Source organism: Lagopus muta, chromosome 26, assembly GCF_023343835.1.
Source record: "Lagopus muta isolate bLagMut1 chromosome 26, bLagMut1 primary, whole genome shotgun sequence".
Lineage (NCBI taxonomy): Eukaryota > Metazoa > Chordata > Aves > Galliformes > Phasianidae > Lagopus > Lagopus muta.
Window position 1 is genome coordinate 4,599,500 of NC_064458.1, and position 257,187 is coordinate 4,856,686.

General features: G+C 47.3%; 8 protein-coding genes and 2 long non-coding RNA genes across 26 annotated transcripts; 6 read left to right on the forward strand and 4 right to left on the reverse strand.

Annotated features, from left to right (window-relative positions):
• Positions 1 to 45,306: 45,306 nt before the first annotated feature.
• On the forward strand, positions 45,307 to 101,925 carry CERS4 (ceramide synthase 4). Of its 4 annotated transcripts, none has more exons than XM_048927424.1 (12): positions 45,307 to 45,457; positions 49,989 to 50,043; positions 66,802 to 66,975; positions 80,866 to 80,983; positions 84,212 to 84,330; positions 87,325 to 87,382; positions 90,650 to 90,700; positions 93,929 to 94,021; positions 95,217 to 95,345; positions 95,613 to 95,719; positions 96,121 to 96,277; positions 99,983 to 101,925. In XM_048927424.1, exons 2-12 carry the CDS (start codon positions 50,024 to 50,026, stop codon positions 100,172 to 100,174), a joined length of 1,218 nt encoding a protein of 405 aa, XP_048783381.1. In that variant the 5' UTR covers positions 45,307 to 45,457; positions 49,989 to 50,023; the 3' UTR covers positions 100,175 to 101,925. The 4 variants fall into 4 exon arrangements, with proteins under 4 accessions (XP_048783381.1, XP_048783382.1, XP_048783384.1 ...); XM_048927425.1 differs by lacking the exon at positions 45,307 to 45,457 and adding an exon at positions 45,672 to 46,397; XM_048927427.1 differs by lacking the exon at positions 45,307 to 45,457 and adding an exon at positions 48,643 to 48,750.
• Positions 101,926 to 102,039: 114 nt separating this feature from the next.
• On the forward strand, positions 102,040 to 121,022 carry LOC125684873 (PHD finger protein 7-like). Of its 8 annotated transcripts, XM_048927413.1 has the most exons (12): positions 108,393 to 108,447; positions 108,666 to 108,779; positions 108,930 to 109,048; positions 109,220 to 117,200; positions 117,384 to 117,475; positions 117,572 to 117,682; positions 117,921 to 118,045; positions 118,196 to 118,358; positions 118,450 to 118,556; positions 118,775 to 118,888; positions 119,039 to 119,157; positions 119,329 to 121,022. In XM_048927413.1, exons 4-12 carry the CDS (start codon positions 116,879 to 116,881, stop codon positions 119,946 to 119,948), a joined length of 1,773 nt encoding a protein of 590 aa, XP_048783370.1. In that variant the 5' UTR covers positions 108,393 to 108,447; positions 108,666 to 108,779; positions 108,930 to 109,048; positions 109,220 to 116,878; the 3' UTR covers positions 119,949 to 121,022. The 8 variants fall into 8 exon arrangements, with proteins under 8 accessions (XP_048783375.1, XP_048783374.1, XP_048783373.1 ...); XM_048927418.1 differs by lacking the exons at positions 108,393 to 108,447; positions 108,666 to 108,779; positions 108,930 to 109,048; ... (3 more) ...; positions 117,921 to 118,045; positions 118,196 to 118,358 and adding exons at positions 102,040 to 107,091; positions 107,275 to 107,366; positions 107,463 to 107,573; positions 107,812 to 107,936; positions 108,087 to 108,249; XM_048927417.1 differs by lacking the exons at positions 108,393 to 108,447; positions 108,666 to 108,779; positions 108,930 to 109,048; ... (2 more) ...; positions 117,572 to 117,682; positions 117,921 to 118,045 and adding exons at positions 102,040 to 107,091; positions 107,275 to 107,366; positions 107,463 to 107,573; positions 107,812 to 107,936.
• Positions 121,023 to 127,261: 6,239 nt separating this feature from the next.
• LOC125684876 (PHD finger protein 7-like) lies at positions 127,262 to 130,909 on the forward strand. Its single transcript, XM_048927423.1, has 9 exons — positions 127,262 to 127,309; positions 127,493 to 127,584; positions 127,681 to 127,791; positions 128,030 to 128,154; positions 128,305 to 128,467; positions 128,559 to 128,665; positions 128,884 to 128,997; positions 129,148 to 129,266; positions 129,438 to 130,909. Exons 1-9 carry the CDS (start codon positions 127,267 to 127,269, stop codon positions 130,055 to 130,057), a joined length of 1,494 nt encoding a protein of 497 aa, XP_048783380.1. The 5' UTR covers positions 127,262 to 127,266; the 3' UTR covers positions 130,058 to 130,909.
• Positions 130,910 to 137,315: 6,406 nt separating this feature from the next.
• On the forward strand, positions 137,316 to 141,027 carry LOC125684874 (PHD finger protein 7-like). Of its 2 annotated transcripts, XM_048927422.1 has the most exons (9): positions 137,329 to 137,418; positions 137,602 to 137,693; positions 137,790 to 137,900; positions 138,139 to 138,263; positions 138,414 to 138,576; positions 138,668 to 138,774; positions 138,993 to 139,106; positions 139,257 to 139,375; positions 139,547 to 141,025. In XM_048927422.1, the coding sequence occupies exons 1-9, from the start codon at positions 137,376 to 137,378 to the stop codon at positions 140,164 to 140,166; spliced, it is 1,494 nt and encodes a 497-aa protein (XP_048783379.1). In that variant the 5' UTR covers positions 137,329 to 137,375; the 3' UTR covers positions 140,167 to 141,025. The 2 variants fall into 2 exon arrangements, with proteins under 2 accessions (XP_048783378.1, XP_048783379.1); XM_048927421.1 differs by having other exon boundaries at positions 137,316 to 137,693; positions 139,547 to 141,027.
• A 6,790-nt stretch (positions 141,028 to 147,817) lies between these two features.
• LOC125684799 (PHD finger protein 7-like) lies at positions 147,818 to 157,189 on the reverse strand. Its single transcript, XM_048927239.1, has 11 exons — positions 151,133 to 157,189; positions 150,858 to 150,949; positions 150,651 to 150,761; positions 150,288 to 150,412; positions 149,975 to 150,137; positions 149,777 to 149,883; positions 149,445 to 149,558; positions 149,176 to 149,294; positions 148,637 to 149,004; positions 148,007 to 148,263; positions 147,818 to 147,896 (listed from the first exon to the last, which is right to left on the reverse strand). Exons 1-11 carry the CDS (start codon positions 151,320 to 151,322, stop codon positions 147,818 to 147,820), a joined length of 1,725 nt encoding a protein of 574 aa, XP_048783196.1. The 5' UTR covers positions 151,323 to 157,189.
• Positions 157,190 to 157,387: 198 nt separating this feature from the next.
• LOC125684979 (major vault protein) lies at positions 157,388 to 167,273 on the reverse strand. 5 transcript variants are annotated; one of them, XM_048927630.1, is made up of 17 exons: positions 166,924 to 167,273; positions 166,579 to 166,791; positions 166,113 to 166,308; positions 165,091 to 165,214; positions 164,888 to 165,019; positions 164,395 to 164,489; positions 163,959 to 164,195; positions 163,612 to 163,737; positions 163,101 to 163,259; positions 162,215 to 162,465; positions 161,221 to 161,418; positions 160,537 to 160,675; positions 159,815 to 160,026; positions 158,939 to 159,055; positions 158,549 to 158,675; positions 158,289 to 158,477; positions 157,388 to 157,686 (listed from the first exon to the last, which is right to left on the reverse strand). In XM_048927630.1, the coding sequence occupies exons 2-17, from the start codon at positions 166,695 to 166,697 to the stop codon at positions 157,558 to 157,560; spliced, it is 2,550 nt and encodes an 849-aa protein (XP_048783587.1). In that variant the 5' UTR covers positions 166,698 to 166,791; positions 166,924 to 167,273; the 3' UTR covers positions 157,388 to 157,557. The 5 variants fall into 5 exon arrangements, with proteins under 5 accessions (XP_048783587.1, XP_048783588.1, XP_048783586.1 ...); XM_048927631.1 differs by having other exon boundaries at positions 166,919 to 167,273; XM_048927629.1 differs by having other exon boundaries at positions 166,579 to 166,746; positions 166,826 to 167,273.
• Positions 167,274 to 167,396: 123 nt separating this feature from the next.
• On the forward strand, positions 167,397 to 172,612 carry LOC125684980 (uncharacterized). 2 transcript variants are annotated; one of them, XR_007373363.1, is made up of 3 exons: positions 167,397 to 167,493; positions 168,112 to 168,349; positions 168,613 to 172,612. It is a non-coding gene; the product is annotated as an uncharacterized LOC125684980 (long non-coding RNA). The 2 variants fall into 2 exon arrangements; XR_007373362.1 differs by having other exon boundaries at positions 168,769 to 172,016.
• Positions 169,113 to 179,360, reverse strand: LOC125684981 (uncharacterized). The gene is made up of 2 exons (XR_007373364.1): positions 177,911 to 179,360; positions 169,113 to 176,394 (listed from the first exon to the last, which is right to left on the reverse strand). It is a non-coding gene; the product is annotated as an uncharacterized LOC125684981 (long non-coding RNA).
• A 5,108-nt stretch (positions 179,361 to 184,468) lies between these two features.
• On the reverse strand, positions 184,469 to 192,366 carry LOC125684800 (uncharacterized). Its single transcript, XM_048927240.1, has 2 exons — positions 191,122 to 192,366; positions 184,469 to 190,365 (listed from the first exon to the last, which is right to left on the reverse strand). The coding sequence occupies exons 1-2, from the start codon at positions 192,364 to 192,366 to the stop codon at positions 190,285 to 190,287; spliced, it is 1,326 nt and encodes a 441-aa protein (XP_048783197.1). The 3' UTR covers positions 184,469 to 190,284.
• A 4,953-nt stretch (positions 192,367 to 197,319) lies between these two features.
• On the forward strand, positions 197,320 to 204,233 carry LOC125684801 (coiled-coil domain-containing protein 81-like). Its single transcript, XM_048927241.1, has 8 exons — positions 197,320 to 197,434; positions 197,523 to 197,707; positions 198,519 to 198,672; positions 198,877 to 199,133; positions 202,364 to 202,449; positions 203,139 to 203,230; positions 203,730 to 203,835; positions 204,119 to 204,233. The coding sequence occupies exons 1-8, from the start codon at positions 197,320 to 197,322 to the stop codon at positions 204,231 to 204,233; spliced, it is 1,110 nt and encodes a 369-aa protein (XP_048783198.1).
• Positions 204,234 to 257,187: the final 52,954 nt, after the last annotated feature.

Genomic DNA, 257,187 nt, shown 5'->3' on the forward strand with positions numbered 1-257,187 from the left:
GAACAAGCCAGGAATGAAATCCCATTAAGTTTTACCAAATAAAGGAGAGCCGGAGAGCTCGGGCCTCCCTGTCTGCTGCCGGGGCCAAGCAGAACAGGGACCCATTGTAACACTGCGTGTCAGCGGCGTCTGCCCAGCTCTTCCAGTCCCAGCAATTGTTGGAGGCGCTCTGCCGAGCTGCCAGGAAATGTGTTCTGCTTCCCCCCCCAGTCTCCTCCATCCAACGCTGCACCTGGTCGTGCCGGCACCGCTGGTGGCAGCAGCACTTCAGGATGGGCATTCTCAGGTAGCAGCGCTGCGGAAAACAAGTCCCTTTCTTTGCATGCATTCTCCTCTTTCCTTTTCCCTCCCGGCCCTCAGAGCCCACCCACCACTCTGCTCCCCACACTGCCTCCGTGGTCCCACACCTCTTCCCAGTGCAGCCCAAGCCAACTGTGAAGGCTCAGCAGCCTTGTGCCAAACATCCCCACAGTTTTTCCTTTCTCCACTTTCTTTACACACTTTCTTACAGAGGACGATAAATTCATTTTGTCTCTGATCCTGTGTGCTGTTGTTCAGAGGCAAGTCAAGCCCTGTGCCAGACACAGCCTGGGCCGGAAGCCAGAAATAATGCTCTGCTCACCGAGCAAATAGCTGTCCCTTCCATAGAGCCACTTGTGTCAATTGGATATAGGCAGCCGTGCCCAGCGATTGATTGTTGGGCCAATCCAGCCTTGCCAGATGGTTGGGGGAATGGTGCAGCCACTGAGTGCAAACACAAGCCTTGAGCTCTTTCTGTAGCCATAAGATGAGTGATGCGGGCTGTGCCGTGGCATTCCCAGCCAACCAGCTGGTGGAGGTGGTAACTCAGGCATTGCTACTTGAACACAGTGCACTGAACTGCAGATTTGTACCGGAGCTCTTCAGGCTGTCCTGGGAGATTGGCAGATGCATGGATCTCACAGATAAGCAGACTGAATTTCACACAATGTACTCCTGCTTATTATTTTCCTTTTTTGCATTTGATCACCATAATTGCCTGAGTTCTCTCTAGCACACAGGGAGTGGGAAAGAGTCAGGATCATCACCTGTATGCACTTCAGGTATTTCTATTTCCTGCTCCTTCTCTGACCAGTGGAGAGATGACCAATCCCAGATGATCGGAGCTTCGTGCCAGCAGCTGTGCCATTATCTTGGTTTACCTGATGACTTACTTACTTTTTTTTTTTTTTTTTCCCATGGCGTGATTTTGAGTGATTTTGAGTCTATCTCCATGGAGAGAAACAAAGGCAAAGAACCCTTGCCTGGTAGGATTCTACAGGCAGAATGTTCTGCCATCATGAGTGCAGACAGACAGCACTTAGATGACTGCGGAGCAGCAAAGCCTGCCAGTACTGTTTTGATTTTTGTTGCATTTTTTTTTTTCATGGAAATAAATATTCCTTCTGACTGTGGACAGGAAAGTTGCCAAGATCACACTACACTGCATCAGACATCAATGGTTTGATCAGGGGACATGTTCCCATACACTTGAAATGTCAAGACCAGTATTGCTCCATCACAAAGCCCACAGCTCAGCAAGGGATAAGTTCTCATCACAAAGAATTTGTGTTCCTGTAAAACACTTTGTGAAAGATAGCAAAGCGTGATGTCTTTACCTAAAATATCACTCAGATGAGTGACTTCAGTGGTGAACTTTATGCTCCACATTTTGGACAGTTTGTCCTGAATTACGATTCCTCTTCTGTTGTCATTGCCATTACAAACCAGGCACATGGTGTGACAGTGGGGTCACTTTCTGAACACTCTGGTATTTACTTTTCTTCTTTTTTCAGAGATCTCCAGGTAGACAGAATACATCTCACGTACAATTATCAGAACAAAAAGCATTCATTAATTCCTTCATACAAAAAGTCGATTTCAAGAAAACCCGCTCTTATTTTTAATAGTTCTCAACAAAAATCCCTGATAGAAATAAATGTTCCAACAGCTGCAGGCTACAAATTAAAAGCAAACTGTTATAGCACGCTTTTCTTCTTGAGATGAGAAATTCAGGACTGAGTCACAGGACATGACAGGAAATAATGTGTATTTCAAAGGCCCTGGACAAGCTTCATGTGCCCATTCTACGAACTTGGCAGGGGTCTCAGAGAAGTGCAGAACTATTGGCAGCCCCATGGACAAGGGACAGTGGAGCCACATCGCCATAAGGCAGTGGAGTTACCATGCTCCAGGTATGTGCCTGGCTTTTTGTATTATAAGTTTTCATTTTCCATTCTTTCTGATAGTATAGAGTTAACATAACCTGAACTTTAACTTTCTGAACTGAAAGGCAAAGAAAGTGACATATGGCATCCTTCGCAAGGCTGGGATTTGATGAGGAGTGGATCAGAATATCCAGACAGTGAGGGAATGAGACTATTATTACTACATAGTTGAATAGACCGTAAAGAGCTGCCATTTACCATCTTATATATTAATTATGACTTTTTTTGTTGTTTTAAATACAGTTACATTCCAAAGTTGGAATAAAAAAGATCTTAGATTACTAAAGCACAAAACTTCTGTCCTAGGGAAGTGAAGAAAAAGCTGAACACAACCCACAGAAAGCAGAAAGTTCTGCCTTTAACACTTTATTTTTTTATCTTTTCAAGGTTATGTGTATCACTGTCATATTTTAGGATGTCAGAGGGCTCTCAAAGCAGTCAGCAGTGATGAGGCAAGACCAGGACTGAGTGCAGGTACCACTGAGCACTTGCAAAAGGTCCTCTGGCTTCAAAATTGATGCCTAGCTGTGTCCACATTCCAACACATGAGCTCTTATCAGCTGTTTTCAGCTAGAAAAGGATGTTAGAATCCCCACAGCCGTATGTTTGTTAGAGGCAATGGGTGAACTGGTAGTTAAAGCAAACAGTCTAAAAGAATATGAGATGAGAACTGGAAAAAGCAAGCCACTCTGTAAATGCATGCAACATGTTTGAACCCAGTAATCTGCCAAAAGAATGAAAATCCACCACAAGAGCACTTGAGTTTCAAGTGAGGAAAAACCTCTGTTGATGAAATGAAATGAAATGAAATGAAATGAAATGAAATGAAATGAAATGAAATGAAGCAGCTACGTGTATAAATGCTGGTAAATAACCATTGGTTGTTTAGAGGGACATATTAAGTGCCCAAATAGAGCATTCCCAGAGAATTAAAAAAGATTGTGAAGCAACAAAGAAACAGACAATATGCTCTGACACATTCTACGTACAGTAATGGAATGGCAAAAGAAAATACCAAGAAGAAGCCTATTAATGATATGAGACAAAGAGTAAATCTTTATTCAAACACTGCAATGGAAAAGTTGCCAAATAGCTGCTGGACCCAACAGCTGATAAGGTAAGAACTTTGCCTTGTTGTAGCAGACCCGTTTTGTAAGAAGGCATTCACTGAGGAGCAGTTTGGGAAGGCTCCCACAACAAAAGCCCTTCACAAAGGGGAAAAGATGAGGAGCTGGCTTAAGGTGACATTTCAGTAGAAGTTTGGAAACAAGAGGGAAAAATGATCAGCAACAATTAGGTAGCAGTAGTTTTGAAGTCCTAATGGAATGTAAGGTGAAAGTGCTAGACTGGTCACAACAGCGTGTAATTCACTTTTTAAAACAGCTTGTGACCTAGGGATCTAGAAAGTAGAACATGGCATTTCAGTTGTTGAGTTCAAGGTGTCTTGAGAAGGCAGAGGAACTAAGGCACAGGAGGATCACCTTCTGTGGAAATGTGAATGGGAGTAATTACAATAAGAAGTTAACTGAGATAGAGAGAAATAAGTTATATAAGAGAAAACCCAGTCCTTGAGCAATGTTCAGCACTTGTACCAGGATACAAGGTACGTGGATACTTGTACCACGCAGACACTCTATATTACCCTCTCCCATCTCAGCAGGGGCAGTTGCATGGAGCTGCTTGTGTCCCCACTGCGAGGTATCCTGCAGAACTGAAGAACTGAATCATGGCTGAGCACTCTGTGAGTATGGCATGGATGCCCAAGGACAGACACCTCCACAGAAATGGGAAGTGTTGACATTTGTTAAAATTAGCTTGAATTAAAACTGAGGTAAAGGTAGATAATTTTTGGACACAGCATAAGCACAGCCTGACATTTGCACAGGTGCTGGAAAGTCTCAAGGGAGGAAATCCCATCGCTGATTCTGGAGTTCAAGCTGGAAATTTTTGCCACTGGAGTTTCCCAAATTGGAAGCTCTCAGGATGCAGCCATGCAGGTGTGACTCAGCTCTCATAAAGCACAGCACCACAGAATGGTTGGCTGGAACCTTAAAGCCCCCCAGCCTCACCAATGGTTGCCCCCCACCAGGGCCACACATCTTCTAAACCCAGTATCTTTCACATTTTTACATTAACTTCTTTTTCTCTTCACCTCCCAGGAAATAGACCTAGTTGATTTTCGTTCTGCTAGGACACCACTTTGACCATTCCATTCTAATAACATAATGTGTTTTTGCATTTCTCTCAAATGATGAGCGCACAGAACAACTTTGGGAAATGAATGCACCCAAAAGCAAGCATCTCTGTAAGTTTACTTTTGGGTAAGTTCACTTTTGGGTAAGTTCATTAGAAGAGAACCAAGAATAGCAGAGAGATGGACCTAGTAGTCTGCACTTCAGAGTTTAGAATGAATATTTTATTAAGGAAAAATCCAAGCAGTAAAAAATAAATTAAATAGGAAAAGGCTTCTAATTCCTGCTATCAGCTCCCCCCTGAGTAGGCTGTTCCACTCTTCTGAGTAGGTACTGAACATTTGCAACATCCACAGCTTTCTTGAGATATGCACAAAGGCCAAAGAAGGGCGACACACTGCTGGAGCCATTTTTTGGATTGGGCTGTAGCTACAGATATGGGTGAAATAATGAGATGCTTCTAAAGGAAGTCATCAGCATGGCAGTAGCAATAAACAGAGTTTTTCCAGGCAGCTGCAGAATCATTCATGCCAAAGTCATGTCCAGGAGCCACCTCATTGGAAGCTAATGAGCCATGTTGTTCCACAAGTCCATGGATGGAAGTCTGCTGCAGAAACACTATTTCCTGCAGGAAAACATCACCATCTGTTGTATGCTTGTATTGCATTCCTGCAGTTACACCTGAAGGCAGCAGCCACGCAGTTAAACATACCTAACACCTAGGAAGCATGTACTGCAAAAACTGAGAGCAAGAAGCATGAAGGTCATCAGCGAACAAGCTCTCCATTTCATGTAGTTGCTCAGAGCTTGGAGAGGAAGACACAGACATTTCATTTAGTTTTGCATCGTCTGAGCAGCACTGTACAACAAAGAGCACTGGCTTTCTTGTTGCAAGGCTTGGAAGGATCTGTTTTACTGTAAACTGAGATCCCTTTTGTTTTTCTCTGTGAAAGCCTTCCAGAGCACACACAGACTGGGCCTGGCTGCTGTCCACACTGTCACTACTACAAGATGCATCTGGAGATGAGGATATATCACATCACATACAGGCAGATAGCTTCTTCCCAGAGATCTTAGCCACAGACAGGAGACCCAAGGGAAACAGAAGAAATGAGTCCATGGCATAGCAATGAGTAGAGTTGTAAATCCATCTTACAGCCACATTTCATGTCTTTTCCTGGAGACTAGATGGTTTTTGCATTTATTTCCCATTTCAGCTGTTTTCAAGAGTGGCCTTGATGCAAGGAGACCGTGATTGCAAGGGAAGTTTCCTCCTTCCTTTCTCTCTGCTCCCATCAGCCTAAAACATCCACACAGCTTACGGAAAAGTGCTGTTTCTCACTGCCTTCGCACTCTAACCTCTCCAGTGCTGATTGGAAAGGTGTGTGCATGTGTTTCTAGTCTTACCAGGATGCTCAGGGAAGATGGAAGCATTGTATGGGAGAGAGCTGTATGAGTGTGATTTCTTACCTAGTAAACAAGATAAGCAAAGACAAGATTATATTTGTTTGAGAAATACATCTCTGGAGTAAATTCCAGGGAGAAGAAAAGAGTCATTTAAGGTAGAGAACAAATCCGAGTGGGTACAAATTGGCCATCCTAACATTTAGGTTGGAAATTAGTGGGTTTTCTTTTCTAATCATTAGACCAAATGAGTTCTGAAACAGCTGCCCAAACAGAATAGAGGGGGAGAGAATTCTGACTGTGTACACAACAGTGCTGGCAAACTTCATGAAAGGATGTGTGTGAGCTCCCAGTGGCAGGAAACTCAACTTGAGAGCACAGGAGGAGGTCTGTCAGACCTGTAGCCATGCAAGTGCAGAGTGCTATTATTTTATAAGCTAATGTAACCTCAGTTTTTCCTTATTCTAAAAGAGCTGAGACTACATTAAGGTATTATACTGCACCCAGTGCCTTGTCTTTATGAGTCTATAGGTTGACTGGGAGAGTCATTACCTTCATCAATATCCAATTTTCGGAACCCTATGGTTCACTTGTTATGTGTGTCCCAGTCTTCACAGCAGTTTCTGTAATGTCCCAAGTTGCAAACCCTGGTGTTCTGAAAATACTTGATTTACAGCAAAGAATAAGCAAGTCCTAAGGCCAGAGAGTACTCTGAAGTCAGTAGAAAGCTAGGTTTGCCAGGATCATGCACTGATGGCCAAATTGCATGACTGGTTGTCACTGTCTTCATAATGTACTTCAACATTGTCTGAAGTTATCCATGAAGAACTCTTACCCTGACCACTGAACTCCCATCATCTTAATGACAGGAATATACAGAGAAAGCTTATCTATCCAAACACACCTTATTCTATGCAATAATCACAATGTAAGATGGCTTTGTTTCTAGATGGCCTTGCTGTCACAGTCTCTCCATAGGATCCTGGTGTAGGCACACATCTGGTAGGAGCACACTGAGGAAGAGGAAGCAGAGCGGTGAGCAAACCTTCTGCCCTCTTCATGAGAATGGGGATGGGGATGCCTTGGACTCTCTTCTCAATTCTCTAGGCTCAGCCCAAGGAAAGTAGACAGGCCTCAGCACAGTCTTCCCTGCAAGGTGCAGCAAGATTCTGAGTCTGGAAAGATTCTGAGCTCTGGAAAGAGACTGCCATATCTCAACTGGGCATGGGCGATGGCCCCATTCTGTGCAGGGTGGAGGCAAAAGCTCTTACCTGTATGAGATACCATAGAGGCTGTGTTGTCACTTGTCCCTGAGTGTGCAGCTTGGTCCAGATGTGCAAAACTGAGATTATGGGAGGTTAAGGATAAACTGTGCATTGGCTAGTCAGAGATAAGATCTCCCCACTGTTCCACACTGTGACTTTTGTCTCTTTAGGTCCACATGCTTCTGCAGGAATCAATAACTATGTACGCCCTACCAAAGGAAAAATTGTTGAACAAAGATGCGGGGATCTACTGAGACCTCCAGAAGGTATAAATACTACCACAACTAAGATATCTGCTTCTTGAGTCCATCAGAGTGAAAATGAGTGCCTAGGGTTTCAGCACAGGAAAGGGGAGACCTGAGTATCTCTGACAGGTGGCAAAAGCTAGGTGGGCAGTGTCCCCCAGGGATCTATCTTAAGACCAGTGCTCTTCAGTCTTTATCAGTGACATAGATAACTGGATTGAGGGTACCCTCAGTGAGTTTGCTGATGAGAACAAGCAGAGTGGTGCAGCTGATGCAATAGAAAGGGATGCCATCCAGAGAGACCTGGACAGCCTTGAAAAGTGGGCCCATGAGAGCCTACTGAGATTCATCAAGGCTGCACCTGGGTTGGGGCAATCCCAGGTTTGCATACAGACTGGGAGATCTCATTGAAAGCAACCCTTTGGAGAAGGACTTGGGGGTCCTGGTGGATGAAAAGCTCAATGTGAGCAAGCAGTGTGTGCTTGCAGCCCAGAATGCCAATGGTACCCTGGGCTCTATCAACAGAGGCAGTGTGGCAGGGAGGGGACTGTCCCCCTCTGCTCTGCCCTTATGGGCCCCATCTGGAGTACTGCATTCAGATCTGGGGTGCCCAGCACAAGGAGGATGTGGAGCTGTTGGACTGGGTCCAGAATAGGACCAGCAGGATACTCAGAGGGCTGGAGCACCTCTGCTATGAAGAAAGATTGTGAGAGCTGGGAAATGTTCAGCCTGCAGCCTTCCAGTAATCATGGGGAGCTTATAAACAAGGAGCAAGAGCAAATTTCTGTGCAGTCTGATAGTGATAGGACAAGGGGGAATGGCTCTAAACTAGAAGAGGGGAAACTTAGATTAAATTTCAGGAGGAAATTTTTTCCTCAGAGGGCAGAGAGGCCCTGACATTTCTGCCCACAGAAGCTGTGGGTGTCCCATCCCTGGAGGGGCTCAAGGCCAGTTTGGATGAGGTCCTAGACAGCCTGATCTGGTGGAGGGCATCCAGCTCCCAGGTTGGACTAAATGAACTTTGAAGTCCCTTCTAACCTAAGCCATTGCATGATTCTGTGAAAAGATATGTGTCCAGTCTCTCAGCACTTGGTGTGACTCTTGGTTCAGTATCCCTGATGCTGAGCTGGTTGCTAGAAAACACGAAATCATTTGCACAGGACACTGAACCACAGCGTGACCACCTCAGCCTCACGGGGATCCCCTTGTGGAAGAAACAGCAGCTGTAGCCTCCTGTTGTAGGCCAGCCTGGCGCTTAGGGCAATCAGCGCAGCGCTGGGCACCAGGCCCTGCTCAGCTGAGCACACAGAACCAGAACGACTCATCGCACAATAAAGAGGTCTTGGAAAACCATTCTCTGTTGCTAGGAATTCTCAGTAGTCTGAAGCATTTTGTATTTAGAAGATAAATACACAGGCAGCACCAGGAGCCAAGACCTTCTGACATGATGCACACATAGGCTGTGCATAAGGCTACAGATTCCTAGAAATACTCAAGAGTCTACAGCCTTAAACAGAGGCTCAAATGATAAAGATATTTTATGAATTGTGAAGAATCTACCAAATACCCTGCAGCTTACTCATCCCCACAGAAGTTTAGTTGTGCTGTTGCAAAGGCCAGCTGTTCCTCTGTGAGCTCCTGAATCCCACCATCTGGATCATTTAGCTTTAGACTTATGTACACACAGAAATAGAGGAGTCTTAAAACTGTCAAGAGTCTAGCTATGACCCTTAAGTATCTCTGAGATCTTGGCCTGAATTCTAACAAATGACCATGATATGCAATAAAAAGGGCTGATCAAGGAGAAGTGTGCAGTGCCCACTCTATGGAAAACTGCAGCAGAAAACTTGTACAGTGACTTCCAGTTCAGGTTTTCTGCTCAGTGCTACTCACAGTTCTCCATTCAGCTGAGAGCCATAAAGAAGCACAGCTTTAAATTAAAATTCAGGAATCCTCCTTTGCAAAGCAATTTGAAGTCATGCAAGAGTTAATGTCTCTAGCTCTTGCCTTGATGGAGTGCAGCCCAGCACTGTCTGAACTGGCATGAACTACTGCTTATTGCTCCAAATGGTTTCAAGCACATTCCAGCCAGGCCCCCAGAGCAGGGCTGTGTCCTGGCCAGACCAAACACCACAGTCTGTTTAACAACTGCAGCGCAAGACACAGATCAAAGGCAGCAGCCAGGATGCCTGCTGCATGCTCTCTGACTTTTATCTCCCTGCCTGGGAAGCACATCCTCCAGCTATCCCAAGAAGAGGGTGCAAATTAAACACTCCTCTCAGTTTATTTCTTGCCCTAGTGACCACAAGTGCATTAGGAATGTGGTTTGTTGGTCTCACTCTTGTCTGAGGAAGAATTACTAAGGTAAGCAAGATCTGATAAAGAATATTAGTTCTCCCACCACGGCTCTTGGGGAATTCACCTGTGCCTTCCAAAGATGTGACATAAATGGCATGAGTTTACAGGGCTGGAGGTGGTGATGAATCCTGAATTTCCCTTATATCAACTGATAGAAAATGTGCTGTGGGAATGGTGGGAGGAAGAGGCAGAAGGGAACGGCTGGTGGGCTGGGGCCCTGCCAAGCTTCGAGGCTAGTGGCTGCCAACATCTCTTAGACACCTTCTAGGCCAGACTATAAAGAGGCAAAGGGGGGAGAAGTTCCTTTCTTTTTCCTCCTTTGTCCTCATGGAAAAAACTGTTGTCTAAAAATAAGCAGTAAGATAGCTGCTGCCCAAGGGACATCATGTACCCAGGCCAGAGAGAAAGCTCAAGAGAGGTAAATTAATAAAGCTGGGATCCACAGTGTAAGAAGGAGACCATCTGGACCTGCCAGCGTATGCAGCATCTTCCCAGTATCCAGAGTGTCCTACTGGAACTCTTTGAAGATACCTGGGGTTCTGGCCAGCCACAAGGTAAGCAAAATAAGACAAGAAAACCTCGGAAGAAAGGTAAGTCCCTTCACCCACACAGAGACTTCACTTTCTAACAAAGGGCAAAGTCCATCTCTCCTTACTCTGAGCTGAAAATGTTTGATGATACCCATGGGTTTGCACTGCACTGTGCTTTGGAGTGTTCCCAACACTGTCTCATGAAAAGCTCATTGGTGAGAAGGGCCCTTTTCCCCCCCTTGCTCTTCTGTAATATGTGGAATTGAAATCACCTTTTCTTTTTCTTTTCATTATCAGAGCAGCTTCACAAGAAAACAGAACTGAAACTATTTTAAACATCATTTCCCTCTTTTCTGTGTCTTTGATCATTAAGGATTCAATTTCCAAAGCTTTAATGAAGTTTGACATTAGCCACTCTTAAATCATGGTAAGTACCTTCACATTTCCCTGAGTTACAGGGGGAGTTCCTATTGGTGCCCCCAGGGAGGAAAAGGTGGTGGTATGAGTTCTTGCCCTATTACAAAATACACAAGGGAAAGAAATGTTGTGTCTGCCCTAACTGCAGGGGAAATGGTTGGATTGGATATCACACCTTATTAGGCACCAGAGTATCCAAACACAAGTTTGATCCATGAGAAACTGCACTCTGCCCATCCAGCTGCTCCCGGAGCACGCAGTCGGCAAGCAGCAGGAACGCCGTAGCATCCTGAAATCTGCACCTCTGTTCAGCTGCTGATGAAGTCTCTGTTTCTCAGCAGCCTTAGAGCTCAACCCATCCTACATGGCTCACCCAGCTGTGCAAGCTCCCAGATTTCTTGCTCCACTGTTTTTTTCAAGAGAAAAATCTGTTAGCCAAACTTCTCACAGCAAGTTTCTGTTCTCCACGTTCGTTTTCTGAAAAGCCGAAAAATGCTTTGTTTTTTAACACCTCTCCCCCTCTGCCCCCCCCGATATATTTTTTTTTCATAGGAAATGAAAATGCTGTGTGGAAGAAACATTTGCTGAACAGCTTAGCAGAGACGCAGAGATCTTTGCTGGTGTGGTCAGCCCAGTTCTGAGCTGTATGGAAACCGCAGTGTGCAGCTCAGCTGGCTGCAGCTATAGCGGTTCCCAAAGAAAAGCATCAGCTGTCTTTGCTCCGTAACCAACACAAGTCAGAAAAGCCAGCTGTTTGTCACAGTGAGGCTGAGAAACTGTCCTCAGCTTTTCAAAGGCTTTTGGAAATGATTTTTCTTGAAAAAGAAAAAGGAGAAGGACAGAGAAGGCAGATTTCTAGATTTTTTTTCATCAAGGAAGAATGAGACTTTTGGAACATGAACATGGAAAGCAACTTGAATGAGCAACCATTAACTGAGCGATTTTATAATTCCAAAAGTGGAAAGAGGGAAAACAGAAAAATGGAATAGACTTCAGTCAAAAAGATGGTAGTTTCCCTCCTGGATTGGAAGTGTGAAAGAAGAAAGCACTCAGGAGAACTGGCAGTTCCGTAAAGAAATTACCGAGAGAATAACCTCAAAATATCCCCATGCAGAGGAACTGGAGGAAATGTGCCTGAATGCTGAAGGGTGGCTTCGTTACTTCTTACTTCCATCTGAAGTTGTGCAGGGTCTGGAAACTAGGTCAAGGTAATGAAAACAGAACTAAAAGAACAGCATGAGCTTGTGCAGAGAAAACTGTAAGGGCAAGAAAGGAAAAAAGCAAGTAATCAAGGGACAAATCACAATAAGAAAAGCTCTGTAAGTGCTTTGTTAATAAGTCGCCTAAGGAACATCTGCTTCATCCCTCAGCAGACAAAGGAAGCTATAGGCAGATGATGTGAAGCCCAACACAGGTCTTAACTTGACCTTATTGCCCAGGATTGCTGTTGGCCTTCTTGAAGTGATCACACATCAAGCAAAGAATGGGAATCACCCTAAATTACCGGACATCATTTCAGAGAGCAAACTGTTATGGAAGAAAACAGAACATTCTTGTGTGAATAATTAGAGATGAAAATATATGAATTAAAGCTTTTTCGTAGTAGAAGTTCACAAGCAGAGGTCTGGAGAGACCAATGCCATCTGCCTCATATAAAAGTAGCCTGAACAATAGGTTGAAAAGGCAGGTGTCATGGGTGTTGGGGCAGGAGGGAAACAGAGCACTGGGAAAAGCAGCACAAGAAACTCAATGTAAATATGTGGAAAGCAATGAGCATGGAAAAATTACATTGTTTGTACACAGAATCGCAGCCTCTGAGCAGCCTGTTGTTAAGAAATTAAGGATTACAGCCAACAGTTTTCTGAAAACATTTCCTCAGTTCTCTAAAGGAAAGAGCAAATTAAGTATTAAGAAACAGTGAGAAAGGAACACCATAAAACACAATGTCAGGTGCTTCTTTGTGAGCTGATTGCTTTTTCACCTCTGGTCCTCCTCACCTCCATCTCAAAAAGAAGACTGTAGAATTGAAAAAGGGTCATTAAAGGCCAGTGAGGATAGTCAAGGATGCTAAGTGGCATCTTTGGCAGTAACAATTATAAAACAAATTAAGAGACGACCTATGGGTGTGTAAAGTCACAAGTGCCAGGGGAGGGCAAGGATGAAATATCTGTTGACAATAGCTTCCCATAAAGGGGGCAGGGAATATCAGATGGAACTGCCATAAGGAAGATTCAGACCTAACATGGAGAGGTGGTTCACAACACTGTCTGTGGAACTCCTCACCACAGTACACTGTGGATGATAATGTTTTACATGCATTCACATAGAGATTGGACAAATTCGTGGAAAATAAGGACTCAAGATACAAAGACCCTGCATTTTGCTGAAGAAGTGTCTAAGCTGAAAGCTTCCAGAGGCTGGATGTTGGAGGAAGTATCACTCTTCCCTGTCCTTACATGCTTTTCTTAGGCCACTGTTGTCTGATGGACTTATTTTTTGACCCAGTTACTGATGAGTTCTACACATACACAAAGCAATCCCTTAAAAAAATTGTAGGCAGTATGTTGTAAGCTAATGACAGGCCAATCTAATTTTCATCTGCACTATGTTTAATAGACAGCAAAAGAGAGTGGGTATCAGCTATTTCGACTTGAAAATGGCTTTAGACTTCGTCTCATATACATTCTCATATACTAGGGATTAGAGGAATGGGATTTAAAACTATTGGAATGATCAAAAACCACACTGAGAAAGCAGATCTCAGGGGACAATTGTTGCTAGAAAAGAACACAGAAAGTAGAGCTTGCAGTGGTTTCTTGGGTCCAAATCTACTCAGAGTTTTCACCAGTGGCCTGGATGATAGGAAGGAGGGTGTGGTTTTTAAATTTGTGGTTGGCAGAAAGAAAAGGCTGGCCTGACTCCAGCCCAGTTCTCGGGCAGTTCCGGAGGTGGTGCTGCAGGAAGAGGGGCTAACGAGCACAGGTGAGATGCAGATTTATCCCACCACCTCTTCCGGTGTCACGATGGAAATACCTGGGACCCTGTCCTGATTGGGTCCTTCTCTGGGGAGCAGAGTGAATACTTCAGACCCTGGGTGTGCTTCATGTGCCCCTTGGTCACCTGTTGCCTTGGGAGAAGTCTCCCCTAAAGCATCTGGTGTTCCACAGATGCTGGAAGCCTGATGCTTGGGTACCTGTGGCTGTGCTGTGGTTACAGATCCCTTATATCCACAGCTTTTTAAATCAAGTATCTTTGTTCAGACAACACTTACAGGCAGCCTGTGGCTGACCTGCTACAGCCCATGCCTACTTTGAGCAGGAGCTCTCACTCATGTTGCTCCCACATAACAGCAACTCATTCTCCTCCACCCTGTGATAACTGGATTCTTCCAAATGGCAGTAAAACAAAGGCACAGCTGCTCAGGAGGCTGCTGGGGGCAGTTTATTGTAGCATGCAATTAAACGCCTCCACAGCTGGGCTGCGTTGTGGTGACTGGGAGCAGAGGGGCTGGGCAGCCCTCTGGGGAGCACCATCAGGGACTGAGGTATGACAGGTGATTAAAGGCATGTCTGCATTGGCTTCCTTCCAGGCATCTGATACCCCACAAATGCTGTATGTTGAAGAACACTGTCTTCCATGCAGAATGGCCTTACCAGAATTCCTGATCTTTGTTTCATCAGATTCCTGAAAGTGCAGGTGAAAAGCTCTGGAGTTCTGCCCACATCACAGCCCACTGCTCTCAGGTCAGCGGTACAAAGAGGACCGTTCCCATTTTGCCTTCTTAGTATTGCCAGGCACTGCATGTCTGATGCAGCCTGGCATGGCAGACACAGGGGAGGATCCTGGGAAGCCAGAAGCCTCCACAGCTCTTTGAACAGATACCCCTGGGACATGACACTTTCATGTGGACTAAATGCAGAGCTCAGACAGCAGCCTGCAAAAGAGAAAGAAAAATAAGTTTTCCCCTAAAGCAAAAAAGGCTTCTGGGAGAGAGCATTAAAGAAAGAGACACAAATATGAAGACAACATGCAAATGTTTTGCAGTGTCTGGGACCAGCTGCTCCTCCTCTAAGCCTGCACACAACTCAGGCCTCTGCCCAACCCTGCTGTCTGTCAGCAAGATGGCTCTGGGACAGGACTGCCAGCCTGGGGCTCACTGCAGACTGTATCTCCAGAAAGCTGAGCTGGGTTGCAAATAGGGAATTACAAGAGCTGTGCAGTCAGAAGTTCCCTCCACTGCTTCTAAATAAAAGAGACCACAGGAATATACAGAACATATCCTAGTTTCAGTGCAAGGAGGTAGATAATCAAGCCACAACTAAAATGGGAGATGTCATGAGCAAACAAGGGACTCCCAGGTCATGCACAACTTTAGGAACTCTGCCTGAGGTGGAAATAGAGCACTGGTGAAGCAGATGGTCAAGAAGCCCCCTGCACACAGAATCACACTCCAAAGTCAGTGAGTCCTATGATAAGAAATCTGAGAGCTGTGAGTAGTGCTGCTGCCCCTGGATATAGTTGGTGGAGACAGGAGGCTCTCAGAAGATACTTGAGAACCTTTCAGCACTGGCAAATCCAAATCTGGGTGGATAACTGAGGTTCAATCTCTCCAATGGCAGTCTGCTCTTGGTCTTGTTCTCCCACCTGCTACCTGATCTAAAACATTGTGTAAGACCATTCCAAACTGCCAGATCCCTTCATTGAAAGGCCTTGAAAGTTTTCATCCATTCTTTGCCAGTTATGTTAAATCATTCTGCTTAACCACACAAATATGCTGTTCTGCTCAGTCATTTTTCATATTTACTCTGCTGGACCTTGAGTAAGTAGCTGATCACGGAATTGCTGTCCATCATTGTCTGTCTCCTCATGGAACAAATCTGCTGTCATAGACAAGAGTGGTCACTACAGGATGCGAGGCAGCACACCCACTCTTAGGTTTGGCAGATGGATCATAAGTCTGAGGGGGTTAATGCAACTTGGCTACATATGGCAATTGGTGTCACAAGAAGCAGAATGCCTAACTTAAGGCATCAGCCTCCAGTTGCTTCTAATCTGGCACTTGCAGATTAGAAATGATTCAGATTCAGGAAAATGATGCTTGCTGGAAATCTTGCATTTCTACTGATTAATTCAGAATATCTCAATCCCTGTATATATATATTCCTTCTTCCTCAGTATTACCTGCATATTTGACCAGTGGAGCCTGCAGCCAAGAACCACCTCAGCTGCAGTCACCAGAAGTGTGGCAATCTCCGTCCTTGTGGGTTTTCAAGGATTCTAGAAAAAGATGTGGTCACGTTGGATCCATGCTGGAGGTTGGGGACCAGTCTCATTTCCATGATCCTGAGATTCCAGAAATTCTTTGTGCATTTTCCTGGAAGTTACTCTCAGAACATTTCAGCTGTCCTCATATCTTTCCCCTGTGGCACAGATTCTTGCAGTAGTAAGGGAAATAAGTGGTGACAGGTAAACATCAGCAGTGTCTTTGGCTGATAGTTGTGACAGGTGAGCACTGTGCTGGGGCTAAAGAGCACAAAAGAATTAGAAATGGATTGAGAGTTTCTGTAGTGCAACAAGAATTCTGAAGGAGAGCACTGTTGGCACAGCTAGGCCTACAGCCAGCACCTAAGAAGATAGAAGAGACCATCGAGGAATATCAAGGGTAACAGGGTAGGGAGCAGCCAACAGCAGTCAGGAGCACAGCCATGTCATGAGTATGGCCATTGCAAGTTGCTTCATGATGGTAGGGGCCAGCAGATGCTACTCTGTGCATCACTCAAGTCTTTTTGGCTTACATACTGCTGTCTTAGATGGCTTACATAAGATCTCACCTACCAGTGCCATGTAAAAATATTACTTCCAGGAAGACTTCAGAGAGTCCCGAGGAAGAGAAAACTTCATTTCCTGGCAGCAATGTGTAACTCTTGCCTTTGGAGCCTAACGCTTTTTCTTCACATCTTCCAGATGAACAGACACGAAATACACCATTGCAAGAGTTTGGGAGTGAAAGAGGCAGATACAGACCTTCACCTTCCCCCAGCACAGCTCTCACCTGTGCTGTGCAATGCAGCACAGGGCCCAGCATCCCTCACTATTCACATCCTCCATTATAAGCCTAAATTTCATCCTCACTTCACAGGCCCATGCCAGTCTGAATTCAGTGACAGGATGCTGCTGGAGCATAAAGCCACCAAAGCAGTGGCAATATGGAATGGAAACTTAAATACAGCCTACAAGCACAGTCCCATCTACCTAGGAGTAGAAAGAAAGGTTATCCTAGCCTCTGCCATTCTTCCATTTTCTCGCTGCTGGCCCACCTAGCACTTGGTTAATGACACCTTCTGGTAACTGTAAGAAGCAGCTGGATCTTTTCCATTCCCTTCCTTGGGCCCACTCACAAGCTGCAGCTCGTGCAATGCAGGAAAGCAGAGAACCAAATGATTCTTCATTGCCTTAAAGCATAAGAAACTAGAGGAATAAGGCCCAGCAAAGCAAACACTGCTTGTTCTCTCTTGTGGGTTTCCGTACTGGAGAAATGCAGCTGTCCTTCTTTGTTCATGTTGGAGTGTGTGGTGTCCAGACCTCACCTGGAATTAGCAGTGGGAGCAAAATAGACATTCACCCCTGCCAGATGCCCACCAAATGCCCTATTTCTGACTGTGACAACCCTGCCCAGAGTCTGGAGGGAAGTCAACGCAAAGCGAAGCCTTATTAAGAGAAAGTAGTGGATTAGCTCTACCCACAGCCCAGTACATGCCACCACAGTCAGCAGTGCCTGAGAGAAGGAAAGTCCCTGGAGTGCACTGGCAGCTCCAGAGCTGATGGACAGAGCTCTCCATCCCCACACACCTCAGAGCTTTGCCTTGACTCCATGGCCAGCTACTAGATTCTATACAGGTTGCTCTGAAAGTAATGCCTCCTATTTATTTCCACAGAAAATACAACATATGCAAAGAGCACAATAACACTATTTGACTGAGCAAATTCTCAGCTACAAATCACGATTTTTCAATATAGTCACCACCATTATCTGATTTGTGCAGATGAGCTGATCAGTACTCTCTTCATTTTGTGGTTTGACAGCTGCGCATGGCTGTCTGGAACATTGCCTGTCTTTCACATCACTGTTGCCACTGCTGCAACACACCATTCACCTCTGACTGTGCTCACATCCACTGTTTGGATTCCATAAATGTGCAGAAAGCATCCATGGGTGTCATTGGTACCAGTTGTTTCACAAGGAGGATTCAAGTCCACACCTTTCATTTGCACTTCTACGTCAGATGCCATTCTGCAGGACTGCCTCTCTGCTGCCATCTTGTCACACAGCAACAAAATGTAATGGGATATGGGTGGGAAGGTTCAACATCATGAAATAGGAGGCATTACTTTCAGAGGAGCCCTCAGAGCTGGTTCAGTAGAACAGTGTCAGGGCAATTTAAACCAGCTGGGCCCACTCTGCCAAAGTGTCACAGAAGCTGACATCACTATGTTGTTCCATTCCTCATTTAATATTGGTACCTGTTCTTACCTACCGCTGGGTTTTTCCATGCCCACAGCTCATACCATACCACTGTAATCCTGTGCACCGCCCCACCCAACACCTGACTTTGTTGGCACCCAGGTCTCCCATTGGTTCTCATTTGCCTCTACCCAACTCTTACTTCCCAGCCATGCACAGTTCTCACCTTCCCTTCACACCCCATCACCGTATCAGCATCAAAAAAGTGCTCCCACAGATGCTTATGCATCCCATGGTCATCTGGGCTGCTTCCATCAAGCTGCTTTGCACCATCAGTCCATACCACCATGGCGCTGGAGCAGCAACAGACAGTACCAGAGAAAGACTGGCCAAGACCAGACAAGAAACAGCCAGCACGAGGAAAAGAGACCAAGACTCAGAACAGTTGGTACAGAGGGACTATTCTTCCATCAAAGTGTGAGCAGAAAAACAGTCGAAATTAAGATGATCCAAGGGGCTCTGTGATGAACGCATGCAGAGACACTGGGACGCTCTGCTCCATAGGAGCCATGGGCAGGCCGTGCCCGTGTGTGGGTCACTGGCGCCACAGAGCGGCAGGACAGGACTCTGCACTGCACAGCCCTCGGTGTGCAGCCTCCCACCTATCTGTTCTTATCCCTTCACATCTGGGCAGCCTGGTCTGGTGGTTGGCGACCTTGCACACAGCAGGGGCTTGAAACTAGATGGTCACTGTGGTCCTTTTCAACCCAGGCCATTCTGTGATTCTATGATTCCACGTATGTAACCGTACCTCCCTGCACACCACAGTACCTGGAAGAACTGGCAATGTCACAGCACTAGGAGAACATAAAGAGGGTACGAATGCAGTCCTTGATACCCTGGAGTCATGAAGTACTGACTGGGAGGAACCTCTGCAGCTCTCATGTCCCACCTGTCTCAGAACAGGACTATCTGCCATGTCCAGGCTAGGTGTGCCGTGCCCTGTCTAGTCTTGAGAAGCTTCAGGTGAGGAGATGCCAAGCCATGATAGTAACCCACCCCTATGTCTGTTTCCTGTTTCACTCATCTGGTTTGGACTGTTACAGAGTTGGATCAGAGCTGTGACTGTACTCTAAAAGGAAGAAAAGGGGGAAAAGGACAGGACAATGCTGCAAAACTGCTGATGACTGAAAACTAGCAGCCAGTGTAAAAAGCCAAGAAAGCCCATTAACAGTATTAATCAGCAGTCTTTAATATGCATGCATGGTTTTTTAAAGCCCCACACCCTCGTGTCATCTGATTGATGTTGTGATTTAACCCAGCAGGCAATCAAGCACCTTACAGCCACTTGCCCACCATCCATCCCCAGTGGGATGGGAGAGAAAATTAAAAAACAAAAAAATGTAAGAACTTACAGGTTGAGATAAGACAGTTTAATAAGAAAGAAGGGAGCAAGGGGGGGAGAAAAGAATACACAGAACAGGGGATGCACAATGCAGTTCTCACCGCCGGCCAGTTCTTGAGCAGTGGCTGCCTTCCCTGCCCCCTCCCCACAGTTTTGTTATTCAGCATGACATCATATGGCATGGAATATCTCTTTCTGATTAGCTGTCCTGGTTCTGCCCTCTCCCAACTTCTTGTGCACACAGCCCCTCACTGGCAGCACAAGGAGCTGAGAAGTGCTTGACATAGTGCTGGTGTTATCACCACTTACTTCCATTCCAAATCCAAAACACAGCACCGTACCAGCTACTAGCAAGAAAATTCTCTCTCAGTCTGATTTTGCTGCACTGCTTTGTGTTTACAGGAAGTTCATGAGACCTTCATGTGCTGCACAGAAGCAGCTCTGGTTTTCTCAGGAGTGTTTACTGCACATGTTCACCTCTCTGCATTTCTAATGACTTGCTGGGACTGAGGCTAATTGGGTCTCATTTAGGGTATTCAGCCACCCCAGTAGACAAAGATGCAGATCAAATGCTTCTGATGAGACTAAGGCAAAACTGGTTCCTAAAGTGCCATGGGAGCTGTTGCAGGCCAAGTTTCAGCAGGATTAAGGCATTCAGCCCTAGAACATCTGCATGACAGGGGATTTTCCACAGCTCTAGAATAACTTGAAGACTAGTGCAGATTCTACCAGTTCCGGTTTTGCCTGAACAAGAGAAATAAAGAGGCACCCTACATGGTCCCTGCTTCCAATCCCAAACAGTCACAAAAAGCAAAGGGATTGCCTGTAGGAGCTGGAGCAGAGCTAGAGAGCAGAGGCAATAGAGCAGGCAGTGAGCCATGGATCCTGTTCCACCCTAGCAGGAAGGTGAATTGCTCAGATTCTGGATGCTACTCAGGAAAGAGACACAAGTACATACACAAACATACCAGTGTAGGAAGACAGCAGATTCCCCACCATCACAGCCTGATGGATATGAGCCTGCTTACCATCAAACTCACGGTCCAACTTTGCTGCTGATCCATGCCCATGGCAACAAACCACACAGACAGGAAGTTTTGTTCTCACTGCCCAGTCGGACATTTAGTACTGTAGTACTTGTGACTAGAGAACTGTACCAGAGTGAAAGTAAGAGCAAAAACTAACAGTAACTAGGGGTTCCCCTACTAACAAAGGAGGGCTGAATGTTTCCAATACACCCCTTTTGTGATTTGAGTTGCAGAGGCTCAAGGCATCAGGAACTCAAACTTCAGTAGAGAAGTCCAGACACTGTAAGAAGAACACCATGTATCTCTGAGGCCACACAACACATACCTGTACATACTATATGCCACACATCTCCATGTCAGAAAATGGGAGTTTGTCACAGTGACATTTGATGTCTGAATCACAGAATCACAGAATGGCCAGGGTTAGAAGGGACCTCAAGGTTCATGAATCTCCAAACCCCCTGCCACATGCAGGGCTACTAACTTCCACATTTAATACCAGCCCAGGCTGCCCAGGGCCCCATCCAGCCTGGCCTTGAACACCTCCAGGGATGGACAGGGCATCACAGCCTCTCCGGGCAGCTGTTCAGCACCTCACCACTCTCACAGCAAAGAACTTCCCCCTGACATCCAACCTCAGTCTTCCCTCCTTCAACTTCAAATCATTTCCCCTTGTTCTGAAGTTATCTATCCTTTCAAAGAGTAAACTCCCCTCCTGTTTGTAGGCTCCCCTTAGGTTGGATGTCAGGCTGCAAGGAGGTCCACCCCGCAGCCTTCTTTTCTCCATGCTGAACAAGCCCAGCTCCCTCATTCTGTCTTCACAGGGAGGTGCTTCAGTCCCCTGATCGTCTCTGTGGCTCCTCTGGACCCTCTCCAACAGCTCTCTGTCTTTCTTGTGCTGGGGACTCCAGACCTGGATACAGTGCTGCAGATGGGGCCTCACAAGAGCAGAGTAGAGGGGGACAATCACCTCCCTGTCCCTGCTGGCCAGCCCTCTACTGATGAAGCCCAGGATTTCATTTGCTTCCTGAGCTGCAAGAGCACACTTGCAGCTTTCAGATCATCAGGATCCCCAGGTCCTTCTCTGAAGGGTTTCTCTCCAGGAGCTCCTTCCAGTCTGTAAGGATGCCTGAGATTCCTCTGTCCAAAGTGCCAAACTCTGCACTTTGCTGTGTTGAACCTCATTCACCCAGGCCCACCTTTCCAGCCTATCGAGGTCCCTCTGCATGGCATCCCTTCCTTCTACCGTGTCAACTGCACCACTCAGCTTGGTGTCATCAGCAAATTGCTGAGGGTGCACTCAATTCTGTCATCACTGTCATTGATGAAGATGTAAAAGAGCACCGGTCCCAAGACAGAGCCTTGGGGGACGCTGCTCATTGCCAGCCTCCACCTGGACACAGAGCCATTGATCACTACCCTGTCTGCAGCCTTCCAACCAATTCCTTATCCATCGGGTGGTCCACCCATCAAATCCACATCCCTCCAATTTGGAGATAAGGATGTGGTGGGGGACCGTGTCAAAGTCCTTGCTCAAGTCCAGGTAATGACATTGATCGCCTTTCCCTTGTCCACTGATGCCGTCACTCCATCACAGCAGGCCACCAGATTGGTCAAGCACAACCTTACCCTGGTGAAGCCGTGCTGGCTGTCTTGGATCACACACTCATTCCTCATGTGATCAAGCATGTCATCCAGGATGATGTGTTCCATGATCTTCCCAGGCACAGAGGTGAGACTCAACTGGCCTGTAGTTCCCGGGGTCCTCCTTCCTCCCTTTACTGTCCATGGCAGTGACCTGACCTTTCCTCCAGTCATCCAGGACCTCACCTGACAGCCACAACTTTTCAAATATGATGGAGAGCAGCTCAGCAACCACCTCAGCCAGCTCCTTCAGAACCCTGGGATGCAGCCATCCGGTCCATAGACTTGTATACATTCAGTCTTGTGAGGAGGTCTTGGACTTGCTCTGCCCTCACAGTGGGGGGGATTTACTGCCCCAGTCCCCACCTAGAGTTTTAGGGATGCAGGGCTTAGGGACGTGATAAATATTAGAATCCTGGCTGCTAGTGAAGACCAAGGCAAAGAACTCATTCAGTACCTCAGCCTTCTCTTTGTCCATTGAAGCCAGTTCTCCTTTTACGTTTACCAAAGGAGCTACACTCATTTTGGCCTGCCTGTTCTGGCCAATGTACCCATAGAATGTCTAGTTCTAGGCCCATCACTGCAAGAAAGACATTGAGGCCCTGGAGTGGGTTCAAAGAAGGGCAACAAAGCTGGTGAGGGGTCTGGAGCACAGGGCTGATGAGGAGTGGCTGAAGGAGCTGGGAATGTTCAGCCTGGAGAAGAGGAGGCTCAGGGGAGACCTCATTGCTGTCTATGACTGCCTGAAGGGAGGTTGTAGTGAGCTGGGGGTTGGCCTCTTTTCTCATGTAATTGGTGATAGGACTAGAGGGAATGGCTTCAAGCTGCACCAGGGGAGATTTAGGCTGGATGTCAGGAAATACTGCTTTTCTGAAAGAGTGGTCAGGCACTGGAATGGGCTGCCCAGGGAAGTGGTGGAGTCACCAACCCTGGAGGTGTTCAAGGAACGTTTGGATTTTGTGTTGAGGGACACGGTTTGGTGAGAGCTATTGGGGATGGGTGGATGGTTGGACTGGGTGATCTTGAGGTCTTTTCCAACCTTGGTGATTCAATGATTCTGTGTTTTTCACATCCCTCACCAAGTTCAGTTCTGCCTGTGCCTTGGCTTTCCTGATCCCACATCTGCAAGTCTGGATGGCATCCCTGTATTCTTCCCAGGTGACACAGCCTTCTTTCCAGAGCTTGCATGCACCTTTCTTTGCCCTCAGTGTGCCCAGCAGGTCCTTGCTGAGCCATGTCGGTTTCCTATCTCCTCTGCCCGCTTTCTTATTCAGAGGGACAGAGAGCTCTCAGAAAGGCATCTTTGAAGAGTAGCCATCTTTCCTCAACATCTTTGTCCTCAAGGACAGACTCCCAGGGGATGTTGGCCAACAATTCCTTGAACAGCTTGAAGTTCACTCTTCCGAAGTTCAGGGTCCTGACCGCACTCTTTGCCAGGTTCACATTCCTTGAGATCACAAACTCGACCAGGGCGGCCACTGCAGGCTGCCTCCGGCCTTAATACCTTTAATGATCTCTACATTGGTGAACAGCAGGTCCAGCAACGCTTCACCTCTGGTCAGTCTGTCCAATATCTGAACCAGAAAGTTATCAATCAGTGCTTTTTTAATGAATGCTTCATTAATAATGCTGATTTGTTTTCTTCCCTCACCCCTTAGTCTCTATTCCAAGCAATCCCGATTTCCACTCCTCACACCCCCTGGATCTGTTTCAATGTCTTTATAAGAATTAGAGGTAGATCCCCTTTGAAAGGAGTATTTGTATCACGTTCCTATGCCAGAGATGACTGTTGCTAAATCCTCTCATGAAGTTTGCGATATTACTGTTTCTCAGAGAAAAGGCTGCCAGATTGTTTTTTTCATGTGTCAAAACAATAGTTGCTTTTTTTTTGGCCTTAATGTTTCAGCCCAAACTTCAAATAATTCAGCCACAGGCAGACAGGGAGTGTGGTGTGTTTCAGCCCATGTGGTTAATGTTTGGCAAAAGCACAAGGAACAGAAAACATGGTCTTACAATGGAAAGTGTTAGGAAAACGTAGCTCCAGGCATCAGTATCAGCTCTGAATATAGTATTTATTTGAAACTGAAGTCAAAGCTTTCGTGCAGGAATTTTCATTAGTTTAACCAAATATCAAGGACCCTGAACTTCAGGACAGTGAACATCAGTCTGCTTAAGGAATTGTTGGATAAGATCAGCTGGGAAACTGTCCTTAGGGACAAAGGAACAGAACAGAGCTGGCAGCTCTGACTTTAAGGATACCTGAGAGCACAAGAGCTCTCCATACTCCAGCAGAGGAGATGGGAAACCAGCATGGCTGAGCAAGGACCTGCTGATCAGACTGGGAGATAAAAAAAAGTACAGGCAGTGGAAGCAGGGATGGTGGACTGGGAAGAACATAGGGATGCTGTGCAGATGTGCAGAGGTGGGATCAGGAAGGTTAAGGCATGGATGAAATTAGGCTTGGCAAGGGATGTGAAAAATAACAAGGGATTATTTAAATACATTGGTGATAAAAAACAGGCAAAGGAGAGTGTACCTCCTGTAATAAATGAGAAGGGAGGACTGGCTTCATCAGACGTGAAGAAGGCTGTGGTACCTAATGAGTTCTTTGTCTCAGTCTTCCCTGGCAGTCAGCCTTCCCACACCTCTTCTGTCTCTGACCTAGGTAAGGGTCAGGTGTTCAAAATCCCTTCCAATGTAACACTGGAGCAAGTCCGAGACCACCTCACGAGGTTGAATGTCTAGAAGTCTTTGGGATCTGATGACATCCAACTCACAGTCCTGAGGGAACTGGCTGATCTGGTTGCTGAGCTGCTCTCCATCATATTTGAAAAGTCATGGCTGTCAGGTGAGGTTCCCAGGGACTGGAAAAAGGGAGACATCAGACCACAGGCCAGTGAACCTCACATCTGTTCCTGGGAATACCATGGAGCAGATCTTCCTGGAAGAGATGTTAAGGCACACGTGAGATGAGGAGGTGATCCAACGCAGCCAGCACAGCTTCACCAATGGTAGATTGTGCCTGGCCCATCTGGTGGCCTTCTGGATGGAGTGACAACTTTGGTAAACAAAGGAAGGGCAACTTCCTTTCACATCTGTCTAGACTCGTGCAAGGCCTTTGACATGGTCCCACACAACATCCTTATCTCTAAATTGGAGAGACACAGGCTTGAAGGCTGAACTATTAGGTGGATAAAGAATTGGTTGGAAGGTCATAGCCAGTGGATTGTGGTCAGAGGTTCTATGTCCAAGTGGTGGGTGTTCACAAGTGGTGTTCCCTCACGGGTTTGTCCTGGGACCTGTGCACTTCAGTGACTATATCAGTGACACAGACAGTGGGATCGAGTGCATCCTCAGCAAGTTTGCTGATGATTTCAACTTGAGTAGTACAGTTGACATTGCAGAACGAAGGGATGCCATCCAGAGGGACATAGTCTCAAAAAGTGAGCTCAGAAGAACCTAAGAAGTTTAACAAGGCCAAGTGCAAGGCACTGCACTTGAGTTGGGGCAATTCCAGATGTACATACAGACTGGGAGAAGTCATTGAGAGTAGTTCTGCAGAGAAGGAGTACTGTGTCCAAGCCTGGGGCCCCCAGCACAAGAAGGATGTGGAGCTGTTGGAGCAGGTCCAGAGAAGGGTCAGGAGAGTGCTCAGAAGGCTGGAGCACCAATCCTGTGGAGAAAAGTTGAAGGAATTGGGCTTGTTTAGCTTGGAGATGGGAAGGCTCTGGGGAGACCTCATTGCAGCCTTCCAGTACTTGAACAGAGCCTATAAACAGGAGATAGACTGACCTTTTACATGGTCTGATAGTGGTAGGACAAGGAGGAATGGTTTTAAACTAAAAGAGAAGAAATTTTGATTAGACTTAGGAAAATATTCTTTACTCAGGATTGGTGAGGTCCTTACACTACTGCCCAGAGAAGCTGTGAATGCTCCATCCTGGAGGCATTTATGATAGTTTGGATGGGGTCCTGGGCAGTCTGATCTGGTGGGGGGCAGCCCTGCCCACAGCAGAGAGTTGGAGCTTGATCATCTTTAAGATCCCTTCCAACCTGAGCCATCCTATGATTCTATGAAAAGGAGACACACTTTCTCCAGTTATATCCTTCTCTGGATAAACCCTGGGAAATTTAAGTGTGAACTAAACACGATGGAAAACCCTTGGAAGAAATTGCATTCCAAGGACACTGCAAGCCATGCACATTCTGTCCATATATTTCAGAGTTGTTCTTAGCACTGTCTTCTTTCTGAACTGAAACGCTGCTGGTCATGTACCTGCAACTGAAAATCTCTAAATATAATATGATCCAATCAAAATGAGTGGAGCAACAGCAATAGAGCTGTAGAGACCTGATCTCATTTAAACAAAGTCATCAACTCTCCATGTTCCACTCAGCACACAAACGTGTACAAGCTGACCCACGCACATACAGAGTGCAATATCGCCAACTAGTTCTGGAGTGGAGCACAGTGTGCCAATGTTTCCTCCATGCTGAAAGGCTGCAGTAGGCAAAGAGCCAAAGCAAGCATGCTTAAATTGCCATTTTACAGTGCTGTGGAGGGGGATGAAAAGGAAATGAGGAAGGTGAGGAATGTTCTGTGCACACACCACTTGCTCTGTTCAGTGGCTCCGCACATTGTAGGGAGCTCTGCCAGGGTTGACGCCATGGAAAGAAGTCCACGGCACTGGCCAAGTGGTACAGGAGTAGTGCTGCTTCTAGTGGGCTGCTTTGTCCCAGCCCACTCAACTCACAGCTGAACATGTGAAGCTTGGTTTGGAGTCAGTCCTCCATCCCACACCCAGAGTAGGTTCTTGTCTTTCCTGCCAGCAAGGCCTGAAAAACAGTTGCTGTTTCTATTCATGCACTTTTATGTGGTGTTAGCCAAAATCTGCCTTGAGGGATTTTTTCATAAAAACCACACACAAGCCATATGGTTGTGACTCACTATAGCGCTTAGCTGGCATCCCCATTACCAAGAACCATCCAAATGTTCTCTGCAAGTACAGCCCAGCTGGATCCTTTCAAACCCAGTGTGAAAAATACAAAGTCTTAGATCAGCTTCCAAAAACACTTTCTTCTTGCTGTGCCTTCCTCTGTTCCTTCACTAGCAGACACCTAGTGTGGTAGACTGCAGAAGGTGGCATTGACCTAACTGTCTCTTCAGGGACACAAGTTTAGCCTCATGTGATGATGATGTTCATAGCTGAAGTGTGAACAATGCACATGTGCAGCTCCTCCTTCTGGGAATTTGACTTAGATGACTTCATAGCTTTCTCACCTTGAAGGGAAAAGAATCTTCCCGCAGTAGCACTTTCCTCACTCCATCAAGCAGCAGAAAATTGGGGCTACTCCGAAGGAGAAGGTGAACAAGGAGCTGACAGTGACCACAGTACAGAGCAAGAGCACCCACCATATGCATTCCCACAGGATCCAGACAGGGTCCATTGACAGTCAAGGTGACGAGAAAGTTTCAGGGTCCATCCTGGGAGTCCACAGGGGAGAAGCAGGAGGTTGGGCCAAGAGACAGGACTGGAGATAAGGCTACAACATAGATGCAAGGTCCATCCAGAAGAAGGGGCTTGAGGTAGGGCTGAATGCAGATAAATCTACAACATAGCTCAAATATGGTTCAGCTTTGAGATTAAATGGATGTCTTAGTTGCAGCTGGGATGAAACTTTTCTTCAGAGTGTCTGGTATAATGGAATGTTTTAGTTCTACAAGAAAAACAACACTGATAACACATCTATGTTTACACTTGTTGCTAAGCAGTGCTGTACAGACTCAAGCACATTCCAGTTTCCCAGAGAAGGGCTGGGGGTGCCCAAGGGGCTAGGAGGGGATAGAATCAGGACAGCTGACTTAAACTGGACAAAGGGATATTCCATACCATATGACAACATGCAGAAGGAGAGTTTTGAAGGGGATGGGAGTTCATCTTGATCTCTTCTGCATGCTGGAGGGCTAGCTGGGCATCAGCTGGTGGATGATGAGCAGTTGCTCGTGCATCACTTGTTATGTACATTCATATATATATATATATATATATAAATTACTATTATCTCTCTACTTTTCTCTATGTTACTAAATAATTTTAATAGCTTTCTCTCAACCCACGAGTTCTACTTTTTTTTTCTTTCCAGTTCTCTCCCTCATCCCACTGGGAAGCTGTAGGCACGCTCAGTGGTTTGGGTCTTCACCTGTGAACAACTGCAGAATCCTGAAAAGCCAGTAGAATATTTGGAAAAGGTCTGCTGTTGCCCTGGCAATTCTAGAGAGGCACAAATCACTGCAGTGTGCAGTGTGCTGGGGCCTGGAAGATGAGCCCTGTGGCTGTTCTCACTGCTGCTGCAGCTCCTATGGCTGCTCCAAGCACTGTGATGAGACCTATGGTTGTTCCAATTCCTGCAACGGACCCTGTGGCTGCTCCAGCCCTTGTGACAGACCCTGTGGCTGCTTCAACCCTTGCAATGGATCCTGCAGCTGCTCCAATCCCTACAGCAGGCCACAAATTAAATGTTATTTAGATATATATCCTAACAGCTTCTTTTACTCTCCCCAGGTTGCTTTCTTCTCTCCCCAGGTCCCTTCTTCCACAGGAGGTAGACTTGTCAGAATGCTTTCTTGAGCTAAACAGTTATCAGGCTTACTAGTGAAGCAAGAGTTACCCAGCTACCCCTAGCAAATTAAATGTAGATGCACTCAATGCACATAAAGAATAGCTTGCGCGTTCAAAGGTTTATCTACTTTTTTCAGTAATACTAACTATTCTACAATTATATGATGCCATGATCTATTAAAATATATAATCTCTCCTTGGCCTGTCCTGAAGGCACATGCTGAAGAAAAATAAGAAATCAATCCTTTAAACAATGGCTGCAGCCCAATGCTGGTGACCAGTGACCTTTAAAAGAGACGTCAGTGGGAACAGAAACAACATCCACACGTGAACGCTCAGATACTTACTTTTACAAATGTAAAAGCACACAAAACCTCTGAAATGAGACCACAGTGCTTCTTTTCAACTATATTCTGCCTTGCATAAAATGGTCTGAGTAGTCTAAAGCTCATCTTCAGTCTGGAACTTATTACATGCATTCAGATAAATCTGGGGGCTCCATGGGACTTTCTTCCTCATGGTTAGCATGAATACAGCAGTCATTTTCTGTTGCAAGTTTTGCTGTTCTGCTCTCTGCTTCCCCCATGGGCAACCAATAGCCAGTGCCTGGCAGTATCTGTGAGCCTTTATCAGAAACTCTTATGATCACAAAATCAGAGAATCACAGAATGGCCCAGAATCACAGAATGGGTTGGAAGGGACCTCAAGGATCATGAAGCTCCAACCCTCCTGCCACAGGCAGGGCCACCAACCTCCGCATTTAATACACAACTATTGAAAAGTTACTGGTCTTCTGAAATGCCACAATTCTGAATTGACTCCATTAATAACTGGAATCTCCTCTCTAAGATCTTTTCTTGAAAACTGCCTAGCTTCAAATGAAGCACTAATAAAAGTGCTAACAGTTTCTAATCTGACATGCAAGTTTTCCTGAGTTTCTTTTGGTTTTTGTTTTTTTTTCCTCGTGACTTCACAACTACTTGATTTCAAATGTCTATCCTTAATCAAATATACTGAATCCCAGGAGATATACTCTATTTGATAACTTGCATGAGTGGAAAGCTTCCAAAGCTATGGGATAGTTAGACAGAGAGAAAGTCAAATGACAGGAAATTAAATGACTTTTTCCAAATGAGCTTAATAACTCACTTGAAACTCAAGTATCCCATTGGTTCCTCCTTCCTTCTCCTGGTCCTTCTGTATCAGTGTGCATCTGTAGGAGAGCCCCTTCCAGTGGTCCTGACACAGAGATCTGAGCTCTCTGTCTGCTCAGCATCTGAGCTGGTTTTCAGTTCTTCAGATCTTCAACTTTACCATGAGTCAAATCCAGTCCAGGAATTAAGGCTCATCTGTACATGTAAGAGAACGTGTGGGACTCAGTATGTCACACAAAGACAACCCTTGCAAGAGCCATGAGGCCCATGAAGGAATGTGTAAGATAACCAAAGAAAAAACCTGGGAAAGGAACACGTCCGAGTCAATCTCACATCTAACATCTAATTCAGGGTTGCGGTCAGGCATCTCTGTGATGCCTGGGAAGTCTGGGCTTGTGTGCCTTTACTGTGCATTTTGGAAAGGTGGATTACATTCGAGATTCTGAAGAAGAAACAAGGTGCTTACCTCGTGCATAATCACAAGGCAATCACATGCCTGGCCCAAGAGTCTGGAACTTCAAAACAATCCATGTGCAGAAATAAGACTCAGCTGAAAGCACGGTGATGTGTCTCTGTCCTCACCAAATGCTGTCAGTTTATTCAGTTTATTCAGTTTATTCCAGAGGTTTCAGAGGAAGCAGGATCCAGATGAGGTGACACACTCCCTAGAGGTACCTGTTTCCCTTCTAGCTGTAAAAGGATGGTGTTTTGGCTGCCTAATGCACAGAGAGCTACTTTTGTAATGAACTCTGCACAGATAATCAACAACCCCTCCACCCATAGCCTAAAGTTACTGCATTCCACCTACCCAGAGCCTTTCACAGTGGTGATACCTACCCACGGAACTCTTTGCACACCTGTTTGGCACCACCACTCCTGAAGCTCCTGTTACCCTTTCTCTTGAAGGCCATCCTCAACCCACAGAGCATCAGCAAGCAGAAAGATTCCTACCAGGCAGTGGCTGAACAGCTGGGATCTCCCTATACCCACATCACTTGGGCCAGGTCCCTAAACACAACAGGGAGATGACAATTCTTCTGGGGAGGAGGATTCTCCTGCTGCTTTCTTGCAGCCATGTATGATTTCAGACCAGATGCTTGGGTCACAGCCACATTTCTTGGAACTTTTCCGGAAACCTAGTTTTGAGATACGAGACTGCCATCTAGTTTCTGAAGTGTGAGTAGCTCCAGTTGGTCAACCTGATGGTATTAAGAACTTGCTTCCCCACTCTTGTCTCAGCACTTTGCATGACTCATGTGCAATTCCCCTGCTATTCTGCTTGCCATTTTCCTTTGTCTTTGGGAATCTGCTTCAGGGATAGACCAATTATCCTCTGTCAATACTATGGGGGAAAAAAATAGAAACAGCTTCTACAACTGCCATGGTTTGCAAGAAACTGAAGAGCATTCTTCTTTCAGACTTACTTCACATCTGCAGCTTTCCAAGTTCTCTGTGGCTCCTGTTCTCCTTGAGTTTGTACTCCAGTACCTAGAAAACTTGCAGCAATTACACTTTACGTTGAGCTTGCTCTCAAATTAGTAGCTTTGATAGGTTCGTGTCCTTTGCCTCAGGACAGTGCTAGAAGCCATTACCATGAATATTCTAAACAGTCCAACCATATCTGGAGAGATGTTTTGTCTACCTTTGAGGTTTGTAGAAAATGGTAAAGAACCATTTAAACTGCCAGAAGCCCGCATACCTGAAGCACCAGTTGAAACTGCAGAAGGGTTAAAGAATGGCACATGATGAAGGCACCTAGAGTAGAAAGTCATCACCAGAATGTTGATTTCTAGTTCCCAGAACTGTCAAGGCAGGAAAACCAAGGACAGCCTACTACAAAGGATAGCCTGCTTACAGTAAGCCAGAAAAAGAATGAGTCAGTGATCAGTCCTTCCAACACGTGGAGAAGTGATGCTGCATTCCCCCCACTACTTCTTCCTCACTCCCGTCTTCCTTCTTCAGATTGCCTTGCAGGATCTCCCCTTTAGCAGGGATGGTTCTTGATGCTATGCCTACACAGAGATCCTTTACACCTCAGTAAATGAAATTTAAGGAGTATTAATAAATCAATTCTGCTTAAAGTTATATCACCTGTACGGTATCACTCTGAGCTTTGCTGCAGAGCTGTGCAAGGAAAAAGGCAGAGGCAGGATGCTCGGACACTCTTATGATGTGCTCAGTGCTCTCGGGACAGTTTTCTCAGACTGGAAGAGCAAGGACCTCAGCGAGAGTCATTGGTATCAGTCCTGACATTCACCCTGAAAATGGTTCTGCAGGCTGAGCTCACAGGAGGAGTGGGCAGAGCCAGGCAGTAAAGAAAGGACACGTGACTGCTTGATGAAGTTGCAGTATCTAATGATAGCCACAGTACTCTTCTGTAGCTCTGTTAAGGACAGAGATCCCGGGACAGCTTTCCTCTCTGTAACCCCTGAAGCAGCACACTCAGCGGCAGTCCCTTGAGGTTTGAAACACAGATCCTGCCAGGCTGTGTAGGGGAGATAAAATGGCTCTTGGCTTCTTCAGCCTGTCCTTAAAATAGCAACAAAGCTGCTCCCACGCACATCCCCATAGAGCCTGAGCCTGGGAAGAGCAGTCATGGTTTCTGGATTTCTCTTTTGTCTATTACATTCCCAAAGCCACTTTCTGGATAGGGTGAGGGCACTGCTGGCATACAGAGGGACTGCTGCTGTGGCTGAGAGAAGTACCCTGCAGGTCACCCACCCTGCCAGGCAGGGAAATCCAAACTGCCCTCATGGTTCAGTTGTGCTCATCACCCATCTGACTGCTTGCATCATTGTTGGCTTTATGGGAGGACAGCAGACAGAACTCAGGGCCTCACGTTCACCTTTTCTTCCCAAATTCAAAAGTGCAGTGCTGTGATGGCAGATGAACCCCCTGAACCAGCAACCCCCAAGGGAGTCTGACCCTTAATTACAGGGATTTCAGACTCATAATGGCAGATGTTTAGAAACACTGGTGACAACATGCGTACGAAAGTCCTCAGGTCAGACTGAATGTTCAGCCTGAATGTCTTAATACCAAATTCACATTCAGAAATTGTCTACAAGCAGTTTTGTGCTGTAGTTATGTGTGAGCTTCCGCCAAAGCAAGAGTTTCAACCATGCACCTGAAAGAGGAGTGTTTCTAATAGGTGAACGAACTAGAACTTAGATAATGCACAAATCCTTGTCCAAAACAACAGTAATTCAGCTGAGCCCTAGGTTTTGGGTATCCTTCCTTAGTGACTTGACTCTGAGCCAATGTTTCCCTGCTTAATAAAAGCATTTCCCTTTTGAGGAAGGTTCTTTCCTCTCTGAGGCACCCAGAACAGATTTTGGAAGGTTACTCTTGAACCACAGTAGTATAGGACCTGATTATAATTAAGACACATAAAAAGTGGGGTGTATCAAAGGCTTAGGAACCGCACAGGCTTCCTTTTAGAATAGAAGGATATAGTTTCCCTATTTTCCCTTTTATGATTTCAGAACTGGTGCCACAGTTTCACTCTTCTTCCAGATATGTGACTAGTCCTTACTCATTTCGTTTCTACCACATGAAAAGGAATACATATTTTTCATGCAAGAGATTTTCAAGTTTCAGCCTTGACATAGGACTGGGAGTACTGGTAGAGGGAGGGATGTCCACTTCTGAGTAGAAATGACCTAGAGGAGGCATGGAGGAATAGCATGCGACGCTGGAAGGGAAAGAGATGTGTACAGCTAGAATTTTGCTTGTAAGTGCAACCAGAAATCACATTTCTATCTGATTATGATGATAAACAAGCAATTAAACACACTTGGTCACTCAACAACGCAGCTCTGCCCCATATTTTCCTGTTGAGTGTGGCTCAGTGTCATGATAGAGTTTAGAAACCAAATGGCATAGTGAGGGCAGAAACTTACGTCAGCAGATGTGGCTGGGGTGAGCAGAGAAGAAGAGAGGAAGTGGAGTTGTGTTAATGAGCCATCAGCTGTCACCTGCAATCTTTAGGTGGCAGATGGCAGTTCAGGGACAGACTCGGGGCAAGGATTCAGTATTCCTGAATAAAACATTCTGAATCAGACATGAAACAAGGGAGGAAACTAAAAGGCACAGAGTTACAGACAATCTAAGTGGGAAAAGGGAAAAAGGAAAGCAATTAACAAAAATTTCCTTATAGTCGTGGCAGCAAGTTGCTGTTCATTACCCTCCTAGGAGATACTATGCCCAGTAGCACTGCAGTCTACTGGTATGGTGTTGACCTCAAAAGAGATCTATTACTTCAAGAAATTAATGAAGGCACTGCTTTTACAGGACTAGCGATTGGTGGATTAAAAGAATAAAGGACCTACAAAGCTTGCAAATGTATATAATCTCTTCCTAATTAAGATATTCTTTAAATCTTAATATATTCTGCATTTCAAGTAATCTAAGACAGCACTGCTCAAAGCACTCTGATTGCATTCTATCTAGGAGGGTATATAAAGGATTTCTCTTGCAATGTTTATGTTGCTTATTGTGCTTCATGAGTACAATAGGCCGGAGATCTGGATATAAGTCCCCAAACCAAATATCTTTCAGTGTGACCACAACACATGCTATGTATAAGCCAGTGCTTCCAGTGTAAGACAGGACAGTCATCATAAAGTAGCTGGTAAAACAGGGGCATAGTCAGAACAACTGTGTTGTCATTTCAGAAGGTGCTGTAAGTAAAACTAGGCTCTTGCTAGTGTAAATTGCAGGCTCCAGTGGCTCAGAGCAGTGAGATCTGAGATTTTTGTGTGAAGTTATTGCACTGTGTTATGCATTATATTATGGCATTATATTTTGTTGAGCTGTGCTCCTGCTGGTACAACTTTGTTGAGTAAATGCCCATTATTCTGTCCATTTCAATAGGGCTCAGAGAATACAGTCAGTGCTGAAGCTTTGCCAGCGCAGGCGTTTCTAGTGAGCACATGCAGGGGTGCCTGAGCAGAGCTAGAATTCATGCTCTTCAAAGGAAGGAGCTGCCAGCAGTGCAGTTATCTACTTTCTGTGCGGACATGAGGATTTATTTTCAATGACCTTGATCAGCTGATGACATAAAGGCTTTAAGAGTCCTAAGTCTGTTAGGCAGTGGTATTGGCTTGAGGAATCTCACCAGTCTAAAAGAACACTTCGAGAAGAAGGAGAGGTTTGGTGCAGTTAATAATTGTTAGACCTCCTCTTTTGAAGTATAAATCGTGTGAGCCGTAGGTATCTACTTTCTAATCATACACATATCACAAAACTATTTTGCAACACATCGCAAATTATTTTATACTTTTAGTGAGCTTTTTGAGACGTTGAAAATCACAAAATTAGTCAGCACCACACGAGTGTTCTGGATATTGTTGTGGTTCAACCTGGCAGCTTGCACAAGTGGAATGATGGAGAGAACTGGAAACAAAATACAAATCTTCAGAAGGCGTATTCAAAAGGACAGTGATGTTAGCAACAGCATTTTGTCAGATTTCAGGTATCAATGACTGCATGCTCTCCTCATGCAGCTGCAGTTAGACACTGTCTCACAGCATATTCTCTTAAGAGAATTCTCTTAAGATCTGAAGAGCCATGGTATCTCCTGAAGACAGCCTCCCCATTTCTTCATAAAAGGTTGTATTTCAGGAGCAGACCAAGTAATCCCAGAGGTATGCCATGTCCTGGTCTTGACTTATAGTGGATTTGGGATCTTCAGGATTGAGTGCTACAAGAAGAAGGTGGTAGGATGAGGTGTCGTGAGACAGTCGTGACTCCACGTGATTTGAATTTCAGTGTAAGGATCCAGTTTGTCCATGAAACAAACTGTAAGGCATTCCTTCCACAGTGCAGCACATTCTGAGTATGGTGTGTTCTGTGTAAGAAAGCTGTTCCATAATTTGAGGCAAAATTTTAAAAAGTCATTTAGAAATACTAGAAATTCTGTTTGAAGTTCTTTCAGGCCTCAACCGTATTTTGTGGTAGGATAATACAGGATTACTGAAAATTTCCACTGAGTTAAAATTTACTGAATTCATATTTACATGCCTTGTGTGGTAAAAGAATAAAAAAGTTGCATGAAACTAACAGCTATCAAGGATTATTGCTTCCAAAGCTTATCCAAGAGGAGGAGGAGGAGCTCTAAGGCAGTAATAAGAATATCGACCAGCTGTGTTGGAGGTGTGTCCCCCACAGACAGACTTCGGTTTTAGACTTTCTTAACTTCCACTGAATCTCTACAGAAAAAGAAAAAGAAAAAGAAAAAGAAAAAGAAAAAGAAAAAGAAAAAGAAAAAGAAAAAGAAAAAGAAAGATAAATTGATCCATTTGCATTTTATATTCTTTCAAATTTAAATTCTCCGCTGTATTTCCTCAATTTTCAAGCCTGCTTTGAAGAAAAATGACAACACTGATGTGTCACACCCTGAAGTGATGAGAAGATACCTGCTTCACCAGCTTCAGTTTAACAGAATAGCTTGTATGTCCCTCTCTATATGATAAAGTTCTTTGCTTCCAAGCACACTGTCACAGACATACCACGCTGTGATACCACCTGTGATACACACTTTATTAAAAATTCAGCATGAGATTTTAGGCAGCTCTGAAAACATCAAAGCTATTACTGGTCTTCACAGAGGTGAATTTCACCTCTGTCCTCTCTTCTAATAGCATGTGAATTTACCCTGTCATTCCATAAAATCACAGAGAAAGCTTGAGAGAAGGGCTATTTCTTGTATGTTTGTGCAGCATGCCAGCATTGGGTGGAACTGCCCTCCTTTTTCTGCTTCCTGTTGCTGTTGTTTTTCAGTAGTCACAAGTTTTTCATTATTCAAAGTCTGTTGCCTGGTTTGGTTTGAGTCTTCTGGGCTCCAAAGATGATACTCTCCACAAAGATGCACTGGAATGGGCTGCCCAGGGAGGTGGTGGATTCACCGACCCTGGAGGTGTTCAAGGAACATTTGGATGTTGTGTTGAGCAACGTGGTTTAGTGAGAACTATTGGCGGTAGGCGGACGGTTGGACTTGTAGGTCTTTTCGTCTTTTCCAACCTTAGCGATTCTGTGATTCTATGGCAATAATGGTATTTAGTTTCCTATTCTGGCTAAGGTAGATCCTTGCCAATGTGTGTAGCTTTAGGTGTAGCACATTCACAAGGTGTTTTACCACCTCAGAATGAGCTCTGCATCTTCTTCAGGAGTTTGTTATTTCAGCGTTTTTCAAAACCTTTTATTTAGTCAGGTCATATGAGGTTCTGGGTAATGAATTTCCTTTGGAAATCTATCTGATGGTAGTATTGGGCCCCCAGACAAGAAATGGACAGTCTTCATAGTTACAAAGTACAGGTAATTTTGTAACTTTACCACTTTCTTGTAATACAAAAACTAAACAAGATGAAGCTTGCAGGGACCAAGTTCAAAAAGAACAACTAGCTACAGATGGTGGAAATCAAACGCATCCAAAGGAAAGTATAGAATTCTATGGAGATTAAATACATCGACAAACAAATAGAAACCACATTTGGTTTCAGAGTCAAAACAGGTTGGGAAGCAAAACACCAGGGGGAAGCATTATATATGACAGATCTGCACTTATTCTTTCCTGAATATCCAACACAGAAACCATCTTGGAGGCAGCCCCTGGACCACATGGCACTGATCTGGAGCAATGCAACTGCTCCTAAGGTCTTCTGAAGATACAATAACTTAAAGCACATGGTGAGCTCTCTCCAAGAGAGTCCTGTAAATCCCATCAGGTAGCTGCTGACATCTGTGGTTGTCTAACATCTTTGAAAGTCTGCCTCAGGGATACTTTCCTCCCAGTAAACACAGGAGATAAGCATGATGAACTAGAATGTAGTCAGAATGCATGAAGTTCACAAACCAAAAGTTTGTTCCTCATCACGCAGTTCTGTGCTGTAGTCACAAATGTTATGTTAAAGGCATTTGAACTTAAAAATAGGTTTTTTGATGGGTTATTTAGACAGCAATTGAAAACATCACAATGTAACAGGTCTGTTTCATAAAGTACAACATGACCTACCTGAGGAGCTAATCAGACTTAGTGATGGTATACTGGCATTTATCTAGCAAATTAAGGCAGCTGCTCGTTAAGCACGTAATGTTTTGCTCTCTTGCTCCGACTGTAATTTCTATTATTATCATCTGTCTGGAAATTCTTATTTTAATACATGCAAAGAACTCAACAGTGCCACTTTTATCTCCCGAGACAAAACACATATCTTGGAATGATTCCTACATAGTTCATTGGAATTATGCTGTGAAGAGAACAATTGTCCTCAGTTTGCTTAGGACAGAGCTGCTCTCAAGGCATCAGCTGCAGACAGTGCAGTGGGAAACTTCAGCTACTTAACAGGAAGTTCAGAAGCAACACTGTATTGATGTGGTTGCACAGAAGAAACGTCAGGCCAGGTTACTGAACACCCAGGAGTTCAACTTCATAGGACGCGATCCCTGCACAGCACAAAGCCAGCATAAAGGTTCCCAGACGACTTTCCACACTGCAGGAGGAAACAGGCAGAGCCAAGTCGTGCTGGAGAGGGCAGTGTGAATGCAGACACCACCTGAGGATTCTTGTGACTCCGATCCAAACACAGGAAAGATGCTGCAAAACAGCTGTGGGAAGGGGCTCAGCAGCTGACAGGAGGATACTGATATAGGCTGGGCTTCAGTATTACTTAAAGGTCATGCTATCATAAAATTGTTCAACATTGCTTGCTGTTTGATTGCAGTCATAATAAATACATCAGTGAAGCATCACATTCTCGGTGCTACTGCCCATGGCATTGTAGAGATTCTGCCCTTGCTGGAATATAAAGTTAGCATCGTCTCTTAGGTTCACATCAGGAAAGCAGTCTGCACAGCTCAACTGTCTGGATGTCCAAGGACAGTGCCTGTTCTTTGCCCACGCTGCAAGGAGAGAGACCATGAATGCACCCTTCCCATCTATTTATCTGTATTAATATTTCATTGTGAGATTTCTCACCACATTGGCTTTTACAGCTGATTTATTTTAAATAACTAAAGCTTATCTTCAGAGGCTTTCCTCCAGCAACACACAGCCTTAAACCTTCCCCTAATCTTTCCAGGCACAGCTGCTGAGCAGACTTTCCCATGTCAGCTGTGTGACACTTGAGAAGATTAAATTTAAAGTGGCAGTATTCCTTGTTTAGTAAAAAATACCATTCTCGGATGAAAAGGGAAGTCCCTATATGCTTCCAGTACAAGTATTTGTTTCTGAAGTAAGCTGTCATGTCTTAACTGACCTGCTGTTCAGCCTGCATCCACCAAGAGCATTACTTCAATCAAAATGAGTTAAAACAGCTTTATTTCTGAAAAATGATTGTGTCAGGACCCACGCCATTGTCTTTGCAGTCTTGGAGAACAGAAATATGTAGAATTTATCCTCAAGAACAAGATTGAGCATGTTGTGATGCTCATAGAAAGATGAACATAAGGTACTTTTAAAAAGAAATGTTGCCAATATTCCTGGAGCTGCTCAATGAAATGTTTGTACCAGGCATACTACAGTGACCATAAAGAATGCAACAGGACAGAAATACTTGCTTTATATCCAAATTGCCACAAGCATATGTTTTTTTGGTTTGTTTTTTAAAGTGGCTGACAATAAATGCAGCTAAAGGAATGAGGTGCAGATAGGTGATAGATCTTGTTTGCACCATCTTGGCATCAGAGTTGTTTCCAGCTCACTGCTGCTTCATTCTGCATGGCAGTTACTGTGGACACCTGTCAGATTTCTCTGCTGGTCCTTTTGATTACAGTTTCCCTTCTACCCCTACTTGCTGCAGCTGATAGGTGGCAAAAATCAGGTACGTACACTGGAACACCATCAGGGCTTGGATTTCTTTGTTAAATTAAGACTGTGTGAGTAGAAAATTTTTTTTTTTTTTTTTTAAGTTTTCAGTGACCTCATGTCCTTGAGCTGGCTTAGCATGCCTCTGTATCAATGCCAGTGTTGGTGCAAGGTGTACAACCAAGATGTTATAATCACAATACAATTGTGTATAATCAATAGATATCAAGATGTTATAATTGCAATATAATCAAAAGAGTAAGGCAAAGCAAACAAGGATCGCAAAAGAGAATAAGTAGAAGAGCTTACCCTTGGGTTGAGCTCACTAGAAGATACCAAAGAGGAGGATCTCCAGAAGAGATCCTTCCCCTCTGGTAGCCAGCTCTTAAATAGGTCCAGGAGGGGTGGAGCCTGGCCCCACCCCTTCCGGCAGCACAGGTGAATTGCCTTCACCTGTGCTCCTCTGGCTGACTCATGGCTCACCTCAGGTGATCAATCAGAGGTTCAGGCAGTGACTCAGCAGTTCCCATACACAAGGAAAATATGAAGACCATGAAGTTTGGTGCAGGTTTATAACACACTGAAACAGGTCAGTTTCATTTGCTGTTGAACTGCATGGGACTGTATGTGCACTCATACATGTGTCCATCTGAGCCAGTTCAAGAAGTTAAACTAGAACTAACCCTGTGAAAAGGTCTTTCTTCTGCTGCAATAGTTAAAATTAATAAATAAATAAGATTAATGACAGTTTTCTGGTTGTTTAGCTGCTCAAACTGGCCCATCAGAAAGTAGAGAGAATGGCAGAACAGTGCCTGAGGGAATGCGAATGACTGGAAGGATCAGGACAGCCTCTTTGGGTAGCAGTTAGTGTGCAGGTAGTTGTGCTGCAATGCAACTTCGACCACTGAAGAACCCGACGTGGAGTGTCTGAGATGGGATAACTCTCAGCCATGATTCAGACCTCAGTCCTTCCCAGATGCAGCAACCCTGTGATTCCTTCATAAAGGTCTGTTCTCTCAGTCATGGTTTTACTTTCAGAGTGACACAAAATGATCTGAACTCTTCCATCCTCCCTCCTGACACATGACCTACCTGCAGGCAGAGCAGGCTGCGGGAGCAGCAGGTTCGTGGACTTCTCAAAGCACCCGAGGAAGGAATTTCTGTGCTCTTCTGAAACAGGACAGAGTCAGGACTTTATCACCCAGCCCTGGTCTTCCTTAAAATGGGGTTGAGAGGAACAACTGCCTCCATATCCACTGCGGGGAACAAGAGAAACTTCCCAAGAAGTCCCCCAGTGTGCAAGCAGCGTTTCACACCTCGGGTCACCTCTCACTGCCACTCTCCCTGACTACCACAGCACTGCAAACATTATCAACACTTGAACTGCTGAAACAACCTCCCTCTGAGGTCTGAAAAGGTCACTGGAATGTGCAGAGGTAAACAGACTGAAAAGTAATCAAGGGCAAAAGAATTCAGTTTTGTTCCAAAACAGTCTAACATCACTGCGAGCTGCAATGTTTGGGATCATTGCAGAAGATTATGGCACTTCTATTAGAGCATTTGGGAGTCACTAAAAAGTGGAAGTGGACCCTGTTTACGTAACTTATTACTCTATGAGGTGAGGAAGCACAGCCCTGTCTGCATTTGTGCATATGAAATCAAAGTGAGAGAGGCATTTTAACAGCAAGAAAAGGCTGGCATTTGACTCATCACAGAGTCACTAACAAAAAGCACACGATCCATTCTGTGTTTGAGTTTTGGCAAAAGTGAAGCTTTATGATTGGAAAGATAAATGCATGATCAGCTGCCAGAACACTGGTATTGGAGAGCATTGCTCTGCGGCCACTCCGAACTCTCACAGCACAGTTCACACTAGCAAGTCCTCATGCATCTGGAGCTATGCTGCTGTGGGTTTCCACAGGTGCCTCTGTACCAGCAGATCTTCTGCACCTTTCTTTCACCTACACAAGCAGATATTCCTGTTTCTAAATCCCCTGAAAACCAGTGCAGGGAGGATTTCTAGGATTTTTCTCATCAAGGTTTCTTGTCATGCATCCCAGAATCCAGCCCCTACACAGGGAGGTGAGGTGATGGGCAACAGTGAGCAAGTGCATGGTTCAGAAAGGAAGGTGCTTTCCTTTGGTGCCTCAGTCACTGCTACAAAGAGCACATCTGCACTTTGTATGGAATGTATCTATCTTCCGATAGATAAATGCATTTACAAATCCTGAGAACAAACACAAACTTTATTGTCCCAAATGAAGCCCACAGCCAATTTCCTCCTTGCTTGGAACTGCTGTCTTATCTCTTTCAGCCTCCCTTGTTTGCTGTTGGCCATTCTCTGTTCCTTGATCTGTATTATTTTATTACTTTCTCCTACATAAATCTGCTGGAAAAAGGGAGGAACCCAGCCCACATAACCTCCTATGCCACCAGTCACAAACCATCAAAACCTAATTGTGCCTTTCAGTTATTTCCCCCGCAGTAATGCCCAGTGCTCCACTCTGTAGTATACCGTTTTGGCAGCATGTAATTTGCAACAGTTACTTTATTTATTGCCACGCTATTTTCCATGCCATAATCCATTCATATGCGTATAAATGGAGTTTGGTCATACCAAGAGATGGGTGTGCATGTGCTTTGGCTTTCCACATGAGGGTGCTGTGCACTCTGACGCAGACACATTCGGGTCTTCCTGCACATCATAACCAGAGATTGCAGGCAAAGTGACCTTCAGCCTGTCAGAGCCTTAGGAGAACGTGCTGAAAAGCATTTCAGAGGATGACTCTTTCATGGGCTGTAACTAGAGGACTTTTGGGACATCTGAACACAGTATTGTCCTTACTGAGCGGTTGGTGGGTGACTACTTTCTAACAACACGAGTTGTTGTTTTTAGCTCACAGATATAGAGTAATATAAATAATAACCTGAAGTGAGTTCAGCAGCCTATGTTCTAGAGCTATTTTTAAGTACCTCAAACCCTAATTGTTTCATGAAACAACTCAAAGACATCTGATATTTAGGGATGGTGTATGCTTCCTTGCATTAGACCCCTTTGGATGTATCAACATACATCCCCCTAAAACAACTGACACCTTTTAATGCTTTAAGGAACCACTCTCTTCCATCAGAATGAGAGGCACTCCTAGCCACAGTTCAAAGTCACTGTGATTTATATAAACAACAAGGCAAGCACGGGTCATGTCTCTGTGCTCCTGGTCAAGGCTACTCAACAAGGTTTTGTGTCCTGAACTGCTTTGCTGCATGGAAATGTTCAGGTTTGCGATGTGCTTTGCTGCTTCTATGCTGGTCATTGCTGTGATTACGCAGAAACTGCTGCTCCTGATAGTATGACTCATATTACACCTCCAAACTGAGGAAGTCAGCACTATCTGGGGGTGGGGGACGGGTGGCTGTGGGGGAGGAACAGACTGGGCAAAGCCCCTTCCTTTGCTCCAGCAGTCTTAGATGCTTTTGTTTCACCCTCTGCACGCACTGAAATGAGCAGATTTATACTCATGGAAGGCCCAGTTCATATCCGTTCAAAGTCACTGGGAGTTTTTCACTGATGTCAGTGGGCTTTGAATCAGATTCAGAGAAGCTGGATTTATAAATACAGACACTGCAGGCTGAGCACTGTATTAAACTGGTTTTAGACAATCAGCTACAGGAATATTAATGCACGTAGGAGCATTGGGGTTCTGCCAAGGGAGTATGATAGAGCCAAAGATTCCTAAATTTATTATAACTTTAGGGCTGGAACTCTTTGTGTAAATATTCACCAGTTTGTTTGCCCAGATGCTAAAGCATTAATGGCAACCCAGTTACTACAGCAAACTATTTTCAAGCCATCAGTCTGTTACAAGCATGATTCTATCTTGCTTCACTGGAACTGAGCATGTGAAATACAATATGTAAGAGAGAAAACTGTAAGAAGTGACTATATTTGTTTTCAAATTGTTAACACTGCTATCAAGACAGGTATTTATAACAACGCTTATCATATCCATCCTGGCTACAGCTTCAGAAAAGCCTGGAAATAACGAGCTGATGGAAAGCGTTTTAGTAAGATGAGGGAACAGTCTTAAGTGCTGCTAGAATGCATTACAGCACACTGGCAAACAACAGTACACATGATCTGTATTCCCTAGACTTGAAAGCAAGAATGATGGGGTGGAATTTTTTTTGGCCTATGTAATGCAGGAAGACAGAATAGATGACCCTTGCCTTTTTTTTTTTTCTTTTTTCTTTTTTTCTGGCCTTAAAATCTACACAGCTGTATTGCAGTGATTCCAAAGTTGTAGTCCACTGTCTCAGCGTTTCCTCTTTGTTTTGACTTGTCCCATCAAGAAGCTGAAATAACATGTAGTACCCAAATCATTGGTTCTCCACATCAAGGGCAGCTGCAGTTCGCTCCTCCTTCACTCCTCCTTTTTTTCTGCATTTGTGAAGAAAATACTGGGTTCAACTAACCACCCTCACTGTTGGCAAGATTGGGAAGCAAGAGTCTCAGGATGAAGATTCCAACTGCACCTACATTTTTTCATTCAAACTCATGAAAACTCCATATAAACTAGCAGTCTAATTCATTAGCCTTACATTTTCAGTTTGCCAGAGATAAATGGCACCATGCAAACACTGTCATACAGTGACAGAGAATATAAGGTGTCTGGTGTCTTTGTTCCTGTGGTATGCCATTCTGTTATTAGGGCTGCCATGGCACATACACCATTCTATACATGTCCTAGCACAGTTGTCCCTTCCAGCTGACTCCCGCTTCTCTTATTACGAAAAACTTATTGGAAAGAAGGGTCAGGCATTGGGAACAGGCTGCCCAGGGAGGTGATGGAATCACAACCACAAAGATGTTCAAGAAAAGGCACCTAGGGCCAATTAGGCTTTAGTGGGCATGATGATGATAGTTGGACTAGATGACCTTGGTGATCTTTTGCAACCTCAATGGTTCTCTGATATCCGTATGATTCGTCCTGGAAATACCAACGCAGTCTGGGTAAGGCAAAAAGACCACATTCTCCATTAATTATTGTAACACATGAGCCTTCCTATTAGAGCCCTCAGCCTCCTTAGCACATCACTCCTGGTAAAGCTCAGACTGCAGGGTCACCAGAAGCAGTCTGTCCTCACTTGTTGGTGCCCTCAAACCCTCTTCATAGAATCACTGAATGGTTTTGGTTGGAAGGGACCTCACATCCCCCCCAGTCCCACCTGTGCCATGGGCTGGGTGCCCCCAGCTCAGCCTGTCCAGGGCCCATCCACGACCTGGGTCAGCTGCGGGCAGTGCCGGGGCCTTGCTGCCCTCAGAGTAAAGAATTTCTTCCTCACACCTGACCTAAATCTCCCCTCCTTTTGTTCAGAACCCATTCCCCCTTGTCCTATCACTATCAGCATAAAAAGTAGCTCTCCCTCCTGTTTCTGTGCTCCTTTTGGGCACCAGAAGGCCGCAGCGACGCCTCCCCCATCCCCAGCAGCTACTAAAGCCCTACAGTCTGCGGGCGACCCTTCCTCAGCCGCACGGTCCTCCCGGCCCCGCCCCGCGGACGCCGCCTCCTCCTCACGCCCGGGGCGCGCACGGCCCGGACGCCGAGCGGGTCTCCGGAGAGACCGGGTCAGCGCCGCCCCGGGGGGAGAGGAGAGCGAGGCAGCGGCCCGGGGGAGGCGGAGGTGAGGGAGCGGGGAGAGGGAGCGAGCGCTGGCGGGGACGGAGCGGGGCAGCGCGGGGAGGCGGCGGGCCGGGGGCTGCGCGGAGTCATCGAGGTCGGGGAGCGGAGGGCGGAGGCTGCGGGGAGGGGAGGCGGTGACCGCGGAGGGGCTGCGGGAGCGGCGCGGGGCACCGCCGGGTCGTGCTGTGCAGCTGCCGGGCGGATCCGCGTCCCACCTGCTGCCGCGCCGTGGAGCGGGGCCGGTCGGCCTGGCTGGCGGTCGGGAGGAAAAGGGCGATCCGCCACACCGCTCTTCTGCACGGGGAGAGTTCTTTGCTCGCTGTCGGAGCGCAGCGAGGCAGAATGAGATCAGAACAGAGGGGAGGGGTGGCGTCGGGCTGTTCGCGGTGAGGAAGGTCGCAAAAGCCCTTCGGATGGGCGTCTGGGCGTCTGCGCTCCGAGCGCTTCGCGTGGAAGAGCGGTGAAATTAAAGAAGCATTTTCTTTTCTTGCGAGCAATGACAGCTGCTCCCGAAAAAGAGGAGGCGCTATATTGCAGTTTCCACTTCTGGAATCATTTGAAGCAGTGGATTTTAGAGGCACTGGCGGTTGAATGAGAGAAAAATTAGGTGTCAGAGCGTGAGGTGAATGTTTCCAGATTGGGCATTGATGAATAATATGAGTTTAGGCTTCTGAATTTTAGCTAGCGAGGTTTGAAAATGTTTGCTGAGTTTGCTTATGCCACTGATCTGCAGCTGAAGGCAAGCCGTTCTCGTTTTGCAAGTTGATGGTGAAGTTGTGTTTGTAAGTTGTGCGAAAGTCAAATTGAAGATCTGTTGGAGGGGACAAATGTGGGACTTTGGCCCTCCGGAGGAGCCGGGCTGCCTCTGACTGACCAGGGACAACTGCAAGATGCGAAAATGTGCTGATGACTCATCTGCCTGCAAGCTCAGGTTTATCGAGGTATTCAGGAGAGTTACAGAGCCTTGCCATCACAGAGGAGCCTTTTCTCCATTTCTGCTAAAAGCAAAAAAAAAAAACCAACCAAACAAACAAACAAAAAAAGTTTTTATATTGTTAACCCAAGGCTGTGTGCTGGAAGTTTACAGACAGAACAGGCGGTCAGGTGCTCATGCCAGTAAAGAAGCTGGCAAAATTGAACCGTGCACCTGATATTAAGCCAGAATTTCTCACCATCTGGAGTTAAGACAACTTGTTGAGGAATGCCTGTTCTGGATTATAAACTGTTACAAACTTGTGAAATTCGTATGAAATGTTAATTTTATTAATCTCATTCCCTTCATGTGTTAGAATTGAGGAGGTAGAAGAGAGGGATTTCTCTGTTTGATTGTTGTTTCCAGGCAGGAAAGGAGAGCAATATATACAGTGAAAAATGGTTATTATATTATTGCATTATAATCCTCCTGAGCCCACAGAAACTAGGCTTATTTTTGCAGTCTGTCAGTCTGGTAATTCAAAGGGACTCTGCTTTTCTATTTACTTAAGTCAAGGATTGGGTTCCTGCTACAAACTGCATGATCACTGGCAGAAACTATTGCTATATTTTAGCTCTAAGCAAAATAAAAATGTTTCTTCCGGGTGGGTGCCCTTTCTGTTACTTTTTAGAGAGTGTCTATGGAGGCTCTAACCCATGTAGAAATAAAGATGAATGGTGGTGCTTAGGGATATCTAAGCTATTCACTCTTTCTTCCCAAGTTTACATGGGGATGCTTCATAATATGTCTGAAATCAGAAGCTCAGTGGCTGTGTCCTTGTGATATCATCCTTGATATCATCATCGGATACTTAACATTTCAGTTTAATACTCACTTTTCTTGCAGAAATAGAGCTGAGGAAAGCATCTTTTTAAAGCTCCTTTCTCCTCAACTTGAGGAAGTTCTTTTTCTCCTCATGTGGTGACCAACTTGATTGAAGGCATTTTTATTCTGGTTCTAACCAGAATAATTTTTATCATTTTTAATCATTAAAAATAATTTAATCATTTTTATTCTGTAGTGTTCTGACAACCTTTTGAATCCAGAACTTAAGTAATGTTTGGCCAAAAGAAGGAGCAAGCTCTGAAGAGCCAATATCACAAAAGTAACCAGACTTTTATAGACCTGGTGCTGTCCAGTAAACATGGGACTTAATTTGTCAGTCGTTCCTGCAATCAAGAGTTCTTCTGAATGACAACTGATTTGGATTTTTTTATTATATTCGTATGCCCTAATGGGGCTAAGAGAGAAAAAGATGTCAGAAAGGAACTGATAGTTTTCTGTCCTTTGAGATAGATATCCCTGTTATTATAACTTGAGTTGTTTTTGTGTTTATGAACTCATAAGTGGTTTGAGTTGGAGGAGGCTTTTAGACATCGTCAAGTCCAACCACCCTGCCATGGCATCTTTTGCTGGAGCAGGGCCATGTCCAACCTGGCACTGAGCACTTACAAAATGTTATTCCACAGCTTCTTCGGACAACCTGTTCCAGTGCCTCACCACCCTCATTATGAACAATTTATTCCTTGTATCTAATCTAAATTTACCCTTTCGGTTTGAAACCATTGCCTCTTCTCCTGTCACTACATGCCATTGTAAAAAGATGCTGTTGGCATTCTGGGCCGCAAGAACAAACTTCTGCCTCGCATCCAGCTTTTCATCCACCGGGATCCTGAAGTCCTGCTCCACAGGGCTTCTCTCCATCCATCCCCAAGTCTGTGCTGTGAGATTGCCCCAACCCAGGTGGCATCATTGCACTTGGCATCATTGATCTTTATGAGGTTCACGTGAACCCACTTCTTAAGCCTGTCAAGTTCCCTCTGGGTGGCATTTATCCTGGATGGTATTTTGGCTGCACCGTTCAGGTTGGTGTCATCCTCAGAATTGCTGAGGGTGTGCTCGCTCCCACTTCTGTGTTGTTAATGAAGATATTAAACTACTGGGGCCTCTATGGGACATCACTTATCTCTGATCTCCACCCAGCTATCAAGCCATTGACCGCAACTCCTTGGCTGCAGCTATCCAGCCAATTCCTTATCCACTGAACAGTCCACCCTTCAAATCCACCTCTCTCTATTCAGAGACAAGGATGTTGTGTGGGGCCATGTTAAAGGCCTTACAGTACTTCAAGTAGATGACATTTGTCACTCTTCTCTTGTCCAGTGATGCATTCACTCCATCGTAGAAGGCCACTAGATTGGTCAGATGTGATTTACCCTTGGTGAAGCTGTGCTGGCTGTCTCAAATCACCTCCCTTGTTTTCCACTTGCCTTAATACAGCTTCCAGGAGGATCTGTTCCATGATTTTCTCAGGCACAGAGGTGAGGCTGACTGTTTTGTAATTCCTGAGGTCTTCCCTTGTAACCCTTTTAAAATAGGAGTGATTTTTTTCCTTTTCCAGTCACTGGGGCTTCACCTGTCAGTCATTAGTGGTTCACATGTTGATCTACAGTATCATGGATTTGAGAGCACTTGTAATATGTAAAGGAAGACCTGAAAATAAACTGTGATCTGTAGCAGGATATTTTGACAGCTCTCATTGTCGTACAGGTGGGGAACTACTTTTTTTTTTCTACAGCTCCTTTGGTGTTGGTAACAGCACATTAACAGATGCCTTCAAGAGAGATCAAAGGGTGTTTTGTTGGAAAAATAGCTGATGCAAGTCTGATCGTTGTCTAAAGGTTTCTGAAAAGTTTCTGAATCCTCAGGCCCCAAGTTTTTAGTAGTACTACTTTGCAAGTAGAAGTGAAGACAGTCAGCAGTGCTAGAGCAGAAGCCTGAGTGTGTAGAAACTTGAAGACCTTAGTGAATGTTAGTATGTCAGTCTTCAAACAAGTTTTACCTGGATATTCACCTAAAAATCACTTTCTAGAATGAGCAAAAAGTAATGAACAGCATCCATGTCATGAGGATAATTCCAGCTCTGGTTAAGAGCTGTTCTCCTGGATGTAGATGTCATGTTGAGATTTGCCTCAAGGCAGCAGTTCGAAGATGAAGATGCATTCTTAATTCCTTTGACAAGTGTATTGTTTTTCTTACTAATTCTGTTAATTGTACTGTTTTCTTTTTTTGTTTCTAATCATTTACAAAGCTTTGGAAGAACTGATTTCAGAGAAGCTTCTGCATATAAAGACTACACCTTTTTTGTATATTTGATGGTGAGAAGTTCTTATAAAAACAAAATAGTATCTGAAGACAAGAAAACTGGCAGTGTTTTCTAAATGTTTATTCTACATTATAACTCCAGTTTCTAAAGCACTCAGATTTCTTGCAATATCTTGCAATATCCATGCAAAGCTTTTTGAAATAAATCTACTTTCTGGCTCTTGAATTTAGACAGGTTCTTCATCTTCTCTCTAAAATGCATCTTTGCTATCATGTACTGTATATGTTTCTTTCAGATCAAAGATTGACTTCCCACTCACTTCTATTAGAAATCCAGGAGAAACACAGAGCTTTTTGTGTGTTGAGAAGCTGAAGGTCCATGCAAGTTAGTTGAATTTACTGTGGGTCATGTATGTAAAATACTTATGATTCCTTTTTCTTTTTTGTGTTGCAGATTCCTCTTCCAGAGGTCAATAAGGACTTGATGACATGAATCTGGAAATTTCCAGGTATGGTGTAGCAGTTGAAGGTTTGGAGTTCAGGGGAGGTGTTTTCTGCAGCAGCTTGAGCTGCATTCCTGTAGAGAGAAATGAACTCTTCTACCCTGCCAGGCCACTTGTGCTTGTCTTCCCTATCTCTTGCTTCATCAGAACAAATGATTTTGAAGCTAGGTAGTGAAGAGCACAGATGAACTGGTACGAGGTGAAATTACCCCAAGCATAAAGAATAAGAATTCTAACTGAAATGATTTTCCCAGCCTTACTGCCCATGTGTCCTCTCGAGCCTCTGTGCTGAGTACAGAGATGTGGCACTGAAGTGGGTGTGCTGCTCAGTGATGGGTGGAGGTCAGGGCCCAGGTGAGTTGGCATTATTGGTTTACCCTGTCTGTATGTTACCAAAACCAGAGACAGCAGGGGAGTCCTTTCACTCTGGAAAGAGCAGCAGTTTCATTTCAAGGCTGGTGGATCTCTCCACTCATTAAAATCGTAGAACCATATAGGTTGGAAAAGAGCTTGAAGGTCATCAGGTCCATCCCTTAACCCAGCACTGCCAGGTCTACCACTAAGCCACGTTCATAAGCACTGCATCTCTGTGTGTTTTAAATACCCCCAGGAATGGTGACTGAACTATGAAGGCTGCTCCAAAAGTAATGCCTCCTATATATTCCTCCATGTGGAAAAAATAGCACCCATTGACATTTGTTGACGCTTGCTGAACGTGGATGGAAACCAAACAGTTGATATGAGCGCAGTGGAAGTTGGACTGCTTGGGCAATATTTTCCTAGCAATGTCACCATCATAGCAGTTGTGAAACAGTGGGTCACCTCCACTTGTGTAAATTTTTATAAGTGCAGCATGCAAACTTGTTCATCACTGGTGAAAATGCATAGGCAATGTGGTGACTGTGTTGAAAAATAGTGCTTTTGTAGCTGAGAACGTGCTTTATCAATTGTGTGGTTGTGTTCTTTGTAGCTGCTTTATTTTCTGTGGAAATAAACAGGAGGCATTGCTTTTGAAGTGACCTGTGTACTTCCCTGGAAAGCTGCTTCACAACCCCTTCAGTAAAAGTTTTTTTCCTGATATTCAACCTAAAGCTTCCCTGGTGCAAATCAAGGCCATTTCCTCTTGTTCCATCTCTTGCTGCCCGGGAGAAGAGACCAACACTCCTCCCCTCTCTTGAGTTAGCTGTAGAATTGGAAGAATCATTGAGAGAATTGCAAAGGAAATAACTGCTTCCTCCCTCACTGTAGTTGCCCGTGCTTCAGTCTTTATTCAGGTGAAAGCAAAGTTAGAAGAGGGGAGAATATAGAATTTCAAAGGAATAACATTTGTAAGTCAAAAGAAATTGTCCATCTTGATTTTCTGTACTAGGGGCTCTAACTGGCATGTTTGTTCTCTGAAATACTGAAAACTGAGTGCATAATTCTAGATAGAGGTTTTTTGTTCTTTTTTAATTTGAACGCTTTGAGTGCATCCAAATGTTTCTGTGTCATAACAGGTTCACACTAAAATCCAATGTAAACAAGGGAGAGCAGTTTTGAGCTGACTCTGCTTCAGTTGTGAAAATGGAGCCTGTTGATAAGAACAAAATTGTAATGAGATTTCCAGTGTCAGGATGGTTTATTGTGGTCTGTGTCTTATCTCCTGCTTGCACTGCTAATGTCCATTCCAACTTTCTTCGCTGTAGCAAGAACACATGTATGTTCACCTGAGGGCAAAGGGGAAAGCAAAGGTTGTTATCTGATACAAGAACTTACTTAAAAATAGATTGTATAATTATTTCTTAATAGTAAAAAGAATTAATGCATTAATTGAGCATTGCATACACATCTGTAGTGTAACATGTCACAGTTGTAGAATTTATGCTGCTATTTGCATGGCAATGCAGTGCACTGCAGGCTGTGTTGTAAAAGTTCCAGCTAGCTCAGTCTCTGGATCTGGAGAACATCTGATGAACAAGTGTATAGAAAACACTGCCAAGAGCCAGGGCACTGCATCCTTGCCCAGCAGGAGATAAAGCATAGGCAGTGCACTCTTGTTTCATTACGCAGCACCAGACAGTTCCAGGAGCTGTTACCTACCTGGGCTGATGTCTGTTGCAAGGCTGCCATTGAAGGGCTAAGCTGTGCAACCCACTGTGCTCCACCGGCACATCACTGCTTTCTGAAGAGGAAGACAGAGCTACTCTCCCTGGTCCTCATGCCAGTGCCCTTGTTCCATATCCTCAACTTCTGTTGTCTTTGAGGTAAAGGCTTTCATTTCATTGTGGGTCCCTGTTGTATGCATAAATTAGCCTTTAGGACGTCTGCATCAAAATTTGATACTTAATTCCACTGGCATTTCATGGTAGGGTCTTCAAGCTAAAGAGAAATGAATCTGTTCTTCCCAGACTTGAAAACATACTGAAGGCTGTTTGTTCTGTTGAGGCTGATTTCTGTAGGTATTTGTGTTTGCTGCAGAGCACACCTCAGCATGGTTTGATCATAATTGCATACTGTGTTGAGGACCCAATGCATGTTCTCCATTCCTTTTAAAAATATGCTTTGGTTTTAGTTAATGCAAGAGTAGACTTAGTTTGAAAACATAGAAAATATGGTCTAAGAATACCAACTGTGGTAATCCCATTAGTCTAAAGATTTAGGTTTTTTTGAAGCTGGTTATGAGTTTCTTTACTTTAAAAGTGAGTTCCAAAAATCAAAAGGCTCTTCAGATGTTTATGAGGTTATTGTGCAGATGGCAACAGACACGAGTATGGCATATGCCTTCCAGCAGAACAAGCACCAGGGCTCTGCATCAAAACAAGGCAAAAGAATCTTGAAGGAGGGAAACAGGCTCTGCTCAGGTTGTGTTTTGGTAATGTTTTTACCCACTGGGGGTACTGCCTGAGCTTTCTGGGGCAACTCCTTCCTTACTGTCCATCTGCCTTTGTGTGTATGTAAATGATCAACTAATTCTGGGGGATCTGAAAGATATGTCAGAGAACGTTTGATATTTTCAAAGAAAAGACCAGAAGATTTTATCTATTTGGAGATGACACTGAAGTGAAACCATAAATTCAGAATTCCTGAAATAGTGATTGTTACAGGATTCTTCTTGTAAGGTTGTTTTCCCCCAGTAACGACATCGATTTGTGGTGAACTGAAGAAAGGAGAAAATGACCCTGAGGATCTGTATTTTAAAAATAAACCCTGAGCTCAGCCGGCAGCGCTCTGAGCCAGCAGTGCAGCCGAAGACGTTTGCTTTGTGCAGTGAGGCCACAATGTCTGTGGCTGTCACTCTGGCCTTGGCTCCGTTGGCTCATTCAGGCTCTGTATCCGGTACAGGTGTGATTGTCCCGGCACAGGCAGGGCTGAACTGATGGCTACAGGGCAGATATGGCTAGAGGCAGATCCATGTATTTATTGTAGAGCGAATGCAGAATAGAAGAAATGTGGCATCTGGGTCATCTGTCACAGTCCCATCACGTCTGCAGTGTAGTACAGGGACTACTCAATAGAGAGAGGCAGAAGCTGTTGCTTATGGAGGAGCTGTTAATAACAGACAGAAGGCCACCCAGGCTGAATAGTGTAAGGAATCTCTGTGTGCATTTGTTGGGATTTCTCGTGGAAATGATCCCATCGTGCATCACATTCAGAAAGCTGGAATTGCTGGATGCACGGCGCGGTGCAGCTGCAACGTGAAGTAACGTGGTAAATAATTGGCCTGTGATGGTGTTTTGATGTAGGAGGTAAAGCACAGGGGTGCAGGTTCTCGTGATATTGGGTACTCTTCTAGAAAAAGAATGAAGAGGGAGAATCGCTGTTGAAAGAATTTGAGAGTTTTACATTCTGCATTTGAATTGTTGGTGCACTGATAGATACTGAAATACATATACATATTTTTAATAAGCATTATCACGTGTTAGATTGCATTACCGATTAAGAAGTGGTCACAGAGTGATAATTGGGAATGTAGGCGTTGATCTCAGATAAAATTGTAAGTTTTGTGTTTTGAAATTAAAGAATAATAATAATAAAAATGTATTAAAAGCTTATCATTTAAAGAATCTTAATTTTAGGGTAATTAATGTTTCATTTTTTCTCTCTTGGGCTTTGAAGCTGCCTGGGAGTTTGTGGGAACACATAACCTGGGAAACTGATGGAACTGTTGATACTGAAATTCAGAGCCAGCTGGTAGAAAGTAATTAAAGCCTGTGTGTTCCCTGCGTGAAGGAGGAGAGTGGGGATTGTGTGAAAAGCCATGATCTGCACCCGTAGGTGTGCCAAGCCGTTATGTAATGAGGCTTCCTTCAGCCTCATGCAAACAAACTCATCTTGTGTGGAATGATTGATAAGCTCTTTTCTAGTCTATTTTGGCATTCAAGATGATCCAGTTCCACTCTGGTGTTTTAGCTTTGTTCCTTTGTCTTTCCATTTTCTTATTTATCACAACAGATTCTCTCATTTTGACCTAAGATTAGCAATTTGGGAGTTCAGTGGGACCTCATGGAACAGAGCAGAAAGCCTAGCCAAGACTGATTCCTGAGAAGAAGCTACAAAGGGCCGTCAAACCTGAACCATGTGACTAATAAGGCACATTTATGCTTTGAGTGGGCTGAAAATCAGGTGACACGTTGGACAAGCACTGTGCTGTTACGTGAGCTTATGTGAAAAAGACTTTATTGAGAGTTGCGTGGTATTTTAATTCTGCCTTTCTCTTCCTCACTTGGAAATGGTATTATAATTTCAGTTTATACAGCAAGAGCATTTCCTAGCGTTCATGATTGCATCAAAAAGTTTGAAGATGTGATTAAAGTATGGCCTAAGACTTGGAAATTTGAACCTACTCTCCACTACTTATTTTTCACAGGTTTTCACCTTAATAGTTAGAATTAAACATTTTGAGGTCCAGAAACAGGAATATTGATAATCAGTTGAAAAATCAGTGGAAAAGATGTCAGGGGTACATATGAAAGATATGGAAATGTAGTTCCTGTTTCTCCAGCATCTGAGCCTCCATGTACTGGACCTCAGCTTAGAAGGCCAGAACTTTCCTTGGAAGATTTGGGGTTTTTTTTGAGAATTTCCTGCAATAATTGTTTTTCATGGTTAAAGTTTTCAGCCTTATTCAGTGTGGACTCTCACAGAGTGTGATTCCTTTTTTCTTCCTTTCTCCCTCCAAAATCTCTGCTTGTTTGTACAGTCTTTGGGGATACATAGCATTTCTGTTTAGAAGGCTTTTTGGCAGTTATTCACAGTCTCCTGACTCAGTTTAAAGGAAAAGGACTTCCTAAGATTTGCTTTGCCTAGCTCTGTTTGGTATTGATGAATTGAGAGAAAGGAGATGTGCGCTTAAGGTTGAAGTAAGCTTCCTTTTGATTTCTTTATGTGGTCTTACTGTCGCCTGAACCCAATGACTTGGTTTTCTTCCTCAGGTCAATCAATCTGCAGAGAGGCTGGAGGAAATGACAGGCATTAGAAATAATAATGAAGAAATTGCTAAGTAGCTGACCTGATTTTATACGTTCCTCCTCCTTGCATCTTACATTTATAAGCTTTCAAGGAACGCAGAGCTGATAATACATGCCTCTGTACTTTGAGGGGACATTCTAGCTGGTTCTTGGGATGCCTCCATCGGCTTACCTGGCTGCTAGCAGTGTCTGGTGTTCTTACTACGTAGCAGGAGTATGGTTTGTAGTCTTTTTCACAGTGATGGTAGAACATGATATTTTTGTTCAAAGTTTGCTACCTCATGGTCAAAAGGAACATTTCATTTCATAATAGAGGCATAGGAATCTGAAGATCTTCAGCTTTTGTCTGCTGTTTTTCACATGAGATAGCACTTTGTTTCTGAGACTTGTTGCTGCTGTGGTTTAACCCAAGTTTCTTCAGCTTTAATAGAGAAGCTTCTTTAAGGGTCTGAAGGAGGAGAACAGCCGTGATATTTCTATTTCTAAATGTGCTTACAAGGATGACAAGCAGGGGTAAACATGAAATTTTGATGGATCTCAAACACAGAATGGAAGTATGAAAAAGGTGGAAGTGTGGCTGGCTGGGCAGGAGGAATAGAGAAGTATTGTCTAAGCTCGCAAGAATTGAGAAGGCAAAAGCTGAGCTTGAGTGAGGGATGTGAAGGGCTTCTGCAAGCAAATGGAAGGCTCAGAAAAATGTGAACCCACTATTCTTAGCACTCCTTACCAAAGACATGGAGAAACCAGAGGTACTTACTGCCTTTTTTGGCCTTGTTTTACACTAGTGCAATAAAAACTAGCACTATTTTTTTACTGAGTAAAATCAAAGGATCATACCCATCCCCCTCAGGAAGGGATGAACAGCTGTGTAATTTGCATTCTGACGTGGCTGTCTGATGGCAACCTGAATGCTGTGCTGTTGACCTGGCAGTCTACCTGGGAGTTGAGCAGCCAGCAGTCAGAGCAGCAGCCAAGAAGGTGGTGAGCAGACCACAAGGTATGGAAGTTAGTGAGTAACTTATGCTGGGTAAGGAAGAGTTGTTCCTTGAAGATCTAGCTAATCAAGTTTGTCGTTTTGCTAGGCTTTGATTTGTAGCTTCCAGCATTTCTTTGGGGAGTTTTATGCTTTTTCTGGGATAGTGGATATTAAAGAAACTTTTCTCTTTTGAACAGAGTAGCCCATGCTCAGCCCATGCTGAAGGGACAGGGCTGAAGTTGGTGAATAACTGGGAAGTCTAAGTAGGAAAGAAGCACAACCCAGCTCTGTGGGCTGAAAAGAGATGTTTTCCTGGTTGCAGAGGCAAACTCTGTGATTCTGCTTTTAAAACTAGGAGTGAAGAATCAAGCTTCTGCTGGACTAGTAGTGGAAGTAAACAAATAGTCACATTCCATTGAAAATGATGAATTGCAAAGTGAATTTATTATTGTATGAGATGATTTGGTAGGAAATATCGACTGGTAGAATAAAGTGATAACATCTGGAAGCCAGGAAGCTGAGGATAAGCAGTCACTGGTGGAGAGGCAACGCTGTATAAATCATTTCAAGTTTACAGCCAGCTTCCAGAGGACAGGATGTGGAGAACAAAGTCTGGGTGAGGAGGGTGAGGCTGGGAGAACTTAGTGCTAAAAATACAGAATGGAAGAAGATTCTTTTTCATCGCTAGAATGGGTTGACAATGGGTTGACAAAGTCCTGTCTCACACAAAAACAAAGTGGAGATTATGCCATAACTTGAGGACAAGAATCACAAGAGAAAAAGATGAGAAAGCTGGGGAACAGAGGAGAAATAAAGCAGAACTAGCTGCAGAAAACAATTGTCTGTGCCCAAGAATCCAGAATCCAGTACCAGAAGCCACTCGTGATTGGAGGTTCTGTATTGGCTACAGCCAAAGTAAGCAGACCTACTATACACCTCCAGGAGAAGCTGAAAGAGGTGTATAGGGTGGTGTTTTTCTGAGGAAAGTTACTTTGACAAAATGAGAAGGCAGACCAAGAGACTGAAGGCTAAGAGACAACGGAGGGCTACTACAAGGAAAGCTTTTGAATGCTTTTTGCTATCAAAGGACATTCTTAGAAAGGCATTTTTCTTAACTGATAAATTTCAGCTGTGTTCCTTAGTCACTGGCTGTCTGTGGTTAAATTTGTGTGAAGGATAAGAAAGTCTTAAAATTGAAGTGGGGAGAAACTAACACAGAAATAAGGAATGAGAGTGATACCAGGCAAAGGAAATATTGATAAGGTGAGATCAGAGGGCAGATATATCCCCAGGGATGAGGAAATGGAAATGAGCATATGGAAGCTGGGATGAAATTTGGAAAGGTTAATGCATTCCCTTCAAGTGACTGGAATTGGATAATCTCTGTCTTAGCCTTTGTTATGTTAAACTGAGCTTACTTTGTTAAAATTATTTATTTCTCTGTGAGAGAACTGCAGTACATTTCATGTTTGAACTTGCAACTCACACCGTTCTAACAAGCAGTTTTAGCTGCAGTGAAAGACATCAGGATTATGGGAGGTATGAATTAGGTCAGAAGCTGTCTAGGAAAGCTATTGCGAGGGAACTGATGAAGATAGTATCTGAATCATTGATTTCTTAGTTAAAGATTCAAGTGCATAACATACAGTGATAACCTTAAATCAAAAAATAAGGACAAGTGCAGGACTGGAATACAGTGGCTCTGAGAATTTAAAGTAACAGGGAACCTTTATAAATTTAAGTAGGACTCTGTTTCTACAACCTAACCATTAGGGTGTCCAACCTCTTGGCTTGCCTGGGCTGCACTGAGAGAACGGGAATTGTCTTGGACCAAGTGTATGTGTGCCACTCCAAAAGTAATGACTCCTGTTTATTTCCATGGAAACTACAACAGATACAAGGAGCACAGTAACGCTATTTGATACAGCAAGTTCTCATCTGCAAAACTCTGTTTCTCAACGTAGTGACCACCAGTAGCTGTGCATTCCAGCAGAGAACAAGAGGTGCATGCCATGCTTGTAACAGTCTGCACCTCTGTTGCTGTCACTGCTGCTGAAGCATGCCACCCCCTGCGGTGTGCTGCATCCACTGGTTGGTCTCTGTGAACGTTCAGCAGGTGTCAATGCATGTCAATGGGTGCTATTCTTTCTGCGTGAGGGAATTCGGCTCCACCCCCTTGCTCCATCTGCACTTGCACATCAGACCCATTTTGTCAGACTGCCCCTCTGCTGCCATCTGTCACACAGCAACAAAATGTAACGGATACTGGTGGGAAGGTTCACCCTCTACTGCCATCCCACCAACGTCTGCCTCTGATGTCATGGGCCAACTTGAGGAAATAGGAGGCACTATTTGTGGAGCAGCCTTCATAAAATACATTATATAGTTAATGTATTTAAGTAACAAAACTTTTTTTTTTTTTTTTTTTTTTTTTTAATTAAAACATAGTCAACAACAGCGGCATAAAGCTAGTGGGATATTTGACCTTGTTTTTGTGAAAGTAACGCATCGGTTTGGGTCAGTGCAAGAGGCTTTAATGACTGAGGTCTTGAGGTGTTTGTTAGAGATTTCTGATAAAGTTTTACTCTTCCTCTGCTTCACCCTTGGAAACAGCTGCTCACAGATGTACATACTGCCAAAAAGCGATGACATGAATAAGGCATGTCTGTGAAGGGAGGGAGATTTCTCCCTGCTAGGAGAGGGCTTATAAACATCTGATAAAGAGACAAGATTGAATTTTGTGTTGCAATTCCATACATTCTATTTGAAAATTGGCAAAAAATGTATTTATGTTAACTGAAAACAGCCACAAGTAAACCAGAAAATTGATGATTTTTTGGGGCACTCTTGAATCTACTCTCAAATTATCAAGATTTGAGATGCATTTTTTGGTTCTAGTTATTTCAGCTGTAGCCTCATGCAAAAAAAGAACAAAAAACAAACAAAAGTAAAACAAGAAAACACCACCAACAAAAAGAAAACACCAACAAACATAAAGCGGTTTGAACTCAGAAGCAATGTAACTGCATCCACATGGGGGTGTGATTCCACATTAATTAATAATTTCCCCTGTGGCACTTCTGTGCTGCTGGTGGTTAATTAAATCCTGGGAAAACTGGCTCCACCAGGAAGTCTGCTGCAGGAGTACCTGAGCTGGTTCTGGCAGTGAGGTAGTTAGCATAATGATACACTTACGCTAATTAGGCTTGGCAGACTTGTGCCTGACCCGGAGGCGCTTTGTGGATGTTTCTGTCTGTGGCATTATCCACACAACTCGGCTAATCCATCTTCGGACAACGGACCGCCTGTGGTATGATGGAGAACTGGAAGGCCTTCCTAGGCCGAGTAAGAGGAATCAGATGAAGGGAAGGGTTGTGAAAGTGGGAACTAATAACATGCATTTATATTAAAAATGGTGATGTTAAAGGTAGACGCTTCCTCAGAAGTTTTGTTCACAGTGTAGCCATGAACGGAAGAATCTGCAAAGAGAGATTTTCTGTTTCTTCAGCTGTGGCTCATTATGTTAGGAGATAATTAGAAGTCACATACTTGTTTAGCTGGGACAAATGAAGGATGAGAGAAAAGTACTGCTCGTCTATGAACGGTAAGAACCTGTGCTGATACAAAAGCAAGTGGCATTCATGTTCTTAATTATAGTTAGATTGTACCCACTGAGGATGAAGTTTAGGAATGGTTTTCAATGTAAGTAATTGCTGCAAAAACCTCTAATATGGTACCCTTCTGTAAGAAGGTTGTTGCCTGTTGTAGCAAAAAGCAGAAAGTGGCTCAACGCAGGCTGGGATGTTCCTAAATCTAAATGTTTCCTCATGTGGAGGAGAGGAGGAGGGAGGTTAGTGAGTTGCATATTGAAACTTGGAAAGGTGTTGGAAGTTCTCTGCTGTGGGGTAAGAATTGCAACAGCAGAGACCTGACTCACTGCCACATCTGTGTTCCCAGTGAGTGCTGTGCAGACGTTAAGACGAGCAAAATGGTTGAGGGAGGGAATGCTGATGAGTCAAAAAGCAAATTAAAAACTCCAGCATATTTTTGTATTTATTATTATGGACATTTATATTATTTATACATTGTAATTACCTAGTTCTTTAAGAAGACTTGTTTCTCTCTCTCTCACTCCTATTTCACATACGCAAAGTTCTATGAGTATCATGCACTTGGTATTAATGCTTGGCCTGGGAATAGATTCTGCAGGTGAAGCAGCAGAATAGCTCTTTGAAGATGTAAGCAACAGTTACGCTGTCTGGGTAAACCTGCTTGGCTGTTTTAACTACGAGGCGAGGAGTAACCTTTCCAGCTGCTTCTCCAACCGTTCTGTTTTGAAAGTGAAACTACAGAAATATGTCCCTGAGGGGTTCAGGCATAGCAGTGTTACTAAGCTTCGGCTCAGGTTTCATGGAGCCCCGTTGTGCTGCTCTCTGCAGTGCTCAGATGCTGCAGCACATTCCATCTGCACAGCGGAGCCATTTCTGCAGTTTGCTGCAGCTCAAAGGAGAGGTTTATCACAAGTTAAAAAGCAAAAAATCAAGAGTGGCAAAATGTAGCAATGTCAGTGCACCAGTCCGGACAGTTGCTTCAGGACATTTTGTGTTGACTTCCAGGAGCCTTATCAGTGTATATGTAGGGTGCCTTCCCACAGTTACAGCCTGAGTTACAGCCTGAGCCTTCCTTTATGCCCCTTGGCATAATTGTGATACTTCACTATTTCTGATTTAATCTTCACATACGTATTTTACTACAAACTTACTGCTATTCCTTCAGCATCTAGCATGGTATTTGCTGTCTGTGAAATCCGGATGCTGCTCTGCTGCATGTCACATATAGGGGAGTGTTTGCAGTACTGTTTTTTCCTTTGTTCCTGCTGAACTCTTCTCTGTGAAAGAAGTTGTCTTTTTGTGACTCTTGTATCAGAGCTGGAGAGATAGAGCTCCATCCTGAGTGTTATTACAAAGTTACCCAGGATGTTCTGAGAGTCCTAAAGAACTTTTCAAAAAGAAATGGACTGGTTTATGCTTTTCTGGGGATGCTCAAAGAGCATTTTAGAAACACCATTGTCTTCAGCTTTCCAGCTGCCTCAGCTTGAGAGCTCAGCCTGTCTGAATTGCAAAAAGGGAAATATGTTGCTTCATCCTTTATCCTTTTCTATATTTGTGCTGTGTAAAGATAGCAGAGATAAATAAATCTTTCAGGAAGATGATCCCGACTGTGTTTTGCACATGGGAGTAGATTAGATAATGGCTGTTTACTTCCTTAGCACTTTGAGTCTATATTCCCCCGAAGTAAATGGGAAGACTCATTTCATATGCTCCCTGCAGAGAACTGTTAGCAGTTAGTTTCTGTCCTCCATCAGACCCATGCTGCTATCAGATATGTGGAGCTCTGGAGGGAGGATTTGTGGTTGTGTGATTGCTATTACAGCAACTTTCCCTGACATACCTGTTATCTGCACTGTGGAGCAGCCCTGTAGCACTGAAAAAATGTATTCCGAAGAGCTGGGACAGGAAGAAAGTGTAATTTCTCCTTGTAGTTCTCTTTGGTATTCTTGGTGTCCTTTATAGTTACAGTATCTAATTGCAAGCTGGAGATCTTCTCAGGCTAAAGTATGGAGATGAATGTTGAGGATGAGAAGACCAATTCAAATTTCACAGTTTCATATCAGAGTGAAAAAACTCTGCATTGTATTGCTTCTCCCGACTACAGTTGAGATTTTTAACAGCTGAGAGGATTTACAAACGCTTTTGAAATCAGTGTCTTTCATGTCTTGTAGAGCTGTTTTTGGTTCAAACCCCTTGCTTAGGTTACCTTACTTTTCTGGTTGCTATTTGCTACCTATCTGAAGTGCATAAGCTATTTTGGAAAATGATCACCATGCTTCACAGTGACAGTATACTGAATTAATTGCTGGCTAAGTCCATACTCACCTTATTTGTTTCTACATACACAATTTCTGATCTGAAACTGTATGATTTTGTGCAGAAATCTGGGAGTCTTGAGGACATCCTGAAAACTTGGCTCTTTGGTTTAGTGCAATTGTGTGATCCATACAGAGCTGTACTGATGAACAGCATGCTTACTGAGTAGTCTGAAAGGATTTATCTTGCATGAAAGTATGTGTGCTTCAGCTCGCTTCTCTCTTTTTAATGTAGTGTGAGTCCTGTTACCACTCTGCTATGGTTCTGGTTTCAGTTGCCTTTGCTGAATCACAACAGGCAAGGCAGAAGAAAAGGGGATAGCAGCAGATAGCAGATGTTCCCAATTAAAACATCAATTGTAGGAGAAATTAGGTGGCACTTTGCCCCAGAATCATTGAGTCTTAAAAGATCCCAGAATCTCAGAACCTGAGGGGCTGGAAGGGACCTCTGGAGATCCCCCAGTCTGGCTTCTCCAAAGCAGTTCACTACAGCAGCTGCATAGGAAAGTGTCTGGGGAATATCTCTAGAGAAGGAGACCCCACCACCTCTGTGGGCAGCATGTGCGAGGGCTCTGCCAGCCTCACAGTAAAGAAGTTCTTCCTCATGTTCGGATGAAACTCCCTGGGTTCCAGTTTTGCCCAGTGTCCCTTGTTCTGTCACCAGGCATGGCTGAACAGAGCCTGGCTCCATCCACTTAAACACCACTCTTCAGATATTGGTCAGCACTGGTCAGGTCCCTCCCAGCCTTCTCCTGGTGACCAGCCCCACGGCTCTCAGTTTCCCCACCAGGAGATGCTCTGTGCCCCCCCGTCTCTGCAGCCCTCCACTGCGCTCTCTCCAGCAGTTCCCTGTCTTTTTTGAAGTGAGGAGCCCGGCACTGGGCGCAGTGCTCCAGCTGTGCTTCCCCAGAGCAGAGCAGAGGGGAGCAGCACCTCCCTTGCCCTGCTGGCCACGCTCTGTGCAATGCACCTCAGGATCCCATTGGCTTCTTGGCCACCAGAGCACACTGCTGGTGCGTGGTCACCTCTTGGTTACCAGGACACCCAGGTCTTCTTGTACTGATGCGTGTAGTTATTCCTCCCCAGATGTAGGGCTCTGCACTTGCTGTTGTTGAACTTCCTAGGGTTCTTCTCTGCCCAGCTCTCTGGGAAGTCCAGGCCAGATTTGGCAGATGACTTAAAATCTGTTACATCTTGATTGTTAGGCTCTTAAAACAGATGTTATCTTCATTTTATGTGTCTGTGGTCTTTATCCAGACATTGCACTGATAGAAGAGGTAACAGAAAGAATGAATAACAGCCTGGAAATGGGAGTAAAACAGCAGTTCCCAGAGTCCCAAAAGCTGCGCCAGAAAGAAGAAAATGCTGTGATTATTGTCAAACTGAAATCAGGCAAAGAATTGGGTTTTCTTTTCAGAGTTAGTGAAGTTGGGTGCTGGAGCAAGGATGAATATTATTCTTGTGGCCTTAACTGTTACTAAGTAGATTGCTGTGAAAATAATGCTTCCTATTTATTTCCTTGGAAACTGAAAGAGATAAAAAGGGCACAATAACATTATTTGATAGAACAAATTCTCAGCTTCAAAACAAGACAATAGCCACCACCATTAGCTGTGCATTTTTGCCATCAACAAACAAGAGCTTCACGCTGTACTTGTCAAAATCTTCATGGCCATCTAGCACATGGCTTGTCTTTCATATCTCTGTTGCCACTGCTGAAATGCCTCACTTGTCCCTCACTGTGTCACATCCAGTGGTTGGTCCCCATAAGTATTCAGCAAGCATCCATGAATAAGAGCGGGTACCTTTTTTTCCACATGGAGGAATTCAGTTCCACTCCTTTGCTTCATGCACATTTCCATGTCAGATTCCATTTTGTCAGACTGTCCCTCTGCTGCCATCTGCCACACGGCAACAAAATTTAATGGGTGGGAAGGTTCAAACTCTACTGCCATCCCACCAACATCTGCCTCTGGTGTTGTGGGTTGACATCATAAATTAGGAGGCATTACTTTTGGAGCAGCCCTCATACTTTTGTACAGTTCTACAGTATATCAGGCCCTTGATTTTTAGGAGTTATTTCTGTGCTGTCTATTTAGATATCAAATGCTGAAATGAGGAAATGCTTGAAGAAGAATGCATTTTTAGTATGGTTTTTTTTCCTTTGTTGGAAAGGGAAAAGCATTTTCCCGCTTTGCATATCTTAAATGCTCAGAAAATCTGCATTCACTTTATGTCAAATATTCTTATATTTGCAATCAGCTTTGTCATCATGGTGAATTGACTGTGAATACTCCAGGAAAAATGAGAGTCAAATGTGAAGCAATGGGGTCCAGTTCTTCCCTGTTATGATGAGATGAAAAGGCATGTTGAGATGAATCACAGCACCGCAGCATTGCAGGGATTGCAAGAGACCTTAAGAGATCAATCGGTCCAATCCTTTGCTAAAGCAGTTCCCTACAGTAGTTGGCTCAGGTGGGCATCCAGACGGGTCTTGAATATCTCCATAGAAGGAGACTCCCCAGCAGTATGGGCAGCCTGTTCCTGTGCTGCATCACCCTTGCTATAAAGAAGTTCTTTCACATGTTAGTACAAACTTCCCATATTCATGTTTTGGGCCATTACTCCTTGTCCTATTGCTGTGCACCACCAAGAAGAGCCTGACCTCATCCATTAGCCTTCCACCTTCCTTCGGACATTTATAAACAGTGATCGGATATCCCCCTTAGTCTTTTCCCCAGGCTAAATAGCCCCGTGTTACTCGGCTTCTCCTCATATGGGAGATGCTCCTGGTCCTTCGTCATCTTTGTGGCCCTCCACTGGACTCCTTTGAAGAGATTCCTGTCTTTTTAGAACTTGGGAGCCCAGAACTGGACACATTAATCTGAATGTGGCCTCCCCAGGGCAGAGCAGAGGAAAGAACCACCTCCCTTGCCCTTCTGGCCATGCTCTTTTTATTGCACCCCAGGATCCCCTTAGCCTTCTGGTGGCTCACGGCCAACATGTTGTCCACCAGGACCCCCAGGTCCTGCTGTGCAGCGATCGCCTCCAGCAGGTCATCCCCTGACCTGTACAGATGCATGTGAGTATTCCTTCCCAAGAGCTGGACTCTACGCTTGCTCATGTTAAACATCATCGTTCCTCCCTGCTGATCTCTCCAATAATAAAGTCCAAATCAAGAAGAGAGTTTGTGCTTCAGACGGTATCCATCAGACTCTGCAAAATTCTGGAATAAGCCTGATCTTCATTTTAGCTAACAAGGCATCTGTTCTCGAATTGAAGATGTCTTCAAAGTCAAATTTATGATTCATTTTCAACCAGTTATGCACTTCTTGCAGAAATTGGGCCAGAGTTTGGTCTTCCTCTGGATCAGATGTTTTATGATAATCAGGTCTGACGCTCAAATTACATGCTTTTTCTGTTGGTTTCATAACAGGGCATTTCCTGTGTGCTCTTCAGATAATCTCAATGGGCATCTCATTCCATGCCTTCCCTCGTATTCCTTACCTACACAGAGTTTGTTTGACACATTCAGAACTTGTGTTCTCTGTATTGTTACCAGTTAGAATGAGCAGCCTCTATTTGAGGGCAAAACCACTCCTATTTGTGAATGAGCTAGAATTATCTAGCAATGGTATTTTCATGCTGAATGCTTCATTACACCCACTTCACTGCCTTTTATGCTGTTAAACTCTCTGATCGTGTATGTAAATGACACTTTCAGTCATGGTCTTTAAAATTACACTGGGAATCCAGCTTACCACAGAAATTCTTACTTAGACATACTTTCCTCAATCATGTAAAGCAGAAGATAAGCTTCTCTTTTTTTTCTTCTTCCTTTTTTAAGGGCAAGCCTCAAAATAATAGTAATTAGAGTGCTCACACACACAGAGTGAAATTGCAGTGTGTAAATAGAAGCAAATAAATACAAAAGATCAAAGGCTAGATGGTACAGATATGTACATATTGAGGAGAAGACTAAAAGGTAAGGATATGTAGATATAGAGGGGTGCTGGTAGCCAGCCTGGGAGCCTATCTTCACCAAGCTGTCATTCCTGTAGAAGGGACTCTGTTTTGCCTGTGAAGTTGCAGCATTAGACTTAAAACTTCCTGATAGATCTTGCTGAGGATTACACCAGTGTTCTGTTGAATTTTGAGACACTTAATCCCATTTTAGCTTTCTTTTTTTTTTTCTCCTTCTTTTTCCTTGCCAGGAATCTGCAATCACTGAGCACCTGATAAAAATCTGTGAGTAGTTTATCAGTCCCTTGGGCACTGAGGTGTTACACACCTGCCTTCATAGCCAGATGCTACCTCAGCTAGGGTGTAATCCTTTCTCTGGCTCACATGCTTGTGCTGACAGGTTTGCTGTGTGCTAGGCATCCTCAGTGTACTCTGGTCTCTTTTCCTTCCAGGATGGCACACTCTCTGAATGAATGGCTATGGCAGCACGAGTTCTGGCTCCCCCCAGGAATTACATGGGAGGACATGAAGGAGTCTGAAGACATCCACTACCCTAAGCCTCGTGATCTCCTGCTCAGCATCCCTTTTGCCTTAATCCTGGTTGTCATTCGATGTGTCTTTGAAAGGTAAGTTCTTTAGTGATGTTTGGGGTGTTTTGGGGATAACAGCATCATTGCAGGTCCAAAACATGGCTCTGTTGTCTGGACCAGTGCACGATTGAAGAGAACCACAGAAACATCAGATCATAAATTCTGCTGAGCCAGATATTTCAGGTCTTACTTTGCAGCTGTATTTATTTACTGAAGAAGCATGTTGAATATAGAGCATTTACCCTTAAGGTCTAATTATAAGCAGTGTAACTTCCTACACTTGAAACAGGTAATCCCTAGTATTAGTTTGTGCTTGTGCTTCAGAATGCAGACGTACTGTTTCTGTTGTACATTGCTGGCTATTTCTGGGTCAAGTGAAGTGGAATTAGTGTTTAGACTTCCTAAATACAGCTAAGTGCCCTCTATCTCAGAAAGTGGGGATCTGGGATATCTCACCGGACAGGGGAGCCTAAATAACATGCATTAACATAAGCTTGTGCCCTCAGAACCAGCACTGCATAGTCACATGAACATATGCATTTCAGTCACCACAGTTCAGGATTCAGGAGTGTAATTTCCTTCGGAGCACCATGCAGGGAGAATTGTGGCTGCTTTCTCCAGGTCAGGGCCTGCTGGAGCCACTTACAGTGCTGGGCTGCCAGAATCTCTCCTCCTCTTCCCCTGCTTTGTGGCTGCTTTTTGCAGTCTTCCAGTAACAACACAAGAGTTGCTGTGGTTTTAGAATCTTTTTGGCCGGAGCCATTTGGAAATTTTACTCTTCAGTGAAGAAAATTTGGGAATTATGGCAGAGGCACAGCTTGAAATCTCCCAGTGTTTGCCGGGTGGGTTTCATGAAGGTCCTCAACTGGTGCTGTTGATATAGGCAGTTTAGCTATTGTTTACTGTTGGTGTGATGTAATTTGTATGCAGATCAACTGAAAGTTACCATAGTGTCATCAACTGTCAGGGCTGCAGAGTAAATCCGCTTTCATGATTTTGAAAATTACTTAATATAGTCTTTGCTAGACTGAAGAATTCCTATTCCTACCTGCTGTCTGAAGAGGCGTTCCTTTAAGGGACGATGGCTGCTCCAAAAATGTTGGCCCACAAGATGAGGAAAGGATGGTGGTGGGATGGCAATAGAGGTTGAACCTCCCCACCATCATCCCATTACCGTGTGACAGATAGCAGGACAAGGGCAGTCTGACAGAATGGTGTCTGACATGGAAGTGGATGAAGCAGGGGGGGTGAATTGAATTCCTCCATGAGGAAAAAATGATACACACTGATGTTCATCAACATTTATGGAGACCAAACAGTGGATGTGAGCACAATGAGGGACAGGTGGTGCATTTCAGCAGTGGAGGCATTGAGGTGGGTCACCTCTGCTGTTGAAGATTTGTGTGAGTGCAACTTGCAGATATTGTTGGCAAAAAGGCACAGCTAATGGTGGTGACTGTGTTGAGAAACAGTGTTATGTAGCTGAGAACTTGCTCTATCAAATAGAGCTATTGTGCTGTCTGTAACTGTTGTAGTATCCATGGAAATAAATGGGAGGCATTACTTTTGGAGCAACCTACATAGTTTAGTCAAAGATGGTGGTGGTGGTTTTTAGGAAAAAAGTAAAAAAATTAAAATTAAAAATCAAAAAAGAGTCTGCACAAGAAAATGGAAATAGACCTCCCTGTAGGCTAGTAACAGATTTCTTCTATGGATTTTCTGTGACACGAGGACATAATGGAAAAGTTCTTTGAAGTAGATTCTAAACTCTGTTGTGAGAATGTTTTTATGTAAAAGTACTGGCATTCAAGTAGAGTGTTATTAAAACCAAATGCATGAATGATTATTTAAAGAATCTTTTTATGATGATACTTGGAATTGTTTGTAAAGAATATGTTTAGGGTGCATTCCATAAATTCTGTTGTTTTTATCCTCCACTTACTTGAGGACATAGGTGTCTCACTTACCTCCACTCATGTTTGAACCAAGCTGCAACCATTAAAAGAGAAGTCAGTCACATTTCTTCCTTGCTGACCTGTAGTCTTCTTTAGGTAGGTGATGTCAGTTGGCCACTTAGACATGCTTGGAGAGTGAAGCTAGACATCAACCTCCATGTTCTGCATTGACCAGAATTGCCCCGTTCTGGGCTCATGAAGACAGAGGAGCCAGACTCTGCTCAGTGATGCCTAGTGGCAGGACAAGAAGAGGCACTGAACACAAACTAAAACACATGATATCCCATCTGAATATAAGAAAACACTTTTTTACTGCAAGGGTGGTCAGATATTGGGACAGGTCACACAGGAAGGGAACACTCTTCTTCTGTGGAGAAAATCAAAGCCCCGCTGCACGCTCAGCAGCCTGCTCTCACCACCTCAGCCTGAGCTGCAGAGCTGGACTGTGTGGTATCCTGAGGCCCCTTCCAGCTCTAACAGTTCAGTGCTTTTGTGACTTTGTATTCCTCTTCCTCCTGCCACATAGGTCCTAGTCTGCCTGAATATCTTTTGTCTCCTTTAAGATACCTCTGACCAGATAAAAAGATTTTTTTTCTTTCCTATCCAAACACTGCGTCAGCTGGGAGGGTTTCCATGGGCCTAGGCCTGCTCATGCATTTTAAAGCTGTTTTAATTCACAAACTTCATTAAATAAAAGCTTCTTGCCACACCCTTTAAAAGATAATATCTCAAGCCCATTTTACAAGTCCAGGAAACCTGTAATCATGCCACTATCTTACCTATGCAAATTACAAGCTGATGTTCTGAGCCATATTCTTATTTGTCCTAACTCTCTACAGGCATTTATTTCAGCAGGAAATTTTCACACTCTTAAATCATTACTGTTTCACAGTCAATTCATCCTGGAAAAGAAAGCCTCCTTTAGTGTGAATCAAGCCCACTGTCTCTCAGTTACATTGCACAGGTGGGCTAGGATGGTTTAAACTCATTGGCAGAGTTTGGAGAAAAGCAGGCTGAAAGGATGTGTAGTATTTCTCACTTTCCATGCAGATGGCTCTGACTCTGTAGCTTTGCGTGTTTGTGGATCAAAATGTGATTTTGGAGAACGTAAATAAGCTACAAGATTGGTTTAAATGGCTTTCCCTTGGCCTCTGTCAATTTATGCTACCCTTATGACTTGTAACTGTGCATCCGGTGTAAAGCATTTCTTTTGTTTGAGTATGCTCTCTGTTTCTGGTGGTTCCTGCTCTGGATTTCAGAAATGCTCTGTCAGAATTCCAAGAAAATTCTCAAGAGGCAAGAGAAGCCCAGAGGAGGTTCTGTGAGCCGTATTTCAGCAGCTGCATTGGATGCCTTGCTTGGCATTTCTTAATGGTACCATCTTATGGTTTTGGAGTTCATACCTTGGGAGTTTTTCTACCTGCTGCTACCTGGAGTGTTTTTTCTTTTCCTTTCCTTGGCATGTATGGGCTGAACTTGGACAAACTGTGACAAAAACATCCACCAACCAGTTGTTGAGTGGATTAGGTGGCGGCTGTGGGAAGTGGAGGAGCTGGGTGGGGCCTGGGAGAGCTGAGGACACTGTGAGTGCAACCCTGGAGGAAAAAACACTTTGTGAAGCAACTCCTCTCTGAGCTGCTGTGATCTGGGTAAGGTGGGAAAATAGGGGGTGTTCAGGGCTGGTGAGCAGCATACAGTGCTGTTTGTCTCCATGTGCCACAATACTGAGGCAGGTCAGAGAACCACAGAGTCATTGAGGTTGGGCAGACCAATAAGATCATCCTGTCCAACCAGCAACCCCCGCCGGTGACACTCGGCCATGGCACTCACTGCCACATCTCCATGTTTCTTGAAGACTTCCAGGATGGTGTCTCCGCTGCCTTCCTGGGCAGCCTGTTCCAGTGCCTCACCATTTGTTCTGAGTGTACAAATAAATGAAAATTAATTTATTATAAATAAATGCTTCCTGATATCCAAGCTGCACCTCCCCTGGAGCAACTTCAGGCCATTTCCAGCTGCTGGGGGGGGGTAAGTAGTTCTGTACTGACACAGGAGAGGAGCTAAAACTCGAGAACCTCTCCAGTTCCTCTGATTGTGCTTGTACATATGAAGTGTGTTCTGGACCCATAATTTGGAGCCAGATTTTAAACATTTGTGTGCCTTAACAGAACTTTTCCCTTGGTGGCATCAAGTGGTACAACAAATGACAAAGTCAAGAAACAGCAACCTGGAAGATTCATTTTGGGCTTTAGGAAGAACTTCATTCCTGGGAGGATGGTGCAGGCCTGGGACATGTCACCTGAGACATGGAGAATCTCTGTACTTGGTGTCCTCAAGACTTAGCTATGGTGCGTTTCCAAGACTTGATGTTGAAACCTCTATTGTCCTGATTAGATGTTAGCAATGGTCTCCCTTTGAGCAGGACATTGGACTGGAGAAATCCAGAGGTCTCTTTCAGCCAATGCTAGTTTATTGGGCACTGTGACATACTTATACCCATCTTTTTGTGATAATTGGCAGCCCAGCAGGCTCTGCTTTTTACAGATTTCTGCACAAGCTCAGATCTAGGTAGATGCTTGAGCCTTAGCACAATTCTGTATACTGGTGAATATATCATACATGTGAAAGTAGGATGCTGAGCTGGCAAGTGTCCTATGTCACTGCCTATTATATTGTCCTTTTCTGTGCTCCTGTCCATGTTTTCGTACAGGACACTGGTGCTCAAAGGTTGATTTTGAGTCTTTGTATCCAATAGTCAAACTGTAGTGTCCCGACATCACTCATAATTTCCTGTAGTTGCATTTAAAGGCCAGGGTCTTAGATGCATTGTATTTGTTTCAGGTGTTTTGTATCTCCCTGCAGCTGTAGTTTAGAGCTGTCTCAGTGACTCTTTTCTTAACTATATGGGAAAAACTTGATGATTTTGGAGCTTATGACATTAACATTTCCTCAAGACCTTTGTGCTTCCTTTGCACAAAGGGGAAGATGAGTGCCTCTTAGCTAAATTTTGGATGATAAAAGAACTGTTCTAGTGATTGGTGAAAAAAGCTTTTAATAGGAGAAAATGATAGAATAAAACACAAACCTTACATTTTACAAAGCGATTCAATATTCTTGGTGATGTGGCAACATCAATTTTCAGGCACAAGTACAGACGCTGAAATTCTGAATTGTGAAACAATTTTCTGAAGGAAACTAGGAGCTAAAATAGGCTCAGAATTACACAGAGCTTTCTTCAGACCCACTGTAGGTGTTACTGATGTGAGAATACTTCAGTCTAAATTTGCTTTTTCTGTCCATTAGTTTCTACTTGGACTGGCAACTTGGGTGTATTGAGGTGCTACACAAATAACGATCATTAAACAGTACACATCAAAATCAAAGCATTCTGACTGAACAAAACCCCAAGGAGTCTCAGGTTTTTAGTTGTCACCAATACAAAAATACAAGACTCAAAAATTATTTTATACTTCAGAAATCTTCATGAAATCATAGAGCCATTGATTCTCATTCAAGTTAACTAAAATCAGCTTAAATAAATTATCTATACTATATAAGTGCATACCTGTTTGTGTGTATACAAGTGCACTTCATACGTTTGTATCAGTTTAATTTGGACTGTATAGCATTGGTAATAATTCAGCTCTCATTTAAATATAACTCCGTCAACTACATTGATGTCTTTAAAAGTGCTTATCATTGCCTGTTTGCAGAATGTCTTTACTGAGCAGTAGCAATTTGATCTTCCCAAGAGCAGTGTTCTTTTGTAGAGTGGGAGAAGTGTTGTCATATGTCCAGTGGTTGGGAGACTGTATCCTACAGATTATTAATGCTTAACCAATTAGCCAACCAAGTTCTATTTAAAATTAGAGAAGTCCTCACAAGTGATTTTCCTGCTCCTTTCACTTCAGGATGCAGTGTAAAATGGTAAGTGATGTGCATTATCTCTCAGCTTAACTGGATCCTGGGATTCTGGCATCCTCTGACATTCCTGAAGGCCTGAAGATGTGATGAATTTGGTTATTGCTTTTTTTTAAAAAAAGTTTATGAATGTGATGTATTTAGAGGTGTGCAGTACTTAGCTCGGGTCTGCTTTACATTTCCTTCATAGAATCATGGAATCACATGGTCGGAAACGACCTACAAGATCACCTAGTCCAACTGTCTCCTCATCACCATTGCCATCACTGGCACTTCAGACTTCTGCTCCAAGCTCCCATTTTATGCTCTAAATTACCATTTCCCTCAATTAAAAAAAAATATTTTGATTCCTTTGTGTATCTTTGTGACAGATTCATATGGAGTGAAACTGATGTCATATAAGCTGAAAAGTGAGTTTAATGAAAGGTTAAATGATGTTTCAAACAGAAAAACCGTAAGACAGATCTCTCAGTTCACATCTTGGCAGATGCTGGTTAAATGTACCTGGGGGAGTTCAAGCATTCTGAACATTAGTTTGCATTCTGTTGGAAGTGACACGTTCATCTTTGTTGGCTGCAACAGCTTCCTTAGCTGCAGATAAAAGGCTTAGAGATTTGCTCTCAAATCTTGTTCTAAATTCATGCTCCATCAACACCAGGCTCCAACAAATGCATCATAGTGAAGTCCAGATCAGTAATTAGGTCAGATGCTGCTCCCTCACAGTTAAAAATCAGCAGTGATCCCAGTTTTCATTTGAACCATCTCCTACTGGCTGGAAGCTTCTGGTTAGCTTCTAATCCAGCTTTCTGATTTATTTCCGATCAACTTGGCTTCATAAGACATCCAACTTCTTTAGCTTTGGCAACCTCACTGTAAGTACACATACAGAAAGAGTATTGATGGATGTGGTTGTATTTATGCATGAAGGTTGTGGTGTAAATTTCTGTAGAAACAAAGCCCCTTAGAAACTGCTGAGCCCCTCCCTTAAGATGCAAACCATGCCATTGATTGTATTATTACAGCAGGGTTTAATATTTGAGTTAAAACCATACAGAAAACATTGCACCAATTGTTCACTTTGGGAAAAGAATAAAAGAATAAAAGGATAAAGGTCAAATTTATGCAGTATCTGCTAATAAGTGCTCAGGTACAGTCAAGATGAGCGCAGTGTCACCTTTATATCAGAGTATAAAGCAACAGACCATTGTACAGCCCAGAGCTCTGGATTTCTACATGAGCTCAAGGGGCACATGGAGATATGGGTGACCCCATCCCCATTGCTGCTGGGTGAACATCCTTTCTCTTCTTAAGTGGGGAATTTGAATGCTGAGCCTCTTTCGTCATCGGACGGAGAATCCAGCTGATTTAAACACAGTGGGTGTTTGTCACCACTGCTGTTATCAGTGCCTGGAAGCATGAATTGGGCACGTGAGAAAGAGGAAACTTCTCTTCAAGCTGAAAAGCAGCTTCTGTCTTCCCATGTTCCTGTGATGCTAAATGATTTTGTTCTCCTTGCTGCAACAAGTTACACTGATGCTAGAAGACCAATAATAATTAATGCAGTTTGTGCAGAATTCAAGGTAAATGCTGCAGCAAAGTGCTGTTTAACTAATGCTTCATTTAAATGCATATTCACACTCAAAGACGTTCTAGCTCATTCAGGTGCTGCCTATTTTGTTCCAGCTGTAACTGGAACTGTCTATTCACTTTCTGTGGTCCTGTGCTTTGAGTCGGCTTGATTTTCAAATGCAGAAATCAAAGGAGAACTTTCTTGCATTTTATTGGAGTTCATACAGTCTCGCAGAAAGGCCGTGGCATCTCCTTGTAAGGAGGTATCAGTAGCTGCTCTGCCAGGAGTGCACTGAACCTTCTAACCTGGCTGTTGGGATTGGTTCATCTCCAAGAAAACCTTCCATCAGGATCACAGCTCACCCTTTTTCATTGCACTGAACTACAAGGGTGGTGATTCCTGTGCCAGCTCTCCGTGTAGAGACTGTGTGGATGGTTCCTGTTTTGACCTCTGTCCACCATCGTTTTCAGGGACTCGTTCCCATGGAATCTATATCCTGTAACATGCGCTTTTTATGCCTGCCGTGTGGTTTAAGGGCTGGGAAGTGAGTGTTGGTGCCCCCGAGGGCAGGATGTGCCTAAAGAGTTCTGTACAAATTTTTTTGTCGCTCCTGGTCTGCATGAAGCCATGGCTTCATCTCTCCCTCTCCACGTTCTACTAACTGTTAAGCCAAAATAGTTGTGTTCTTCCTATCATAGTTCATGTGGAAATAGTTTGCTCTGCTTCTTCCTCTGCCAGATTGTCATGCAAGTATTGGTTTGTGTATTCCCAGGAAATGTTTGTGCATTTGTGCATCACATTATGTGGGTAAAGAGTCTTTGGGCCCTAATTACAAAGCGTATGTAGTGAGTACAGGGAATTCTTCTTTCAGTTTAGCAGCTGCTCTGTGCTTGATCTTCCAAAAACGATTCAATACAAGGGGCAATAAAATGGAACGTAGGAAATTCCATACAAACATGAGGAAAAAGCTTCTGTACTGTGAGGGTGACAGAGCACTGGAGCAACCTGCACAGAGAGGTGATGGAGTCTCCTTCTCTGGAGATATTCAAAGCCCACCTGGACTCAGTGGTCAGCAGGGGTCCCTTCCAACCCCTGCGATTCTGTGATTCTGTAGCAGGAGGTGCTTCAGATAGCAGTGTAGTTTATCTTTATCCATAGTGTTTGTGATTCGTGCACTGACACTGTGATATTTTTATACACGGAGACTGATAATTGGAGTATGTTCCTACACACAAACAAGAGTTTACAGATAACATATCTTGTTACTATAGGCAGAGAACAAATGCTGCGTCCTGAGCAAGTAAGAGCTGTTAAAATAAGCCTTACGAGAGGGAGAAGTTTGTTCCCTAACACTCTTAACATTTGCCCTAGAACTTCTCTGCCTTTTTGGGCAGCAGCTGCTGACTGCAGTGTGAGAAAACATGCAGCTAAGTTTGTTACTAGCAATCTCCCTTGACTGAACTCAGGATGAAGTCTTAGGAGACTTGCAGCTCACTGTCATAGCACAGCTCAGCCCAGTAGTGCTGGGTGAGCAGAAAGGCACTGAAGATCAGAGGGAAGGGAGACACAGCCTCAAGAAGGTGTCTAGCTTGGGAATCCTGAGAGATTATCTCAGTCAGAAATTGCAGTTATAATGCAAGAATTACTGTCTCAGCATGGGACCTGCTCTATTTGAGAGTCAAACTGCATGCAGACGATTTAAGAACAGATCATTAATATGAATGACTACAACTGTTCTCCTTGCTTCACACAGCCTAATGCTTCCTTCAGGTGCCAAGATCCATAAATCTGCTGATTTCTGTGTGTCTTTGGTAACTACATGGAGCAATGAATTAGTGGCAGCTTCCAAGAACAGAAGGCACAGTAAACTGCTCCGAGTTTGTGACTTGACATTGACTTTAGCCACTGTATTGCAGGGAGAACTGGAATAGTTAACTTCCTGAGTCCTTGTAACATTCCTTCTTCTCAAGATGAAGAAGGGATGGGAGGAGGATTTGGCATCTAGTTGGCCTTTGATGAAGGGAGCTTCCCTGCTGATGCACACGATAAAGCAAAAAAATACCCCTCTGTCCTCTTGTGCAATAGTGGAAGAAGAACAAGCTTTGCAAGCTCTTTAGCCATTTAGGACAAATTTTATTGGCCTAAATTTTATATTAAGGCTTAGAACCAACATGTTAATTTACAGAGGATCAAATGCTAGGGAGTAAATGAAGAAATTTTAAACACAGTCTTACTCACAAATGAAACATATTCTTAACAAGTACGCAAAAACAACAGTGTAACTCTGATTCCTATCCATATATGTATTTATATTACTTAGCTGTCATTGTAAGACTTTACAAATTTATTATTTTAATGAAATTAACATACACTTGTTTAGTACAGTAGACAGAATTTACCTGGAAATTCAATCAATATTTGAGCATTTTCCTCCAAATGGAATGGTATAAACCAGAAAGACTTGGGACAGATGTTCCAGAACACCCTCCTTGAGCCACGATACTCCGCTGGCTGTTACTGTCTTATATCTTCTGAGTCAGAGGATAGAACTACACCAAAGTGCCCCACATTCTAGAGAAAGTCTTCACCACGAGCATACCTGTTACCTCCTAATTCATTGATTTACCTTTGTTCAGACTCCCCGAGTGCAGGGAAGAATGGGAGAAAAATAGCTTTATTTTAGTTTAGCTCCAGTTCCTTCCTCTACCTGCCTGCCTCTGGCATTCCTCAGGTCTATAGGGCTGGAGGAGGCTGGCTGTTATGCTGTTGAGATAGCTTTCTCTCCATGTAAGCCTGTTAATTCAGAAGTAACTGAGCATATTGCCAATGAAAGGTGAACAACTGCAGCCCACTGAGTATAACTCTTCTCCCAAGTAAGTAAATTTTGAATAATTTCTATGTCTATAAAAGAGGAAGTGCCTGTTGATGTGAACTGGTGCATTTCTCATGGGAGCAGAGCAGTAAATCAGGATTATTAATAAGAAAAATCATAAATTTTATCTCACTTTTTCAAATGTAGCTAATGCAGAAATTTCCATGGTGATAGCTGTGTGGAAGATGTGGAGGGGTCAAGATGGCAAGAAGTTATTGATGGGAGATAAAAGAGCATTAGAAAATGTCTTAAATCTGGACTGTTTTTAATGGCTCTTTAAACAGACTCCTGGTTCAGTCAGAATGGTTATGTCTCTTCTTTAGGAGGGTTGTGGCAGTTTATTACTCATGCTTTGTGCGTTATAAGAAAGAAATATTGTTCATCTGCAGAGAATATATGAACTCAGAACCAGGAAAAAAGATGGAAGAGAAAACCCTTTTCAAGCAGCTTATTTGAAAATGCGTTTATTTGCAGTTCATTTTCCACAAAGATTTTTGTTATTAATCAGAAATTGAAACGTACCTGAGAGCATCTTCCTCTTAGGTGCTCTGGGTTGGTTGGTTTTTTTTGGTGCAGAGGTACAAACTGGTTGTTCTGTACAACATAGCTGTGATGATAGCTTCTGGTAGAATTCTCCTGGAACCATGTAGAAGAGATGTCAAGAGCACAGAGAGCCAATGCAGTGTATGAGGCTTCAAGGAACTGTGCAATTCCAAGGGTAGAAGTTGCAGCAGTCACTGGCTGTTGGTGCTGGAAGATACTGGCAGAGTTGTTTGAAATTATCCTGTAGAAATTCTTAACCCTTAGACCCTTAGAAATTCTGTAACATTTGTGGAAAATAAACTCACAATAGCTAAAATATTTTGTTTCATACTAGCTGTGGAAGCCTCTGCAGGTGAGGGATTATGGATTTATGCCCTTCATTATTGATCCATTTAGTTTCAGTGTCAGCAGGTTTTGCACAAGACAGTTTGCTCATTGGTGATTACTGAATAAAATGCCTTAGTGTGAACTTTCTTTTGTAAACTTTGGAGGAGCTATCTTCACCTCAACCTGACTGAAGAGGAAACAGGTTTGAGTTGAGTCATGTCACTGACTGTGGCTTGCCTTACGTAGCTATGGAAACTGTCCAATATGGTCTTCAGGCTCTCTTCCATATTTTAGCAAGCTGTGAAGATTCCATTGATGAGACGATCCCTGGCAATTGATACCATGGACCTGTGATGTTGAAATCAGTACAAGCACCATTCTCTTAGGGCTGTGCTTGGAACAAGATTAAACTTAGAAGTGAGTCAGAGCACGCATCCAACATGTATAAACATCCCTTTGGAGGAATTTCAGGGCTTGATTTCCCAATAATGTCCATAAAACTAGGATTGGTCCTATAATTGATGGTTAAATTCAGTACCTCAACAACAAAGTAATTGGAACTTTGGTTACTCACACCCTGTCTTCTTCAGCTGCAACTGGCTTGTTTTTGTTACAGTGAGATTTTATACTGTGGCCGCGACAAAACATTAAGAAAGAGAAAATAAGCATTAACCAAAATTAAGGATAATTTAAATAGCTTTTCAAACTTGTTGGCTGCCCTGACACCCAGCAGAAACATTCTCTTTCCCTTTAATCTGTCAGAAAAATTTCAGACCATTCTGTTTCCATGAGGGCCTATAGGAAGCTGCAGTAAGGTTCCTCTTAAACAACAGAAACTGATTACATCTTCATTTTCAGAGGAGCTTGAATCAACCTTCTTGGAAAGCTAAAGAGAAGGTAAAAAACAACAGCTGGCCATTCGGAGCTGGCCATGCAAAGAATGTTTGAAATCAACTGCTACACAAAGAAGCCAAATGTGCAAACCATTTTGTGTTTTATGGTTTGATGTAATACAAGCTGCAAAATTCTGTATGTAGTTGGGTTCTTCAGAAAATTGCTTCTGATACCTGTTTATTAATTGATGATACAGGTTTTTGAAAATTAAACTTCCAGAAGAACCCCCTGATAGGATTTTTGATCTATAATAGTCCCTGAGCACATGAACATTTGGAGTATAGTCTGTGTAGCTAGAAGAGGTAACCACAGGCAACCAGCAAATCACATACTGTTTTTAAGTAAAACACTTTTAAAATACCTGCATAGCGAATGTTCCACAGCTTGTTTGCTGCTGTGGAAAAGAAGAATTCTTGTTTGATATCTGAATCGTTTGGGATAACTTACCAGAGGAGCTGCCTGAACAGAATTAAGTCTGGCCAGGCAGGCAGGCCTGCGTCTCAGTACTTGCTGCATATTCATCAGCTCACAACCACTGTCAGCACTGATTTACAGTTGATAACTCAGTGACCATTCAAGTAAGCTTTAAGCACTCTGAGCAAAATAAAAGATCTCCAAAATGCAGAAATAAGGTTTCCCAGACATTTTGCACATTTCATGTTTAGAAACGGGAACATATACCCTTGGTGGAAGAGGATCAGGTCAGGGAACACTTAGATGCTTCACACCACATTATTACTTTGTGCCAAGGAATAGAAGAAGGTTTGTAGTGCAGAAGTTGAGTTGTTGAGCACAGGAAGTTTTGTCATCTCTTGGTACTTTTTCCTTGTTATACAGATGTTTTTCTTTGCATTGTTTCACTTTGAAAGAGTGAAGGTGCACAGGTAGCACAAGTCCTTGTGGTTAAATATGACATTGCTGTGCCCTTTATTTTCTCACAGTTTGACTTGCCATAGGAAAAACTGAGGAACATTTTTCCAATGAAGACCAAGCGGTCTCCTGTTTCATCAGGAAGTCTTTTTCCATTAATTCTGCATGTCTCAGTCTGTCTTTTGATCCTGAGACAAGTCCTTAGTTCAAGTGAGTGCCCTTGTATGACCACATAAAAACTGAACAGCATTTCACAGAATCACAAAATCACAGAATATCAGAAATTGGAAGAGACTTCCAAAGATCATCTAGTCCAATCCCCCTGCCGGAGCAGGAGCACCTCGATTAGGCCACATGTCTGTGTGGGATGGGACCAGAGATGTCCTGAATGTCACCCAAATGTTCCCAGTGTTACTCCGATGTCCGTCCTCATGGGATGGGCCATGATGTCCCCAGGGTCACCTAGATGACCGCAGTGTCACCCTTGTGTCCTTATGGGGTCCCTTCATCCACAGGGTCACCCAGATGTCCACATGGGATGGGACTGAGGGGTCCCCACTATCGCCCAGATGTAAACGTGGGATGGGACACAGATGTCTCTGTAGGACCCCACTGTCACCTAGATTTAGGCCTTACCATCAGTGTGGCACTCTGCATAAGCTTCAGGTAAGCCAAAAAGCAACGGCAGGGATCACAGCTGTCTCTGCAAGCACTGACAAAGCAGGACGTAGCATTTCCAAACTCATTCAATGTTGAACAGAGCTCAGACCTGCAGAATACAAGTCTTGCTGTTTCTGCTGCAAGGTTTTGTACTTGTCTTCCTCACCTGATTGATGTGATACTTGTACTGTGACTCGGAATTGTAGGAGGCAACTGTAGGAGGAAACCGTTATGTACACACAATGTTTTACAGTGTTACAGCATTAGAAATCACTGTTCTGTTCTGGGCTGAACTTTTATCTTTTCTTTTGCAGAGCCATAGCCCTGCCTCTCAGTGCCAAACTTGGTGTGAAGGACAAGTTGAGACCTAAAGCTCAGCCCATCTCCATTCTGGAAACATTCTACACTGTGAATTGTAGGAACCCTAAAGAGGTGAGTCCTTTTTTCCTTTGCTTTCCTCTAGATTTAGCCCCTGTCTATTTGCCTAAATGAAATCACATTTGGAATCTTGCATTTGAACACTCAGCAGACCATAAGGAAACACTGTAGCACTGGCCTCCTGACACCAGTGTACCGCAAAGATCATCCTGCAGATGCTGTAAGTCATCAGTTCTGCTTCTGAATATGTGGGAATAACAGCTTTCCAGGGACAGCACTCAAAAGAATTGAATCTCAGACTTGTTTGGACAGGAGACTTCTCTCCAAACACCTGTTTGCTCTTGTTTGCCTTGTACGTGGCTTTTCTTCGTGTATTAGCAAATTGCTGTCATATCAGCTCACTTGAACTGACTTTCCCTTGCAGCTTAGCACATGTGGATTGCATGATTCTTTTAGTTCTAGGAGGCAAATTGTTCTGTTGCTATACAATCCACAGTTTTTTTGATTGATCTTTCAGGAATCCAATTAAAATCTTGTCTCTCATCAGAGACACAATAAGGACCATCAGAATACGGCAAGCACAAGTAGTAGATAGTTTTCCCATGAGAGAGAAAAAGGGTGATCTTGGCAGGATAATTTGGAATTATAATGGCTGTGGCTGAGGAAAAAAAGCATTGGCAGAACTGCAGATATTCTGTATTGGGATTTAACCTTGTCAGTTAAGTCCCTGGATGTAACTCTGTGTTGTAGGTAAGGGAATTACTGTGGTGAGTTCAAATATCAAATTGATGGCTAGCAAAAGCTCCCCACACCACTATCTCACTCTCTCTCATCAGAAGAATGAGAGGAGAAAATGAGAGAGAAAAGGACTCAAGGGTTGAGATGAGAACAGGGAGAGCGCTCACTAATTACAATCACAAGCAAAACAGAGTCAGCATAGAGAGATTAATATAATTCATTGCCTATTAGTAACGGCACAGAGAGCAGAGAGAACCAAAAGCAAACTAAAATACCTTTACTCAAACACTTCTCTACCTGCTCCCCCCAAGCAGCACAGGGAGACAGGGAATGGAGCTGTGGTCAGTCCATGATGCTCTATCTCTACTGCTCCACCTTGGTCACTATCTGCCCCTGCTCCATGTCGGCCCCTCCCATGAATGCCATCCTCCCTGAATTGACCCTGCATGGCCTTCCACAGACTGCAGCTTTCCAAGCACTGCTCCAACATGGGGCCCCATGAGTGGCAGCTTGTCCAGCCTCCCTCAAACTTATCACCACGGGTGGCAGCTCCGGCCCAGAGCTGCTCCTGCTGGGTTCCGTGGGCTGCAGTCTCCTCTAGTCCACATCTACTGCTGCACCGTGGGCTCCTCCATGGCTGTATGTGGAGATCTGCTCCATGCAGTGCCCGTGGGCTGAAGGGGGACAATGTGATCCACCATGACCTCTCCTGGGCTTCAGGGATCTTCTACTCTGCTTCTGGAGCTCGTCCTGCTCTCCTTCTGTGCCTACTTCGGTGGCTGCAGAGCTGCTCATCTCTGTTCCTCTTCCCTCTCTTTCAGTAACAGCAGTTTTTCCCTTTCTTCAGTGTGTGTAACAAGCATCGCTCACAGCTGAGCTCTGGCAGTAGCAGGTCCCTTTTGGAGCAGCTGGATCTGGATCTAATCCGACAAGGAGCAGCTGCTGGGCTATGCTCACAGAGGCCACCTCTGCTAACAAAACCTTGCTGTGTAAGCCCAATTGCAACATTACCTTTCATCTCCTTTTTGCAGGCTGTCTTGGCCTTGAAGCAAAAGCTAATAGCCACTACCAAGGAGTAGGGATTCCAGTCCCACTGGACAGTCCTAGTGCAAACAAGTTAATGCCTTGTCATGGCTGTTTCAGCATGTTTCATATGGCAGTGGGGCATATGGAGCCCCAGGACATTCAGCAGCAGCTTGAAAGTAAAATAATAGAGGCTAAAGTAAGAATGCAGGCATTCATCTGGATTGTGCAGCCAGCCTCTTTCCCTAGCAATGGGAAGGAATGTTCTCAGGATCACTTGCCATGGTCTCCGACCTTCTCTGTGCCTGTCTGAGAAATTTGCACATTTCTCAGTAGAGCTACTCCTGTTGCAGAGATCTAACTCAAGGCCTGTCTCTGCAGGCAGACTTTCTATACAGCTGTTACTGCACCCCAGTGCACTGAAGGAGCAGAAATCTGCACTTCTGTCCTAGGAAATCTGGGATATCAGAGTGTATCTGGCTGTGAGACTTCTGCTATCAGTGTGTCACAGAGCAAAACTCTGCAACTGGCCAATGCCCTACTCTCATTCACCACTTGCATCTCAGCCAGTCTTTTGGCTTCCTTCCCCTCCTGTGAGCTCTCAGAATCCTGCTTATGTGGCAGCTTTTATAAGATGTAATTTTGCTGTTCTCAGCAGCCCTCACCTTGAGAGGGATATCACTTCATGGAGCAATTGGAGAATTGAAATCACAGTCATCTGTGTGACCACCCCAAGAGCACTAGGTAAAAGTAGAAAGAAATATATTTGACAATGGTAGTGGACACAGATCTTTACAGCACTCTCAGGGTATGTAAAGCACTGTATGTGAGACCTTTAAGGTGAGTGCATTCATTGAAAGCCTATTGCTTTACTAAGCTATCCTTGATGACACTTTCAGAAGGAATATAGAAAATGATGAACAACTTCTGTGTCGCTCAGCAAACTCTTTAGGAGCCCAAGGGCAAGAAGGAAGGTAATTGCAGTATTTCTGTGAGTAATCCATTGAATTTACCACAAAAGGAGAATAACTGGTAGGAAAATGATGTTGCTCATTACACTGGTCATGTTGTTCTCTGATACTGGATAGGAATGCTGAAAGACTTGACAAGATCCAGTGTAGAACTTTAAAAGTTATTTAAGCTTCAGTAAAACCTTATTGGAGTGACAGATTTAAGGGACTTGGACACTAAAGACAAATGAAATAATTCCAGAAGAAACACCTGTGAGAAGAGACCACAGTTTGAAACTCTAAACCTGAGACTTTGTCATAAAAATTAAAATGTAAGGTTTTAACATTTAGCATTAATAACCATTTGCTTGCAAGCAGAAGTGAAAGATTTTCTGTTACCTGAAATCTCTATGCTAGGAATGGACAGCTTGCTGAAAGATGCCTTAGCTTGAACACACCTGGGCTTGCCCGGAACTTCGGCGATGTTCTGTGATGGCCCAGACCAGACAGCCCTGGAGCCTTCTGACCCTCAAACCTGAATCTGAACCCCACCTCCTCACCTGTTTTCCAGGGTGAGCTGATCAGTTTAGCCAAACAATGTGACCTGCCAGTGAGAAAGGTGGAGAGGTGGTTCCGGCGCCGGAGGAACACCGACCGACCGAGCCTGTCGAAGAAGTTCTGTGAGGCCTGGTGAGCAGGAGCACAAGCTGTGAGCTGCAGGGCCTCTTGCTGGCTCTGAGCTTGGCAAGCATCTTGCTGCCTCCAGCCTGCCTACACTCATCCACAGAGAGCTTCCTGAACCTTCTCTGCCCCACTTGATTCTTCTGTGGCTCTGCTGCTGCTTACCAGTTCCTGAATTGTTCCTTGCTTCTCCCCTTTATTTTCATCCCCAAGATTCCTTTTACTCCTATCTCACTTTATGCTTTATAGGATGCCTGTTTTTGACTTCGCAAGACTGACACTCTGCTTTGAAACATAATATCTGAGAAATTCAATATTGTTTTGCTTCGTATTGCTTCCTGCTGCTTTGCTACTGCTTCTATGATGCCAGAGCAGCCTACCATTGCCTCTCTGTTTCCCTCCCATTTGCTTCACTGCAAGCTGATAAATGGAGAAGGCTCAGGGGAGAGCTCATTGCAGCCTTCCAATACTTGAAGAGAGCGTATAAACAGGAGGGGGAATGGCTGTTTACGAGGGTGGATAGTGATAGGAGAAGGAGGAATGGTTTTAAACTGAGACAGGAGAGGTTTAGGTTGGATATTAGGATGAACTTTTTCATGCAGAAGATGGTAACACACTGGAACAGGTTGTCCAAGGAGGTTGTGGATGCCCCATCCCTGGAGACATTCAAGCTCAGGCTGGATGTTGCCCTGGTGGTAGCCCAGTCTGGTGGTTGGTGACCTTGCACATAGCAGGGGGGTTGAAACTAGATGATTATTGTAGTCCTTTTCAGCCCAGGCCATTCTATGATTCTATCATGATTCTGCTGCATCTTTCCTGCAGCTATTTTCCACAGTGCTACTTTCAAAAGTCACAGACACTGGGCTAGACTGCATTTTGTTGGCAGCTGACTCTCAACTTCCCTGAAAGCCAGAAAGTACAATCCTTTTATAATGTCAGGAAAGAGAGCTTGTACAAAAGATTTTCGTGGGAGACACAAGCAGGTCTGGCAAAGGAGGACTATAATTGGACTTCTCACTTTTTAGTTACTTCAACTAATGCAGATTGAAGTGGTAGCACAGCAATAGTCCCAACAGACTTGTGGTGGCTGCATGCTTGCATGTTCACTGCTGCCCTTGGAGGTGCTGGTGAGCTGGCCGGGGGCAGCCTGTTGCACAGCTGAGGTCAGAAGCTGTGCAAGTCTTGGAGCTCCATGACTGTCCATCCTTGTCCCCATGCTTAGACAGGCTTTCTAGGCTGGGATTTCCTCCTTGCCAGAATCTAGATGAATTATCATCAAGGCCATTTTACAGCAAAAAATCAGACTGTAAAGCCCTTTAGGAAACTGTTCTACACTGATGCCCATACCCCCGTGAGCATGCCCCAGCTATTCCCCAGTCTGTGTCTTTGTGATTCTGTCTCAGGACCCCACTTGATCCTCATGCTTGTGCAAAGGCTATGAAAATCTCAACCTAAGGTTGTTACAGATGTTAATATCTGAGAGGTTATGCTCTGTAATAGTACGTGGTAGACCATCACTCAGCAATTGGTTCTACCAATTATATAAAGTTATACTATATATAATTGGAACTATATAACTATAATATAAACTATAATAAACTATGTAACGTTCCTGTATGTTGGGTTTGGTGGGAGAAGAAGTGAACCTAGAATACAGAATTGTGGGTAGAGGAATGCCAAGAATGTTTTGGTAAAACTTTAGAAATTAGCCCTCTTAGAAATGTTAGCTTTGGCTCAGCTTTCCACAAAGGAGGAGAACTCTCCTGAGCTTGGGTGAAATGTCAAACTGCTGAGTGCTTGATCTGCTTCACTTGTGGAGAACGAGGTTCTTACAGGAAGGCCACAGAGATGAAGGAGAAAATAAATACCTAGTGACATTCGTCTAACTAAAAGTGTATCTGTAGGGTAGGCATCACCTCTGAGCTGATGACAATCCATTTACTATTCAGACTCTAATTCAGAACTCCTATCTAACCCCCTAATGGAGAAAACAAAACAAAAAGGGTGCATATTATTTATTTACAGCATTCCCGATCATTACAGTTAGAAAGATTTACTGCACTGTGGACAAAGAGTTGTAAAACAAACATGCTTAATCTGCTTCTATCAAGATGAAATCCAAGCTCTCCCTGCACTCAGCTGCCTTGCAGTAAATAGTACCAGTGAACACTAAACAGTAAATAGGTTTCTAACTGAGCCCACTGACTATAATGTCTTTCTGCCTGCCCTCTGTTGCTGTTTGCAATCTACACAAAGAATGCCCTTCCAACATGAAATAGTAGCTTATGTCTTTCTTGGAGTCCTGAGTGTTTCATGGACGAATGGAGTCTTTCAAAACATAAAGCTGCTTCCAATTTGTTACAGAGATGCTTGGTAATTTAAGAGCTGTTATAGGCAGTTTTACCCGTTTGCAGATTTTCTGTGTTTAGTCTGTTAGCTGCTTGTTTGTTCTGCTGGGATAAAATTTCCCTCATTCCTTACTGTATGTGTAAATATGCACCATGACACATCACTTTCCACTGAACTTCTATTTTATACATATTTTATATGTACATCTCTGTGGGTTTAATGTGGCTAACTCATTAGCAACTCTCACTGAGACCAAACATGACAACAGTCATTTGCTTTACATGACAATGAACTTAGCATACCTAATCTTCAAAAGCCTAAGGAGGAGATTGGCACTGTTGGAATTTTACACATGCATCTGGTTGGGCTGGGAAGGGTTGGTATGATTATCTGGGCCATTTCCAGGTAATCATCCAGAAAATGATTAGCTGGAAAATGATAATCACCTAGATCATTATCTGGGTGATTTCAACAGCCTTTGTGGCGCCTGTTGAATGTGCTAACATTATACAGAATCTGTTAGGATCTGGGCAAACCTTGAACATTTTGATGTTTTTGCTTGCTTTAATGGCATCATGTGTGAGTGGGATTAATACACAGAATTGTACCTTCGTGGTTAATGGGTTACTGACATCCTTCTTTCTTTCTTTGTAGCTGGAGGTTTGCGTTTTACATCGTTTCTTTCTTCACTGGGCTGGCTGTACTGTATGATGTGAGTATAGAAGCAGTGCCACCTTCTGTCCTATCTGGGAAGTGCCTCAAGAATGGCAGTTTTTGGTGCCAAACCTTTGCTTTCAAACCTTATAGAGATTTTCCCATCAGATATGTCCTCTGCACAGCACACTGTTGAGCTCACAAGAACAAGGAACCATGCGTACCTTAAGAACTCTAAGGCAAAACCAGGAGATTTCATCTTCCTCTGACACAGCAGTAGATCATTACAATTGTGAGACAGTGTAGGTGTGAGAGATGGAACATTTATCTGGGACAGAAGCTGCATGGCTTTGTTTGTGTGTTGTGTCCAGTACTGGGTTCGTACTCATTTCTTTTGGAGGGTGGGCTGCAGTTCAAAAATTTTATGTATGTGTTTTCCTTAGCCAAGAGGTGAGGTGAAGTTCATGTGTCTGCCTTTTCTCTGATCTGATAAATAGTGATTCCTCTTTATACAGATAGACTAGCTTCAACAAGAGAAGGCTGGGACTTAAATGTTATGGGTTGAATCACTGAGGCAGAGGAGGTAGTGGAAATCATGTCACACACTCTCATCCTGAGTGTGGTCACTGTGCTGGGACGAGGGGCACCTTCCTCCTCTGAGTGTGGGATAAAGTTTCCCCTGGCCCTTGTGCTGAACCCAGTTTCCTCGGTGAGCTTTGTAAAAGTGTTCTCCCCTGAGACCTTCTGGAGTGGAGAAATCTGCAGATCCTAAGACATGGGTACAGACTGTGCTGAAGCTGCTCATTATAATAACTGAAGAACTGTGAAACTCAGAAACTTTCAAGGCAGAATGCAAGGTACCTGATGAGTATGAGGTAGGATGAGCTAACACAGGAATGAAGGTATCTAAACCTATACTGTTTTGTAGTTCTTTACATCAAAATAGAAGGCTGTTCTGTGAAGCCAGCTGTGAAAGCTTGGAATGAACGACCTGCTCAGCATAGCTCAAGATCCCTGTTGTGACAGAAGGAACAAAATCTTGTTCTGCATGTCACCTGCCCATTCTAGAAATGAGACCACCTGCACTTTTCCTGAAAATCTTTTCTTCATTCATTAGATATCTTCCACACACACACACAAAACTTCTGTGAAACTTTCTTGTTTGTCTAGAAAAACAAGAAAATTTGAAGCTTAAATTCTATAGTATTAGCTTTCAGCTGGCTGCACGACCCTCTGCCACATGAGTTAGTGTATTAGAGTTAGTATATCAGCAAGTAACAGTATAACTTTATCTCACAGATTACCAGAAAAGAGATTTATTTGCTGTTGGTATAGGAATGATAGACTTCAGAGATGTGAGATTCCTTTCTGGGTCCCAGTTGTTTCAGGGTGTTTACTTCAACGTCTCTGATACTGCATCACACATCTCTGGTTCCTTACTTGTATTTGCTGTGAATCCCACCTTCCACCCAGAAGGAGGCTGTATCTACTCCTACTTACCACTGCCTCTAATTTGCAGTACTTCCTCCTTCTCTTCTGCATTCTAATGGATTTTCAGGTTCCTCAGGTTGTGAACCTCAACGACACATACAGTGGGAGGGGCAATTCCCCTCAGTTCCCACCTTCCAAATCATCCGATTAAGAGCTGTGTGTAGAACAGTCACCAGTAAAGATAAGGCAAAAGAGCTGTTGAATACCCCAGTTTCTCCTTGTCTGTTGTAAGCAGCCTGCCTGTGTTGCTCTCTAGGGGGCTATGCCCTCCTGGGCTTTTCTTTTCTGGTAGATGTACCTATAGGAGCCTTTCTTGTCCTTCTGTTGCATTGCTAAGTCCTGTTCCAGTTGCGCCTTCCTGACCCCATCCCCTCACAGCCCAGCAACGTCCCTATACTCCTCGCAGATTACCTGTCCCTGTTTCCACTGCCTGTGCATTTTCTTCTTGCTCTTCAGTGTGACCAGCAGGTCCCAGCTCAGCCATGCTGGTCTCTTGCATTCCTTTCCTGACATCCTACACCTGAGGATGCTCTTGTGCCCTAAGTAAGGCTTCCCTAAAGATCTGCCAGCTCTGCTCCACTTCCTTGTCCTCAAGAGCTGATTCTGAAGGGGTTTGTTGACTAACTCCATGAAGAGCTAGAATGTGGCATTCCTAAAATTAAGTTTCCTGATTTTATTCTTTGTCCAATATCAATCAAGACTGTGAGCTCCACTGTTACATGGTCACTGCAGCCAAGCAGCCTCCAATTCTGATGTTACCAATCAGTTCACTCCAGTTAGTGAACAATAGGTCCAGCATTGCATTCCTCCTGATAGAGCTGTCTGTTATGTGGCTCAGGAAGTTGTCCTTGATGCATTCCAGGAGCCTCCTGGATTGCCTACAGCTCACTGTGCTACTTTTCCCGCAGATGTCCAGGTGGTTGAGGTCCCCCAGCAGGATGAGAGTCTGCAGTCTCCTGTAGCTGGAGGAAGAAGGCTTCATCAACAGGCTCCACTTGCTCAGGCAGCCTGTAGTAGATGCCAGTCACAAGGCTCCCTTTGTTGCCTCAGTCTGTAACTCTCACCCAAAGGCTATTGACTTGCTTATGGTCATTCTTCAGGGACAGCTCTTCACACTCTATTCCTTCCTATATGTAGGGGGCAATGTGTCCTACCCTCCTTCCTCGCCTGTCCCTTCTGAACAGCTTGTAGCTGTCAGTAGCCACATTCCAGTAGTAGGAATTATCCCTCTGGTTTCAATGACAACAACTACATCATGATTTTCCAGTGGCATGGTGGCTTCCAACTTCTGTTTTGTTTCCCAAGCTGCATGCATTGGTATAGAGGCAGTTTAGCGGCAGTTGGTGTTGTCACCTTGGAGAACAGCTCCTTAATTCCTTTGAATTTTTTACCCTGAGTCTCCTTCTTGCCTTCATCATCATAAGATGCAGCAGGTTAAGGGCCTCCGCTAGCACCTTGTCCTGCTAACTGAGCTATGTCATCCCACACCTTGTCGTGGGCAGGCTTGCTGTCACCCCTTTCTCCCTTCAAACCTAGTGTAAAGCCATGTCAAACTACAAGCTTTAAACTTCAGTTTTCTTTGAAGTGTAAACAAAGCAGTATCTTTTCAGAGGTTTGTTACTTAGCAGCCTGCAGCATGATCCTTGCCATTTGAAGGAAAAACATGTTCCTGGCAGGGGTGTGTGGCCTGCAATACTTAACAATACTTAACAGCTTACCAGCTCTTTTTGTAATAACATGAAGCAAATCTGTGATAGCCAACAAGAGATTTAGGTAGCTTATAAGAAAAGACTTTCTCTGGCTTCCTGTCATTCATGTTGCATTTTCTTTCCAGAAGCCTTGGCTTTGGGACCATAGAGAGTGCTGGACAGGTTACCCACAACAGGTAAGTCATCTAGGACTGAAAATTGCTGTTATAAATTGTGTATTGTCTCTGTATCTCTTTTCAACATCAGATTATAGATAAAAGAGAGAGCACTGAATAAAATTCAGATTGATGAGCCTTAAGAATTCAAAACCAGGTCCTTGTCAGTAGATAACATCTTAATATCTGTCTTAATCTAAACACAATAGAGGAGAAGTCAGTATAACAGAAGGAGACTTACAGAAGGAAAGGAAAGTGAGACTTTGGACCAGGTAAGCGAAGAACTGAAAAATAAGCGTGCTCCTTGTTTACTTAATGGAGGAGACTGAGGCTTAGGACACTTTGCCAAAGGAGGAGAAAACTTCAGTGGAGAGCATACAGAGCAGAGGACATGCTCTGAGACGTGTAATCCTTCCACTACACCAAAGAATCATGTCCACAGTGCTCCCCATGAGCTTGTTTCCCAGAGGAACTGGCACCATGGCCAGTAGCAACACAGCATCATTTCCTTTAATTTTGTAGGATGTTATTTTACAGTTCTCCAATGTATGTTCTGTGTTTGTTTGTTTTTTCCCACAACAGCACTGTGAGAAGCTGTCCAGAGGGCTGGAGATCTCCAGCATCTCCTATCAGCTAAAGGATCACAAAAAAACGAATATATTCTTGCCCATCTGCCTCCCCAGCTATTCATACTTCATAAGTTGACAAGTTAGGATGGGGCTTCACCCACTGAGCGCACGAACCACTGACTGTTCCACCTTTTTTCTTTATGTTTTTATGACTGTTATATAGCAGCAGCCTTCTTAAATACAGGCTTGATTAGCATTATGAATCAATTAGTGAGACACCTGGGTATCATTTCATTCCTTCTCCAAGAGTGAACCATTTTTGGTTTGCTGCAGGACTGTGTCCTTGTCAGTGAAAGGCAAGAATCGTTGGTCGTCACAGAGCTGACAAAGCCTTTGCAAGCTAAACGAATCCCACAGGCTTCATCTGGGAAATATTTTCAGAGTATTGTGGCAAAACTAGAGGAGTCTGAACTCATGTCAGAGCTAAGAAGAGCAAAGGGAAAAGGGAGCACTTTCCACTGTGTAAGTGACCGAGTGCTGGAACCCCCACATATGATTCTATGATTCTAACCCTCTGCCCAGAGGGCTCTAATTAACTGAATGCAGTGCTGCTCTGCTCTGGGTGGCCCTGCTTGAGCAGGGGTTGGTCCAGGTGGCCTCCAGATGGGCCAACCTCAGCCATTCTGTGATTCTGTGAAAAATAGTTCAGTATCTTTAGTTAAGTTACTTCTTCCTGAGCAGATGAAATCTGCCTTTTATGTCAGATACCAAAGGAGTGTGTTGCCCTACAAGGGAAACCAACTGGGAGAAAAGGTTGACAGCAGCAGTCAGCGTCAAGAGGAAAAGCACAAGAGCGGATACAGATGGGATCAGCTGAGTGCTCAGGTCACCAGGCAAGTCTGCAGGTAGAGGATAAGTCTAAAATGGAGTGTGTGGATCCAGGAGAGTAAAGTACATCAGCACACACAATGTACCTCTAGCATAGTTCAAGCAAGAACGGACACAAAGGTTGGAATTGAAACACAGCTCCTGAGCCGAGAGAGGAGGGCCCCGATGAGGTACTGACTGCTCTTTCTCACACAGCTCATTCACAGCTCTTGTGATTTGAGGGGAAACAGATGGGCCCTCTGAGAAACTGATCTTGACCACAGGCAGCTAAACCCCCTCAGAGGAATCCTTTGCAGAGTCTGCTGGTATGCTCAGAGTTCTGACAGTGCAATTCAGAGCTCAGTGAAGGAGGCAAAAAGGCTGCTATTGACTTGGTAGACTTTGATTCCCTTCAGCATTTGCTCATTGCAATCCAAAGGCTGTGAAGTGTTTCTGGCAGGATAATAATTTCCACTGGTATCGTGCAGGGAGTTCCCATGCATAGGGTTTTACAATGCAAGAACATCCTGGGTGAGAAGTAAGTTCTTCATTAATTGAAGGAAAGGTTGAAGTACAGTTTGATTCCAGCAGCAAGACAAAGTGAGACAAGCCCTGCTTGTGCTGCAGGGCTGCTTGGTCTGGCAGTCAGAGTTAGAGCAATTGAATGTCCATTGAGATTTGCTAACCTGTAAAGGGAAATACAGTGCATAGGGTTAAGCACAGAAGCAATGATGGGGCATATGAGTGAGGAGTGAGGTACTATCTTTCAGACCAAGCCTCCAAATATCTTTTGTCACCCAAAGGCAGAAATTTTAAGGGTGAATTTGTGCAAACAGGTGGTGTATGAATAGGACTCTACGGATCCTCATTTTCTCTTCTGTACATTTGCAGTACATGTATTTTCCAGAAAAATTTAAACCCTCATAACAGAACTCTTTCTAACAGCTGTAATAAATAGAAAAGACCAAAACCAGATCTGGTAACATTCCACTGGAAAAGAGTAGGAAGGGTCAAGAACATACCTGTGTCCTAACAGGAACAAAGAATATTCTAAATATAATTTCTGTTAAACAAACCATGCTCTGTGGTACAGACAAGGGCAAAAGAAGCATCTGTTCTCCCAAATCTCTTCTCCCAAAATGAATGCCTTCTGATCCAGAGCTCCCAACAGAAAAATTACTGCTTAATTTGCACACACCTTGCTAATTGCGTTGGAGCTTTTAGTCTTCCACATGTAAAACCCCAGAAAAAATTACTCAGAAGAATGTAGATGAGTGTTCACGCTCTATGATCTCCTGTTCACACACAGGAGCACTGTACCTTTGCCGGATAATTTGATTAGACTGAAAAATCTGTGACAGAGTCCAAGAAATCTGAAGCGTCTCCCTGAACGCTGTCAAAGGGAATGATTTATTCAAGTCCTAATCTGCTCCACTGCAGTGAAACAGTATATAGAGTTTGCTAAGGTCTGCAGTGACAGCTCAGGAATTCACACAGTGCTGAAGAGAGCAAAGACTTTCTGCAACTTCCCCCAGTTCCCCAATATTCCTCATGGTAATGCAAAGTAGAGTGTCCCCTGCTGTTTGTTTCTACCTCAGCACAGCTGATGTTTGTTTAGTGACTAGATTGTTCTGTTGATTTTTGTCCCCCCTGATGCTGCAGGAACCAGATCTTTTCATGGTGGTGATCTCATGGGTTGTTTTTTCTTTTGGTTTTTTTTTTTTTTTTTTTTGCATAGAGAGGAGCTGTGGTTTCCATCTCTCTCTCTGCTTTATCTGATGGGTATATCACTGTCTCTCCCTTGGTGTTGCAGCCTCTCCAGCCCACTCTGTTCTGGTACTACATGCTGGAGCTTTCCTTCTACTGCTCACTGGTCTTCACCTTGCCCTTTGATGTGAAGAGGAAGGTGAGTGACAGCACCAGGGAAGAGTCAAGCGTAAAGAGAATGCAAGCTTAAAGCTCGGGAGAGTGTTCAAGAGTGTGTAGCACCTACAGTGCCGGTCTGATGTTCTGTGGCACTCTGGCCTTGCACATTGCCAGGAGTTTCCATTCCCAGTCACTCACTTCCCTTTCCTCTGGGAGGTGGGGAATGCCAACCCTGGCATGGGAAGGTGTGAGCTGCTACATGGGATGCGATAGACACACGAGAGGGATGGGATGCCATCCAGAGGGACCTAGACAGACTTGAGCAGTGGGTGTGGGAGAACCTCACGAGGTTCAACAAAGTTAAGTGCAAGGCCTCGTACCCAGGTCAAGGCAACCCCCACTGACAATACGAGCTGGGGATATAAGGATAGAGCACAGTCCTGCCAAAAAGTACTTGGGAGTACTGGTGAACAGGAAGCTGGGCGTGAGCCAGCAATGTGCCCAGAAAGCCAACCGTATCCTGGGCTGCATCAAAAGCAGTGTGGTCTGCAGGGTGAGGGGGGTTCCCCTGCCCCTCTGCTCAGTACTGTAGATTTGCCTAGAGCACTGTGTCCAGGTGGGGAGGATTCAGTACAGGAGAGACATGGAGCTGTTGGAGCGCATCCAGAGGGGGGCCACAAAAATGATCCCAGGGCCAGAGCACCTCTCCTATGAGGACATGCTGAGAGCTGGGGCTGTGCAGCCTGGAGAAGGAAAGGCTCTGAGGAGATCTGAAGCGGCCTTTCAGTATCTAAAGAAAAACTACAGGAAAGAAGGGGACAGATTTTTTAGCAGAGTGTATGGTCATAGAACAACGGGAAATGGTTTCAAGCTAAAAGAGGGGAGATTTAGATTGGATATAAGGAAAATGTCTTTAACAGTGAGGGTGACGAGGCACTGGCACAGGTTGCCCATGGATGTGGTAGATGTCTGTCATTGGAGATGCTCAGAATCAGGCTGGACAAGACTGAGCAACCTGATATCTAGCTGTGGATGTCCTTGTTTACTGCAGGGGAGATGGACTAGATGACCTTCAGAGGTCCCTTCCAACTCCAAGGTTTCTATGATTCTATTATTCTGAGACATTACAGTGAGAGGTTTTTTGAGAGATTTTATCGCTTCCTGCAGGAGACATGCTCTAACTGAGACAGAAGGTACACCGTGTGTTTTATTTCTCCTGTCCCCTTTTTCTTCAGGACTTCAAGGAGCAGATAGTCCATCATGCTGCAACCATCTTCCTGATCAGTTTCTCATATTGTGCCAATTACATCCGCATTGGGACACTGGTGATGGTGATTCATGATGCTTCTGATTGCTTCCTAGAGGTGAGCTCCAAGGTTATTTGCCAGGTAAAACCTAGCTGGCAGCGATGCTCCTCAGCCAAATGCTGTCTTTTGATCTAATGCAGTAAGGGCCAAGCATTATTCCACTGATAACTCATTGCTGATCTCTTGACCTAGCTTAAGGTGCCCTACAGAGGAGAGATGATTACCTGCATGTGGATAGTATTATATCTGGTTTATTAGCTTCTTGGAGCATGTGCAGATGCAGTGTCTAGGCCTGCTTTGTTTTATTGTTCTTTCTCCTTCCAGCCAACTAAGATATTCAATTACATGAAGTGGAAAAAAACCTGTGACAGCCTCTTTATGATCTTCTCAGCTGTCTTCCTCATCAGCCGCCTGGTCATTTTCCCCTACACGTGAGTCTGCTGCAGTCAAGGAAAATTAAAAAACTGCCTTCTCAGAGGCAGGATAATTCAGCTGTGGACTGAATCTTTTGCTACAGCCTTTGCTTTTCAATCCTTGAGCTCATGTCTCTGATATCTGTGTAGATTACAGTGTCATATGGCTGTTGCACCTGCCTTGGGGTAAACAAGGGTGGTCTGCTTTGCAGTTTGTAGAGGAGTCATAAAGACCCGATGTATACTGCAGAAGAGTCCTTGTCTTTTGGCTCTACTCTGTTTCCAGTGGGAAACTCACATGTTATATGGAAGAAGGAAATGACTGACCTGAAACTTCCTCTATGACAAAGAGCTTTTGGGGGCTTACAGCCCTGCTAAGAACATGAGTACCCTTCAGTGCAATTCTTTCTCTCTTGCAGAGTGCTCTATAACACCTACTACTACTCCATGGAGATATTCCAGCCCTTCTTTGGATACTACTTTGTGAATGCTCTCCTGATAACTCTACAGTTGCTTCACATCTTCTGGTCCTGCCTCATTATTCATATGGTCTACAAGTTCATGCTCCAGGGCACGGTAGGAATCAGCTTGTAGTCCCTTGTGCATCACACGGGGAGGGAGGGTGCCCTAAAGCTACTTGGGAACATAGAAGTTTATTTGGGATTGATTCTTTCTTGTACTAATGTAATTACATATGTAGACTCCTATCCATGTGGCAAAAGGGGCACTCAGTAGGCGTAATCCATTCAAGATCGCAGCTAGGTATTGCCTGTTTGTCTCTATCAGTCATAGAGCAGTGTTCCATGCCTGAGATGCAGCTGCATAAACTTTAGTGAAATGCATCCCATTCTTTCTGACTACAGCATGTGGCATCTGCTGTGAAACCAAACTGCTGCTCAGCATGAAATTCTTCTCAGAATCAAAGACATGACCTCAAGTCATCAGGTTGGCCATCTGCCAAGGACACAGTCTAGGAGAAACGAGTTCGTGCTCTGTGGGAGTTGACCTCATACCCTGGGATGAGTTGTTTTCTTACCCTCCAACTGGGGAATTCTATAACTTCCTGAAGGGAGGCTGTAGTGAGCTGGGGGTCGGCCTCTTCTCTCGTGTCATAGGAGAGAGTCTTGTGTCATGTCATGATAGGACCAGAGGGAATGGTTTCAAGCTACGGCAGGGGCGATTCAGGCTGGACATCAGGAAGTATTACTTTTCGGAAAGGGTGGTCAGGCACTGGAATGGATGCCCAGGGAGGTGGTGGAGTCACCGACCCTGGGGGTGTTCAAGGAAAGGCTGGATGTTGTGTTGAGGGACATGGTTCAGTGGGAGCTGTTGGTAAGAGGTGAACGGTTGGACTGGATGAGCTTTTAGGTCTTTTCCAACCTTGGTGATTCTATGATTCTATGATTCTATGAATTCTGTCTTAGGGGAACTAAGAACAAGCATGAATAACTTATCTTCATCCATATTGTCCAGAGCTTCCTCATCAGCCTTCCCTTAAGGTAGCACAGAGCAAATTACTTACAAATTAAAACAAGAAACTTCACACGCTGCAGAAAATGAAGAGGTGACTGAAGAGGCCTTTCTGCTGTTTTCCTAATTGTCATGTGGGGTGAAATACCACTACAGTTATTACAGTGTTAAATGATGAGGTAATAAGTGGCCTTATTAGAAATAAATGAGCTATCAGGAAGGCTGGAGCACATTCAGATTTTTTCATGTTTTATCTGTAAGTGTTGTGGCTTAACCCTGGCAGGCATCTGAATGCCACACAGCTACTCATTACTCACCACCGGTGGGATGGGAGACAATCAGAAAGGGAAAAATATTAGAACTGTTGGGTTGAGATAAAGACAGTTGATCAGGCGAAGCAAAACAAGGAATTCATTCACTGCTTCCCATGGACTTCATGCACTGCTTCCCACTTCAAAGAAAGCAGGGCTTATCTTGCATAATGCTTTCTTGGGAGAGCAAACACCATCACTGTGCACATGCCCTTCTTCCTCCTTTACCCCAGCCTTTATTGCTGATGTTGTACAGCATGGAATATCCCTTTGGCCAGTTTGAGTCCACTGTCCACAGCCCCTTGTGCCCACCCAAGTGACCCCTGTAATTTTCCTCCATGGCTCCAGGTTTATCTGCATCACCTTTACATATGGTGTTCTCTAATCCTCAGTAATTAGGGTTCAGCCAAATCCTGACGTAACAGGTTTCACTTCCTCATAAAGGCAACCACCTTTTTAGTTCATGCAGCTGTCTAGTTAGTTCCTCTGGGGACCTTGCTAGGTGTAAGGCCTCAGCCACATTCTGCATTTCTGAATTAAAAAAAACACTTAGAAGAGTACTACCGATTACTAATTGCACTTATGCTGCAGATCAGTGCTCTTTGTGCATAGCTCCTCAACTGCCAATTCCAGAATGACATAGATTGCTCACAAAATGTGGCATCTCCTATTCTTATTGCTCTTCCGGGCAATATGAATTCACTGCAAGTTCAGATTCTTATTCCTAACTGCTCTGGGGATTGGAGATCTTTAAAAAAGGCTTCAGACTTCAGTCTGCTTAATGTGATCCAAGAAATATATCCAGAAGAACATACATAGAAAATTGAGGCCATAGAGTATGTCCATCAATGGACACGGTCTTAACGAAGCTTGCAGCTCTCAGTTCACTTCCCACCAAAGAGCATGGACACTTTGAATGGGTTCCCAATTTTGGCATCTTGTATGGCAGAGTAAAAGCAGCCTGAGAAGCCAATGAATGTTAGGTTGCTTTCTCTAATCTGTCATTTTATCACTTTATTTATCACTTTATTTAGGCAAGGAAATAAATATTTACAAAAGTGGACTGCAGATCTCTTGATAGCAAGGGAAAAAAAAAACTGAATATAAATCTGAATGCAGAGTTGAGTAGCTCTGTGATGTGGGACGTGCTGCTCCAGCTGGATGCACTTCAGTCTATAGGGCCTGATGGATTCATCCCAGGATACTCCAAGAGTTTTCTCAAGTATTTTTCAACAGTCTTAGGAGTCTGGAGAGGTCCCAGTAAACTGGAAGTTGGCAAACATTCTCCCAGTTTTCAAGAAAGGCGAGAAAAAAGATCATGCTAATTATAGGCCTGTCAAATTGACTTCAGTGGCTGGGAAGAAAACAGCCTGCGCTCACTGATCACAGCCAACACAGGTTCATGAGAGGAAGGTCCTGTTTAACGCGCTTAACAAGGATCCCACCTCACTGACCAAGGGGAGCCAGCTAGTGTGATCTTTTTGGATGTCCTCAAAGCTTTCAGTACTCTTTCAGATGGTATCCTTCAGGACAAAATATCTAGCGTACAGCTAGACCAAACCATAATGTGATGGGTAAAAAGTTGGCTGATGGGTTGTGCTCACAGAGTTATGATAAATGGGGCTACATCAGGCTGGCAGCCAGCAATAGAACTCCATTCTAGAGCTTGTCCTTTTTACTGGACACACTGGATACAGGATACGGGACTTGAAATTGGAGAAGCTGTTGACCTCCTCAAGGGTGAAGAGACCTTGCACAGTCCTTGACAAATGGCAGGGCTGGGCAATTCCCAGCATCATAAAGTCCAGCCAGAGCAAGGGCCAAATCCTGCCCCTGGGTGTGCAGCCCCTGGCCATGGCTACAACAGGGAGATCAGAGGCCAGACAAGCAGCCTGCAGAACAGGACCTGGGGATTCTGGTCAAGAGCAAGTTGGGTCTGAGGCAGCAGCGTGCCCTGGAGACCAAAGGCCCCACAGCCCTGAGCTGCTGGAGTTCAGGGAGCGTTGGGACACCATGAGGGTTTGGGTTTTGGTGGTGCTGTGGAGCCAGAGCTGGACTCAGGGATCCTGTGGGTCCCTTCCCACTCAGGCGGTGCTGTGATCCTGTGATTCTGAGTGCTGGACTTGCAGCACCCATTTTCGTGTCCCCTTTGGAAAATGTAAGATTTTGATGCACGGCCTTTCCCCTCCCTTCTTCTGCACGGTGATGCCCAAAGCAGCAGTGTGGATCTCTTCACTCTGACACGGCTGTCCTCACTCCTGGGCAGTTGTGATTTGGGGCTGCTTCAACCTGTTTGTATAATGAATATCAGGGTCACAGTTAAGATTTAATTGGGACAGAAATGAAACTGTTTGCAAAGGTGAGCTAAAGCTAAAAGCACACTGCAGAAATGCATGCTGCAGGCAGGTGGCTGAAGGAGCAGTTTCAGCCTGTGGCTCAGCTAGCACTGCTTTTTGTACACTTCTGCATTTGAACTGTTTCTCGTTTACATTTTTTGTAGATGGAAAAGGACATGAGAAGTGAAACAGAAGAGAGTGATGTGGATGAAGAAAGAGAAAACATGATGGAAAAAGAGAAAAATGGGATTGCACGTTTCAGCAATGTCACGAGCAGCAATGACATCCAGAGGAATGGGTCTGAGCCACTGAACAGCAGAGCCCATCTCACCAATGGCCACGTCAAGGAAAGATAGCCCTCTTTGTGTCTGTCATGAATCCGGTCCACCATCTTTAGAAGCAGTTTTGCTTGTTGTATAGATATAAAAGATTGCAATTGCAGTATCATAACTAAATTTGTTTTTATTGTAAACAGAATTGTGTACAGTTAGTGATATCTGAGGGGAGTTTTTGGTCTTTCTTCAACGTAAGTTTTCTGTAGGTTGTAGCCTTGAGGCAAATAGAAGGGGATCCAAGTGGTTTGACTTGAATTAGACAATATCACAGCAGGTGTTAAACATGTTGATCTTGAAAAACACTCAGAACAGTGGATGATGATGTTGGACAATGTCACCTCTTAACTGCCTAATGCTGTTTGATAGGAATCTATTTGGAATGGCCTCTGGAAGCAAAGCCCACTGCCACTAATGACTATGGACAGCAAGTGTGAAACTCTAAACCTTAACACAGGGACACCTCCTTCAAGAGCAGAGGTGCCCCATACGTACTGGTAACATTGAAACTGTGTATAGTGGTATAAAAGCTTTGGAAAGATACAGAAGAAAACATTTTCGTACAGGAAATGCTGCTGTGTGCCATGTGACTGGTTTTGTAATGTATGGATCTCAGTCCCTTCTCTTGTCAGCACTGTTGCCTCAAAGGGGGGGAACTCCAAAGGCTGTAATGAAGAGAGTTCCCACCCCAGTCGTGGTTGTAGGGGCTAGAAAATCCAAGCAGTTGTGTCTCAGCTGTCAGATAATGAATCCCATCTTGGAAAGTACCAATTTCAGGAGAAGAGAGGGGACAAGGAAATTGATATTCTAGAAGACAACACCGATCAAGTGCTCATGATTTTATGTAGGATGATTGGCACAGTGGGAGATATTTGCAGTCAGCTTGTGGTAAGAAGGGAATGGAACACCCCTGTTCTCAGAGGGAGAAGAATCAGAGAAGATCTGCTGAACTTCATGGCACAACGCTTTAATTTAGGCTTCTAATTCTGGGGCCGCTGCCTAGATGTGTTGGGAGTTTAAAGCAGTAGGCAGTGAAGTCATGATGCAATTCTGATTCATTCCTTTAGACGTTTTGTATCTTATATCCTGTGTAGTTTTAGACTTTTGATTCTGTAATACCTTAGGAGAGTTAAATAGGTATGGCACAGATTTCTGTCTTATAGATCTATTAAACTATGAAACCACATTACTAACAGATTTGCTGTTACAATAGCAGGGACTTAGTCTGCGCAGGCCATGCAGACGCTTCCCTGTCTGTGCCTGGCAAGGCCCAATGCTAACTGATGGACACGGACCAAGGAAATGCCCAATTCTAGGAGGTGATGCACATTTATAAAGTTAAGAGGCAAATGACAGTCTAGTAGGATGAGGGTTTTCAGCAGCTCACCAAGTTCACCTGAAATATGACTGGGGAAGCTTTGATTTTAGCCTTTGGTCTTAGGTTTCAATCAAAATATATTGGATAACTTCAGAGGGAAAAGTGGTTTCAGCACAGGTGATTGATTCCAGGGCAGTGACATACTCAGAGCAGAGCATCTCTTCCTGCATCATCATTTCATGCGGATCATTAAATCCATGTTTGTTGAAGATAGCTTCTCTCTGGATGTTGGGGTAATTTAGAGTTCAGAGTACAATTTCTGTATACGGTCATGTTTCTGTAATCCACATGTGCAATCTTGCCACTCCTCTGCAGGCGATGAGCTCAGGAGGAACGGTTATGTATCATTTTGTACTACTGAATGTAACAGTTCTTTGTAAATTACTTTTGAACGGTTTGGCTCTCTGGGCTCTTTTCTACTTCTTGGACTCTCAGGAGGTGACCAGGCTGGTTGGTGACACGTCTGGGTGCTGTTGCCAGGGCTGTTGAACACTTAGCGTGCATGGAGGTGATGCTGCAGAGCATTCAGCCGTATCAGGCCGGCCAGAAAAGAGCAGCAGCTGCCTCCTTTGTGTCCTGCTTGGTGAAGCTTCATTTGGCCCTGAAGCAGTTTGGGGCACCCCTGTGTTAAATCTAGAGGCAGTCCAGGTGACGTGACACTGACAGAGCAATGGGAGTCCACAGTCTGGTGGGTGATTTGAAGCTGTGGGGACGTGGGAAGGGAAATGCATCTGGAGTCTTCTTTGTCGTGAGGTTTCAGAAGGGTGGCAAGGATTGATGCTGTAAAATCACAACACATCTGAGGAGCAGAATGCTCTGCCCAGGCTCATTGTAAGGCTGATCTGATCACTGTGAAAGGATGCATCAAGGATTTGGGAGGGCTCTTGGGGGCTGAATTAGGACACTTCAACTGAGTAACTGAGCATGGCAGTGGTGAATCAGAATTTTTCTTGCCATCAAATTGCTATGGCTCAGCGAAGCTCTGTGTGCTGTTTTCTCCCCACAATGGCTCCACATTCGCTCTATGTCTGCTCTGGTGTCAGGAAGTTTGTGAGTGCTGCATTAGTATTTCTGAATTCATTGCATCAACTCCCTTTATTACCACCCATGGACGCAGTTCCTCTTGGAGCATCACAGACCTCAAAACTGAGAAGCTGCTGTAAAAACCTGCAGCAAAACTCCGTGTCACGTCTGCTAAAATAACCCAGCAGAGCGAATGGAGCTCCAGCTGCAACAGCAGAATCTCTTTGCAATTGATCCTTATCAGCCCTGTGTGCAAGAAAGGAGTGCACCGCACCATGTGTGCGCCAAGCAGTGTCATCAAGCTGCAGGGGAGATGGAATGTCCAGCTCCAGGTGAGCTGTGAGAAAGAGAACCTCTCCTGGTGTCTTTAGGCAGCTGTGCAGTGCTGAGCTGGAGACTGGAACAGCTGGGCCCCAGGGCTGGCAGCTGGCACCGAGCTGCTGGCTCCAGTGGGCACTGCTTGGGGTCGTGTTTTTAAAGCACGCACTGGAAACATGGGAGAAGTGCATCCACTGTGTTTCTTGATTCAGACACGTATGCCCAAGGGAGCCTTTACTGGATGACTGCGCTTCAAACAACATTGCTTTTCTCATCTGCACGTGTGCAACAGACAGTGCCTGCAGGCAGGGGCGTCCCTAAGAAACAGCAGAAAGCTGAAGTCATGTCTAAACAAGGAAAGGACTCGTAAGCTTGGCAGATCGATCTGGACATACCAGGAAATACACTGAGAAACAAAGGGCAGCAGTAATCTGCTCTGAAAAACACTGGGAAAACTATAGGAGACTTAAAATAAAAGGGCTGAGAAGGGATCAGGCTGGAGCTGCCTGTTGCTGCCTGCATAAGGCTTCCCTACTTGGAAGCAGGCAGTGTCCACGTCAGCTGTCTTCTTGCTGAGGCTGCATCCCCCCAAATGATGGGCATGAAGGGGTTCTATAAGAAACAGCAATGGAATAACAGCAAACCTTCAGCCTGGGTGGTACTCACCCAAGAGCCAAGAGGGAGCTGACACCATAAAGAGTTCAGCTACCAACTGAGCAAGGTCGCTGTTGTTTCAAACCATGGTGGTGTCAGAAACTGATGGAAGTCCCAGGTGGAAATGTGAGGAGCTGCTTACATTTGGCCCGAGCAGATTGGCACAACGTACCATGAGTTACTGGAAACGTGTGTGAACATTACGTTGTGGGAAAGAGCTCCCATGTGTTGTGTGTGAGGAAATCGTGTCTTTCTCTGCCAGAGTTCTCCCAAAGAGTCAACAAGCTTATGCAGAGGAGAGAACCTGCTGGTAGTGCTTTGCAAAGGTGTTCAGAAAGACTCCTGGGCTGAGGTCTGAAGAAACTCACCTTCAGAGGTGAAAAAATTGTAGTTAGGCTTTCAGAGCAGGCACTGAGTCCCACTGCTGGAAAAATTGGACAGAGAGAGCCGGTGCTAAGCTCCAAACCTGGGTTTACATATTTCTGCATGGAGTTTTAGGATGGCCAAAGTGATGCGGGAGGTCAGCAGTGCAAGCACAGCAGATGCAGTTCTTTCCCAAAGAGAGGTGGTCTCTGGGGAAGCACCGACCCCGAGGGGCAGAAGCAGCCCCTGACCCCACATGGAGACAGAAAGAGTCAGGGAGGTGAGGCGCTGCTTTCCCCATCTGTTCTGCAGGAGGACCTGATTTCAGTGGCCAAGCGAAGCGGCCTGCCAGTCAGAACAGTGCAGAGCTGGTTCCGGCAGCGGCGGGCCCAGGACCGTCCCAGGCTTACGAAGAGGCTCTGTGAGGCGAGGTAGGTGGGCCAGAGTGGGGATGGGAGCCTCCAACAGCGAGCTGCATGGCAGCACACGTCCTGCCCTTGCTCTGAATGCAGTCAGGTGGAGTGACAGAGCCACTGAGCAGTGCCCCCAGCTTCACCCTTCCTCCCCTCCCACTTCTGCATTTTAAAACAATAAAGTTGACTCAACAGTATCCACTGATCAGGTTTAAATCTCAGGTGCTGGAGGGATTTTCAGCAGTAATACCATTGGCAAACACCTTTTTAAGAGGATTTTTATATGAAATGACAAATTTTAAATACTCTTACCAGCTCGTGGACTGTTGGACATAACAGTGTGACAACCAGCCACTGGGCATGGACAGAGAGAGGTGACAACAGAAAAGCAACAGAAATCACTGAAAACTTCACCAAATTTCTTTTCCTCAAACTTTCCACTCTAATATGAGATACTAATGCATATCTCAGTAGAATATGGAATCAGAAAAGACAGAGGAGCCAAGTGTCCAAATGAAAAGGATCAGGTTATTGTTGGATCTCAGCTTGAGGCTTTAAACTGTATGTACAAAGAGGCTCCAATCAGGCACAAGATCCTCTGTTCCTTGTTCTCTGAAAATGTTTCTCAGTGCTTGAATCCTGTTCCCACATCACAAAAGGAGGCAGGTAGAGGCACCTCGGGAGTGATGCTGATTCCCACTTAGTGCTGGCAGCATACGTCTGGGATTTGGGCACAGTAGAACCCAGGTGAGCTGTGGGTACCCCACTGCCTTACCAGCATATTGCTGCACATGCAAACAGAGCTGAGCTGCTGCAAATCTGTGTCCAAACAGAACCACTGTGGGCTTCTCGGCTGGTGGGAGAGCACCTGGGAGGGTGGGATCCCACATCCATCTGCCCACACCTATTCCTTCTCCAGCTGTTTCTGCTCTCAAGCCCTTGTGCCTAACTACACCCATTTTGCTGCTTTCCAGTCGGGTGCTGGATGTGATGGCAAAGCCTGGGGAGGCATCCAAGCTCCAGAGGGAGTTATAATTACAGAATCACAGAATCACAGAATGGCCAGGGTTAGAAGGGACCTCAAGGATCATGAAGCTCCAACCCTCCTGCCACATGCAGGGCCACCAAACTCCCCATTTAATACTAGACCAGATTGACCAGGGCCCCATCCAGCCTGGCCTTGAACACCTCCAGGGATGGACGGGGCATCCACAGCCTCTCTGGGCAGCTGTTCCACCACCTCACCACTCTCTCTGTAAAGAATTTCCCCCTAACGTCCTACCTCAATTTTCCCTCCCTCAACATCAAATCATTTCCCCTTGTCCTGCAGTTATCTATCGTTTCAGAGTTGATTCCCCTCCTGTTTGTAGGCTCCCTTTAGGCGCTGAAAGGCTGCAATGAGGTCACCCCACAGCCTTCTTTTCTGAAGGCTGAACAAACCCAGCTCTCTCAGTCTGTCTTTGTAGGGGAGCTGTTCCAGCCCCTGATCATCTTCATGGCTCTCCCCTGGACCCTCTCCAACAGCTCCCTGTCTTTTTTGTACTGGGGGTTCCAGACCTGGACACAGTGCTGCAGATAGGGCCTCACAAGAGCAGAGTAGAGGGGGACAATCACCTCCCTGTCCCTGCTGGCCAGCCTTCTTCTGATGGAGCACAGGATACCATTTGCATTCCAAGCCACAAGAGCACACTGCTGGCTCATGTTTTGTTTTTCATCTATCAAGACTCCCAGGTCCCTCTCTCTCAAGGTCTCAGGTCCCCTGCTCTCAAGGAGCTCCTTCCAGTCTGTAAGGATGCCTGGGATTCCTCCAGCCCAATGCCAAACTCTGCATTTTGCTGTGTTGAACCTCATCAGGTTCACCCAGGCCCACCTTTCCAGCCTGTCACTCCATCACCAAAGGCCTCCAGCTGGCCCTGCGCCAGCACCCGACTTCGTGACAGCCCACGTGGTTCAACCAGAGAACCCAACTGTGCCAGTATCCATAGCCCTTATTAAAAAGAGCAAAATGAGGCCGTGAAAATCAGCTCCTTTAATAAGAAAGGAAATACGTTCTAAGAGGGGGGTAGAAGAAGAGGATGAGAATGAAGCCAGGCCATGACAAGAACGGCAGGAGGAAGAGGCCGAACTCATAAAGGAGACGAGAACCATTTGACTCCTGAGCACGAGTGAGCTGACAGATATGTGAAAAGACTTCAGCTGTCATGCAGGGGAGCACTCTGACACTGGGAGAACGGGGCCGCAAGCCTGGACTAGGCGGGCAGCAAAGGCAGGCATCTGGGATCTCTTTCACGGGCAGGGTGCATTGGCAAAGCCCTTGGAAATGAGGCACGAGCCTTCCCCTCGTGGAGGTGACTCTCCGTAAGGGCCGAGAGGGAAAGGAGTCCCTTCAAAGAAGATCTGGTATGTTACCCAGGCAAGCGGTGCACCGTGGGGAAAGGTGTGCCTGAGGGCACCAGCTCTTCTGGAGGTGATGCGTAATGCTGAAAAAAGAGGGGAGATACAGACTGGCTGTTGGCCGGCAATTGCTGATTCTGAGGGCCCAGGGCTGCCGCCATCTTGCTTGGGAGCCTGGGACGCATTCCGCCCCGAGGGGGTAACCGTGATGTCACAGTGGTGGCAGGGAGCGGCCATTGTGACCCGCGGGGCTGGGAGCAGAGCAAAGGCTGCCGGGCTCAGAGCGTGGTCAGTGCGGCCTGGTGAGGTGCAGAGAGAGCAGGGACTCTTCAAGTGCTCACCGTTGACGCGCAACATGTCCAGTAGGAAGCGGAAGGCCCCCGACTCCGGGGAGCAAGGTGAGAGCAAAGCATCCCTGCGTGCAGCTCCCCGCCGCCGGGCAGAGGGGTGCTGGGGGTCTGCCAGCGGCAGAGAGGGAAGGGAGGGGCAGGAGCAAGGAGCACGGCCCTGGGGACCGCCCTCAGGGACAACTGGCCCCGCAAGGTGCTCACTGCTGCCCGCCTTTGCTCTCTCCTCTCCAGTGTGCATGCTGTGTCGCCGGGCGGATGTCGACCCGAACATCTGCGGGCGCACCTTTGCCGAGAGCGACCTTTGCGTGCATGAGTTCTGCTTGGTGAGTTCCAACCCTCAAGGGCTCCTGCCAGCTTCCTGCCAGGGATGCTCCCTTCCTGTCTGTCCTAATGAGATCCTGCTCTGCTCTTTCCCACAGCTTTTTTCTTTGAAGAAAAACACATTCTTTGAAGAAAGCGACCCCTGGGAGGAAACGCTGCGCCTCCCCGTTGGGACCATCAGATGCAGAATCAAGCAGGCGGACCAGAAGGTGAGCTTTGTGCCAGGAGAGGCTCACGCCAGCTTAGTCTGCACCCAGAGAAAGCAATGGCAGCCCTTCCAGCGGGCTCCAGGGCAAAGTCCTGCCATAGCAGACGAGCCTTCTCCGCCAGGCGGCTCTGCAGAGTGGAGCCCAGCAGCTTCCGCAGCCTGTGCCCTGCCCAGAGGTGTGGGGCCGGCCGTGGAGGCCCTGAGCCTGCTGCTGATCGGGGCTGCCTTGTTCCTTTCAGCAATGCTTTGTTTGTGGCGAGAGAGGAGCCGCCATCAGCTGCGCAGAGAGAGGCTGTGCACGCAGCTTCCACCTGCCCTGCGCCGCGGACGGTGAATGCGTCACCCAGTTCTTTGGGCAGCACAGGTAAGGGCTGTCAGCAGCAGCCAAGCCAGGGAGGAACCCACAGCGACAGCTCCCAGCAGCCTGCCAGAGATGGGGCCTGGGGCTCCTGCCTGCTGCTCTGCCCTCCTGGCAGTGCTTCTCACTGTGCCCATCACTTGCATCGTCCCCCAGGTCCTTCTGCTGCGAGCACCGCCCGCGACAGGCAGCGGAGGCAGCTCCACCCCAAGGCACTGACTGCGTCATCTGCCTGGAGCCCCTGGAGGACAGCACGTCCTACCAGACCCTGTGGTGCCCAGCGTGCAAGCACACCTGGTTCCACCGCCGCTGCGTCCAGGTAGAAGCCCTCCCCTCACCCTGCGGCCACGGCCCGCGCTCAGCAGCACCGAGCCCCGCTCACGCTCACGCTGCTTCTGCTTCTCCGGCAGGGGCAGGCCACGAACGCCGGCACCATGTGCTTCCAGTGCCCCATTTGTTGAGACACGGAGCAATTCCGGGCAGAAATGTCCACTCTGGGGATCCAAGTCCCAGTCAGGTTGGTGTCCTTCTCCCCAGCGCTGCAGATGGGAAGGCGCGAGCGCTGGGCCTGCCCAGGGACTGTCCCGGCAGGCCTGGCCCTTTGCTGTCTCACCAGCACAGGCCTCAGCTTCACGGAGAAGCTGGAAATGGGGTTGCCTTGGATGAACGGGGATACCCCGGATCACACATGGCAGGGAACCGGGAACTCATCGCATTCCCTCCCTTCTCTTGTAGGAGACCGTCTTGGTGGGATGACAACACCTACCCATCACTTCTGCGGAGGCACAGGCGCTGCGATGTCAGCAAGTGCCTTTACCCAGGAGGCAGGGAGCAGGCAGAGGTGAATGGGTGAGTTACCTCAGCAGCCCTCTGGGCTTCTGCAGGGGATCTCCCCCTCAACACCGGATGGGGAACCAGGGCTGAGCACCGCAGATGTGCCGGCCGCTGCCTGGCTTGGCTCACTTTGTCCTCACAGCCACAACCCGTTTGCTTCCCCAGGCCCTGGCAGCTGCTGCTCTGCAGCTCCTGTGCTGCAGAAGGGACCCACCGACGATGCTCCTACCTGAGCAACAGAGTTGGCAGCTGGGAGTGTGACAGCTGTGCTGGCATAGGCACCGGTAAGATGCAAACAGCTGTGGCTCCCTAGGCGGGGGCCGGGCAACGCCTGGCAGTGGGTGCTGCTCAGGGCGGCCCTGCCAGGCTCTCTCTGCCCCAGGAAGGAGGGCAGCCCGTTGCGACTCAAGGCTGCAGCTTCATCCCAATGATCACCTTCCTGCTTTCCTTTACAGCCTCCAGCAGCAACACGGAGCGCGCCGGACCCAGCACCAACACGGAGCGCGCCGGCCCCAGCACTTCCAGCCAAGGGGCTCCGGAGCCTCCCCGTGGCTCCCAGGGACCGGAGAACATCAGCTCCGGCTCCAGCAGCCAGGCAGCATCGGGCCCCTCACACCGGTCCCAGCTGCCTGAGAACAGCCGCCTGCCCAGTGAGCCTGGGACACGGCAGAGGGCAATCGGCCCACGCCTCCCTGAGGATCAGGAGGCATCTCTGCAGCGCCGAGGACGCCGCGGGAGCGGCCGTGCAACAGCCCCGCGCACCAGCAGCAGCTCCCGCAGGTCCACCCCACGGAGGGCACCGCGGCCCTCCAGCGACTCCCCGGTGGCTGCACCCAGAAGGAGCCCCAGGCAGCAGGGGACGGGCCGGGCACGAAGCCGCTCCCCGCTTCAAGATCGGGCCTCACGTTCCCAGAGCCGGCCCAGAAGAAGCCGTGGCAGCAGACAAACACCACGCCGAGCTGCACAGAGCAGCACCCTCTGCTCAGCCGCCCCAGTGACATCGAGGCCCTCGAGGGGTTCCCCGCTGCCTGGACACAGAAGACCCTCCAGGCAGCAAGGGAGGGCCCACACATGAAGCCCTTCCGCAGCGGGATGTCAGGCTGCGACTTCCCACACAGACCCCAGCACGCCGCAGCAGCCAAACCCAACAGCAGCGGCCAGCCTGGGCACAAAGCTGCTCCCAGGTCCATCTGCAGAACCACATCCCCACAGCCAGACCTCAGTCTGCACAGGAGCAGCCGGGTGCCAATGACACCTGCTCAACTTGGTCAACATCAGCCAAGACGACAAATCCCACGCTCATTTACATCAGCTTGCTCAACTTGGTCAACATCAGCCAAGACGACAAATCCACGCTCATTTACATCAGCTTGCTCAACTTGGTCAACATCAGCCAAGACAATAAATCCCACCCCCACCCCCATCAGCTTCATTCTTCTCGTCTTTTCCTGGGGTGGGCAGAGTTCAGACCTCGACCACAGGGTTGCCTTCTCCCCAGCAGAATGGCTCAGGTTGGAGGGGCCCTTAAATATCATCCGGCTCTAACCCCCTTGCCGTGAGCAGGTTCATGCACCACCAGATCAGGATGCCCAGGATCCCATCCACCCTGGCCTCAAAGGACTCCAGCAACGGGGTGTCCTGAACCCCTCAGGGAGGAACCTCGCTGTTCCAGTGCCTCGCCACTCCCTGAGGAAACAGTTTCTTTCTAACACCTCATCTCTCTCTATCCTCTTTTAGTTTCATGCCATTCCCCCTTGTCCTGTCACTATCAGAATGCATGAAAAAGTCAGTCCTCCTCCAGCTTGGCAGGACCCTTAAAAGTACGAGAAGGCTGTGGGCACAGAGGTCTCCTCAGAGCCTTCTGTTCTGAAAGCGAAGTGAACCCCACTCCCTCAACCTGCCTTCTGAGGTGCGGTGCTCCAGGCCTTGTCTTCTCTTTGCGGCCCTCCTCCGGACCCCCCCTCCCACCGCTCCACACCCCTCCTGTGCTTGGCACCCCAGGCTTGGGCGCAGTACTCCAGATGGATGCCCTCGCAAGGGCACAGCAGAGACGGACAATCACCGCCCTGCCCTGCTGGACACCTTCCTCAGGCCTTCCGGGCTGCAGGCACGCGCTGCTGGCTCATCTCCGGCTTTTTGGCCATTACGACCCCCAGGTCCTTCTCCACAGGGCTTCTCTCGCTGTCTTCTCCTCCCAGTCTCCACCCGTATCTGCGACTGCCTCAACCCAATCGCAACACCTTGCACTGGGCCTTGTTAAACCTCACGAGATGCTCACGTGCCCTGTATTCCAGCCTGGGTCCAGGTCCCTCTGGATAGCGTCTCTGCCTTCTGCTGTGCCAAGCGCACCATCAGCTCGGTGCCGTCAGCTGGGGGTGCACTCAATCCCACCGTCTGTGTCCTTGATAAAAATGCTCACGAGCATCAGTCCCCAGACGGACCCCTGGGTGCCCGGCCTCCACCTGGACACAGAGCCGCTGGCAGCAATCCTCGGGCACAACATCCAAACAACCTGCATCCACCTGTCTGTTCAACACTCAAATGCACATCTCTCCACTTCAGACATTAGGAGGTGCTGTGGGACGAAGACATCAGTCGCCCTTCCTTTGTCCATCACAGCCATCACTCCATCACCAAAGGCCTCCAGATGGCTCAGGCACAGCCGCCCTTGCTGAAGCCGTGCTGGCTGTCTTAGGTCGCCTCCCCATCTCGCGTGTGCCTTCACATCTCCTCCAGGAGGATCCACCCCGCCATGTTCCCAGGCCCACAGATGAGGCACAGCGGCCTTCAGGCCCAGCTGGCTTCTGGCCCAGCCCCACTGAGGCACGAGGTCTCAAGTCAGGATGGATCAAGGCTCTGCTGGCAGGGCAGCCCAATTCTGGGGGTGTTTCATGGCTTGGGGTTGCCACTGTTCTGTATCGTTCATTCATTAGCAGCAAACCATTTCCATTTGTAGTATTTTTTAAAGCGTTGGGGGGAAAAAAAAGGAGAGAAACAAAGCGTAAAACTGGTGGGATATCTGACTTCTTTTTTCGTGAAGGTAGTGCGTCAATGCCTCGTTTGATGTCAATGGTTGCAATTTTTCGTGAGGTCTTAATGCGTTTGTCAGATTTCTGATGAAATTTTACTCTTGCCATGCAATTGTTCACAAGCGTGCTGACTGCCAAAACGCGATGACGTGAATAAGGCTTGACTGCAAAGCGAGGGATATTTCTGTCTGTTAAAAGAGGTCTGACAGAAGTCCAGTCAGGAGACATGGTTAGATTTTGGAGTCGAATATCTGGTTGGAACTCCAGGCATTCCAATTGAAAACTGGCAGGTAATGCATTTGTATCAACTTAAAATGGGGTCACCCACATAAAGGGATGATTTTTTGGCAAAATTGAAACCGGTTTCCAAATTCCTTTATCAAAAGAGAAAGCATGGCTGCACATTCTTTGCTGTTCAGAGCACTGCGTGGGGCCGGGGCTGGGCTGCACTGCTGGCTGTGCGGAGCTGCGCATTGGGTACACCTGCTCTGGGTCCCAGAGAGAGCTCCAACACACAAAGTAAAGCAATACGGTGCCCAACTCTCTTGCAAAATACTACTTTAGGATTCAGCATTCACCAAGAAAGAGCAAACCTAGCTTTTACAACAGCTCACACAAATTACCCAAAGACACCCTGTGAGACAGAAAGCATGAAGATTCATGGAGGCAATCAGCTTTTTTTGGGGTGGAGTTTCAAGCACGCAGCCCAGCCTGGAGCACAGCCCCTTTTCCGTTTGTAATCCTGCAGGAGTAGAGCACCTGCTGGGGCACAGAGCATCATCTGGACAGTTTCCACTGACAGAAGTAGAGCATCATACTGGGGCAGAAAAAGAAAAAAAAAAGAAAAGAGCATAGCTATATTAAAATACTTTGAACTGAACTTTTCACCCTGCAGGATGAGCTCACTTCAGGGCTCACATCGTGAGAGGTTTGGAAAAAAATATTCAAACATCCTGATTTGTGTTTCCAGTGCTACGGATTAAAAGCTGCAGAAATGCCTTCTCCTCCACCATCCATCAACTCTGATCCTGGGACAGAGACCCACAAACTCCTCAGGGTTGGAAGGGTCCTCTGAGGGCCATCCGGACCAACCCCCCTGCAGCGCACAGGGACACCGCAGCTGGGTCAGGTCTCCAGGGACGGAGCACCCAGCGCACCTCTGTGCGACCTGTGCCAGTGCCTCACCACCTCTCTGCAGAAGATTTCGTCCCTATAGCCAACCTAAACCTCCCCTCTTGGAGCTTGCAGCCATTTCCCTCTCGGAGCTGGAAACCACACTGACACTTTGGTCAGTTTTGGAGCAGAAAATGAGATGAGATGTAGATAGACAGATAACTCGATGTTTTTCTTCCTTGATTTACTATTTATTATGACCTCGCTGACCGACTGCACGCCGCACGCCCAGCACCGCCGCCAGCTCCAAGCACCACCAGCCCGCCGCGCCGCCAGCGCAGCGCCCTTACACCAACGAGCCGCCGCTTCCGCTCTTCTCGGCACATGCGCAGCACCAGCAGGAGGACCCGCTACCATCGAGTTGGAGGGCTGGAGGCACAGAGCAGTCAGAGCAAAGAGGCACCACTTCCGGGTTTCCGGAGGCGTCAGTGTCTGGAGGATCGCTTCGTATTACCGCAGGGACGGGCGGTACGGAGCGGAGAGAGCAGAGCGACGCGTCGTGCCGCTCCGGGACGGCTCTGTGGTGCTCTGCGGGACCGTGCGGGCCCCGGGGGGCCCAGAGCGCCCAGAGCTCGTCTGACCCCCCGCTGCCCCTAAAACCGCCGCCGCGGCGGTCCCGACTGCAATTCTGCGCTCCGGTCAAGCGGTGGCAGCAGAGACCGAGAAAAGAGCGGCGTGGGGCGTGGGTACCGGCGATGGGAGCGGAGCGAGCCTGGGGCTTGGCTCTGCTCGGGTAAATGCGTCCATTCCAACTGCATTCAGGCTCGGCTAGCTCTGAGCTCTGCCAAAGTGGTTGGCATTTGTCATTGCTGAGCGCACAAAAGGCTCGACCAAAGGTGACGATGCCCGGAAGGCAGAAGGATGGAGAAAAGCGTGGCCACATCCCTGGCACGGAGCCGAGCCCGTAGCTGGAGAAGGGGGTTGTTCTGCCGGATGTGGACTGGGAGCGGTTCTGTGCCACGGCCCGAATCTGCCCTTCTTTGGCTTCGGTCGGGCCAGGAGCTGCTGCGCGGTGCCGCACACCGTGCGTGTGCCGTAACCCCACGCTGCTCCGTGTGCACGGTGGTTGTGGAGGGCCGTGGTTGTGGGGGGGACCCGAGACCGCCTTCAGCCGGGCGACTGACTCCTGGCTTCTCCGCTGTACTTCGTACAACCTGTGTTTGTTGTGCACCTTTCACAAGCGTGTGACAGTACAGTGTTTGCTCTGATGCCTTCACAAGGCTGTCACAGCCGTGTCTCCTGTCTCCGGTTAGCCTGTCCACGGGTCCACCTGTGAACCAGACAGAAAGAGGGCGAGAATTCACAGTGTTACAGTTCTGTATGGCATTGTCACAGTCTGAGCCACAAAGAAACACGTCGCTTCCTTCACACGCCTACAGAGTATTGAGAGTGAGACATAAATATGTGCGTATACATGCATACAGAGCGTCTGATCCTTCACCAATCATAACAGAACTTCTTTTCACCAGCTGCGTATTCACATAGGTTTCACCTTTATAAATGTCCACAGTCCATAAATGCCTCATGAAGCTCATGCAGACTGGGACGTGCTTGATCGTTTTTCCAAATCATTTCACTGATGGGCTCCGCCACAAGCTCACCTGAAGCGCAACGGTGCCCAAGCCCAGTGAAAAGTGTTGAAAAGCAGCAAGGGGCTGGAGATGGAGAAGGGTGAAAGAAGAGCTCGGGTGATGTTTGCACAAAGAACAGAACGTGGAGAGGAACAGCATCCCCAGGTCTTCAAATAGACAGAAGTGTTGAGATTGTTTCACTCCCTTCTTCAAGAGTGGATGTGCAGTGGGGTTCATGCCAGCTGACCAGAAAGACACCAAACCTCTATTCATCAGGGGAAGAGAAGGGTTAGGATGAGCCTGGAAATTATCAACTACTTGGTGTACCATCCAGTCCCGGGACAATTCTAGAAGCTATCACCCAAAAAGTCTTTCTCAAAAGGTGAAATTTCCTAATGATTTTTGAAGTAGAAGTCACTCTAAGAGGAAATCAGATACAGTTGCACATACAGCACACAGTCCAAATGCGCAGAAATTTCTGTGCAAACTGTGCAAAACAAAATGGTAACAAACTCGTGAATGCCTCAGAACAAAAACTGTGCTGCTATGCTCCTGCGAAAGGTGCAGAACAAACATGTTGTGCGTGAGCACAATGGAGAAGTCCGGAGTTTGTTGTCTTGCTTAAGGCGGTCTCGGTTCGATCCCCAGCCCCCCACACAACCACCACGCAATGGGAGAAGCATGACTGGTATGGCATGCACACGGTACATGGCACCAGGCACACTCCACGCCATCTGGAAACTGCTCCTGAGCCAATTGGAAGGGCCCATCCTATGGCATAAAATGCATTGCCGACTCCACAGTAGGACCGTCACCCCGGACTTTGGGAGAGCAGGACCTCCTCAGTGGGCCTGCTTGGAGGTATCCCATGGACGGGAGCTTTGGCAAGTAGGCCCGAGAGAGCTGCTTGACACTTAAACACCGCTTCCTCCAAGCTCAAGATGGATGCATCCCTGAGAGCAAGAAAGCAGGGAAAAGTGGCAGGAGAACTGCTGGATAAGCAAGGGGCTCATGGATGGACTCAAAGGGAAGAGGAGCGTACACAGCACGTGGAAGAAGGGCATTTCTACTTGGAAAGAATGTATGAGCGTTGTCAGGGCCTGCAAGGATGCAATGAGGAAGGCTAAGGCACCCTTGGGATTAAATCCAGCAAAGGCGGTCGAGGAGAACAACAAGGGCTTTTGTGAGAATGTTGGTAGTAAAACTAAGACTGGAACACATGCGGGTCTGCCACTGAATGCCTTGGTAACAAGGGACAAAGAGAAGGCAGAGGTACTGAATGCCTTCTTTGCTTCCATCTTTACTACTAAGATTGCCCCTCCTAAATCCCAGGCCCTGGCGGTAAGAGAGAGAGTCTGGGGAATTAAAGACTTCCTCCTGCTTGAGGAGGATCTGAACAGGAAGCGTGCAGGCAAAATCAGTGCTCGCAAATTCATGGGCCCTGTGGGGATGCACCCACGTGTGCTGAGAGAGCTGGTGGAGGTAATTGCTGAACTGCTCTCTATGATCTTGGAGAGGCCTTGGAGAACAGGAGAGCTGCCTGGATGCTGGAGGACAGCCAGCTTCGCACCAGTCATCGCACCGATGAGTGGGCAGTGAGATGGACTGGGAACTGGCTTGACGACCAAGAGATGATGGAGGGGCCTGGAGCATCTTCCTCACGAGAAAAGGCTGAGAGACCTAGGACTCTTCAGTCTGGAGAAGAAACGCATGAGCGGGGGATCTCATAACAGTTTGGCCCACTGCGACGGGCCCTGCGTCTGCTCCAAGCCATGAGACAGGCCCTGCGCCAGCACCCGACTTCGTGACAGCCCACGTGGTTCAACCAGAGAACCCAACTGTGCCAGTATCCATAGCCCTTATTAAAAAGAGCAAAATGAGGCCGTGAAAATCAGCTCCTTTAATAAGAAAGGAAATACGTTCTAAGAGGGGGGTAGAAGAAGAGGATGAGAATGAAGCCAGGCCATGACAAGAACGGCAGGAGGAAGAGGCCGAACTCATAAAGGAGACGAGAACCATTTGACTCCTGAGCACGAGTGAGCTGACAGATATGTGAAAAGACTTCAGCTGTCATGCAGGGGAGCACTCTGACACTGGGAGAACGGGGCCGCAAGCCTGGACTAGGCGGGCAGCAAAGGCAGGCATCTGGGATCTCTTTCACGGGCAGGGTGCATTGGCAAAGCCCTTGGAAATGAGGCACGAGCCTTCCCCTCGTGGAGGTGACTCTCCGTAAGGGCCGAGAGGGAAAGGAGTCCCTTCAAAGAAGATCTGGTATGTTACCCAGGCAAGCGGTGCACCGTGGGGAAAGGTGTGCCTGAGGGCACCAGCTCTTCTGGAGGTGATGCGTAATGCTGAAAAAAGAGGGGAGATACAGACTGGCTGTTGGCCGGCAATTGCTGATTCTGAGGGCCCAGGGCTGCCGCCATCTTGCTTGGGAGCCTGGGACGCATTCCGCCCCGAGGGGGTAACCGTGATGTCACAGTGGTGGCAGGGAGCGGCCATTGTGACCCGCGGGGCTGGGAGCAGAGCAAAGGCTGCCGGGCTCAGAGCGTGGTCAGTGCGGCCTGGTGAGGTGCAGAGAGAGCAGGGACTCTTCAAGTGCTCACCGTTGACGCGCAACATGTCCAGTAGGAAGCGGAAGGCCCCCGACTCCGGGGAGCAAGGTGAGAGCAAAGCATCCCTGCGTGCAGCTCCCCGCCGCCGGGCAGAGGGGTGCTGGGGGTCTGCCAGCGGCAGAGAGGGAAGGGAGGGGCAGGAGCAAGGAGCACGGCCCTGGGGACCGCCCTCAGGGACAACTGGCCCCGCAAGGTGCTCACTGCTGCCCGCCTTTGCTCTCTCCTCTCCAGTGTGCATGCTGTGTCGCCGGGCGGATGTCGACCCGAACATCTGCGGGCGCACCTTTGCCGAGAGCGACCTTTGCGTGCATGAGTTCTGCTTGGTGAGTTCCAACCCTCAAGGGCTCCTGCCAGCTTCCTGCCAGGGATGCTCCCTTCCTGTCTGTCCTAACGAGATCCTGCTCTGCTCTTTCCCACAGCTTTTTTCTTTGAAGAAAAACACATTCTTTGAAGAAAGCGACCCCTGGGAGGAAACGCTGCGCCTCCCCGTTGGGACCATCAGATGCAGAATCAAGCAGGCGGACCAGAAGGTGAGCTTTGTGCCAGGAGAGGCTCACGCCAGCTTAGTCTGCACCCAGAGAAAGCAATGGCAGCCCTTCCAGCGGGCTCCAGGGCAAAGTCCTGCCATAGCAGACGAGCCTTCTCCGCCAGGCGGCTCTGCAGAGTGGAGCCCAGCAGCTTCCGCAGCCTGTGCCCTGCCCAGAGGTGTGGGGCCGGCCGTGGAGGCCCTGAGCCTGCTGCTGATCGGGGCTGCCTTGTTCCTTTCAGCAATGCTTTGTTTGTGGCGAGAGAGGAGCCGCCATCAGCTGCGCAGAGAGAGGCTGTGCACGCAGCTTCCACCTGCCCTGCGCCGCGGACGGTGAATGCGTCACCCAGTTCTTTGGGCAGCACAGGTAAGGGCTGTCAGCAGCAGCCAAGCCAGGGAGGAACCCACAGCGACAGCTCCCAGCAGCCTGCCAGAGATGGGGCCTGGGGCTCCTGCCTGCTGCTCTGCCCTCCTGGCAGTGCTTCTCACTGTGCCCATCACTTGCATCGTCCCCCAGGTCCTTCTGCTGCGAGCACCGCCCGCGACAGGCAGCGGAGGCAGCTCCACCCCAAGGCACTGACTGCGTCATCTGCCTGGAGCCCCTGGAGGACAGCACGTCCTACCAGACCCTGTGGTGCCCAGCGTGCAAGCACACCTGGTTCCACCGCCGCTGCGTCCAGGTAGAAGCCCTCCCCTCACCCTGCGGCCACGGCCCGCGCTCAGCAGCACCGAGCCCCGCTCACGCTCACGCTGCTTCTGCTTCTCCGGCAGGGGCAGGCCACGAACGCCGGCACCATGTGCTTCCAGTGCCCCATTTGTCGAGACACGGAGCAATTCCGGGCAGAAATGTCCACTCTGGGGATCCAAGTCCCAGTCAGGTTGGTGTCCTTCTCCCCAGCGCTGCAGATGGGAAGGCGCGAGCGCTGGGCCTGCCCAGGGACTGTCCCGGCAGGCCTGGCCCTTTGCTGTCTCACCAGCACAGGCCTCAGCTTCACGGAGAAGCTGGAAATGGGGTTGCCTTGGATGAACGGGGATACCCCGGATCACACATGGCAGGGAACCGGGAACTCATCGCATTCCCTCCCTTCTCTTGTAGGAGACCGTCTTGGTGGGATGACAACACCTACCCATCACTTCTGCGGAGGCACAGGCGCTGCGATGTCAGCAAGTGCCTTTACCCAGGAGGCAGGGAGCAGGCAGAGGTGAATGGGTGAGTTACCTCAGCAGCCCTCTGGGCTTCTGCAGGGGATCTCCCCCTCAACACCGGATGGGGAACCAGGGCTGAGCACCGCAGATGTGCCGGCCGCTGCCTGGCTTGGCTCACTTTGTCCTCACAGCCACAACCCGTTTGCTTCCCCAGGCCCTGGCAGCTGCTGCTCTGCAGCTCCTGTGCTGCAGAAGGGACCCACCGACGATGCTCCTACCTGAGCAACAGAGTTGGCAGCTGGGAGTGTGACAGCTGTGCTGGCATAGGCACCGGTAAGATGCAAACAGCTGTGGCTCCCTAGGCGGGGGCCGGGCAACGCCTGGCAGTGGGTGCTGCTCAGGGCGGCCCTGCCAGGCTCTCTCTGCCCCAGGAAGGAGGGCAGCCCGTTGCGACTCAAGGCTGCAGCTTCATCCCAATGATCACCTTCCTGCTTTCCTTTACAGCCTCCAGCAGCAACACGGAGCGCGCCGGACCCAGCACCAACACGGAGCGCGCCGGCCCCAGCACTTCCAGCCAAGGGGCTCCGGAGCCTCCCCGTGGCTCCCAGGGACCGGAGAACATCAGCTCCGGCTCCAGCAGCCAGGCAGCATCGGGCCCCTCACACCGGTCCCAGCTGCCTGAGAACAGCCGCCTGCCCAGTGAGCCTGGGACACGGCAGAGGGCAATCGGCCCACGCCTCCCTGAGGATCAGGAGGCATCTCTGCAGCGCCGAGGACGCCGCGGGAGCGGCCGTGCAACAGCCCCGCGCACCAGCAGCAGCTCCCGCAGGTCCACCCCACGGAGGGCACCGCGGCCCTCCAGCGACTCCCCGGTGGCTGCACCCAGAAGGAGCCCCAGGCAGCAGGGGACGGGCCGGGCACGAAGCCGCTCCCCGCTTCAAGATCGGGCCTCACGTTCCCAGAGCCGGCCCAGAAGAAGCCGTGGCAGCAGACAAACACCACGCCGAGCTGCACAGAGCAGCACCCTCTGCTCAGCCGCCCCAGTGACATCGAGGCCCTCGAGGGGTTCCCCGCTGCCTGGACACAGAAGACCCTCCAGGCAGCAAGGGAGGGCCCACACATGAAGCCCTTCCGCAGCGGGATGTCAGGCTGCGACTTCCCACACAGACCCCAGCACGCCGCAGCAGCCAAACCCAACAGCAGCGGCCAGCCTGGGCACAAAGCTGCTCCCAGGTCCATCTGCAGAACCACATCCCCACAGCCAGACCTCAGTCTGCACAGGAGCAGCCGGGTGCCAATGACACCTGCTCAACTTGGTCAACATCAGCCAAGACGACAAATCCCACGCTCATTTACATCAGCTTGCTCAACTTGGTCAACATCAGCCAAGACGACAAATCCACGCTCATTTACATCAGCTTGCTCAACTTGGTCAACATCAGCCAAGACAATAAATCCCACCCCCACCCCCATCAGCTTCATTCTTCTCGTCTTTTCCTGGGGTGGGCAGAGTTCAGACCTCGACCACAGGGTTGCCTTCTCCCCAGCAGAATGGCTCAGGTTGGAGGGGCCCTTAAATATCATCCGGCTCTAACCCCCTTGCCGTGAGCAGGTTCATGCACCACCAGATCAGGATGCCCAGGATCCCATCCACCCTGGCCTCAAAGGACTCCAGCAACGGGGTGTCCTGAACCCCTCAGGGAGGAACCTCGCTGTTCCAGTGCCTCGCCACTCCCTGAGGAAACAGTTTCTTTCTAACACCTCATCTCTCTCTATCCTCTTTTAGTTTCATGCCATTCCCCCTTGTCCTGTCACTATCAGAATGCATGAAAAAGTCAGTCCTCCTCCAGCTTGGCAGGACCCTTAAAAGTACGAGAAGGCTGTGGGCACAGAGGTCTCCTCAGAGCCTTCTGTTCTGAAAGCGAAGTGAACCCCACTCCCTCAACCTGCCTTCTGAGGTGCGGTGCTCCAGGCCTTGTCTTCTCTTTGCGGCCCTCCTCCGGACCCCCCCTCCCACCGCTCCACACCCCTCCTGTGCTTGGCACCCCAGGCTTGGGCGCAGTACTCCAGATGGATGCCCTCGCAAGGGCACAGCAGAGACGGACAATCACCGCCCTGCCCTGCTGGACACCTTCCTCAGGCCTTCCGGGCTGCAGGCACGCGCTGCTGGCTCATCTCCGGCTTTTTGGCCATTACGACCCCCAGGTCCTTCTCCACAGGGCTTCTCTCACTGTCTTCTCCTCCCAGTCTCCACCCGTATCTGCGACTGCCTCAACCCAATCGCAACACCTTGCACTGGGCCTTGTTAAACCTCACGAGATGCTCACGTGCCCTGTATTCCAGCCTGGGTCCAGGTCCCTCTGGATAGCGTCTCTGCCTTCTGCTGTGCCAAGCGCACCATCAGCTCGGTGCCGTCAGCTGGGGGTGCACTCAATCCCACCGTCTGTGTCCTTGATAAAAATGCTCACGAGCATCAGTCCCCAGACGGACCCCTGGGTGCCCGGCCTCCACCTGGACACAGAGCCGCTGGCAGCAATCCTCGGGCACAACATCCAAACAACCTGCATCCACCTGTCTGTTCAACACTCAAATGCACATCTCTCCACTTCAGACATTAGGAGGTGCTGTGGGACGAAGACATCAGTCGCCCTTCCTTTGTCCATCACAGCCATCACTCCATCACCAAAGGCCTCCAGATGGCTCAGGCACAGCCGCCCTTGCTGAAGCCGTGCTGGCTGTCTTAGGTCGCCTCCCCATCTCGCGTGTGCCTTCACATCTCCTCCAGGAGGATCCACCCCGCCATGTTCCCAGGCCCACAGATGAGGCACAGCGGCCTTCAGGCCCAGCTGGCTTCTGGCCCAGCCCCACTGAGGCACGAGGTCTCAAGTCAGGATGGATCAAGGCTCTGCTGGCAGGGCAGCCCAATTCTGGGGGTGTTTCATGGCTTGGGGTTGCCACTGTTCTGTATCGTTCATTCATTAGCAGCAAACCATTTCCATTTGTAGTATTTTTTAAAGCGTTGGGGGGAAAAAAAAGGAGAGAAACAAAGCGTAAAACTGGTGGGATATCTGACTTCTTTTTTCGTGAAGGTAGTGCGTCAATGCCTCGTTTGATGTCAATGGTTGCAATTTTTCGTGAGGTCTTAATGCGTTTGTCAGATTTCTGATGAAATTTTACTCTTGCCATGCAATTGTTCACAAGCGTGCTGACTGCCAAAACGCGATGACGTGAATAAGGCTTGACTGCAAAGCGAGGGATATTTCTGTCTGTTAAAAGAGGTCTGACAGAAGTCCAGTCAGGAGACATGGTTAGATTTTGGAGTCGAATATCTGGTTGGAACTCCAGGCATTCCAATTGAAAACTGGCAGGTAATGCATTTGTATCAACTTAAAATGGGGTCACCCACATAAAGGGATGATTTTTTGGCAAAATTGAAACCGGTTTCCAAATTCCTTTATCAAAAGAGAAAGCATGGCTGCACATTCTTTGCTGTTCAGAGCACTGCGTGGGGCCGGGGCTGGGCTGCACTGCTGGCTGTGCGGAGCTGCGCATTGGGTACACCTGCTCTGGGTCCCAGAGAGAGCTCCAACACACAAAGTAAAGCAATACGGTGCCCAACTCTCTTGCAAAATACTACTTTAGGATTCAGCATTCACCAAGAAAGAGCAAACCTAGCTTTTACAACAGCTCACACAAATTACCCAAAGACACCCTGTGAGACAGAAAGCATGAAGATTCATGGAGGCAATCAGCTTTTTTTGGGGTGGAGTTTCAAGCACGCAGCCCAGCCTGGAGCACAGCCCCTTTTCCGTTTGTAATCCTGCAGGAGTAGAGCACCTGCTGGGGCACAGAGCATCATCTGGACAGTTTCCACTGACAGAAGTAGAGCATCATACTGGGGCAGAAAAAGAAAAAAAAAAGAAAAGAGCATAGCTATATTAAAATACTTTGAACTGAACTTTTCACCCTGCAGGATGAGCTCACTTCAGGGCTCACATCGTGAGAGGTTTGGAAAAAAATATTCAAACATCCTGATTTGTGTTTCCAGTGCTACGGATTAAAAGCTGCAGAAATGCCTTCTCCTCCACCATCCATCAACTCTGATCCTGGGACAGAGACCCACAAACTCCTCAGGGTTGGAAGGGTCCTCTGAGGGCCATCCGGACCAACCCCCCTGCAGCGCACAGGGACACCGCAGCTGGGTCAGGTCTCCAGGGACGGAGCACCCAGCGCACCTCTGTGCGACCTGTGCCAGTGCCTCACCACCTCTCTGCAGAAGATTTCGTCCCTATAGCCAACCTAAACCTCCCCTCTTGGAGCTTGCAGCCATTTCCCTCTCGGAGCTGGAAACCACACTGACACTTTGGTCAGTTTTGGAGCAGAAAATGAGATGAGATGTAGATAGACAGATAACTCGATGTTTTTCTTCCTTGATTTACTATTTATTATGACCTCGCTGACCGACTGCACGCCGCACGCCCAGCACCGCCGCCAGCTCCAAGCACCACCAGCCCGCCGCGCCGCCAGCGCAGCGCCCTTACACCAACGAGCCGCCGCTTCCGCTCTTCTCGGCACATGCGCAGCACCAGCAGGAGGACCCGCTACCATCGAGTTGGAGGGCTGGAGGCACAGAGCAGTCAGAGCAAAGAGGCACCACTTCCGGGTTTCCGGAGGCGTCAGTGTCTGGAGGATCGCTTCGTATTACCGCAGGGACGGGCGGTACGGAGCGGAGAGAGCAGAGCGACGCGTCGTGCCGCTCCGGGACGGCTCTGTGGTGCTCTGCGGGACCGTGCGGGCCCCGGGGGGCCCAGAGCGCCCAGAGCTCGTCTGACCCCCCGCTGCCCCTAAAACCGCCGCCGCGGCGGTCCCGACTGCAATTCTGCGCTCCGGTCAAGCGGTGGCAGCAGAGACCGAGAAAAGAGCGGCGTGGGGCGTGGGTACCGGCGATGGGAGCGGAGCGAGCCTGGGGCTTGGCTCTGCTCGGGTAAATGCGTCCATTCCAACTGCATTCAGGCTCGGCTAGCTCTGAGCTCTGCCAAAGTGGTTGGCATTTGTCATTGCTGAGCGCACAAAAGGCTCGACCAAAGGTGACGATGCCCGGAAGGCAGAAGGATGGAGAAAAGCGTGGCCACATCCCTGGCACGGAGCCGAGCCCGTAGCTGGAGAAGGGGGTTGTTCTGCCGGATGTGGACTGGGAGCGGTTCTGTGCCACGGCCCGAATCTGCCCTTCTTTGGCTTCGGTCGGGCCAGGAGCTGCTGCGCGGTGCCGCACACCGTGCGTGTGCCGTAACCCCACGCTGCTCCGTGTGCACGGTGGTTGTGGAGGGCCGTGGTTGTGGGGGGGACCCGAGACCGCCTTCAGCCGGGCGACTGACTCCTGGCTTCTCCGCTGTACTTCGTACAACCTGTGTTTGTTGTGCACCTTTCACAAGCGTGTGACAGTACAGTGTTTGCTCTGATGCCTTCACAAGGCTGTCACAGCCGTGTCTCCTGTCTCCGGTTAGCCTGTCCACGGGTCCACCTGTGAACCAGACAGAAAGAGGGCGAGAATTCACAGTGTTACAGTTCTGTATGGCATTGTCACAGTCTGAGCCACAAAGAAACACGTCGCTTCCTTCACACGCCTACAGAGTATTGAGAGTGAGACATAAATATGTGCGTATACATGCATACAGAGCGTCTGATCCTTCACCAATCATAACAGAACTTCTTTTCACCAGCTGCGTATTCACATAGGTTTCACCTTTATAAATGTCCACAGTCCATAAATGCCTCATGAAGCTCATGCAGACTGGGACGTGCTTGATCGTTTTTCCAAATCATTTCACTGATGGGCTCCGCCACAAGCTCACCTGAAGCGCAACGGTGCCCAAGCCCAGTGAAAAGTGTTGAAAAGCAGCAAGGGGCTGGAGATGGAGAAGGGTGAAAGAAGAGCTCGGGTGATGTTTGCACAAAGAACAGAACGTGGAGAGGAACAGCATCCCCAGGTCTTCAAATAGACAGAAGTGTTGAGATTGTTTCACTCCCTTCTTCAAGAGTGGATGTGCAGTGGGGTTCATGCCAGCTGACCAGAAAGACACCAAACCTCTATTCATCAGGGGAAGAGAAGGGTTAGGATGAGCCTGGAAATTATCAACTACTTGGTGTACCATCCAGTCCCGGGACAATTCTAGAAGCTATCACCCAAAAAGTCTTTCTCAAAAGGTGAAATTTCCTAATGATTTTTGAAGTAGAAGTCACTCTAAGAGGAAATCAGATACAGTTGCACATACAGCACACAGTCCAAATGCGCAGAAATTTCTGTGCAAACTGTGCAAAACAAAATGGTAACAAACTCGTGAATGCCTCAGAACAAAAACTGTGCTGCTATGCTCCTGCGAAAGGTGCAGAACAAACATGTTGTGCGTGAGCACAATGGAGAAGTCCGGAGTTTGTTGTCTTGCTTAAGGCGGTCTCGGTTCGATCCCCAGCCCCCCACACAACCACCACGCAATGGGAGAAGCATGACTGGTATGGCATGCACACGGTACATGGCACCAGGCACACTCCACGCCATCTGGAAACTGCTCCTGAGCCAATTGGAAGGGCCCATCCTATGGCATAAAATGCATTGCCGACTCCACAGTAGGACCGTCACCCCGGACTTTGGGAGAGCAGGACCTCCTCAGTGGGCCTGCTTGGAGGTATCCCATGGACGGGAGCTTTGGCAAGTAGGCCCGAGAGAGCTGCTTGACACTTAAACACCGCTTCCTCCAAGCTCAAGATGGATGCATCCCTGAGAGCAAGAAAGCAGGGAAAAGTGGCAGGAGAACTGCTGGATAAGCAAGGGGCTCATGGATGGACTCAAAGGGAAGAGGAGCGTACACAGCACGTGGAAGAAGGGCATTTCTACTTGGAAAGAATGTATGAGCGTTGTCAGGGCCTGCAAGGATGCAATGAGGAAGGCTAAGGCACCCTTGGGATTAAATCCAGCAAAGGCGGTCGAGGAGAACAACAAGGGCTTTTGTGAGAATGTTGGTAGTAAAACTAAGACTGGAACACATGCGGGTCTGCCACTGAATGCCTTGGTAACAAGGGACAAAGAGAAGGCAGAGGTACTGAATGCCTTCTTTGCTTCCATCTTTACTACTAAGATTGCCCCTCCTAAATCCCAGGCCCTGGCGGTAAGAGAGAGAGTCTGGGGAATTAAAGACTTCCTCCTGCTTGAGGAGGATCTGAACAGGAAGCGTGCAGGCAAAATCAGTGCTCGCAAATTCATGGGCCCTGTGGGGATGCACCCACGTGTGCTGAGAGAGCTGGTGGAGGTAATTGCTGAACTGCTCTCTATGATCTTGGAGAGGCCTTGGAGAACAGGAGAGCTGCCTGGATGCTGGAGGACAGCCAGCTTCGCACCAGTCATCGCACCGATGAGTGGGCAGTGAGATGGACTGGGAACTGGCTTGACGACCAAGAGATGATGGAGGGGCCTGGAGCATCTTCCTCACGAGAAAAGGCTGAGAGACCTAGGACTCTTCAGTCTGGAGAAGAAACGCATGAGCGGGGGATCTCATAACAGTTTGGCCCACTGCGACGGGCCCTGCGTCTGCTCCAAGCCATGAGACAGGCCCTGCGCCAGCACCCGACTTCGTGACAGCCCACGTGGTTCAACCAGAGAACCCAACTGTGCCAGTATCCATAGCCCTTATTAAAAAGAGCAAAATGAGGCCGTGAAAATCAGCTCCTTTAATAAGAAAGGAAATACGTTCTAAGAGGGGGGTAGAAGAAGAGGATGAGAATGAAGCCAGGCCATGACAAGAACGGCAGGAGGAAGAGGCCGAACTCATAAAGGAGACGAGAACCATTTGACTCCTGAGCACGAGTGAGCTGACAGATATGTGAAAAGACTTCAGCTGTCATGCAGGGGAGCACTCTGACACTGGGAGAACGGGGCCGCAAGCCTGGACTAGGCGGGCAGCAAAGGCAGGCATCTGGGATCCCTTTCACGGGCAGGGTGCATTGGCAAAGCCCTTGGAAATGAGGCACGAGCCTTCCCCTCGTGGAGGTGACTCTCCGTAAGGGCCGAGAGGGAAAGGAGTCCCTTCAAAGAAGATCTGGTATGTTACCCAGGCAAGCGGTGCACCGTGGGGAAAGGTGTGCCTGAGGGCACCAGCTCTTCTGGAGGTGATGCGTAATGCTGAAAAAAGAGGGGAGATACAGACTGGCTGTTGGCCGGCAATTGCTGATTCTGAGGGCCCAGGGCTGCCGCCATCTTGCTTGGGAGCCTGGGACGCATTCCGCCCCGAGGGGGTAACCGTGATGTCACAGTGGTGGCAGGGAGCGGCCATTGTGACCCGCGGGGCTGGGAGCAGAGCAAAGGCTGCCGGGCTCAGAGCGTGGTCAGTGCGGCCTGGTGAGGTGCAGAGAGAGCAGGGACTCTTCAAGTGCTCACCATTGACGCGCAACATGTCCAGTAGGAAGCGGAAGGCCCCCGACTCCGGGGAGCAAGGTGAGAGCAAAGCATCCCTGCGTGCAGCTCCCCGCCGCCGGGCAGAGGGGTGCTGGGGGTCTGCCAGCGGCAGAGAGGGAAGGAAGGGGCAGGAGCAAGGAGCACGGCCCTGGGGACCGCCCTCAGGGACAACTGGCCCCGCAAGGTGCTCACTGCTGCCCGCCTTTGCTCTCTCCTCTCCAGTGTGCATGCTGTGTCGCCGGGCGGATGTCGACCCGAACATCTGCGGGCGCACCTTTGCCGAGAGCGACCTTTGCGTGCATGAGTTCTGCTTGGTGAGTTCCAACCCTCAAGGGCTCCTGCCAGCTTCCTGCCAGGGATGCTCCCTTCCTGTCTGTCCTAACGAGATCCTGCTCTGCTCTTTCCCACAGCTTTTTTCTTTGAAGAAAAACACATTCTTTGAAGAAAGCGACCCCTGGGAGGAAACGCTGCGCCTCCCCGTTGGGACCATCAGATGCAGAATCAAGCAGGCGGACCAGAAGGTGAGCTTTGTGCCAGGAGAGGCTCACGCCAGCTTAGTCTGCACCCAGAGAAAGCAATGGCAGCCCTTCCAGCGGGCTCCAGGGCAAAGTCCTGCCATAGCAGACGAGCCTTCTCCGCCAGGCGGCTCTGCAGAGTGGAGCCCAGCAGCTTCCGCAGCCTGTGCCCTGCCCAGAGGTGTGGGGCCGGCCGTGGAGGCCCTGAGCCTGCTGCTGATCGGGGCTGCCTTGTTCCTTTCAGCAATGCTTTGTTTGTGGCGAGAGAGGAGCCGCCATCAGCTGCGCAGAGAGAGGCTGTGCACGCAGCTTCCACCTGCCCTGCGCCGCGGACGGTGAATGCGTCACCCAGTTCTTTGGGCAGCACAGGTAAGGGCTGTCAGCAGCAGCCAAGCCAGGGAGGAACCCACAGCGACAGCTCCCAGCAGCCTGCCAGAGATGGGGCCTGGGGCTCCTGCCTGCTGCTCTGCCCTCCTGGCAGTGCTTCTCACTGTGCCCATCACTTGCATCGTCCCCCAGGTCCTTCTGCTGCGAGCACCGCCCGCGACAGGCAGCGGAGGCAGCTCCACCCCAAGGCACTGACTGCGTCATCTGCCTGGAGCCCCTGGAGGACAGCACGTCCTACCAGACCCTGTGGTGCCCAGCGTGCAAGCACACCTGGTTCCACCGCCGCTGCGTCCAGGTAGAAGCCCTCCCCTCACCCTGCGGCCACGGCCCACGCTCAGCAGCACCGAGCCCCGCTCACGCTCACGCTGCTTCTGCTTCTCCGGCAGGGGCAGGCCACGAACGCCGGCACCATGTGCTTCCAGTGCCCCATTTGTCGAGACACGGAGCAATTCCGGGCAGAAATGTCCACTCTGGGGATCCAAGTCCCAGTCAGGTTGGTGTCCTTCTCCCCAGCGCTGCAGATGGGAAGGCGCGAGCGCTGGGCCTGCCCAGGGACTGTCCCGGCAGGCCTGGCCCTTTGCTGTCTCACCAGCACAGGCCTCAGCTTCACGGAGAAGCTGGAAATGGGGTTGCCTTGGATGAACGGGGATACCCCGGATCACACATGGCAGGGAACCGGGAACTCATCGCATTCCCTCCCTTCTCTTGTAGGAGACCGTCTTGGTGGGATGACAACACCTACCCATCACTTCTGCGGAGGCACAGGCGCTGCGATGTCAGCAAGTGCCTTTACCCAGGAGGCAGGGAGCAGGCAGAGGTGAATGGGTGAGTTACCTCAGCAGCCCTCTGGGCTTCTGCAGGGGATCTCCCTCTCAACACCGGATGGGGAACCAGGGCTGAGCACCGCAGATGTGCCGGCCGCTGCCTGGCTTGGCTCACTTTGTCCTCACAGCCACAACCCGTTTGCTTCCCCAGGCCCTGGCAGCTGCTGCTCTGCAGCTCCTGTGCTGCAGAAGGGACCCACCGACGATGCTCCTACCTGAGCAACAGAGTTGGCAGCTGGGAGTGTGACAGCTGTGCTGGCATAGGCACCGGTAAGATGCAAACAGCTGTGGCTCCCTAGGCGGGGGCCGGGCAACGCCTGGCAGTGGGTGCTGCTCAGGGCGGCCCTGCCAGGCTCTCTCTGCCCCAGGAAGGAGGGCAGCCCGTTGCGACTCAAGGCTGCAGCTTCATCCCAATGATCACCTTCCTGCTTTCCTTTACAGCCTCCAGCAGCAACACGGAGCGCGCCGGACCCAGCACCAACACGGAGCGCGCCGGCCCCAGCACTTCCAGCCAAGGGGCTCCGGAGCCTCCCCGTGGCTCCCAGGGACCGGAGAACATCAGCTCCGGCTCCAGCAGCCAGGCAGCATCGGGCCCCTCACACCGGTCCCAGCTGCCTGAGAACAGCCGCCTGCCCAGTGAGCCTGGGACACGGCAGAGGGCAATCGGCCCACGCCTCCCTGAGGATCAGGAGGCATCTCTGCAGCGCCGAGGACGCCGCGGGAGCGGCCGTGCAACAGCCCCGCGCACCAGCAGCAGCTCCCGCAGGTCCACCCCACGGAGGGCACCGCGGCCCTCCAGCGACTCCCCGGTGGCTGCACCCAGAAGGAGCCCCAGGCAGCAGGGGACGGGCCGGGCACGAAGCCGCTCCCCGCTTCAAGATCGGGCCTCACGTTCCCAGAGCCGGCCCAGAAGAAGCCGTGGCAGCAGACAAACACCACGCCGAGCTGCACAGAGCAGCACCCTCTGCTCAGCCGCCCCAGTGACATCGAGGCCCTCGAGGGGTTCCCCGCTGCCTGGACACAGAAGACCCTCCAGGCAGCAAGGGAGGGCCCACACATGAAGCCCTTCCGCAGCGGGATGTCAGGCTGCGACTTCCCACACAGACCCCAGCACGCCGCAGCAGCCAAACCCAACAGCAGCGGCCAGCCTGGGCACAAAGCTGCTCCCAGGTCCATCTGCAGAACCACATCCCCACAGCCAGACCTCAGTCTGCACAGGAGCAGCCGGGTGCCAATGACACCTGCTCAACTTGGTCAACATCAGCCAAGACGACAAATCCCACGCTCATTTACATCAGCTTGCTCAACTTGGTCAACATCAGCCAAGACGACAAATCCACGCTCATTTACATCAGCTTGCTCAACTTGGTCAACATCAGCCAAGACAATAAATCCCACCCCCACCCCCATCAGCTTCATTCTTCTCGTCTTTTCCTGGGGTGGGCAGAGTTCAGACCTCGACCACAGGGTTGCCTTCTCCCCAGCAGAATGGCTCAGGTTGGAGGGGCCCTTAAATATCATCCGGCTCTAACCCCCTTGCCGTGAGCAGGTTCATGCACCACCAGATCAGGATGCCCAGGATCCCATCCACCCTGGCCTCAAAGGACTCCAGCAACGGGGTGTCCTGAACCCCTCAGGGAGGAACCTCGCTGTTCCAGTGCCTCGCCACTCCCTGAGGAAACAGTTTCTTTCTAACACCTCATCTCTCTCTATCCTCTTTTAGTTTCATGCCATTCCCCCTTGTCCTGTCACTATCAGAATGCATGAAAAAGTCAGTCCTCCTCCAGCTTGGCAGGACCCTTAAAAGTACGAGAAGGCTGTGGGCACAGAGGTCTCCTCAGAGCCTTCTGTTCTGAAAGCAAAGTGAACCCCACTCCCTCAACCTGCCTTCTGAGGTGCGGTGCTCCAGGCCTTGTCTCCTCTTTGCGGCCCTCCTCCGGACCCCCCCTCCCACCGCTCCACACCCCTCCTGTGCTTGGCACCCCAGGCTTGGGCGCAGTACTCCAGATGGATGCCCTCGCAAGGGCACAGCAGAGACGGACAATCACCGCCCTGCCCTGCTGGACACCTTCCTCAGGCCTTCCGGGCTGCAGGCACGCGCTGCTGGCTCATCTCCGGCTTTTTGGCCATTACGACCCCCAGGTCCTTCTCCACAGGGCTTCTCTCGCTGTCTTCTCCTCCCAGTCTCCACCCGTATCTGCGACTGCCTCAACCCAATCGCAACACCTTGCACTGGGCCTTGTTAAACCTCACGAGATGCTCACGTGCCCTGTATTCCAGCCTGGGTCCAGGTCCCTCTGGATAGCGTCTCTGCCTTCTGCTGTGCCAAGCGCACCATCAGCTCGGTGCCGTCAGCTGGGGGTGCACTCAATCCCACCATCTGTGTCCTTGATAAAAATGCTCACGAGCATCAGTCCCCAGACGGACCCCTGGGTGCCCGGCCTCCACCTGGACACAGAGCCGCTGGCAGCAATCCTCGGGCACAACATCCAAACAACCTGCATCCACCTGTCTGTTCAACACTCAAATGCACATCTCTCCACTTCAGACATTAGGAGGTGCTGTGGGACGAAGACATCAGTCGCCCTTCCTTTGTCCATCACAGCCATCACTCCATCACCAAAGGCCTCCAGATGGCTCAGGCACAGCCGCCCTTGCTGAAGCCGTGCTGGCTGTCTTAGGTCGCCTCCCCATCTCGCGTGTGCCTTCACATCTCCTCCAGGAGGATCCACCCCGCCATGTTCCCAGGCCCACAGATGAGGCACAGCGGCCTTCAGGCCCAGCTGGCTTCTGGCCCAGCCCCACTGAGGCACGAGGTCTCAAGTCAGGATGGATCAAGGCTCTGCTGGCAGGGCAGCCCAATTCTGGGGGTGTTTCATGGCTTGGGGTTGCCACTGTTCTGTATCGTTCATTCATTAGCAGCAAACCATTTCCATTTGTAGTATTTTTTAAAGCGTTGGGGGGAAAAAAAAGGAGAGAAACAAAGCGTAAAACTGGTGGGATATCTGACTTCTTTTTTCGTGAAGGTAGTGCGTCAATGCCTCGTTTGATGTCAATGGTTGCAATTTTTCGTGAGGTCTTAATGCGTTTGTCAGATTTCTGATGAAATTTTACTCTTGCCATGCAATTGTTCACAAGCGTGCTGACTGCCAAAACGCGATGACGTGAATAAGGCTTGACTGCAAAGCGAGGGATATTTCTGTCTGTTAAAAGAGGTCTGACAGAAGTCCAGTCAGGAGACATGGTTAGATTTTGGAGTCGAATATCTGGTTGGAACTCCAGGCATTCCAATTGAAAACTGGCAGGTAATGCATTTGTATCAACTTAAAATGGGGTCACCCACATAAAGGGATGATTTTTTGGCAAAATTGAAACCGGTTTCCAAATTCCTTTATCAAAAGAGAAAGCATGGCTGCACATTCTTTGCTGTTCAGAGCACTGCGTGGGGCCGGGGCTGGGCTGCACTGCTGGCTGTGCGGAGCTGCGCATTGGGTACACCTGCTCTGGGTCCCAGAGAGAGCTCCAACACACAAAGTAAAGCAATACGGTGCCCAACTCTCTTGCAAAATACTACTTTAGGATTCAGCATTCACCAAGAAAGAGCAAACCTAGCTTTTACAACAGCTCACACAAATTACCCAAAGACACCCTGTGAGACAGAAAGCATGAAGATTCATGGAGGCAATCAGCTTTTTTTGGGGTGGAGTTTCAAGCACGCAGCCCAGCCTGGAGCACAGCCCCTTTTCCGTTTGTAATCCTGCAGGAGTAGAGCACCTGCTGGGGCACAGAGCATCATCTGGACAGTTTCCACTGACAGAAGTAGAGCATCATACTGGGGCAGAAAAAGAAAAAAAAAAGAAAAGAGCATAGCTATATTAAAATACTTTGAACTGAACTTTTCACCCTGCAGGATGAGCTCACTTCAGGGCTCACATCGTGAGAGGTTTGGAAAAAAATATTCAAACATCCTGATTTGTGTTTCCAGTGCTACGGATTAAAAGCTGCAGAAATGCCTTCTCCTCCACCATCCATCAACTCTGATCCTGGGACAGAGACCCACAAACTCCTCAGGGTTGGAAGGGTCCTCTGAGGGCCATCCGGACCAACCCCCCTGCAGCGCACAGGGACACCGCAGCTGGGTCAGGTCTCCAGGGACGGAGCACCCAGCGCACCTCTGTGCGACCTGTGCCAGTGCCTCACCACCTCTCTGCAGAAGATTTCGTCCCTATAGCCAACCTAAACCTCCCCTCTTGGAGCTTGCAGCCATTTCCCTCTCGGAGCTGGAAACCACACTGACACTTTGGTCAGTTTTGGAGCAGAAAATGAGATGAGATGTAGATAGACAGATAACTCGATGTTTTTCTTCCTTGATTTACTATTTATTATGACCTCGCTGACCGACTGCACGCCGCACGCCCAGCACCGCCGCCAGCTCCAAGCACCACCAGCCCGCCGCGCCGCCAGCGCAGCGCCCTTACACCAACGAGCCGCCGCTTCCGCTCTTCTCGGCACATGCGCAGCACCAGCAGGAGGACCCGCTACCATCGAGTTGGAGGGCTGGAGGCACAGAGCAGTCAGAGCAAAGAGGCACCACTTCCGGGTTTCCGGAGGCGTCAGTGTCTGGAGGATCGCTTCGTATTACCGCAGGGACGGGCGGTACGGAGCGGAGAGAGCAGAGCGACGCGTCGTGCCGCTCCGGGACGGCTCTGTGGTGCTCTGCGGGACCGTGCGGGCCCCGGGGGGCCCAGAGCGCCCAGAGCTCGTCTGACCCCCCGCTGCCCCTAAAACCGCCGCCGCGGCGGTCCCGACTGCAATTCTGCGCTCCGGTCAAGCGGTGGCAGCAGAGACCGAGAAAAGAGCGGCGTGGGGCGTGGGTACCGGCGATGGGAGCGGAGCGAGCCTGGGGCTTGGCTCTGCTCGGGTAAATGCGTCCATTCCAACTGCATTCAGGCTCGGCTAGCTCTGAGCTCTGCCAAAGTGGTTGGCATTTGTCATTGCTGAGCGCACAAAAGGCTCGACCAAAGGTGACGATGCCCGGAAGGCAGAAGGATGGAGAAAAGCGTGGCCACATCCCTGGCACGGAGCCGAGCCCGTAGCTGGAGAAGGGGGTTGTTCTGCCGGATGTGGACTGGGAGCGGTTCTGTGCCACGGCCCGAATCTGCCCTTCTTTGGCTTCGGTCGGGCCAGGAGCTGCTGCGCGGTGCCGCACACCGTGCGTGTGCCGTAACCCCACGCTGCTCCGTGTGCACGGTGGTTGTGGAGGGCCGTGGTTGTGGGGGGGACCCGAGACCGCCTTCAGCCGGGCGACTGACTCCTGGCTTCTCCGCTGTACTTCGTACAACCTGTGTTTGTTGTGCACCTTTCACAAGCGTGTGACAGTACAGTGTTTGCTCTGATGCCTTCACAAGGCTGTCACAGCCATGTCTCCTGTCTCCGGTTAGCCTGTCCACGGGTCCACCTGTGAACCAGACAGAAAGAGGGCGAGAATTCACAGTGTTACAGTTCTGTATGGCATTGTCACAGTCTGAGCCACAAAGAAACACGTCGCTTCCTTCACACGCCTACAGAGTATTGAGAGTGAGACATAAATATGTGCGTATACATGCATACAGAGCGTCTGATCCTTCACCAATCATAACAGAACTTCTTTTCACCAGCTGCGTATTCACATAGGTTTCACCTTTATAAATGTCCACAGTCCATAAATGCCTCATGAAGCTCATGCAGACTGGGACGTGCTTGATCGTTTTTCCAAATCATTTCACTGATGGGCTCCGCCACAAGCTCACCTGAAGCGCAACGGTGCCCAAGCCCAGTGAAAAGTGTTGAAAAGCAGCAAGGGGCTGGAGATGGAGAAGGGTGAAAGAAGAGCTCGGGTGATGTTTGCACAAAGAACAGAACGTGGAGAGGAACAGCATCCCCAGGTCTTCAAATAGACAGAAGTGTTGAGATTGTTTCACTCCCTTCTTCAAGAGTGGATGTGCAGTGGGGTTCATGCCAGCTGACCAGAAAGACACCAAACCTCTATTCATCAGGGGAAGAGAAGGGTTAGGATGAGCCTGGAAATTATCAACTACTTGGTGTACCATCCAGTCCCGGGACAATTCTAGAAGCTATCACCCAAAAAGTCTTTCTCAAAAGGTGAAATTTCCTAATGATTTTTGAAGTAGAAGTCACTCTAAGAGGAAATCAGATACAGTTGCACATACAGCACACAGTCCAAATGCGCAGAAATTTCTGTGCAAACTGTGCAAAACAAAATGGTAACAAACTCGTGAATGCCTCAGAACAAAAACTGTGCTGCTATGCTCCTGCGAAAGGTGCAGAACAAACATGTTGTGCGTGAGCACAATGGAGAAGTCCGGAGTTTGTTGTCTTGCTTAAGGCGGTCTCGGTTCGATCCCCAGCCCCCCACACAACCACCACGCAATGGGAGAAGCATGACTGGTATGGCATGCACACGGTACATGGCACCAGGCACACTCCACGCCATCTGGAAACTGCTCCTGAGCCAATTGGAAGGGCCCATCCTATGGCATAAAATGCATTGCCGACTCCACAGTAGGACCGTCACCCCGGACTTTGGGAGAGCAGGACCTCCTCAGTGGGCCTGCTTGGAGGTATCCCATGGACGGGAGCTTTGGCAAGTAGGCCCGAGAGAGCTGCTTGACACTTAAACACCGCTTCCTCCAAGCTCAAGATGGATGCATCCCTGAGAGCAAGAAAGCAGGGAAAAGTGGCAGGAGAACTGCTGGATAAGCAAGGGGCTCATGGATGGACTCAAAGGGAAGAGGAGCGTACACAGCACGTGGAAGAAGGGCATTTCTACTTGGAAAGAATGTATGAGCGTTGTCAGGGCCTGCAAGGATGCAATGAGGAAGGCTAAGGCACCCTTGGGATTAAATCCAGCAAAGGCGGTCGAGGAGAACAACAAGGGCTTTTGTGAGAATGTTGGTAGTAAAACTAAGACTGGAACACATGCGGGTCTGCCACTGAATGCCTTGGTAACAAGGGACAAAGAGAAGGCAGAGGTACTGAATGCCTTCTTTGCTTCCATCTTTACTACTAAGATTGCCCCTCCTAAATCCCAGGCCCTGGCGGTAAGAGAGAGAGTCTGGGGAATTAAAGACTTCCTCCTGCTTGAGGAGGATCTGAACAGGAAGCGTGCAGGCAAAATCAGTGCTCGCAAATTCATGGGCCCTGTGGGGATGCACCCACGTGTGCTGAGAGAGCTGGTGGAGGTAATTGCTGAACTGCTCTCTATGATCTTGGAGAGGCCTTGGAGAACAGGAGAGCTGCCTGGATGCTGGAGGACAGCCAGCTTCGCACCAGTCATCGCACCGATGAGTGGGCAGTGAGATGGACTGGGAACTGGCTTGACGACCAAGAGATGATGGAGGGGCCTGGAGCATCTTCCTCACGAGAAAAGGCTGAGAGACCTAGGACTCTTCAGTCTGGAGAAGAAACGCATGAGCGGGGGATCTCATAACAGTTTGGCCCACTGCGACGGGCCCTGCGTCTGCTCCAAGCCATGAGACAGGCCCTGCGCCAGCACCCGACTTCGTGACAGCCCACGTGGTTCAACCAGAGAACCCAACTGTGCCAGTATCCATAGCCCTTATTAAAAAGAGCAAAATGAGGCCGTGAAAATCAGCTCCTTTAATAAGAAAGGAAATACGTTCTAAGAGGGGGGTAGAAGAAGAGGATGAGAATGAAGCCAGGCCATGACAAGAACGGCAGGAGGAAGAGGCCGAACTCATAAAGGAGACGAGAACCATTTGACTCCTGAGCACGAGTGAGCTGACAGATATGTGAAAAGACTTCAGCTGTCATGCAGGGGAGCACTCTGACACTGGGAGAACGGGGCCGCAAGCCTGGACTAGGCGGGCAGCAAAGGCAGGCATCTGGGATCCCTTTCACGGGCAGGGTGCATTGGCAAAGCCCTTGGAAATGAGGCACGAGCCTTCCCCTCGTGGAGGTGACTCTCCGTAAGGGCCGAGAGGGAAAGGAGTCCCTTCAAAGAAGATCTGGTATGTTACCCAGGCAAGCGGTGCACCGTGGGGAAAGGTGTGCCTGAGGGCACCAGCTCTTCTGGAGGTGATGCGTAATGCTGAAAAAAGAGGGGAGATACAGACTGGCTGTTGGCCGGCAATTGCTGATTCTGAGGGCCCAGGGCTGCCGCCATCTTGCTTGGGAGCCTGGGACGCATTCCGCCCCGAGGGGGTAACCGTGATGTCACAGTGGTGGCAGGGAGCGGCCATTGTGACCCATGGGGCTGGGAGCAGAGCAAAGGCTGCCGGGCTCAGAGCGTGGTCAGTGCGGCCTGGTGAGGTGCAGAGAGAGCAGGGACTCTTCAAGTGCTCACCGTTGACGCGCAACATGTCCAGTAGGAAGCGGAAGGCCCCCGACTCCGGGGAGCAAGGTGAGAGCAAAGCATCCCTGCGTGCAGCTCCCCGCCGCCGGGCAGAGGGGTGCTGGGGGTCTGCCAGCGGCAGAGAGGGAAGGAAGGGGCAGGAGCAAGGAGCACGGCCCTGGGGACCGCCCTCAGGGACAACTGGCCCCGCAAGGTGCTCACTGCTGCCCGCCTTTGCTCTCTCCTCTCCAGTGTGCATGCTGTGTCGCCGGGCGGATGTCGACCCGAACATCTGCGGGCGCACCTTTGCCGAGAGCGACCTTTGCGTGCATGAGTTCTGCTTGGTGAGTTCCAACCCTCAAGGGCTCCTGCCAGCTTCCTGCCAGGGATGCTCCCTTCCTGTCTGTCCTAACGAGATCCTGCTCTGCTCTTTCCCACAGCTTTTTTCTTTGAAGAAAAACACATTCTTTGAAGAAAGCGACCCCTGGGAGGAAACGCTGCGCCTCCCCGTTGGGACCATCAGATGCAGAATCAAGCAGGCGGACCAGAAGGTGAGCTTTGTGCCAGGAGAGGCTCACGCCAGCTTAGTCTGCACCCAGAGAAAGCAATGGCAGCCCTTCCAGCGGGCTCCAGGGCAAAGTCCTGCCATAGCAGACGAGCCTTCTCCGCCAGGCGGCTCTGCAGAGTGGAGCCCAGCAGCTTCCGCAGCCTGTGCCCTGCCCAGAGGTGTGGGGCCGGCCGTGGAGGCCCTGAGCCTGCTGCTGATCGGGGCTGCCTTGTTCCTTTCAGCAATGCTTTGTTTGTGGCGAGAGAGGAGCCGCCATCAGCTGCGCAGAGAGAGGCTGTGCACGCAGCTTCCACCTGCCCTGCGCCGCGGACGGTGAATGCGTCACCCAGTTCTTTGGGCAGCACAGGTAAGGGCTGTCAGCAGCAGCCAAGCCAGGGAGGAACCCACAGCGACAGCTCCCAGCAGCCTGCCAGAGATGGGGCCTGGGGCTCCTGCCTGCTGCTCTGCCCTCCTGGCAGTGCTTCTCACTGTGCCCATCACTTGCATCGTCCCCCAGGTCCTTCTGCTGCGAGCACCGCCCGCGACAGGCAGCGGAGGCAGCTCCACCCCAAGGCACTGACTGCGTCATCTGCCTGGAGCCCCTGGAGGACAGCACGTCCTACCAGACCCTGTGGTGCCCAGCGTGCAAGCACACCTGGTTCCACCGCCGCTGCGTCCAGGTAGAAGCCCTCCCCTCACCCTGCGGCCACGGCCCGCGCTCAGCAGCACCGAGCCCCGCTCACGCTCACGCTGCTTCTGCTTCTCCGGCAGGGGCAGGCCACGAACGCCGGCACCATGTGCTTCCAGTGCCCCATTTGTCGAGACACGGAGCAATTCCGGGCAGAAATGTCCACTCTGGGGATCCAAGTCCCAGTCAGGTTGGTGTCCTTCTCCCCAGCGCTGCAGATGGGAAGGCGCGAGCGCTGGGCCTGCCCAGGGACTGTCCCGGCAGGCCTGGCCCTTTGCTGTCTCACCAGCACAGGCCTCAGCTTCACGGAGAAGCTGGAAATGGGGTTGCCTTGGATGAACGGGGATACCCCGGATCACACATGGCAGGGAACCGGGAACTCATCGCATTCCCTCCCTTCTCTTGTAGGAGACCGTCTTGGTGGGATGACAACACCTACCCATCACTTCTGCGGAGGCACAGGCGCTGCGATGTCAGCAAGTGCCTTTACCCAGGAGGCAGGGAGCAGGCAGAGGTGAATGGGTGAGTTACCTCAGCAGCCCTCTGGGCTTCTGCAGGGGATCTCCCCCTCAACACCGGATGGGGAACCAGGGCTGAGCACCGCAGATGTGCCGGCCGCTGCCTGGCTTGGCTCACTTTGTCCTCACAGCCACAACCCGTTTGCTTCCCCAGGCCCTGGCAGCTGCTGCTCTGCAGCTCCTGTGCTGCAGAAGGGACCCACCGACGATGCTCCTACCTGAGCAACAGAGTTGGCAGCTGGGAGTGTGACAGCTGTGCTGGCATAGGCACCGGTAAGATGCAAACAGCTGTGGCTCCCTAGGCGGGGGCCGGGCAACGCCTGGCAGTGGGTGCTGCTCAGGGCGGCCCTGCCAGGCTCTCTCTGCCCCAGGAAGGAGGGCAGCCCGTTGCGACTCAAGGCTGCAGCTTCATCCCAATGATCACCTTCCTGCTTTCCTTTACAGCCTCCAGCAGCAACACGGAGCGCGCCGGACCCAGCACCAACACGGAGCGCGCCGGCCCCAGCACTTCCAGCCAAGGGGCTCCGGAGCCTCCCCGTGGCTCCCAGGGACCGGAGAACATCAGCTCCGGCTCCAGCAGCCAGGCAGCATCGGGCCCCTCACACCGGTCCCAGCTGCCTGAGAACAGCCGCCTGCCCAGTGAGCCTGGGACACGGCAGAGGGCAATCGGCCCACGCCTCCCTGAGGATCAGGAGGCATCTCTGCAGCGCCGAGGACGCCGCGGGAGCGGCCGTGCAACAGCCCCGCGCACCAGCAGCAGCTCCCGCAGGTCCACCCCACGGAGGGCACCGCGGCCCTCCAGCGACTCCCCGGTGGCTGCACCCAGAAGGAGCCCCAGGCAGCAGGGGACGGGCCGGGCACGAAGCCGCTCCCCGCTTCAAGATCGGGCCTCACGTTCCCAGAGCCGGCCCAGAAGAAGCCGTGGCAGCAGACAAACACCACGCCGAGCTGCACAGAGCAGCACCCTCTGCTCAGCCGCCCCAGTGACATCGAGGCCCTCGAGGGGTTCCCCGCTGCCTGGACACAGAAGACCCTCCAGGCAGCAAGGGAGGGCCCACACATGAAGCCCTTCCGCAGCGGGATGTCAGGCTGCGACTTCCCACACAGACCCCAGCACGCCGCAGCAGCCAAACCCAACAGCAGCGGCCAGCCTGGGCACAAAGCTGCTCCCAGGTCCATCTGCAGAACCACATCCCCACAGCCAGACCTCAGTCTGCACAGGAGCAGCCGGGTGCCAATGACACCTGCTCAACTTGGTCAACATCAGCCAAGACGACAAATCCCACGCTCATTTACATCAGCTTGCTCAACTTGGTCAACATCAGCCAAGACAATAAATCCCACCCCCACCCCCATCAGCTTCATTCTTCTCGTCTTTTCCTGGGGTGGGCAGAGTTCAGACCTCGACCACAGGGTTGCCTTCTCCCCAGCAGAATGGCTCAGGTTGGAGGGGCCCTTAAATATCATCCGGCTCTAACCCCCTTGCCGTGAGCAGGTTCATGCACCACCAGATCAGGATGCCCAGGATCCCATCCACCCTGGCCTCAAAGGACTCCAGCAACGGGGTGTCCTGAACCCCTCAGGGAGGAACCTCGCTGTTCCAGTGCCTCGCCACTCCCTGAGGAAACAGTTTCTTTCTAACACCTCATCTCTCTCTATCCTCTTTTAGTTTCATGCCATTCCCCCTTGTCCTGTCACTATCAGAATGCATGAAAAAGTCAGTCCTCCTCCAGCTTGGCAGGACCCTTAAAAGTACGAGAAGGCTGTGGGCACAGAGGTCTCCTCAGAGCCTTCTGTTCTGAAAGCAAAGTGAACCCCACTCCCTCAACCTGCCTTCTGAGGTGCGGTGCTCCAGGCCTTGTCTCCTCTTTGCGGCCCTCCTCCGGACCCCCCCTCCCACCGCTCCACACCCCTCCTGTGCTTGGCACCCCAGGCTTGGGCGCAGTACTCCAGATGGATGCCCTCGCAAGGGCACAGCAGAGACGGACAATCACCGCCCTGCCCTGCTGGACACCTTCCTCAGGCCTTCCGGGCTGCAGGCACGTGCTGCTGGCTCATCTCCGGCTTTTTGGCCATTACGACCCCCAGGTCCTTCTCCACAGGGCTTCTCTCGCTGTCTTCTCCTCCCAGTCTCCACCCGTATCTGCGACTGCCTCAACCCAATCGCAACACCTTGCACTGGGCCTTGTTAAACCTCACGAGATGCTCACGTGCCCTGTATTCCAGCCTGGGTCCAGGTCCCTCTGGATAGCGTCTCTGCCTTCTGCTGTGCCAAGCGCACCATCAGCTCGGTGCCGTCAGCTGGGGGTGCACTCAATCCCACCGTCTGTGTCCTTGATAAAAATGCTCACGAGCATCAGTCCCCAGACGGACCCCTGGGTGCCCGGCCTCCACCTGGACACAGAGCCGCTGGCAGCAATCCTCAGGCACAACATCCCGATGCCTGCCTTTGCTGCCCGCCTAGTCCAGGCTAGCGGCCCCGTTCTCCCAGTGTCAGAGTGCTCCCCTGCATGACAGCTGAAGTCTTTTCACATATCTGTCAGCTCACTCGTGCTCAGGAGTCAAATGGTTCTCGTCTCCTTTTTGAGTTCGGCCTCTTCCTCCTGCCGTTCTTGTCATGGCCTGGCTTCATTCTCATCCTCTTCTTCTACCTCCCTCTTAGAACGTATTTCCTTTCTTACTAAAGGAGCTGATTTTCACGGCCTCATTTTGCTCTTTTTAATAAGGGCTATGGATACTGGCACAGTTGGGTTCTCTGGTTGAACCACGTGGGCTGTCACGAAGTCGGGTGCTGGCGCAGGGCCTGTCTCATGGCTTGGAGCAGACGCAGGGCCCGTCGCAGTGGGCCAAACTGTTATGAGATCCCCCGCTCATGCGTTTCTTCTCCAGACTGAAGAGTCCTAGGTCTCTCAGCCTTTTCTCGTGAGGAAGATGCTCCAGGCCCCTCCATCATCTCTTGGTCGTCAAGCCAGTTCCCAGTCCATCTCACTGCCCACTCATCGGTGCGATGACTGGTGCGAAGCTGGCTGTCCTCCAGCATCCAGGCAGCTCTCCTGTTCTCCAAGGCCTCTCCAAGATCATAGAGAGCAGTTCAGCAATTACCTCCACCAGCTCTCTCAGCACACGTGGGTGCATCCCCACAGGGCCCATGAATTTGCGAGCACTGATTTTGCCTGCACGCTTCCTGTTCAGATCCTCCTCAAGCAGGAGGAAGTCTTTAATTCCCCAGACTCTCTCTCTTACCGCCAGGGCCTGGGATTTAGGAGGGGCAATCTTAGTAGTAAAGATGGAAGCAAAGAAGGCATTCAGTACCTCTGCCTTCTCTTTGTCCCTTGTTACCAAGGCATTCAGTGGCAGACCCGCATGTGTTCCAGTCTTAGTTTTACTACCAACATTCTCACAAAAGCCCTTGTTGTTCTCCTCGACCGCCTTTGCTGGATTTAATCCCAAGGGTGCCTTAGCCTTCCTCATTGCATCCTTGCAGGCCCTGACAACGCTCATACATTCTTTCCAAGTAGAAATGCCCTTCTTCCACGTGCTGTGTACGCTCCTCTTCCCTTTGAGTCCATCCATGAGCCCCTTGCTTATCCAGCAGTTCTCCTGCCACTTTTCCCTGCTTTCTTGCTCTCAGGGATGCATCCATCTTGAGCTTGGAGGAAGCGGTGTTTAAGTGTCAAGCAGCTCTCTCGGGCCTACTTGCCAAAGCTCCCGTCCATGGGATACCTCCAAGCAGGCCCACTGAGGAGGTCCTGCTCTCCCAAAGTCCGGGGTGACGGTCCTACTGTGGAGTCGGCAATGCATTTTATGCCATAGGATGGGCCCTTCCAATTGGCTCAGGAGCAGTTTCCAGATGGCGTGGAGTGTGCCTGGTGCCATGTACCGTGTGCATGCCATACCAGTCATGCTTCTCCCATTGCGTGGTGGTTGTGTGGGGGGCTGGGGATCGAACCGAGACCGCCTTAAGCAAGACAACAAACTCCGGACTTCTCCATTGTGCTCACGCACAACATGTTTGTTCTGCACCTTTCGCAGGAGCATAGCAGCACAGTTTTTGTTCTGAGGCATTCACGAGTTTGTTACCATTTTGTTTTGCACAGTTTGCACAGAAATTTCTGCGCATTTGGACTGTGTGCTGTATGTGCAACTGTATCTGATTTCCTCTTAGAGTGACTTCTACTTCAAAAATCATTAGGAAATTTCACCTTTTGAGAAAGACTTTTTGGGTGATAGCTTCTAGAATTGTCCCGGGACTGGATGGTACACCAAGTAGTTGATAATTTCCAGGCTCATCCTAACCCTTCTCTTCCCCTGATGAATAGAGGTTTGGTGTCTTTCTGGTCAGCTGGCATGAACCCCACTGCACATCCACTCTTGAAGAAGGGAGTGAAACAATCTCAACACTTCTGTCTATTTGAAGACCTGGGGATGCTGTTCCTCTCCACGTTCTGTTCTTTGTGCAAACATCACCCGAGCTCTTCTTTCACCCTTCTCCATCTCCAGCCCCTTGCTGCTTTTCAACACTTTTCACTGGGCTTGGGCACCGTTGCGCTTCAGGTGAGCTTGTGGCGGAGCCCATCAGTGAAATGATTTGGAAAAACGATCAAGCACGTCCCAGTCTGCATGAGCTTCATGAGGCATTTATGGACTGTGGACATTTATAAAGGTGAAACCTATGTGAATACGCAGCTGGTGAAAAGAAGTTCTGTTATGATTGGTGAAGGATCAGACGCTCTGTATGCATGTATACGCACATATTTATGTCTCACTCTCAATACTCTGTAGGCGTGTGAAGGAAGCGACGTGTTTCTTTGTGGCTCAGACTGTGACAATGCCATACAGAACTGTAACACTGTGAATTCTCGCCCTCTTTCTGTCTGGTTCACAGGTGGACCCGTGGACAGGCTAACCGGAGACAGGAGACACGGCTGTGACAGCCTTGTGAAGGCATCAGAGCAAACACTGTACTGTCACACGCTTGTGAAAGGTGCACAACAAACACAGGTTGTACGAAGTACAGCGGAGAAGCCAGGAGTCAGTCGCCCGGCTGAAGGCGGTCTCGGGTCCCCCCCACAACCACGGCCCTCCACAACCACCGTGCACACGGAGCAGCGTGGGGTTACGGCACACGCACGGTGTGCGGCACCGCGCAGCAGCTCCTGGCCCGACCGAAGCCAAAGAAGGGCAGATTCGGGCCGTGGCACAGAACCGCTCCCAGTCCACATCCGGCAGAACAACCCCCTTCTCCAGCTACGGGCTCGGCTCCGTGCCAGGGATGTGGCCACGCTTTTCTCCATCCTTCTGCCTTCCGGGCATCGTCACCTTTGGTCGAGCCTTTTGTGCGCTCAGCAATGACAAATGCCAACCACTTTGGCAGAGCTCAGAGCTAGCCGAGCCTGAATGCAGTTGGAATGGACGCATTTACCCGAGCAGAGCCAAGCCCCAGGCTCGCTCCGCTCCCATCGCCGGTACCCACGCCCCACGCCGCTCTTTTCTCGGTCTCTGCTGCCACCGCTTGACCGGAGCGCAGAATTGCAGTCGGGACCGCCGCGGCGGCGGTTTTAGGGGCAGCGGGGGGTCAGACGAGCTCTGGGCGCTCTGGGCCCCCCGGGGCCCGCACGGTCCCGCAGAGCACCACAGAGCCGTCCCGGAGCGGCACGACGCGTCGCTCTGCTCTCTCCGCTCCGTACCGCCCGTCCCTGCGGTAATACGAAGCGATCCTCCAGACACTGACGCCTCCGGAAACCCGGAAGTGGTGCCTCTTTGCTCTGACTGCTCTGTGCCTCCAGCCCTCCAACTCGATGGTAGCGGGTCCTCCTGCTGGTGCTGCGCATGTGCCGAGAAGAGCGGAAGCGGCGGCTCGTTGGTGTAAGGGCGCTGCGCTGGCGGCGCGGCGGGCTGGTGGTGCTTGGAGCTGGCGGCGGTGCTGGGCGTGCGGCGTGCAGTCGGTCAGCGAGGTCATAATAAATAGTAAATCAAGGAAGAAAAACATCGAGTTATCTGTCTATCTACATCTCATCTCATTTTCTGCTCCAAAACTGACCAAAGTGTCAGTGTGGTTTCCAGCTCCGAGAGGGAAATGGCTGCAAGCTCCAAGAGGGGAGGTTTAGGTTGGCTATAGGGACGAAATCTTCTGCAGAGAGGTGGTGAGGCACTGGCACAGGTCGCACAGAGGTGCGCTGGGTGCTCCGTCCCTGGAGACCTGACCCAGCTGCGGTGTCCCTGTGCGCTGCAGGGGGGTTGGTCCGGATGGCCCTCAGAGGACCCTTCCAACCCTGAGGAGTTTGTGGGTCTCTGTCCCAGGATCAGAGTTGATGGATGGTGGAGGAGAAGGCATTTCTGCAGCTTTTAATCCGTAGCACTGGAAACACAAATCAGGATGTTTGAATATTTTTTTCCAAACCTCTCACGATGTGAGCCCTGAAGTGAGCTCATCCTGCAGGGTGAAAAGTTCAGTTCAAAGTATTTTAATATAGCTATGCTCTTTTCTTTTTTTTTTCTTTTTCTGCCCCAGTATGATGCTCTACTTCTGTCAGTGGAAACTGTCCAGATGATGCTCTGTGCCCCAGCAGGTGCTCTACTCCTGCAGGATTACAAACGGAAAAGGGGCTGTGCTCCAGGCTGGGCTGCGTGCTTGAAACTCCACCCCAAAAAAAGCTGATTGCCTCCATGAATCTTCATGCTTTCTGTCTCACAGGGTGTCTTTGGGTAATTTGTGTGAGCTGTTGTAAAAGCTAGGTTTGCTCTTTCTTGGTGAATGCTGAATCCTAAAGTAGTATTTTGCAAGAGAGTTGGGCACCGTATTGCTTTACTTTGTGTGTTGGAGCTCTCTCTGGGACCCAGAGCAGGTGTACCCAATGCGCAGCTCCGCACAGCCAGCAGTGCAGCCCAGCCCCGGCCCCACGCAGTGCTCTGAACAGCAAAGAATGTGCAGCCATGCTTTCTCTTTTGATAAAGGAATTTGGAAACCGGTTTCAATTTTGCCAAAAAATCATCCCTTTATGTGGGTGACCCCATTTTAAGTTGATACAAATGCATTACCTGCCAGTTTTCAATTGGAATGCCTGGAGTTCCAACCAGATATTCGACTCCAAAATCTAACCATGTCTCCTGACTGGACTTCTGTCAGACCTCTTTTAACAGACAGAAATATCCCTCGCTTTGCAGTCAAGCCTTATTCACGTCATCGCGTTTTGGCAGTCAGCACGCTTGTGAACAATTGCATGGCAAGAGTAAAATTTCATCAGAAATCTGACAAACGCATTAAGACCTCACGAAAAATTGCAACCATTGACATCAAACGAGGCATTGACGCACTACCTTCACGAAAAAAGAAGTCAGATATCCCACCAGTTTTACGCTTTGTTTCTCTCCTTTTTTTTCCCCCCAACGCTTTAAAAAATACTACAAATGGAAATGGTTTGCTGCTAATGAATGAACGATACAGAACAGTGGCAACCCCAAGCCATGAAACACCCCCAGAATTGGGCTGCCCTGCCAGCAGAGCCTTGATCCATCCTGACTTGAGACCTCGTGCCTCAGTGGGGCTGGGCCAGAAGCCAGCTGGGCCTGAAGGCCGCTGTGCCTCATCTGTGGGCCTGGGAACATGGCGGGGTGGATCCTCCTGGAGGAGATGTGAAGGCACACGCGAGATGGGGAGGCGACCTAAGACAGCCAGCACGGCTTCAGCAAGGGCGGCTGTGCCTGAGCCATCTGGAGGCCTTTGGTGATGGAGTGATGGCTGTGATGGACAAAGGAAGGGCGACTGATGTCTTCGTCCCACAGCACCTCCTAATGTCTGAAGTGGAGAGATGTGCATTTGAGTGTTGAACAGACAGGTGGATGCAGGTTGTTTGGATGTTGTGCCCGAGGATTGCTGCCAGCGGCTCTGTGTCCAGGTGGAGGCCGGGCACCCAGGGGTCCGTCTGGGGACTGATGCTCGTGAGCATTTTTATCAAGGACACAGACGGTGGGATTGAGTGCACCCCCAGCTGACGGCACCGAGCTGATGGTGCGCTTGGCACAGCAGAAGGCAGAGACGCTATCCAGAGGGACCTGGACCCAGGCTGGAATACAGGGCACGTGAGCATCTCGTGAGGTTTAACAAGGCCCAGTGCAAGGTGTTGCGATTGGGTTGAGGCAGTCGCAGATACGGGTGGAGACTGGGAGGAGAAGACAGCGAGAGAAGCCCTGTGGAGAAGGACCTGGGGGTCGTAATGGCCAAAAAGCCGGAGATGAGCCAGCAGCGCGTGCCTGCAGCCCGGAAGGCCTGAGGAAGGTGTCCAGCAGGGCAGGGCGGTGATTGTCCGTCTCTGCTGTGCCCTTGCGAGGGCATCCATCTGGAGTACTGCGCCCAAGCCTGGGGTGCCAAGCACAGGAGGGGTGTGGAGCGGTGGGAGGGGGGGTCCGGAGGAGGGCCGCAAAGAGGAGACAAGGCCTGGAGCACCGCACCTCAGAAGGCAGGTTGAGGGAGTGGGGTTCACTTTGCTTTCAGAACAGAAGGCTCTGAGGAGACCTCTGTGCCCACAGCCTTCTCGTACTTTTAAGGGTCCTGCCAAGCTGGAGGAGGACTGACTTTTTCATGCATTCTGATAGTGACAGGACAAGGGGGAATGGCATGAAACTAAAAGAGGATAGAGAGAGATGAGGTGTTAGAAAGAAACTGTTTCCTCAGGGAGTGGCGAGGCACTGGAACAGCGAGGTTCCTCCCTGAGGGGTTCAGGACACCCCGTTGCTGGAGTCCTTTGAGGCCAGGGTGGATGGGATCCTGGGCATCCTGATCTGGTGGTGCATGAACCTGCTCACGGCAAGGGGGTTAGAGCCGGATGATATTTAAGGGCCCCTCCAACCTGAGCCATTCTGCTGGGGAGAAGGCAACCCTGTGGTCGAGGTCTGAACTCTGCCCACCCCAGGAAAAGACGAGAAGAATGAAGCTGATGGGGGTGGGGGTGGGATTTATTGTCTTGGCTGATGTTGACCAAGTTGAGCAAGCTGATGTAAATGAGCGTGGATTTGTCGTCTTGGCTGATGTTGACCAAGTTGAGCAAGCTGATGTAAATGAGCGTGGGATTTGTCGTCTTGGCTGATGTTGACCAAGTTGAGCAGGTGTCATTGGCACCCGGCTGCTCCTGTGCAGACTGAGGTCTGGCTGTGGGGATGTGGTTCTGCAGATGGACCTGGGAGCAGCTTTGTGCCCAGGCTGGCCGCTGCTGTTGGGTTTGGCTGCTGCGGCGTGCTGGGGTCTGTGTGGGAAGTCGCAGCCTGACATCCCGCTGCGGAAGGGCTTCATGTGTGGGCCCTCCCTTGCTGCCTGGAGGGTCTTCTGTGTCCAGGCAGCGGGGAACCCCTCGAGGGCCTCGATGTCACTGGGGCGGCTGAGCAGAGGGTGCTGCTCTGTGCAGCTCGGCGTGGTGTTTGTCTGCTGCCACGGCTTCTTCTGGGCCGGCTCTGGGAACGTGAGGCCCGATCTTGAAGCGGGGAGCGGCTTCGTGCCCGGCCCGTCCCCTGCTGCCTGGGGCTCCTTCTGGGTGCAGCCACCGGGGAGTCGCTGGAGGGCCGCGGTGCCCTCCGTGGGGTGGACCTGCGGGAGCTGCTGCTGGTGCGCGGGGCTGTTGCACGGCCGCTCCCGCGGCGTCCTCGGCGCCGCAGAGATGCCTCCTGATCCTCAGGGAGGCGTGGGCCGATTGCCCTCTGCCGTGTCCCAGGCTCACTGGGCAGGCGGCTGTTCTCAGGCAGCTGGGACCGGTGTGAGGGGCCCGATGCTGCCTGGCTGCTGGAGCCGGAGCTGATGTTCTCCGGTCCCTGGGAGCCACGGGGAGGCTCCGGAGCCCCTTGGCTGGAAGTGCTGGGGCCGGCGCGCTCCGTGTTGGTGCTGGGTCCGGCGCGCTCCGTGTTGCTGCTGGAGGCTGTAAAGGAAAGCAGGAAGGTGATCATTGGGATGAAGCTGCAGCCTTGAGTCGCAACGGGCTGCCCTCCTTCCTGGGGCAGAGAGAGCCTGGCAGGGCCGCCCTGAGCAGCACCCACTGCCAGGCGTTGCCCGGCCCCCGCCTAGGGAGCCACAGCTGTTTGCATCTTACCGGTGCCTATGCCAGCACAGCTGTCACACTCCCAGCTGCCAACTCTGTTGCTCAGGTAGGAGCATCGTCGGTGGGTCCCTTCTGCAGCACAGGAGCTGCAGAGCAGCAGCTGCCAGGGCCTGGGGAAGCAAACGGGTTGTGGCTGTGAGGACAAAGTGAGCCAAGCCAGGCAGCGGCCGGCACATCTGCGGTGCTCAGCCCTGGTTCCCCATCCGGTGTTGAGAGGGAGATCCCCTGCAGAAGCCCAGAGGGCTGCTGAGGTAACTCACCCATTCACCTCTGCCTGCTCCCTGCCTCCTGGGTAAAGGCACTTGCTGACATCGCAGCGCCTGTGCCTCCGCAGAAGTGATGGGTAGGTGTTGTCATCCCACCAAGACGGTCTCCTACAAGAGAAGGGAGGGAATGCGATGAGTTCCCGGTTCCCTGCCATGTGTGATCCGGGGTATCCCCGTTCATCCAAGGCAACCCCATTTCCAGCTTCTCCGTGAAGCTGAGGCCTGTGCTGGTGAGACAGCAAAGGGCCAGGCCTGCTGGGACAGTCCCTGGGCAGGCCCAGCGCTCGCGCCTTCCCATCTGCAGCGCTGGGGAGAAGGACACCAACCTGACTGGGACTTGGATCCCCAGAGTGGACATTTCTGCCCGGAATTGCTCCGTGTCTCGACAAATGGGGCACTGGAAGCACATGGTGCCGGCGTTCGTGGCCTGCCCCTGCCGGAGAAGCAGAAGCAGCGTGAGCGTGAGCGGGGCTCGGTGCTGCTGAGCGCGGGCCGTGGCCGCAGGGTGAGGGGAGGGCTTCTACCTGGACGCAGCGGCGGTGGAACCAGGTGTGCTTGCACGCTGGGCACCACAGGGTCTGGTAGGACGTGCTGTCCTCCAGGGGCTCCAGGCAGATGACGCAGTCAGTGCCTTGGGGTGGAGCTGCCTCCGCTGCCTGTCGCGGGCGGTGCTCGCAGCAGAAGGACCTGGGGGACGATGCAAGTGATGGGCACAGTGAGAAGCACTGCCAGGAGGGCAGAGCAGCAGGCAGGAGCCCCAGGCCCCATCTCTGGCAGGCTGCTGGGAGCTGTCGCTGTGGGTTCCTCCCTGGCTTGGCTGCTGCTGACAGCCCTTACCTGTGCTGCCCAAAGAACTGGGTGACGCATTCACCGTCCGCGGCGCAGGGCAGGTGGAAGCTGCGTGCACAGCCTCTCTCTGCGCAGCTGATGGCGGCTCCTCTCTCGCCACAAACAAAGCATTGCTGAAAGGAACAAGGCAGCCCCGATCAGCAGCAGGCTCAGGGCCTCCACGGCCGGCCCCACACCTCTGGGCAGGGCACAGGCTGCGGAAGCTGCTGGGCTCCACTCTGCAGAGCCGCCTGGCGGAGAAGGCTCGTCTGCTATGGCAGGACTTTGCCCTGGAGCCCGCTGGAAGGGCTGCCATTGCTTTCTCTGGGTGCAGACTAAGCTGGCGTGAGCCTCTCCTGGCACAAAGCTCACCTTCTGGTCCGCCTGCTTGATTCTGCATCTGATGGTCCCAACGGGGAGGCGCAGCGTTTCCTCCCAGGGGTCGCTTTCTTCAAAGAATGTGTTTTTCTTCAAAGAAAAAAGCTGTGGGAAAGAGCAGAGCAGGATCTCATTAGGACAGACAGGAAGGGAGCATCCCTGGCAGGAAGCTGGCAGGAGCCCTTGAGGGTTGGAACTCACCAAGCAGAACTCATGCACGCAAAGGTCGCTCTCGGCAAAGGTGCGCCCGCAGATGTTCGGGTCGACATCCGCCCGGCGACACAGCATGCACACTGGAGAGGAGAGAGCAAAGGCGGGCAGCAGTGAGCACCTTGCGGGGCCAGTTGTCCCTGAGGGCGGTCCCCAGGGCCGTGCTCCTTGCTCCTGCCCCTTCCTTCCCTCTCTGCCGCTGGCAGACCCCCAGCACCCCTCTGCCCGGCGGCGGGGAGCTGCACGCAGGGATGCTTTGCTCTCACCTTGCTCCCCGGAGTCGGGGGCCTTCCGCTTCCTACTGGACATGTTGCGCGTCAACGGTGAGCACTTGAAGAGTCCCTGCTCTCTCTGCACCTCACCAGGCCGCACTGACCACGCTCTGAGCCCGGCAGCCTTTGCTCTGCTCCCAGCCCCGTGGGTCACAATGGCCGCTCCCTGCCACCACTGTGACATCACGGTTACCCCCTCGGGGCGGAATGCGTCCCAGGCTCCCTAGCAAGATGGCGGCAGCCCTGGGCCCTCAGAATCAGCAATTGCCGGCCAACAGCCAGTCTGTATCTCCCCTCTTTTTTCAGCATTACGCATCACCTCCAGAAGAGCTGGTGCCCTCAGGCACACCTTTCCCCACGGTGCACCGCTTGCCTGGGTAACATACCAGATCTTCTTTGAAGGGACTCCTTTCCCTCTCGGCCCTTACGGAGAGTCACCTCCACGAGGGGAAGGCTCGTGCCTCATTTCCAAGGGCTTTGCCAATGCACCCTGCCCGTGAAAGGGATCCCAGATGCCTGCCTTTGCTGCCCGCCTAGTCCAGGCTTGCGGCCCCGTTCTCCCAGTGTCAGAGTGCTCCCCTGCATGACAGCTGAAGTCTTTTCACATATCTGTCAGCTCACTCGTGCTCAGGAGTCAAATGGTTCTCATCTCCTTTATGAGTTCGGCCTCTTCCTCCTGCCGTTCTTGTCATGGCCTGGCTTCATTCTCATCCTCTTCTTCTACCCCCCTCTTAGAACGTATTTCCTTTCTTATTAAAGGAGCTGATTTTCACGGCCTCATTTTGCTCTTTTTAATAAGGGCTATGGATACTGGCACAGTTGGGTTCTCTGGTTGAACCACGTGGGCTGTCACGAAGTCGGGTGCTGGCGCAGGGCCTGTCTCATGGCTTGGAGCAGACGCAGGGCCCGTCGCAGTGGGCCAAACTGTTATGAGATCCCCCGCTCATGCATTTCTTCTCCAGACTGAAGAGTCCTAGGTCTCTCAGCCTTTTCTCGTGAGGAAGATGCTCCAGGCCCCTCCATCATCTCTTGGTCGTCAGCCAGTTCCCAGTCCATCTCACTGCCCACTCATCGGTGCGATGACTGGTGCGAAGCTGGCTGTCCTCCAGCATCCAGGCAGCTCTCCTGTTCTCCAAGGCCTCTCCAAGATCATAGAGAGCAGTTCAGCAATTACCTCCACCAGCTCTCTCAGCACACGTGGGTGCATCCCCACAGGGCCCATGAATTTGCGAGCACTGATTTTGCCTGCACACTTCCTGTTCAGATCCTCCTCAAGCAGGAGGAAGTCTTTAATTCCCCAGACTCTCTCTCTTACCGCCAGGGCCTGGGATTTAGGAGGGGCAATCTTAGTAGTAAAGATGGAAGCAAAGAAGGCATTCAGTACCTCTGCCTTCTCTTTGTCCCTTGTTACCACGGCATTCAGTGGCAGACCCGCATGTGTTCCAGTCTTAGTTTTACTACCAACATTCTCACAAAAGCCCTTGTTGTTCTCCTCGACCGCCTTTGCTGGATTTAATCCCAAGGGTGCCTTAGCCTTCCTCATTGCATCCTTGCAGGCCCTGACAGAACAGTGGCAACCCCAAGCCATGAAACACCCCCAGAATTGGGCTGCCCTGCCAGCAGAACCTTTATCCATCCTGATTTGAGACCTCGTGCCTCAGTGGGGCTGGGCCAGAGGCCAGCTGGGCCTGAAGGCCGCTGTGCCTCATCTGTGGGGCATGGGCTTCTCCAGCACATCGTCCTGTTACATCCATCCCATGCCCCTCTGTGTATCTGCTGACACCTGCCTGCTGTGGGGCTGCCCATGGTGGCTGTACAGCAGGTCAGCCAGTGCAGCTGCTGACAGCTCCACCGTGCTCTGCAGCTCACAGTGCTCGTACCCCTCCTTGGGCTGGATCTTCCTGAGGTCCCTCGTGGATTTTGAGAAGATACACATCCCCAGATGCCTGAGGGCGTGCCATAGGAGATTGGACACCATGTAGTCCATACTGCCTCCTGATGCCGTAGTTCACTGAAACACTGCTGCAGGTGGTGCTTGCAGCTGTGAGACGTTCAGAATGTAATTCTTAACAGCAAGAGTTTTTCAGGACTCCCCTCACCTGACTCCATGGGGCCGAGAATCTTCTCATGGTTCCTTCAGAATGTGGGCTGACTACAGTGTTATATTAGAGCTTTATTATTACATATAGTCTTAGGAATAGAGTCAAGAATATGCAGCAGTAGTTGTTTAATCATCAACATGGAATCAATTACTTCCCTCTTTCATTCCTCTTGGTTATCCTAGATGTTTCTGTCACAGCCACTCACACACAGCTGTGGACACCCTCAAGGACTTACAGGGCTTTTGGATTGATATCTGCCACTGCTCATCCCACTTGACGATGTTTGGCAGGACGAAGACAGACCCCAGCATTCTGGTTACAAGTTTCAGAATTACATAAACATTTTAGCAAGTAGAATTGCTTATCATTGCCTACTTTTCTAGCACTTAGCGTCGCTAACTGCTCCACAGAACATCTAGCAATTAGTGTAGCTTTCTTATTATCTAGAATCCTTACTTCACCCCATTTTTCAGTCACTGGGACCCTTGGCAGATCCACTGTTAATCAGTATGAAATGCAGGAATTGTAACGTAGAGTCAGACTCTACCTACAAGATCACAAGTTGGAGGATGCAGTGGAAGAAGTAGTTGCTGGCCACCAAGAAACCATGGGCTTTGCATCAGCTCTGATCTGATCCCCACTTAGGGCATGCCTAAGATGTTACCTGGATGTTGCAGCCAATACTTCAGTTTTGATTTCACTTTCAAATTGCACACTGAAAGATTGCATACCTCTGGTGAGCCAACACCAGAGTGATAATGCTGATGGGAAGAATCCCGCTGGCCACAGAAAAGTGGCTGAAATGGATGTCCTCAAATCTGGGTGAGGTAATGGAGGAGAAGTGGGGTTACATGTGAGTGGCTGCTTCCATGTAAAGCTACATGCTCTGGCATGGAATCAGAGAATGAGAGAACCACCAGGGCATCATCAAACCATCAAAATGCAGAAGCATAGAGTCAAAGAATCAGAGAATCCAGAATCATGCAATCAGCTAATTATATGCTCTAGAATCATAATAATTGAATAAAAGAAGCTCAGAAACAGAGAATTCTCAGAATCAGAGAATTTAGAATCAGAATTATCATAGAATCATTGAATAGCAGAAGCATAGAATCAGTGAATCAGAGAATCATTGTAGAATCATCAAGTCATGGAATCATAGAACAGCTGAGGTTGGAAGAGGCCTGACAGATCATCCAGTCCCAGTTTTCTGCCCTGGCCAGGGACAACTTCCATCAGATCAGGCCATCCAGGGCCTCATCCAGCCTGGCCCTGAACGCTTCCACAGTTGGGGAGACCTGCGCTGAGGTTCACACATGCAACTCTATGAGGTCAGGCTCCCTGGGATTCCTTTTTGCTTGTGTATTTTATATGAACACTTTTTTTTCCTGAGTCATGGAAAAGGAGGTTTTGTGAAGGGCACAGCAGTGTTGGATTTCTTTTGGAAAGGTCTTAAAAATATTTAAAAAGTATTAAAAATATTAAAATCCATCTTCTGAAGAAAACCTCTCAGCACTTGTACCTGGCAGCAGTGCTTTGGTTTTCTACATAACCCATTCCATAAGGAGCGCTGGGTGATGCTCTTCAACACCATTGGTTATGAGCTTGCTCCATGCCAAATTTCCCTCTGTGGGAGTGAGAAAACAAAATAATGCTTGTGCCCACCAACTCCTGTTAGTCTGATTGGTTTCTGCCCAGGACAAAACTATGAGGACTGCAAAGATGTCAGAGGGAAAATTAGAAGGGCAAAGTGCAGCTGGAGTTCCATCTGGCTATGGCTGTTGAAGGCACTTAAAAAATGCTGCTCTAAGTGCAGTAGAAGCTAAGGGAGGATAAAGGAGAATCCCCAGCCTTCATGGGATGGAGGGGTGGAAACACAGGCTGAAGTCCTTAATGCCTTGTGGGCCTATGTCAGATTCTGTGAGGATTCGGTGAGTTTTATGGGAGAGTTGTTTATGGGGTTAATTAAATTAATTAAATTAATTAATTGTTTCTACGTTCTATGATGGTTCTATTATTCCAGACTGGTGATTTTATGATGAGCCGATGCTTCTATGACTGTATGTTCTAGATTCAATGAGTGCAGATTTCATAATATCTCCATGATGATTCAATACTTCTAGATTGTCTGGCTCTGTGTAGATTCCCTGATGATAGGTTCTCTGATCCCATGGTGATTCTGGGCTTCCATGGTTTGATGGTTCTGATTTATCACAAAGAGGACGGATTCCCAGATTTGTATCTGTAAAGCAAGGTATTTTCCAACCCACACCCATGCTTAACATGTGGAATCGTTCCAAGCGGCCGACATGTCCCAAGCAGAATCTATTTCAGAAGGCTGTTTATAAAAGAAACAACCGCAGAAGGCAACAATTCCAAGAAAAACAAACGGGCAGAAATTCAGGTTTAAGCCCCGGCACTTCCTAAAGCAAAATATCACCCAAAACCATGAAGCTAACAGGCAAAAGAGGGTTGTTTTTGTTTTGCTTCGTTTCCCCAAAATACTTGGCTACAATTTTTTCTGAAATTTTACAACATTACCTTTGGGTTTTTCCAATTCTTGGTGCACATTGAAATGAAAGAGCAGAGTAAAAGGACTGTTGCTTTTATGCATGTGTGCCTGTGTGTGTCTTTATACACACATGCAAATCTCTTTTACTGTAGATTATAATTACTATTCTTTATCATATGTAACTGATGTATAGTGCTGTGTAGCTTATAAACAGGAATTTGTACAGCTGAGATTGGCACAGGGTGTGTGATCCTAATGTCATCACCAGACAAATTCTGGTAGATTTTCCTTCCTGTTTTATAACAAAGCCCTACTCCTCCCTCTTTGCAAATGACACCAGTTTGGAGCAGAAGCACCAAGCCTGGGCTTATGACTGGAATCTTGCTCACAGGTTTAGTTTTCAATTGTATTGCTTATTATTTCCTTATGTTACCACACTTTGCTCAGGAATCTTCATTCCTTTCTCACACCCTTATTTTTCTTCCACAATATATTCACAGGTCTAGTTTTCTAACTACGTCTCCAGTACTGCAATTTTATCAGAAATTCTGCTGTGCCCTAGTAACACTACTATTTTCTTCCCTAAACATATTCATTCTTTGATTTGTTCTAACCATATTTTTAATGTTTTTCATTAAATTACTGTGATTTGCTCAGAAATGTTCCTATTCCCTGCTCACAGCCTTATTTTCCTTCCGGAACACATTCACTGGTTACTTCATTTTTAACCATGTCCTCAGTATTTTGCCATAACTGTTTGCAATTTGCTTTTTCTCGTTTCTGCTTGAAAATACATCGAAAATGTCAATAAAACTTGAGTTAACACATTTACCCTGAGGTAGGGAAAGGGGCTCCTAGTCCCCATCCCTCAGCCCCACAGCCTCTAGGGCCCCACTTGCTGTGACCTCACTGTTCCCAGGGCAAAGCCTTTGACACTGTCTCCCACAATATTCTCCTGGAGAAGTTGTCAGCCCACGGCTTGGGCTGGTACACTTTTTGCTGGGTGAAGAACTAGATGGATGGCCAGGCCCAGAGAGTAGTGGTGAATGGAGTTACACCCAGCTGGTGAATGGTCGTGAGTGGTGTTGCACAGGGGTTGGTAATGGGGCCTGTCCTGTTCGGTATCTTTTTAGATGACCTGGACGAGGGGATCGAACGCACTTACTTAAGTCTGCAGATGACACCAAGCTGGTAGGAAGTGTCAATCTGTCTGGGGGTAGGATATTAGCAAAGATTTCTTCTACAAGTGCGGTCATGTGCTGAAACAGGCTGCCCAGGGAGGTGGCTGAGTCACTGTCCCTGGAGGCTTTCAAGAAACATACATATTTGGCACTAAGGGACATGGCCTCCAGCCCATGGAGACCTTATTGCATTGGAGACCTCATAAGCCCAAGGAAATCCAACACCATGGAGATCCCCCTACCTTGAAGACACCAATCTATTGATAACCCAATCCATTGAAACAACATAGCCTGTAGACACCTCCACCCCAGGCTTGGTGCTTCTGCTCCAAACTGGTGTCATTTGCAAAGAGAGAGGAGTAGGGCTTTGTTATAAAAAAGGGAGGAAAATCAACCAGAATTTGTCTGGTTGGCGGTAGATGGATGGTTGGACTGGTTGATCTTGGAGGTCTTTTCCAACTTTGGTGATACTACTTCAGACACTTTGACATCTCCACCCCAGCCTCACCATCATTATGACATCACTACTGCTATCACTCTGCTTTATTTTGGAAAAAATAAAAAATAAAGGAAGCTTTGAGTGCTCAGCATCCTGGGATTTCTGCCTTCTGTTAGTGCTGAGCCCTACGAGGCTGAGGGCTCCGGAGGAACCGCCAGCCCCAGCAGCCCCCGGGCGGTGCTGAAGAGGTTCAGGGGGGCAGCTCCATCGGTGATGAGGGCAGACTGCAGTCCGAGGCCCTGCAGCAGCTTCACCTGGAAAGCACAGTGCAGGCACTGCCCCATCGTGGCACAGAGACCTGGTGGCCCCACCAGCCTTGGGGGCCCTAACCTGGAGACCTCATACTCCATGAAGAGCCCACAACACTGGCCACCTCCAGCCCATGGAGACCTCGTCCCATTGGAGACCTCATAACCCAAGGAAATTCAGCGCCATGGTGATCCCCCTACCTTGAAGACACCGATCTACTGATAACCCAATCCATGGAAACAACATGTAGACACCTCCACCCCATGGAGACACTGCTCCACTAAAAGCCTGTACCCTATGAAGATCCCGTAACTCCATAGAGACTTCGTAACCCATGGAGGCTCAACTCAATGGACACCCCCTATGTTTTGCCACCCTCTACCCCACAGAGGCCCCCAAAACCACATGGAGCTCATGGAGACCCAATACAATGAAGATCCTGCCCCACTGACACGATGTATCCAATGGAAACCCTGTAACCGAACAGAGTTCCCACCCTATGGAGCCCCAAGCCACGGGCACCCTATAGCCCATCAAGACTGCCGTGCTTTTGAAACCCCATGGCCACCCAAAGCTGACACTTAACCCCACCCCCAGCCCCACATACCTGCAGCTCAGGCCCAGCACGGGCGATGTCCCGGATGGTCTCAGGCCCCAGGGCTGCTGCCACCTCCCGCACCTTTGAGGACTCCACGGCCGCCAGCGCCTGTGCCCGCGCCGCCTCCGCCTCTGCCCGCGCCCGCTGCGCCCGCACCTCCTGCGCCTGCATCCGCTCCAGCCGCGCCAGCTCTGCCTCCTGGGCACGGGGAGGAGGTAAGGCCTCACCCCACCTTATGAGACACCGCCACAGCCCTGCTCGTAACGCACCGTCTCTATGGCAACAGCCTCTGCCTTCAGCTTGGCCTGCAAGATGGCGGCCTCGGCCTCGATGCGTGCAGCCTCTGCCCTGGCCTGGGCCTCCGCCCGCGCTGCGCCTGCACTCTCCACCGCAGCGCTGCAAGGAGTGCTGTCACATGCCAAGCCTGCCGGGGCCACATCCCCTCCTCCCACCCGGTAGCCTACAAGCAAGGAGACTGCCCTACTTCTGTAGGCCGATGGATCCCAGCACTCCCAGAGCCCCAGCACTCGCTCCAGCTGGGGCACATGGGGACACTGGAACAGGTGGAGCCTCGGGCAAATGGAGGTCCCCGGCAGCCTTCCCAAGTTGGCAGGTGAGCGTGATGCATGCTGGGAAGGGGGAGAACCAAGATGGCTGACCTGAGGGCCTCCAACTCCAGCAGCTCCCTGCGTGCCCGCTCTGCCTCCGCCTGGTCCAACAGCCGCTGGCGCTCCAGGCGGCCCCGGGCCTCCTGTGCCAGGCGCTCAGCTTCATGCCTGTGGGATGAAGGGACACTGTGGGCATGTGGGACACTGGGGGGACACTGGGGGCCAACTGGGGACACTGGGAGGATGCAGACAGGACAGTGGGAGGACAGTTGGAGACACGTTGAGGTCACTGGAGCACAGGACACTGGGGATGCTGTGGGAACTCTGGGGTTCTGAGGATACTGAGGACACACAGGTGACATTGGGGATGGGACATTTGGGACACATTAGAGACACTGGGAACACACTGGGGACACTGGGAATGCTTTGGGGATACTGGGACACAGAACGATGCAGGTGATGCTGAAGATATGTGGGACATTAGGATGGAGGGTATGTGGAATGAAGTTTGGGGGCACGGAGGATATGGAAGACATTTGGAAACATGGGAGATAAAGAGGATATTTGGGGACATAGGACTGAGGACATTTGGTGGCATGGAACGCATAGAAGATGCTTGGGGATGTGGGACAAGGACATCTGTGGACAAGAGGGATAGAGAGGATATTTGGGGACACTTGGGAATATAGAGAACACTTGAGCGAATGGGAGATGTAGAGGAAATTTGGGGATGTATGGGATATAGAGGACATTTGGGGACACAGGGGACATAGAGGACACCTGGGGATAAAGAGGTCATATGGGGACAGGAAGTGGAAAAGGAGAGGTGGGAATATGGCAACACATGGCATACAGAGAGGCAAAAGAAGACATATGGCAACAAGAACACAAGGGGGGCAAACCAAGGTGACACAGGGAACTGGGGACCTGGCGGCAGCCTCCTGGGAGTTGGTGGCGATCTCGATGGCCAGCTGGACGCTGCGCTGCAGTGCGTCGCGTGTGCGTTGGTCCACAGGTTCCACACTCTGGATGTCGACGCTCGTCACCACCAGCCCATTGGGGACAAAGCGCAGGTGCTCCCGCAGCCGTCCACCCTCGTCAAAGCCAAAGACAGCTGAGCAGATGAGGCGATTGGAATTCTGGGGACAGCAGGGACAGCAGTGTCACTGCGGGACGAGGACAAGGGCAGGGGACCAGGGGGGCATCAGGGCCATTTAGGGGTGTGAGGGACATAGAGGGTATTTGGTGACAGGAGAGATCTGGGAAATGGGATATAGAAGATACTTGGGGATATGGAGATATAAGGGCATCTGTGGACATCTGGGGACAATATCATAGTGTAGGCTGTTGGGGCAGTGAGCACAATGGGGACATGGGGTGACACTGAGGAACCTGCAAGGATTTATCAAAGCCAAGCAGGGATGTTGAGAATTCTGTTGATGTCCCCAGAGGCTCTTGGAGACAGCAGAGACTCAGGGACATGGGGAACCCCATTCTGGTGACATCTGAGCGAGCCAAGATAACATAAACAAAATGTGGGGACGTAGGGGGAGGTGACACAGGAGGACGCAAGGCAATGACTTAGGGTGGCGTGGCTGGGGGAAGCATGGGTGATAAGTGGGGGAACCAAGGGGTGGCAAGAGGTGGACCTTGTGGAAGTCATCAAAGGTGACAGCAGCGACAGCTCCACGCACACGGGAGGCCAGGGCCTTGCAGGCATCCCCCACAAAGTCAGGAACACTGAAGAGACGCCCCAGAGCCTTTGGATCCTCAGGCACCTCAAAGTGCCTGTGGGGAAATGTCCTCATGTCACCACCCCATACCACAATCCTGGTCCTAACCCTGATTCTCAAAGCTACCTCTGTCCCCAGGCCACCAACCCATGGGCTTTGGCTGTCCTACAGTGAAATTCCACCCAAGACCACCCATACTGCACCCAAGAACAAATCAAACTTAAGACCACTCTAACTCCACCTCAAACCCAAGACCATCCCACGCCCCACCCCAAGACCAACCCAAACCTCAACCAAGACCACCCTAAATCCAAGACCACCCCAAACCCCACCCAAGATCATTCACAAACTCCACCCAATCCTAACCCATAGCTCACCTGAGACCACCCCAAACTCAAGGCCAACCCAAACGCCACCCAAAACCAACCCAAATCCCACACCAAGACCACCTCAAGACCCAGGACCAAACCAAACCCCACCCAAGACCACCTCACCCTTACCCAAAGACTACCCCATACACAAGATCACTCCATACTCAAGACCACCCAATCCTAAGACCACCCCAACTCCCACCTAAGACCCCTCAGCCCCCAGCCCCACCAGTTGTAGGCCAGCTGCAGCTGCAGCCGTGCATGGTCAGCTGTCTCAATGGTGACAATGTCAGCACAGAAGTCAGGGCCGAGGCGCAGGCAGAGGCTGCGGCGTGCATGGGGCCTTTTGGGGCGGCCTCCAGATAGGGACAGCACCGTCAGCTGCTCACCAGGGCCCAGCACCACCAGCTCGGGGCCCAGTACCACTCTGCAATGGGGTGGAGAAAGAGCATCGTAAGGTAAAATGAGGCCCAGGGGTCCTTCAAGCCGAGGACCCTGCAAACCCCAGAATCCTACAAACCCTAGAATCCTATGAAACTTACAATCTTACAAAGCCTAGAAACCATAGAGTCCCACGATACCTATAATAACCTGAGTAAGCATCGTGAGTAAGTACCCATAAGCATCACTGTGCTCCTTACTCTCACCCCAAAACCCTACAGTCACATTGGAGATTCTGCAGCACAGGAAGGTCATCAGGAGGTAGTAGAGGGCTGGACAATCCTTGGCAGCCCCAGAATTCAACAAATCTACAGCACTCTACAGTCATATAACTCTAGAACCCCAGAACCCTAGAATCCTAGAACTCTGGAGTCCTATAAACACAGAACCCTAGGATGCTTAGAATACAAGAATTTTATAAACACCCTAGAACTCTATAAACATGGAATGCTAGAATCCTGGAATCATGGAATTTAGAATCTTAAAAAACTAGAATGCTAGAATCCCTGAATTGTTGAAACTGAGAGTCCTAAAAACCTACAGTCCTTGAATCCTAGAGTCCTGCAGTCCCAGAAACCCAGCAACCTAGGAAATGCAGAACCCTAGAATCCCAGAAACATAAAAACCTAGAACCCTACAAACCCAGAATATCCTGAGTTTGAATGGATCCAATAGGTTGGCTTTTAGGAAAAAACAAAGCCAGGGATCCCAGCAAAATTCTCCAAACTCAGTGCCTGCCCCACATCCCATTGTCCCCATGCCTCTCAACTGAAGGCACTTACCGTGCTCGCCGCTCCCGGTAGTCATAGACCTGCACAGCAGCATTATGGGGCACCTGATATGTGACAGCACGGGTCCGGTCCCGTTCCTGGACCCCAAAACTGGGGCCTGAGGATGACTGGATGCCCAAATCTTGACCAGCTGTGTCCCCACGAGCCTCAGCCAACAGGGTCTCAACCCCTTGGGGCAGCTCCTTCTCCCACAGCTCCTCGGCCTCCGTCAGCATGTAGGTCTGCCCCGTCACCACCCGCACCTGTATGGAAACCAGTGTGGGGCTAGGGTGTCACCAGGAATACTAGGAGGACTGGAAGAGGTGTCTGAAAGGATTCATGGGGTACGTGGAACTCTTGGATGGGGCTTAGGGGCACTGGAAGAGGATTTCAGGCCTACTGGGAGTACTGGGAGAGCATGTGGAGGCACAGAAAGGGCTACTGAGAGCAGCTATATGGGATACTGGGAGCTCTAGGATGAGCTGTGGGAAGTGTCTGGGGGCACTGGGATGGGATTTGGGGAGTGCAAAGAACACTTGGAAGGGACTTGGGGAAACTGAGAGGGAATTATGTGTGCTGGGGGACACTGGGAGAGACTGGAAAGGTGTGTGGGGGCACTAGGGAGGGGGACTTTGGGGGCACTGGGAAGGGATTGTTGAGGGACTGAGAGAGGAAAGGGGTTACTAGGAGCCCTTGGAGGGGTATCCAAAGGGATGTGGGGGGCTCTTGGAGATCCTAGATGGGCTCTGTAGGTACTGGAAGCAGCTATATGGGATACTGGAAGCACTGGGATGAGCTGAGGAAGGTTTCTAGAGACACTGGAAAGCAGTGTGAGGGACACTGAGGTAGGTTTAGGGGCACTGAGCACCCATGGGATCTGTAGGAACAGGACTCTCACCTTGCCGGTGCGGATGTCCCGCACATAGATGCCCTCGTTCTCAGCCAGGGCCAGTGCACGGCGTCGCTCCAGCACAGTCACCTCAGCTGGTGGCACGTACTCGAGAGGACCCCGGGCCAACCAGCGGTCCCCTGCACGCCGTATCACCTCCGTCCCATCCTGAGGATGCAGCGGTGGCATCAGCACCAACCTGGGGACATGGGATGTGGGGACCCTACCCAATCGCTGGCTGGGGATGTGGGACCTCCAGAATCTCCCAGGTGTCCCCCTGTCCCCAGGTATCATCATGTATCCCAGGTGCCCCCTATGCACCTCACCTGTTCCCATGTACCCCAGGCGTCCCCCATGAACCTCACCTGTCCCCACCTGCCTCCAATGCACCTTACCAATTCCAGTGTTCCCACGAGTCTCCTTTGCTCCCCCCCCCCAGTTCCCCCAGTTGTTCCCTCTGTCCCCCATTCGCCCACCACCCCCAGTCTCCACCACGTGATGCTATGAGCTTCAGTGTCACCTCGTCAGTGTCCTTGATTGTCTGCAGAGCCTGAAGAAGTAGCCCCTCATCCTCAGAGAGCACATAGACATCCTCGATGCCAGCCTGGAGCCTCTCACCCGGCTGCAGGAAGAAGGATTTCTCCCCCTGGGGACACAGGAACATCACCTCAGGGATTTCATGTGCTCTCAGGAGTAAATTAGGGTCCCTGGTGGCCACTGGCCACCCCTGAGATATCGTGGGGATACCTATGGGTACATCAGAGCCACCTGCAGGTCCCTGAGGTCCATTTACATGGTCCTCTGGGGTACCCAACTTGTCCTCAAGGACCTGCAGGTGACATCTCTGTGGTCCCATGAGGTGTGCACCTTGATCACACGCTTCTGTCCCAGCTGGGGCTGCCCGTTGGGTCCCACAGGGTCGAGCACCACGCAGTACTGTCGAGGACCCAAAGTTGTCACCAGCACCTCAGCCACCACCTCCTCGAAGACATCAGGGACGTAGGCCTCACTCTGCTCCTGTGTCACCAGCCACTCCTCTCCTGTGCGGCGCACATGTCCCTGCGCATCCTCAAAGGTCCGGGTAGCTCGCAGGTGGAGGGCTTTCTGTGGGACAATGAGATCAAAGCGCATGATGGGACCCCAATTCTGTCCCAGAGGGTCTTTATCACCTGCATGTGCTAGGAGACAGAGTGATGGGACACCTAAACTTGTCCCAGATTTGGGTTCAGGGAAAAAAAATCCTGGAGTGTCCCTGTCACCCATGGGTGTAGGGGAGACCACAGGGGATCCCATGTCCCTGTACCTTGTCAGTGAGGACATAGGCATCCACGACATCGACCACCTCCTCGTAGACCCCTGGCAGGTAGGCACCCACCCGCTTCACCAGCCACTCCTCACCTGGAAACAGTATTATGGGGTGATCAAGGAGTTAAGGGGGCTGGTGCAGACTGGGGGAGACAGGGAGGGTTGGGGAGATTTGGGTTGGGAAGGGGTCTGAAGGGTGCTGGGGGTCCTGTGGGACAAACCTAGGGGTGTCTGGAGTCCTAAGGGTGGGACTGGATGATCTCAGACGTCATTAGGGTGGGATGAGACAACTCCAAAGGTGGGAAGGGACAAAACTAAGGGTCGTTAGGGTGGGATGGGATGACCTCAACGGTGTCTGGGATCACGAGGGTGGGATGGGACTATCCCAAGGGTCATTTGGGTGAGAAGGGACAATCCCACTGGTCATCAGAGTGAGACGGGATGATCCCAAGGGCCATTGGGGGGGGAAAAGACAATCCCAAGGGTATTACCTGTGACACGCCGCGTGCCCTGACGGTCGAGGCACTCCTTGCGTGCCCTCAGGCGGATGGCCTGGTTGTGCCTGATGACGGTGGCCTGCAACGTCTCAACCACCTCTACCTCCTTGTGGGGGATGTAGGTGCCTGTGGAGCCGGGGCACCATCAGCAACCCAAGATGTCCCCAAGGTGTCCTTAAAGTGTGCCCCTTGCTCACCAGGACCCTCGAAGAGCCACTCATCGCCTGCCACAAACTTGTTCCCATCCTCATCCTCAAAGTCAAGCAAGGCTCGAAGGCGCAGGGCAGTATCAGCCAGCACCACCTGCAGCGGGGTGACACCCTGTGGACACAAGGGTCAGGGCTGAGGGTGACATCCTGGGGACACAGAGGTCAGGGCTGAGGGTGACAACCTAGGGATGTCTGGAAGACAATGGGGGACAGAAGTGACGGTGGCATGGCAGGGGGCATAGCGGAAAAGGTTTCTCTGGGACATGACCTCAGGACATGGGGGTCATGACAAGTCTATCAGAGGGATGCAAGGGTCCTGGTAGGGCAGTGGCAGGTACTCAGGCACAAAGCAGGGACAAGGGGAACACATGGAGGGCTACGGGAAGCTGTGGGAGTTCTACAGGAACGATTATAGTCAATGAGACAGCTATAGACAGTTTACAGGACGTATAGCAAACTGAACAGAGGGGTCAGAGGAGCTATAGGGGATTACAGGAGGAGCTATAGAGGCTATGGAAGGACACAGAAAAGAGTTGCAGAGGGGGACCTGGGAGACTATAGAATCTATAGGAGACCATGGAGGGGAAGGTAGAGGACTTATAGGGGGACTATAAGAACCACAGAAGCTATAAGGTGTTGTGGAGCTTCTGAAGAGCTGAAGGAGAATGTGGGCTGGGAAGATTACCAGAAACTAACTATAGGATCTCTGGGATGGCTGCTGGTGAGCTACAGATGCTCCAGGAATCATGAAAACCTAGAAGAGCTATGCAAGCTAAGGGGGATCACATCAAACTGCAAACTACAGATGCTATATAAGACTAAGCTAGTGTATACTGTCACACACTGAAAAAGCTACAGGAGGCTGTGGATAACCCCACAGGGGGCTACAGGGAGCTGTAGGCACCCTGAAACCCATAGGTAGAGGTGCTGGAAGTCTTTGCAGGGTGGCAGGGAAAGGATAGCTGAGGTTATAGGGGGCTATAGGAGCAATGTAGGGTGGCTATGCGTACCTGCTGGAGCTCCTCACCGGGGTACAGGGGAAAGGGCTCCTGGGTGAGGCGGACATCAAGGTCAGCATGCCGCAGCTGGGCCTGCCCCGCACCATCGAACAGCACAGCTCCCGTTGGACCCCGGGCCACAGGATTGAGCACCACGCAGTAGTGCCGGGGGGGAACTATCACCATGCGCTTGGGGGAAAAGACCACCCTGCAGGTGCCCCCGCACATCTGCCATCAGCTCTGTAGGACTGTTGGAGCTCCACAGCACCCCTCACATACTCCACAACCCTTGTTTCACCCCACAGACCTCCCATGGAACTCTAAGGACTTATGGAACACAACCAGATAGAAGAGGCCTCCATGATCATACAGAATTCCTATAACTGTACAGAGCCCCCCACTGACCTACAGAGCCCATCACGGCCCTAGATGTGGGACTGGGTCTCTCCAGCCCACTGCTTGAACCCCAGGCAGGTACCTCTCATGGTCCTGCCGGATGTAGGAGTGAGGTCCAACCTCCACACGAGTGACGTTGCTGTTGAGGTCCAGCACGTGGATGTAGTGGTAGGGGGGTATGCGGATCACAGGGTCCTCCATGGGGAAGAAGACTTCCTCACAGTGGAGCAGGAGACCTTGCTGGAACGTGCTGTGGAGCAGAACAGCTCGATGAGGCTCAGCGTAGGTGGTAGACCTTGAAACAGGGTAGAAAAATTGTCACGAGGCACCTTGAAATGTGTGAGGGGAAACCTCCAAAGGAGTGGCAGGAACTGCTGTGGGGCAGAAGAGCTTTGTGCCAGGCAAATGAGGGAGAAGGAGACCTCACTTGGGGCAGAGGACCTCACCGCGGGGCACAACACCCGGCTGTGGGGCAGGAGGACGCGGAAATGACTATTTTTAACTTTTTCTTTTCTACTTCCCTTTGGTCTGGCCCAGCCCTGCTGGCAGACGGAGCCCGGCCCATCAGGGCCGCCCCAGGGCCGGGTTTCCACACCCGAAATGCCGCACCCCGGGCAAGGTTCGCCCTCAGAAAGGATTTATGCCGCGTTGTAGGGCTGCAGGTAACGGATTAGGATCAGGATGAGAATTATGCGGTTGGCTGAGCCCGAACGGCGCTGGCAGCCCCCAGGCAGGCCCTGCGCTGTCTCTAGGCAGCCGGCGCCGCCATGACGTCCGCTTCCCCGGAAGGGGGGGAGGAAGAAAGGGGGCGCGGGCGTTCCCGCTGCTTCCGCCTTCCGCCGCAGAGCGTGTTCCCATTGGCTGTAAGGGCGGGAGGGAGGGAGGAAGGCTGAGGGAGGGGCGGGGGGGAAGCGGTGGGAAGGGTCGCGTTGGAGGGGCAGCGAAAAAGGGTCAGAGGCTGCTGGGGGCTGCAGAGGACACCGAGTGCCGCCCCGAGGTACTGTCGCTCCCTGGTGTCACCAGCGTCGCTCCCTGGGGCTCTGTGTCAACCCAGGTTTCACCCAGTGTCACCCACTGCCGCCTCCTGAGAGGCTTTCGATCCAGGGGTCACCTTAGGGGCTGTGTCATCCCTGCTGTCACCGCTGCCACCCTCCGAGTGGGTTTTGTCATCCCTGCTGTCACGCAGTGCCGCCTCCACACCTCAGTGCTGCGTTCAATCCGAGTGAATGTCACAGAATCTTGGAGTAACGGAGTTATTGCAGGGATAACAGGAGACACGTGGACCCCTTTGTCCTTCTCATTGCTCCTCCTGTTGCTCCTTCCTTCCTAATTCCTTTCCTCGTTTCTTTGGTCCCTTCTTTGTTCCTTTCCAATTTCTTTACTATTCTTTGCTTGCTCCTTGCCCGACCCTTTCTCTGTCCTTTTTCCCATCCCTTTCTCATTTCCTTTCCCACCCCATGTCCATTCCTTCCTTGTTCCTTGTGCACTTCTTTACTATTCCTTGTTTCTTCCTTTCCCATTCATTTTTTTTCTTTTTTCTCCCCCACATTTCACCCCTCTTTTCCGTTTTTTTTGCACTTCCCTTACCCATCTCTTTGCCTTCTTTTGCCCCTAGCAGTGTCCCTGGGCTCCAAACTGGAGGAGCACGTTGTCATTGACACACTGTGGTCATCCTGAACTGGTGCTTCAAGCAGAGACTGCTCAACATGAGGAGGATCTGCATGTTCATGCTGGACAAGGCTGGACCTCATGATTGACATGCAGGACTTCTCCTCCCAGAGCATCCACATCCAGAGATGGATCACAGAAACCTGCTTTTGGCACAGGAAAATGCAAAAGGGGAGAGTTAGAAGGTAAGATTTTTTTATAAAGGGCTCACTTTATCCAAAATATAAAATTTTCCATTAAAGACTCACTTTATCCATTATTAAAATGTAAGAGTTTCACACAAAAGTGCCAAAGAGCTGCTAGTGCTTATGAGTCCTCAATACTAATGAGTTCTGAGGGCTAACAGGTTGTCAGTCTATTCAATCCCAATTGCTATGTAGCTCCTCTTTTTAATGAATCCTTAGTGCTAATGAGCTGCTAGGGCAAACAAGTTTTTCTCCTGCCCCAGGGCTCTCCTAAAAGACTGACAGATGCTGCTTTTCTCTGCCACCTTCTGTAAAATGTGTGGAAGTTCACCTTGTAGATCATCTCCAGATCCATCATCATCAAGCTGTGGCAGGAGAAGCTTGCCCTAACCAACACCAGGCTACTGCTTTGTCTGCAGGAACTGGGAGCAGAAGTATGCAGCCCTCTGCAACCGCTATGGCAGCATTTCCAGGCCTTAATGTTCTGCCAGGTACAGCTCATTGGTAAGCAGTGAGCTGCCAGTGATCCATCTGACATGATCAAGCCCAGTGTGATGTCAGCTCTGCTTCAATGATCGCCAAAAACGAGGGAACAAGGTGCAAGGGACGGATGGGAAACACACAGTGAGAATTAAAAGCTCAGAGTGGTAACAGCATCTAATAGTTGGAACCAAGCCAGTTGCTTGGCTTTCGTGGTGGGCATTACGTGGAAACCATGCTCTGTTCCCTCAACCTTTGTGTTCAAAAGCATTTGGTGACCCAATTTCTTTCTTTTTTTTTTTTTTTCTTTTTTTTTTTTGCCTTAGTTTGAGGCTCTGCCTATTCCAAAGCACCAGAGACTTGGAAAAGAGCAGGGGTGTTGGGAATATGTGGGACTGGCAGCGAGGGAGTAAGGATTTGGGTAAAGTGATGGACAGGCTTTAAGTTAGAGGAACAATAGTAGGGATTTGGAGAAGTTAAAGGTACATAGATTGAAACCAACAGTTGCAGAGCTGCTGGAGAAGCTCGGTTGCCTTCTTTCATCCATGCAGACCTGCTGGAGGGCAGACTGACTCAGTGAAGATGATTCTAGATGGGCACTGAGTGGTCCTTCATTCATTCTCTATACTTCTGTCTCCCTTTTTTCCAAACCATCTGTTAGGAAAAGTTCTGCTGAGAATGAACTTTTATGCATGTAGAGAAAGGAATAAAAAAAATAATAATAATCTCAAGGAATCCATACCTAGTGACGCAAAGAGAAGCGTGGAAGATTCAAAGTCTTGGCCTGAGAAAATTATTTGGTCAGCAATATAAAAAATGGAGAGAGCAGACAGTCAAGACCAGAAATGTAGATTTGCCAGTAATCAAGCCAGATGCTTAAGATTTTGATGGTATATTTGTGGTGACAGGGAGGAGTGTGTTAAGTGGTGCACATTAGATAAGCTAGGCATCACTTGGAAACCTGTGTGCCTGGAGCACTTAGTGTCATGCTCAGGGTGCTGCCAGGGTAGAGGTCCTGTCCACAGGAAGAAATGAGCAAGACATATGGAAGGACGGGGAGCCACATTTTAACCTTGAGTTGATGGCTAGATAGGAAGGATCTTGGAGCACTAACTTGGTCTAGGGAAGAGAAACCAGAAGTGTAACTGGATGTGAGTTCTCCTCTTTTGCTGTTGTCTTGTCTGCCCACCTCAGCTTGGGCAGAGCCATGGAAGCCCTCAGTCTTGTTCTCCCAAGGGATTCTGTTCGATGCTGGAACTATGAAAGTAGGTTTATGCTCCCACCCCAGGGAGCTGGGTAACTTCCCAGTTCTGAGGCACGCAGGTGGGAGAGGGCAGGCCACTGCCTCTGCCCCTTTCTGTCTCTGCTTAATGGCAGCATTTCTTCTTCTTCCTGTCAAGACCCTGCTCAAGAAGTTGTCTCACTCCAATCTATAGGAGGGAGAGGAGGTTCTTTTGTTGTCTATCTACTCGGTGTGAAACAACAGTTCAAATGTTGGTCCGACCAGTTTATTACAAATCTTCATTAGGGAAATGGGGAAGGGGAGGACGGACACTATTATGAATTAGAGTAATGGGGAAGGGAAGGAGGGCGATAGAAAAGATAGGAAAGAAGAAAAGAAGAAGCAAGGAGTCTTTATAGGAAGCAAGAGGGAGATGATCACCACCATGGATCCAGCGTGGTTTGTAGTTCAGTCATTGATCTTCAGTAGGGTGGGTGGCCAGACAGAGTTGGTCTGTTGATGACGGCGATGACAACGACCGTGGCAATGATGGCCCCTTTTCAATGGTTTCAAAGCAGCCGAGTCAGCTGTCTTTGGAGTGACAGCTCAAATCCACAGTGGTTGAGTCAGCTCTCCTTGGAGTGGCAGCTTCTGGCTCTGGGATCTCAGCAGAAACTCCTTTGTTCTTCCGGGCCTTGCCAGCAGATAAGAGGGAGCAGGGATGCCCATCTGCATCCTGTTTTTCATGGGACACAATGGTATCATTCCCCAGTTTTCCCATACCTAGCTGGAGCTGTTTAGTCACAGGCCAGATCTTCAGCCAGTGAACACTCCCGAGTGCTCTCTTCCAGAGGCAAGCAGCTCTGGAGGAAGGGGCTTTCAAATGTTCCCAAAGCGATATCGATTGTCACACGGTTAGCACCCATCACTTGCCTCCTCAACAAATCGATCAGAGTTTTATCACACAAAATACCTCAGGAAGCAAGCTTTGAGCCAAAAAAAAAAAAAACAAAAAAAACAAAAAAAAAACCAAAGAAGGATTCTCGCAGAAGTACATTGTAGTTGTAAGGAATTACAGATTTTATTTTAAACAGTCAGTCTTGGGGTGTGGAGCCTTGAAAGATATGTCTCAGATAGTAGTGTTGCAGAAACACAGGCCGTATCCTTGCCTCCAGCCATGACACTTGGGAAACCCTCACTGGAAGCCAGTCGGAGCTGACTTACATGCGCTTGCTAATTCAGAGGGAAAAACGGTTTTGTGTTTGAGGTGGGTTTCAGTTATTTCTCAGGCTTTTGCTTTGATGCTCAACTGATGCTTTCGAAAGTTAATTTGGTTATTTATTAACGAGGCTGTCTTACTGCAAGCAAAGACCTCATGGAGCTCAATATATATCTCGTTCCACAAATTTTTATTAGAAAGAATGAATACTACAACTTTGCAAGGATTTTAGCAGTATGTAAATCTTCCATGATAAACTAGCTTTAGCTACAGAAATTACAGGGACCAACACTTATTTCTGCTGGTTCATTTATAATTTACACCAATGTCATACTTTGCCCATGGTAATAAATTCCATTCATGATGCAGTTCTAGTTTCAGTTTTGATGATAAAACAGAAGTGTCCACAGTGGTCTGTTGCAGCGGAGCGTTCTCAAGGCTGGGATTGCTGTTCTCTGTACACTGCCTTCCTTCTCTATGTGCTCACTAGTGAGTTTCTAACCTTAAGTATATTACTAAAAATGTTGAAAGCATTCTTGCCCTTACAGTGAGCAAGGTAGCAAGCTGAGGAGCAGACTTGGGGTCGCATTTTCATTGCAGTAATGGTTTCAAGGCTCTTGCTTGCTTCTATCAATACTGTAAAATAAAAATCTTTTGCAAGAGAAAAACTTCAGTGCATTTTTTTTCTCTTTGTTATTTCTGAAATGCTGGCTACCACACTTGAAGTGGAACAATATGAGTAAATGACAAATACACAAAGGTTTTTCTGGAGAGAGCAAGGTCTGATGTGGAGGGTTGAACTATTAAATCAGCCAGTTGAATGAAGTTCCCATTACTTCATTCTACATTGCAGAGTTCTCCATTAGCCACATAAAGAACACTGGAACTATAAAGTAAAAATGCTATGCTGCTCTCTGCAGAAAAAAATGGCCTGTAGAAATAATGGACAGTGAGGGGAGGGGTGGGAGGAACTCAGAAGAGCTCTGTGCAGACAGTAGCGTACAGGTTTTGCTGAACTGCTTACATGAAATGATGTTTCAGGCTCAATCATAACTGTGTAGTCAAAGTAGTCACATGCCACACAAAACTTTCCTCCAAAGTCTCAGAAGATAGTTTGATGCTACATTGTGATGGCCAAGTGCAGGTTCAAGAAGTGAAAAGTCTCACAGTAGCTTTCTCACCTTCAGTTGCTTTGTAGCATGAATTGATTTTGCATGGTTTGTTAGATTTACCGTGGTTGTTGGCATCGAGGAGTAAGTGCAGCTGTTCTGCTGAAACACCTGCAGCCTGTTCTCTGCATTATCCATGCATATGACGGGGAGGTCAGCACCAGAATGACAATCTTGTCTCATTTCCATAAGAACTTTATCTACTTATTTTTTCTTTTTTTCTGGGCTCAGATTTACAGAAGCGCAGGAAAACAGGCTTTTGGTTTTCTTTATTTTTGTCCAAATTAATTTCCAAAGGAAACGCTGCATTTGTGAAAACGAGGAGTAAGCATGGAAGCTATTGGTAAGTTTTCCTGAAACACCACATCAGTTTTGCAAGTCTGAGCAAGGTGTATTCCAAAATGTCTAATTGAAATCTTCCCCTTTGGTAGAGCTGTTCACAATTTGGTCACAGGTCCTATGTTTGTACTTCCCAAGGGAGTCTCTCCTCACCCCTCATTTGTTTGAGTAGAAGCCCAAGCTTTTTGTTTATTGACTGGAGAAGTGTACCAACCAGAGCAACTCCTGCACACCAATCTCTCCCAGAGAAGCATCCAATTTGAGGAAGGATAACTGCGAGTTCAGAATTATCATTTCAAAGAAATGAATCTCAGAACTTGCTCACAGCTGTTCTTAGTTCCTGTTGATGGCAATCAGAGCTAAGTTTTATTTTGTCATTAATATATCATTATAATGCTCTCCTGTTGTTTTTTTTAAAATAATTTATTTTCTGATTTTGGGAAGAAACTAATGTTCCTGAAATGTTCCTGAAAAACTTTATAGGATATTGCATATTATGCCTTGTCTCAACCTTGGTTATTTTCTAAGTCTCAGTCCCAAAAGTATCTCAGTCAGAAGAAAACTGACTTGGTTGTGTAAGGCTGTTAGTGACCTCTGCAGACTGACCTCCTCTCTCCTGCATCTGCAAATCTCGGCTCTTTCCCTAATCCCTGAATCTGCTCCACAAAGCCCTGCTGCAAATTCTCACCCTGCACACTGTCTCAGCTCAGCTAATGGTGGTGTTTCCCTCTATTGGGAACATCCCGGTTCTTCCCCAGCTCTCCCCACCTCCTGCCCTCTTCCCAACCCAGCTCAGCCCAGCAGACCAGTGGCAGTGCCCACCGCTGGGTATGCAATGCCACCACAGCCCAGAAGCTCTGAAGGCACAGCAGCTGTTAGGCTGGGGCTGTGGCCTGGGGAAACAGAGGTCGGTGAAGCTCCAGGCCCAGAAGACCCCCAGCACAGACTGCCTGTGCCAGTGCCATCCTCTTCTCAGCCTAGCACAAGAGTCCTGGCCCAGCACAGCCTGCCCCCAGCAAATGCCTGCAGAAATAGCTTTCTCTTTCTCACCTGTCCCTCCCTGAAGGCACAGAAATGCTCTCTTGCTCTTCTCCAGAGCCATCCCTGCTCCTGGAGAGCCTTGTCCAGGGCAGCTTGTCCATGCTGGCCTGGCTGGCTGCTCCTGGTTCCCTCCCCGTGTTCCCCACAAGGCCCTGATCTGGTGGTACTACTCTGAAGTGATGGATCTGTGGTGACCCTGCCCAGGTTATGCTGCTCAGGGTGGGCAGCAGACACAGATGGATGGAGATCTCTGCTGCCTCTTGCCATCTAATCTAATCTAATCTAATCTAATCTAATCTAATCTTGCATCTAGTGCTAAAGGCTCTGCAGCCAAGGACAGTGCTTGGCAGGAGCGTGGGGTGCCTCTAATGTCACAAAGGGCACTTGAGTGCTGAACCAGATCTGACCCACAGGGCTTCAAAAAGTCTGTACTGGATCACGCTCCAGATAAGTCAACAAATATTTGTTGTCTGCTTGAACAAGTGCCACTGAGAAGGGAGCCCTGGGTCCAGTGACTGGTCACTAGCAGATCACTGTGGGACTGTAAGCCTGTGTACTTCAGCTCATGGAGAGCCCCAGACAACAAAAGAGCAGAGAGCAGCTCCTTGTGTGCACTGCTGACACCAGCTTTGAAAGAGGCCTGGATTCTGGCTCTGCCCTGAGCAGGCCTTTAGTTAGGTATGCTACTGTAGAGACAGCAGGACTGCTATCAAGTAAATTGAGAACTGAAGACTAACAGGAATGGAGAGGCACAACAGGAGAGCAAGGAAGTGGAGGGAGAGCAGTGCTCAAAAGACCACATTCAGCTGCTGCTCATGGCCATGGTTTCAGGAAAGCAACAGCCCCAACTCAAAGGCAGCAGAGAGGAAGAGCCCAGCCGGCATTGAGGGGCAGACCACAGGGGCACCAGGTCTGCTGCTCCATGTGGCAGATGGTTTCCTGGCTCCTTGAAACTCTCCCACATATGCGGGTTGCTCAAGAGGACAAGGGAGACATGGGAGCTGAGACAAAAGAATTTCTGCTGGCTTCTTCATTGTGTTCATCTGCACAGGAAGCCTGGTTCTGCAGGTACACAAGATCATAGAATTATAGAATCATAGGATGTTTAGGGTTGGAAGAGACCTTAAAGGTAGTGTAGCTCAAACTACATCAGGTTACCCAGGGCCCCATCCAACCTGACCCCAAACTTCTCCAGGGGTGGGACATCCAGGCCTCTGGTTGTTTTTGTAGAGAGGGACAATCATCTCCCTCGTCCTGCTGGTCACCCCTCTGTTGATGCAGCCCAGATGAGTTGGCCTTCAGGGCTACAAGCACGCACTGCTGGCTCACATCCAGCTTTTCATCCACCAGAACTCTGGCAGACAGAAGTCCTTCTCAGTAGGGTTGCTCTCAGTGAAATCTCTCAATCTGCACATATCTCTACGTTTGCCCCAGCCCAAGGCAACACATTGCACTTGAACTTTTTGAACTTTGTTAGGACCGCAGAGTCCTAGTTTTCAAGTTGGACTTGTAATGACATGACTAGGTAAAAAAAAATGAACAGATAGGAGGCTAAGAATTTGAATATAAAAGTATTTAAATCTTAATCCAAGTATGAGGAAATAGTAATGAAAGTAAAAAGATTGTTCTAATAATTTTGGATACACCATGGAATTCCTCTGAATTTCCTCACTGTGTTTTTGAGCTCCTGGTTCCTCATGCTGTAGATGAGGGGGTTCACTGCTGGAGGCACCACTGAGTACAGAACTGCAACCAACAGGTCAAGAGATGGGGATGAAATGGAGGGGGGTTTGAGATAGGCGAACATGAGAGTGCTGACAAAGAGCAAGACAGCCAGGTGAAAGGCATGTGGAGAAGGCTCTGTGCCATCCCTGCTCTGAGGGCATCCTCAGCAGGCCCTGAAGATCTGCAGATAGGACAGCACAATGAAAACAAAGCACACGAAGATTAAACAAAGGCTAAAATCAATAATCCCAGCTTCCCTGAGATTGTCTGACTCTGAGCAGGAGGGCTTGAGGATCTGGGCGATTTCACAGAACTGGCATTGCTTTTACAGAATGGTATTGAGAATGTATTGGCTGTGTGCAACAGAGCATAAAGAAACCCACTGCCCCAGGCAGCTGCAGCCATGGTGGCAACAAGCTCTGCTGCCCAGCAGGATGTTGTAGTGCAGGGGCTTGCAGATGGAAACGTAGTGGTCGTAGGCCATGACAGTGAGAAGGAAGTATTCTGCATCAAAAAAGAATAGTAAAAAAAAGACTTGTGCAGCACATTCAGCAAAGGAGATGTCCCTGGAGTCCCAAAGGACATTGGCCATTGCTTTGGGGAGAGTGGTGGAGATGCAGCCCAGGTTCAGGAGGGCGAGGTTGAGGAGGAAGAAGTGCATGGGGTGTGCACGTGGTGGTCGCAGGCTACGGCTGTGCTGATGAGGCCGTTGCCAGGAGGGCGGCCAGGCAGATGTCCAGCAAGAGCCAGAAATGCAGGAGCTGCAGCTGCTGCGTGTCTGCAAGCACCAGGAGGAGAAACTCATTGATGGAGCTGCTGTTGGACAACTGCTGCTGCTGGGCTTGGAGACCTGTACAAGGAGGATAAGACAAAGAGGTGTTAGGATTGGATTTAGGAGAGTTAATCCCCAACCAGACCTGTTGGCACATGTGAAGCCTTCCGCCTGCAAAAGGCTTCATACAGGTGTTCGTTTTCGTTAGGGACTCAACGGTCTGTCCATCTACCTCGGTGCACACCAATGTGGTGGGTGGTAAAATGGCGTTTATTGCAGGGAGCGCGTCCTTTTTAAAACTTTTCCCCATGCCTTAGGGCTACTACCTGACCAATGGACATGTGGAATGTCTTGTTTCTTCCTTATTTGGTCTATCCTGTTCTTCTCCCTTATCTTCAGGTCATTTGTTGCCATGGTTTCCCAGGGGCCGAGGGGCCCCTGTCGACCCTGTTCGACTACACACATGGAGCTGCCCAAGTATCTGAAGGGGAATTTTGAATCCCTGCACTGAATTAGTCAGATTCTATCCAGCTGCCCTGCGGGGATATTCCCTGCTTGTCAAAATGAGAAATGAAACTGACATATAGAATCACAGAATGGTTTGGGATGGAAGGGACCTTGGAGATCACCTCGTTCCAACCCCTCTGCTGCAGGCAGGGACACTTCCTTCGAGACCAGGCTGCTCACAGCCCCATCCAGCCTGGCCTGGAGCGCTTCCAGACAGACGGCATCCACCACCTCACTGGGCAACCTGTGCCAGCGTCTCACCACCCTCACAGGAAAGATTTTATTCCTAATATCTAGTTTAAGTCTAACTCACCCAGTTTAAAGCTATGTCCCCTTGTCCTGTCACTACGTGCCCTTATAAGAAGTCCCACCTCAGGTTTCCTATAGGCCCTTTCAGGATCTGCAGCTCCCACATCTGTGAATGGCAGGAGGAGGAACTGGAAGGAGGAAGGTGTTGTTGGACATTTGTTTAGCTGGGGCCAGTTCAAGGAGAACAAGACAGGCTAGGCTTGGTGATGGAGCTACCATTGTACATTTCTACATAGTTTTCTGATGAAAATGATATATAAAGTTTATCAGCTTTATCTGAAGAAAACTTTGCAAACCTTACAGCAACCCCCCACACAGAGCCTTAAACTTTTCAGGAGAAACTTTCTGCAGCTGTCTGACTTGATCTCTGGCTGGTGCTGAGAGTGCCATTGGGAACAGAGGCTGCTGCAGGTTTCAGAGGAGCCCTTCCTCTCACGCAGCAGAAGGGAAAGAGGAACGTGGGGGGAAACTCAGATTCACTCTGCTTATAACATCACTGAGTTTTTCTGTGCCATTTCTTTCAACTCATCCAACTGCAGAGAAGAGCTAAGGGGATTTTATTTGGTTTATTTTATTACAGCTGTCCCCATAACTCTCAGAAGAGGTGTTGGGTAGCTGAAAGCCATGTGGACTCCAAGGGAAATCCTATGGGTTCCAGGAGGCAAGCTGACTGTCCCCTGGTGAAGAGTGAGGAGAGCAGTTCTGTCCATCCACCCTGTTCCCAGCTGTGCTGTGTCACACCTCTGTGAGTTGCAGGATGGTCACGCTCAGGTGTTACCTTGTTCTGGGTGCAGCAGAGACTCTGGGTCAATGTGCAGTGTAAAGAATCGTCCTTTCCTCGAGATGTCTGAGCAGGACCTCAGCTCTTCCCTCCTAGCCAGGAATACAGAGGCCTCATTTCTGTCTGCACACAGAGAGCCATCCAGTAGCATCTACATGGCCTTAGCACTGAGGTGTGTCCTTTGTGGGTCACCTAGGCAACACAAAGATCTAGTGAGAAAGCTGCGTACTTCTGGAGAGCAGCACACAGCCCCGAAAGATGCCCCATAGACACTGCTGCATACCCTAAAGCTGGGGTGTCCCTGTATCCCAGCTCCTTACACTGCAGTATCAGGAGGACACTTGGTCATTGTTCCTTCAGGCACCGCTGCACAGCAGGACCACTGGGCTGGTGTCTGAATGATGACCAAATCCTCCCCTCCTCCCCTACTGCTTTAGTCGGTCCAAAGTGGATCACAGTGACATGCCACAGGGTTCCTGTCAAGGGAAGAGGGGCACACACAGACAGAGTGTGGGAGCTTCTCTTCTGGGCTCTGGCTGCTGTGCTGGTGATGCTTGCCTGAGACCCTATGGCTTGGGGGAGTGGGAGAGACCAGGGAAGAACTGCTCCAGAGAAAGCATCTGCATGGCAGGGCGCAGCCAGGAGGTGCCAGAATCCCCCTCCCATGGCAGTTCCTTCCCACAGCCTGTGCATCTCTGCTGCCTGCAGCCGTCCCTGATGGGAGCTGCTTCTCTGTTCCCACATTTCCTGCCTACCTGTGCTCACAGATCCCACCCTGCACTGCCTGGAGCAGGGAATCACTGACTTGGAGCAGGATCTCCTCCTTTGTGATGGAAAAATGATGGGAACACTCCCAGAAGATCCTATAAGCAGTGGGATATGCTAACTTCAGGTGATCTCTCAACGTACTGCATCTGCCTTGCCTTCAGCCAAACTTACTGTGTGAAGAGCACTGAGGAGTTCTTCCACACAGCCTTTAACACCTCTTTCCTTCCCTGCTCTCCCTGTGCCAGCTGCAGGCCAGTCCCCAGCTCTTGGTGCAGAAGAGCTGCTCTTGGACATAGCTGTCTGTCTGCAGCACTGCTGTTTGCCAGCAGCTCCCTGCTTCTCAGAAAGCACAGCTCAGCTCAGCAGCAGAGGTACAGCCCGAGGCATCACTTTCTATGCCCCAAACCAACCTCCCTGGAGATGTCCCTGAGGCTCCAGGGCTCACAGCTCCTGAAAAGCAGCAGGGCCCCTCCTGGAGAGCTCACTTTGAAGCAAGCTGAAGGAATCGTTACCGACTCTCTCTAGCACTGCACAGACTCCCGCTGCAGGAATTGCCCTCCCAGGGTGTGCTGGTGGTATGCAGGAGGTGCCGTGTTCCCCTCTGGAATCCCTTACCCATTGTCAGGCAGCACGCCGGGGCAATGTCAGGCAGCAATCTCTTCCCTGTGCAGCGCAGGGATCTGCCTGATTCATTGTGGGCATCTCTGCTCTCATCAGTAGTTTGGAGCTGGAGAGGGATTCAGCTGCCCCTGCTGTGTACCTCACAGACACAGGAGCTGGATTCCTCTTGCCTCAGCTCAGTGTGCACAGAATGAATGTTACCTTCTTGTCTGAGCTGCTGTGCTAATTAATAGGCTGCTATGAAGAATGTTAACTCCATCCCAGTCAAACCCCATACAATTGTGTTTGGTCAGAGTAGATGTGGCTGACCTGATCTGAGTGCAGGGAAGTGGGGAAAGAACAAAGGGCAGTGAGCAAATGAAATTGAAAAGATAGAAAAGGAAAATTCTTACTTTCTTAAGGGGAATAAATCACCAAGAATGCAGACCAGCACTGGGTCTAGAGAAATTACTGATCACTGTGACCCTATTATCACCTTATTGTTGCTTAGAGCAGACCGTGGTGCTGACCTCCACTGCACCCCTTTGTCTAGAGTCTTAGCGAAGAGGTTAGAGAATATAACACCTAGCATCAGCCCCTGGGAAGCAAAGCAAGAATGTCCATCTGGACCTTGTGATATCAGTCATCACACTCTGAGCCTTGATATTTGGTCATTTTCAATCAATCTCACCTGCCATTTATCTAATTTATGTTGTGTCAGCTGACTAGGAGAATGCCTAAGGAATGGTGACTGGCCCTTCAGACACTTGCTTTTGCAGGTCTTAAACATGTGACTGACATTTGCATGCTTCCAGTCTTTGGGGAACTTTCCCACTCTCTATGACATTGCAAAGAACATTGAGAGTGGCTTAACAGCAATGTCTTCCAGCTCCCTCAGCGCACATGGGTGCAGCTCACCAGAGCCCATGGATTTATAGGTGTCCTGTTTGTTTAACCTGATGATCCCTAGCAAGAGGAAATCTTCCTTGCTCTGGGCTTTCCTCTGGTCTCAGGGCCCTTGGATACCCAAAGTTCTGTCTTAGCAGAGAAGACTGAGTTGAGGGAGTGTGTATTTCAGGCTTTTCTGTTTAACTTGTTAACAAGACTCCTGTCCTGTCTTCGGTGAGACATTTTCCTACCCTTTCCTTTGCTCTTATGTATGTGTGAAGGTCTTCTGTTCACCCTTCAAGTCCCTTGCCAAATTCAACTAAAAATGGGCACTGGCTGTCTTAAGCTTCTCTCTGCATGCTTGATCTCCAGATCAAGCATTAACAAACACCAAAATGAATGTCACCCACAATCATTCATGTTGGTCTGCATGCTGTAATAGCTCAGCTATTTCAGTATCTATCCCAGATCCTTGTGTCTACAGAAGCACTGGGTGGGTGGAGTAGGCAAGAAGGGGTTTTGCTTGCAGCCCTCAGCATCAACTTGCCTCCATCCATTCCTTTCCTTTGAGTTCTTACCGTCAGCCTGTCAGTGATGGGATGGATACTGCCTGCATGGATCTTGTGTTTTCTTCTGCGGTAGAAGCTGTCTCTTTGAGGGCAGAATATAGTTCCTCTGCTCTGTCCTTTTAGTCCCTGTGACTTTTTAACCTGTTTCATTGCATAGCTCTCTGTCGAGTGGTTAGGACGGCTAAGGTCTCTATTCTCAGAGGGCGCTAATCCTGTAATTAGAGGATGAGGGCCATGTACTTAGGAGGAGATAATCACCTATTGAACTTACCCTCTATACTGTGGGGTGCTCCTCCTCCCAGCTCCTCCTGCCAGCGCGAACTGCCGAGCAATCTGCCAGTCTCTGCATGAGACCCTGTGCACACTGCGTGAAATAACCCCTGCATCAGCATGGGAGGGGATGGTGGCTGACTGGCCCTGCGCCTTGGCAGAGAAGGACCTTAAGAACCTTAAGGACCTTGGCATCCACACGGGCAACAAGCTGACCATGAAATAGCGATGTGCTGCTTCTGCAAAGAAGAATAACAGCCTCCTGGGGGAGCAGATGAAGGGAGGTGTTTGTTCTTCTCTGCTCAGCGCTGGTAAAGCAAATTCTGCTGAACTGTGACCAGTACAGAACTGGGCACTGCAATATGAAAAGGACGTGAATTTAGTGGGGCAAGTCCTGCAAAGGCCTTTGAATTGGACTGGGGCATCCTTTATGAGAAGGGAGGCTAAGAGAGCAGTTGCTGCTCAGCCTGGAGAAGAGAAGGCTCCAAGGGGAAGTATGTCAACGTATATAAACATCTGATGGGAGGACCTGAGGGGGAGCCAGGCTCCTCCCAATTATGCTCAGCAACAGGTCAAGGGGCAGTGAGTTCCAGGTGAAACACATGAAGTCTCATGAGAGTTTTAGAAAAGCACTTGCTTACTGTGGACTGTTGACCAATAGCAGGAAAAGCACTTGTAGTAGCACAGTGTTTATTTCCGATTACCAACCCTGTGCCATTATGGTACTGAACAGAATATGATGGTGACCCCAGGTATGCAGTAGCTTTCTGCTACCTTTGGGTAGTAATGATTTCAGGAATTTTCTGCCATTTATAATGACCTAAACATATTTTTGTTATTGACCCAAAAATGAGGAATGAGAGTGTGACCCGAGACAGCCAGCACGGCTTCACCATGGTAAGGTCGTGCTTGACCAATCTGGTGGCCTGCTGTGATGGAGTGACGGCATCAGTGGACAAGGGAAAGGCAATCAATGTCATTACCTGGACTTGAGCAAGGACTTTGACACGGTCCCCCACCACATCCTTATCTCCAAATTGGAGGGATGTGGATTTGATGGGTGGACCACCCGATGGATAAGGAATTGGTTGGAAGGCTGCAGACAGGGTGGTGATCAATGGCTCTGTGTCCAGGTGGAGGCTGGCAATGAGCAGCGTCCCCCAAGGCTCTGTCTTGGGACCGAGTTTTATAACTTTAAAAAAAGTTTTATAACTTGTTATTTGAGGATCTTCCAGAAAGCCAGAATTGTTAACAGGTAGAAACACAGCCGAATGGTTGCAGAAGATCTTGGATCTGTTCTAAATGTGTAGTGTGGCTGTAAAACAGAAGTATTACAAGTATAGCTGTTATTAAAAAATAATAATAAAATCTCATGCTATGCTATGAAGAATTTAGCTATCACATACAAGGACACTCCTGGCAAACTCAACAACTCTTCAAAGCCTGCCCAAGCAAAATTCCAGATTGGTAACAGGTCCTGTCCAGTACAAAAAAGTACAAAGTAGCCCTAGCAAGTGCATTTCAGTACATGTTCAAGTGAAGCCTTATGTCAGCAGACCGTGATACAACACAGTGCTCCTAACTGTTCATGCATGATCTTCACTTCAGGCAAAATTCTGCACCCTTTACTCAGGCACAGCTCCCAGGAGCCAACATGGGGAGAGAAGCACAAAGGAGGAGGACCTTTTCCTTGCAAGTGGAGATCTTTGATTTCCTGGACACATCAGCATAGATGCAATCCCACTTGGGACACAAAGCAGGCAGCTGCATGCTTTCCCATGCTCTTACCGGGGCAATGTTGTGAACTAGCTTCTGTAAGAATGAAGAGACCTATGCAGCTGGTTCATTTTGCCTCCATGGAACACAGCAGAAATCTTTCTCAGATTTGTCTCAAGTGACTCAAAAGGGCATCAGCAGAAAAGTAGTGTCATTATAATGTTAATGTTTTTTATTTTAATATCATACTCAGTTTATTTAACGCTCAAGGGGCTGGCATCAAGAGAATGATTTTGAAAACAGTTTGAAATATTTCAATTACAAAGAAAAGAAAAATCTTATTTTTTATTTTTTAAATTTTCCTAATTCTTGCTCTCTGACTCATGACTTACAAGCTGTTACACAGGCTATGGCATTACTTTGTGCTTTATAAAAATACCTGTCTTTTCATAGCAGTGCATAAGTGGAACAGTAGTTGTTTTCTGTGCTTCTCCCTCTTCACCTTTTGGCTCAACTTGATCTATGCTACTCCCTAGACCTTCAGTATTCCCATGTCATGGTTCTGGTGAGCCAGGTGATAGCAATATTGGACATAACAGCGCATCTACTGCTACAACACCAGTCGGAAATGCAGTACTGTGATCCCACTACTGATCACTCTCTTCTTTTCTGAACTATAATCCCCAGTGGTGAATTAGTAGAACAGCTCATAAGAATAACTCCAAGCCTCCAAGCTTCATTTGTTTAATTTCCTGTGAAGACAGTTATGCTATATCACAAGTATTAGTAAAACAAAAAGGGAAATCCCCTAGAAATGCATCTCAGTGAGATTTTAATCCCACTTTACTCATTCACAATATTCTATTAAACTCTCAGTTTTTCATAAGAAGCCACAACTTCAGATAGAGTTCTTGTGAAAAAAAGTGAGAGCATTCCAAGGTTCTGATACTGAAGCAGACTACAACGGGCTGCCGTGTGAAATTCCAGGGCTAAGACACTCACAAGCACAACCCTTCTGCAGCTGAATGTTGAAATTCCTTTATTTTCGCTGATGTCACAAGGTATTAAAAGCATTTGAGGGTTTTGTGCGTCATTTTCTCCTGTAATGAATCCTGGCCATCTACCAACCATACATGAATCACAACCTGCAGAAGCAGGGACTAGAAGAAAAAAAAGCAAGCGTAAAGAAAAGATCCACCTCCCATACTATTCCTGCAGTCAGCACACCTCAGCGTTCCATACCAGCTGACACACAAGACAGCAAACGTTACACAGGAGGGCAATGCAGCTACCAGTAGCAGAACTAGTGCAATAAGCAAAGGGCACCAGAAAAAGAATGAAAAGAAAGATTACCTGAGTTTAACCTATTTTTGGTTTGAGGAGTAGTTGATATGTTTTCTCACTTTTTAAACTCCAACCATTATACAAAGCTGTATCAACACTTAGCACCTAAAGGCAAATTCACAATTTTATCACCTGGTAATGTTAGAGCATTAAGGGGACTTATTTGCTATTAAAAAGTAGTAATAATAATAAAACTCCTAAAAGCTCTCTTTATTCTCTTCTAGTCTAAAAAGAACAAATGATAAAGGGAAAGGGAGAAAGAGGACTGGAAATTTACTTGAAGAATCTTTTTGACCCACTTAGAAATCTATAATATTAAATTACTGCTAATGCATTTTGGGTTTATCTGAACAGAAAGAACTAAAAAAAAAAAAAGAAACACACAGTGGGTGACTCAGCATGAAGTGTTATCAATAAAATGTTTTCTTGCCCTTAGAACAATGCATTTAAAAATATTTACATCTCAGTATCAATCGAGAAAACAATGGCTTCCTTGTTCCAAAAGAAAAAAAAGCACATACAGAAGGTAATCCACCACATTGTAGAATTTAACATAAGCCTCCATGCTGAGGAAAATAGGAGCAGGGCAGACTCTGCAACAACTTCACTTTGATACTTGCTGTAAGTACTGGAAAGCCTTGATTGCAACCATAATTCTGTTCTAAAGTGACAGCCTTATGATTCACGAATCAAGCTATGCAAGGTGTGAATTACTCTGTAAGAGCACAGCACACTCAGCTGAGCTGCTTTTAGAGCCACCATCCAATACAGCGAGTTGTGCAAGGAACTCCGGCTGAAGTCCTCCAGAGTCCCAAAAGGACCTGGCCTCCTTGCAGGGCCATGAAATGCACAAGTCCAGATGGCAGAAAGAGACACTGCTCAGGAAAGGTGTCACCAGGACCTACTGCACTGCTGGCTCAGCACAGCACACGTGGTACTGAAGGGAAGGTGACATGAGAACTTGTAAGCAGCCGGGTTGGTTGTCTTGTCTGGATTTTCAGTTAGTCTTTCCAATGCTCACTTAGACATTGTCAAACTGGACTGTTTTACTCAGTTGCATGCAGGCCAGCTGTCATTTTTAATGCCCCTTGCAAAGGTGTGTGAAGAGAGCTGTGTTGTTCTCATGTTTCAAAATCACTAGTGACATGCTTTGCTTCTACTGGCAAATGCCCAAAGGATGGTTAGAAATAGTTTCCTGAATGGCATTTTACCTGGGTATAAAATAGCAAAGGTTTATTCACCTCTCTTTTTGAAATAGTTCTTCTCCAGAATGCCTGGTATTTGTTGGACTTCATCAGATACTGAGTGTAGAGGCACTTGGGAATAGGGAGGCCTGGGCTCCTTGCTATAATAAATACATCTCAACGGGAAATAAAAAACCTTCAGAAAAAGTCAATGAGAAAGGACATCTCAGTGAGAAGCTTCTTGTCTAAACTAGAAGACATGGAGTATGAACGGAGTTCTCCCACATATATACTCCATTGAGTAATTTGTTAGTGGGAAGAGGACGGCAGATTGCTTCCGACAAGTGTTTTCTGAGAACAAGAGGAAGAAGCATCCCACTGAGCACACCAGGTTGTGAAAAGACAGTTGCTATAATTCTTAATTTTTTTTATCAATTTCACCTCAGGTGAACTTTCTGATCCACTGAAAATATTTGCTTTCTAAATTGATCTTCCTGTGAAACTCAGTCTTGTAGTAAAGTTTGATTGAATGTAGCTGGCACAGACCAGTGCCCAGAGCCTATGTGCACACAATTCTGAGTCCATAGGGAGATATGCAAGACAAAGAAAGTGTACATTTCCACAAAGGAACTGGAAGAATCTGTAGAATTCAGCGTAGATACCTGCTGTAAGGAAAAATGATGCAAGTCTGAGGTGACTCATGAATGAGGTGGTGGAGAAGGGAAGTGGAGAGCAAGGTTGTCCATGCAGTTACTTGTCCAGACCTCCTTAGGAGACAGCCTGGGAAAACTATAAAATGAAGAAAGCTTCAATCACTTCTTAGATTAACAAAAAAAGTAATTAAAAAAAACCTTAAACGTGATTAACTCTTTTTTTTTAATTATCCTAGGAAGTTTTCTCTTCATCTACAACCTTGAAACCATAATAATTAACTGGACAAGTCTGGATAACTTGAAGGAAATGCTTGTTAGGTCTTTCTGCACTGTAATGAGCCCCACTGCATGTTTGCGGAGTCTGTTAACTTCAGATACTGAGAGGAGGCTGATGTAACCACACAACGAAGGAAATGCTGAAGTGTCTTTGAGTATCAACTGGCTCCCGTGGGGGCCATTACTGACAAAAGCTCCTGAAGGTCTTTTTTGAGCAGGTAATTAGAGATCATGATTACAAGTAGGCAAAGGCCCCATGCAATGACTTTAATGTTGAGAAGAGCCCTCGGCTGATGTGATGAGACAGAATGGCTTAGCCATAGCTCCAGATCTTGGGAAGGGAGGTCCTCACATAAGGTCCAGAGCTCCTCCACAGTCAGTGGGAAGTATGGTCTGTAATGTTCTGTGAAGGAGAATGATATGACACCTCCTGGTCACCCTATGGGGTTGCAAGGCCCCAGTGTCATGACAGCATGTCCCCTCACGAGCCTCGGTAGTAGACACTACTACCATAGCCAAGTGGACAAAGACCTTGGTTCTGTAGGAGCCTTGTGGCCTTGCCAATGCTGTTTGCCATCTCCAGCAGAGGCTGTTCACCTAGAGTGCCCTCCATGTGCTCAGGAGTGCAGAGGGATGCACTGTCCTGCAGCCAGCAGCAGAGGCCAGGAATGGCGCTGCCTGCTCAGCACGGGCAGGAATGTCCCAGGGAGAAGGGCAGCAGGGCACTGGGTTTGCTGTGCTCCTCCGATGGACAGAGCTGTCACAGGAGTGCTGCAGCTCGGCGGGACAGCACAGAACTGCAGGCTCCATCATGCTGTTGGTGTCTTCCAGGTTGTCCTGAGAATCAATGTGGTCTCAGCTGCCAAGCATCAGACTGAGCTCTCCATGTCACTGGCCAAAGGCATGAGGGCTGCAACAAAAAACAGAGCAGAGATAAAACAACCAGCAGGGGAACTCTGCAGACCCACGCCAGCGCCATGTGTTTCTGTTCTAGGTGAGGCAGGACAAATGGATCTGATGAAGCTGCTGATCAAGAAAACTCCAAATGCATTAGAAGCACAAAATCATCTCTCTCTAAGGATTTTATGGTTCTATGATTTTTTTGTTACTTTTTTTTTCTAAACAAATTCCCTTATGCTGATTTCCTCAAGTACAAGGACCACCCGTAGCCGGATCTTTTCTTTAATGAGCAGATCTCAAAACTTAATTCTGAAAACCTTTAGTTGAAGAGCTGAAACATAGCCATCAGTGACAGGGTCACTTTTGATTAAAAAGACAGGCATTTATTTGCATGCAGTGCTAAATGTTTCTCACAGCTTGCTGGGATTCTGTAGAAACTCAATCAGATCTAGAAGAGTTCAGCCTTTTTAACTTTGAGATATGCTATAGGGATTTTTTTTAGAGCATAGAAATTTCATTAACACGAGCAAATAGAAAAAAATACATTTTTAAGAATGTAGACCACACGTGTGAACATTATTTTGCTGTATCTTTCTGTGCATCATGTTTTCCTCTATGTGTCCAGAAATATTTTTGTGTACATGATGCTGGTATTCTAATAAGTTACTTTCAGAGCAACCTGCTCTTCTGCCAGGTTTTAAGGATCATATATGTTCACGTAAGTAATGCTGAGTCCCTCGCTAATGCAATAAAATAAAGAACAATAGAAGAGCTACTGGAATGCCCTGCGAGGCCTGAGGTGATTATGCAGTGAGCACAGAACTGCTCAGAATCCTGAAAACTCACACCCAAATCCTTCCATCCTTCCTCCTCTCTCAGTACCTCTCAGTAGGTACTTTGATCATGGCAATATCCTTGCAACAACAAATCAAGCTGGTGTGTCTTTTCTAACTCATTCTTTTTAAATGATTTGCCCTTTTGCCTCACATTTCCCTTGTGCTGGGGGTGAAATGCTACTTCTCCTTGTTGCATGATGTCAGCATCACACTGGGGGAGAACTGGGATGAAACCTGGGTCTGGTTCTGAGAAAAGATACTGCTTCATCAGGTAGAGTAACAGGAAGCTGCTCTTGGATGCACCGATGAAGTAACAGCTCACAAACCTTCTCATTTTTTTCTTTTTTATGTAGGCTCACTTTGTCCTCTCCCTCTGTAATCAGAATGATATACTGTATGCTCCGAGTTTTTCATAAATTCTGTTTAGAATGATTTCTCTCAGCTTCTAAGAAACTGTAGAATTTCATTTTAAGAGTACATCTCATCTACTGGGTAACCCAAAAACTGATCATTCCAACACTAAGGAGAAATGAATCAGACAAATTCAAAAGCGCTAAAATTCTTACTTCTCTGCAAATAATACCAAGTAGCTGTATATTTACCCACTGGATTCAGAGATTTGGTTCCTTCCTTTTTTCCTAGACAGAGCATGACTTTTGACTTTTTTTTGCAACAATTTTTATGCTGTTTATCAAATCATTCTATTCCATTTGTAGGCAATCCTGAACTTGTTTCTCAGCACCCTCCGTGGTGAAATGGTGGCCTATCAGCCACCTTAGACTGAAGATGATAGGTGAGATTAAATTCTTAAATTTCAGTCAAAGCTTTATTTTCATGGAGAGAAAAGTCATTAGACAAAGACCTGATTCATCCCTTCTCGCCTGCCTTTTCCTAACATGGCATCTGAGCAGCTAAGGTTCCTGTAGTTTTTGGAAACTAGAAATGGAGAAATGTAACGGACACATTTCTAAAGGTCTTCACTGAACATTTGATAGGATTGAAGAATCACAGGAGGGGAGACAATACATTCCCTGTTTCCGGAAGTAAAGTTATATGCAAAAAAATCAACTCTTGTCTGCATCACTAGGGAACAATTCAATTTCTGATTATAAAAGCATTTTTTTCCTTTTTTTTTTTGTTCTTTTTTTTTTTCCCCTTGAGATTTGGATAGATGCACTAACTCAAACGAACCACCTTAGAACTGCCGGTGTTTTTTGGTGTCATGGGTTATTCTTAGATAGAAGCCCGTGACGGGGGGGCACAGCCCCGGGAAGAAGAGGGAAAAAGGGTACGAATGGTTTGTCGCCAGCCGTCCGGCCCCGGGCTGCGTGCGCTCCGGGAGAGGGGGAAGGGCAGAGAGCTGGCACAACGGCAGCGATCTGAGGAAGGGTAATTTACTGAATCTAACTAAATCAAACAAAACGAGAGAGACAGGACTCAAAAAGTGAGAGTCAAATCGCGATAGTGCGACGAAAGCACGCGCTTTCTCCGCGGCGAGCTGAGACGTTGAGCCAGGCCGGACGGAGAGGGGCAGACCTCCGGGTCCCGACCGCAGCTCCCCGCCACTTTCTCTGCCCTCCACGTCCTCCGGGGATGCCGCCCCCTCCCTTCCCATCAGGACACTCAAAGAGTCCACAAAAGGCAGCAAAAGGAACCAGAACATTCACTCGTTAACTCCCGCTGGTCCACGTGATGTTCTGATGTGGAACACTGACAACAACAAACAAATCACGAAACCACAACATCTGGGTTGGCAGAGAGCACAGTGCTTCTAAGAAGGAACCGATAAGTACTGATCAGTCTGCGAACGCAAATCATTTTGCAGGCCTCAAACATTGCAGCTTTTTAGTAGATACACACTTTGAGAGTAATGATTAACATGGTTCTGTGGGAATCAAATGTTGTTTCTGCATTAGAATTGAATAATATATATATTTTTTTATCTCATGATCTCTGCTATCATAGTTCTTTTTGGGAGTCCTGATTTGCAGAATCAAACTCTCTAACCCACATAAGGTTAAAGAGCAGATACGTTTATTTCAGTGCTGCTCCACACGCCGGGTGCCAGGGGGATCGCTCCTCCTAGCTTGCACACCACAGAGTGGGGTCTCGATACATTCCTTAGCCAAGCCATACATATTCATTAGAATACGCCTGGGCTGACAAAACGGTTAGACTAAACAATAAATCTCCCTTGGGTTAGCAAAAGATTAAACAAAGCGATGCTACTTGTGACCTCTTTTGAGTTAACATAACCAGGCGATGTTATGGACCCCTTACATCTTACCTCTTGTGTTCTTTAGCTTACCATCTCAGTCCTTCTAATTAACTTGGGGAAGATCTCTGATAGTTTACATCACTTATCCTCTAGATGAACCTTTCCAGGAACGCATGCTCTGTATGTAGGTGTATGTGTGTATATTTTGTCACACACACTGCAAAAATATCCTGCATGAGAGCAAACCAGCGAATAAGAGATGGCCTGCCCGAGGAAGCGCTTGGAGAGACATCGAAAGGCCTGGCATCATCCCTTTCCCCACCCTCCCCCCGGCTGTAAGCCTTCTGATAAGATTGTGAACCTGGAGTACCCAGCCAGTGGGGAAACAGGGGAGGGCATGCACTTGTGCGGTGCAGGTCCATCCTATGTTCCATCAGTCCCATGCAGACCATCACCAGGTGTTGTATGTGATCTGACAGCAACACTGGAACGCTTGATGGCATTTCATTCCTTCTGGTGATCCTGAAGGCTCACAGACTCACGGGCAGAAATACAGATGTTTCAGAGGTACCAGGAGGGGAAGGTCTGCTCTCCAGGGCAAGATACAGGCTGTATTTCTATCCTGGGTCAACACTTCCACCTGTACTGGGGCACATCCTGGCCGCCTGTACCACACCTTCTGGTCTGCGGTGCGTAACGATATCAGGCACCAAAGGAGGTGTCCTGATCTGCCACAGGGACACGATGGGGGTCCCTTTAGCGACAAAGATCGGAGTGTTGACCACAATATCAGTAGGCCATGTACCTGTTACTGGAGGGACTGCTGAGCCTCCCACCTCCAATAGTCTCCCCCAAGGTGCAAGTAGGCCACACCACTTGGGTCCTACCTGCACCTTCCAGGGCCATTTTATTTTATGGGTACCCGGATTTAAACTCTCAGGGGCAGGGAGCAGAAGATTATTTTTGTTACCAATCTGGGGTCTTACCTGATGATCAGTGCCCGTAATTTGGATCCTAAGCGGGGTGGCCCATGTCGTCTGCAACATTCTCAGGGCACTGGGTCTGCCGTCTCGAGGTCTTTCATTCAGATCCTGCAGGGTTTCATACAGCCTTTTCGTCCACCCCTGCAGGGACTGGGAGTCTGTCTTCAGGGCAGCCTTAAGAATACCGTTATAACGTTCAATGAGGCCTGCCCCTGTTGGATTATACGGCAGGTGGAAACGCCACAATGTTATTTTCTTCTGCCCAGCACTGTATCGTTGCACCATAAAATGAGTCCCTTGGTCGCTCTCGATGACTTGAGGTGTCCCGTAGGCAGACATCAGTTTAGTGAGTGCCTTGACGGTATATGCCTGGTTTGCTCTCGGTACTGGATAGGCCTGCAGTAAAAACCTGCTGCAGACACCGCTGAGGCACTCGCACTGCACGGCCGTCTTCTTCTTCCCGTGCTGCCGGACCGCTCTCTGCAGGGCTGCGCTAAGTTCCTGCTGCCGCCGCCAGAACCGCAGCTCCTGTGCTGACGGGCGGTGGAGAGGGCGCGCGGCGACAGGCATCGGCGTGGGCAGCCGGGCCGCGGCCTTCCGGGATGCGCGCGGCGATGACGCAAAGACGCCGCAACCGCGGAACGAAAGGACCCCGCGCGCGGCGCCCGCCCCGTTCCGCGGCACGACCAATGGCCGAGCGCGGCCTCTCCGCCAATGGCGGCTGCGGCTGCGGCCGCGGGGCCCCGGCGATGGTGCTGGCGGAGCTGCGGCGCTCCACCGCCCCGTGTCCTCGCCGCCGCCCGCGCCGTGCTTCGGGGACGCCGGGCGCTCAGGGGAAGGCGGCGCGGAGGCCCGTCCCTCCCGGGTCGGCACCGAGCCGTCCTGCGCAGTCGCCGTTTGGACGGGAGCCGGCTTGGAACGCGGTCGTGTCTCTGTTTGTCGCTCTGTGCGTTCGTCGATTAAACGTTTCCCGTTCGTTTCTAGGCGCTTCTGCCCGCGGTCGTTTCTGCAGCTCCGGTAACACCCCCCGCCCCCTCCCGCCCCCCCCCCCCGTGTCCGTGCCCACCGCCGGGTAAGGACGGGGCGGCGCAAACGGCCGTGTCGCAGCACTGCGAGCGCCGGCCCCGTTCCTCCCCCCGCATCCCCTCCCCTCCTCGGCACCGCGTGGGAAATGGCTGGGATTCCGGGAGAGCTGGGGCGGCTCAGCCTGCAGACGAGGAGGCTCGGGGCGATCCCGTGCGCGGCCATCGGTCCGTGCAGGGAGGCGCGGAGAGGACGGAGCCCGGCTGCGCCCGGCGGTGCCGAGCAGCGGAAGCAGGCAGGAGGCAGGAGGGAGACCTGGAGGGCTTAGGGCAGTGGCTGGGGGCTCTTGAAGGGGCTTTGAGGTGCTGTGGGTTCAGAATTGCGGTTTTTCCTCATGTTTCACACAGAAGGTGGCAGCTTGGCTCAGTACCTCAAGGTGGCAGCCGGACCCCCAACAACAACAACAGAAACATCCGCTGCCCAGAGTCCTGTGTATGGCTGTGGGAAAGATGGAGGGTGGAATAAATGTAGAACATGCACGGGAGGCTATCAGATCAAATTCAAAGTTGGCACCAAGCTTCCCCCTGCAGTTTAAACACCTACCAATAAGTCCCGCCAGTTCCTCAGCTAGAACCCTTTCCCCGTGGAGACAGGCTGCTTCCATTTGCAGCCATCATGCCAGGTGCCGAGTAAATTGCCCTGTGACCAAAAAAAAACCAAACTCCTGTGTTTGCACCGACTCCTAAGCCATTTGTTCAAGAGCTGGGTTTTTAGGCTCATCCCAGTATCCTTCCCTGCCACTGAAGGTACAGATGTAATAACCACCTGCACACCTGTTCCCTGCACACCTGTTCCTTCAACTACCCACCCCAGCCCCCTGAATTCATCTTTGATAGCCTTCAGGCTTTTCTCACTAACTTCTTCACTGCCAGCCTGTACTATCAATAGTGGACAGTAGTCAGAAGGGCAGATCAGTCTGGGAAGTCTCCTAGCAATGTCCCTGACCCGTGCCCCAGGGAGGCAGCACACCTCTCTGCAGGTAGGGTTGGGCCGGCATATAGGGCCTTCAGTTCCTTGCAGCAGGGAGTCACCTATGACCACCACCCTTCTGTCCTTCCGGGTGGAGGAAGTCTTGAGGCGTGGGGGTGACCGCTTCCCCCAAGGCACCCTCATGGGTGGACCTCCCTCCACACCTGCACACACCTCTCCCTCAGGTTCCAGGGCCTCAAATCTATTCACAGAGGCACCTGGGGAGCCGAGCATGGTCGGGGGGAGACACCCACATCATCGGGTCGGTATCTGTTTCCACCCATCCTTCGCTCTCAAACTGCTTTGCTCTGCTCGGCAGCAACAGGGCAGAGGCTCCACCACTGTGCAGTGGATATTACCTTGCCCTTTTGAGAGAGAGTTACAGTGGTTTCGACCCAGTCCCACACCCCCTAGTTCTTCATTAGTATTGCGAGGAGTAGGAGAGCCGCTCTCGAGAGAGGTACCGGGCTGCTCCGACGCCTCGGGAATCCCTGGATGAGGGAAAACCGAGCGAATCCCCTGTGCACCCCACGATCAGCTGCCTCAGCTCTGCCTAGGGCAGCTCCGAAGCAGCAAGCCTCAGCGATCAAAAGAACCCTTTCCCTTCCCCCCCCCCCCCCCTTTCACAATACGATTCAATCAAATCCCAGGCTCCTCCACTAAAATGAGCTGCAATTAATCCATGCCACAGAAAACAGTTGCCGATACGAGGCTTGTACTGTCAGCTCACAGCCACCAACAATCCCTCCAACGCAGTATTTCTATTGCCAGACCTAAGTAATTTCTCAGTGCACTTAAAGAAGGTATTACTGGTCTCATTGCTGCTGAGAGTGGCAAATGAACCCAAGTCTGCCTGACAGCTCTGCATCGCTCACAGCAAAGCTGCACAAGCAAACAAAAAGCTCTCAGCTGCAGAAACTGAGAAACATACTTCACTCCTGACTTGCACAAGTAGGGGTAGAAGGACCTCCACACTGCTTGGCCTCGCCAAGGAGTTCACACAGCTCTAAGTACCACCATTCACACACACACTCAGATCACTCTACAACTAACAACTGCCACTGACTGATGCTCAAAGCCAGAGACCCTCAGGGGCCTCGTTAGACCCAGCCCACAAAGTCTAAAGCAGAACCCTTAACCCAAAATGGCAATAGGTTACAAAGGCAACAGCAGACACAGTTTCCAGTTACCCCCAAAAGGTAAAGAACTCAATCCCAAAAACAAAGACCAAACTGCTTAAGCCATTCTTGAAGATCAAGGCACACAGAACACAAAAAAAAAAACACACCTCCATGCAGAGAACCCTCAGAGGGGGCAGCCAGCCCTTAAATGAGGTCAGGGAGGGCTGGAACCAGGCTCCACTCCTTTGCCAGACAAGTGAATTGCTTCCACCTGTTCTCCACAGCAGAACAAGGTCTAATGGACATAAAAGACCAGTCGGTCTGGTTTAGCCCTGCCAGGCCTAAACAGGCTGGTTAGGGGAGAGGGGGGGAGATGGATGGATGGACAGACAGACGGACAGCCAGATGGACGGACAGACGGACTTGCCAGGCCTGATCTTCTTAGTCGTCTGCCTGAGAGGTTTAGTGATCCACAAGCCTGATGTGGCAGCCTAGACGGTCTGCCTTGGGACTGCATGGACCGGCTGCACTCAGCCTTTGAGGGAGATCTCAAATCTTTGGTCAAGCTGGCTGACTGGCTGGGGAACCCTTACAAGCCAATTGGGCCAGGCCAAAAGCTGGCTGGCCATTCAGGGGAGCACTGCCAGGTGAAAGGTGGCCGGCCAGCTGGCCCATGGAGCTCTGCGTTTCCAGACCCCTGCAAGCTAGCCAAAGGGGCTCTGGCCCTGGCAGGCTGGTCAAAAGGCACTGACAGGCTTCCCCTTCCCCTGGCTGTTTCTTGCCAGGATCTTCAAAAGGAAATGTTGGTATCAGGCATGCGGAGAGCTTTCTGACTGCAGCCATCAGGGACTCTGGCCTGCATGGACTCAAGTGCTTGAAAGGAGAAGAGACAAAGGAAAGAACTGCCCCAAAATGCATCTGGTCTCCAGGGATGGACCAGCTCCTCACCGAGAGGAAGGACTTTCCTGCTTAAGAAAAGTAATTAACAGCATTGACTGCTGGAAGCCATGCTGCATCCCTTTGGGGCAAATATCAGGGTGTCCTGGTTTTGCTGAGGATAGAGTTAATTTTCTTCCTATGAGCAGGCATGGTATTGTCCTTTGGATTCTGTATGAGAATGATGTCGATGCTTTGGCTGTTGCTGGGCAGTTCTTCCACTCAGCCAAGGAGTTTTCAGCTTTTCAGACTGCCTTGCCAGTGAGGAGCTGGGGAGGCACGAGGAGCTGGGAGGAGACAGAACCAGGACAGCCGACCCAGAGTGGCCAAAGCAATATTCCATAGCATCTGGCACCAGGCTGAGCAATAGAACGGGGCTCATGAACTGGCTGGGCATTCAGCAGATGTGAGCAATGGCATCTCTCGTTCCAGATATTATTCTTTCATCATTCTTATTCTTTTAGCATGATGATGATTACCGTGGTTGTTTTTCTTACTATTAATTATCTGTCTTTTCTCTCATATTGAACTCTATCTCAGCCCACTGGTTTTTACACCTTTAATTTGGACTCTGCTCCCCATCTCATGTGGAGAGTGACTGAATGGCTGCGTGGTGCTGAGCTGCCTGCTTCTCCCTAATAAACCAAATAAATGAGAGGGTGAGCGTCCAAAACCAAAGGCCTTATTCTAAAGCTGAAGGCAAGACAGCTGTTTAGCCGTGTCATAAAACCATGACACTTTAATGATTAACTTTCATGTTGTTATGCTAAAAGCATTCACTGAGATAACCTCCCAAACTCACTTATGAAGAGAGTAAATGTTTTCTGTGATCAGAAGAAATTCATTGGCCAGGAGAAAATAGTTCTAACTGTCAAATTTCAGTCCTTCAGTTATCTTCCCTTTCAAAGAGTTAATGCCCCTCCTGTTTGTAGGCTCTCTTTAGGTCTTGAAAGGCTGCAATCCTTGCTATTTGTTCTTTATTACAAGGTTGCAGCTCTTCACAGTATACTTCATGCTGCTACTATGTGATGCCAAAGCTGACACCTGCTGTTTTGTCTCCATAGACATCATGAAGGTCATGTGGGTGCCATTTTTTCTACATGAAGGAGCTCAGTTCCACACCTTTGCTCACACACTTTTGCACACACTTCCATGCCAGGTGCCAGTTTGTCAGATTGCCCCACTGCTGCCATGGAACGCAGCACTGGTGGGAAGGCTCAGGCTCCCTGACACACAGGCTCCATGTAGAATAACTGCAATTTAGCATTCAATAGAGGTGTTTGCATTTTTTTCTTCTAAACTGTATTGTGACTAAAAACTAGTCCCACATCCAAACTGGTTTTCAGGGTACCACATTTCCTTTGAAATGCTCTTTGAAATGAAATTTCCTTCCTCTTGCTCTTAGAGAAATTGAAGGAAATTTTAGAAGGAAACTTTAGAAGGAAAACAGAGAACAGAGGTCTGCTGCCAAGCTCCCTGGAAATGCTGGTTCTCTCTCCCACCCTCTTCAGGCATTAGGCTGGCCATCTCTAAGAGGGCACGGGTGTTCCAGGGCTGTCTTCTGCCTGAAAAGCATCCAGCCAAACTAACATGGAACCCAAGGCCAAGCACCAGACCTGGGCTGAGTAAGGGCAGCAAAACCCACCTGGTGGTCTTCATGGAGCTCAAAGGCCAGCCTGCCCTCAGTGCCCAAAGGGAGCAAACGAGCCTGCAGCCACCGAGCTCCAGATCAGCCAAATGCCTGCAGTTTAGGGCTAAGGAGTTCAGGCCAGCACAGGGGAATCAGCAGTCAGACTCAGCATCTGACAGTGGGGCCAGCCTGCCCGAGGGGCCGCCAGCACACGAGGGCTCCAGGTCTGGGGAGTGCCAGGCACCAAGGGGCAGAACTGGGCTGTCAGGGTGGGCAGCAGGCTGCTGTGCTGACGTCACAATGGGCAGCAGGCAGCACCGGCCAAGCTGTCACCGTGTCACCATGGTGACGTTTGTGACACGGGCACCCGGGAGGGGTGTGAAGGTGATGCGCGGTGGTGGGTCCCACATCCTGAAGGAGCATCTGGCAGAGAGCAGACGCACCTGAAGGATGAGCTTCGGCATGGCTGTTGCCAATGTGGAGCATCGTGCTTGTGCCAAGCAGACCAAGATAAAATTCTGGGAAGATGGCCCCGCCACACCGCGGGGCTACAGAATGCCAGAGGTCACCGCCAGAGGTACGTGGGTCCACAGCTGGCAGGGGAGCAGAGCTGCCAGCGAGTCCTGGCACTGAGCGGGCAAGAGCCAGCATGGGGACCACCTCAGGGCTGCCTCCGTGTGGGGCTGGGGACGGCAACGACATTTTCCATCTGCCACCTCCCTCCTGCCCTAAGCCAGTAGGAGAAGTGGCAGAAGCAGAGCGTGACCTGCTTTTCCTTTGCCTTGCAGAGCGAGTTGCTGTCTGGGATGCGGTGGCCGACTACGTCCAAGAGCAGCTCCTGCTGCGCAAGGTGGGTCAGCGCCTTCTTCCCATTTGTCTGCTTGGAGGGGTGGGAACCCCTCGCCTTGGGACACAGAACTCAATGACTCTCCCCCCCTGCAGAAAGCAGGATATTCACCCCCCCCAAAATGCCTGTCAGGTACCAGTGGGCCTCCCGCATGCATGGTATGACTACAGCATGTATGTTGGGGCTGATCACGAACTCTGGAAGCCTCTGGATTCCATGAGGCTGCTGCTGCCCTGACTGCTGGGTTGCGTTTTTGGAGCCTGCCCAAGGGGCTGCCAGCAACACTTCTGGCGCGGTGCCGCTGGCACACGAGGGCTCCAGGTCTGGGGAGTGCCAGGCACCAAGGGGCAGAGCTGGGCTCCTGCCATGTCAGGGCAGGCAGCAGGCTGCTGTGCTGGCGTCACGATGGGCAGCAGGCAGCACCGGCCATGCTGTCACCATGTCACCATGATGACATTTGTGACACGGGCACCCGGGGGGGGTATAAAGCCAGAACATGGCTGTGGGTCCCGCATCCTGAACAAGCATCTGGCAGAGAGCAGACTCATCTGAATATGACTACAGCATGTATATTGAGGCTGATCATGAACTCTGGAAGCCTCTGGATTCCATGAGGTTGCTGCTGCCCTGACTGCTGGGTTGTGTTTTTGGAGGGCAAAGGGAGGGAGAGGACCGGGCAGCTCCTTCCCAAAGCTCTCCCACAGCCCTGCCTGAGCTTCTGAACAGTGGGAGAGGGCACGGCAGGACCCAAAGCACCGTCTGTGCTTCAGCTCTTCCTCCAACCTTAACACTTTCCCTTCTCTTCTATGTGCAGGGAGTCCGAATTCCAACCTTTGGTTCCTTCAGCCTTGCCTCCGAGCGGATCGAAGCCAAGGATGGAACCATGGTTATCCAGTGGCCTGCATTTCACCTAGCCAGGAACCTTGCGGGCATCCGTAACTTCACGGATAACAAGGATTACCTGCCAGGTAGGAGGAGGCTTAAACCCTTTCTTGCTGTACAGATGGGACAAAGGGAGCCATCGCCTCCGTTCTCAAAAGCAAACCTCACCCTCCCTCCATGGAGCCCGTCCCAATACGAGGCTGTCCTGGGTGGTGACTGCAATAAGCAGCACTTGGGAAGCACCCACGGAACGGCTGCTGCATGACATCCTCTGCTGTGTGATTTTCCAGGCCACAAGGAGCTGGAGGCCCTCAGATTCTCTGAGATGGCCACAGCTGCATCTGTGAGCCGGCAGACTGGGAAGGCCTGCATATTTGGCACAACATCGCTCATCTCCCACTGCCTCAGGAAGGGGGAGAACGTCGCCTTTGTCCTGAAGGACATAGGAGTGCTCCTCATTGAGGGAACAGGAGTTCACATGAAGTTCTACTATGACTTCCTGGAGAGGATCAGTGGGAAGGAGAACCTAGAAAAAGTTGTTTTCAAGGTGAGCTTTGGTTTCTCTGTGTCCTGGTGTCTCACTCCAATTTATAGGAGGGAGAGGAGGTTCTTTTATTATCTATATACCCAGAGTGAGATTATGAAGTTTTTACCAATTCTTGTGTAACTCTAACCGATTCCTGTAGTGCTTCTATGGTTTGGAGTTCTGCCGAATGCTTTTCATTTCAGAACTCCACAGCAGCTTTTAAAGCAGCCCCGAGTACGGCACAAATAAACGACTTTCCTTTTCCAGCTCGTGTATGAGCCTCATTCTGTAAGACACTAATGCGGTCCGAAACACTCTGCAAATTATGCCAATTTTGGCGTGCCCAGTCCACCCCTGATAAAGAGGGACGAGCACCATGCTTTTCTAAAAGGTCAAATAACACATCTTCACTTTTCATACTGGCAATACTGTTACTCATTTCTTAATACAATGAAAGACCTATACTAAGGGAGGAGGAGGTACACGTATTCAAAAGCTCAGTTACTCCTTACCGCTCCTCCCAGGGAGATACACCACACCTGAACAAATGCAAATGCTCCAATCACTCCTCCCTTTCTTTGGGGGAGCACAAAAAATGTGACGCTAAAGCAACACTTTCTAGGTTTCAATAGAGTAAATAAAATTTCTTGGAGAGGCACACACGTTTAAGTAACAAAATATCACTTCCTCACTTCCCCAAGAGGCGCGTGCATGCAGACGCACACACACACAACAACAACAACAAAAAAAGGTTCAAGTTTCACACTTCACAGAATCACAGAATCACAGAATCACCCAGGTTGGAAGGGACCTCAAGGATCATGTAGTTCCAACCCCCCTGCCTAGCAGGGCCCCCAAACATACACATTTAGATCAGGTTGCCCAGGACCGCGTCCAACCTGGCCTTGAACACGTCCAAGGACGGGGCATCCACAACCTCCCTGGGCAGCCCATTCCAGGGCCTAACCACTCTCCTTGTAGAGAACTTCCCCCTAACATCCAATCTAAATCTTCCCTCCCTCCACTTGGATCCATTTCCTCTAGTCCTGCTATTGTCAGCCCTTTTGAAGAGTTTACTCCCCTCCTGGGTGTAGGTTCCCTTCAGGTATTGATAGGCTGCAATGAGGTCACCCCGCAGCCTTCTCTTCTCCAGGCTGAACAAGCCCAACTCCCTCAGCCTGTCCTCATAGGGGAGGTGCTCCAGCCCCCTGATCATCTTAGTAGCCCTCCTCTGGACCCTTTCCAAAATCTCTATGTCTTTCTTGTACTGAGGGCTCCACACCTGGACACAGTACTCCAGATGGGGCCTCACAAGAGCCAAGTAGAGAGGGACAATCACCTCCCTGTCCCTGCTGACCACCCCTCTCCTGATGGAGCCCAGGATCCCATTTGCCTTTCGAGCTGCCAGAGCACACTGCTGGCTCATGTTCAGTCTCTCATCCATCAGGACCCCCAGGTCCTTCTCTGCCGAGCTGCTCTCGAGGACCGCTCCTCCCAGCCTGTACAGGTGCCTGGGGTTCCTCTGGCCCAAATGCAAAACCTTGCACTTTGCCATGTTGAACCTCATTAGGTTCACCTGAGCCCAGCTTTCCAGCATGTCGAGGTCCCTCTGAATGGCATCCCTTCCTTCCACTGTATCAACCGCACCACTCATCTTGGTTACCAAATAACCAGAGAAGTCTTCCCGAGGAGGCACACACGTATTAATCAAAATGCAAATAGTCAAAATACGTCCCCGAGAGGTACACACATAAAAGGTAAAGTTTCAGAATATGGAGCGGTCTTCCTGGAGAAGGACTCACGTCTAAATTTTCAAAACTATCGCTCCTTGCAACTCCAGGAAAAAAAAGTTTCAAACTAGATCTGGAAGGACAACACTCCCACTGCGGGTATCCTGCAACGACTACACCATTAAATAAATGTCTCGCTCCAATTTATAGGAGGGAGAGGAGGTTCTTTTATTATCTCTATACCCGGCGTGAGATTAAGAAGCAACGGTTCAAATGTTGGTCCGACCAGTTTATTACAAATCTTAATTAGGGAAATGGGGAAGGGGAGGACGGACACTATTATGAATTAGAGTAATGGGGAAGGGAAGGAAGGTGATAGAAAAGATAGAAAAGAAGAAGCAAGGGGTCATTATAGGCAGCAAGAGGGAGATAATCACCACCATGGATCCAGCGTGGTTCATAGTTCAGTCTTTGATCTTCAGTAGCAGTGGGTCGTCAGGCAGAGTTGTTCTGTTGACGACGATGACCACGACCATGGTGATGATGGCCCTTTTTCAATGCTTCAAAGGGGCTGAGTCAGCTCTCCTTGGAGTGACAGCTCAAACCCAAAGTGGTTGAGTCAGCTCTCCTTGGAGTGACAGCTCAAATCCAAGGTGGTTGAGTTAGTTCTCCCTGTGGTGGCAGCTTCTGGCTCTGGGATCTCAGCAGGAAGCTCCTTTGTTCTTATCTTTCTGGCCTTGCCAGCAGATAAGAGGAAGCAGGGAGGCACCAACTTGCATCTTGCCTTCGCAGGATACAATGATATCATCCCCCAGCCTCCCATAGCAAGCTGGAGTGGTTTGGCCACAGGCCAGATCTTCCGCCAGTGAACACTGCTGAGCGCTCTCTTCCGCTCTTCTACAGAGCAAGCAGCTCTGGGGGAAGGGGCTTGCAAATGTTCCCAAAGCGATATCCATTGTCACACAGTTAGCACCCATCACTTGCCTCCTTGACAAGTCACTCAGAGTCTTATCACAAGAAAAACCTCAGGAAGCAAGCTTTGAGCCAAAAGAAGAAACAAAGAAGGATTCTCACACCTGGGCAGCCCCACGAGCCCAGAGCTGCCTGCACATGGCCCACCAGGACCTGGCCACCTGCTCGGGCTGTGCAAGTGCAACTTTTCAAGCTACGCCAGGGGAAATTCAGGCTGGACATGAGGAAGTATTACTTTTCAGAAAGGGTGGTCAGGCACTGGAATGGACTGCCCAGGGAGGTGGTGGAGTCACCGACCCTGGGGGTGTTCAAGGAAAGACTGGATGTTGCGTTGAGGGACATGGTTTAGTAGGAGCTATTGGGAATAGGTGAACGGTTGGACTGGGTGATCTTTTAGGTCTTTTCCAACCTTAGTGATTCTATGATTCTATGATTCTATGATTCTAAGTGCTGTGCTGCTGCCAGCACTCCCTGCCTTGGGCTCCTCGTGTCCCCAGTGCCTCAGCCATGACAAGGTCATCCCACATTCTCCCCGTTCCTCCCCTGCAGGTCCCCTGGCTGCTGGACATGCTGGTGCCCCGGGTGGCAGCTGTTGCCTCCCTGACCTCCTCAGGCCAAGTCATCGTCTTTCCCAGGTGAGTATGTTTGTGGCTGCGGCCCCTGCTTCCCCACATGTGTATGGCATCCTTCCACCCCCCCATATTCCTCCTCTCTCATGCCATTTTATGCAATTTCTTACTATCAGGTGGAGCTTGAGCCTCTCAAGTCAAATATACCTTTGTCCTGCAAAGTTTATTTGAAAACATGTAAGGTGGAAAGCCTTGGCTCGGGGTGGGCCAAGAAAGCAGGATAGTTTATCTGTTCCAATAGTATCATCAAGGCCCCATCCTTGCAGGGCGGTCATGGAATTTGGCCACAGGACTCCACCCTGCTCCACACTCCATGCTTTCTTAGAGTCAGCGTGCCGGGCTCGCCCTGGTGCTTAGGTCGCAGATCAATTGCTTAGGGAACTGAGGGAAGGCTTGGCCTTCTCTCCGGAGGCAGACATTTCAGCAAGTCACCTCCAGGAAATGCTTCCTGGATTGCAGACATTTCTGTGAGGCAGATCTGATGGGAGAGATGAAGGAATTTAGGTGACATTTTCATCCCTCCGTGGCCTGGGTGACCCCGTTTCCCAAGACAGTCCTTGGTATCGGGGCGCAGTCGATACTGGGGAATTATGGCCTCTAGGTGATGGGAGAATCTGCCTGTGAGCAGGTGATCCCAGCCAGCAGAAAGGGCAGCTGGAGCCCTGGGTCACACCATGTCTTCTCCTTTTGTACAGGTTTAAACGGGAGTTTGCACCCAAACCACCGCCAGGGAAACCCTGCAGGGCCTCAAAAAGGCTTTTGCTACGTCTTGGCCGGGGCAAGAAAGGTAAAGCAGCTGCCAGTCCCTCTCCATGCCACACACAACCAACACGTGATGGGAAAATCCCCAGCCCACCATCACCCAAAGGTCCTGACTTGTGAAACCATTTGCACCAGCTCAGCTCTGCCTCTCCTCCTGACCGCACATCGTCCTCATCAAATCTAAGATGCTGGGTGAAATTCCCACAAGTGCTCCCATCCCGGCAAGAGCACTGGGGGGTCCTCAGCCCTGTCCTTTCCCCAGGAAATGAGCCCCCAAAAGAGACTGTCACCTCCCAGGCACCACCTAGCTCCTCTTTCCCATTAATGCAGTCCCAAAACACAGCTGCACCACAGAGAGAAGGAGCTGGGCATGAGGCACAGACGGCCCACGGTCTCTGCATCTGTGAGGGGAGCAGAGCAGCCCTCTCGGGTGCTTTGGGACAGGCCTGAGCACCCTACTTGTCACCGGGCCGGTAGATCCATGGTCAGTCTCCTCTGACGAGATCTCTCCTTCTCAATTCCAGAGGAATTTCCTGCACTGCCACCCCTCACCAGCTGGATCCACCTCACCATTCCAGTGGATACAACACAGTCTGAGGGGGGAACAAGTGAGGACAAGAGGAAGGCAAGGTGAGACTGCAGGCTCAGGGTTGGGATCTGCACAGGGTGTTTTCCCAACCTGACAAGAGCCCATTGCACGTGAACACAGCACATGAGGGGTGGGATGGTGCTCCTGGGAGCCCCCAATTCACAGGGCTGGCCCCTGTCCAGCCCTCAGGAAAGCAACCGCACAACCTGAGAGCTATGTGTGGAGAAAGCTGCGTTGCAACCAAGGGTCCTGGTCCGGGGTTGCAGGATACGGCCCCAAAGCCATCACCCACTCAGGCAGACCTCTCCCACTCTGTCCTTTCAGTCAGCTGCCAGCGATCCCAGGGGCATTTTCTGCCAAAAAAGAGCCTCAAGAAGAGAAGAGAAAATGCTCGATCAAAAGCAAAGCATCAGAGGTGGATCCAGCAGAGAGAGCGTGACCTCCAAGTGACAACGAAGAACAACACGGCAGAGTCGGCAGAGAAGATCTACATCTATCTGAAGAGAAGAGCTGAATCTATCTGAAGACAAGAGCTGAATCTATCTCAAGAGAAGAGCTACATCAATTTGAAGAGAAGATCAGCAACAATCTAAAGAGCTACATGTATCAGAAGAGCTACATCTGTCTGAAAAGAAGCGCTGCAACAACATGAATAGAAGAGCTGCATGCATGTGAAGAGCTACATCTGTCAGAAGGGAAGAGCAACATCTATCTGAAGAGAAGAGCTGGATCTATCTCAAGAGAAGAGCTACATCTATCTGAAGAGCTACATCTGTCTGAAGAGAAGAGCTGAATCTATCTGAAGACAAGAGCTAAATCTATCTCAAGAGAAGAGCTACATCTATCTGAAGAGAAGAGCTACATCAGTCTGAAGAGCTACATCTGTCTGAAGAGAAGAGATGAATCTATCTGAAGAGAAGAGCTAAATCTATCTCAAGAGAAGAGCTACATCTATCTGAAGAGAAGAGCTAAACCCATCTAAAGAGCTACATCTGTCTGAAGAGAGGAGCTGAATCTATCTGAAGACAAGAGCTAAATCTATCTCAAGAGAAGAGCTATATCTATCTGAAGAGAAGAGCTACATCCATCTGAAGAGCTACATCTATCTGAAGAGAAGAGCTACATCTGTCTGAAGAGAAGAGCTACGTTTGTCTGAAGAGAAGATCTACATCTATCGGAACAGAACAGCCATATCTATCTGAGAAGAGCTACATGTATCTCAAGAGAAGAGCTACATTTACGTGAAGGGAATACCTACATCTACCTGAAGAGAAGAGCTACATCAATCTGAAGAGCTACATCTGTCTGAAGAGAAGAGCTACTTCTATCTGACAAGAAGAGCTGAATCTATCTGAAGACAAGAGCTGAATCTCAAGAGAAGAGCTACGTCTATCTGAAGAGCTACATCTGTCTGAAGACAAGAGCTACATTTATCTGAAGAGAATACCTACATCTACTTGAAGTGAATAGCTACATCTAACTCAGGAGTTACATGGGTCAGAAGAGCTGCATATCTCTGAAGAGCTCCATCTACGTTTGCCAGAAGAAAAGATCTATATCTATCTGACAAGAAGAGCTACATCTATCTGAAGAGAAGAGCTACATCTATCTGACGAGAAGAGCTGAATTTATCTGATGACAAGAGCAGAATCTATCTCAAGAGAAGAGCTACATCTGTCTGAAGAGAAGAGCTACGTTTGTCTGAAGCGAAGATCTACAACTATCTGAACAGAACAGCCATATCTATCTGAGAAGAGCTACATGTGTCTCAAGAGAAGAGCTACATTTACCTGAAGGGAAAACCTACATCTACCTGAAGAGAAGAGCTACATCAATCTGAACAGCTACATCTGTCTGAAGAGAAGAGCTACTTCTATCTGACAATAAGAGCTGAATCTATCTGAAGACAAGAGCTGAATCTCAAGAAAAGAGCTACATCCATCTGAAGAGCTACATCTGTCTGAAGAGAAGAGCTGAATCAATCTGAAGACAAGAGCTAAATCTATCTCAAGAGAAGAGCTACGTTTGTCTGAAGAGAAGAGCTACGTTTGTCTGAAGAGAAGATCTACATCTATCGGAACAGAACAGCCATATCTATCTGAGGAGAAGAGCTACATGTATCTCAAGAGAAGAGCTACATTTACGTGAAGGGAATACCTACATCTACCTGAAGAGAAGAGCTACATCAATCTGAAGAGCTACATCTGTCTGAAGAGAAGAGCTACTTCTATCTGACAAGAAGAGCTGAATCTATCTGAAGACAAGAGCTGAATCTCAAGAAAAGAGCTACATCCATCTGAAGAGCTACATCTGTCTGAAGAGAAGAGCTACTTCTATGTGACAAGAAGAGCTGAATCTATCTGAAGACAAGAGCTGAATCTCAAGAGAAGAGCTACATCTATCAGATGAGATGAGTGAGATGAGCTATATCCATCTGAAGAGCTACATCTATCTGAAGAGAAGAGCTACATCTGTCTGAAAAGAAGAGCTACATCAATCTGAAGACAAGAGCTGAATCTATCTCAAGGGAATAGCTACATCTATCTGAAGAGAAGAGCTACACCCATCTCAAGAGCTACATCTGTCTGAAGAGAAGACCTACATCTATCTGAAGAGAAGAGCAAAATCTATCTCAAGAGAAGAGCTACATCTATCTGAAGAGAAGAGCTACACCCATCTAAAGAGCTACATCTGTCTGAAGAGAAGACCTACATCTGTCTGAAGACAAGAGCTAAATCTATCTCAAGAGAAGAGCTACATCTATCTGAAGAGAAGAGCTACATCAGTCTGAAGAGCTACATCAGTCTGAAGAGAAGAGATGAATCTATCTGAAGAGAAGAGCTAAATATATCTCAAGAGAAGAGCTACATTTTCCTGAAGGGAATACCTACATCTACCTGAAGAGAAGAGCTACATCAATTTGAAGAGAAGATCAGCAACAATCTAAAGAGCTACATGTATCAGAAGAGCTACATCTGTCTGAAAAGAAGCGCTGCAACAACATGAATAGAAGAGCTGCATGCATGTGAAGAGCTACATCTGTCAGAAGGGAAGAGCAACATCTATCTGAAGAGAAGAGCTGAATCTATCTGAAGACAAGAGCTGGATCTATCTCAAGAGAAGAGCTACATCTATCTGAAGAGAAGAGCTACATCCATCTGAAGAGCTACATCTGTCTGAAGAGAAGAGCTGAATCTATCTGAAGACAAGAGCTAAATCTATCTCAAGAGAAGAGCTACATCTGTCTGAAGAGAAGAGCTACATCAGTCTGAAGAGCTACATCTGTCTGAAGAGAAGAGATGAATCTATCTGAAGAGAAGAGCTAAATCTATCTCAAGAGAAGAGCTACATCTATCTGAAGAGAAGAGCTAAACCCATCTAAAGAGCTACATCTGTCTGAAGAGAGGAGCTGAATCTATCTGAAGACAAGAGCTAAATCTATCTCAAGAGAAGAGCTATATCTATCTGACGAGAAGAGCTACGTTTGTCTGAAGAGAAGATCTACATCTATCGGAACAGAACAGCCATATCTATCTGAGAAGAGCTACATGTATCTCAAGAGAAGAGCTACATTTACCTGAAGGGAATACCTACATCTACCTGAAGAGAAGAGCTACATCAATCTGAAGAGCTACATCTGTCTGAAGAGAAGAGCTACTTCTATCTGACAAGAAGAGCTGAATCTATCTGAAGACAAGAGCTGAATCTCAAGAGAAGAGCTACGTCTATCTGAAGAGCTACATCTGTCTGAAGACAAGAGCTACATTTATCTGAAGAGAATACCTACATCTACTTGAAGTGAATAGCTACATCTATCTCAAGAGTTACATGGGTCAGAAGAGCTGCATATCTCTGAAGAGCTCCATCTACATTTGCCAGAAGAAAAGATCTATATCTATCTGACAAGAAGAGCTACATCTATCTGACGAGAAGAGCTACATCTATCTGACGAGAAGAGCTGAATTTATCTGATGACATGAGCTACATCTATCTGAAGAGAAGAGCTACATCTATCTGAAGAGAAGAGCTACATCTGTCTGAAGAGAAGAGCTACGTTTGTCTGAAGCGAAGATCTATAACTATCTGAACAGAACAGCAGTATCTATCTGAGGAGAGCTACATGTGTCTGAAGAGAAGAGCTACATTTACCTGAAGGGAATACCTACATCTACCTGAAGAGAAGAGCTACATCAATCTTAAGAGCTACATCTGTCTGAAGAGAAGAGCTACTTCTATCTGACAAGAAGAGCTGAATCTATCTGAAGACAAGAGCTGAATCTCAAGAGAAGATCTACGTCCATCTGAAGAGCTACATCTGTCTGAAGAGAACAGCTGAATCAATCTGAAGACAAGAGCTAAATCTATCACAAGAGAAGAGCTACATCGTTCTGAAGAGAAGAGCTACACCCATCTAAAGAGCTACATCTGTCTGAAGAGAAGAGCTGAATCTATCTGAAGACAAGAGCTAAATCTATCTCAAGAGAAGAGCTATATCTATCTGAAGAGAAGAGCTACGTTTGTCTGAAGAGAAGATCTACATCTATCGGAACAGAACAGCCATATCTATCTGAGAAGAGCTACATGTATCTCAAGAGAAGAGCTACATTTTCCTGAAGGGCATACCTACATCTACCTGAAGTGAAGAGCTACATCAATTTGAAGAGAAGATCAGCAACAATCTAAAGAGCTACATGTATCAGAAGAGCTACATCTGTCTGAAAAGAAGCGCTGCAACAACATGAATAGAAGAGCTGCATGCATGTGAAGAGCTACATCTGTCAGAAGGGAAGAGCAACATCTATCTGAAGAGAAGAGCTGAATCTATCTGAAGACAAGAGCTGGATCTATCTCAAGAGAAGAGCTACACCTATCTGAAGAGCTACATCTGTCTGAAGAGAAGAGCTACTTCTGTCTGACAAGAAGAGTTGAATCTATCTGAAGACAAGAGCTGAATCTCAAGAGAAGAGCTACATCTATCAGATGAGATGAGTGAGATGAGCTATATCCATCTGAAGAGCTACATCTATCTGAAGAGAAGAGCTACATCTGTCGGAAGAGAAGAGCTACAAATATCTAAAGAGAAGAGCTACATCTGTCTGAAAAGAAGAGCTACATCAATCTGAAGACAAGAGCTGAATCTATCTCAAGGGAATAGCTACATCTATCTGAAGAGAAGAGCTACACCCATCTCAAGAGCTACATCTGTCTGAAGAGAAGACCTACATCTATCTGAAGAGAAGAGCAAAATCTATCTCAAGAGAAGAGCTACATCTATCTGAAGAGAAGAGCTACACCCATCTCAAGAGCTACATCTGTCTGAAGAGAAGACCTACATCTGTCTGAAGAGAAGACCTACATCTGTCTGAAGAGAAGACCTACCTAAACTTGAAGAGAATAGCTACATCTATCTCAAGAGATAAATCTATCAGAAGAGAAGAGCTGCATCTACATTTGCCTGAAGAGAAGAGCTACATCTATCTGACGACAAGAGTTGAATCTATCTGAAGAAAAGGGATGACTCCATCTCAAGAGAAGAGCTACATCTATCGGAAGGGAAGGGCTACATCCAACTGAAGAGCTACATCTATCTGAAGAGAAGTGCTACATCTATCTACAGAGAAGAGCTACATCACTCTGAAGAGAAGAGTTGCATCTCTCTGAAGACAAAAGCCATATCTATCTGAGGAGAAGAGCTAAATATATCTCAAGAGAAGAGCTACATCTGTCATAAGGGAAGAGCTGCTTCTATTTGAAGAGCTGCATCTACATTTGCCTGAAGAGAAGAGGTACATCTCTCTGACGAGAAGATCTGAATCTATCTCAAGAGAAGAGCTACATCGATCTGAAGAGAAGAGCTACATCCATCTGAAGAGCTACATCTATCTGAAGAGAAGAGCTACGTTTGTCTGAAGAGAAGATCTACATCTATCTGAACAGATCAGCCATATCTATCTGAGAAGAGCTACATGTGTCTCAAGAGAAGAGCTACATTTACCTGAAGGGAATATCTACATCTACCTGAAGAGAAGAGCTACATCAATCTGAAGAGCTACATCTGTCTGAAGAGAAGAGATGAATCTATCTGAAGAGAAGAGCTAAATATATCTCAAGAGAAGAGCTACATTTTCCTGAAAGGAATACCTACATCTACCTGAAGAGAAGAGCTACATCAATTTGAAGAGAAGATCAGCAACAATCTAAAGAGCTAAATGTATCAGAAGAGCTACATCTGTCTGAAAAGAAGCGCTGCAACAACATGAATAGAAGAGCTGCATGCATGTGAAGAGCTACATCTGTCAGAAGGGAAGAGCAACATCTATCTGAAGACAAGAGCTAAATCTATCTCAAGAGAAGAGCTACATCTATCTGAAGAGAAGAGCTAAACCCATCTAAAGAGCTACATCTGTCTGAAGAGAGGAGCTGAATCTATCTGAAGACAAGAGCTAAATCTATCTCATGAGAAGAGCTATATCTATCTGAAGAGAAGAGCTACATCCATCTGAAGAGCTACATCTATCTGAAGAGAAGAGCTACATCTGTCTGAAGAGAAGAGCTACGTTTGTCTGAAGAGAAGATCTACATCTATCGGAACAGAACAGCCATATCTATCTGAGAAGAGCTACATGTATCTCAAGAGAAGAGCTACATTTACGTGAAGGGAATACCTACATCTACCTGAAGAGAAGAGCTACATCAATCTGAAGAGCTACATCTGTCTGAAGAGAAGAGCTACTTCTATCTGACAAGAAGAGCTGAATCTATCTGAAGACAAGAGCTGAATCTCAAGAGAAGAGCTACGTCTATCTGAAGAGCTACATCTGTCTGAAGACAAGAGCTACATTTATCTGAAGAGAATACCTACATCTACGTGAAGTGAATAGCTACATCTATCTCAAGAGTTACATGGGTCAGAAGAGCTGCATATCTCCGAAGAGCTCCATCTACATTTGCCAGAAGAAAAGATCTATATCTATCTGACAAGAAGAGCTACATCTATCTGAAGAGAAGAGCTACATCTATCTGACGAGAAGAGCTGAATTTATCTGATGACAAGAGCTGAAGCTATCTCAAGAGAAGAGCTACATCTATCTGAAGAGAAGAGCTACATCTGTCTGAAGAGAAGTGCTACGTTTGTCTGAAGCGAAGATCTACAACTATCTGAACAGAACAGCAATATCTATCTGAGGAGAGCTACATGTGTCTCAAGAGAAGAGCTACATTTACCTGAAGGGAATACCTACATCTACCTGAAGAGAAGAGCTACATCAATCTGAAGAGCTATATCTGTCTGAAGAGAAGAGCTACTTCTATCTGACAAGAAGAGCTGAATCTATCTGAAGACAAGAGCTGAATCTCAAGAAAAGAGCTACATCCATCTGAAGAGCTGCATCTGTCTGAAGAGAACAGCTGAATCAATCTGAAGAGAAGAGCTAAATCTATCTCAAGAGAAGAGCTATATCTATCTGACGAGAAGAGCTACGTTTGTCTGAAGAGAAGATCTACATCTATCGGAACAGAACAGCCATATCTATCTGAGAAGAGCTACATGTATCTCAAGAGAAGAGCTACATTTTCCTGAAGGGCATACCTACATCTACCTGAAGTGAAGAGCTACATCAATTTGAAGAGAAGATCAGCAACAATCTAAAGAGCTACATGTATCAGAAGAGCTACATCTGTCTGAAAAGAAGCGCTGCAACAACATGAATAGAAGAGCTGCATGCATGTGAAGAGCTACATCTGTCAGAAGGGAAGAGCAGCATCTATCTGAAGAGAAGAGCTGAATCTATCTGAAGACAAGAGCTGGATCTATCTCAAGAGAAGAGCTACACCTATCTGAAGAGCTACATCTGTCTGAAGAGAAGAGCTACTTCTGTCTGACAAGAAGAGTTGAATCTATCTGAAGACAAGAGCTGAATCTCAAGAGAAGAGCTACATCTATCAGATGAGATGAGTGAGATGAGCTATATCCATCTGAAGAGCTACATCTATCTGAAGAGAAGACCTACATCTGTCTGAAGAGAAGAGCTACAAATATCTAAAGAGAAGAGCTACATCTGTCTGAAAAGAAGAGCTACATCAATCTGAAGACAAGAGCTGAATCTATGTCAAGGGAATAGCTACATCTATCTGAAGAGAAGAGCTACACCCATCTCAAGAGCTACATCTGTCTGAAGAGAAGACCTACATCTATCTGAAGAGAAGAGCAAAATCTATCTCAAGAGAAGAGCTACATCTATCTGAAGAGAAGAGCTACACCCATCTAAAGAGCTACATCTGTCTGAAGAGAAGACCTACATCTGCCTGAAGACAAGAGCTAAATCTATCTCAAGAGAAGAGCTACATCTATCTGAAGAGAAGAGCTACGCCCATCTCAAGAGCTACATCTGTCTGAAGAGAAGACCTACATCTGTCTGAAGAGAATACCTACTTATACTTGAAGAGAATAGCTACATCTATCTCAAGAGATAAATCTATCAGAAGAGAAGAGCTGCATCTACATTTGCCTGAAGAGAAGAGCTACATCTATCTGACGACAAGAGTTGAATCTATCTGAAGAAAAGGGATGACTCCATCTCAAGAGAAGAGCTACATCTATCGGAAGGGAAGGGCTACATCCAACTGAAGAGCTACATCTATCTGAAGAGAAGGGCTACATCTATCTACAGAGAAGAGCTACATCACTCTGAAGAGAAGAGTTGCATCTCTCTGAAGACAAAAGCCATATCTATCTGAGGAGAAGAGCTAAATATATCTCAAGAGAAGAGCTACATCTGTCATAAGGGAAGAGCTGCTTCTATTTGAAGAGCTGCATCTACATTTGCCTGAAGAGAAGAGCTACATCTCTCTGACGAGAAGAGCTACATCCATCTGAAGAGCTACATCTATCTGAAGAGAAGAGCTACGTTTGTCTGAAGAGAAGATCTACATCTATCTGAACAGATCAGCCATATCTATCTGAGAAGAGCTACATGTGTCTCAAGAGAAGAGCTACATTTACCTGAAGGGAATATCTACATCTACCTGAAGAGAAGAGCTACATCAATCTGAAGAGCTACATCTGTCTGAAGAGAAGATCTACTTCTGTCTGACAAGAAGAGCTGAATCTATCTGAAGACAAGAGCTGAATCTCAAGAGAAGAGATACATCTATCTGATGAGATGAGTGAGACGAGCTATATCCATCTGAAGAGATACATCTATCTGAAGAGAAGAGCTACATCTGTCTGAAGAGAAGAGCTACAAATATCTAAAGAGAAGAGCTAAATCTGTCTGAAAAGAAGAGCTACATCAGTCTGAAGACAAGAGCTGAATCTATCTCAAGGGAATAGCTACATCTATCTGAAGAGAAGAGCTACACCCATCTCAAGAGCTACATCTGTCTGAAGAGAACACCTACATCTATCTGAAGAGAATACCTACCTATACTTGAAGAGAATCGCTACATCTATCTCAAGAGATAAATCTATCAGAAGAGAAGAGCTGCATCTACATTTGCCTGAAGAGAAGAGCTACATCTATCTGACGAGAAGAGCTGAATCTATCTGAAGACAAAAGCTGAATCTATCTCAGGAGAAGAGCTACATCGATCTGAAGAGGTATATCCATCTGAAGAGCTACATCTATCTGAAGAGAAGAGCTTCGTTTGTCTGAAGAGAAGATCTACATCTATCTGAACAGATCAGCCATATCTATCTGAGAAGAGCTACATGTGTCTCAAGAGAAGAGCTACATCAGTCTGATCAGCTACATCTGTCTGAAGAGAAGAGCTACTTCTATCTGACAAGAAGAGCTGAATCTATCTGAAGACAAGAGCTGAATCTATCACAAGAGAAGAGCTACGTCTATCTGATGAGATGAGTGAGATGAGCTATATCCATCGGAAGAGCTACATTTATCTGAAGAGAAGAGCTACATCTGTCTGAAGAGAAGAGCTACAAATATCTAAAGAGAAGAGCTACATCTGTCTGAAAAGAAGAGCTACATCAATCTGAAGACAAGAGCTAAATCTATCTCAAGGGAATAGCTACATCTATCTGAAGAGAAGAGCTACGCCCATCTCAAGAGCTACATCTGTCTGAAGAGAAGACCTACATCTGTCTGAAGAGAAGACCTACCTAAACTTGAAGAGAATAGCTACATCTATCTCAAGAGATAAATCTATCAGAAGAGAAGAGCTGCATCTACATTTGCCTGAAGAGAAGAGCTACATCTATCTGACGACAAGAGTTGAATCTATCTGAAGTAAAGGGATGACTCTATCTCAAGAGAGGAGCTCCATCTATCTGAAGGGAAGAGCTACATCCAACTGAAGAGCTACATCTATCTGAAGAGAAGTGCTACATCTATCTACAGAGAAGAGCTACATCAGTCTGAAGAGAAGAGTTGCATCTCTCTGAAGAGAAAAGCCATATCTATCTGAGGAGAAGAGCTAAATATATCTCAAGAGAAGAGCTACATCTGTCATAAGGGAATAGCTGCTTCTATTTGAAGAGCTGCATCTACATTTGCCTGAAGAGAAGAGCTACATCTATCTGACGAGAAGAGCTGAATCTATCTGAAGACAACAGCAGTATCTATCTCAAGAGAAGAGCTACATCCATCTGAAGAGCTACATCCATATGAAGAGAAGAGCTACATCTGTCTAAAGAGAAGAGCGATATCAATATACAGTGAAGAGCTACATCTATCTGATGGGAAGAGCTACATCTGTCTGAAGAGAAGAGGTACGTTTGTTTGAAGAGAATATCTACATCTGTCTGAACAGAACAGCCATATCTATCTGAGGAGAGCTACATGTATCTCAAGAGAAGAGCTACATTTACCTGAAGGGAATACCTACATCTACCTGAAGAGAAGAGCTACATCAATCTGAAGAGCAACATCTGTCTGAAGAGAAGAGCTACTTCTATCTGACAAGAAAAGCTGAATCTATCTGAAGACAAGAGCTGAATCTCAAGAGAAGAGCTGTATCTATCTGATGAGATGAGTGAGATGAGCTATATCCATCTGAAGAGCTACATCTATCTGAAGAGAAGAGCTACATCTGTCTGAAGAGAAGAGGCACTAGTTTCTGAAGAAAAGAGCTGGATCTGTTTGTGGAGTAGAGCTTTCTGAAGAGAACTACATCTATCTGTAGATAAGCTACATCTGTCTGATGAGAAGAGCTGAATGTATCTGAAGAGAAGAGCCGAATATATCTCAAGAGAAGAGCTACATTTATCTGAAGAGAAGTGATACATTTGTCTGAAAGGAACAGCTACATCTATCTGAAGAGAAGATCTGCAACTGTCTCATGGAAAAAGCTACATCTATCTGAAGAGAAGAGCTACATCTATCTGAAGAGAAGAGCTACATCTTTTCCAAGAGAAGAGCTGCATTTATCTGAAGAGATGAGCTACATGTGTCTCAAGAGAAGAGCTGAATCTGTGTGAAGGGAAGAGCTACATCTCTCTGAATAGAAGAGCTACATCCATCTGAAGAGCTTCATTTATCTGAAGAAAAAAGGTACATCTTCCTGAAAAGAATAGCTACATCTGTCTGAAGAGAGGAAATAAATCTGTCTGAAAAGAAGAGCTACATCTTCCCGAAGAGAAGAGCTGCATCTATTTGAAGAGCTGCATCTTTTTGAAGAGAAGAGCTGCATCTGTCTGAAGAAAAGAGCTACATCTGTCTGAAGAGAAGATCTACATCTATCTCAAGAGAAGAGCTTCATCTATCTGAAGAGAAGAGCTATATCTTCCGGAAGAGAAGAGCTACATTTATATGAAGAAAAGAGTTGCATGTGTTTCAAGAGAAGAGCTGCATCTGTCTGAATAGAAGAGCTACATACAGCTGAAGAGCTACATCTACCTGAAGAGTAGAGCGACATCTATCTGAAGAGAAAAGCTAAATCTGTCTGCAGAGAAGAACTACATCTACCTGAAAAGAAGAGCTACATCTCTCTGAAGAGAGGAGCTGCACGTATTTGAAGACCTGCATCTACATTTGCCTGAAGAGAAGAGCTACATCTACCTGAAGAGAAGTGCTACATGTATCTGAAGACAAGAGCTACATCTGTCTTAAGAACAGAATCTATCTGAAGACAAGAGCTGAATCTATCTCAAGAGAAGAGCTACATTTATCTAAAGAGAAGAACTACATCTATCTGAAAAGAAGAGCTACATCTATCTGAGGAGAAGATGTGCAACTGTCTTATGGAAAGATCTACATCTCTCTGAAGGGAAGAGCTACATCTGTCTGAACACAAGAGCTACATCTATCTGAAGAGAAGTGCTACATCTATCTACAGAGAAGAGCTACATCAGTCAGAAGAGAAGAGTTGCATCTCTCTGAAGAGAAAAGCCATATCTATCTGAGGAGAAGAGCTAAATATATATATATATTTATATTTATATATATATATTATATATATATATAAATATATATATATAAATATATATAAATATATGTAGCTCTTATCTTGAGATAGATTCAGCTCTTGTCATCAGATAGATTCAGCTCTTCTCGTCAGATAGATGTAGCTCTTCTTGTCAGATAGATATAGATCTTTTCTTCTGGCAAATGTAGATGGAGCTCTTCAGAGATATGCAGCTCTTCTGACCCATGTAACTCTTGAGATAGATGTAGCTATTCACTTCAAGTAGATGTAGGTATTCTCTTCAGATAAATGTAGCTCTTGTCTTCAGACAGATGTAGCTCTTCAGATAGATGTAGCTCTTCTCTTGAGATTCAGCTCTTGTCTTCAGATAGATTCAGCTCTTCTTGTCAGATAGAAGTAGCTCTTCTCTTCAGACAGATGTAGCTCTTCAGATTGATGTAGCCCTTCTCTTCAGGTAGATGTAGGTATTCCCTTCAGGTAAATGTAGCTCTTCTCTTGAGATACGTGTAGCTCTCCTCAGATAGATATGGCTGTTCTGTTCCGATAGATGTAGATCTTCTCTTCAGACAAACGTAGCTCTTCTCTTCAGACAGATGTAGCTCTTCTCTTCAGATAGATGTAGCTCTTCTCTTCAGATAGATTCAGCTCTTGTCATCAGATAGATTCAGCTCTTCTCGTCAGAGAGATGTAGCTCTTCTCTTCAGGCAAATGTAGATGCAGCTCTTCAAATAGAAGCAGCTATTCCCTTATGACAGATGTAGCTCTTCTCTTGAGATATATTTAGCTCTTCTCCTCAGATAGATATGGCTTTTCTCTTCAGAGAGGTGCAACTCTTCTCTTCTGACTGATGTAGCTCTTCTCTGTAGATAGATGTAGCACTTCTCTCCAGATAGATGTAGCTCTTCACTTGGATGTAGCTCTTCCCTTCAGATAGATGTAGCTCTTCTTGAGATAGTCAGACCCTTTTCTTCAGATAGATTCAACTCTTGTCGTCAGATAGATGTAGCTCTTCTCTTCAGGCAAATGTGGATGCAGCTCTTCTCTTCTGATAGATTTATCTCTTGAGATAGATGTAGCGATTCCCTTCAAGTATAGGTAGGTATTCTATTCAGACAGATGTAGCTCTTGAGATGGGTGTAGCTCTTGTCTTCAGATAGATTCAGCTCTTCTCTTCAGACAGATGTAGCTCTTGAGATGGGTGTAGCTCTTCTCTTCTGATAGATGTAGCTCTTCTCTTGAGATAGATTTAGCTCTTGTCTCCCGATTGATGTAGCTCTTCTTTTCAGACAGTTGTAGCTCTTCTCTTCAGATAGATGTAGCTCTTCAGATGGATATAGCTCATCTCACTCACCTCATCAGATTGATGTAGCTCTTCTCTTGAGATTCAGCTCTTGTCTTCAGATAGATTCAGCTCTTCTTGTCAGACAGAAGTAGCTCTTCTCTTCAGACAGAAGTAGCTCTTCAGATTGATGTAGCTCTTCTCTTCAGGTAGATGTAGGTATTCCCTTCAGGTAAATGTAGCTCTTCTCTTGAGATACATGTAGCTCTTCTCAAATAGATATGGCTGTTCTGTTCAGATAGATGCAGATCTTCTCTTCAGACAAACGTAGCTCTTCTCTTCAGACAGATGTAGCTCTTCTCTTTAGATATTTATAGCTCTTATCTTCAGAAAGATGTAGCTCTTCCCTTGAGATAGATGTAGCTCTTCAGATGGATATAGCTCATCTCACTCATCTCATCAGATAAATGTAGCTCTTCTCTTGAGATTCAGCTCTTGTCTTCAGATAGATTCAGCTCTTCTTGTCAGATAGAAGTAGCTCTTCTCTTCAGACAGATGTTGCTCTTCAGATTGATGTAGCTCTTCTCTTCAGGTAGATGTAGGTATTCCCTTCAGGTAAATGTAGCTCTTCTCTTGAGATACGTGTAGCTCTCCTCAGATAGATATGGCTGATCTGTTCAGATAGATGTAGATCTTCTCTTCAGACAAACGTAGCTCTTCACTTCAGACAGATGTAGCTCTTCTCTTCAGATCGATGTAGCTCTTCTCTTCAGATAGATATAGCTCATCTCACTCACCTCATCAGATTGATGTAGCTCTTCTCTTGAGATTCAGCTCTTGTCTTCAGATAGATTCAGCTCTTCTTGTCAGACAAAAGTAGCTCTTCTCTTCAGACAGATGTAGCTCTTCAGATTGATGTAGCTCTTCTCTTCAGGTAGATGTAGGTATTCCCTTCAGGTAAATGTAGCTCTTCTCCTGAGATACATGTAGTTCTTCTCAAATAGATATGGCTGTTCTGTTCAGATAGATGTAGATCTTCTCTTCAGACAAACGTAGATCTTCTCTTCAGACAGATGTAGCTCTTCTCTTCAGATAGATGTAGCTATTCCCTTGAGATAGATTCAGCTCTTGTCTTCAGATTGATGTAGCTCTTCTTTTCAGGCAGATGTAGCTCTTCTCTTTAGATATTTGAATCTCTTATCTTCAGAAAGATGTAGCTCTTCCCTTGAGATAGATGTAGCTCTTCAGATGGATAGAGCTCATCTCACTCATCTCATCAGATAGATGTAGCTCTTCTCTTGAGATTCAGCTCTTGTCTTCAGATAGATTCAGCTCTTCTCGTCAGATAGAAGTAGCTCTTCTCTTCAGACAGATGTAGCTCTTCAGATTGATGTAGCTCTTCTCTTCAGGTAGATGTAGGTATTCCCTTCAGGTAAATGTAGCTGTTCTCTTGAGATACGTGTAGCTCTCCTCAGATAGATATGGCTGATCTGTTCCGATAGATGTAGATCTTCTCTTCAGACAAACGTAGCTCTTCTCTTCAGACAGATGTAGCTCTTCTCTTCAGATCGATGTAGCTCTTCTCTTCAGATAGATTCAGCTCTTGTCATCAGATAGATTCAGCTCTTCTCGTCAGAGAGGTGTAGCTCTTCTCTTCGGGCAAATGTAGATGCAGCTCTTCAAATAGAAGCAGCACTTCCCTTATGACAGATGTAGCTCTTCTCTTGAGATATATTTAGCTCTTCTCTCAGATAGATATGGCTGTTCTCTTCAGAGAGATGCAACTATTCTCTTCAGACTGATGTAGCTCTTCTCTGTAGATAGATGTAGCACTTCTCTCCAGATAGATGTAGCTCTTCAGACAGATGTAGCTCTTCCCTTCAGATAGATGTAGCTCTTCTCTTGAGATAGAGTCATCCCTTTTCTTCAGATAGATTCAACTCTTGTCGTCAGATAGATGTAGCTCTTCTCTTCAGGCAAATGTAGATGCAGCTCTTCTCTTCTGATAGACTTATCTCTTGAGATAGATGTAGCGATTCTCTTCAAGTATAGGTAGGTATTCTCTTCAGACAGATGTAGGTCTCCTCTTCAGACAGATGTAGCTCTTGAGATGGGTGTAGCTCTTCTCTTCAGATAGATGTAGCTCTTCTCTTGAGATAGATTTAGCTCATGTCTTCAGATAGATACAGCTCTTCTCTTCAGACAGATGTAGCTCTTTAGACGGGTGTAGCACTTCACTTCAGAGAAATACATCTCTTCTCTTGAGATAGATTTGGCTGTTGTCTTCAGATAGATTCAGCTGTTCTCTTCAGACAGATGTAGCTCTTGAGATGGGTGTAGCTCTTCTCTTCAGATAGATGTACCTGTTCTCTTGAGATAGATTTAGCTCTTGTCTTCTCATTGATGTAGCTCTTCTTTTCAGACAGATGTAGATCTTCTCTTCAGACAAACGTAGCTCTTCTCTTCAGATAGATGTAGCTCTTCAGATGGATGTAGCTCTTCTCTTCACATAGATGTAGCTCTTCTCTTGTGATAGATTTAGCTCTGGTCTTCAGACAGATTCTGTTCTTCTCTTCAGACAGATGTAGCTCTTTAGATGAGTGTAGCTCTTCAGATAGATGTAGCTCTTCTCTTGAGATAGATTAAGCTCTTGTCTTCAGATAGATTCAACTCTTGTCGTCAGATAGATGTAGCTCTTCTCTTCAGGAAAATGTAGATGCAGCTCTTCTCTTCTGATAGATTTATCTCCTGAGATAGATGTAGCGGTTCTCTTCAAGTATAGGTAGGTATTCTCTTCAGTCAGATGTAGGTCTTCTCTTCAGACAGATGTAGCTCTTGAGATGGGTGTAGCTCTTCTCTTCAGATAGATGTAGCTCTTCTATTGAGATAGATTTAGCTCTTGTCTTCAGAGAGATGTAGGTCTTCTCTTCAGACAGATGTAGCTCTTTAGATGGGTGTAGCTCTTCACTTCAGAGAAATATATCTCTTCTCTTGAGATAGATTTAGCTGTTGTCTTCAGATAGATTCAGCTGTTCTCTTCAGACAGATGTAGCTCTTGAGATGGGTGTAGCTCTTCTCTTCAGATAGATGTACCTGTTCTCTTGAGATAGATTTAGCTCTTGTCTTCTCATTGATGTAGCTCTTCTTTTCAGACAGATGTAGATCTTCTCTTCAGACAAACGTAGCTCTTCTCTTCACATAGATGTAGCTCTTCTTTTGTGATAGATTTAGCTCTGGTCTTCAGATAGATTCTGCTCTTCTCTTCAGACAGATGTAGCTCTTTAGATGAGTGTAGCTCTTCAGATAGATGTAGCTATTCCCTTGAGATAGATTCAGCTCTTGTCTTCAGATTGATGTAGCTCTTCTTTTCAGACAGTTGTAGCTCTTCTCTTTAGATATTTGTAGCTCTTCTCTTCAGACAGATGTAGCTCTTCCCTTGAGATAGATGTAGCTCTTCAGATGGATATAGCTCATCTCACTCATCTCATCAGATAGATACAGCTCTTCTCTTGAGATTCAGCTCTTGTCTTCAGATAGATTCAGCTCTTCTTGTCAGACAGAAGTAGCTCTTCTCTTCAGACAGATGTAGCTCTTCAGATTGATGTAGCTCTTCTCTTCAGGTAGATGTAGGTATTCCCTTCACGTAAATGTAGCTCTTCTCTTGAGACACATGTAGCTCTTCTCAGATAGATATGGCTGATCTGTTCAGAGAGATGTAGATCTTCTATTCAGACAAACGTAGCTCTTCTCTTCAGGAAGATGTAGCTCTTCTCTTCAGATAGATGTAGCTCTTCAGATGGATGTAGCTCTTCTCTTCAGATAGATATAGCTCTTCTCTTGTGATAGATTAAGCTCTTGTCATCAGATAGATTCAGCTCTTCTCGTCAGAGAGATGTACCTCTTCTCTTCAGGCAAATGTAGATGCAGCTCTTCAAATAGAAGCAGCTCTTCCCTTATGACAGATGTAGCTCTTCTCTTGAGATATATTTAGCTCTTCTCTCAGATAGATATGGCTGTTCTCTTCAGAGAGATGCAACTATTCTCTTCAGACTGATGTAGCTCTTCTCTGTAGATAGATGTAGCACTTCTCTCCAGATAGATGTAGCTCTTCAGACAGATGTAGCTCTTCCCTTCAGATAGATGTAGCGCTTCTCTTGAGATAGAGTCATCCCTTTTCTTCAGATAGATTCAACTCTTGTCGTCAGATAGATGTAGCTCTTCTCTTCAGGCAAATGTAGATGCAGCTCTTCTCTTCTGATAGACTTATCTCTTGAGATAGATGTAGCGATTCTCTTCAAGTATAGGTAGGTATTCTCTTCAGACAGATGTAGGTCTCCTCTTCAGACAGATGTAGCTCTTGAGATGGGTGTAGCTCTTCTCTTCAGATAGATGTAGCTCTTCTCTTGAGATAGATTTAGCTCATGTCTTCAGATAGATACAGCTCTTCTCTTCAGACAGATGTAGCTCATGAGATGGGTATAGCTCTTCTCTTCAGAGAAATACATCTCTTCTCTTGAGATAGATTTGGCTGTTGTCTTCAGATAGATTCAGCTGTTCTCTTCAGACAGATGTAGCTCTTGAGATGGGTGTAGCTCTTCTCTTCAGATAGATGTACCTGTTCTCTTGAGATAGATTTAGCTCTTGTCTTCTCATTGATGTAGCTCTTCTTTTCAGACAGATGTAGATCTTCTCTTCAGACAAACGTAGCTCTTCTCTTCAGATAGATGTAGCTCTTCAGATGGATGTAGCTCTTCTCTTCAGATAGATATAGCTCTTCTCTTGTGATAGATTAAGCTCTTGTCATCAGATAGATTCAGCTCTTCTCGTCAGAGAGATGTACCTCTTCTCTTCAGGCAAATGTAGATGCAGCTCTTCAAATAGAAGCAGCACTTCCCTTATGACAGATGTAGCTCTTCTCTTGAGATATATTTAGCTCTTCTCTCAGATAGATATGGCTGTTCTCTTCAGAGAGATGCAACTATTCTCTTCAGACTGATGTAGCTCTTCTCTGTAGATAGATGTAGCACTTCTCTCCAGATAGATGAAGCTCTTCAGACAGATGTAGCTCTTCCCTTCAGATAGATGTAGCTCTTCTCTTGAGATAGAGTCATCCCTTTTCTTCAGATAGATTCAACTCTTGTCGTCAGATAGATGTAGCTCTTCTCTTCAGGCAAATGTAGATGCAGCTCTTCTCTTCTGATAGATTTATCTCTTGAGATAGATGTAGCGTTTCTCTTCAAGTATAGGTAGGTATTCTCTTCGGACAGATGTAGGTCTCCTCTTCAGACAGATGTAGCTCTTGAGATGGGTGTAGCTCTTCTCTTCAGATAGATGTAGCTCTTCTCTTGAGATAGATTTAGCTCATGTCTTCAGATAGATACAGCTCTTCTCTTCAGACAGATGTAGCTCTTTAGACGGGAGTAGCACTTCACTTCAGATAGATTCAGCTGATCTCTTCAGACAGATGTAGCTCTTGAGATGGGTGTAGCTCTTCTCTTCAGAGAAATACATCTCTTCTCTTGAGATAGATTTGGCTGTTGTCTTCAGATAGATTCAACTGTTCTCTTCAGACAGATGTAGCTCTTGAGATGGGTGTAGCTCTTCTCTTCAGATAGATGTACCTGTTCTCTTGAGATAGATTTAGCTCTTGTCTTCTCATTGATGTAGCTCTTCTTTTCAGACAGATGTAGATCTTCTCTTCAGACAAACGTAGCTCTTCTCTTCAGATAGATGTAGCTCTTCAGATGGATGTAGCTCTTCTCTTCACATAGATGTAGCTCTTCTCTTGTGATAGATTTAGCTCTGGTCTTCAGATAGATTCTGCTCTTCTCTTCAGACAGATGTAGCTCTTTAGATGAGTGTAGCTCTTCAGATAGATGTAGCTATTCCCTTGAGATAGATTCAGCTCTTGTCTTCAGATTGATGTAGCTCTTCTTTTCAGACAGTTGTAGCTCTTCTCTTTAGATATTTGTAGCTCTTCTCTTCAGACAGATGTAGCTCTTCCCTTGAGATAGATGTAGCTCTTCAGATGGATATAGCTCATCTCACTCATCTCATCAGGTAGATACAGCTCTTCTCTTGAGATTCAGCTCTTGTCTTCAGATAGATTCAGCTCTTCTTGTCAGACAGAAGTAGCTCTTCTCTTCAGACAGATGTAGCTCTTCAGATTGATGTAGCTCTTCTCTTCAGATAGATGTAGCTCTTCAGATGGATGTAGCTCTTCTCTTCAGATAGATATAGCTCTTGTGATAGATTAAGCTCTTGTCATCAGATAGATTCAGCTCTTCTCGTCAGACAGATGTACCTCTTCTCTTCAGGCAAATGTAGATGCAGCTCTTCAAATAGAAGCAGCACTTCCCTTATGACAGATGTAGCTCTTCTCTTGAGATATATTTAGCTCTTCTCTCAGATAGATATGGCTGTTCTCTTCAGAGAGATGCAACTATTCTCTTCAGACTGATGTAGCTCTTCTCTGTAGATAGATGTAGCACTTCTCTCCAGATAGATGTAGCTCTTCAGACAGATGTAGCTCTTCCCTTCAGATAGATGTAGCTCTTCTCTTGAGATAGAGTCATCCCTTTTCTTCAGATAGATTCAACTCTTGTCGTCAGATAGATGTAGCTCTTCTCTTCAGGCAAATGTAGATGCAGCTCTTCTCTTCTGATAGATTTATCTCTTGAGATAGATGTAGCGTTTCTCTTCAAGTATAGGTAGGTATTCTCTTCAGACAGATGTAGGTCTCCTCTTCAGACAGATGTAGCTCTTGAGATGGGTGTAGCTCTTCTCTTCAGATAGATGTAGCTCTTCTCTTGAGATAGATTTAGCTCATGTCTTCAGATAGATACAGCTCTTCTCTTCAGACAGATGTAGCTCTTTAGACGGGTGTAGCACTTCACTTCAGATAGATTCAGCTGATCTCTTCAGACAGATGTAGCTCTTGAGATGGGTGTAGCTCTTCTCTTCAGAGAAATACATCTCTTCTCTTGAGATAGATTTGGCTGTTGTCTTCAGATAGATTCAACTGTTCTCTTCAGACAGATGTAGCTCTTGAGATGGGTGTAGCTCTTCTCTTCAGATAGATGTACCTGTTCTCTTGAGATAGATTTAGCTCTTGTCTTCTCATTGATGTAGCTCTTCTTTTCAGACAGATGTAGATCTTCTCTTCAGACAAACGTAGCTCTTCTATTCAGATAGATGTAGCTCTTCAGATGGATGTAGCTCTTCTCTTCACATAGATGTAGCTCTTCTCTTGTGATAGATTTAGCTCTGGTCTTCAGATAGATTCTGCTCTTCTCTTCAGACAGATGTAGCTCTTTAGATGAGTGTAGCTCTTCAGATAGATGTAGCTCTTGAGATAGATTCAGCTCTTGTCTTCAGATAGATTCAACTCTTGTCGTCAGATAGATGTAGCTCTTCTCTTCAGGAAAATGTAGATGCAGCTCTTCTCTTCTGATAGATTTATCTCCTGAGATGTAGCGGTTCTCTTCAAGTATAGGTAGGTATTCTCTTCAGACAGATGTAGGTCTTCTCTTCAGACAGATGTAGCTCTTGAGATGGGTGTAGCTCTTCTCTTCAGATAGATGTACCTGTTCTCTTGAGATAGATTTAGCTCTTGTCTTCTCATTGATGTAGCTCTTCTTTTCAGACAGATGTAGATCTTCTCTTCAGACAAACGTAGCTCTTCTCTTCACATAGATGTAGCTCTTCTCTTGTGATAGATTTAGCTCTGGTCTTCAGATAGATTCTGCTCTTCTCTTCAGACAGATGTAGCTCTTCAGATAGATGTAGCTATTCCCTTGAGATAGATTCTGCTCTTGTCTTCAGATTGATGTAGCTCTTCTTTTCAGACAGATGTAGCTCTTTAGATATTTGTAGCTCTTCTCTTCAGACAGATGTAGCCCTTCTCTTCAGATAGATGTAGCTCTTCAGATGGATATAGCTCATCTCACTCATCTGATAGATGTAGCTCTTCTCTTGTGATAGATTCAGCTCTTCTTGTCAGATAGAAGTAGCTCTTCTCTTCAGACAGATGTAGCTCTTCAGATTGATGTAGCACTTCTCTTCAGGTAGATGTAGGTATTCCCTTCAGGAAAATGTAGCTCTTCTCTTGAGACACATGTAGCTCTTCTCAGATAGATATGGCTGATCTGTTCAGATAGATGTAGATCTTCTCTTCAGACAAATGTAGCTCTTCTCTTCAGATACATGTAGCTCTTCAGATGGATGTACCTCTTCAGATCGATGTAGCTCTTCTCTTGAGATAGATTCAGCTCTTGTCTTCAGATTGATGTAGCTCTTCTCGTCAGATAGATGTAGTTCTTCTCTTCAGGCAAATGTAGATGCAGCTCTTCTCTTCTGATAGATTTATCTCTTGAGATAGATGTAGCGATTCTCTTCAAGTATAGGTAGGTATTCTCTTCAGATAGATGTAGGTGTTCTCTTCTAGACAGATGTAGCTCTTGAGATGGGTGTAGCTCTTCTCTTCAGATAGATGTAGCTATTCCCTTGAGATAGATTCAGCTCTTGTCTTCAGATTGATGTAGCTCTTCTCTTCAGGTAGATGTAGGTATTCCCTTCACGTAAATGTAGCTCTTCTCAGATAGATATGGCTGATCTGTTCAGATAGATGTAGATCTTCTCTTCAGACAAACGTAGCTCTTCTCTTCAGACAGATGTAGCTCTTCTCTTCAGATAGATGTAGCTCTTCAGATGGATGTAGCTCTTCTCTTCAGATAGATATAGCTCTTCTCTTGTGATAGATTAAGCTCTTGTCATCAGATAGATTCAGCTCTTCTCGTCAGAGAGATGTACCTCTTCTCTTCAGGCAAATGTAGATGCAGGTCTTCAAATAGAAGCAGCACTTCCCTTATGACAGATGTAGCTCTTCTCTTGAGATATATTTAGCTCTTCTCTCAGACAGATATGGCTGTTCTCTTCAGAGAGATGCAACTATTCTCTTCAGACTGATGTAGCTCTTCTCTGTAGATAGATGTAGCACTTCTCTCCAGATAGATGTAGCTCTTCAGACAGATGTAGCTCTTCCCTTCAGATAGATGTAGCTCTTCTCTTGAGATAGAGTCATCCCTTTTCTTCAGATAGATTCAACTCTTGTCGTCAGATAGATGTAGCTCTTCTCTTCAGGCAAATGTAGATGCAGCTCTTCTCTTCTGATAGATTTATCTCTTGAGATAGATGTAGCGTTTCTCTTCAAGTATAGGTAGGTATTCTCTTCGGACAGATGTAGGTCTCCTCTTCAGACAGATGTAGCTCTTGAGATGGGTGTAGCTCTTCTCTTCAGATAGATGTAGCTCTTCTCTTGAGATAGATTTAGCTCATGTCTTCAGATAGATACAGCTCTTCTCTTCAGACAGATGTAGCTCTTTAGACGGGAGTAGCACTTCACTTCAGATAGATTCAGCTGATCTCTTCAGACAGATGTAGCTCTTGAGATGGGTGTAGCTCTTCTCTTCAGAGAAATACATCTCTTCTCTTGAGATAGATTTGGCTGTTGTCTTCAGATAGATTCAACTGTTCTCTTCAGACAGATGTAGCACTTGAGATGGGTGTAGCTCTTCTCTTCAGATAGATGTACCTGTTCTCTTGAGATAGATTTAGCTCTTGTCTTCTCATTGATGTAGCTCTTCTTTTCAGACAGATGTAGATCTTCTCTTCAGACAAACGTAGCTCTTCTCTTCAGATAGATGTAGCTCTTCAGATGGATGTAGCTCTTCTCTTCACATAGATGTAGCTCTTCTCTTGTGATAGATTTAGCTCTGGTCTTCAGATAGATTCTGCTCTTCTCTTCAGACAGATGTAGCTCTTTAGATGAGTGTAGCTCTTCAGATAGATGTAGCTATTCCCTTGAGATAGATTCAGCTCTTGTCTTCAGATTGATGTAGCTCTTCTTTTCAGACAGTTGTAGCTCTTCTCTTTAGATATTTGTAGCTCTTCTCTTCAGACAGATGTAGCTCTTCCCTTGAGATAGATGTAGCTCTTCAGATGGATATAGCTCATCTCACTCATCTCATCAGATAGATACAGCTCTTCTCTTGAGATTCAGCTCTTGTCTTCAGATAGATTCAGCTCTTCTTGTCAGACAGAAGTAGCTCTTCTCTTCAGACAGATGTAGCTCTTCAGATTGATGTAGCTCTTCTCTTCAGATAGATGTAGCTCTTCAGATGGATGTAGCTCTTCTCTTCAGATAGATATAGCTCTTGTGATAGATTAAGCTCTTGTCATCAGATAGATTCAGCTCTTCTCGTCAGAGAGATGTACCTCTTCTCTTCAGGCAAATGTAGATGCAGCTCTTCAAATAGAAGCAGCACTTCCCTTATGACAGATGTAGCTCTTCTCTTGAGATATATTTAGCTCTTCTCTCAGATAGATATGGCTGTTCTCTTCAGAGAGATGCAACTATTCTCTTCAGACTGATGTAGCTCTTCTCTGTAGATAGATGTAGCACTTCTCTCCAGATAGATGTAGCTCTTCAGACAGATGTAGCTCTTCCCTTCAGATAGATGTAGCTCTTCTCTTGAGATAGAGTCATCCCTTTTCTTCAGATAGATTCAACTCTTGTCGTCAGATAGATGTAGCTCTTCTCTTCAGGCAAATGTAGATGCAGCTCTTCTCTTCTGATAGATTTATCTCTTGAGATAGATGTAGCGTTTCTCTTCAAGTATAGGTAGGTATTCTCTTCAGACAGATGTAGGTCTCCTCTTCAGACAGATGTAGCTCTTGAGATGGGTGTAGCTCTTCTCTTCAGATAGATGTAGCTCTTCTCTTGAGATAGATTTAGCTCTGGTCTTCAGATAGATTCTGCTCTTCTCTTCAGACAGATGTAGCTCTTCAGATAGATGTAGCTATTCCCTTGAGATAGATTCTGCTCTTGTCTTCAGATTGATGTAGCTCTTCTTTTCAGACAGATGTAGCTCTTTAGATATTTGTAGCTCTTCTCTTCAGACAGATGTAGCCCTTCTCTTCAGATAGATGTAGCTCTTCAGATGGATATAGCTCATCTCACTCATCTGATAGATGTAGCTCTTCTCTTGTGATAGATTCAGCTCTTCTTGTCAGATAGAAGTAGCTCTTCTCTTCAGACAGATGTAGCTCTTCAGATTGATGTAGCACTTCTCTTCAGGTAGATGTAGGTATTCCCTTCAGGAAAATGTAGCTCTTCTCTTGAGACACATGTAGCTCTTCTCAGATAGATATGGCTGATCTGTTCAGATAGATGTAGATCTTCTCTTCAGACAAATGTAGCTCTTCTCTTCAGATACATGTAGCTCTTCAGATGGATGTACCTCTTCAGATCGATGTAGCTCTTCTCTTGAGATAGATTCAGCTCTTGTCTTCAGATTGATGTAGCTCTTCTCGTCAGATAGATGTAGTTCTTCTCTTCAGGCAAATGTAGATGCAGCTCTTCTCTTCTGATAGATTTATCTCTTGAGATAGATGTAGCGATTCTCTTCAAGTATAGGTAGGTATTCTCTTCAGATAGATGTAGGTGTTCTCTTCTAGACAGATGTAGCTCTTGAGATGGGTGTAGCTCTTCTCTTCAGATAGATGTAGCTATTCCCTTGAGATAGATTCAGCTCTTGTCTTCAGATTGATGTAGCTCTTCTCTTCAGGTAGATGTAGGTATTCCCTTCACGTAAATGTAGCTCTTCTCTTGAGACACATGTAGCTCTTCTCAGATAGATATGGCTGATCTGTTCAGATAGATGTAGATCTTCTCTTCAGACAAACGTAGCTCTTCTCTTCAGACAGATGTAGCTCTTCTCTTCAGATAGATGTAGCTCTTCAGATGGATGTAGCTCTTCTCTTCAGATAGATATAGCTCTTCTCTTGTGATAGATTAAGCTCTTGTCATCAGATAGATTCAGCTCTTCTCGTCAGAGAGATGTACCTCTTCTCTTCAGGCAAATGTAGATGCAGGTCTTCAAATAGAAGCAGCACTTCCCTTATGACAGATGTAGCTCTTCTCTTGAGATATATTTAGCTCTTCTCTCAGACAGATATGGCTGTTCTCTTCAGAGAGATGCAACTATTCTCTTCAGACTGATGTAGCTCTTCTCTGTAGATAGATGTAGCACTTCTCTCCAGATAGATGTAGCTCTTCAGACAGATGTAGCTCTTCCCTTCAGATAGATGTAGCTCTTCTCTTGAGATAGAGTCATCCCTTTTCTTAGATAGATTCAACTCTTGTCGTCAGATAGATGTAGCTCTTCTCTTCAGGCAAATGTAGATGCAGCTCTTCTCTTCTGATAGATTTATCTCTTGAGATAGATGTAGCGTTTCTCTTCAAGTATAGGTAGGTATTCTCTTCAGACAGATGTAGGTCTCCTCTTCAGACAGATGTAGCTCTTGAGATGGGTGTAGCTCTTCTCTTCAGATAGATGTAGCTCTTCTCTTGAGATAGATTCAGCTCTTGTCTTCAGATAGATTCAGCTCTTCTCTTCAGACAGATGTAGCTCTTGAGATGGGTGTAGCTCTTCTCTTCAGATAGATGTAGCTCTTCTCTTGAGACAGATTTAGCTCTTGTCTTCAGATAGATTCAGCTGTTCTCTTCAGACAGATGTAGCTCTTGAGATGGGTGTACCTCTTCTCTTCAGGTAGATGTAGCTATTCCCTTGCGATAGTTTCAGCTCTTGTCTTCAGATTGATGTAGCTCTTCTTTTCAGACAGATGTAGCTCTTCTCTTTAGATATTTGTAGCTCTTCTCTTCAGACAGATGTAGCTCTACTCTTCAGATAGATGTGGCTCTTCAGATGGATATAGCTCATCTCACTCATCTCATCAGATAGATGTAGCTCTTCTCTTGAGATTCAGCTCTTGTCTTCAGATAGAATCAGCTCTTCTTGTCAGATAGAAGTAGCTCTTCTCTTCAGACAGATGTAGCTCTTCAGATTGATGTAGCTCTTCTCTTCAGGTAGATGTAGATATTCCCTTCAGGTAAATGTAGCTCTTCTCTTGAGATACGTGTAGCTCTCCTCAGATAGATATGGCTGTTCTGTTCAGATAGATGTAGATCTTCTCTTCAGACAAACGTAGCTCTTCTCTTCAGACAGATGTAGCTCTTGAGATGGCTGTAGCTCTTCTCTTCAGATAGATGTAGCTGTTCTCTTGAGATAGATTTAGCTCTTGTCTTCAGATTGATGTAGCTCTTCTTTTCAGACAGATGTAGCTCTTCCCTTTAGTTATTTGTAGCTCTTCTCTTCAGACAGATGTAGCTCTTCTCTTCAGATAGATGTAGCTCTTCAGATGGATATAGCTCATCTCATTCATCTCATCTGATAGATGTAGCTCTTCTCTTGTGATGGATTCAGCTCTTGTCTTCAGATAGATTCAGCTCTTCTTGTCAGACAGAAGTAGCTCTTCTCTTCAGACAGATGTAGCTCTTCAGATTGATGTAGCACTTCTCTTCAGGTAGATGTAGGTATTCCCTTCAGGAAAATGTAGCTCTTCTCTTGAGACACATGTAGCTCTTCTCAGATAGATATGGCTGATCTGTTCAGATAGATGTAGATCTTCTCTTCAGACAAACGTAGCTCTTCTCTTCAGATACATGTAGCTCTTCAGATGGATGTAGCTCTTCTCTTCAGATCGGTGTAGCTCTTCTCTTGAGATAGATTCTGCTCTTGTCTTCAGATAGATTCAGCTCTTCTCGTCAGATAGATGTAGCTCTTCTCTTCAGGCAAATGTCGATGCAGCTCTTCTCTTCTGATAGATTTATCTTTTGAGATAGATGTAGCGATTCTCTTCAAGTATAGGTAGGTATTCTCTTCCGATAGGTGTAGGTGTTCTCTTCAGACAGATGTAGCTCTTGAGATGGGTGTAGCTCTTCTCTTCAGATAGATGTAGCTATTCCCTTGAGATAGATTCAGCTGCTACATGAAGATGGTCTTCATTTGTCTGAAGAACTATATCTGTCTGAAGACAAGAGCTACATTTATCTGAAGAGAATACCTACATCTACTTGAAGTGAATAGCTACATCTATCTCAAGAGTTACATGGGTCAGAAGAGCTGCATATCTCTGTAGAGCTCCATCTACATTTGCCAGAAGAGAAGATCTATATCTATCTGACAAGAAGAGCTACATCTTTTGGAAGAGAAGAGCTGCATTTGTCTGATGAGAAGAGCTGAATCTATCTGAAGACAAGAGCTGAATCTATCTCAAAGGAAGAGCTACATCGATCCGAAGAGCTAAATCTGTCTGAAGAGAACAGGTCCACCTATCGCAAGAGCTAAATAAATCTAAAGAGCTACATGTATCAGAAGAGCTACGTTTGTCTGAAGAGAACAGCTGCAACTATCTAAGTAGAAGAGCTGCATGCATGTGAAGAGCTACATCTATCTGAAGAGAAGAGGCATATGTGTCTGAAGAAAAGAGCTGCATCTGTTAGATGAGAACAGCTAAATCTTTCTGAAGAGAACTACATCTATCTGAAGAGAAGAGCTGCATCCGTCTAAAGAGAAGAGCTTCATCCATCTGAAGAGCTACATCTATCAGAAGAGAAGATCTACATCAATCGGAAGAGAAGAGCTACATATGTCTGAAGAAAAGAGCTACATCTGTCTGAAGAGAAGAGCTGCGTCTGTTTTAAGAGAAGAGCTACATCTATCTGAAGAGAAGAGCTTCATCTGTCTGAAGAGAAGTGCTACATCTAACTGGAAAGGAGTGCTGCATATTTCTGAACGGAAGAGCTACATCTATCTGAAGGGAAGAGCTACATCTATCTGAAGAGAAGTGCTACATTTATCTGAAGAGAATACCTACCTCTACTTGAAGAGAATAGCGACATCTATCTGACGACAAGAGTTGAATCTATCTGAAGAAAAGGGCTGACTCTATCTCAAGAGAAGAGCTACGTCTATGTGAAGGGAAGAGCTACATCCATCTGAAGAGCTACATCTATCTGAAGAGAAGAGCTACATCTATCAGACGAGAAGAACTGAATCTATCTCAAGAGAAGAGCTACATTTATCTGAAGAGCTACAATTATGAGCTACATCTGTCTGAAGAGAAGAGCTACATCTGAAGAGAAGAGCTGCATCTGTTTGAAGACAAGAGCTACATCTATGTGACGAGAAGAGGTACATCTGTCTGCAGAGACGAGCTACATCAACCCAAAGCGAAGAGCTACATGTATCTGAATAGAAGAGCTACATCTGTCTGAAGAGAAGAGCTACATCTATCTGAAGAGAAGAGACACATGTGTCTGAAGAAAAGAGCTGCATCTGTTTGAAGGGAAGAGCTAAATCTTTCTGAAGAGAACTACATCTATCTGAAGAGAAGAGTTGCATATGTCAGAAGGGAAGAGCTACATCTATCTGAAGAGAAGATCTACATCAATCTGAAGAGAAGAGCTTCATCTGTCTGAAGAGAAGAGCTACATGCATCTGAAGAGAAGAGCTACATCTATCTGAAGAGAAATGCTACATCTATCAGAAGAGAAGAGCTACGTTTATCTGAAGAGAAGAGCTATATATCTCTCAAGAGAAGAGCTGCATCTGTCTGAAGAGAAGTACATGTGTCTGAAGAGAAGAGCTACATCTGTCTCAATAGAACAGCTACATCCTTCTGAAAAGCTACATTTACATGAAGAGAAGGGCGACATCTATCTAAAGAGAAAAGCTACATCTATCTGAAGAGAAAAGCTACATCTGTCTGAAGTGCTACACCTATTTGAAGATCTGCATCTACATTTCCCTGACGAGAAGAGCTACATCTACCGGAAGATAGGAGCTACATCTGTCTAAAGAGAAGAGCTACATCTGTCTGAAGAGAAACGCTACATCTGTCTGAAGGAAAGAGCTACATCTATCTGAAGAGAAGATCTACATCTATCTGAAGAGAAGTTCTACATCTGTCTGAAGGAAAGAGCTACATCTGTCTGAAGAGAAGAGCTACATCTATCCGAATAGAAGATCTACATCTATCTGAAGAGAAGAGGCACTAGTTTCTGAAGAAAAGAGCTGGATCTGTTTGTGGAGTAGAGCTTTCTGAAGAGAACTACATCTATCTGTAGATAAGCTACATCTGTCTGATGAGAAGAGCTGAATCTATCTGAAGAGCCGAATCTATCTCAAGAGAAGAGCTACATTTATCTGAAGAGAAGTGATACATTTGTCTGAAAGGAACAGCTACATCTATCTGAAGAGAAGATCTGCAACTGTCTCATGGAAAAAGCTACATCTATCTGAAGAGAAGAGCTACATCTTTTCCAAGAGAAGAGCTGCATTTATCTGAAGAGATGAGCTACATGTGTCTCAAGAGAAGAGCTGAATCTGTGTGAAGGGAAGAGCTTCATCTCTCTGAATAGAAGAGCTACATCCATCTGAAGAGCTTCATCTATCTGAAGAAAAAAGGTACATCTTCCCGAAAAGAATAGCTACATCTGTCTGAAGAGAGGAAATAAATCTGTCTGAAAAGAAGAGCTACATCTTCCCGAAGAGAAGAGCTGCATCTATTTGAAGAGCTGCATCTTTTTGAAGAGAAGAGCTGCATCTGTCTGAAGAAAAGAGCTACATCTGTCTGAAGAGAAGATCTACATCTATCTCAAGAGAAGAGCTTCATCTATCTGAAGAGAAGAGCTATATCTTCCGGAAGAGAAGAGCTACATTTATATGAAGAAAAGAGTTGCATGTGTTTCAAGAGAAGAGCTGCATCTGTCTGAATAGAAGAGCTACATACAGCTGAAGAGCTACATCTACCTGAAGAGTAGAGCGACATCTATCTGAAGAGAAAAGCTAAATCTGTCTGCAGAGAAGAACTACATCTACCTGAAAAGAAGAGCTACATCTCTCTGAAGAGAGGAGCTGCACGTATTTGAAGACCTGCATCTACATTTGCCTGAAGAGAAGAGCTACATCTACCTGAAGAGAAGTGCTACATGTATCTGAAGACAAGAGCTACATCTGTCTTAAGAACAGAATCTATCTGAAGACAAGAGCTGAATCTATCTCAAGAGAAGAGCTACATTTATCTAAAGAGAAGAACTACATCTATCTGAAAAGAAGAGCTACATCTATCTGAGGAGAAGATGTGCAACTGTCTTATGGAAAGATCTACATCTCTCTGAAGGGAAGAGCTACATCTGTCTGAACACAAGAGCTACATCTGTGTGAAGAGAAGAGCTACATTTATCTAAAGAGAAGATCTATATATGTATGAAGGGAACAGCTACATCTGTCTGACGGGAAGAGCTACATCTATCTAAAGAGAAGATCAATATATGTCTGAAGGGAACAGCTACATCTGTCTGAAGGGAAGAGCTACATCTATCTAAAGAGAAGATCAATATATGTCTGAAGGGAACAGCTACATCTATCTGAAGAGAAGAGCGACACCTACCTGAAGAGAAATGCTAAATCTGTCTGAAGAGAAGATCTACATCTATCTGAAGTGAACAGCTACACCTGACTGAAGGGAAGAGCTACATCTGTCTGAAGAGAAGAGCTCCATTTGTCTGAAGACTTGATCTGCAACTGTCTCATGGAAAGAGCTACATGTATCTGAAGAGAAGAGCTACAACAGTCTGAAGAGAAGAGAAGCATCTGTCTGAAGAGAAGAGGTACATGTGTCTGAAGACAAGGGCTACATCTGTCTGACAGAAAGAGCTACATCTTTCTGAAGAGAAGAGCTACAGCGATCTGAAGAGAAGAGCTACAGCTATCTGAAGAGAAGATCTACATCTATCTGAAGAGAAAAGGTACATCTGTCTGAAGAGAAGAGCTACATCTGCCTGAAGGAAAGAGCTACATCTGTCTGCAGAGAAGATCTACATCTATCTGAAGAGCTACATCCGTCTGAAGAGAAGAACTACATCTGTCTGATGAGAAGAGCTTCATCTATCGGAATAGAATATCTACATCTGTCTGAAGAGAAAATCTACATCTATCTGAAGAGAAAAGCTACCTCTGTCAGAAGAGAAGAGCTACATCTGTCTAAAGAGAAGAGCGATATCAATATACAGTGAAGAGCTACATCTATCTGAAGAGAAGAGCTACAACTGTATGATGAGAAGAGCTGAATCTATCTGAAGAGCTGAATCTATCTTAAGAGAAGAGCTACATTTATCTGAAGAGGAGATCTGCAACTGTCTCATGGAAAAAGCTACATCTATCTGAACAGAAGAGTAACATCAGTCTTTAGAGCAGAGCTACATCTGTCTGAACACTAGAGCTACATCTATCTGAAGAGAAGATCTACATCTATCTCAAGAGAAGAATTACATCTGCCTGAAGAGAAGTGCTAAAGCTCTCTGAAGAAAAGAACTATATCTGACTGAAGACAATAGCTACATCTGTCTGAACGGAAGAGCTTCATCTGTCTGTGGAGAAGAGCTGCATCTATTTCAAGAGCTGTATCTACATTTGCCTGAAGAGAAGAAATACATCCATCTGAAGAGCTACATCTTTCTGAAGAGAAGTGCTACATCTATCAGCAGAGAAGAGGTATATCTATCTGAAGATAAGAGCTACATATTTCTGAATAGAAGAGCTACATCTGTCTGAAGTGAAGGGCTACATCTATCTGAAGAGAAGATCTACATGCATCTGAAGAGAAGACCTATATCTGTGACAAGATAAGAGCTACGTCTATGTGATTAGAAGAGCTACAACTGTCTGCAGAGTTCTAGATCTATGTGAAGTGAAGAGCTACATCAATCTGAATAGAAGAGCTACATCTCTTAGCAGAGAAGATCCATATCTATGTGAAGAGAAGAGGTACATCTATCTGAAGGGAAGAGCTACATCTGTCTGAAGTGAACAGCTACATCTATCTGAAGATAAGAGCTATATCCATCTGAAGAGATACAGCTGTCTAAAGAGAAGTGCTACATCTATCAGAAGAGAAAAGGTATATCTATCTTAAGATAAGAGATACATATTTCTGAATAGAAGAGCTACATCTGTCTCAAGTGAAGAGCTGCATCTATCTGAAGAGAAGATCTACATTTATCTGAAGAGCTACATCTGTCTGAACAGAAGAGCTACATCTATCTGAAGAGAAGAGGCACATGTGTCTGAAGAAAAGAGCTGCAACGGTTTGAAGGGAAGAGCTGAATCTTTCTGAAGAGAACTACATCTATCTGAAGAGAAGTGTTGCATCTGTCAGAAGGGAAGAGCTACATTTCTCAGAAGAGAAGATCTACATCTATCTGAAGAGAACAGCTACACCTGACTGAAGAGAAGAGATGCATCTGTCTGAAGAGAAGAGATGCATCTGTGTGAAGAGAAGAGCTCCATTTGTCTGAAGGGAAGATATACATCTATCTGAAGAGAAGAGCTACATCTGTCTGAAGAGACGATCTGCAACTGTCTCATGGAAAGAGCTACATGTATCTGAAGAGAAGAGCTACAACTGACTGAAGAGACGCATCTGTCAGAAGAGAAGAGCTACATCTGTCTGAAGAGAAGATCTACATCTACTTGAAGAGCTGCATCTACATTTACCTGAAGATAAGAGCTACATCTATCTGAAGACAGGAGTTGAATCTATTTCAAGAGAATAGCTACATCTATCTGTAGAGAAGAGCTACATCCATCTGAAGGGCTACATCTTTTTGAAGAGAAGTACTACATCTGTCTGAAGAGAAGAGCTACAAATATCTAAAGAGAAGAGCTACATCTGTCTGAAAAGAAGAGCTACATCAATCTGAAGACAAGAGCTGAATCTATCTCAAGAGAAGATCTACATCTATCTGAAGCGAAGAGCTACATCTGACTGAAGAGATTATCTGCAACAGTCTTATGGAAAGAGCTACATGTATCTGAGGAGAAGAGCTACAACTGTCAGAAGAGAAGAGCTGCGTCAGTCTGAAGACAAGGGCTACATCTGTCTGAAGAGAAGAGATGCATCTGTCTGAAGAGAAGAGCTACATCTGTCTGAAGACAAGGGCTACATCTGTCTGAAGAGAAGAGATGCATCTGTCTGAAGAGAAGAGCTACATCTATCTGAATAGAAGATCTACATCTCTCTGAAGAGAAGAGCTACATCTGTATGATGAGAAGAGCTGAATGTATCTGAAGACAAGAGCTGAATCTATCTCAAGAGAAGAGCTACATCTATCTGAAGAGGAGATCTGCAACTGTCTCATGGAAAGAGCTACATCTATCTGAAGAGAAGAGCTACATCTGTCTTTAGAGAAGAGCTGCATCCGCCTGAACACAAGAGCTACATCTATCTGAAGAGAAAAGGTACATCTATTTGAGGAGAAGAGCTACATCTATCTGAAGAGAAGAGCGACATCTGTCTGAAGAGAAGAGCTACATCTAACTGAACGGAAGAGTTAAATCTATCTGAAGAGAAGAGCTAAATCTATCTCAAGAGAAGAGCTGCATCTGTCTGAACACAAGAGCTACATCAATCAGAAGAAAAACCGTACATCTATCTGCAGAGAAGAGCTACATCTATCTGAAGAGAAGATCTACATCTACCTGATGAGAAGAGCTACATCTATCTGAAGAGAAGAGCTACATCTATCTGAAGAGAAGAGCTACGTCTGTCTGAACAGAAGAGCTACATCTGTATGAAGAGAAGATCTACAACTGTCTGCAGAGAAGTTCTAGATCTATGTGAAGAGAAGAGCTACATCTTTCTAAAGAGAAGAGCTACGTCTATCAAAAGAGAACAGATACATTTGTCATCAGAGAAGAGCTACATATATCTGTAGGAAAGAGCAACATCTGACTGAAGATAAGAGCCTCATCTGTCTGTAGGGAAGAGCTACATCTATCTGAAGAGAAGATCTAAATCTATCTGAAGAGAAAAGCTACATCAGTCTGAAGAGATGAGCTACATCTATCTGAAAAGAAGAGATTCATCTGTATGAAGAGAAGAGCTACATCTGTCTGCAGAGAAGAGCTACATCTATCTGAAGAAAAGTACTACATTTATGTGAAGAGAAGAGCTACATCCATTTGAAGAGAAGCCATGCATCTGTCTGAAGAGAAGAGCTACATCTTTCTGAAGAAAATACCCACTTCTACATGAAGAGAATAGCTGCAACTCTCCCAAGAGATACAACTGTCAGAAGAGCTTCGTCTATTTGAAGAGCTGCATCTATATTTGCCTGAAGACAAGTGCTACATCTATCTGACGAGAAGAGTGACATCTATCTGAAGAGAAGAGCTACATCTCTCTGAAGAGATACATCTATCTGAAGAGAAAAGCTGCATCAGTCTGAAGAGATGAGCTACATCTATCGGAAAAGAAGAGATTCATCTGTCTGAAGAGAAGAGCTGCATCTGTGTGAAGAGAAGAGCTACATCTACCTCCAGAGAAGTGCTAAATCTTTCTGAAGAGAAGATCTTTATCTATCTGAATAGAAGAGCTACATCTGTTTGCAGAGAAGATCTACAGCTATGTGAAGAGTAGAGTTACATCTGTCTGAAGAGAAGATCTACATTTATCTGAAGGGAAGAGCTACATCCATTTGAAGAGAAGAGATGCATCTGTCTGAAGACAAGAGCTACATCTGTCTGAAAAGAAGAGCTACGTCTTTCTGAAGAGAGGTGCTGCATCTGTCTGAAGAGAAAAGCTACATCTATCGGAAGAGAAGAGCTACATCTGTCTGAAGACAAGAGCTACATCTGTCTGAAGGGAAGAGCTACATCTATCAGAAGAGAAGAGCTGAATCTGTCTGAAGAGAAGATCTACATACATCTGAAGAGAGGTCTACATTTATCTGAATGAAAGAGCTACATCTATCTGAAGAGAATGGCTACATTTGTATGAAGAGAAGAGCTACATCTGTCTGAAGATCTACATCTGTCTGAAGAGAAGAGCTACATTTGTCTGAAAAGAAGAGCTACATCTATCTGTGGACAAGAGCTACATCTATCTGAATAGAAGAGGTACATCTCTTTGCAGAGAAGATCTACATCTATGTGAAGAGCTACATCTATCTGAAGAGTAGAGCAACATCCATCTGAAGATAAGAGCTACATCTGACTGAAGATAAGAGCGTCATCTGTCTGAAGTGAATAGCTAGATCTTTCTGAAGAGAAGAGCTGCATCTGTCTGAAGAGAAGAGCTACATCTGTCTGAAGACAAGAGCTACATCTGTCTAAAGAGAAGAGCAACATCTATCTGAAGATAAGAGCTACATCCATCTGAACAGATACATCTTGCTAAAGAGAAGTGCTACATCTATTAGAAGAGAAGTACATCTGTCTGAAGTTAAAAGCTACATATTTCTGAATAGAAGGACTACATCTGTCTGAAGTGAAGTGCTACATCTATCTGAAGATCTACATTTATTACTTCTAAATGAAGAGAATAGCTACAACTCTCCCAAGAGATACATCTGTCAGAAAAGCTTCATCTATTTCAAGAGCTGCATCTACATTTGCCTGAAGAGAAGTGATACATCTATCTGACGAGAAGAGCAACATCTATCTGAAGATCTACATCTCTCTGAAGAGAAGTGCTAAATCTATCTGAAGAGAAGAGCTTCATCCATCTGAAGAGATACATCTTTCTGAAGAGAAGAGCTACATCTATCAGAAGAGAAGAGGTACATCTGTCTGAAGAGAAGAGCTACATCTGTATGAAGATAAGAGCTACATCCATCTTAAGAGCTACATCTGTCTGAAGAGAAGAGCTACATCTGTCTGAAGAGCTGCATCTGTCTGAAGAGAAGAGCTACATCTATCTGAAGGGAAGAGCTGAATCTGTCTGAAGGGAAGAGCTACATCAATCTGAAGATAAGAGCTACATCCATCTGAAGAGCTACATCTTTTTGAAGAGATCAGCTAAATCTGTCGGAAAAGAAGAACTACATCTGCCTGAAGAGAAGAGATACATCTATCTGAATAGAAGAGCTACATCTGTCTGCAGAGAAGATCTACATCTATGTGAAGATAAGAGCTATATCTTTCTCAAGAGAAGACCTACATCTATCTGAAGGTAAAAATTACATCCATCTGAATTGCTACATTTGTCTGAAGTGAAAATCTACATCTATCAGAATGGAAGAGATATATGTGTCTGAAGAGAAGATCTACATATATCTGTCTGAAGAGAAGAGCTACACCTGTCTGAAGAGTTACATCTATCTGAAGAGAAGAGCTTCATCCATCTGAAGAGATACATCTTTCTGAAGAGAAGAGCTACATCTATCAGAAGAGAAGAGGTACATCTGTCTGAAGGGAAGACCTGCATATATCTGTCTGAAGAGAAGAGCTACATCTATCTGAAGTGAATAGCTAGATCTTTCTGGAGAGAAGAGCTACATCTGTCTGATGAGGAGAGCTACATGTATCTGAAGAGCTACTTGTATCTGAAGAGAAGTGCTACATTTATCTGAAGAGAAGATTTCCATCTGAAGAGCTACATCTGTCTGAAGGGAAGAGCTACCTCTATCTGAAGTGGTACATCTTTCTCAAGAGCAAAATGTATCAGAGGATAAGAGCTACATCTGTTTAAAAAGCCACTTTTGTATGAATAGAAGAGGTGTATCTGTCTCAAAGCTACATATATCTGAAGAGCTGGATTTATCAAAAGAGCTACATCTGTCTGAAGAGTAGAGCTGCATCTCTCTGAAGAGAAGAGGTACATCTACCTGAACAGAAAAGCTACATCTCTCTGAAGAGCTGCATCTATCTGAAAAACAGAGTTATACCTGTCTGAAGAGAATAGCTAAATCTATCTGATGGGAAGAGCTTGATCTATCTGAAGATAAGTGCTGCATCAATCTGAAGGGAAGAGCTGCATGTGTCTGAAGAGAAGAGCTACATTTACCTGTCGAGAAGAGCTACATCTACCTATCTGAAGAGAAGACCTACATCTGCCTATCTGAATTTCTTCATCTTCCTATCTGATGAGCTACATCTGCTTGTGTGAAGAGCTCCATCTACCTGAAGAGCTACATCTGCCTACCTATATATCTGAAGAACTACATCTACGTACCTATCTCTCTGAAGATCTACATCTATCTCTGAAGAGCTACATCTATCTGAAGAATCTTTCCTATTGCTTGTCGTCCCTTCCCCTTCTTTTAAAATGACCAGCACTTGTAATAAACTGGTTGGGCTGACATCCACCCTTTTTGTATGAATCTTGCCGTCAAGTGAACATAGACTTGAACCTCCTCTTGCTCTCATAATAGGAGCGAGACAGTACCATCTCCTTGAAGGGGGACGATGGAGACTCTCCCAAGACCCCTTGGCTCTGACAGATGTGATTGCCACATTCCTCGGAGCCCTGGAACCCCGATATCCTCATTTTCCAATGCGGTGCTCTCTTCCAGTGACACACAGAGCAGAGCAAAGCCCACGATTTTGCAGCACGTGAAAGGTGTAGCTAAGTATGAGGCCAGAGAGGTGACTTTCTCCTTCCAACTTGCTCTCCTTTAGATCCCTAGGAATAGAAGGGGTTTTTGGGAGGTGTTCAGAGCTAGACACTGCAGCTGGACGACTTGTATGGAAGGGATAAAGAGAAGCAGAGAAATGGCTGCCTCCCCTCAGCGTTCTGACCTTAAACCACCCCCGCAGTACGCGTCCGGGAGAAGAACTGCCCTATTTTTTGAGAAGTTTCTCTTCTACAGAAACCCATTTGCTGTTGGACCACAGGGAAAGAGATGCAAGAGAATACAAGAAAGGTCTTGCAGAAAACAGTCCTTTGCTCCGTTCCCATCACTGGTGCACTGAACAAGATCCATCAGCCTCACAGGGACGCTCTTTCTCCCTGAAATGCAGGCCCCAAGTGAAACAATTGCAATTCCTCATTTAAGAAGCAAAAGAGAAGCCCAAAAAGCACAGAGTAGTTAGAAAACAGGTGCATATTTTTATTACAGCACTGCACACACACACACTGGGTGCAGAGGGGGTGGCCCCTCCTTGTTTGCACACTGCACAGTGACAGCTTAAGGATATTTCTGGAGACAAGTTATACATATGCAAGAAGGGGAGGGGATGATTACAGTCGGTTCCAAGCAACAAGGCGTAGATTATTCTGATATTAAAATTAGAATAGGAGGAAATATCACAACTGTTTCCAAGAAGCTATTATCACATTGCCCACCCCAATTGCTGAGTTAATGTGACTTGTAGTGGAATTCCCAAGTCACAGTCTGAACCAATACATGAGCACGAGTGCCTGGTGCAAGAGAGAGACAAGGCTGCATTCCTCAGCTCTCCCCTCCACATCCCTCCCTGCACTCTGTTTTGCCCCTGTTCATTCTACACCCCCTTGCCTGGTTCACAATTAAGTGAAATGCCGTTCTGAAACGATTCTAAAGAAACGTGTTCCACATCAGTCATCTTCCTCAGTATCACACCTAATCGTTCCCTGAACACCTCCAGGGAATCTGACTGCAGTCCCTCCCTGGGCAGTCTGTCCAGGGCCCAACCACTCTTCTGGAGAAGTTTTTCCTAACGTCCAGCCTGAGAGAACTCTCAAGGTTCTTTCATTTCTTCACAAAGCTGTTTCAAAATCTTCATCTGGGAGGGAGCATGTGAGCCTAATGAGATTCAGCAAGGTCAAGTGTAGGGTGTTGCACCTGGGTCAGGGCAACCCCAGATATCTGTGCAGACTGGGAGAAGAACTCATGGAAGGCAGCCCTGCTGAGAAGGACTTCGGTGTCCTGGCAGACAAAAAACTTCACCTGAGCCAGCAGTGAGAGCTAGGCTTGTTCAGTCTGGAGAAGAGAATGCTCTGAGGAAAACCTGATGTGGCCTTCCAGTAATTAAATGGGAACTTATAAGCAGGAGGGAAGTCAGATTTTAACATGGGAAGAGAACAACAGAGCAAAGGGGAACAGTTTTAAACAAAAAGAGTGGAGATTTAGTTTAGATATCAGAGAGAAATTTATCAATGAGAGGGTGATGAGGTGCTGGAACAGCTGCCCAGAGAGCCTGTGGATGCCCTGTCCATCCCTGGAGGTGTTCAAGGCCAGGCTGGATGGGGCCCTAGGCAGCCTGGACTGCTATGAAAAGAGGTTGGTGACCCTGTGTATGGCAGGGGGTTGGAGATTCATGATCCTTGAGGTGCCTTCCAACCCTGGCCATTCTGTGATCCCATGATTCTGATTCTAAGGGTCTGTATTTCCTGGCATTGGGATGCTAACAAACAGAATCGATAGGTCCAGAGCACAAACTGGGAAGTTTTCAAGAGCATGGCACACAGCAGGCACCTAGTGAGATGCATGACCCTCTCCTGTCTTTCCTGCTGGTACAGGTCATGGCCTTCAGGATGTCAACTGGCAGGAAGTTTTCTAGAACAATAATCATAGGAAAACAAGTTGGAAAAGGAAGTGATAAAGAAACTCACAGATGTTCAGAGGACTTTTTCTGCATAGGAAGGTTCCTCTTTGGAAGAGAAAAGAAAAGAAAAGAAAAGAAAAGAAAAGAAAAGAAAAGAAAAGAAAAGAAAAGAAAAGAAAAGAAAAGAAAAGAAAAGAAAAGAAAAGAAAAGAAAAGAAAAGAAAAGAAAAGAAAAGAAAAGAAAAGAAAAGAAAAGAAAAGAAAAGAAAAGAAAAGAAAAGAGACGAGACGAGACGAAAAGAAAAGAGACGAGACGAGTCGAGACGAGACGAGACGAGACGAGACGAAAAGAAAAGAAAAGAAAAGAAAAGAAAAGAGACGAGACGAGACGAGACGAGACGAGACGAGACGAGACGAGACGAGACGAGACGAGACGAGACGAGACGAGACGAGACGAGACGAAAAGAAAAGAAAAGAAAAGAAAAGAAAAGAAAAGAAAAGAAAAGAAAAGAGACGAGACGAGACGAGACGAAAAGAAAAGAGACGAGACGAGACGATGTCTCGCTCCAATTTATAGGAGGGAGAGGAGGTTCTTTTATTATCTATATACCCGGCGTGAGATTAAGAAGCACCGGTTCAAATGTTGGTCCGACCAGTTTATTACAAGTCTTAATCAGGGAAATGGGGAAGGGGAGGACGGACACTATTATGAATTAGGGTAATGGGGGAAGGGAAGGAGGGCGATAGAAAAGATAGGAAAGAAGAAGAGGCAAGGAGTCTTTATAGGCAGCAAGAGGGACATAGTCACCACCATGGATCCAGCGAGGTTCGTAGTTCAGTCTTTGATCTTCAGTAGCGGTGGGTCGTCAGGCAGAGTTGTCCTGTTGACGGTGAGAAGGACGACGAAGCACGACGAGAGACGACCATGGTGATGATGGCCCCTTTTCAATGGTTTCAGAGTGGTTGAGTCAGCTATCTTTGGAGTGACAGCTCAAATCCAAAGTGGTCGAGTCAGCTCTCCTTTGAGTGGCAGCTTCTGGCTCTGGGGCCTCAGCAGGAAACTCCTTTGCTCTTATCTTCCTGGCCTTGCCAGCAGATAAGAGGGAGCAGGGAGATGCCAACTTGTATCTTGCCTTCGCAGGATACAATGGCATTGTCCCTCAGTCTTCCATAGCAAACAGGAGTTATTTGGTAACAGGCTAGATCTTCTGCCAGTAAACAATCCTGAGCACTATCTTCCGAAGGCAAACAGTTCCAAAGATGTAAAATTGTCCACACAGCGATGTTGATTGCCACACAACATCCATCACTTGCCTCCTCAACAAAATACCTAAGGAAGCAAACTTTGAGCCAAAAAAACAAAGAAGGATTCTCACACCACCCCGTGGCTCAAAGATTGCTTGAAATGAAGCATAAGTGACCCTCCACGGTGGTGAGGAAAAGAAAAGGGAGAAAATAAAAAGACAGCAAAGAAGCAGGAGGGAAGGAGGAGGGGGGGGAGAAGGGGGAAGATAATTGTTACACAATTACTATAAAAGATTTCTTGCGCTTGGTTACAAATGTTGCCCTGATCTGTTGGACTTGTCCATCATTAGTTGAAGTGGTTACAAAGTACATGGAGGATACAACACGTTGTATCAGTTGAATGAAACATGGAATCATACAAGGTACAAACATAAGAGTTGCAACAACACACAGTAGATAAAACAGGATACGTTTGACTCATGGGCCACCTGGAAGCCAGGAAAAGAAATCAACGTCTAGGCCCTTCCAGGTTTGGACAGGAACATGGGCTATCTTCCGCATACCCTGGGCAATTTGTTTAACAACTTTACCATTATCATCAATCTTTAGACAACAATTAGAATCATTCAATTTGCCACAGACACCACTCGGTGACACCTCAGGAGTGGTGGCACAAATGTTACATGTTGAATAAAATGTAGAAAGTGAAAAGAGACAACCATACATTTAGCAATGACCACACATTTCACAATAACCAATAATAATAAATAAATAGGTAAAACAAACTTAGGTATTTGTGTCAGCTGCTTTCCCCACCCAGGAACTCCCAGTGTAAGCCAGGATCCAGATGGGAATTCTTCAGTAGAGGTTGTGGTGTTTATGAATAGCCATACTACATAGAATACATAGGCTACATGAATAGCCAATACTACACTTCAGTTAATTCACTAAACGTGTATCTAGTCTAATTTGACAATATGTGGACTTGCCATGTAATGTTTTCTAAGATGATTTAGTGTCTCGAGAACTTTACACTTGAGCATTTCCAAAGCAATTCAAATGCTAAGAGATACAAATATTAGTTTGGCAAGTTCAAGTATTGTTACAGTCCACAGAACTTTTCACAGGACAGTGTGTGCAGGATACCCCACAGTACAAACCATCACAGAGGGGTAATCCCAGAAACACATACATCTCTTTTTAAAACTTAGGCACTTTCCAATAACCATGTTTTGGATGGAACTCCTGGACTGGTGTGACACTGAAAAGCATCAGTGCAAAAGGCTTTATGATAGATTTCTTTTGTGACCACATCTAATAGGTATTAGATGGGTCCCTTGATTCATTTCCCAGTTTGTTAGGAATTTGGAAACACTGTGGAGGAGTTACATGCAAATCATAATCAGTTTGGTAAAAAGGGGTGAAAGAAAGGGGTCAAAAGAAATGGTATCACTGTGCAGGGAGTACCAGTAAGCCAGGATGACCTGTAAAAAGCCCTGAACCCAGTTGTGAAGTTTAACAGATCCAAGGACTGATACCAATCACCACCCACACCCATAACAACAAAAAACATAACACTATTGCAACCAAAAAATGTAATCAAGAGGTACATTCTGTGTTCTAGCATGATCAAATCTTCAGTATTTCTGTCACAAAATACAAATAGTTAAAATCAGCTATTAGCCTTTTTGTGTTCTGTCAAGGTCCCACGGGGATCTTCTGTGAAATAAAACAAGACACCGACTTGCCCTTTTTGGGCCTTGTTAATATGGTTAAAAAACGAGGGAACAATCCAGCAAGTGTTGATTTCATATTCCTTTTTCGGGGTATCTTTAGCCTTCCAAGGATATTTGTTAAGGGATCGTGTTAAGGTTAGGGAAACTGGCCTCAGGTTAGCTGAGTCAATCGACACAGTCTGGCCAGGGAGGTAAGAGTGTTTCCCTGGCTTATCAGCCACTGGATCGTGGCTCACAGGGATAACTGGCAAGAGTGGTGAGAACTTTAACAAAAGGTGTTAAATCGACGATCTTGTTTCCCTTTGTTGTGAGCTTTCTCATGCATCCACCCTTCACCGCCCCCACCCCGCTCACTTGGGAGGGGCGAAGACGTCAGTTCTGTAATGGCTTGGATAGCCGTTCAGGTTCCTTGGGAGAGACCCTAGGACCTGGGGTTTTGCTTTCCTCAAGATTCTGGAGCTTTTGTTCTGGCCACCAGTTAACTAATTTCTCCAACCTGACAGTGGGTAATCCATTCATCAAATCTCGTGGAACACCCTTTTGCCAGCCCAGTGTCCAGAGACAATTACGTTTATGATCAATATTTCGCCTACCTGTTTTTACTGACAGTGAGACCCTTCCAGTCCCACTGAGCTTTGAGCTAGGAGGCCTGGGGGCAAGGCTGACTGCTGCAAGTCTTACTTCACTTGGCTCAAATTTAGTGGAGGAAGAAACCACTGGCCCATATTTCCTTCCATAGTTAATTAACTCTTGGGCAACTTCTCCCCACGTCCACACTTTGTTTCCTGACTGCAGATGGTTGGGGGTTATAGTTCCTTTTAACATTGGCTGGGTTCTCTCTCCCTGAGGCATTGCCTGTATTTTTCCTTGCAGTTGTATACCTATAGGTTTTAACGACTCTGGAAGCCCCTTAATTAAAGCAGTCATTCTCTCAGGATCAACAGGCATCATCATAGGTGATTCATGGTGTGGCTGCAGCTTTCTATCATACATCATTTGGAGACAAGCAGCCTTTTGAACACTCTCTACTAACTGATCAGTTGTTCCAGTAATGGCAAGAGGGTCTCCCCGTTCTAAAGGGTTGAGACCACCTGCCCAATAGGCAGCCCTTTGTGTTAATGACCAGGGAGCACGATTGTTACCAGTAGTTAAAAATACTCCTGGTCCCCAATAACCTTCTGCTTCCTTTTCTGTTAACCGAATCTGGTCGCCACCAGTGAGACTCACCCTCCATACATATTCTGTCTCTGATTCCTTTGGAGAGCGGCTAAAATCCTTTTTCAATTTTGCTAGTTCAGTGGCTGAGAAGGGAATTTCTTTAACATTCATTTGAGGATCTAGATCCTCACTGTTATCGAATGTGTATTCAGTTTTTATCAAAGGACGCAATGGGGCTATTGGAGTTTCTAATTTATCTAGCCTTTCCTTCATTCCTGGTAGTTCCACCTGAGGAAAAGTTTTTTCTCGAGGCAAACTGTGGGTGACGGTATCGCTGGCATGCTTACACGTTAGCAGTTCCTTAAAAGCCATTTGCAACAAAGCCGAATTACGTTTCTCTCTTTCTAATTGTTCCTCGAGATTAACTATTTGATTCTGCAGAGTTTTTACCAATTCTTGTGTAACTCTAACCGATTCCTGTAGTGCTTCTATGGTTTGGAGTTCTGCCGAATGCTTTTCATCTCGGAACTCCACGGCTGCTTTTAAAGTAGCCCCGAGTACGGCACAAATAAACGACTTTCCTTTTCCAGCTCGGGTACGAGCATTGTTTTGCAGAACACTAATACGGTCCGAAACACTCTGCAAGTTATACCAGTTCTGTCGTGCCCAGTCCATACCTGATAAAGAGGGTCGAGCACCATGTTTTTCTAAAAGATCAAATAATACATCTTCACTTTTCATGGTGGCAATGCTGTCGCTCATTTTTTCAATACAATGAGAGACCTACACTAAGGGAGGAGGAGGTGCAGGTATTCAAAAGCTCAAGTGACTCCTTATCTCCCCAGGGAAACAGACACTTTTCAAATGCTAATGCTCAAAGCACTCTTCCCTTTCTCTGAGGGGAGCACACAAAAAGATGCAAATTTCACACTTAAGTTACAAGATACTTAAAATCGCAAAATTCAGAGAGGTCTTCTCGAGGAGGCACAACACTTAATCAAAATTAATTCATACGTCCCCGAGAGGTATACGCATAAACTGTAAAGTTTCAGAATGTGGAGCGGTCTTCCTGGAGAAGGACTCACGTCTAAGTTTTCAAAACTATCGCTCCATGCAACTCCAGGAGGTGCACACAAAGAAAGTTTCAGACTATATCTGGAAGGACAACACTCTCACAGCGGGTATCCTGCAACGACTACGCCATTAAATAAATGTCTCGCTCCAATTTATAGGAGGGAGAGGAGGTTCTTTTATTATCTATATACCCGGCGTGAGATTAAGAAGCACCGGTTCAAATGTTGGTCCGACCAGTTTATTACAAGTCTTAATCAGGGAAATGGGGAAGGGGAGGACGGACACTATTATGAATTAGGGTAATGGGGGAAGGGAAGGAGGGCGATAGAAAAGATAGGAAAGAAGAAGAGGCAAGGAGTCTTTATAGGCAGCAAGAGGGACATAGTCACCACCATGGATCCAGCGAGGTTCGTAGTTCAGTCTTTGATCTTCAGTAGCGGTGGGTCGTCAGGCAGAGTTGTCCTGTTGACGGTGAGAAGGACGACGAAGCACGACGAGAGACGACCATGGTGATGATGGCCCCTTTTCAATGGTTTCAGAGTGGTTGAGTCAGCTATCTTTGGAGTGACAGCTCAAATCCAAAGTGGTCGAGTCAGCTCTCCTTTGAGTGGCAGCTTCTGGCTCTGGGGCCTCAGCAGGAAACTCCTTTGCTCTTATCTTCCTGGCCTTGCCAGCAGATAAGAGGGAGCAGGGAGATGCCAACTTGTATCTTGCCTTCGCAGGATACAATGGCATTGTCCCTCAGTCTTCCATAGCAAACAGGAGTTATTTGGTAACAGGCTAGATCTTCTGCCAGTAAACAATCCTGAGCACTATCTTCCGAAGGCAAACAGTTCCAAAGATGTAAAATTGTCCACACAGCGATGTTGATTGCCACACAACATCCATCACTTGCCTCCTCAACAAAATACCTAAGGAAGCAAACTTTGAGCCAAAAAAACAAAGAAGGATTCTCACACCACCCCGTGGCTCAAAGATTGCTTGAAATGAAGCATAAGTGACCCTCCACGGTGGTGAGGAAAAGAAAAGGGAGAAAATAAAAAGACAGCAAAGAAGCAGGAGGGAAGGAGGAGGGGGGGGAGAAGGGGGAAGATAATTGTTACACAATTACTATAAAAGATTTCTTGCGCTTGGTTACAAATGTTGCCCTGATCTGTTGGACTTGTCCATCATTAGTTGAAGTGGTTACAAAGTACATGGAGGATACAACACGTTGTATCAGTTGAATGAAACATGGAATCATACAAGGTACAAACATAAGAGTTGCAACAACACACAGTAGATAAAACAGGATACGTTTGACTCATGGGCCACCTGGAAGCCAGGAAAAGAAATCAACGTCTAGGCCCTTCCAGGTTTGGACAGGAACATGGGCTATCTTCCGCATACCCTGGGCAATTTGTTTAACAACTTTACCATTATCATCAATCTTTAGACAACAATTAGAATCATTCAATTTGCCACAGACACCACTCGGTGACACCTCAGGAGTGGTGGCACAAATGTTACATGTTGAATAAAATGTAGAAAGTGAAAAGAGACAACCATACATTTAGCAATGACCACACATTTCACAATAACCAATAATAATAAATAAATAGGTAAAACAAACTTAGGTATTTGTGTCAGCTGCTTTCCCCACCCAGGAACTCCCAGTGTAAGCCAGGATCCAGATGGGAATTCTTCAGTAGAGGTTGTGGTGTTTATGAATAGCCATACTACATAGAATACATAGGCTACATGAATAGCCAATACTACACTTCAGTTAATTCACTAAACGTGTATCTAGTCTAATTTGACAATATGTGGACTTGCCATGTAATGTTTTCTAAGATGATTTAGTGTCTCGAGAACTTTACACTTGAGCATTTCCAAAGCAATTCAAATGCTAAGAGATACAAATATTAGTTTGGCAAGTTCAAGTATTGTTACAGTCCACAGAACTTTTCACAGGACAGTGTGTGCAGGATACCCCACAGTACAAACCATCACAGAGGGGTAATCCCAGAAACACATACATCTCTTTTTAAAACTTAGGCACTTTCCAATAACCATGTTTTGGATGGAACTCCTGGACTGGTGTGACACTGAAAAGCATCAGTGCAAAAGGCTTTATGATAGATTTCTTTTGTGACCACATCTAATAGGTATTAGATGGGTCCCTTGATTCATTTCCCAGTTTGTTAGGAATTTGGAAACACTGTGGAGGAGTTACATGCAAATCATAATCAGTTTGGTAAAAAGGGGTGAAAGAAAGGGGTCAAAAGAAATGGTATCACTGTGCAGGGAGTACCAGTAAGCCAGGATGACCTGTAAAAAGCCCTGAACCCAGTTGTGAAGTTTAACAGATCCAAGGACTGATACCAATCACCACCCACACCCATAACAACAAAAAACATAACACTATTGCAACCAAAAAATGTAATCAAGAGGTACATTCTGTGTTCTAGCATGATCAAATCTTCAGTATTTCTGTCACAAAATACAAATAGTTAAAATCAGCTATTAGCCTTTTTGTGTTCTGTCAAGGTCCCACGGGGATCTTCTGTGAAATAAAACAAGACACCGACTTGCCCTTTTTGGGCCTTGTTAATATGGTTAAAAAACGAGGGAACAATCCAGCAAGTGTTGATTTCATATTCCTTTTTCGGGGTATCTTTAGCCTTCCAAGGATATTTGTTAAGGGATCGTGTTAAGGTTAGGGAAACTGGCCTCAGGTTAGCTGAGTCAATCGACACAGTCTGGCCAGGGAGGTAAGAGTGTTTCCCTGGCTTATCAGCCACTGGATCGTGGCTCACAGGGATAACTGGCAAGAGTGGTGAGAACTTTAACAAAAGGTGTTAAATCGACGATCTTGTTTCCCTTTGTTGTGAGCTTTCTCATGCATCCACCCTTCACCGCCCCCACCCCGCTCACTTGGGAGGGGCGAAGACGTCAGTTCTGTAATGGCTTGGATAGCCGTTCAGGTTCCTTGGGAGAGACCCTAGGACCTGGGGTTTTGCTTTCCTCAAGATTCTGGAGCTTTTGTTCTGGCCACCAGTTAACTAATTTCTCCAACCTGACAGTGGGTAATCCATTCATCAAATCTCGTGGAACACCCTTTTGCCAGCCCAGTGTCCAGAGACAATTACGTTTATGATCAATATTTCGCCTACCTGTTTTTACTGACAGTGAGACCCTTCCAGTCCCACTGAGCTTTGAGCTAGGAGGCCTGGGGGCAAGGCTGACTGCTGCAAGTCTTACTTCACTTGGCTCAAATTTAGTGGAGGAAGAAACCACTGGCCCATATTTCCTTCCATAGTTAATTAACTCTTGGGCAACTTCTCCCCACGTCCACACTTTGTTTCCTGACTGCAGATGGTTGGGGGTTATAGTTCCTTTTAACATTGGCTGGGTTCTCTCTCCCTGAGGCATTGCCTGTATTTTTCCTTGCAGTTGTATACCTATAGGTTTTAACGACTCTGGAAGCCCCTTAATTAAAGCAGTCATTCTCTCAGGATCAACAGGCATCATCATAGGTGATTCATGGTGTGGCTGCAGCTTTCTATCATACATCATTTGGAGACAAGCAGCCTTTTGAACACTCTCTACTAACTGATCAGTTGTTCCAGTAATGGCAAGAGGGTCTCCCCGTTCTAAAGGGTTGAGACCACCTGCCCAATAGGCAGCCCTTTGTGTTAATGACCAGGGAGCACGATTGTTACCAGTAGTTAAAAATACTCCTGGTCCCCAATAACCTTCTGCTTCCTTTTCTGTTAACCGAATCTGGTCGCCACCAGTGAGACTCACCCTCCATACATATTCTGTCTCTGATTCCTTTGGAGAGCGGCTAAAATCCTTTTTCAATTTTGCTAGTTCAGTGGCTGAGAAGGGAATTTCTTTAACATTCATTTGAGGATCTAGATCCTCACTGTTATCGAATGTGTATTCAGTTTTTATCAAAGGACGCAATGGGGCTATTGGAGTTTCTAATTTATCTAGCCTTTCCTTCATTCCTGGTAGTTCCACCTGAGGAAAAGTTTTTTCTCGAGGCAAACTGTGGGTGACGGTATCGCTGGCATGCTTACACGTTAGCAGTTCCTTAAAAGCCATTTGCAACAAAGCCGAATTACGTTTCTCTCTTTCTAATTGTTCCTCGAGATTAACTATTTGATTCTGCAGAGTTTTTACCAATTCTTGTGTAACTCTAACCGATTCCTGTAGTGCTTCTATGGTTTGGAGTTCTGCCGAATGCTTTTCATCTCGGAACTCCACGGCTGCTTTTAAAGTAGCCCCGAGTACGGCACAAATAAACGACTTTCCTTTTCCAGCTCGGGTACGAGCATTGTTTTGCAGAACACTAATACGGTCCGAAACACTCTGCAAGTTATACCAGTTCTGTCGTGCCCAGTCCATACCTGATAAAGAGGGTCGAGCACCATGTTTTTCTAAAAGATCAAATAATACATCTTCACTTTTCATGGTGGCAATGCTGTCGCTCATTTTTTCAATACAATGAGAGACCTACACTAAGGGAGGAGGAGGTGCAGGTATTCAAAAGCTCAAGTGACTCCTTATCTCCCCAGGGAAACAGACACTTTTCAAATGCTAATGCTCAAAGCACTCTTCCCTTTCTCTGAGGGGAGCACACAAAAAGATGCAAATTTCACACTTAAGTTACAAGATACTTAAAATCGCAAAATTCAGAGAGGTCTTCTCGAGGAGGCACAACACTTAATCAAAATTAATTCATACGTCCCCGAGAGGTATACGCATAAACTGTAAAGTTTCAGAATGTGGAGCGGTCTTCCTGGAGAAGGACTCACGTCTAAGTTTTCAAAACTATCGCTCCATGCAACTCCAGGAGGTGCACACAAAGAAAGTTTCAGACTATATCTGGAAGGACAACACTCTCACAGCGGGTATCCTGCAACGACTACGCCATTAAATAAATGTCTCGCTCCAATTTATAGGAGGGAGAGGAGGTTCTTTTATTATCTATATACCCGGCGTGAGATTAAGAAGCACCGGTTCAAATGTTGGTCCGACCAGTTTATTACAAGTCTTAATCAGGGAAATGGGGAAGGGGAGGACGGACACTATTATGAATTAGGGTAATGGGGGAAGGGAAGGAGGGCGATAGAAAAGATAGGAAAGAAGAAGAGGCAAGGAGTCTTTATAGGCAGCAAGAGGGACATAGTCACCACCATGGATCCAGCGAGGTTCGTAGTTCAGTCTTTGATCTTCAGTAGCGGTGGGTCGTCAGGCAGAGTTGTCCTGTTGACGGTGAGAAGGACGACGAAGCACGACGAGAGACGACCATGGTGATGATGGCCCCTTTTCAATGGTTTCAGAGTGGTTGAGTCAGCTATCTTTGGAGTGACAGCTCAAATCCAAAGTGGTCGAGTCAGCTCTCCTTTGAGTGGCAGCTTCTGGCTCTGGGGCCTCAGCAGGAAACTCCTTTGCTCTTATCTTCCTGGCCTTGCCAGCAGATAAGAGGGAGCAGGGAGATGCCAACTTGTATCTTGCCTTCGCAGGATACAATGGCATTGTCCCTCAGTCTTCCATAGCAAACAGGAGTTATTTGGTAACAGGCTAGATCTTCTGCCAGTAAACAATCCTGAGCACTATCTTCCGAAGGCAAACAGTTCCAAAGATGTAAAATTGTCCACACAGCGATGTTGATTGCCACACAACATCCATCACTTGCCTCCTCAACAAAATACCTAAGGAAGCAAACTTTGAGCCAAAAAAACAAAGAAGGATTCTCACACCACCCCGTGGCTCAAAGATTGCTTGAAATGAAGCATAAGTGACCCTCCACGGTGGTGAGGAAAAGAAAAGGGAGAAAATAAAAAGACAGCAAAGAAGCAGGAGGGAAGGAGGAGGGGGGGGAGAAGGGGGAAGATAATTGTTACACAATTACTATAAAAGATTTCTTGCGCTTGGTTACAAATGTTGCCCTGATCTGTTGGACTTGTCCATCATTAGTTGAAGTGGTTACAAAGTACATGGAGGATACAACACGTTGTATCAGTTGAATGAAACATGGAATCATACAAGGTACAAACATAAGAGTTGCAACAACACACAGTAGATAAAACAGGATACGTTTGACTCATGGGCCACCTGGAAGCCAGGAAAAGAAATCAACGTCTAGGCCCTTCCAGGTTTGGACAGGAACATGGGCTATCTTCCGCATACCCTGGGCAATTTGTTTAACAACTTTACCATTATCATCAATCTTTAGACAACAATTAGAATCATTCAATTTGCCACAGACACCACTCGGTGACACCTCAGGAGTGGTGGCACAAATGTTACATGTTGAATAAAATGTAGAAAGTGAAAAGAGACAACCATACATTTAGCAATGACCACACATTTCACAATAACCAATAATAATAAATAAATAGGTAAAACAAACTTAGGTATTTGTGTCAGCTGCTTTCCCCACCCAGGAACTCCCAGTGTAAGCCAGGATCCAGATGGGAATTCTTCAGTAGAGGTTGTGGTGTTTATGAATAGCCATACTACATAGAATACATAGGCTACATGAATAGCCAATACTACACTTCAGTTAATTCACTAAACGTGTATCTAGTCTAATTTGACAATATGTGGACTTGCCATGTAATGTTTTCTAAGATGATTTAGTGTCTCGAGAACTTTACACTTGAGCATTTCCAAAGCAATTCAAATGCTAAGAGATACAAATATTAGTTTGGCAAGTTCAAGTATTGTTACAGTCCACAGAACTTTTCACAGGACAGTGTGTGCAGGATACCCCACAGTACAAACCATCACAGAGGGGTAATCCCAGAAACACATACATCTCTTTTTAAAACTTAGGCACTTTCCAATAACCATGTTTTGGATGGAACTCCTGGACTGGTGTGACACTGAAAAGCATCAGTGCAAAAGGCTTTATGATAGATTTCTTTTGTGACCACATCTAATAGGTATTAGATGGGTCCCTTGATTCATTTCCCAGTTTGTTAGGAATTTGGAAACACTGTGGAGGAGTTACATGCAAATCATAATCAGTTTGGTAAAAAGGGGTGAAAGAAAGGGGTCAAAAGAAATGGTATCACTGTGCAGGGAGTACCAGTAAGCCAGGATGACCTGTAAAAAGCCCTGAACCCAGTTGTGAAGTTTAACAGATCCAAGGACTGATACCAATCACCACCCACACCCATAACAACAAAAAACATAACACTATTGCAACCAAAAAATGTAATCAAGAGGTACATTCTGTGTTCTAGCATGATCAAATCTTCAGTATTTCTGTCACAAAATACAAATAGTTAAAATCAGCTATTAGCCTTTTTGTGTTCTGTCAAGGTCCCACGGGGATCTTCTGTGAAATAAAACAAGACACCGACTTGCCCTTTTTGGGCCTTGTTAATATGGTTAAAAAACGAGGGAACAATCCAGCAAGTGTTGATTTCATATTCCTTTTTCGGGGTATCTTTAGCCTTCCAAGGATATTTGTTAAGGGATCGTGTTAAGGTTAGGGAAACTGGCCTCAGGTTAGCTGAGTCAATCGACACAGTCTGGCCAGGGAGGTAAGAGTGTTTCCCTGGCTTATCAGCCACTGGATCGTGGCTCACAGGGATAACTGGCAAGAGTGGTGAGAACTTTAACAAAAGGTGTTAAATCGACGATCTTGTTTCCCTTTGTTGTGAGCTTTCTCATGCATCCACCCTTCACCGCCCCCACCCCGCTCACTTGGGAGGGGCGAAGACGTCAGTTCTGTAATGGCTTGGATAGCCGTTCAGGTTCCTTGGGAGAGACCCTAGGACCTGGGGTTTTGCTTTCCTCAAGATTCTGGAGCTTTTGTTCTGGCCACCAGTTAACTAATTTCTCCAACCTGACAGTGGGTAATCCATTCATCAAATCTCGTGGAACACCCTTTTGCCAGCCCAGTGTCCAGAGACAATTACGTTTATGATCAATATTTCGCCTACCTGTTTTTACTGACAGTGAGACCCTTCCAGTCCCACTGAGCTTTGAGCTAGGAGGCCTGGGGGCAAGGCTGACTGCTGCAAGTCTTACTTCACTTGGCTCAAATTTAGTGGAGGAAGAAACCACTGGCCCATATTTCCTTCCATAGTTAATTAACTCTTGGGCAACTTCTCCCCACGTCCACACTTTGTTTCCTGACTGCAGATGGTTGGGGGTTATAGTTCCTTTTAACATTGGCTGGGTTCTCTCTCCCTGAGGCATTGCCTGTATTTTTCCTTGCAGTTGTATACCTATAGGTTTTAACGACTCTGGAAGCCCCTTAATTAAAGCAGTCATTCTCTCAGGATCAACAGGCATCAT

Coding starts and splice junctions, on each gene's coding strand:
- CERS4 (XM_048927424.1), top strand. CDS start 50,024: ATGAATCTGGAAATTTCCAG. Junction 80,984..84,211: donor ATTGTAGGAACCCTAAAGAG/GTGAGTCCTTTT, acceptor CCTGTTTTCCAG/GGTGAGCTGATCAGTTTAGC. Junction 84,331..87,324: donor AAGAAGTTCTGTGAGGCCTG/GTGAGCAGGAGC, acceptor CTTTCTTTGTAG/CTGGAGGTTTGCGTTTTACA.
- LOC125684873 (XM_048927418.1), top strand. CDS start 106,770: ATGCGTAATGCTGAAAAAAGAGGGGAGATACAGACTGGCTGTTGGCCG. Junction 107,092..107,274: donor CCCCGACTCCGGGGAGCAAG/GTGAGAGCAAAG, acceptor TCTCCTCTCCAG/TGTGCATGCTGTGTCGCCGG. Junction 107,367..107,462: donor GCGTGCATGAGTTCTGCTTG/GTGAGTTCCAAC, acceptor TCTTTCCCACAG/CTTTTTTCTTTGAAGAAAAA.
- LOC125684876 (XM_048927423.1), top strand. CDS start 127,267: ATGTCCAGTAGGAAGCGGAAGGCCCCCGACTCCGGGGAGCAAG. Junction 127,585..127,680: donor GCGTGCATGAGTTCTGCTTG/GTGAGTTCCAAC, acceptor TCTTTCCCACAG/CTTTTTTCTTTGAAGAAAAA. Junction 128,998..129,147: donor GAGCAGGCAGAGGTGAATGG/GTGAGTTACCTC, acceptor TTGCTTCCCCAG/GCCCTGGCAGCTGCTGCTCT.
- LOC125684874 (XM_048927421.1), top strand. CDS start 137,376: ATGTCCAGTAGGAAGCGGAAGGCCCCCGACTCCGGGGAGCAAGGTGAG. Junction 137,694..137,789: donor GCGTGCATGAGTTCTGCTTG/GTGAGTTCCAAC, acceptor TCTTTCCCACAG/CTTTTTTCTTTGAAGAAAAA. Junction 139,107..139,256: donor GAGCAGGCAGAGGTGAATGG/GTGAGTTACCTC, acceptor TTGCTTCCCCAG/GCCCTGGCAGCTGCTGCTCT.
- LOC125684799 (XM_048927239.1), bottom strand. CDS start 151,322: ATGTCACAGTGGTGGCAGGGAGCGGCCATTGTGACCCACGGGGCTGGG. Junction 148,264..148,636: donor GGCCCTCCAGCGACTCCCCG/GTGGCTGCACCC, acceptor GTCCATCTGCAG/AACCACATCCCCACAGCCAG. Junction 147,897..148,006: donor TCTTCTCGTCTTTTCCTGGG/GTGGGCAGAGTT, acceptor TGCCGTGAGCAG/GTTCATGCACCACCAGATCA.
- LOC125684979 (XM_048927630.1), bottom strand. CDS start 166,697: ATGGAGGACCCTGTGATCCGCATACCCCCCTACCACTACATCCACGTG. Junction 163,260..163,611: donor CAATCAAGGACACTGACGAG/GTGACACTGAAG, acceptor CTGCATCCTCAG/GATGGGACGGAGGTGATACG. Junction 158,478..158,548: donor AGGCTGTTGCCATAGAGACG/GTGCGTTACGAG, acceptor CCCCGTGCCCAG/GAGGCAGAGCTGGCGCGGCT.
- LOC125684800 (XM_048927240.1), bottom strand. CDS start 192,366: ATGGCCGCGCACGGGATCGCCCCGAGCCTCCTCGTCTGCAGGCTGAGC. Junction 190,366..191,121: donor TTACGGGCACTGATCATCAG/GTAAGACCCCAG, acceptor GCTCTCATGCAG/GATATTTTTGCAGTGTGTGT.
- LOC125684801 (XM_048927241.1), top strand. CDS start 197,320: ATGGCTGTTGCCAATGTGGAGCATCGTGCTTGTGCCAAGCAGACCAAG. Junction 199,134..202,363: donor TAGAAAAAGTTGTTTTCAAG/GTGAGCTTTGGT, acceptor CCTCCCCTGCAG/GTCCCCTGGCTGCTGGACAT. Junction 203,231..203,729: donor TCTTGGCCGGGGCAAGAAAG/GTAAAGCAGCTG, acceptor TCTCAATTCCAG/AGGAATTTCCTGCACTGCCA.